A 213,467-nucleotide genomic window follows, 5' to 3' on the forward strand; every position below is an offset into this window, starting at 1 on the left:
GCTGCACAATGGCTTCCACCTCATCCTCTTTCTTGCCTGTGCTGTGTGCATTGGTGTAATATAGATGCACTTCACTGGGCTATTGATCCTGCCACCTTTTTTTAAGGAGAAGCCCTAATTCCTTTGTGGCTGTTTTCAGGAACTTCTATGGTTTCTAAAATATCAATAAACCTTCTGTCTTTGCTGCCATGTGGATTTCCATCTGCTGCCTTCACAGATATGGTAGATCAAAGGATGTCACTAGCACACCATCCCTCAAACATGGACATGCCACCCCCAAGGCTTATCTCTAGCAAGCCTGGTTTTATCCCTTTCTCCCTTCAAGTTTAAAGCTCTTTTAGTGAGACCTGCTGACTCCTACACAAAGATCCTTTTCTCCCTTTGAGAGAGATGTACCCTGTCACCATCAGGCCTGGTATCATTTATACTGAGCCATGATTTAAAAAAATAATAATGTTCTGCTGGTTACACCAGTTTACACTGGTGGGAGAGTGGAGAACAAGGCTTCTGCTCCTGATCACATAACCAGTCATCCCAAGGCCCTGAATCCCAAGGTCTTGATTGCCTTTGGACTTCTTTTTGCAACTTCATTGCTGCCTACCTGAAAAATCAATAATGGATAATAATCAGAAGGGCCAGTCAGCTGCTAGAAGTAGAAAAAAAGAGAGGCAAAATCTGTGAGCTCCAGTTACAAACCTGGGATGCAGGTGGAGGTGAGTGGCCAGGGGAAAGCTCCAGAGCAGCAAGGGCTTTCAGAGGGGTGGATCACCTTCGTACATTCTCCAGCCACGCTCTTCTGTAGGAAGACACTAGGGAGGTTGTTCCAGCTGCACTCTGCCTGGCCTCAACATAAGCAGAGCAAGTGAGCAGCATCTTTTTGCCAATGTTTGTGCTAGCTGAAATAGGGTATCTGGGTAATCACAAAACCAGTTTTGCCAAAAGACCTTTTTCTAGACTTTCAATGCCATACAACAACAATGGCTAGCTTGCTTAATACAAAGCTCATTAGATTTTGTGGAAATGTGTATGTCACCATTTAAGTAAAAGGGGAATTAAAATATGACATTGAATTCACACTAATCATTTCTTGCTCAGAAAGCTTAGATCATAGAATCACTTCGGTTGGAAGAGACCTTCAGGATCATAGAGTCCAACCATAACCTAACTCTAGCACTAAACCATGTCCCTAAGAACCTTGTCCAAATGCCTTTTAAACACCACTTCCCAGGGCAGCCTGTTCCAATGCCTGACAACCCTTTCTGTGAAGAATTTTTTCCTAATATCCAGTCTAAACCTCTCCTGGTGCAACTTGAGGCCGTTTCCTCTTGTCCTATCCGTTGCTACTTGGGGGAAGAGACCTATAGCCTCCTTTCAGGTAGTTGTAGACAGTGATAAGGTCTCCCTCTCAGCCTCCTTTTCTCCAGGCTCCAGTTCCCTCAACTGCTCTTCAATGGACTTGTGCTCCAAGCCCCTCACCAGCTTTGTTGCCCTTCTCTACTCTCTCTAGTACCTCAATGTCCTTTTTATGATGAGGGGCCCAAAACTGAACACGGTATTCAAGGTAGGGTCTCCCCAGCACCGAGTACAGTGGCACAGTCACTTCTCTAGTCCTACTGGCCACACTATTCCTGACACAAGCCAGAATGCTGTTGGCCTTTTGGCCACCTGGGCACACTGCTGGATAACATTCAACCAGTTGTCAGTCAACGCCTCCAGATCCCTCTCTGCCAGGCAGCTTTCCAGCCACTCTTCCCAGAGCCTGTAGCGCTGCCTGGGGTTGTTATGACCCAAGTGCAGGACCCGGCACTTGGCCTTTTTAAACCTCATGCAATTGGCCTCAGCCCAATGATCCAGCTCGTCCAGATCCCTCTGTATGGCCTTCCTACCCTCCAGCAGATCAACACTCCCACCCAATTTGGTGTCATTTACAAACTTACTAAGGGTGCACTCAATCCCTTCTTCCAGAGCACTGATAAAGAGATTACACAGAACTGGCCCCAATACTGAGCCCTGGGGAACACCACTCGTGACCAGCCACCAACTGGATTTGGCTCCATTCACCACAACTCTTTGGGCCCAGCCATCCAGCTGGTTCTTTATCCATCACAGAGTACACCCATCCAGGCCATGTGCTGCCAGCTTCTCCAGGAGAATACTGTGGGATGTGGTGTCGAAGATGTTACTGAAGTCTCAGTATACAACATCCATGGCCTTGCCCTCATCTACTACGTGGGTCACCTTGTCATAGAAGAAGATCAGGTTGGTCAAGCAGGACCTGCCTTTCATAAACCCATGTTGACTGGGCCTGATCATATGGTTCTCTTGTAAGTGTTGTGTGATGTTACTCATCTGCTCCATGACCTTCCCCAACACCTAGGTCAGACTGACAGGTTCCCCGGATCCTCCTTCCAGCCCTTCTTGTAGATGGGCATTACAATTGTGAACTTCCACTCAACTGGGACCTCCTCGGTTAGCCAAGGTTGCTGGTAGATAACGGAAAGTGGCTCAATGATCACCTCTGCCAGCTCCCTCAGCACCCTTGCGTGTATCACTTCTGGCCCCATAGATTTGTGGGTGTCCAAGTGGTGTAGCAGGTCGCTAACCATTTCCCCTTGGATTATTGGGGCTTCATTCAGCTCCCCATCCTTGTCTTCTGGCTCAGGGGGCTGGGTACCTGGAGCACAACTGTTCTGACTATTAAAGACTGAGGCATTTAGAAGGCATTTAGACTAAAACAAACAAAATCATTTGAATACCTGGCCAGTCTTTTACCTTGAAAATACTTTTTTTTTTTCCCCTTTTCCTTTCTTAGTGAAGTGGATGTAATTAGATTTTGTGGAACACTGAGGGTATACAAAGATAGCTTTCTTTAAACTGAGGCTTGATTGATCATGGAGAGGGAGGGTCGATTAGTGAATTGTAGAACAGCTGGCAAATACTTGTGGATAAGGCTCCTTGTCCTGTGTCATACAGGAGATAAATGGGCTGACAATCATTTCTGTATAGGCTTTAGATGTATGAACCTGATATCAAAGGTTAACCCGATGCTCAAGAGTCCTGAAGTGCTCCTGACTCTTCCTACTTTGTCATCAAAATCCTGTCCAGACTAACCAAAATGAAATTGGGTAATTTTCAGAACCAATGGCATACAAGGCTTCAGCATGAGCTCACATCACATTTGTCACATACAGTGTAATAAAATAATTTTTTAAAAAGTTATTTTCTCTGGATTTGAAAGCAAAATCTGTCAGATTATTTTAGGTGGAGAGAGAGGAGGATATTTTGCTGAAAAATTGATATAATTGGTGTGGATGTAATTTCAGTATACACTCCTAAAGTATATTTCCAGATGCATTATCTTTTGCTTTGAACTTGCAATGACATCAGTCCTGAAAAGGCCCATTGCGTTTTAGTGAATTTAAGACTATTGCTTTAACCATGACCACGATCATTATTAGCTTTTTTCTAAGACTATGTCTAATATAATTAGGTAGTGATTTATAGTTCATAGTGGGGAAGCAGGAGGAGATTAACGTCTGTCCCTCAGTAACAAAATACAGACTGCAGTGCAGAAGGGAAAAAGAAAAGTTTGGTAATTTTCCAGAAATTAAAATAATAATGTCACAGTTTTGTGGCTTCTTTTCAGGCAATACTCCCATTGAAGTCAGTGAATTAAAGTCATATTAAATACATTTAATTTTTTCTTCACAGTGCTATTACTCAATGCAGAAGCATATCAGATCTTCCGAAAGCATTTATTTGCCACTAACTCAAGGCATAGGCCATTAGATTTCTTTAGCTACTCATATAATTTTAGATTGTGACTTTTATAATTTTGGCTCGGTAAATTCTAGAACACTTGATAAAGCATTAGGGATTGTTGTAAGCAGTACTTTCAGGAAAGAAAAACATTTCATCTCCTAAATGCTTGTATAAATGAGCGTCGGATTACACAAAACATTAGGCAGGAACTGCGCAGCGAGAGTGGATGGACTACAGGCGACAGAAATGCCTGCAAAATTAACATGTTTTATGTAAAAGTGGGAAGTCTTTACTTGCCATCTGCCTCCACATTATCAGATCAGAGCACAGTAGAGTCATCTCTGAAGATTTTTCAGGAAGGATGTGAAGGAGGACAAGGCAGAGACTTTCCAGAGTTCATCAGGTAGTATTGTTGAGGCATTATTATATGAAAAGTGTCATGGAGGCATCCTAAATATAAGTTTAGGTGGACTAGCACTCCGATAACATAAGATAAAGGTTCGGATATTAGGTTAGGAAATTATTTGGAGTGCAGCCAAATAAGAATGAGGATCCACAGCGTGCATATACGCACTCACAAGGAAACAAACCAGAGCCCTCTCTGCCCCGTTTTGCCCATAGAAGATAAACACTAGCCTACTGCCGCCAGGACTTCACACTCGTCTGTCCCAGACGAGGAGGGTACACTTGCCTACCAGGCAAAGACTTATTAAAGCATATATTCAGTAATTTATCACTCATCCACACGCGGAGGTGAGGCGCTCCCCATCCCGGGAAGTTACCTCAGACGGCTTCTCCGTCTAAGGGGAGGGACCCTGCATGGCAGACCCGCAGCTCCGAGGAGACCACACAAACGGGATCTTCGGCGGGAACCCCATTTATAGTCTGCTCAGATCTGACTGTGGGCATTCCAGAAGCTTCTCGGCTTCTCTACACCCCGCCCCCCGAGTGTGGGCCTTCGAGAAGGTTCTCAGCTTCTCTGGGCTGTGGGCACTCTCGGCCCCTCCTCTGCTGACGACCCTGCCCAGCGACTCTGGGCCTCCACAAAGAGCCGTTAACTGCCCCTTGAAGGCCCCAGTTCTGAGAGGGGGATGGGCAGCTGCCAGAGCAACTGCCGCACCAGTGCTCAGGGCGTGGCGGGGGAAAAGCAACTGCCAACACTAAAGGCAGCTTGGTGCTGAGGCAGAAGTGTCTCTCTGGCACTGCACACTAGTGCGCTTTACATGTATTTGCTGCTGCATTTTGTCTTGCAAAATATTTGATTTCAAGAGTCATGCCAGTTTAAGCCTTACGTCTGTTCTGTTGTAAGCTTGGTTTAAGTCACGCTATTTTAAGGACACCTGCTGGAGTTATGACTTCTGACTTAGTCCCCTTAGCGTACCTCTTTTCTTTGGTATCTGGAAGCAGATGGTTTGTGCACAAAGGTCTTCAAAGGTGGCCTCTGTTGCTGGTTGTAGCCGTGAGCAACTTAACATGCATCATTATGGGATAACGCGCTCTAACAGGTAATCACGACACACTGCTTTTATACTGCCCAAACCATGCCACGAATGTGTTTGAAAATCATGGAACTAGCATTTATCTGAGGAGACATGGAAAGATCTATGGAACACAGTGTGGGAAACCATATGATCACGTGTGCGGCTATATGATCATGATCCATGAGGAGGCTACTCACCAAGGGCTTTGAATCCCTTCTGCCCATGCTGCTCCTCTGCCAAGTGCTGCCTGTTCCACAGCACTCTGTAGGTTCCATAGGAGGTGGCTCATGTAGGGCAACAGGACTTTGCCTTATTCCCGAACTGAGAGAAGGAAGGAGAAGACTTGGCTCCTTCATGCTCAAAAAAGGGATTTGAGCCAGCAGCCAGTTTTGTGACTTCCACTCAGGAACTTTTGTGCCCTTCCAAGAATATTAAAAGCCAAAAGAGTTCTGTTGTTTTGTTTTGGTTTGTTTTTGTCTCAGTGCTATGTTGTAGTATGTGGAATGATGCATAAGTAGATGAATTAGAGTTTATATTTATGTATTTTAAAACTGGTGGAGTTATGTGATGGCTGTGTGGACAATGTAGTTTCAGAATAGCTAGATGCAATCTATTACATTTTTACAAGTCTCAGCATCTGCTTGCACTATTACTAATGTACAGCATGCATCTATGCATGTATGTACACAGGAGAGAAAAGGAAAATGTCAACAAGATGAGAGAGCAGTGGAAACAGATGGCTCATTCACTTAAATACATACTCTTGTCAACTTCAGTACAATAAGTATCCCTAATAAACTTTCATTGTTAATTATATGTATGTGTTTTTATGTGTATGATAGCCCTCAGAATACCTGTGGTTTTTTATTGACTGGTGTCTCAATTTTTTCAGACCAGTGCATATGTTAAATCTGATACTTTAAATGAAAAATGAGTGCAAGAGAATTTTGGACAGCAACTATTTTATTTGTACTAAAATCTTGAGATACAGTAGACTTTTATGTTCTTGTTTAAACTTTTATGGCTAGACTATATACCTAAGTGTCAGTCTACATGAATCCATTTGTAAATTGTATATGTAAATACTTAGCTGATAATTAGAACATATGTGATATAACTTCATCTTGCTGTAATTTTAAGTGTGTTTTACATGCCTGTTTATTCCACAATGCTGTCACTTGTGTATTTATTACAAGGGGTTCTGTTCATCTCAGCAGCAGCCAGATCCTGAAACTGAAATATAAGGTAGGCAGAGGGCAAAATCAGGTATTGTCTTGATTTACCTACATATTGGGTAGGGTTTTATATGTATTTTCATTAATACCAAGACTAATAATAGGCAATAATTGCGCTGGGTGTCAGACAAACCTGCTTTTGCTTGGTCAGTCTGCTTCTAAAGTAAGAATAGCATCTGCAGCTGTATGTGTCTCAAAGACTGCATTAGTCATAGAGAACTTGTGTTTTTCCTTTGAAGGAGGTGATTTGAACAATAATCTTTAATGTATTTTAATGTATATGATTTACCAAGTAATTTAAATTATGTAGCAAAATCAAATTCCAGTCTCATGAATCTCTGAAAAAAATTACCATCTGTGATTTGCAGTTCTGTCAGCAAACATGTAACAGCAAACATGCAACCATGTGAACACATGTGAAACTTGGTCTTCAAAAGATTTCAAAATATCAAGCGTATGCTCAACATACCCTCTGACAAGCTGCTTTTGCAATCTGCTGGAAACTCATTGTAATAGTTCCACATTTTGCCCACAAAGCCAGTGAACAAAACCCACTGCTGCACTGAATTAAACAACAAGCACCAGAAATTAGTGCTGAATCCCCATCTGGAAAACATGCAGTGGCCGCAGGCCACATCATCACAATTTATAAACAACAAACATTTATGAAAGCACAGCATCATCAAGAATAGAAAGAAACTGAGAAAACTAATTTTAAATGCAGTGTTGTAACATGAAAACATTTGGGGGCAGTTGCATTTTACTGCATGATAAACTTTGAAAGGAAGTTTCTGTTATCTGGTTTACTATCAGGATAACAAAATAAGTTACTAAAGAGAACCAAAAAAGGTCCTTACTAATGGCACTGGTAAATCCTAACTTTTTGCATACTTTGAGAAAAATGTTTGTAATAAATGTGTGATAAAATATGAATTTAGTATTTGCTTGAAACAAGAGTATAATTGAGTTTGAATGCAGGAAACTGCAAGCTTGAATTTTTTCTGCGCAATTCTGGAATGTTGATTACAGTATTAAGAATGGAAATATAAGAGACCTACTTGGTAATGAGGTTTGTTACACGCTACTGAGCAATATTGTTTTGCTTTGGTTTTAACTCTTGCTGCCAAACAGTGCACTCACAGAAACGGTCCTTGGGGTTTATTTGTGATTAGGTTCTCCAGCTCTTCAGCACTCCTGCCACAGTGGGCATTCCCATTTGAACTGCTGAATCGCCTTCCCACTCACAGCATCATCCTTGCTGGGAGGAACTTGCAGTTAATACCTCCCTTTTAACCCTCCCTTGCATTAGAATTGCTCACAACAATGGGATTTTTCCATCTCCACTCTAATGTATTTCAGCACTTTCATAACTCAGTTTGGGCTAAATTAATCTCCCGTTAACTTTGAATGTATAAGGTTTACAGCAGGGTCTGACCTGGGCTAGTATTTGTAAGTTGGATCTGCATAGACACTGGTTCTTCCTTTTTCTTCTTTTTTCCAGCTAAACAGCTTGATCCAGTTTCCACTGCTATAGCTGATGTACTCCAGGCTGAGAGCTTGTTGCAGTGGCCAGTTGCTGTCTGACAGTTTGATCCTATTCCAGGTTACAATGTAGGGAGATTTAAATTGATGCTGTACTTTCATTTCCTTTTTTTCTGTTTTGCACAATTGACAATGTCATGTACATTAACACTGTGTACAAGAGTGATGTGTTCCTAGCGTAAGAGGTTTCTAAATGACACGGTTTCTGTTCTCAATACATAAACCATTTTTACTTAGGAGTTTTCATAGTCATTTTAGACAAAACAGAATGGAAATGTTTTAAGGATTTTTGACATTAGAAAATCTGCAAAGTGTGCAGCAATTACCTTACAATTCGCATATGCTTAAATAGTCAGTGCTGTGTTAAGTCAGGATTGTGAAACAGGTTATTTGCTGTAGGCTCCTTTCTTCGTTCTCTAGGTCTGGGACAGCACATAACCTTTCCTGCTTTCCCTGTCATCTGAGACTGAATGTTTTGTCTTCTGATTTGTTCTCATTTGTATCACTCGAGTACTGACTGGTTAATTAGGTCTGCATTTACAGAAATACTATACTGCAAGTATGACTACATAAGAGTGCCAAAAGAGGAGAAAGTACTGTTCCCTCTTCTCCCTATTAAAAAACCACATTAATCGCTGCTTCAAAGTAGCCTGTAGAGCAGGGGTGCTTCACTGCTGCACAGTGGCACAAACTGAAGTTCTTGCCATCCCTATAGCTTGAAAGTATTTTCACCTGTTTTCCTGGGCAAATCTCATAATCTTTACCTTCACAGCCATGAAATTAGACTAACAAGACTTACTTAAATATGTAATGCACAGCGCTGGTACTACAGTAGTTATGGTACGCTATACCAGCATTTCTATAAGAAATGACAGGTCATGCTCATCTAGAGTTTCACACAATCAAAAAGGCTTATTTTTACAGATATATGACATTCTGTTAATGACTTTTGATATCTGTGCCTAACATTATGACAAAACATGTCACTTATTGCTGAAAGCTGTTTTGAACTCAATAATTCAAATCAAAGGGAAAATAATTCCTATTTGTTTGTTTGTTTTCTTTCAGTTTTCTTTTAATTTCAGAATACTTTATTTTCTAGCAGATGCCTCATATCTGTTTTTCTCCAAAGTAGAACAAGGTAATTTCAAAGGTGTACATTTACAAATGGATAGATTAATTCTTTAGAACGTTAACCTCTGTAACATTGTCTTTAAGCTTCATGTAAAAGCAAACCACCACTCTGGGAAGGGAGTGAGAAGAGAAACCAGGGTTTTATCTCGGACGTTTTTTTGTTGACTCTTTTATTCTTTAGTGCTTAAAAAACCCTTGAGCTCAGCTTTGTGGCACTGATTTATGTATTAGCAATAGGAATTCCTTGAACAAATCGACTTTCATATGGATGGGTTTCATAATGATGAGCAGAAAAATTCATAAAGGACCAGGTCTCGTACTGTTTGCTGATCTAAAACTGTTTGTGGATGTTCCCAAGTCAGACAGTGGCCTCTCCATAGGCTCCCTGTATGTTCAGTGGAGAGAGAGTGGCTTCTCCCAAAGCCTTTTTGCATGGCTGCTCTCCATCTCTGTGCATTCACCAGGTTAGTGTAGACTGCAGCAACTTCATTCAGACATCCAAGTGAAGAGTGTATCTTCAGCATCGAACCTGGGTGAGATGGGGAAAGTGCTGTCTTCTAGCTATGTGTCTCTCAGGGCTGCCACGAATGTGCACATTTTGAGTGAGCTCCACTTCCTTTGTTCTTGTAAAGGTGTTTTGATATGTGGTACTGCTAGTGCCTGTTAGCATTATATATGAAGATAATGTAACATCAGCCAAAACAAAAACTGAAGACTGAAGAATGTGTCACTGTAAGATGTGAATTTAAAGTATCTTTGAAACAAAAATATTCTTCTGTTTGGACCTTCTTTGCTGTAAGCCGGGTTTCCCACCTTTTTTTTTTTTTTTTTCAGAAAAGGAAATTTGAGATTTAAATGGTAATGGAATCCTGCCCAGAGCTGATCATCGTTACAAGATGCTTAAGCTTGAGTTGAGGAAGATGTCCTTCTTTTATCTATTGCTCAATACAAAAATTCAATAGCTTGTTTAAAAGTCAGTTGTCCTTTCTGCATCCATGGATTTTTACCTCTGCCATTCACCTTCTCCTAACATCCCAGAGAAAAGTAAAAGGTTGGAGCAGTGATTGCTAGGAGGAAATACCAGGAAGGTTAGGGGGGAAGAAACCTCATGATAAACTGCAGTACAATTTCTTCTTGATGTGAGTAAATTTAGAAGCAGTTCACAGACTCTGAAAAACATGATTGGATACAAATTCATCCCGTGCACTGGTACATGTTTCCAAATATTGCATCCAGTAGGAGACGTGTATATATAATGATTCATGATGATATATATCAAATACAAAATTAATCTTTAAAAATACATACTCTATTCTCATGTTATTATTTTGCATATGATTGTAATGTTCTGTTCATTGCGCCTATGCCCATTTTTTGCTGTTTATATGTGGAAGTGCTTTCCCGTGTGAAATGAAATAGTATTTTTCTAAATAGAGTGCACAAGAAAATATGAATTTTTTATTATTTGTTTACTGCAACTTTGTTGTTATTATTGGTCTGGTTGGTCTTAAAAGAGAATTTAGATAAATTGTTCTTATATTTGTAATGAAATGAGAAAAGCTAAACCAAAGTCAGCCATGTATTAACTGTATTGATTTCAGTCTGTTTATCCTTACTTTGTTTTGGCACATTATGTCCAGGCAATGCACTGTGTGTTTATTCACTAGACAAATAAGTCTCTGCAGGTGTAGAAGAGAGATCATACTGTCCTAATCAGAAACAGTCCTGTGGTGAGCACCATCAAGAAAAGGAAGAAATCATTGTGCTGAAACATGTAAAACATTTTTGCTGCAAGCAATGGAAATGAGAGACAGCACATACCTATTATATCTCTTGTAAAAAAAGTGGCAGAAAGTTAAAGGCTTTCTATTAACCCTTTGGTTATTGTCATGTTTCTGAGCACACAGATGTATAAGGTGAAAATATTTCTTGACAGCAGAAGTGATCTCTCAGGAAAAATGGAAGACATAAGATAGTGTGAACATGGGTATATTATTTATCTGTCTCTGTCCTCTAGCCTTTCGTCTTTCCACTATACTGTACAGTATAGCAATTGTCAATATTGGATTTATTTATAAGGTGCCTGAAAATGCATTCAGGATTTGAAAAGTAGGTCTTACTAGTTTTGGGTGGATATATTTTTTTCAGAAATAGTAAAGAGGAGCAAAATACAATAATCACATAATATATATTATACTCAGTTGTGGATAAGTGGACAGTGTTGTTTTCATTTTTGTTTGTTTGTTTATTTGTTTTTCTAAGCTGTGGATAAGTGGACAGTCATTTGCCAAGCACTGCCATAAAGGAAAATATTGTTTTAATCTGTTGTTTTGACTCCCACTGCATTATCTAGGTTGGTCCTGCCTGACCAATAGGCAGATGGAGTAACTACATCAGTGGACAAAGAAAGGACTATGGATGTCATCTGTCTGGACTTCTGTAAAGCCTTTGACACGATCCTCCACAACATCCTTCTCTCTCAAGTGGAGAGATATGGATTTGATGGATGGGCTGTTTGGTGGATGAGGAACTGGCTAGATTGTCACATCCAGAGGGTGGTGATCAATGGCTCAATGTCTGAATAGACACAGGTAACAAGTGGTGTCCCTAGGGGGTCTGTCTGGGGACCAGTACTATTTATTATCTTCATCAATGACACAGACAGTGGGATTTAGTGCACCCTCAGCAAACTCGCAGATGACACCAAGCTGAGTGGTACAGTTGATAGGCCTGAGGGATGGGATGGCATCCAGAGGGACCTGGCCAAGCTCCAGAAGTGGGCCCACGAGAACCTCATGCAGTTCAACAAGGCCAAGTGCAAGGTCCTGCACTTGGGTTGGGGCAACCACCAGTATCAATACAGGCTGGGGGATGAAGGGATTGAGAGCAGCCCTGCAGAGAAGGACTTGGCGGTACTGGTGGATGAAAGATTGGACATGAGCCGGCAATGTGCGCTTGCAGCCCTTGGGGAGCATCAAAAGGAGCGTGGCCAGCAGGTGGAGGGAGGTGATTCTGCTCCTCTGCTCTGCTCTGGTGAGACCTCACCTGGAGTCCTGCGTCCAGCTCTGGAGCCCTCAGTACAGGAAAGACATGGACTTTTAGGAGAGGGTCCAGAGGAGGCCACAAAAGTGATCAGAAGGATGGAAGGATGTCCTGCTGTGAGGACAGGCTGGGAGAGCTGGGGTTGTTCAGCCTGGAGAAGAGAAACGTCATTGCGGACTTTCAGTACTTAAAAGGGGGCTATAAGAAAGATGGGGACAGACTTTTTGGCAGGGCCTGTAGTGATGGGACAAAGGGTAACAGTTTTAAACTAAAAGAGAGGAGATTCAGGCTAGACATGAGGAAGAAATTTTTTTACAATGGGGGTGGTAAAACACTGGCCCAGGTTTCCCAGAGGGGTGGTAGATGCCCCATCCCTGGAGACATTCCAGGCCAGGCTGGACGGGGCTCTGAGCAACCTGATCTAGTTGAAGATGTCCCTGCTCAGTGCAGGGGGGTTGGACTAGATGACCTTTGAAGGTCTCTTCCAACCCAAACCATTCTACGATTCTATGATTTGGGGTTTTTCTCCAATCAAGTACTGTTTTCTTCCTCCAGTCTTCCTGTGTTTTGTCCAGTCATGAGATTATTTGGGGGCCTCCTGTTTTCTCAGCTTTTCCTCTGCTGTTCCACTATCTTTTTTTCTTCCTCAAACAGCTTTTTTTTCGCTGTGTCAAAATGTTTCTCTCCAACCAGCTTGCAGAGCAGCTGCCCTTTTAGTGTGTCCGCAGAGGAGGCTCAAAGCAGGGGTTTGGATGCAGCTGCCCAAGGTGTGCTGCAGACCCCCATCCCCATCTCTCCCTCTTGCATCTGCCCCTGGGTGCTCCCAGATGTGAAGCAGAAGGGAGAAGCACAGGCAGTGCTGCCAGTGCCAGCAGCAGCTCCAGATTTTTTACCCATTGAGGGGTGCCTGCAGACCTTGTTAAGTTTCTGGGAATGGATTGGTTGGACAGGTGACTCCCTAAATTGTCAATACTCTGAAAATAATGAAAATAATATTGTAACAGTGGTGTTTTGGTGGAGTGTTGAATCACTTAGCAGTAAGAGATTTCTACATTTAAACGTCAAGTCAAATGGCCGAATCCACTGAGTGGTACCATATTTCAGTGAGCAGAGTTTTTATGAAAAAGCACAGTTAAGATTGCTCTTCCCATTAAAACTCCCAGTTGGGATGTGGGTAGGAAAGCCTTTGGCCTAGAGAAGGGCTGCTGTGGAGCTGCAGGAGCAGGGGTGGCCCAAACCAGGTGTGGTGATGAGCCACTTACCACCTCCCCCCAGCCTGAGAGCCAGTGAGTAGAATATGTCAGCAACAACAAAACCAGCCATACCTGAAAACAATGACAAAGGGCATCATCCAGCATGGGAGGACTTCTCCCTGTTGTGGTCATCACTGCTCTGACCTGAATGCTCAGTACTGCATCTCACAGACTTAACAGAAAATCGTTAGTGGAGAAGGTCTCATAAGGCAATTTACAGCACAGACCACCCAGAACCATAATAAAGACTTTGAAAACTATCAATGGGCCACAAGCGAAGTCTTCTTATTGGTCCCTTCCCCAACACATACATACACACATATATATAAACACAGCTCAGTATTAGTGGGTCTTGTACTGAAATGACAAAATGCTATGTTTTTCCTTCTTTAAGATTAAATACAGTTCAAGTGACTTCTTGAGTTCACACAGTTCTAGGTTATTAAATAATTGTAAAGTGCTTTGATTTTTAAAAGAAAAATATCTAGGCACCTTAGCTCCTTTTTTTTTTTTTTAAATTATGGTTTCATAACAGGTGCTGGAAAATAAATCCTTTTCCCTTTTCAATACTGAAGTTGCTACTTAATGCTACTGTCTGGCAGTAACTTAGTGGGGTTTTTTGTTTGTTTTGTTTTTTAAACTCTCTGCTGTAATTTCAACAACTTTAACATGTTCATTTAATCTCCAAGGAGAGAAAGAGTGATTACTATTAGGAAAAAAAATAGCACACTCCTATTTTAATTAAAAATATGCTGTGTTTGTTTGTGCTGGAAATTACTTCTACATTTTGAATTAAATATGAAATGAATTTGTTTAATGAAACTTATTAAAAATGTATGTTACTAATGTGAACACCCCCCCCCAAAAAAAAAGAAAAACAATTTTTTTGTTTGTTCTAAAACTTCATTGAGGACTGAAATCTGTTTTGTTTCCCATGTTATTCAGGGTTGTTTTGAGCATGTAACTCACAGGTGCTGTAACATGCATTCTATAGTAAAGCTTCCTCTTAATCTCATGCCACCACCACCTGGGAATTTCTACTTATTTTCTGTATAAGTTTTATCTGGCAGAGAACATTAGGTCCTGACATTGCTTTTTTTTTCTTTCAAGGAGAAACTTTGGCAAAATATCCAGCACAACATCTAAAGTTTTGAGACACTGTTTTCTTATTTACAATAGGTAGCCAAGCTGTATTGTTTAGAGATGGTTTAGTGGTAATGCTCTGCAGATGTAGCCCCACCAGGCCTCCAAGGAGCACTCAGGAGTGACAGCTCTTTTGCCTTGTAAATCAAACTCCTTAGCAGCCACTGCAGTTTATTTTTCCCCACATGAGAGTCCTCAGTCCGAAGTTGCTCCTTGTAATGATATGAACTGTGAGACAAACCTGGTCTCTGATGCGATGCTGCGATTTGTCCCTGCAGTAATGAATCTGGCACATGTCACCTCAGATCTTTCCTTGTCTACCTACTTCATTGCTCTTGCCAGTAACCTGCCTCGGCCCTGGGTGTTTGGCAGCTCTCACTATTCCACTGAACACCTGCAAATTCCAAGGAGGCATCCTCTGTGAGGGAAGGAGTGAGGGAAAAATCTGTGCTGCACGTATGAGAGGTCCAGCACAGCATGGGAAACATTACATTTCTTACCATGAATTTGAAAACGGTAGGCATTTACATCCGTATTTATGAATTGCTAACCCTGGTAGCTCACATGCTTTTCTTTATCATTAGCAAAGCACACTTTTGAGTTACTGTCATTCCAGTTCTAAACAGAGAAGAACTGAGTCATGGGAGAAACCATTTCCCCAGGCCTATATACTGAATTGTAACAGAATCAGAATTAAAACATCCTGGTATTTATGCTCTCAAGTGTTGCCAGTGCCTTTCATCTGTGTCTTTTCTTCTTTCCGCACTACTGTGGATTCCCTTGGCTTCACACTTCTTGCTGTTGCGCTGTTCTTTGTCCCAAAGGTATAAAACTGTGCTTTGTCCCTTCATTTATTACCTCTCCTTCTTCTAGATCCCTTATCTCCCACTGTGGACTCACTGACTCATTCTGTTTTCCAGACTTTAGCACAATCAAAACTAATTATTATTGTACAGCTCCCTATATGTTTTGGGCTGAAACTGTGAATTACTAGTAATGGCACATCTCAACTGACAGAGAAAACCAAGATACCTGACCAGCTGAAGTAAGATGATCTTCTTTTCATCCTGTCTAGACTGTTGAAGACATCAGGGAGTATTGCTAGATCATGTTTTTTTCTACGTTTTCTTTTCCAAGCTGGAAGTACTCTTGTTCAAACGCTTTTGGCCTGCTCTGTGGCTTTTTTTTTCTTTTATTTTTCCTGATTATTTTTAATAAGCAAAAATCCAGTGATATGACTTAAAGAATAATTTGGATCTCTTGACCAGGTATTGACAAGGTTGTAAGGCAAAATATTGGCTTTTGCACTGCTTACATATGACACCCCATCCTCGCTAATGTTCTCTGGTAGTGGCGGTCCTAAGGCATACAGAATAAATCTGCAATCTCAGAAGCAAACCAGTGCAATTGCTGGAATATTGAGAGCTAATGTAATGTGCCTTGTTTTGAAAACTTGTGTGCAACTGATGAGCTTTCCTATGGCTTGTTCCACTAATGTTCTTGTCTAAAATCACACCTTGCTCTAAATTACTCTTGTGGGCAGGCCAGTAAGTGCTACAGCTGTACCTTGTGGCATTTACTAGTACACAGTTTGATCAAATGCAGGAAATTTGTAATTTACAAAGAACTAAACCCATGGTTTCTTACAGGTCCAGCTGAAGTATATGGGATTCAGCTGAAGTATACCTTGATCAGTGAAATGTGTTTGCACATCTCAGGATATCAGACTGGTGACTTGAAGTGCAGTTTATTGGTTATTGCTTTGGAAAAAGTAGCCAGAATTGATAATTGAGACTTAAATAATCTCTAAACTAAATGATGGCTTTAAATTGTAACTTTCACTGAGCTGTTGGGCAAGTGTGTGGAAGTGTTACATGTCTGAGTTTGTTTCTAATGCTGTCTTTCAGCCTAAGAACAACACACTGGCTTCAGGAAGAAGGGCTTACTTTATCAGAACTGAAACACAGTGGATTTGTCTTGCATCTCATTTTTTAGGGTGGATTTGAGGCCTTTGTGAGGATGGATCCTCTTGTCTAAGCCCCATAATATCTTCACTTTGAACAACCTGTGGTATAAGCCATCTGCCACAGTGACAGTACCCCCTTTGATTTTGAGTAGTCATGCTGACATTGGTGCAGCTACTTACCAATGAAATTTGAGGGGTTTCTTAATTTTTATTTGGGTTTGTATAAGGAATGGAAACAGAAGCCGTTCCTTGCATACTTAACAAACATGACTGAATCCTACCATGCGATGAACAATCCTGCTATCTTCATCTAATTTCTTCTTCTTCACCCCATCCCAAAACAAAGCCTTCACCAAAGTGGCCCAAACTTAGGCCTTGGTGACAAATTGCATTGTCCTCTACTATGTACAGCTTACATTGCAGTAGAAGCTTTTCTTTTCGTCTATTTACCAGCATACTTACTGCATACATTTAAGTCCTGGAGTATGCATACAGAGGCTGTTTTCCACAGCAAAACAACATTGATCTCCTCCTACAGTGTAATTTTTGTTTTCCACAGCATTCCAGTCAACATCAAAACTTTATCAAAAAGTTCATTGATTGAAGTTAAACTCCATCCTAGCAGCTATGATGGTGTCAGTCACTGCAGGCTGCCTAGAGGTGATGGTTAGTACAGAAATCCTGTGCAGTGATCGCTAAAAGACCACCTGCTTGCTCTGACTAATGCTGGGATAGCCTTCATTTGAGCATAAGTTGACAAAAGCAATTTTTAAGAGGCAAGAAAATGAACAATTGAGTTATTTGATGCAGCGAGTTCCTCAGCTGATGACACAAACCTTAGGCCATAAATAGTACCTGAAATTCCAATTCAACAGTTCAGACATGTTACTGGATGATGTAAATGTAGTAAAAAGGCTGTTTTACTGTTTCTTTACAATCTATGATCAATGGAAAACAAAAGCAGAGCACATCCATCACAGTCAGGGAAATCAGTAATATTTTATGAAGAGGAAGAAAAATTGTGCAGGAATATTTCTGTAAACATCCAGTGCATTGCAGCTGTCACGTATCTGGATCAAGTTATGATATAAAGAAACAACATGAAAGAACGTCTGTGTTAACTAACTTGATCTTGCCCTCAGACAAATGGGTGCTTATATATCTTCTGTCTTAACCATACCTCCTAAATATGCAACTATAACTTTTAAAATAGGATATTAATCTCTAACACAGGTAAATCATGGTGCACATAGAAGCTGAGAGGGAGCATAACAGGACAGGACCTAGACTGACATCCAGGCTGGCCAATGAGATATTATCTACCATTAGCATCATATGGCGTATGTAGCTGGAGCTGGCTTTTCCATCTCTCTCTCTCTTACCTTCTGGGATCGTCTATTTGAGACTGGGCTACTCTCTTTTCCAGGACCATCTGTTTGGCATGATCGTATTTGAGTGCAAACTGCTATCTGGGTCTTTGTGCTTCTGGGACTGGCTGTATGGGACAGGAGTTTGCAATTGCTGCTTCGGGATGAGCTGGATATCAGTCACTGGTTGCTAAGCATCTGCATTGTGTATCACTTATTTTGTACATATAAATGTATATATTTATTTTTTCTTTCCCCTCTCCCTTTACCGTTCTATTTAACTGTTCTTATCTCAACCCATTATTTTCTTACTTCCCTTTCAATTCTCTCCCGCATCCAACTTGTCAGAGGGGGTTGAGAGAGCGAGCAGCTACATGGTACCAGTTGCCAGCGATGACACCTTCCTGAATGCTTTTGTCTTGTTGTAACAGAAGTAGTGCTGATGTGACTAGAGCAAGGGACAGCAAAGATTCGTAGAAATAGACAGTGATATGTGTCCTTGGAAGGTACAGCTCTACTTCAAAGAGTTAGTATGGACATTGAAAGGGCAGTATCACAATATTCAGCACAGATAGTATTTGTTATTAGATGAAGTTAAGAGGCTGTGCTTCTGGACATGCACTTTACCTCTTTCAGCCTTCTAACCTTCCCTGGCTCCTCTTGGTTTAGTGTTTTGCCACACTCAAACCAGGAACTTCTTTTCTCAGGTGAGCTAACTGGATGCTGTGGGTTTTTATCTTCATTCTTGTTTTGCACTTTAAAATCTTGTTCCTAATCCTCCATAGGATTACTCATTGACTTGCAGACCTAAAATTTAAGCTGTCTATAAATATAGTTGGAATGCCCCTTCTTGCACAGAAAACAACCAGCAGATAAATTTGGTTTTAATCAGAAATTTTACTGCAGTTGGGAGGACTTTTGCCCCATTATTAATTTTGTAAGAAAGGCAACATAGAGGTTCTCCAGGCTGCTCCTGTATATTTCTGGGGAAGAACTGCTACATTTATCTGCAGTGTCCAGCAGCTACGTCCAGAATAAGGGATGGTTTAGCTTTCAGGGAGCAATGAGTTTGGTTTTGTAATACTGTGTTGGCTACAAGGGACTGTAACTCTGGTTGTTCTGTTTTGTTTTCAGGCCAGCAGCATTTTAACTTAAGTGATGGGGTTTTTTTCCCTACAGGTCTGTTCTGTCCCTGTTAGAAGGTGAAAATGTGGAAATGCATGACCAGAAAAAGAGAATGTGGAGGATAACTGACAAGTAGCTTTGTCAATCAGAATGCAAATAACTTCCTGAGAGAAATATTTTCATTGCTAATTTGCAAAAGTGAGAAGATGAGAACTGAAATGTTCTGGGCAGCTAGAGTTGCCCTCCCCTGAGGATGCTGCAGGAGCAGGGAGAGGCAAAACATGCTCTGGAAAACATGTAGAAGGCTAAGGAGAAAAGCTGGGAATGATTCAACAGCAGGAGATATTTTTTCCTGTTCAAAATTTATTTCAGCCTACTTATATTATGAATTTGACAATGTTTTTTTTTTTGTACGCAGCTTTCCTTATTTCTTTTCATGCCTGTAATATTATTTTCTTCCTATTTCGATACTTAATGCTGGTGTCCCACTATACTGGACGTTGTATGTACACATGTAGATGTAACCTTCTCAGTGAGAGGGTAGGCAGTGGTGAAGCAAAGAAGCTGTTGAAAGTCCCAGGCAGAACACTGAGGTGGGAGTAGTGTAAAAACAGTGTAAGAGCACACAAGTCATTTTCTATAATAAGGTCAAGTCTACCATTCACTTTTAAGTGCATCATCGCTATTTACCAGGGGTGGACAACATCTGAGTACCCTCTTATGTCACATCTAAAAATGAACTTCAGCTGATCAAGGGTGCTTTGTTCAGTTTTTTTCCTTTTGAATTTCATCTACCACTCTGCAGGACTTGGTGGTCTCTCTCCTCAGTTACTCAAACGTTTCTCAAAGACCTATTGGCTTGAAATGTTCTCTGCTCTCTCCCAGCCTAAAAGTGTCTCATAGTCTTTCCTGGAAATCTGCAGCAATAAAGCTGTTTAATTCCACAGTTCCTGCTGAAGCCTTTGGGCTCCTGTGTCAGACACTGGACACCTTTGACTTTCAGTGGGGATGTTCAGTTCAGCAGTGACTAACTTTGCGCCGTGCTACTGTAGCTGGACTGGAAGTTTTACCTGTGTCAATCAGCTAACATAGTGCTATATCAGTTATACGTGCATAACAGTGACTACAGTGCAGTTTTTTTCCCTCTTTTCGCACCTGGATTTGGATGGTTATCTGTTCTTTCTTTTCTTTTTTCTTTTCTTCCCCCTTTGAATTTTAATTTTTCTTTTGCTGTCTCTGCTTTACTTGCCCTGCCTTCCACTTCTCTCTTGCTTTCTCCTTGATTATACTTAATCTCTATAACGATGTTCACTTCTCTTCCCTGAGAAAGCAGGCAAGGGGATTTGGTACTGTAGAAAGGGGGTCAAACATTGGTTTGCATCTGCTGCCTGGTGGTAGCGGTGGACAAATCCAGAGCTTCTCTCCCTGCCACTGTGTGGGCACAGAGGGTCTGATACAGGGATCTGTCTTCTGTGACTCCCAAATCACAGGAGAACACTTTCTCCACTGTGCCCTGAACAAGACCATGAAAGCAGGAATGTGGCTTACACTGGAAAGGCAAGTGACATGTTCTTTGGATAGATTCTTATTTGGTTTCTGCTTTCTTTTCCTTCCCAACAGAAGTTCATGCTAGCCCTTTTAACCCTAAACAGGAAAAAAAGCAATTAAAAGGTGTGAACCGAAGCATCGTCTTGAATTAATGTGAGTTTGTACAGAGGATAAAAAAAAACCCTGCAGGAACTGGAATTATGTGATTAACATAGGGCAAAACCATTGTTACTTTGAGTTTTGGAGAATCTGACAACATGCCTTTCTGGAGTACATGTGTTTCTGTAAATTTGCAGACTGACCTTTCGGACAATGATGGCATTTTATGGTAGAACACTTCCCTTTTTCTAAGTTTCTTGTATATCGTGGCCATAAATACAGACTAAGCAGAAACTGGGTGAGTAGAATAATTTAGTACATTCCAGACAATCTATAATTTACAATGCAAGAAATTAGAAATTCTCATATAATTTTCTCTCTCTTCCTTGCTCATTTTGGCTGTTATATTGCCTCTTGCATGCTACAGGAAAAGTCCAAGGAAAACCAGGGCTCCATGTTTGTCAGCCGGAGCCTTTGGCAGTTGATAGTTTTGGTCTGTAGACATTGCTGCCACAGGCGGTGTTCCAGTGGGAAAGATGATTGTGCAGTGCACTGGAGGTCACAGAAGGTTTCATTTGTCTCAGTACTTTTGAAGTGCTGTGTACATTTATAGCAAACCTTCTTCGGGCTTGTGCATGTTTCATCATTTCCTTCTTCCAAAATTAGATGTTCTTCCAAGAACTGAATGGTAGATATTACCAACTATGCATATTGCAGTAACATAACACCCTAAAATACCACTCCATTTTGCTGTAAGTTGTCTGTAATGAAGAGGAAGAAGACTGGTTGGTAAGGAAGAAACGTGACAGACAAGTCAGTTTTTCTTATTACAAAGTGTTGCTCTGGTTTTCTCACAATTACCCTTAGGAAGTAACAGAGGTCTTACCTTGAACCTTCAAGAATTCCATTTCAATGGGTCTGAAAAGGTTCTTTGTGTTTAAGACCTGTTTTGATCCATTGAGGTATCTGAAGTCATATCAAATAATTCTGTTTTCAAAAAAAATATATAATGCAAAAGAGAAAAGCTTAGTTGTTGAAACGGGAAAGAATTAGGCAAGACTGCTTACCCGCTGCTTTCACCAATTTGCTCTTCTGCATTTTGGTAACCTGTAGAAGAGGGAGTGGTTGGAACTGTTCAGCTGGGCTCACAGGAGGAGACACCTCAGTCTCATTGTGAATGACAGCAGGGAAGGGCCAGCCCTCTATCTTGTCCACCGCTGTGGCTCCAGTGCTACAGACCTGGCATAGCTTTCAGGAAGCAGATGTTCAAGACAGGAGAAGCCATTTATTCTTACAGCCTGCATAATGTGTATATTGTGGAAATGTATTACCTATGTGGGAGCTTTAACTACTATTCTCTGCTATTCTTGACTGGCAGTTTAATGATGCTGGATCAAATCACCATGAAGGAAACTGAGCAGGGTTGGAGGAGAGGAACTTTTTCAGATGAAAGGCACTAGTATGTGCAAAAATAAAAGACGATGAATAGGGCAATAGCTAGGAAGAACCTTCTAATCAGAGCAGCAGTTTTAGAAAAAAAAAACTCTGAGATGAATAGTGAGAAGTTTAAGAACATTCTTTCTTTAAGACAGATCTTGATGAGTTTATGAGCCAAACTAATGATTCGTGTATGTGGGAGCTGAAAGTCAGAGTCAGGAGGGCGTTGAAATTTTTATTCTTCATTGTGCTTTCAGTGCAAAGGTTTAAAGTCTGATGCGTCCTTTTAAAATTTCCAAACTGTGCATGTAATGGTATTTAGTTGGAGGTGATTGTTGCAGTTTGTATTTCGATTTGATTATAGTGCAGGTGTATGTTTTATGGTGTTGATGGACATACCCAAATCATGCAGGACTTGAAAGCACAAACATAAGGACATGACAATTTTCATAATGAATACGCTAAACATTATAAGCAGTATTTAAACTAATACTCAAAAATAATACCTTATCCATGGTAGCACGGATAAGAGGAGGGATGATAGAGTGAACATGCTTTCTGTAGTTTTGTGTATTTTTGTATTTTAATGGAGTTTTTCTCAGTAGACCCTTTCATGTCTCAGAAGTGTGAATTTACTTTTTCTGTTTAGTTGTGTGAGATCTGAGAGCTTTTGAATAGCGCTGAAGGAAGAGACTGTTGTGAAAGTTAGCATTTGTTTGAGATATCCATATCTATTGAAAAAAAAAACAAAACACAAAACTCCTGTGTCTTTTAGGTACCTCTCTAAGTGCCGTATGGATATGGGAAGTAAGGAGGTTTCTGTTTCCAAGGAAAATGTTTCTGGTACCATTGGTAGGTGCTAGGGCATATGGACAGGATGCATGGGGAGTTACAGGGGTAGTGACAAATCAACTGCCTGAAGGGTCCTTGCCAAATCAGATCCCTGGCTTGCTTGAGCTCTAAGAGGAACCTGCAATTTATTTGCCAGGCTTGAAACCTGAGCCTGCAGGCAACATAAGCATTGAAATAACTTGCCACCAATAGCCAGGCCAATTGCAGCAACAGCAAGGGACAGTCAAATAGACCAGAGTACAAAAGACCACTCAATTACTTGGCTTTTGCAGTCACCAGATATACTGCATTTGAATACTCTGCCTGTTTCAAAGCAGATTTCTAGTGTAAATGAGCCCTCCAAGATCCGCCTGACCTTGGCTGCTTCACTGGCACCAGTAGCAACGAGACACACTGACTGAGGCAGCTGGCACTGCTTTCAGCTTGGTGGCAGCACCCTTTGAGGATCCACCCAAATTAATTAATTCCTAGATGCTACTGCATTTGATAGTGGTACAAAATTTACCCTTTCCTAAATTCAAAACCAGTTAAACTGTAACAGCATTTTTTGTGGAAGAGTTGTGTCTTTACCTTGCAGCATCAGAGAATGAACATTGTTTCAGGGTGGGAACTAGCCCACACTTGACCTAGTCCATATGGATTTAATGGTGACACAGAAGTTACGACAGAGTCGCACCTTCCCTTCCCTCCCCCTGAATTTTTTTTTATGTGTCTCTGCACCAGAGCCAAGAAAGTCAAATTAGGTGCTTTCCTTAGATAAAACTTTGATCTTCATGAACAAGAAATTCAAAAAAGCCAAGACACAGAGGACATTTACAGTAAAATTTCTTCCTGGTTAAGGTTTCTTTTCTGCAAGTGTTTCACTACTCTTTGGAGCCACATTTTACTGCAGCTGAAGTTGGACATCTGTAAAATTTGTAGCCACAAGTTTTATGAACAGGTGAGGCGTGTGCGATGAAGAGCAATGGATGAAGCTGTGGGGCCATCTGGAGACAAGGCTGCCACCTGGTTGCTCTGAGCCCAGGTGGCCTTGATGGGTGAGAGCAGGCTGGCTGCTCACTGCACCTGCCCTGCAGGCTGGCCTCTCCTCCCAGACAGGGGCCTGGCTGGTGGGAGCCTGAGCTCAAGGTACAGGCTCTGCTGTCTGTTGCCTTGATTTGATGTGTGCTGCTGGCCCAGGGGCATCACCATTTGGTTGGATACTGCTAGCAACAGTGCCATTCATGCCTAGCTTAGTTAAGTTGGGAAGTACAAATTTACAGGGAAGATGATACTATATATTTTTTTTTTTTAAACTTCACATTTTTGCACTTTTCTTCCCGTGTCCATGTTCAGTGTCACTGAAGCACAGTCCAGTCAACTGAGCTTGATTTAAAATGTTAGGATTTGAATACGAAGCTTTAGAGAAGCTCTGCCTCCTCTTGCTCACCTCTATTAACAATATGTTCTTTGCCTTTTTTAAAACTGGGTGTGGAAGAAGATGACAGCCATGCTCTGTGTGAGTGGGATTTCTCTCAGAAATAATAACCTGTCACAGGCCTCAAGCACTGTAGCAAAGACCAAAAGGAGAAAAATTAGGAGAATTCAGGAGAAAATACAGATAAAATAAACAAACTTGGAGACAGAAGTGAAATCTCTTTCTAAGCGGTGCCTGTGTTTTGGGAAAGAAGAACAGACAAAAATTTTTATGTTTGAATATTTGAATAATATTTTCTACTGAGTGTTCATGTGTGTTTGTAACACTAGGATGAGTAAGGAGGCAGCTGAGAGAGGGAGGATTTATGGAAGCAGGGTGGGACATCAAAGCAGTGTTACACGGGTGCTTCCAGCCTTGTTCCATTGCAAGCTTTGGGAAGGGCTGAGCCACTCGAAGGTGGCTGCGCCCTGGTGCTGACAACTCACCCCTATCTAGCCCCATGAAACTTAATTGCCTTCTTTTTCAGCTGCAGTAGTCACTGAGTTCACAGGTAACACTGAAAAGCCTTTGATATGTTGCCTACAAATAACAAGAAAATTCAACTTGCATGCAGTGACAAGGAGGAAAGACTTACGGGAAGGAAAGGTGATGTCTATAATATCCGTGGTCTCCTGTCCCTCCTGTGTTTGCCTATAGGGTGCCCACAGAAGAAAAATGCCTGATCGAATCATGTTTGCCCAGAAAACAACTGTAGATCCCTTGGGAAGCACAGTTAGGATGTGGTTTGTCAAGTGTGACAGCTCTGCTGACATGTCTTTCATCTAGAAAAGCTACATTGTCTTGTATTCTCCCTCTGTTTGAACTCTTTGAGGATTGTACTGAGTTCTGGAATAATCTTTGCTAATGCATAAGTAATACACACTGACTTGACGGTTCTATGTCTTACCAAAAACATTTATGGTTTTATTAGGGAAAATAAAGAAACTGTTACTAAAAACTACAGCTCAATACAGGGTTTCATGTTCATTTTACTGCTTTATTTCCTCTCACAACCATGTATAATAAGTTGGTGACTGCCTTCTTTAAAAAAAAAAAACCTAAAAAAAGTTTAAAAAAAGTGTGCATGGTATCCCACCAGAAAGCTCTTACTAATACAAAAGATTACCTGCTACTTGCAACTGGTTAGAACTCTTGCTGGTTAGGGAAGAAAATATTTGGTGGTAGATACAGGCAGACTTTTGAGGAGAAGACTGAAATATTAACAAAAGCATCAAGATGCCATCTTGAAGAGGTGGGGTGGGGGTCCTTATTCCAATACTCTGTTTTCTCAAGTTTCTGGATATTTTCCCCTAGCTTTTACCACAAACATTTGCCACAGAGCCATCTAAACACTGTGGCACACATAATACAGCACACTACCCATCAAAGGCAGCAGAATACAGCTGACCAGGCAGGGGAGTCAGGAGTTTTTCTTGGGTGCTTAGTTAGGAGCTTTTTAATATGCTTGGTGTAAAATGGGTCTGCAGCCTTGCAAGGCAAGGTGACACACATGTGATTACCTCCTTTCTGCCCTTCCAGCGCTGCAGCACAGACCAGCTGTGCAGGTGGAAATTGGGTTTGAGCAGCAGTTCTTATAAGGCATTCCGTGGCTCACAGTCCTGTGCTCCACTGTGCCTCTCAGCTCACTCATGCGCTGTAGATTACTTATACTACCAGCCCATTTTTCTTTAAAGCTGTATTTGTGATGAAGCTGCCTGTCTATAGGCTATTTACTTATGAAAACAAAGTTGTCTTTTAAAACTGTCTAACCCTTTGAATGTTGATGGCTGATTTTTACTCCTCAGAATTTGCATAGATGGGCAAATAAACAAATGTAGGCATGCAATGGGTCCTTATTCTACCCAGGCAAAAGCAGTAAACATCTCAAATGTCTGAAAATGTAACATCTTTTAGCTGCCTTTTTTTTTTTTTTTCATGAGCAGTGGCATTTACACAGTTGGAAAAGAATATGGGGTGGGGGGCTACAAACCCTTTTGTTCATGACACCAAGAGCTGTCAGAAAGAATGGTGAAAGAGCATCTGTTTTCAGATTTTACTGGGAAGGTGAGGCTTGTGTTTCTTATCAGGTCCTGCATAATGCCTCTTACTAGCTTACACTAGTTTGCCCTCTAAATAAGTATTAAGGACTAGTGCCAGCTATTCAGGCTCCTTGTTATAGAGAGTAATAAAAACCACGCAGGAAATAATTTTGATCAGAAGGACTAGCAAGGCACCTGTCCCAGGGTATCCCTAGCCATTGAATAATTCTGCCTTGTCTTCTAAGGACTCAATCTCCTCTCTCCAGCTTGGCAAGGTCCTGGCTTTGCTAGTGAGCCGTTCCTGTTGGCAGAGCTGTCATGGCCAAGTCACTGTGATGTGACCTGATCTGAATGGCATAGCAATTCAGCCTCCTGTAATTTTTCCACTTGACATGTGGCAATGATCTGTCTCATCTTAGAAACAACAGCAAAAGAATAAGACTTGGAAATGTATTTTCTGAAATACAAATTGGTCCCCCTTGGAAAAACAACCTTGCTTTCAGAAGGGAGGATGTGGATAACTCTCTGCTTGCTGCATATGCCATACATATGCGTGCATATGCTGCTTGCTGCATATGCCGTATAAGTACCATAATTCCCTCTGCAATCCTAGATTATGGAACATTTCTCAAGATACTCAGCAGAAATCACAGCAAGAACAGGTTCATTCCTAATGAGGCTGTGGTATTGTTTTTAAGGGAAAGCAAGCTTCCAACATGAAGAAAAATCTTTAAACTTTAGCAACAGACTGATTCTTGTCTACAGCTTCCTTTAAAAATATGTTGTAAGACCACTTAGGTAGTAGGTATGGAATGAGCTTGTTTAGAAACAAGGTGCTTAAGACATGTTTGTGAAGTCTAGATGTTAAAAAAATGGCAGGTGATCTGAGAACAGACGGCAAGCACAGCTGAATAATCAAGAAGCAGAATGCAGAAGTGAAGACGCTACCTGCTGCGATGAGCCCCTCTGCATTGCTCTCAGCACAAGGAGGCAAATGAGATCCAAGTATTGCCTTGCGTGTGCAGAACTGAGCTCTGCTGCAGTCTGAGAGGAGCAACTGCTAAATTCCGTGTTTGAATCCCATGTGCCTTGTCTTCATCCCTAGCGCAACTGAGGAAGAGAAGGGCTGCTCAGAGCTAAAAGGCAAGTGCTTTCACCCCTGTTTGGCCATGCCGTCTGAGATGGCTGCCAGCTGGAGGGCAGCGTTTCAGCAATGGTCATCGTCAGTTTGGAAACTGCGACTAGAACAGCTGCTGTGCTTGCTTGGGGTTACAGCTGTAGGTATGTCAGTAGCATAAAGCTCTGTTTCCCAGCTGGGTCTCGTCAGCTTCTGGCAACAGCCAGGATCCTTAAATACATCATTAGGCGGCTGCTTAAGTGTTGGGGAGACCTGAAAAAGGCAGTGTTATTCCACATGGTGTTGCCATCTATATGGCCTCAGTGCTGGAACTAGGTGCCAAGATCTCTACATGGACTTCTTGGTTATATACAGATGTGATGCTCCAGGACTTCATCACATCCCATGTAGTGAAAAGAGGGAAGTCGCAATATGAAAACAGTGATATAATAGGACTGTTGGCTGCTGCATTTAATTTTACATCTTTCTACCATCAGGAGCTTGAAGTGCCCAAAAAAGTGGTTGTCTGTTAAAACTTGTCAGAGAGGATTATTGGTGTTTTGCTGAACTCATTAAAAAGTGAGGCACACAGCAGGCCTACAGCAATGTCATAAGGCCTGAAGCTGTGTGCTGAATTCCTGCAGCACACATGGAGCATGAAGCCCTGCAGTTTTTCTATGTGCTTCCACAGGTGAATGTTTTTTTCTAGCATATGTTATTGCTGAATATAGTCACCACAGCCTCCATCACTCCTGCCACAACTCTCTCCTACATTAAATCGACACTATCAGAAAAAAAACAAACGCCACAGACATCTTTATCCCAGATCAGAGCAACAACGCCACCCTCATTCCCTTCCTGCTTGTCTTCCAAGCAGATCTGGTAATAAGAAATAGAAATGTAAATGCCAGAGGAATCTGATCAGGCACACCTAAGAACCTCAGGAAAGGCTTCCTGCCATTTGGTGGAGGAAGGACAACACTCCCTACCTGAAGGAGAAAGGCAGCTGAAGTGAGATTTGTTTAGAGACTGTTGTCAGTAGAAAATGTACATCTGAGTGTAAATGTTCCCCTGTAAAGACAGTGGGTGCTCAGTCTCGTATTTTCCACGTTTTCTTTCTTTTCTTTCTGCTTGCCTTCTCTGCTTTGTGAGGAACCACAACAAATGTAGCTTTGACATGCCCATTTTAAGCATTACAGTAGCCTATCTGACCTCAAAAGACCTGTCATGGTGCAGCTTTTGCTGGAGGCTATATGATGGATGGGTCATTCTCAATGGGAATATGAAAGTCACAAATCATTTCCACACAGAAACTGGAGAAATCACATTGTAGATTGAAAAACCAGTGGAAAGTCAACAAAATGCCCTTGGGCATGAGAAAATCACAGAGATCACTAAGTTTGAGAGAAACAGACGTAACACTGGAATTTGTTTTTCTGCTCCTGCAGTGAAATACTTCTGTTCAATATAAAAATAAATACTTGCCATTTTGCTGAGATTACCAATTTTAGGGGCCAGTAACAGAGGAAGTCCAAGGCTGGAGCCTTGGACTTACTCATAGCTGTCACCATTGCAGGCTCCACAGGGTCTGGGTAGATTGATATTCACGAGCTGCTTCTGACTTGGGTGCCTGACCATGATTCGTGTCTGGGAGCCATTTCCCAGGCATACTCACTCTGTTGGTGCTTGGGAATGAGTACTACATATAAAAGTTTGGTACGTTAAGCAACATCCAGACAGTAGTTTGTCTTTTAACATGTGAAAGAAACTGTAAACGGTTTCTAAGAATGCCAGTCTTCTTACTGCAGATTATATGCAATTCATTACTCATTTTGGTGAAATTCACAGAGCACCTTGCTGTGCAGGCCAGCTGCTCATTTATAAAATTGATTACACATTTCCTAAAGCCATCTCTAGGGAACAGGTATGTTGCGTCCATCACCACCAAAGACTTTGATAGGTCTGTGACTGAAGAGTATTAAAAACAAACAAGAATGAAAGTAAGACAGGCCATGTTCCAATTTTTGATGTTTGTCAAATTCTGCTGGCTCAAAAAGTTTTAGGAAAATGCATTTCTGGCATGTAAGTTGTCGTCAATATCACAGCAGGAGCACCCTACCCTAAGTTGTCTTGAAGAGTCAAGGCTACTTTTATTGTGAAATAAGGCAACAATTATGCTGCTTTAATTTTTTTCCCTATAATAATCTGGTGCTCGTTTCAAGTAATAACATATTGGCTCTTTGATTCTGTTGCTTCAATCTGACTTCACCATCAGCTCTGTGAAGTGTAAAATTCACCTTGCTCTGCATAAGGCACTTCCTTTCAAGTATGAAGTTCTGGGGAATGGAGAGATATTGCAAGCAGGGCCGAGGATGACAGGCAGCACCTGGCCCTGAGCTGATTCAGAAGCTACAGAGCTGCCTGCCTTGGGGTGCCAGGAGCTCACACTTGGCACAGGGCCATCCTCACCCCGCTGGCTGTGACTGTGGCTTTTGAGCTGGGTGTGCACATCACCTTTCTCTGATGGAAAGAGGCTGCAAGGAAGATGGGAGGAGAAGGGGTCCTGCCCACCTGGCAGTGCTGTGAGCACCTCTAACACAGACTTGGCTCCCAGACCCTCTGCCAGTCAAAGATAGGACTGAATGTTGAAATCAGGCTGCAAGGGATCGATGGTGTGTTTGCGTGTGTGTGGTTGCCCCACCAGGGATTAAAATGCCTTATGAATTTGTGGTGATTACACTGTATGAAAGACAAGATCCAGCAGTCTCTTGTTCTCTCTGTAATATTGAATAGCTGAGCATAAAACTACCCGAACACTGGCTTTTCTGTGATTTTATGGCAATTTTTTTTCTGAAACATAGCCTTACTGAACTTTCTTCCAGGGTCAGCTCTCTTTTTTCTGGGACTGGCTGTTTAGTGTAATCGTGTTTGAGTGTCAACTGCTGTGGTTTTTTTTTTCCTGTGATTGGCTGTGTCAGACTGGAGTTTGTGATCACTGCTAAGGGACAGGCTGGGCATTGGTCTCTGGTTGGTAAGCAATTGTATTGTGCATCACTATTTCTTTTTCCTGTCTTATGAAACTACTCTTATCTCAACCCGTGAGTTTCTCCCTTTTGATTCTCTCCTCTATCTCACTGGGCAGGGCCAGGGGGCAAGCAGCTGCATGGTCCTAGTTGCCAGCTGAGTTAAACTACAACAAAACCGCACTAAAAAAAAAAAAAAAAAAAAAGCTGCATGGAGTTTTCCATTTCCTAGTTCTAAATTAACTTAAATCTCGTATTTCACAGTGATCTTGTAATTAGCGGGTTTCCAACAATAAACAGTAATCCTTGAGTGACAGACTATGGCATATGTTGTTTATGCTTTCCAGTCATCCACCGTTCGTGGCTTCTGGAACTGCTTTCAGGTGGTGTCTTTCAGCTCAGAGCAGAGTGGGACAGACGCGTGGAAGGATGCAGGGTGCTGGGCAGGAGCCACCAAGCTCCAAGTCAGCAGTGTGCAGGCTGCTGACGGCTACAGAAATCAATTGTTGAAAGAGCAGGTCGAGCCCTGCCAGGGGAAGGTCAGGTGCTGTCTCCATGCCAGTTGAGCATTTCACACACTTTTCTGACTGAAGCCCATCTGGGAACCCCAAAATAGGGCTTGATGCTTTCCCCAGTTCAGCAGCCACAGCTGGAATCGGGTCTGCAGAGAGTGTGATTTACTTCGTTCACATGGACTTGGTAAAGCTTCCCGTGCAGCCATTAAGGCTGAGAAAGCCAAGGTGACAGCTGCTGGGCAAGGACTTTTCTCCCCACCTTCCTCCCCTTGTTTTCATAACAAAAGCTTCACAGGGTCAGAGGATGGAAGTGCTTATGTCTGGGTCTTCAAAGAGGAACTGGTGGGAGTTGTCTTCAAAGAGGAACTGTGGGAGGACTGGTTAACCTTGAGGCCTCGTGAGTGTCCCAGCGATGTCGAGCATTTGTGTTTTACTCAATGGCTGTTTAATGTAAACTCCTATGGGATGCTTACACTCAGGGAGGAGCTGGTGCTGCCCTTATCCCTCCACCCCTACCTGAAGAATGATCCTACCTGTCTGCTTCTTTCAAACAGTGTGTGTGTAGCTCTTTCACAACACAGAAAAATTTCAGTTTCATGGGGCTGGAGTGTAGAACTGTCATTGCCCTCATGAGCTCCACTCCATGGCACTTCAGGTGCACTGCCTCATATTTAAAATTTCTCCTTATGCCCTGTGTTGAAAGCCTGGCAACCAGAGGCCGGCATATCCTTTTGAAAGGACAAACCTTCTAAAAAATAAAAAAAAGGGGAGAGTGGAAGTCAACAACTCTGTTCCTGCCTGGGTTAACTCAGCATGTTTTAGAAGATCAAACAGTTTCGAAGGTTCCTTGCCCTGGATATTTTTTTTGAGTCTGTCAAGTGGTTACAAGGAGGAGGTGATTGTGCCATACCCAGTCCCTCCTCTGCAGGATTTTGTGTCCAAGCGTAAATGGTGGGGATGGGAGCTGGTGAGATTCGGAGGCGTCTGTGGATAGCTCTCCACTGTTCAGCTCTTCCAGGAAACCATATAATTGGTTACTGTAATATTTTGAACACTTGTCAGAAAAGTGCAATTGTCCAAAGAGTCTCACGTAAATGCCTCTTGAAGACTGAATCTGATGGGTTCAAAAGACAGGTGCTTAGACACCAGTTCAATGGAAATTATTTTCTGCCCTGGAATGCAAGGCAAACCTATGTTCCTGTAAAGGAAAAGTGGAGATGAAACATACTACCTTGTACAAATAAAAACTGAAACTCTTTGTTCGAGACTATCAAAAGCATCACTTTTGTCTGTAATTTCAGCTGCCATAGGAAAGGGCAGCCATGGCTGACAGCCTCTTCAAAGCTAGCCAACTGCTTCTAATATCAGCGATTTTTCATAGTTTTACTCCTTAACCATTATTGCTATTAAAAAAAAAAAAAAAAAAGCATGCTAAGCTTGACAGAGCTACTGAGTCAGAGGGGGAGAGCTGGCTAAAGTAGATATTGAGTAGGAATCCTATTATGTACATCACAGCAAGAAAGCAAAATTGACTGCAAGAAACCCTGCTAGGGGAGCCATGTCACAGGGTACTGGCTCAGAAACTCTCCTATTTTTAAAAGCAAAAAGATGTTTTGAGGTTGTGCCTGTTGCTGCTGATCTCTATATGCCTCAAGTGTGTGGCTCGCCTGTTTGCCATGAAGTATTCAAATGCCTTCTACCCTGATGTAATGGTGCTTGCTGTCCTCCCCATTTGCTGTCAACGTCAAGCGAGGGCTATATACTGTGGAGAAGAGGAAGGCATTGCCCTTGTCACAAGAGCTGCTCTACAAACACCAACTTTCAAAACGAGCAAACTGGAAGTATTTCTCACCCTTCATGCTGGCTTAATTTTAATACCACTGACACTCCCATGTGAAACGGGTGGCAATTCCTGAGTCTTGGCAACTTTGTTCCCAAATGTCTACAGCTGCAGAGAGATGCTGAGGGCTCCACATGTGGGAGACCCAGCCTTCAACCCAAAATCAGGGCAGGTTTCATAAGGGAAGGCCAGGAGCTGGCTAGTGGGTGATGCTGGACCATGCATGTGGCAGCAGGAGAGAACAGGCATGTCCCAGGCTGTTTTTTGGATGGGGCTTACTCAGGAGGTGTGCTTTGAAGACACCTCTGGGTTAGCCCAGAAGGTTAGAGTGAGAAATACACAGATGTGTCTCAGAAGCACTGAGAGGGCCTGAAAATGAAAACCTAGATGGCTTACTGTACCTCCACCAGTGGAAAATCTGCGTGCAGTAAACTGGGTGAGGTCAGAGGCAGTGACTAAACCTGAAAACTTGGATTTATATAGAAAACAGCTTACTTCTGCTTCAAATGCAAAACCATCCACTGAGGCTTCTATGTGAGGGAGCAGTTTGGTTTCAGTCCCTGTGTCAAGTAAAATTTAATCTTTCCATATAGTTTACACTAGAAACAAGCCATGTATGAGTAAAAACTTGGAATTGCATTACTTAAATCACTTCCTGATCGATTGTTTTGCACCTGCTTTTCTGCAAATAGCCCCATATTTGTGCTATGCAGCTGATTGAGAGACTGACTTTCTGTCTTCCCCAGACTTCACATGGACTTGACCAGCCATGGTCAACCAGGTCCCCCTGGGTTAAGTTCATCTGAAGTCTGGGGAAAGACAGAAAGTCAAAGTATCTCTCAATAAATCAGCTGCATAGCACAAAAATGACCCCTACTCAGGCCCAGACATTAGAAACCTGACTCTCTGCGTCCATAACTATGAGTGAAATGGAAACTACCAACCTACCTCCTTCATACTAGAAGGCGCTCTAAATATATATAGCTAGATCTATGCCACTGCAGTTTTTTTCAATTCGAAATCAGGGTTGTAGAGTATTGGAAAGGATTTATTGAATCCTCAGGGCTGTAAGTTTAGATGAGCAAGGGTATTTAGGAGTCAAAATGTTTATGTAAGGGCTTAGTATGTATTGGTCTACCTTTACAGTGGCTGTGACTTCTATGTGTTAGTGTTAACAGGATGGGTTTTCATAGCTGCTGACTGCACAGACTAAATGTTAGCAATTAGATTACCCTGCTTATCCTTTTGTATGCCTTCACTTTAGTGAATTACACTTAGCAATGCAAGCCTGTAAGAGACAAAATAGAAGAATATTTGAATACACTCACGCTGTTGCTAATGCAATCTCATTTCTCCTTCAGCTGTCAGAGAACTAATACATCATTAGTTGAAAATGTGTGTCAAAGATGCGTGCTTCTTTCCATTACAGCATGGTCAAATGACAGTCATTTATTTTGAAGATTCAAACCTAGCTAGTAGTTTGATTTTACTCTTTCCTGACTCATGTTTGCAGAATATTAGGTCATTGAAATCTGCAGGAGCTTAGTTATTAGAAAATTAGAGTGCAGTGTCTCATTATTCTGTATTCTCAACACAGGACTATTTCTTCAGTCCAGATGCATTTTCGCAGATGGTTTAGCAGCAGTGCTTTTTTAGTGTAGGAGACTTGCAAGGAACTGAGGGGGATGGAGGAGGAGATGAATACTGATCAACCTGCATTAAAAAGCTCTGTGCATTGCAGGGTTAGTGGTGCCTGCACATCACTGACTTGTGTTTTCTCCATGGTTACCTGTATCATGTCCTCTGAGGTGAAGAGTGCACAGTTACAATTCAGTCCATATCGGTGATGTTACTGTATGTTTGCATTTCTTATAACATGACTTGAAGGAAGACTGAAATCTAGCTTCAGAGTAGCCTCAGTGAACCTGTGTGATGGAGATCACACAGGCCTTCAAACCATTTTCATATCGGAAACTTATAATTCTGGCACTGCTGGAACTTCATACTCAGTGATGTGTGATGATCCTTGGGATCCATGCTGAGCAAGTGTGACTTACAGCAGGTTTCCTTAGACCTATTTGGTTTTGGGGGTGTAGATCCAGCAAACATCTTAAATACGGGAATACTTGTCTTTCGAGCCCTTTACATTCCTTGGCCTGAGTTAAGCTTCCAGAGTGTGGAATCGAAGGAGACTTAGGGACTCAGGAGCAACATTCATGGAAGTCAGCAGACACAGTGGGCCACCAAATGGAATATGCTGGAAAGGAAAAAAATCCACTCCCCAAATCTACTATTCTTCCACTATCTCTCCAAATCCCTTGCATCAGGCTGAAGGCAGGCACATACTTCTGCTTGGAGTCCTCAGCTGTGAGACTTTTCTGGTCTCTGAGGAAGATTAATGCCTCTCCCTCATATAATAAAAACAGTGTTTCTGCCAAACTTCAGTGGAGGTTTTGTACCTGAGTATCAAAACGTCTTTACATATGCAGCATTTGTATCTAAAGGGAGGGATGTCTGTCACTTGCAGAGAAAAATATCTGATCTAGCATGCAAACGTTGGGTGATTAGAAAAAACTGGATGGCTGCAAGCACTGCTATCCAGTATCAACACTTCTGTGTCCAAATGACTTCTGTGTGGAGTTTCACCAGTTGTGCAGCACCTGCAAGGTTAGGGCTCACAAATCAGCTAGGCAGGAAAAGTCTCAAGTGGAAAACTTAAACTGAGATATGAAATGAGGTGTTATGGTCATGTCGTGCGTTCTCCTGCATGGGACCACTTCATTAATGCAGACTGCTAGGTTTGCTAGGGAAAGATGTGCCTGAGTGATTAAATGGCGCATTTTAAGAATATGGAGATGCTATGATCTGCCATTTAAAGTGATCCTTAGGTGCTTAATGTCCTTTAAGATCTTCTGAGAAAACTTATCAATTTATCTTTTAAACTCCAAGTCCTTTAAATGTACTCTGAACTGTAAAAAAGTAGGACTGTACAAAGTCTTCACCTTGAAGACTTCTGTCTTTACCCTCATTCCCAATTAACTGCTGTGACACTTCAAATGAGGAAATTTGATGACCCTGTGCTGCTTAATGTTTGGCAGTGGCAAGTTTTCAAACAACATGTTTTTATTGTTTGGAGGCCAGGGATCACTGAGCAGAACAGATTTAGTTGCAGTAACCTTTTCTAAAATTATCCTGCTAATAAATTAATCTCTCAGCAGAATTGTACCACAGCTATGTGCAAGCCCATGCTGGGTTGTCTTCTGTTTTAACACACACTGGTAAATTCAGGGGATGGGGCTTTGGACCTACACCTCTCCTATTCATGATTATTGGGAGATGGTGGCGAAAACTACCTCAAAGGGTTTATAAGAATGAGCAATAGTATTTAATTTCAAAAAACTCCAACCCAAAACCTAGATACCTCAGTCCCACATATCAATTGGTGCCGTAAATCTGCTTCTTTGCTAACTCCTTCAGTCAGGCATCAAGTCTTACACATGGCAGAGCTGTGTCAGCACCCAGTGTGCTCAGTAACCCTGTATAAGGGTGCAGGTAACAAAAACCTGTCTTTCCACCCATTGTTGGCTGTTCAAACAAAAGTGCATCTGCAGGGAGCACCAGGCAGTTGTTCTTTTCAATGGGGTATTCAGACTTAACATTAGCCATGAGATCGCAAAAGATTTAAAATTTTTTAAGCCATAATAATTCTGATTTTTTTACCTCAGTCACAATTTTGGTAGTGCAGTCTTTATCTTAAGAAGGGATTATGGAAATCAAAGCAATTGTATCAAAGTATGGTGAAGATAGCAATTGTTATGGAGATTGGTTTTATTCAAAGTAAAGCATGAAGTAGCTTTAAACAATCTGCTTTAAAATGCAACTTGTATTTAGAATGTAACATTTTTTTAATATGTAAAGAGAACAGAGCACTAGATCATATAAAAGTAACAGTATAAAGCTAGGCTATGCCTTTAGATTGCTGCATTGTTCTTAACCAGAAAGGCCTGTAGATTTTGCTTTTCTGTTGGCATGTAGAATATGCAGATGCATACAGAATATGTCTAGCTTCTTGATGCAATTCAACGTGTGCTGTAACATCCTGCAAACTGCAGAGCTCCAGCCCTCAAGTTCTCAGCCTGTTCCAATGTCCTTTCCCTTCTGCCTACTAAGTTACCCATTCTTTCAATACCTTCTGATATACAAAAGGTAAACAAAAGTGACAGCCAAACTGTCAGTGAGGATCACACAGATATTAACTCCAGAAATTGCTGAAAAAATTCAAATAAAATTGATTTTTTTTTCTTTGTGAAATAGAGTACTTTGAGTTGCAGCTGTTCCCAAGAGCAATGTTACTATAGTTCGTCTTCTGCTTGATTACAGAAGCAAGTGAATAAACACACCTGTAAATACCAAATAAAATGAGACAGCTTGATATAGATATTTTACATTTATTGGAAGAGTACAGTAAAAAGGGGACTGCAGACTCCTTAGTGGTAACTGGTCCATAGGAAAAGACAAAGGACTATTAAAAAATGGTCTGCAGTTTACAAGAATACTGAAATTCTGTTTTGTAAGAGCCTAGGAAAATAAAAAGTTAGCTAGAGATCAAAAGTGTAACTTTAAAGTGTATAAAAAAATTGGCAAATAAATAAAGTTAAATTGCAGATCTATTTAAAATTATAAAGGACAGACAACTGGCAACTGTATTACATAGTTATCATTTTCAGACTTGCTTAAAAGCCAGATAAACACACAAATGTTGTTTCCTTCTTTTTTTTTTTTTTTTTTTTTTAATGTGTACTTTCGGGAAGGAGCACCCATTTCCAGTGTTATGTATTATCAATCTGTTTCACAAATAAATTATTTTTAAACAACAAAGACTAAAAAAGGTGCTTTACCTGATATTAAACTTGCTGGTGCATACTTTGGCACAAAACTGAACAAAAATCTAAACATGTTTGCAAATGGTATCTGTGTCCCACTCAAGGTTATTACTGTCAAAAGTCTTGCATGTGCTAGTGAACCAACCTTCCCTCTTTTCCCAACACTCCTCCGTCTTCAGCTGCTTACAATCATACAAAAGTAAAGTAACATGTGCAACTGAAAAAAACAGCAGTCCTACAAATTTTAGTCCAAGTTTGATCTCTGGAAGTCATTTGAACATGCATATGACTACACATTCCTTTAAGAGAAGGGACAAGACAGGTGTTTATTGCTGGCTTTCACTCCTCAAAATTTCTTCGTAGGAGTCTGCCTCCTCTTTGTGTCCCACATGATGAGCCTGTGTAACACATTTTTTCCTATTATATTTTTTCAGCATTTTAGTGAAAATTAGGTGGGAAGCTTGGTGGAAAAAACAAGTTAATTTGTCAATTACAGATAATAATACAATCGACAGCGGAAACAGATCTGTTTCTTCTAGTTGTTCCGTCTATTGAAGACTTTGAATCTGTGACAATGCCAAGCAGGAGTGGAATGAAGGAAAATAAATGCAGATAAAAAATAAAAAAATAAAAAAAATAATGCAGAGAATCCCCATTGTATACCACATTCTGCACTTCGTGATAAAGAAAAAATGTCACTATTTCTCCTTAAGCAGTACAGCTTCAGGTGATTTTTAGGAATCAGCCACACTCAAAGACATGGCAAACTTCCAGTCTCCGGTAGGTTTATTAGTGACTTGTAGTGAGTGTAGGTGTATTATAGAGAGGGCCCATGTAGACTGTAAGACCTTCTCTATGACATCCTGGCTGCATCCATGCTGCATACCAGAATCGCTGACAGCACCTGAATTGGCTACTTGAACTCAGCAGTTCCCTTCCATGATAAGCTGAAGAGGAAGGAAGGAAGGAGGAGTTCTACCTTCCTGATGAGTTCAAGTCAAACGCAAATATTACTATTGCAGAGAGATCTTGAGCAAGGAATACTGCTGTTCAAAGTGCACAACAGATTTTAACTGAAACAACTGCTTTAGTGATATTTAAACTGCATTAAGCTATATCAACTCAGACACCTAGTGAAAGATCAGTTCCTTGTAGACTTTTACTGACTTAGCAATGCTTATCTTCTGAAGTTGCAAGTCTCAGCACTTCATGGTGGTGGCTGGCGTATAATTACCAGTACGAGTAAATGTTATGCGATGTACAGAAGGCAAATTTCTGAAAGCAAAATGCATGACAATAATGAAAATTAACACTATCTGGAAAGGTCTGTTAAGAAGAAGGAAGTTTACAATGAGCTTTAGTTGGAATTAAGTTGCTGCTGTTGATTTTAAATACATTGTTTGGGCCTGGTCTGACAGCAAAATCATTCCTTTCTCAAGGAGCATACTTAGCTTTATATTGTTCCCTAGCAGGAGTAGGATGCTCTGTATTGTAAACTAGGAAGTCAGGAATGCTGTTCTTCCAATGTCTTTTAGGATGTGGACAATTCATGATACATGTAACAGCTAAAAACGTGATTTGAACAATGTGTTTCACCTTGATTCATAGTTACTTCAATTTTCATACAAACGTATTGCCATAGGTATCAAGTTATAGTGTCAAGACGATATTTTTGAGTCAAACAAAAGAATATTTGAACTTTTCTGTCACAAGAGTAACTTTTTTGAGCTACGTGAAAGGGCGCCATGGAACCATCAGAATTAGGAAGATGCAACAGGCCAGATTATTACAGCAGAGCTCAGCTAGAACTGTAAGGTTACTGAAGCCCCTATTAAAGAGCAGAAAGATTCTGTAAAATTGAAGCAAAAGATCAGAGTGAAGTAGCTTACATATCCAAGGATTATGTATTACTACTGCATTTAACACTTACAGAATTCTTTATATGCTGAGAAAGACAGAATTGACTATACAAAGGCAGTAAAATGGATCTTTCTTTTTTAATGGTGGAAGATTCTAGCTCATACTTTCAACATATCTAATCTAAAAGGAATTGCTGATCAATCTTCTGCCTTTTTTTTTTAAGGATAATTGCCTTAAATTAATGAAGAGTTTCAATGGAGAAGCATGTGCTGTCTCTCTAACCATACTCATAAAACGTAAATCTATAAACAACTGTAGTTTTAAAACAAGATGTCAGTTCCAAACAGTAGCAGTTTCGGAACACTTTTTTCCAAGCCTTCTTTGCTAGTAGCAATGTGAGTCCTAAGTCGTCATACTGGTTGACAGGTCATATTTACCTACTAACATAAAGCCAGTTATTGTGAGTTTTATTTACAAAACATTCAATTCTGGGAGGATACAGGAAGAAATAATGTGGTTCATGGCTCTTCTATGTTTTCACTTTATGACCTCAGCCAACTATATTTGAGGCCCCTGTTTATCCATTTTCTTCTAAGTTTTTGATTCAGAGAAGGCATATGTTATCTCAGATCTATAACTGGACTACTCTGTCATACATCTGAAACAGCTGCCAAATAACCACACGTGTAGCTAGTAATCTAATTAGTACTTCATCTCACAAAAAACCAACCTCCAAACCATCTGAAAGTCCTAATTTAAGTTCTGCCAAGATGATGTCTGAGAAACAGGTGTTCTCAAACAGCTAATAATATACAACTTCCTGAAAATGAAACAAGTCAGATTTAACACCCAATTTCCACACCTGGACATGCACTTCAGTTAGAATTTTAGGTCAAAGAGACAGAGGGACATAATGTGCATATAGGTCTAACTTATGATTATTGGTGGAGGTAGCATTCCCTTAGAGAGAACAGTAAGTAAATCTCTGAACCTTCCTATTTTATGGATTAGTAGGAAGGCTGAAATACAGAAATTACTTTCGCTTATTTGACAGAGAACCATAAACAAATTGGCTTCTAGAGTCAAGGGTGTGAAATTTTGGGGGATTAGCTGCTCATTTGAAGACATTATGTAGCCTCCAGCTCCTGTTGTATGTGGTGCTTATTATAATGAACAACAAGACTCAGATAACTGAATGTGGAAGTTCAGGAAAATGTGTGAGTTACCAGGCAGAACTTGCTATACTTTTCAGTGAGAGAGTCTTCCCTTCTTTGGTCTGACAGTAAAGTTGGTTGTTAATAATGCACTAATACACAAAGCTGAAAAGTATGTAAGAACTGGAAATCACAGGTGCATTGTCAGTTTTAGGAAAGAAACTGTGGCAATACTTCAAAAACTGTTCAGAATGTGACAAGTAAAAGGATTCTTCTGTTTAAACTCGGAGGTTTCAGTTTGCTTGTTTGTTTTGGTTTGTTTTTTCAGAAAGGAAAGCTATCTTGGGGGAATTCTAGTACAAGATTACAAAAAAACATGCTTTACTGAAGTTACTCTTAAAGAAGCTTTATAAGTTTCTGAGATCGATGCATTTTCTTCTAAGTTGTTACTGATGATTGTTTAAGCACTCCTATTCTTACAGTAAATTGGCAGAAGAAAACTAGAAGAAAACATCACTCTTAAAAACTCATGGTTGTCTGCAACTTCAGGAATACTGGACTTGCCCTTTATTTTCCAATTACTAATGATAGTCCTGTACTCCTGAACAGATGGACTGCATGAATTTGATTCTAAGAAGAAAAAAATATGTACCTTGGTTGGCAGTAGGGGTATTACTCCCTCCATACTATTCCCTCCACATATCCTGACTTGCCTAGCAAGAGTACTTAAGAAAAAAAAATAACTGGTGGACTCTTAATAGCAAACTATTTTATGCTCAGTCATAAAGATGTTACAAATCCAAGTGCACTGGCATAACAAACATTTCTATTGCCTACAAACAGGACAGCTATTATAGAAAGTGGATTATCTCAATTAGTCTCCTTCTTTTTATTCCATACTTACAATGAGTTATCATCACCTGTGACAACCAGCCATTTTCAGAACTACTGCTCTTGAATATCATGTTTGATGACACTGTTTACACACTAACTCATCTCTTCAAAGACTTCACTGTTTCAAGTGGATCAGTGGCACTGCCCTTCAGAGGAGACGACAGCAAGAATAATGGAAACAGGGTTAGTAGTTAATTGCTATTGTTAATATCCATGCAGCAGCACACCTGGGGAGGGGGGAGATATGTTTAAATGCTTTTGAGAGTTGGTTACGCTGTCACCTCAGGAAAGTGGTTTTATTTTTCCTTAGTATCTCTACAATGGGTGCAAAAGGCATAACAAAATAGTTATAAGAGATAACAAATGGATAGCTTCAAAGTCAGTTTTAGTGAGGTACAGTAAGCTTTACTGATGTGCTTGTAGAATATGCGTAAGCATAAAAGCTGGTGAAAGACATGGATGAAAAAATATCCGAGATTAATAACTTAATATTTCCTTACCCAGTTTTCTGTTTCTCATCAATAAGATGAGGCTTACTTTATAAACTGCAGTTCTTACTGATATCCTTCTGGTGATGCATGTTCCAATAACAACTTCCAATAAAAATACTAGGCAACTCCACAAAAAGGCAGATTTTTGTTACGAAGAAATGAAATATAACTGTAGTTGATAATTGAAAAACTAGTTAGTTGATTTCATCAGAAACTCACAAGAACATTTCCAAGAGAATGTCTTGGTGGGATGCTGACTTTACAAGATCAAAGTTTGCTGAAGAAAGTTTTCAGACAAAACTATTTTACTCCCCGTGAATTTGAGATGTCTAGGAATCCTCATGATTTCACTGATGACTGACTATGAAGCTAACACGTGTGCTTAATTTTTACTGAAAATAAAGTAAGGATGCATTTTTTGCACTCAAAACAATCTTCCTTAAAATGATGAAAGCAATTCCTTGGAAAAATATGAAAATAACAGATAAGCTGTTGAATTCCATCTCTTGTAAGAGGCTGAGGTATTTCTACCTGATCCTTGACAGTATTCAGAGTTTCTCCTATTCAACAGCATAAAAAATTCAGGATTCCCTCAGGCTCCCTGTGGTTAGGACAGTGCCAGTGTAAAAACCTACATGAAACACTACATTTGCAAAAGAGACTAATTCTTAACTTTTTTTAAAGTTCTCTAGGATAAACACAGTATATAAGCCAAATGACTAGTATCTGGCTAACTTCTGAATAATGCAAGACTAAGTCATCAAAAGTCCACAGACAGCAGATATGGTGGCTTTGGTTCTTTCAAATTTCATTGTATGACAGTTTTGTTTGTGAACTCCCCTGTGAGAAGTTTACAAACATTTAAAAACAGTATCTATAGGTATGGATTCCATTTCCTAAATTGTGTAATTGCAATAACTACAAGGGAGATATGATGAACAAGTTCTGCCACAAACTGCCAAATTAATGATAAGAAAACAGTTTAAATAATTGAAGTGACATGCATCTGTGTTTAAATTTATTCTATAACTATAAACTCATTCTGGTATTCTCCCAAAGAGTTATTATTTCTGAACTGAACTGATGCCTACTTCAGGAATAATAATAAATTTTATTGCTGCTGTAGAAATTCCATGTTTTAAAAAACAGAAGTGTGATATGAATTACAAATGTTAAATATTTCAGAACATATGAGTACAGTTTTTATCTTTACGTGAGAGTCAGGATGGTGACTGGTTAATTTAAGACAAATAAAACAGTATTTTATTTTATAAAAATAAACCAGTATTTCTTTACTGTCAATAAGGCATAGAGCAAAGAAACAGTTCATCTCTTTCATAGAAGAAGAATACGAACTCTCCAGAGAAGCTATGAATGGTGACAGAGGAGACACCATTATCCTTACTTGCAGACTTTAGTGATGTATACATAAGGAGCTACAGTTGTATGAATCTTGGATTTTTCCAAATGATTGTGGAACATTCCTTAAACCTTAGTACACCTGTATTTGCATTAGCATACTAGCAAATTAAGGCACAAACTTTGTGTACTACTTAAAAGCATACAAACTAACAAGAATGTTTCCCATTGCTCTTGGAAAACATCTTTGGGCTACTTGGAAGTACAGAACTAAGTAAAAATATGCAGTATGCTTATAAGGAAGTTTAAATTTATGCCACCAAGTTTTCCAAGCACTATACATTCATAGGTATGTATATGCTTCCTTAGCTCCAAGCAAAAAAAACACTTAAGAAATGCAAGAGGCACTCACCATTCCTTATACTTGGATACTGACAGTTCCACCTCAAATGCAGGTGATGTGTTCCAGCACCATCATTCATTGTTTTACTTGGACACTAACTCCAATGTAACAAACTCTTCTAGACTACATGTATTTTGGTCATACATATCCCCTTCACATTAGCACTCAGTACTACTATAAACACACTTCAGAGAGCAAAAATGCTGTAGACAATAGAAAAGTTACTTGAACAGACATAAAAACATAACGTAGCCACTGACTTCACTAAATGTCAATCCCACTGTAACAATAAAATATAGGGCTAATTAACATTTCAGATGCTGTGTTACTTACAGTCCCTGTTTCTTACTTGCATTAGCAGCAACTGACATCCTTTGATCTGAAAAATTTTAGTTAATTCTTAGAAAAACTTTAAGCACCTTAACTCTGGAACTCAGACCAAGATATTCTAACTTGTTCCTATTTCTATGTTTGGCCCTAGAAAATAATTCCAGCTGCAAAGAGGACCCAGAGTAACAAACTGCCTTCCCTCCCTCCCTGTCTCCTCTATTTAGTAAGTTTTCATTCTTGCTGGCAGAATTTTTATATATATATATATATATATATCTACATAAGGTGTAGTCTTGGTGGACTTTAAAACTTTCTTGCCCCAAGTCTTTTGAAATCTGATTGCAATGATTTATAAAAGTTAGTAGATTTATAATTTATAAATTTATAAAAGTTAGTAGGTTAGTTTTTCTACTCTGCCTTTTTCAGCTGGTCAGAGGCTTTAAAAACCCCACGTCTTTTTTTTTGGTTTCTTCAACAATCTCCTTATGCCATACAGAAATAATATTTTCCTTTGGACACTATGCATGGAATGTAATTTCGATTATCATAAACTTTTGTAGGCTCCAGCTGCATTCTGAGAATTATTACCAATTTAATGAAAAAAATCAGGTTCCAAAGCATATATAACAATTCACATTCTTTAACTCCTCTAAGATCAATGATATTTGTTACCTGCTGTTAGTAATCCTCTTTATGTTGGCCTGCCTCTTTTACATATTCTTCAGAAGGCAGATGATTTGCAGTATTTCTTATCATGTGTAGTCAAGACTTGATATTGTAATTTTTGTTTCTTAAATAAACATAAGTCACTGTAAAGGAGATACATTACTGAACTCTGATGGCTTTGTAGGAAGAAAAGGTGTGGCTTAAGTGAACCACACCAAAAGCCAGAAGTATTTACTACAGTATGGTAAGAAATCCACAAGTAATTCAATTTTCCATGAAAGGAAATTCTGGATTTCACTGTTCAGTAAGCACATTTGCATCTAGAATCTAACTGACCTTCATTCTTAATTTGAAGTATCACTTAAAAATATCAGTTGCAGAAAGAATTTAAAAAATATAAAAATTTCTAGTTTAAATACTTGTCAAAACTGTCTTCATTTTTAAGGCCAACATGTATGACAGTCATCACATTAGAGTGCTGCTGGTGTTGACATACAGGACAGGGATAGCAGAGTGAGAACACAGCTTAAAACAGAAAACCTCTGAAAAATGTCACTAGCAGTTACTTGCTGTAAAACAGATAGAAGCCACAGTTCCTTAAATCTATAGTATGTGCTTTCCTATTTACATGTAACCTAAATGACAATATTACTGTGACTGGATATATAGCATTTCGCAGTATATGTCTTTAATGGAGATGTAGACATCATTCAAAATGCTACACATGTATATAAAAGATCCCCTTAATTTCAAAGTAATCCTAGAAGAATATTGCAAATAATGTTGTATAAAAGCATAGTGTTTGAGGGGGAAAAATTACTTCACTGGAAAGTAAAGTCCCACACATTGAGTTTGGCACTTGTTTATCACTATGTCACTTTCTTTTTGACTGAAGACAGCTCTTTCTGAATCTCACTGAATTTTGGCCGGTTTTCTGGTTTGTAGTCCCAGCATCTCTGCATTATTTTATATATTTCTTCTGGACATTTTTGCGGTGCTGACATTCGGTAGCCTGGTACACAATAAAAAAACAGGAGATAATGTTTAGAATTGAAAACTGATGCACATTGACAAATCTAAAAGAGAAATGAGCAGAGTTCAAGCTCATTGCATTAAAAAGATCTTCAAGATAATACAAGGAAAGTCTTTAACATATAATCTATACAAGATAGATAGTTATTAAGCAATCAAAGCTCAGGTACCAATGACAGTTAAGTTGGACATGGTAATTTTTCTGTATTGTCATCCTAAAGGCAGCAACCTGCATAGATTCATTTTATGTATCTTGGGAAGCAGCTACCCCCTAGGTTTTAATTGTGTTCCCTTTCCCCACACCATGGAGGAAATCAATAATAAACATTAAGATGGGAGTTGGGCAAAAATGCCGGGAGGACTGAATGGATGAACAAGGAGCTCCTGGACAAATTCAAACACAAAAACAGGCAATGTGGGAGGAATAAAGGAACATTGTCTGAGCATCCTAGGATGAAGTCAGGAAAAGTAAAGCCCAAATGGAATTGAGTCTGGCCAGGGATGTAAAAGACAACAAGAAAGGCTTCTCTAAGTATGGAGGTGACAAAAGAAAGGCTAGGGAGAATGTGTGCCCACTGCTGAATGAGGTAGGGCACCTGGTGAAGCAGGACAAGAAAAAGGCTGAGGTATTGAATGCCTTCTTCAACTCAGTCTTTACCAGCAAGACTGGCCTTCAGAAATCCCATGTCCCAGAGACCAGGGAGAAAGTCTGGAACAAGGAAGACATATGCGTGGTGGAAGAGGATCTGGCCAGGGAATATTTAAGTAAACTGGACTTAAAGAAGTCCATGGGCCTTGATGGGATGCACCGTGAGTGCTGAGGGAGTTGGCCAATGTCACTTGTGAGGCCACCCTCAATAATCTTTCATCCATCATGGTAAGTGAGAGAAGTGCCTGAGAACTGGAGTAAAGCAAATGTCTCTCCTGTCTTCAAGGAGGACCCAAGGAACTGCAGGCTGGTCAGCTTTACCTTGATCCCTGGGAAGGTGATGGAACAGCTAATCCTGGAAACCATTTCCAGGCACAGGAAGGACAAGAAACTTCAGCAGGAGTAGTCAGTCATGCTTGACGAACCTGATCGCCTTCTACGATGAAATCACTGGCTTGGTAGATCAAAGGACTTCAGTAAGTCTTTCAACACTGTCTCCCTCATGAAGAAGCTGTTAAAGTGTGGGCTGGATGAGCAGACAGTGAGGTGGATTGAGAGCTGCCTGAACAGCAAGTCTCTGAAGGAGGTGATAAGTGGCACAAAGTCTTAGCTGGAGGCCAGTAACTACTGGTGTACCCTTGAGGTCAATACTGAGTTCAATCCTGTTGAACATCTTCATTAATGAGCTGGATGATGGCGCAGAGTGCACCCTCGGCAAGTTTGCTGATAACACCAAACCGGGAGGAGGAGATGACAAGCCAGAGGGCTGTGCTGCCATCCAGCAGGACCTGGTCAGGCTGAAGAAATGGGCCAACAGGAACTTCATGCAGTTCAACAAGGACAAGTGCAAAGTTCTGCATCTGGGGAGGAACCACCCCAGGCACCATTAGATGCTGGGGGTGCTGGGGGCGGTCTGGATGGGAAGTAGCTTGGCAAAAAAGGACCCAGGGGATCCTGATGGACACCAAACATACACCAGCAATGTGTCCTTGCTGCAAAGAAAGAGAATGGTGTCCGGGGCTACAACAGAAGTGTTACCAGCAGATCGAGGGACATGATCCTTCCTCTCTATTCAGCACAGGTGAGGCTACACTTCTAGTACTGTGTCCAGTTCTGGGCTCCCCAGTACAAGAGAGACATGGACACAGTGGAGAGAGTCCAGCAAAGGGCCATTAAGATGATAAAGGAGCTGGAGCATCTCTCCTATGAGGAACAGCTGAGAGACCTGGGACTGTTCATCCTGGAGAAGAGAAGGCTCAAGGGGATCTTACTGGGTGCAAAGAAGACAGAGCCAGGCTCTTTTCAGTGGTGCTCAGCGACAGGACCAGAGGCACTGGGCACACACTGAAACACAGGAGGTTCTTCCTGAACTCAAGGAAACAACTTTTTTCCTGTGAGGATGACCAATCCCTGGCACAGGTTGCCCAGAGAGGTGGTGGAATCTCCATCTTTGGGGACATGCAAAAGCTGTCTGGGAATGGTCCTGGGCAACTATTTCTAGATGGCCCCGCTTGAGCAGGGGAGGTTGGACCAGATGACATCCAGAGGTCCCTGCAGACCTCAGCCACTCTGTAACTCTGTGATTTTATGAACTGTTTATCACATGTAGCTCTCTGAGTTAATGACAGGCAGTGGACAGCAAAGGACGGCAGCTCTGTGACTCCAGAATTACTGCACAGGTCTCTGTGTCTCTGTTTCTAAAGCAGAGTATACATGACACTGGTCTCATACAACAGGTAAATAAGAGAAATATTTTTCCTTTGTTATATTGAATGCATCTGATGTAGGTGCTGGATTAACACATGCAACTTCAAAGGAGAATGGCTGTGCTCTAGGACACTTATAGACAAGAAAATACAAAACTATCTAAAACTCCTTTCCTTCACAAAGTTTCCCCTAGAAACTAGTTTTTCAAAACAGTGACTAATTTTTGTCCTTACAGTGAAGTGATTCCATATAGTTATGTAGAATTGAAATTATCCTGGTTTAAAGCAAGCATCTAGGTGACTAAATTCACAGGAAGAGAATCTGGAGTGTCTTAGCTGACCATCCTAAGAGAAGAGCTACTATATACTGAAAACCAACAAAACAGGCTGATTAAAAAAAATAACTCCATTAAAAAAATGAAAAAGAATTGCTGATGAGCCAACAGGACTGTTTTCCCCACAGTATAAAGAGCTGAAAAAGCATAAACATGCTACTAAATCTTTGGATAAATTTCAAGAGATTAGTATTATCAGTGATTTAAAACAGACTCTCAGTACTTAGGTAGTAAGACTTGTTTTTACAAACACTCTTCTGCTCTGGAAAACATTGGACTTTTTGATTTGGCCTTTTAAGGGGGAAACTTTGATGGTCATCTACAGTGCTTAGAACAAACACTGACAACCTGTATAAATCAGCAAACAAATCGGGCTTTTTTAGAAAATCATTTAGCAGTTTTACTACCTTAGAACCTCTTCATGAATTACACAGCAGTACTATGTAGAGGAGGAACAGTTTTAAAATGCCCCTAAAGATGATGAAAATAAATCAAATTCCTGAAATCCTGCTCACAGTTCCTTGCTACTTCAAATAAAAGCCTTTTGACTATTTTGTAAAAGAGAAACGTGGCTTTCAATGCTCAACTACCTTACCATTCTCCACCATAATTGCTAAAATGTTGTCTGAAATGCTTTAATATCAAAGACAGAATGATACAGATTTTTTTCTTCTGGCAGTTTCGAATATTTATACCTGCATTAGCATAATCTTAAATAATGCATTCTGGTCAAGCCTCTGCTTTGCACAGCAGTAAAACCCTTCTCTCTGTCTCACCTTTTAGTTCCGCAACAACAAAAGTCAGCATGCTATAAGTCTTCTGTCCTTTAAATCACTGGTCAGTATATTCCTTTTTTCAAGAAGCTTGTGTATCACACTACTCCTCCCAGAAAGCTTGATACAGCAAAGAAAGAATCTGATACCATTTTTTGCTGAAGTTGCCGGATAACATGTATGTTATTTCTTTGCTCTTTTATACTGTAAGTACTACATCCTGATGGATCTATACAGCATTTCTTTGACTCCCTACAAATAACTACCTTTCTCGACTTGTTCTCGTGCTTGTTGATTGGTCATTCCAGGGTACGGACATACTCCTAAACTGAAGGTTTCCCACAGAAGGATTCCAAAGCTCCATACATCACTCTCAGATGTGTATCTCCCTAAGAAAAGGAGAGAAAACCCACAGCTTAATGTACAGATAAATTAATGTTTCATATAATTATGGCCCCAAATTTTCTGTAAAGTGTTACACTGGCAAGTTTTAAGCAGAACAAAGCTGTAGCTACTAATAATATATTCTGCAGATATCATTATCTCCTGTATTTCAAATGATAGATTATTTTATGGTCAATACCTATGAACAATTTAAGATAAAGTTCTACAATTTGAGAGAGCTTACCATTTCAGTCATTTCTCCTTCAAGGTAAGAACTTCTTACCTTCTTAATGTAAAAAACATTTTTTTCTCTTAATATAAAAGGACAGAAAACTGTCAGATGTTTTTACATCTTATTTAGAATCACTTTCAATTCAAAAGATATTTTTAAAAAATTACCTTTCCTAGTTCCCTAATATAGCATGGCAATGAGTATTCTGAGAGGAGCTACCATTCACATAGTTTGTAAGTGCAAAGAGAGCCTGGTTATCAGGCTTTGAGAAACTGTTTTCTGAAAATGAAAGTATAGTTGCTTCGACTTACTTAATTTGGATCCTAAAGAACTGATGTACCCAATCAGTTAAAGAAAAAAAATCCAGCCTGCTGGTTCCATTATCTTCGACTAGCAAAATAGATAACTGACAGATAACTGAATTCCAAACTTCTTCGTGTAACGAGAGCCTTATATTATGGGAGAGAGATCTTGGAGCAGATATTTCTCTTGTCCTGATGGATTCACATTAAGAAGGATGGATTCACATCAGAAAGTTAAGCCTCCTAGCCCTTTGCGGCAGGATCTGTGAAAATATTACCTCTGAAACCCATTTTCAACGTTACTTTCACAATTTTTCATGACTGTTTTTCTTTGTTCCATACCATTACATTGCATATATGTGTCTTTATTCTTTAAAATACACATTTGCTTGTGAATGTATTGTTTGTTCATCTCTAATCTTCAAACAAAACAAAGCTACTTCTGACTAGAAAGAAGGAAAATACATGTAAATTATAGTGCCAGTTGGTGATATGACAACTGTTCTGATGTAAGAAAGTTCAGTTTACTGTTAAGTATGACTTCCAGCTGCACTACATTAGTTTGTGTGCCTCGTGGATGGCAATTATGGACAGTCATTATGCACACTGTAGTAGGATTAGTTTTCTTGTCTATGTATCAACTCTCTTCAGAGTTTGGCATCCAGTAATTTTACACTTTTCATTGAAATCATTCAGCAGATACAAGATAGGTGATTAGTTGTTTGTTGTTTTTTTTTTTTTTTTTTTTTAAAGTACAAGTTCTGCACAGTTAATTATCTTTTCCACTGTGATATATCTGGGGAAAAAAAAAAAAAAGTATGTTCATTCACAAAAAAAATCCCCTCCAGACAGTAATTTATTAACATGACAAACAACTCAAGATATGTACTGGAAAAATATACATATTGAATGTGTATTTTAATTTTGAGAACTGGAAGCAAAAATACCCTACACTTCACCTAAATATGTAATTTTGGGAGCTTTTCAAACATTTTTTTCCAATTCCTGAAGGTGACAGAAATGATTTTGCTCCAAGCAAAAATAATGGTATGGAATGGCACTGACCAGCACCCACGGAATGAAAGGTTCAATCTCAGACAAGCTCCAGTAGCATCAGGATTTTGCTTATGAGTTCAGACACACCTTCCGAACCACTCCATTTGCCGTGATCAGGTTCCTAGATGTCATAACTTGTGCTTTTTTTTTTTTTTTTTTTTGGTGACTGCTATTAATTTGTCATATACACTGAAACAAGAAGTGACTAAAAAATGAACTTTATGTAGTTTCTTAAGCATTGTATCATTCATGTAATGGCCAAATAACCCTATTCCAACACACTTTCTTCTAACCCTTAAATCTTGCCATCAAGAACCAACATGAACAGTAGTTGCCAACAAGTTCTGAAATTCTGCAGATTTAGTTCTATTTCACTCTGATATCCTTAAATACCTTCAGCCTTACCTACACAAATTAATGCAATACTTATGACTATACTATTATTACTATTAGGATGGTAAACAGTAAAACACAAACCAATTATTTTTACTTGCATCTTTCAAGGGAATGGAAAAAAAGATCCTTCAAAACCACATAGAAATCTTCTATGACATTTTGAAAGTTGACTGTTAGACTGCTGAACACAAATGTTTGAGAGAGCTTATTTTACAAACATGACAGAAAATCACTTAAAGCTACTTGAGTATATATGCATTTTAGGAAACACAAAATAAGTAGATGTTAATCAACTGTCCTCTCCTGTACTATGCAGAAAAAAGACTCAAAAGTACAAAGTGAAGATGTTGTCAGAAAAGTCTGTTTCCCACTGGACTGCATGGCTATGAAGGATAAGTTTCCATTATATATAAAACAAACTGTACACACTTCTGAGATAACAAAAATAAAAATTCAAAACACCTTTTATAGTGGAACAAACACCCAAAATATAAAAATGTGTTCCCAGGTGAACACTAGCAACACTAACACCTCTTAGAATAATTGATAATACGGGATCAACTACTGTAACTGAATTTGTTAGCCTTTCAAAGAGAAGATTAGCTTTACTGTGTTTTGGCATTAAATCCTGCAAAAGTGTTAATGAGAGGAAGCATTTTACTATCAATTTTAAGTCACAAACCTATGATTTCCAATGCACGATTAAAAAAAACTCTAAGAGATCACAGAAATATTTATAGACATTTCCAAAGAAGAATTTAAAGTATTTTTTTTTCTAAGTACTCAACTATAGAACTGGTTGAGAGAACTACATTCAAAACATGGCAGCATTCATTTAATATGCTGCTTCTTCACAGCCCACTTTACTTAGAAGAACTTATTTTTCTAGTTTCATATAAGCTAAAAAGCTAAATACAGCAGTTTCTGTTTCTGTTCTGGAAACATATAGTGTGGAACACTTCCCTCAGTCACAAATGATGGAAATTTTTTGCCCAAGATAACAGCCCAGAAATACATAAAAATGCAGGTAGAGAAAAGCAGTAGTTAAAAAAATATATAAATCAGTGACCAGACTTTTCCCCAATGTAATCATTTATCTAACAGAGTGTTCTAGTATGTTAACACTTTCTACCATTTTTGAAGAAGTGCCAGAATAAGCACTGTCATAAATATGCAGAACTTGTCATTAATTTTGCTAACGATGACGATTTAGATGACTGACTAGGTAGTCAGCAGCATAACCAAAGCATTATTTTATTGCTGCATAATAGCAATTTTCATGTTGCTGCCAAATTCCAGTATTTAATACATAGCTTAAATAAGACTGAAACACTAAAATTTTTTAAACATTATTAATTCAAACTTGGAACTAGGAATAAGTATATATACTCAAATATTGCCCAAAGTGTAGTCCTTGTGCCGCTTACTTTACCTTTGATTTTTTTTTTTTTTTTTTGCAAGAAGATACAGGTATATCCTTACCATAGTTGAGAGCTTCTGGAGCAGTCCACTTGATAGGAATCTGTTTTAGGCCTGATGATGAGTACACGCCATCATCCTCTTGCCGCGACATTCCAAAATCGCTTATTTTCAAAATGTTGCTTTCGCCTACCAAGCAGTTCCTTGCAGCCAGGTCTCTAAGTTAGAACAAGAAATAAACCCCCATATTTTTACACATTTGAAAGCACTTGAAGCCATTTGAAGTGGCTGAGTGCCTCAGCCAAGATGACGGCACCTCTCAGGAAACATATTTAAGAAAGGGTAAAAAACGCTGCATAGGAGTTGTGGAAAAGAGGAGTGAGGGAGGGAAAAAAAAAAGGTGAGAAATAATGAACAGCAAGATCAGTGAAGAAGTGGAGGGAGGAGGTGCTGGAGATGCCAGAGTGGATTCATTCCTCTGCAGCCCTTGGAAGGACCCACTCCGGAGCAGTTTGTGAAAGACTTTATTCCCTGGGAAGGACCCACGCTGGAGCAAGGGAACAGTGTGAGGAAGAAGAAGAAGAAGCAGAGAGGAGCTGTTACGGACTCACCCTCACTCCCCACCCCCTGTGCCCTCAGCAGGGAGGAGGTGGAAGAGTAGGGAAAGAAGAAGTGAAGGTGAGCCTTGGAAGAAGGGAGGGGTGGGGCAAAGGTGTTCCAGTTTTCATCTTTGTTTCCTACCATCCAATGGTACATTAAATTAAGGTTTCCGAAGACCTTGTTTTGCTGTGACAGCAATTGGTGAGTGATCTGCCTGTCTTTATCTTGACCCACAAGCTTTTCTGTCTTATTTTCTCCTGTCCTGTTGAGGTGGGGAAGTCAAAGAACAGATGGATGGGCATCTGGCAGCCAGACAAAGTCAGCCCACCACAACTGCCCTCTGAGATCACAGAAATAAACTCTCCAATTAAAAAATCAGATTTTATATAAAATAAAACAGAATTTGAAGAAGGACCCTGAAACATGTTCCCATAATTATGAAAGACAATGAGAAACCAGAGAACTGACCCTATCTTCTCTCTGCCCGTCATCTTAGCATTAGAGTTCCTGTCAAAAATAAAAAGCTGCACCATAATACACAAAAAAGAAATTTTGGCTCAGTGATGGATAAGAAGCTCAGAAAGTCAACAGCATTCCTCTTCCTCCCTCCATCTGTACATTTTTTTTCAGATTAGGAGACAGCCTGTAGTAATACCTGATAAAAGACCTACCGTGGCTTCTCTGCAGCATACATTTGGAGTAACAATACATGCTGGGGTTGCCTGGGATAGTGCTCATTTTCAAAGGAAGCCGGGAGGGGACACAGCTAGGACAGCTGACCCAAACCAGCGAAAGGGATATGAGCTACCAAGTGACACCATGGTCAGTGTAAAGTGGGGAGCTGGCGCAGGGAGAAACTTGCTGCTGGGGGCAGTCGCTGCTGTCCATGCTGCTCTTTGTTTTCTCCAGGCCACACAGTGTGGCATGATCACGTTTGAGTATGAAATGCAGGCCAGCTTTTCCCTCCTCTGGGATCAGCAGTAGGGGATCAGTGCTCATGATCACTGCCAGGGGGATCGCTACACGGGAGCAGGCTGGGCATTGGTGTTGCTGCATGGTGAGCAATTGCATTGTGTACCCCTCACTTTGTATATTCTTACATTGTTGTTATTTATCTTTTCTCTTTTGCTGTTCTGTTAAACTGTTTTTATCTCAATCCTCGAGTTTTGCCTTTTGTTTCCCAATTCTCTTCCCCATCTCACTGGGGCAGAGGGGAGGGGTAAGCAAGAGGCATGTGGCTCTAGTTGCCAGCTGGGGCTAAACCACAACACATGCTAACAAAATATTATTATCGTACTATATATACTACACTTAATTGTTTCACTATGTAGTAAAATACTGCAGAATAAAATATTTATTGTTATTCCCTACTTAATGTAATAAAATACATGAAATTTTTGAAGGGAGAAAAATGTTAAGCAACCTAAACAAATCTATAACATTAGAAACATCATGGGAGAAGTATTTTAAAATGCAATTTATAATGTTTAGTTTCAGCTTAAATAACTAATATGCTCACAAATGGCTTGTCTTATGTGAATATTCCACAATAACTACATTAGTGTTAATGTTTTGTATTGAAGCTGTAGCACAGTTTTGAAGCGAATCCCCTGAGCACTTAATGCACATTCACTGGTTTTGAATAATGACTTTGGTGCATGTAAACTAGATTACTCTTGAAGAAACTCACCTAGAACTCTGGTCATGGTGTGCACCAAATTTGTTTCTACAGCTTAGAAAGAAAGCTCTGAACCCATGACAAACAGCTTCAAGTGCTATGCATGGTGGGGACATTCACGACAAAGGACGGAATGGTATTTAGTCTAAAGTAAAAGTCTTGAGCCATACATAAAAATGTTAAAGGTTGTGTATTCACAACTACCTTGATCAACTGTTCAATATTGATATTGCATTACATTATTTTATATTTAGACAGAGCCTGTGTTTGAGCATAAATACTAACAGTTGATTTGAGAGTTTTAACATATTTGACTCACACAGCTTTTCTACCACTAAGAACATTTATAGCTCTTGAGCTTGATGCTACAGTGATAGAAATGCAGTTTTCTTGCAGTTAGAGAAGATGGACCACTTAAACACAAGTCTGAAGTCACAGTCTCCAGCTGAAGATATGCACAAATGTATTAAACAGCTCAATATGTACTACATCACATAGTTCAATGTTAGCATGTGGTATTGTTTGGTGAAAATAAGAAAGCTGCAAAACAAAATCAAATTGTTATTGCTTAGACTCAAGTCTGTAAAATGCATCAACATGAAACCTGAAGTATTGATAGCTTAGGTTCCAATCATACTTTAGTAATTAGTTTTTTAGTTGTTTTACTCTAGATAGCCTACATTTTGTGACAGGCACATAAGGAGTGGAAAAAGTAGTGAGGTTGTATCTAGAAGAAAATTTACAGAGTTTATTAAAATCATGGACATCTTCGTACCTGCATCTGACCTAGCATTTAAACATGTCCCGAGTCAGATAAAGAAAAAGCTATATACTGAGCTGTCTTAGGTTTATTCCTCCTACTTAACTCTGATTATCAGGGAAAATACACCATAAATAGTACACAATATGACGCTTGTTCACAAAGATTACACTCAATGCACATACTTTTTGTCTGGTTTGTATATTACAGTTTTCTTTTTCTTTCAGAGTCATCTAGAGGAAGTGTTTTTCATCATTATTAAAAATTTACAAAAGCACTTCCACAAAAATCAAATGGGTAATTGAGAAATTTGGTAAAGATTGTGCTACTATGTTTAGTATTTATGTAAATTAACATATTTTTCCAGATATTCTGGAAGACCAAAGACACATAAACTTTGCTTCATGAAACAGTGTTTTCCAACCTGTCTTTTAGCTGTCAGTGGGTCATAGAACGATACTATTCAAGCTGCCATGCTGCACACAAGTGCCAAGGGAGGAAACATGGGCCAGTGGTTAGCTAATGGCCCACAACTGGTGCGGGTGGACACAACTGTCATGTCCATCATCAATCTTTCCAGGTGAATTGCTTCTTTCTTTTTGTGTCAGTTTGTGTTGAATAGAGAAGCATTTTCATTGCTATCTTCCAAAGAATTTCAATAAAATTTTATGAAATAGCGAGTGCCAAGCTATTAACAGTAAGACTGAAAAAGATGCATTATGATAAAGCTTAACTTACTAATAAAGCCACAAATAGCCAAGTAAATGTAGTAGCACTGGTTATGAGTCTCACAGTATTAGTATATTTTCCTGCTTTTAGCTCAAACTCCCACATTTTTGAAGCTATGATACTATGTATTACTTTCAATATGTCATTTGTGTAAATAAAGCCTTTGAGCACTTAATATGTTTACTTCTGACTTAAGCAAATTTGCTTTTTTCTTTTTTTCAAGTGTAAGGCAGGTTCTTTCTCCGACTTATATAGAAAATACATAAGACGTCAACTATTCTTTCCCTTTTTCCTTCAATTTAGTCATAGTGTTTCCAAAAGACTTTGCAATCCCCCTTTCAGGCACTTAGCTTTCCTTTCACCACTCTTATGAGGAGTCAGTTCTTGGAGTACAGAGAAGCCAACCATGTTTAGCAGATCCAGTGATATTTAAAATCATGCTAAATCCTGCTGAAACTTCTGATACTTTGCACTTGTAATAACTTGTCATACTGTGGGGTTAAGCAGTATTAGTACAATTTCATTCTCAGTGCTACACCACCAGCCACTTCAGATTCTGCAGTTACATCCACTGTAGATGTATTTTTCACGTTCATTTTCCCTTGTTCTCTTCTAATTTCTTCACCATGTCTATTTGACTAACATTTATTATTTCATTCCTCAGGCTTATAAATGTCCTGAAAGTCAGAGTATCTTGTTAGCATTTCTGCTGTCATTTTACATCTGTTTCATATCCTCAGTGATTTGTTGCTGAATTTTTCAGCTTTCCTTATATGTGTTTGCACACTTAAAAGCATTTTTAAATGTTGAAGGCTATAGTTACTTTGAGCCTTTAAAAAAATTTTATTACTATGAGGTTTTGGTTCAGATTTTTCAATATTTTTCAAACAATTTCTTCACTGTTTCTCCTCATGCCTGACAGTCTCCTTTGAAAGGACGTCCATATTTGTCAGTCTAGATATCAGAGAAAATTACCAAAAAATCATTTTGGTCACTGTGATTTACCACAGAACTTATAGCCAGAATCTGAAAAAAGGGCATCAAAAAACATTACTTCCATTGTTTTAAATGAATAACTAACAGCTTTAATTTACTTCCAGTTTCCATGATTCTAATTAATTTCGATTTGCTACAGATAAAAGGAAAGAGCTCTAGTATAACAGTATTAAGGGCTTATTAAAAAAAAATTCACCTCAAATGGACCTCAAATGATCATCTAATCCAATCCCCCTGTCAGAGCAGAAACACCCAGATGAGGTTACACAGGAAGGCATCCAGGCGGGTTTTGAATGTCTCCAGAGAAGGAGAATCCACAACCTCCCTGGGCAGCCTGTTCCAGTGTTCTGTTACCCTCACCATGAAGAAGTTTCTTCTCATATTTAAGCGGAACCTCTTGTGTTCCAGTCTGTACCCATTACCCCTTGTCTTACTGTTGGTTGTCACCGAGAAGAGCCTGGCTCCATCCTCCTGACACTCACCCTTTAAATATTTATAAACATCAATGAGGTCACCCCTCAATCTCCTCTTCTCCAAGCTTAAGAGCCCCAGCTCCCTCAGCCTTTCCTCATAAGGGAGATGCTCCACTCCCTTCATCACCTTTGTGGCCCTGCGCTGGACTCTCTCCAGCAGTTCCCTGTCCTTCTTGAACTGAAGGGCCCAGAAATGGACACAATGTTCCAGATGTGGTCTCACCAGGGCAGAGTAGAGGGGAAGGAGAACCTCTCTCGACCTACTAACCACCCCGCTTCTAATACACCCCAGGATGCCATTGGCCTTCTTGGCCACAAGGGCACATTGCTGGCTCATGGTCATCCTGCTGTCCACCAGGACCCCCAGGTCCCTTTCCCTACACTGCTCTCTAATAGGTCATTCTCCAACTTATACTGGACCTGAGGTTATTCCTGCCCAGATGCAAGACTCTACACTTGCCCTTGTTATATTTCATTAAATTTTTCCCTGTCCAACTCTCCAGCCTGTCCAGATGTCGCTGGATGGCAGCACAGCCTTCTGGTGTGTCAGCCACCCCTGCCAGTTTGGTGTCATCAGCAAACTTGCTGACAGTGTACTCTATTTTCTCATCCTAGTCATTGATGAATATATTGAATAGTACTGGTCCCAGAACTGACCCTTGAGGGACTCAACTACATACAGGCCTCCAAAAAGACTCTGCCCCATTGACCACGACTCTCTGGCTTCCTTCCTTCAGCCAGTTCACAGTCCAGCTCATTACCCGATCATCCAGTCCACACTTCCTCAGTTTAGCCGTGAGGATGCTGTGAGAGACGGTGTCAAATGCTTTACTGAAGCCAAGGTAGACCACATCCACTGCTTTGCCATCATCAATCCACCTGGTTACGTCCTCATAAAATGCTATGAGGTTGGTCAAGCACGACTTCCCCTTGGTGAAGCCATGTTGACTGCCCCTAATGACCCTCTTATCCTTGATATGCCTTAAGATGGCACCAAGGATAAGGTGTTCCATCACCTTCCCAGGCATGGAGGACCCCTTTTTGAGGACCGGAGTAACATTTGCTTTCCTCCAGTCCTCAGGCACCTCTCCTGTTTCCCATGACTTAGTAAAGATGATGGAGAGCAGTCCAGCAATGACTTCAGCCAGCTCCCTCAGCACCCACGGGTGCATCCCATCTGGACCCATGGATTTATGGATGTCCACATTGCTTAATTGCTCCCTAACCCAGTCCTCATCAACCAAGGCAGACTCCTCCATTGTCCTGCCTTCCTCTGGGGCCTCAGGGGTACGGGGCTCCTCAGGACAGCCTCCGGCAGAGTAGACAGAGACAAAGAAGGCATTCAGTAACTCTGCCTTCTCTGTATCTTCTGTTACCAGGGCACCCACCCCGTTCATCAGTGGGCCTACATTGCCTCTGGTGTTAGTTTTATCTGCCATGTATTTGAAGAAGCTCTTTCTGTTGTCCTTGACCCCTCTCGCCAGGTTTAACTCTAAGGAGGCCTTAGCTTTCCTAGTTGCCTCCCTACATCCTCTGACAACAGCCTTATAATCTTCCCGAGTGGCCAGCCCCTCTTTCCATGATCTGTAAACCCTCCTCTTCCACTTGAGTTTGCCCAGCAGTTCCCTGTTTAACCACGCCGGTCTCCTGGCTCCCTTCCTTGGCTTCCTGCGCGTCGGGATGCTCTGATCTTGAGCATTTGCTATTTGCTGCAGTAATTCCATAAAAACAGTATTTATCTTTAACACAGAAAACAAGAAAATATTCCTTATTTCACATTGTGAAAGCTGTAAAAACTGGGCACAAAATACACAAAGTTGCTACAGAACAAATTCATTAGTAAAAGAAAAGCCAACTCTTGCTATTTAATACCAAGATTATGTAAGTTCCTAGCATTATTAGAAAAAAGGCATCTCCCCCCCAGCTACTAAGGAATAAATATTAATAAGTAAGTTGAAAATTTCATTTTTAAGCACTGATGTGTAGTCTCTATAAACACAAACAGGACATTGACTAGGAATCATTAATATGGTTTGAATATGTTGAATATGCAAGATTCGTAAGACTTTTGTTAAAAATCCAGTAGTCTGTTAAGGGGAAGTAGAAGCAATTCCTCTGTGGTAGGAGTGGTTACCACCTGGATTCACGTCTGTCAGTAAAGACATAAACCTCAGAGATTTTTCTCTAAGGACACTCTTATACCCCCTCCCTGCTTCCTTCCACCACCCCAAAAGAACTACATAGCAAGTAATGCCTAGCCTTTAAATGGAATTCCATCAATTAAAGCAAATCAAAGCGAGAGTAAACTCCTCATAACTAAACCAGCAGGACGGACTGCCTCACTGAACTAATCAGCCATTTTATATCCCCTCCCTGGATCATGTAGTTAAAACACTCTTAGGTGATAAAAATACGTAATTAATTAGTGAACAGAATCAGTTTATCTCCCCTGCACATTTAATTCAATGAAAGGTCAACAAAAGAAGGGGCAGCAGGTCTACAAGTGAAATGGTTCTTTTTCCGTGGACTGTAAGACACTACCTTTCCTTCTGACACCTGAGGTAATTTCCAGTGGTGTCTAAATCAAAACACGCTTATTTCAGAACTTTCTTGATACACATATGCTGCTACCTTTGCTATATGTGGAGAACATAGCAAATAGTATGTGCCTAATAACAGACTAGGAAAATATTAGAGGGTCAGAAGCACATCCTTCTATGCTATGTTGTCTCTCCCCGTTACACTTTGTTTTACTTACTTCATATTATTTTAGCTACCACATTTGAATAATAATGGAGCAATATTAACTACAATGATAATCCTTTCTATCAGTTCCTCATATAATGCAAGCCCATATTCATCTTTAGAGATGAACAGTGCTAGGAAACCAGAGAAAGTCCAAGTAAGATCCAGTAGTGATTCTCAATAATGGCAAGTGTTCTGCTTGCTATCTGTAGTTTTGGATATTGCTCAGTTCTTCTCAACTATAAAATACGCAAATTTTCCCACCTTGCAACATCAGTGACACTGAATTACTTCCTCTAAAGCACTTTGCAATTTTCAGACTAAGGACCTAAAAATTTTGCAAAACGAACTCAAAAGAAAAAAAGTAATCAAACAAACTCCAAATAATTGTATTTAATAGGTGAACACAAGCACAAAAACTAGCTTGTATCTAAAACGCCTTTTTTCCACAGAACCTTTACTTCCTCCACCTGTAAGAGTACAACGTATCTTACATTCCAGAAATAGTCTGCATTACACTGCTCAGTCACATTGTTACGATAGTTAAGAGCTACCACATGAAATTATTTATATCAACTTGGTGGAGATATTCCTGTGAACTAAGGTTAGTAAGATAACATTGATCGAAAGGCAAACTTCAAGTAACAAAGGCCAAAGAAAAAAGAAGAAAATATAAAATCCCAATAAAGCTTAAGCATCTGAATTACTCAAATACACCGTAAAATGGTCTAACTAAAGACTGGTTGGTAAGTTGGGAAACAAAGAATCTGTTCATACATGTCAGATTTCTCCAAAATAACTAAATGATTCAAATACAAAATGTGCTCCTTAGATACTAGGAGGTGGTATTAAGTGTTTTTAAAAATGCTGTGAGGATAAACACACTGTTGAGGATCACGGTGTTCCCAATTCAAAATGCCCAATAGCTATGCATTATTATTGTCATGCCCACCCTCAAAAAACATACCAGGTACTGTTATGTTCCTGATTTTGTCCAAGTGCTTTGCTCAATATGTGATATATTGTGGCATGGTCACAGTAGTAGATGATAGAAAGCTACTGCATCACATTTAGAACTGCATTTGTTTCACAAGGACACAAAGCATCTTGCTTCATCTGTTGAGGACTGCACAGCTTAGCAGAGAGACACCACTGCTTTCAGTGAACTTAGCCCTCCGTCTCACCCCACAAACCATCATCCTATTTATATTACTATGGCTACATTTTTTGAACAAGTGACAGCTCTCTTGGACTGCACAAACACAGTAAGAAGAAACTTCTTAATGAACTGCTGTACAGAAAAATATGTTCACATTTTCTGCACCAAAGTGAGTTACTGCAAATGTCATCAAACACACACTTGAGCAAAAAATTAAGATATAAAGTCAGATTAAAAGTTTACCGATTGTACAGTCATTTCTGATGAACAAATATAGTCTGAGAATCAGCAGATTTATATTAATTTTTATAGTCTGCAAAATTGTCAGTTGCTAATGAACAAACATACAATTACAGTATGATGTACCTGGAAGTAGGTACAAATATTGGGCATCCTAAGTTAGATATATTACTATAGCAATTTTTGTAGAGGAGTAGCAGTACTGAGTTTAGGACTTTGAACAGAATACTTTCCCCTTGTTTATGTTTCAGTGTCAAACATTCTGTTTTACTGCTTAACCACGACAGATATCACTCATACCTCAAAGGGCATGAAGTGTCCCTTTGGATGTACACGAAAGAAGCACAAATGCTGTCTAATGTTACCACTTCTCACAGCTGTAGTTCTGGTCTCCTAATACTTGCTGTTTGGTATAAAAAAGTCTAGATCTTAGAGTTGAATAATGAATCTTAATTTTCATTAAAAAAGAAACTGTTAATATGGATGACTGCGAAGAAGAGACTGGAAATGAATCTAGAGATAAAAGATGAATAAAAATTAAGACAAGCTTCCTATTTTCTGAACGTTTTGCATTTTTAAGTGATGCAGTTTGTTTAGGTTTTGGGGTTTTTTGTTGTTGTTTTTTTTTTTTTTAAAAAAACAAGATTGGTAATTCTATATGGAAGAAAGTTGAACTGATACAGACTCCTGCTCTGAAGAGCGACAAGGTCACTCCTGCATCTTGGAGCCTTCTTTGTCTGCTCTGGGTACAGCATTACTAGGCAGAAACCCAGGTTACTGTCACACATTATATGGCACTTTTCACAGAGGTAATAACAGAGGAAAATTAAGCAATTGTAAACATGTTTACAGCCCAGGGATGGCTCAAGGGACTATACAGATATATTGACACATAATTAAACTTTTATCTTCCTTGAGTTTTACTCAGATAAGGTACTATTTTCCTAGCAGGGCGTGGTTTCTGTACCACCTATTTTAAAAGAAGACAAAGATGGGCACAGTAGACTACTAGCAGTTCCTGAAGACAATCAAAGCAGTAGTCTATGAAGACAGAAGTGAAGCAATGAACTGATACATCATCTATTCCTCCCAGCTTTTTCCTGTTTCTGAGGTTTTCTTCACATGCCTGCTTCTGGGACAGAAACATTTGTATCAGCAGCATCTATTAATAAATGCTTTTCATCTGCATGATTTCTCAACTTTTTTAGAACTTAATATTTATTGTTTGTATTTTTCTGAACAATTATTCTAACGAAAACAGCATCATAGTCATTTTAGTCTATAGCAGTCATCTTTGCATTGATATCCCAGTAGATTTTTATAACCCAATTTTTCCTGCCCACTGCTGTTTACATGTAATGTGCTGAGCAAAATGTGAGGCTTACAAATGTCTAATGCCTTTTTTTTTTTAAATCCCTCTTGTACTTCATTTATATCTTGAAACAAAGGTTTGCAATTCAATTTCTTTTGTGTGCCTATTTATTTTGTTTGTTCAGCAGGAAAGTTTACCTTGTCTTTGTCCAATGTGAATAACTTAACAGATTACATTATTACTCCCACCAATTTTATAGTGATACTCAACCTCCTATAGGTAGCTGTTTTTTCCTTTCTAATGTTATGGGAATAAAAGAGTTTTAAAAATTTTTAAAATGAAAAGATAATAGGGTACAAAGAGACGAAGCATCCAGCATAATTAAGGTGTTAAGAGACTACATATTAATGAAAATAATACACAAGGAATATGAAAAAGAGAAAGAAAGAAAGAGAGAAAGAGAGAAAGAAAGAGAGAAAGAGAGAGATAAAGAGAGAAAGAGAGAAACAAAAAGAAAGAAAGAGAGAAAGAGAAAGAAAGGGAGAGAGAGGAAGAAAGAGAGAAAGAGAGGAAGAAAGAGAGAGAGAGAAAAAGAGAGAGAGAGAGGAAGGGAGAAAGAGAGGAAGGGAGAAAGAAAGGAGGGAGGGAGGGAGGAAGGAAGGAAGGAGATATGCCTGTTGAAACAACAAAATTGGACTCAACCTGTAAAACAGAAATTAATATATTTTGAAAAATTAAGCCTAAAATCAGAAATTCCATAAAATACAAATACTACTAAGCAATTATGTGGAAAGAAAAAAAGAAACAAAACAGGTATGGACTCTGGTTAAATACAAGTAACGGAATTAAATCGAGCATAGGAAAATAAGAGGTCATGATCTGCTAGATTGTGAGAAAGCTGCCTAGAAAATTAAGAAATTCTGGTACTACAGATTTTGCCAGCTGGGTAGAGGTGGGTTCCTATGAAGTCAGATGTCAGAATTTTAAATCACTACTACATTGCCTATATTATTTGCACCAAAGCCTGTATCCAACGCATCTTTACTGCAGTCCCTCCATTCAAAATATCGAGCTCATGTGAACTTTGCTGCTACCAAAAGTGTGGTGGTTATGGAATCTCAGCATAAATACTAAAACCTCTAGACAATTCTAAAAAAGCTGCTGAGCTACACGGTTGTAATTTTGCAAATTTCCACTGTCAACCTGAATACAATACTGACCATAACCTACAGAAAAGTCCAGCAAGCGTGTACTGACAACTGGTGCTTCAAAGCACTAAATCCCATTTACAGTCCTTGTAGCACATCAGAGACTGACAAGACCTCATGATGAGTTGCCCACAGCAGCATTTGCAAGGAGGTGATGAAACAGCAACTTGAAAGATGGAGGTTTTAGTTTTAATTATTTTGGATCCTCATCTAAGATAATATTATAACAGGGCATGTTCAAAAGGTAATGTGTCTTATAGGACAAGAGAGACATCTTGATGCCTAAAGTAAAAGCTTCCACACAGCCAGAACTTTGGGTGGTGGATGCAGCCCCCCAAGCCCCAGGCCTCAGGGAGCACCTGGTGCCGCCCTCTGATGCCAGGAGCAATGGCCCTCTGTCCTTCAGTGCTCTCTTGGAGGAACTGTGGGGCCAAGTGGAGGAGTTACAGGATGAAGTGAGCAGGCTACACAGTGTCAGAGAAGACAAAAGGGAAACAGATAAGATTTTTTTCTGAGATGCAATAGTTTGAAGATCCTCAGACTCCACCTGCAGCAGAGATGTAGACAGTGTCTAACACTAATACTAAGGTAAGTGCAGCCTCTGGAGAAGACGAAGCCCATGATTTCTGCCTCCCACAGGCATCTTCCCACCTTACCTAAGGGCTTATAACAACAAAACAGAGTCACCATCCTCAAAGTGGAGGAGGAGCCTGATGTGCCTTCAGGGAAAGGATCTGGATCGCCTGACCCTAAGCCATGCAAGACTGCCAAGAAGAAGTGGTGAGTGATCATACTGAGCAACGCTGCACTGTGGGGGACAGAGGCACCCATCTGCTGGCATGACCTGTCATTGAGAGTTTTGCGGCCTGCTGGGGGCCTGGATCCAGTATGTTGTGGAGAGATGATCGGAGGGTGAGGTGGACCGCGAACTGGCTGAAGGAAAGAAGCCAGTGAGTCGTGGTCAATGGGGAGGAGTCTGGTTGGAGGCCTGTATCTAGTGGAGTGCCAAAGGGTCAGTTCTGGGACCAGTATTATTCAATATATTCATCAACGACTTGGATGAGGGAATTGAGTGCACTGTCAGCAAGTTTGCTGATGACACCAAGCTGGGAGGAGTGGCTGACACGCCAGAAGGCTGTGCTGCCATCCAGCGAGATCTGGACAGGCTGGAGAGTTGGGCAGGGAAAATTTAATGAAATACAACAAGGGCAAGTGTAGAGTCTTACATTTGGGCAGGAACAACCTCAGGTTCCAGTATAAGTTGGGGAATGACCTGTTGGAGAGCAGTGTAGGGGAAAGGGACCTGGGGGTCCTGGTGGACAGCAGGATGACCATGAGCCAGCACTGTGCCCTTGTGGCCAAGAAGGCCAATGGCATCCTGGGGTGGATTAGAAGGGGGGTGGTTAGTACGTCGAGAGAGGTTCTCCATCCCCTCTACTCTACCGTGGTGAGACCTCATCTGGAATACTGAGTCCTGTTCTGGGCCCCTCAGTTCAAGAAGGACAGGGAACTGCTGGAGAGAGTCCAGCGCAGGGCAACAAAGATGATGAAGGGAGTGGAACATCTCCCTTGTGAGGAAAGGCTGAGGGAGCTGGGTCTCTTTAGCTTGGAGAAGAGGAGACTGAGGGGTGACCTCATTAATGTTTATAAATATATAAAGGGTGGGTGTCACGAGGATCGAGCCAGGCTCTTCTCGGTGACAACCAATGATTGGACAAGGGGTAATGGGTTCAAGCTGGAACACAAGAGGTTCCACTTAAATCTGAGAAGAAACTTCTTCTCCGTGAGGGTGACAGAGCACTGGAACAGGCTGCCCAGGGAGGTTGTGGAGTCTCCTTCTCTGGAGATATTCAAAACTCACCTGGACACACTCCTGTGTAACCTCATCTAGGTGTTCCTGCTCTGGCAGGGTGATTGGACTAGATGATCTTTTGAGGTCCCTTCCAATCCCTAACATTCTGTGATTCTGTGACTGTCAAAGTTTGTTTAACCCTCTGACTGCTTCTCCTCATTCTTCCATTTGGCCATCAGTGATACTGCCACAGGCTACCTGGACAGTATTAAAAGTGACTACAGGGCTCTGGGGGCAGTAGTCAAGCACATGGGGGCCCAGGTGGTGTCCTCAACCCTGCTGGTGACGGAAAACGGTACAAGGAGTAGGGCACTGATAGTACAGGTCAATAATTGTCTGTGGAACTGATGTTGGCAACAGAGTTTTGGGTTCTATGCCATGGGACCATGTTCACAGATCAGCATCTTCTCAGGAGAGATGGGATCCACCTCACTAAGTTGCACAAAACTATGTTTGAGAATAGGATGGCTGACCTAGTAAAGAGAGCTTTCAGGTAGGAATAAAAAGAAGGAGGGAGTCGCCAGCAATGCTGTGAGGCAGTGATGAACAGTGATGAGAAAAGGGCCTGGAGTGATGGGATAGGATGACTGCCTTCTTCAACTCAGTCTTTACCAGCAAGACTGGCCTTCAGAAATCCCATGTCCCAGAGACCAGGGAGAAAGTCTGGAGCAAGGAAGACATATGCGTGGTGGAAGAGGATCTGGCCAGGGAATATTTAAGTAAACTGGACTTAAAGAAGTCCATGGGCCTTGACTGGATGCACCGTGAGTGCTGAGGGAGTTGGCCAATGTCACTTGTGAGGTCACTCTCAACAATCCATCATGGTAAGTGAGAGAAGTGCCTGAGGACTGGAGTAAAGCAAATGTCTCTCCTGTCTTCAAGGAGGACCCAAGGAACTGCAGGCTGGTCAGCTTTACCTTGATCCCTGGGAAGGTGATGGAACAGCTAATCCTGGAAACCATTTCCAGGCACATGAAGGACAAGAAAGTTCATCAGGAGTAGTCAGCATGGATTCACTAAGGGTGAGTCATGCTGACCAACCTGAGAAACTTCTACAATGAAATGACTGGCCTGGTAGATGTGGGGAGAGCAGTCGACAGTGTCTACCTCAGTAGCCTAAGTAAGGCTTTTGATATTCCCCCCATAATAACCTCATGAAGAAGCTGTTAAAGTGTGGGCTGGATGAGCAGACAGTGAGGTGGATTGAGAGCTGCCTGAACCGTGAGTCCCAGAGGGAGATGATCAGTGGCACAAAGTCTAGTTGGAGGCCAGTAACTACTAGTGCACCTCAGAGGTCAATACTGGCTTCAGTCCTGTTGAGCATCTTCATTAATGAGCTGGATGATGGGGCAGAGTGCACCCTCGGCAAGGTTGCTTCTGTTTCTTTCATCAAGCACAGCAGTAAGTTCATAGCAGCTCTTACTGGCAGCAAGTGTTCCCTTCCTCTACATGGCTTAGCTCTGCTGGCTTCTTTTCCAATGTAAAAAGTTTAAATACTCCTGAACATAGGACTTAAGAAGGAGGTAAGAAATACTTTGTCCTACTGTTTTAACTAAGCGTGTGTGTAACCTTAACCATGACAAAGTAACTGTAGTAATACAGTATTATCAAAGGTAATCATAATTATTCATGGCTTTGACTTGGGAACATGACTTTCTTCTGCTCATTAATACCATTTCCTACAATTATTCTATGTATAAACAGCAGAGGTCTTGGGCCTTCCACAGTAAGAGAAAGCAAAACAAATAAAACCAGAAAAAAATTATGGAAGATAAAAGGGTGGGCAGTGCCAATGGTAAAAATCAAGCACGCAGAACTTAAAAGCAGGAAGTCCAGAGTATTATTGTTATTATGAAGCTATTTATAAAGCAAGAAACAAAAAAGAGTAGGTCCCCAAAAATTGTCTTGGTGACAGGACAAAGTAAATTCTCTTTTTCCATAAAGAGTAAAAATGTCAGCTTTCTTTAGAAGCACAGTCAGTGTTTGTCAGCTGCAACCTTAGCAACTATGGCAACCAGCATCCTAAGAAAAGGAGCACATTCTCCAAATCTAAATGCTAGCTTTCCCTAACTTCGCTCATGATTACTTTATGCAGTTCTCCTCATACATACACAAATACAGACTCCAAGCGATTGAAACTTCAACTTCTGTTTTCAAAATATTTTTATTAGATCAACCAGTAATTCGTCTATTTTACCCTTCTTACTTTTCTTCACAATGCTGTTTGTTGACTTTATTGGATAATTTAAAACAAGCACTCTTTTTCCTTTGCTTTTTTATTATTCAGCCTTCTCTGTTCATCAGTTTTACCTATACTTTTTTTCTCTGAGTTATTATTTTATTTACCACTTTCTAATACCAGTGTCCAGAGCTGCATGTAGTGTTCTGTTCAATATATCTCTCTGTTCCCTTACAGACGAGCATATTTTTTATTTTCTCTGTTTTTAGTATGTGGATACTTATTGAACCTCTTCAAGTATCTCTGCAAAAGAGATACAAATGATACAATATAATAAATATAAAATTAATTTGTCTTGAACATACATATCAGAATACGAAAGAAGCATATGATTCATTGGTGAAATGAAAGTTGTGTATGTAGTCCAGAATATTAGGGGAAATACTTGAACAATATTTCAAGGTGGTTTTTAAATACTAAATCAGTAACTCCAGTTGGTAACTTAGCCCAGGGGGATTTTAATTGTGTTCAACAGGTACCTTTACAGGTAGGTACCTCTAATTCAGTGCAAGAGAAGCAGATGAACAGACTGAAGTAGCTGGTGCTGAGACTCCTCAGATTTTCATTACATCCAGTTACAGAGGTTTACTTGGGATTAGATGTACTCTCATTTCATGTGCTAAGCTTGGTCCTGCACTGTGTGCAGCAAAGTTATCCCACGAATTTTGGCTTCCTCAGCTGCAGGCTTCTTTAGGGAGCACCATTTTGTCCTTTTTCCTATCCCCTGCAGATGTTGGCAGCACATCAGTGGCACATCAGAACCCCGGCCATTACTGTTTACAGAAGAGTCTCCTTTATTTCTACTCCTCCTTATAGCATTTTGATTATGTCATTGTGCCTGATGACTGTCCTATCCGCCAGCTCCAGGTCTAGACAACATCTACTGAAAGGGGCTCAAAAAACCAGAAGAGGTGAACTGTGTAGTTTTTAAAAATAGGTTAAAACTATCATAGAAAAATATTGGCTCACTGTCAAATCTAAAAGATCGAGTTCTGTATCAGTTGCCATAAAATACTCCTGAAGAGGAAGCTGAAACACTTCAATGTAATAGCTACTTAATAGTTAAAAAAGCAACAACTGCTCACTTAAGGAAAATATATGACTTTATATTTGACATAGAAAAATCTTCCATAACTTTTACAGTCTTCTAAGAGTTCTGTCTACTTGACTCTCTCTGGAGGTTACAATGCTCTCTTGTAGTAGGAAAGGTGGCTATTTGCTTGGAAACTCATAAACTAGTTTCAATTTACAACTCAAGTCCAGCTGTGTTACAGAAGAATAATGATATATATAAGTTAAATAAACCCTTGAAATTAAAATACATCAATAAATAACCAGGATAAATAAATATATATGTAACCACTGTAATATTATTTCACACTTGAGTGCAGCTGCAATAAGACAATAGCAGCATGGGAGATTCTGTTATCTCAGTTTTGCCATCTGTTTATGACGCTTAGAGTTTCCATTCAGGAATATGATAATCCCTGATCGTTTCAAGCTGGAGATATTAAACTCATATGTACGACTATTTTTTAATCTAAGCTAGCTCCCATAAGGATTACTTGCAATATGAAAGGGTTGTAAGGGTATTCTCAGTAAAAGAGAAGGTAGCGAGACCTCTTAATTCTATCTGTGACCCTGCAATGAGGTGTCCTGGTTTTGGCTGGGATAAAGTTGATTTTTTTCCTAGTAGCTGGCATAGTGCAATGTTTGGTATTTAGTATGACGATAATGTTGGTAAAACACTGATGTTTTAGCTCTTGCTAAGTAGTCATGGACTTTTCAGCTTCTCATACTGGCCTGCCAACAAGTAGGCTGGGAGTCCACAAAAGGTCTGGAGGAGACACAGCTGGGACAGCTGACCCCAGCTGACCAAAGGGATATTCCATGTCATGCTCAGTATATAAAGCGGGAGGAAGAATGAGGAAGAGGGGGTGTTCAGAGTGATGGCGCTTGTCTTACCAAGTAACTGTTACATGTGACGGAGCCCGGCTTGCCTGGAGATGGCTGAACGCCTGCCCATGGGAAGTGGTGAATGAATCCCTTGTTTTGCTTTGCTTGCATGCATGGCTTTTGATTTACCTATTAAACTCTCCTTATCCTGACCCAAGATTTTTTCCCACTTTTACCCCTCTGATTCTCTCCTGCATCCCCCTGGGAGGGCAGTGAGCAAGTGGCTGTGTGGGGCTTAGTTGCTGCTTGGTGTTAAACCATGACAGGAGAATAAGAAACTAGTCCAGATAATCATGTGCAAGAGAGGAGAGGACAGTCTGCACAAGTAATACAGGGAAAAAAGGGTGGCAGGAAAGTTTAAAAACCCCTTGTTTAATCATTTGTAAGGTTACTCATCATACTGAAAAATCCTGCCCAGAAATAACTCTAAACGCAAGAAGCCTTTTGAATCAAGTATTTTTACTTACTCTGCCATTCTAACTCCTATATATATATTTTCAAAACTGGGACTTGGCCCTTATTTCACTGATCTGCTTTTATTTCCCAGAACCCATGAGATTTGGTGAAGTATCTGACATTCAGCTTTGCCAGAAGCTTTTTCTGTCAGGCTTGAGTGACTTAAATCCGTGAACAACAAAATACCAAACATTGATTCAACATTTGTTACAGCTCCATGTACCTTGATGATCTCCCTCAATCTTCCAAATCAGTCAACATGCTGATAAGGCATTCTTCACTGCCTGCTGCCTTCACTGCCTGCTGCCTTGTATAAGGGATTTTGAAATAGCCTTTGACAAAGAGTAAGTCCCTATTTCAATCAGTACTCACAGTGATATAAAAATGTTTCATAAAAGCATATTCCTGCACTATAATTCTGCCCAATGAGATAGAAACAGGCTGAGAACTACAGAGCAATGACAAAAAGTGAAAGAAAGTAACATGCACTTAGATTACTGTATGTTTTATTTTACTCATTTTCAGGAACTGTGATTCCTTTAAATGCACTCAGTTTGTTCATTTTTTTTTTTTGTGAGGAGTACCAATTAGAACTGATTTTACTTTTGAACTGAGTGGTACATGCAAAACTTCATCTAAGTTTCTCTCAGCTTTACAAGAAAAACATCTTGATTCTCAAAGAAAGGTCAACAATAAGCTGGAAACCAGCATCTTCTTCATTACTTGATATGTAGAAAGATATGCCATCTACGATCACGCAGAAGTAATATATTCTCTAAAACATAACATTTTTCAATTGCAAAAAGTTTAAAAATAACTTCTTTCAAGAAGGCACACTAAGACCCATTTTACATTCCTCCTTGATCTGTTTTTCATTATGTACACAGCCACACACCTTCTCTGAATGTAATACCTCAGTGATAAAACTACAGCAATGTAAAGCTTAGAGGAACCTCTGAAAAACTTCCTGAGGCACTGGGAAGTACTACATTGGAGTAAGGTATATCATCACTAGTACTAGCTGAAAAAAATAGCAAATAAAGATTTTGCCAAATCCAAAAAACAGGTGTAAACTAGTACGTGTATATAAATATCTATATAACTGTGTATAAAAATTAGAAAGGTGAAATATGTTTAGTTTCCTCAGGAAAGCAATTTGGGAATACATTGTTCATTACCATTGACATGCAGCCTAAAAATTTTTTATTGAAATGAAACTAGTTTCCTGTCTAAGGCAACTGTGGTACATTCCTCTTTGGAATGTCAAGAATCACAATTAGGAAGCCAACAAAATACCGAACCAATACATTATATCTCAGTGCAACATATATTTCCTTTTCAAGAAACACTAATAAGAATTTTTTGTTGTAAGAAATAAAACAGGAAAAGTTATGCACCCTAAAGAAAACAGTGTATGTGAAAGCATGCTTTGGCTTTACTAAATGAACATTGACACACAGCTTACCCTTTGGTCAATGATCTATGCTGAAAAGAAGAACCTCATACCGCACTTCTGAGGTGAGTGGCATTTAGTTGACTGCATTCTTCCTCTCCTCTCCAATCCATTTTCTTCTGCTTTTGTCTTAGTCCTATCATCTACTTTATCATATACCACTAATGCGTCCTTTACCACTGCAAAAATGAAGTCCTGCAGTCCATCTTTCCTTTTGGTACAGATTATCAAAAACATAGTTTAAAAATTCTGTGGAAATACCACCAGTGGTATAGTCAGCCACAAACATTGTGTGCATCTCTTGGTTGTGAAATATTCGGTATTTTATGTATCTGACAAGGGAGTGTCTGAACTTTCTAAGCAGATTTAATATGAAACTTTGAACTCCAAAATACAGTAAATGGAGAAGAATTACTGCTGCACCTTCATGGCAATGGCCACAATAACTTGTTAAATAACACGTATTGACGCATAGCAGTCATTATCACCTAAGGTCCTACTGCTTTTCCAGTTGAATTTAATGACAATTTTTCTGTTGATTTCAGCATGGCAAGTTGTATTTAATGCACTCAGTTAAACACACAACATTGGTTTTGCAATGTCTCCTGCACTTAGACTTCACTCTGTGAGATCAGTGCATTTTTCACCACAATAGCAAAATTCTTACTTCAAAGATGGCAGGCAAACCACTATTTTATTTTAAATAACCAGATAGCCAATGATAATTTCATTTGATATCTCTTGATACTTTCAGATTCGCACCTTACCATTTGCTCCTAATTATTATTATTAAAACTACAATGTTATCCAAACTTCACTTTTACTACAAATCCATTCAAAAAGAGTGTTTAAGGAATAGATACTTCAAGAAAATGGGTAAGGGAGTGCTTCCTAAAAGAATATGTAAATATTTATATTGTTCAACACTAGGTTGCATTTTTCCTCTCTGGAACATTATGGGACATGGGAATTTCAGCATTATCTGCAAATTATGTCTTTCGTACTCAAATAAACTAGTATACACAAACTAGCAAAATCTGGAGAAACACATCTGATTGGCATACTGGAAATTCTTGTTCTACCTCTTAAGAGTTCAATAGTAAGTCAGAGAAATTAAAATTCTTGTGGAGAGCAATGAAAGCTAAGAGAATGTGGAACTCTTAAAAATGAAACCCCTGAAATTAAATGAAGATATGAGGTAGAAATGTCTAGATGTTGTAGATGATAGCAATCTAATCACTGTTGCACACATATAAATTGTAAAATAGTCTCTCTTCTGTACTTGCTTCTGCATAAAGTACATAGGCATGTCCTTTGACAATAGTTCCAGAGTACACTTTTATTGACCTTGTGTAACACAAGACTTTTTATTTCTCTAAACAGTAAATGTCACTAAACTTTTTGCATTTACCATAGAAAGTAATTACATTTCATCCACTATTCTGCATTGCAACAGGTCTATGAGAGTAGAGAGAATATTATTTATATTATGTAGGAAAGATATATGACTTTATGATCACCACAATAACTGTCACAAACACTGGTTTCAATATCTTGTACTCTCATTTTTTACTTTTCACTTTTTAATTAGAGAGAGCCTGCTGCTCTCCTGTAGTGAGTAGATTTATTATTCTAAAAAGATGTTGCTCGAATTATTTTGTGTGAATAAAACTTGCAATTTCCTAATATTTATCAAGAAGAAAATATTACTGCAGTGAAAGAAAAACAAGCATAACACAATACCATAACGCTCAAAATGCTACAGCTTATTAAATCGAGTAAGGGAATCTAAGAAAATTTGCTACATTTATTTGAATCCCATTTGCTTTATTTCAAGCAAGGCGTACTCATTTAAGAGAATTTTCTGTATCAGGAATATCTCATGAGAAAAAGATACAGTGACTCAACTCCACGAAGGCAAAAAATAAATATCTTTCATAATATGCATCTTCTGTAACAATAAAAAAAAATCTAAAATTCCTCCGAAATTTCTTATAAATTGTTTATAACCTAAGAATTTCTTCTGATTTCTTACAATAAATATAATCCTCCCTACAATTAGCTTTTGACACTTACCTCTTCTCCCCACTCTCTATAAAACACTAAGTTTTCTAATGCAAGAACTTCATATTGGTTTTACACACAAGAACAGCCATCTCACAAGAATAAAATAGATACACTTCTAAAAGAACAGATCACATAACTATATGCATCGTATATGATATTTTACTATAGTATCTTACAGTATTCTGAACACACATTTTTTGTTGTCCTTCTGGACCCTCTGATAAGCCTAACCTCTAATTGCTAACTGAAAGATGAGGTGTACAAAACAGAAAGCAAAAGCAGAACCTGTTATATACTCCTAGCTGTTGTGAAAAATAATATATTTGCAGCTTCTCTTGTGTTAGCAGTTAATGGTGAAAATAATAATGGTGAAACTAATATATTTGCAGCTTCTCCTGTGTTAGCAGTTAACGGTGACTTCTATCACCACATATATTTTTATCACAATAGTTTATTGTCATTATGGACATTGCATTTTTAAAAATAACTAGGTCTACAAAATAGTTCTGCATAACATGCCAAACAATTTATCTATTACTATCTTTAACTCTTCATGACATTTAAAATCATCATCCTAGGAAAAGTGACCTACTGAAATCTCAGAGGTCTGAAATAATTAGGATATTTTCCCCATTTTATGAGGAACACACAAAGGATGACATTCAAGCACAAGCTGAACATGGAGCACTAGGGAAAGTTTATCATAAAATGAAAATATCAACCTCATTGAAACCTTTAACAGACACTTCAAAACATTAATAGAAAGAACTACCTTTGCCTGATCATACTGGATAGATAGAAAAGGGGTGGTTAGTAGGTCGAGAGAGGTTCTCCTTCCTCTCTACTCTGCCCTGGTGAGACCTCATCTGGATTATTGTGTCCAGTTCTGGGCTCTAACATTCTGTGATTCTGTGATAACCCCTGATGCCATTCAGCTGATACACAGACTGTGTATTGGCTAGATGTAAGACGAAACCTAAAGGAAATTTCAGTTAAGTAAGATGAAAAGTTATTACTGCCTTATCATCAAAAGAAAATTCAATCACAGAAAGGAAGAAACTTCAATTTGCCTTTCCAAACTGAGAAACAGCAGAATCTAATATCCTATACTAAACTGGCTTCTGGGAACTATTAATTATTAATATCAGCCTCAGAACAACCACAGTTAACAACTTTGTTTTGTACTTGTGTTAATAGATGCCTTGATAATTGAATATTTGAAGAGTAGCAAATGGTAGAGATGCTTGGTACTGGAAATCCCCAATGGCAAATAAAATCTGCTCTAATAGCAGCCAAATAAAGTAATGTGTTATTCTAAAAAAAACCCCCAAACAAACAACAAAACACAACAAACTAAAACAAAAACAAAAAAGGACACCAGAACTATCAGTTCCATCATTAATGTGCTAATATCATTAAGTTTGTATAGCCATATGTGTAGTCTACCGCTTATTTATGTAACACAATAATAAGCAAAAGCCACATATATTAATATATATTTCCTACACTCTGATCAGTTACTCCCTTGGTAACAGAAGTGCATCAAGCATAATTCAGGAATGTATGAAAGATAGCATGGCTTTCTTCAGATATGATGATATGTTGAGATGTACAGTAAACTAAAATGTATTCAGATGTCTTATATCATACTCTGACCACCCAAATCCATGAATCTGTTACTCTAATTAGAAGTCTTCTGCAATTGTGGCAAAGCTGAATCTGAGATAGCTAATTTACTTTTAATAGACGTTGGGGTGAATTTCAAATAAAGTACACAAGGGGAAGCAACAACCCTCTACAACAAATATAGAGTCTGCAAGGAAAAATTGTATTCTTCTCTCTTTTAAAATCTTTTGTTATTCAGCTATGCTAGAATTCAGTATCTTAGGGAAACAGAAAATAGATTGGAAGGAAGCTCACTATATGCTCCAAAGCAACTCTTCTTTGTAGTTCACATCCACTTACACCACAGCCTGCTTCGAATTCAATAATCTCTCTAACTTATTATCATGAGTTTAAAGTATACAATATTTGTAATATTTAATTTAGTGGGCTTGGATACTTACACTTGCCCTGTTTTTTCCCTTAATACTTTCAGATCAGCATCACACAAGCTCATTCAAGAAAAAATAGTCATGTTGCTCAAATAAGATTTCAGACAACTGAAAGTACCAATTCAGAACTGATTCAACTTCAATTTTAAGTGGTTTTCTCTAGGACCAAGCCACATTCACCAATATGAAAGTGGAGAAGACTGTAAATGGCAGAAAAAAAAGCCCTTGAAAGTCCTTGGAAACCTATTTTTAAAAGCCGAAACCTAGTACATAATACATCTATACATCTATTTCTATATGGCAAATAGAGTGAAATGTAGCAGTGTTCACCCGTCTCTCCTCCTAGATGACAGCTGTTGAACAGCACTGTATTAGTTATTTTAGGGTTGGAAATACTGCATTTTGAAGAAACACAGTAGTGTGCAAACCATGAAAAATAATCTCCTGGAGCACTTGAAAGTCTTGATACATTTGTATTGATAAATGCTGTGGTCCAGAATGCAGTTTTCACAGAATCACAAAATCACAGAATGTTAGGGATTGGAAGGGACCTCAAAAGATCATCTAGTCCAATCCCCCTGCCAGAGCAGGAACACCCAGATGAGGTTTCACAGGCATGTGTCCAGGTGGGTTTTGAATGTCTCCAGAGAAGGAGAATCCACAACCTCCCTGGGCAGCCGGTTCCAGTGTTCTGTCACCCTCACCATGAAGAAGTTTCTTCTCAAATTTAAGTGGAACCTCCCGTGTTCCAGCTTGAACTCATTACCCCTTGTCTTACTGTTGGCTGTCACCAAGAAGAGCCTGGCTCCATCTTCCTGACACTCACCCTTTACATATTTATAAACATTATTGAGGTCACCCCTCAATCTCCTCTTCTCCAAGCTAAAGAGACCCAGCTCCCTCAGCCTTTCCTCATAAGGGAGATGCTCCACTCCCTTCATCACCTTTGTGGCCCTGCGCTGGACTCTCTCCAGCAGTTCCCTGTCCTTCTTGAACTGAGGGGCCCAGAACTGGACACAATATTCCAGATGAGGTCTCACCAGGGCAGAGTAGAGGGGAAGGAGAACCTCTCTCGACCTACTAACCACCCCGCATCTAATCCACCCCAGGATGCCATTGGCCTTCTTGGCCACAAGGGCACAGTGCTGGCTCATGATCATCCTGCTGTCCACCAGGACGCCCAGGTCCCTTTCCCCTACACTGCTCTCTCATAGGTCATTCCCCAACCTATACTGGAACCTGGGGTTGTTCCTGCCCAGATGTAAGACTCTACACTTGCCCTTGTTGTATTTCATTAAATTTTTCCCTGCCCAACTCTCCAGCCTGTCCAGATCTCGCTGGATGGCAGCACAGCCCTCTGGCGTGTCAGCCACTCCTCCCAGCTTGGTGTCATCAGCAAACTTGCTGACAGTGCACTCAATTCCCTCATCCAAGTCGTTGATGAATATATTGAACAATGCTGGTCGCAGAACTGGCCCTTGAGGCACTCCACTAGATACAGGCCTCCAACCAGACTCCACCCCATTGACCACGACTCTCTGGCTTCTTCCCTTCAGCCAGTTCACAGTCCACGTCACCACCCGATCGTCCAGACCACACTTCCCTAGTTTAGCTGTGAGGATGCTGTGGGAGACGGTGTCAAATGCTTTACTGAAGTCAAGGTAGACCACATCCACCGCTCTGCCATCGTCAATCCACCTTGTTACGTCTTCATAAAAGGCTATGAGGTTGGTCAAACACGACTTCCCCTTGGTGAAGCCATGTTGACTGCCCCTAATGACCCTCTTATCCTTGATGTGCCTTGAGATGGCACCAAGGATAAGGTGTTCCATCACTTTCCCAGGGGTGGAGGTGAGGCTGGCCGGTCTATAATTTTAATAGTCACTGATGAAAAAAGTGCAGAACAAGTACCTCAACAGCATGGCACCTTTGGAGAGCAGAGACAGGATGAGTGCTCCAAGAGCCCTAACACAGCATTAGCAGAGTGTCAGCACACACTGCAGCATTTAGGCGAGTGCAGCATTCCCTTCTTGCATCAGAAGCAGAGTGCCAAGCTGTGCAGTGAGGGGAGCAGCGCCATTGTTTTGGCAACAGTCAACACTTCCTTGATTTGCTTAGCAACAACTAGGACTTCCAAGAGCTGTTTTTTGAACTTAACGTTTTTTGAAAGATTTAGCAGACAGATCCTCAACTACCCACAACAGCACTGGGAGAAGGAGGCTTCTGCAGTCTTCCTGCACACTTGCAACCTGGATAATTTGTCCAAAAACCACTATGCATTTATAACGGTTCTTCCATTAGTACCTCTTATGACCAATAGACCAAATAAAAAATAATAAATAACTTGTGCAAAACCCACAATTCTATAAATGCACAGTATCTTTGTTAATATAATCCAGTAAAGTCAGTGGAAATACTGGTTTTAGCAGAAAAAAGTTTACTAGTTAAGAGGCAACATGGAAGACTGCATAAAGCATGTCCATATTAAGAAATAAAAGCTCAACACGTTGTACTGTAATGCTCCAATCATATTCAAAGTTTGACTGAAAATTATTTTATAGAAATGACAGAAAAAATTGGGGGGCTTTTTTTTTTTTAAACACTAACAGCATACCTAATAAAGTGGCTTAGAGAAAGTAACAGTTCATCAAAGTTCCCATTTGTGGTTTTAACTTTAAATAGCATGGGAAAATTTCTAATACTCATATCGTAAAAAACATACTTTGAAATATCATTTTATATAAAGCAGAGACATCATCTTATAAATAAAGCTTGAAACTACAATTATTCATTACATTTATACGGTGTTTCAACTGTACTACTGACAATAATTCTCTGTAAGACTTATTTGTTGAAGCACGATCAACTATTATTAATGCAACAGTACGAAAGTTTTTTGATTTAATAACAAATGATTAAATACTTTATACAAAAGAAAGCTACAGAAATGGAGTCTTGCCCCTTCACTAATTTTATACATGCAGTTCTGAATAAATCCTAAAAAGCTAATTAATAATGGCAAATTAATGCTTACACAATAAACCTTGAAGAGTACATCTAGTTTACAGAAAGGCAAACTCTACTGAAATGCAGTCTTTCTTCATAAGTCATCGCCAGCACAGAAAATCACAGAAACGATAATAAAGGTCTTGGGTATTGCAGTTACCCAGGAGGAAATGCAGTATTCAAAGACACATGTTGTGCTCAAGAAGAATAAGCTACCTTGGAACAGAACCAAAGCAGCCATTCCACTGAGCGCTGAATTGCTTGAAGCCAGAGAGAACCAGGTACAGACAAGTATTTAGCTTCTGTCTTCCACTGGATTTAGGCAGAGAAATCAAGCAGGCAGGTTTTCCCCTCTCCTTAGGAAGGTGACCTGCTCAGCTTTGGAGCTAAGCCATCACTCTGCTGCTCCCAGAGTCTTGAATCACTAGAGACACACTAAGCTGAACAGCGCCCATGCTAAACTGAGTAGGATCACTTTTCATCCTTTTTGTGGTAGCTGAACTATTGTCTCAGGAAGAAATGGAAGGTTCACAGGAAATGAAAGACTAACTTAACTACTTAATATAGTTCTTACGGCATTCATGGCTGTGAAAGAGTTCTGACACCTGTTTCCAAAATCCTTTACGTTTGCAGTTACCAGACTGAAGATCAAAAAAAGTTCTGGGAGCAGATTAGATGATGTAAACTAGATTAGTAACAGGGAAGGAAGTATTTTCCTGGTAATTTATGTGTAATTAATAAAAATGGTAGATATCTAATGAAAACTATAGAAATCCAGAATTAATATCAACAGAGCCAGCATTTCATAGCATGAAGCTAAACCAGACCCTTAATTTCATGTAGGATTTGTAATAGCTAGAAAACTATGGCAAAACCAAGCAGCAGTAATATGACTGAAAATGGAAGAAATGGACCACAGAACGTGATCATCTTACCAACTAACATGTTTTCTTCAATTCAGAATATGGGAGACTTCCAGAACATAACTGCTTTGACTGAAAGGAAAACTAGGGAATATACCTGGAATGCAGTTAGTCTGCACTTTCTCACATGCATAGTGCATATATTGAATATAGGTCATTTGAATCAGATACCAACTTTACAGCACATTTGGCAGATGCATAGGTGAAGGCTACTGCTGGTAAACTTAGTGAGAAATGGACAATGGGAATGTTTATGAATAAATCACTTATAAAATTCTAACTTTTATTATAGCTGTCTCCTAATAATTCATCTTCAAACTTGTTTAATCACAGAAAGGTATGGGTTGGAAGGGACCTTCAAAGGTCATCTAGTCCAACCCCCCTGCACTGAGCAGGGACATCTTCAACTAGATCAGGTTGCTCAGAGCCCCGTCCAGCCTGGCCTGGAATGTCTCCAGGGATGGGGCATCTACCACCTCTCTGGGAAACCTGGGCCAGTGTTTTAACACCCCCATTGTAAAAAATTTCTTCCTCGTGTCTAGCCTGAATCTCCTCTCCTTTGGTTTAAAACCATTACCCCTTGTCCTATTGCAATGGGCCCTGCCGAAAAGTCTGTGCCCATCTTTCTTATAGCCCCCTTTTAAGTACTGAAAGTCCACCATAAGGTTTCTCTTCTCCAGGCTGAACAACCCCAGCTCTCCCAGCCTGTCCTCACAGCACAGCTGTTCCAGCCCTCTGATCATTTTTGTGGCCTCCTCTGGACCCCCTCTAACAGATCCGTGTCTTTCCTGTACTGAGGGCTCCAGAGCTGGATGTAGAACTCCAGGTGGGCTCTCACCAGTGTGGAGTAGAGGGGACAGAATCACCTCCCTCGACTTGCTGGCCACGCTCCTTTTGATGCAGTACAGGATACAATTGGCCTTCTGGGCTGCCAGCACACATTGCCAGCTCATGTCCAATCTTTCATCCACCAGTGCCCCCAAATCCTTCTCTGCAGGGCTGCTCTCAATCCCTTCATTCCCCAGCCTGTATTGATACTGGGGGTTGCCCAGACCCAGGTGCAGGACCTTGCACTTGGCCTTGTTGAACTGCATGAGGTTCACATAAAATTATTTTTAAAAACCAAACTAGTTCCTAATGTATTTGTAAAAGCTCTCAAACAAGGTAAAAATCAACCTACTTCTCAAGTAAAGCAGTGAAACTATGTGCAGAACACTATCAAAGAGCACAGCAGTTAACTAAAAAAAAATCCGTTTTTGCTAGTGTCAAGTAGAATTATATATGCATTACTTGTAGGTAAAGGTACAACAACTTGTAGATAAAGCTACAATACAATTTTCCACTCAGAAATATTTTCAGGACCTAACCGTCTCTTTGATTTTGAAAGGTTGTACTGAGTACTTACTGATAAAAACAGAGAAAATTCTACACATAACTGCTTATTTCAGTATTAAAATGGTTTTCCAATTGAGTTATATGATAATTTGAGTTATTTTCATTACAAAATGATGGTGGTAAAGAGGGGGAAATAAAACAAACAATAGGTATGTCCAAATTCTCTGAATTGGGTAGTTGCAGCTTCTCTCCTGTACTCCCACAGGATTGGTTTGGGAACTAAAAAGAAAATAAGGACAAATGCATTCATCACATGCAAATCAAATACTGGAAAAGAAGACCACTCATAAATTCTTATTGAGCCAACTGAAATTATCACATCTCCATCCTTATCTCGTGTTTCTAATTAACAGGAAAAATAGAACTATCTAAACAACAGCACACGGTAAAAATGAACAGAAGGAAACAATTCTTCAACCTCATGTTAATTAAATGAAGATGAAATTACTACACTCTTCTGTAGATGTTCAACCACTCTTTTTGTTTCTTTTAATAACATCTTTTCATGCAGCTTTTTTTCTTTTTCCTTTAAGCCCACTCATTTCTGCTCTTTAAAGAGAACAAAGAGAAAGCAAAGAACAAGTGACATCTGGATGCCAGAGGAGATTAAAATGCTGATCAAATAATCACTCATATGCCTTAACCATTCTAAGTCTGACAGATTTTAACTTTATATGTGTACCTACTGAAACACCACAGCATACACAAAAATAGAAAACAACGAGCAGATCAGTTGTTGCACTGGCCCCACTACTGAAAGTCTAGGGTAAAGTATGACTTAAATAGCAATTTCAGAAAGCCAGTACAGATTTAGGTAGGACTTTAAAATATAAAAACTAAGAACAGCTAGTGTAGCTACAACTAAAAAGTGGCATTAAAAATAATTCGAATAAACTGCTAAGCAGCCTTTATTTTCATATTAACAAGTCAAATGCACATAGTACTAAATTATGGTCACCTGAACTACTCAAAAACCATGTGAGGATTCTGAACAAATCTTTAAAACAGCAAATAAAATACTGCAGAAAAAAACAGCATGAAGCAAAACAATTTTGTTTTGCTGCAAACTACACAATAGAAACCATTTCTAATTACATATTAGTGATCCTTCTTAAGTAATAGTAATCAAAGCCTATGGGATTTTAAACAAAATAAAAAACCATTCTGTTGATTAGTCCATTTTCTCTCTAGTTACTTTTCTTACCTTGTTTTTACCTGAGAATCACTTTCAGTTGATGAAGTTTATGACAAAAAATAATACTTTTTTTGTTCCTTTGAAAAATTACTATTCTTTTTACATAGTGCTAAATCTTCTTCCTACTATTAATTAAATGATTCCATTCCAATCTACATGCTCTCAACGTTAAACTTACCCATGACTAACTGGTCTTACCTGACCGAAAAAGGAGGAAACAAGGGCTCCCAAATTCCTTGTACAGACCATGCAGTCACAGAGCTGCACCTTCAGTGTTTGGGTAAGGAAGAGCTGAAGCGCCAGTGGCGCTCTGAGTCCTGGACACCTAAGAACTCGCTTACAAAGGGCTAGGCGGTTTAAATTTTCCCTGCTAGCTTGCCATTCCCTTGTTCAGCGTACTGGCCGCACAGCACCAAGAGTGTTGCACCCACTAATGTGCAACTGGATCAAAGTACCCAGCAAGCAGCAGATGCTCTGTGTGTCTGTGGCAGGCAGGGCTTCTAGACAGATGTTTCTGCAGCCATGCCCTGGGTTGCCCAGAAATACAGGATAAATGCTCAAACTCCTCAAACAGAGAACAGACCAAGATAAATTTTATGTATGCTAACCACACTAAAATGCAGGTTGGTCTTCAGTAAAACACACTTTAAAGCTTTATGAGCTACTCTCCCAGAGTAAGCATTTGCCAATTAACCTGTACTAGTAACTCAAAAAAAAACCAAACTACCCAGGAGTGCCTCTGTCATCACTGCTAGAATTACTATTCTTGGTTGACTGTTTTCCTGATTCAGAAATTTTCATTATGGTTACCAATCAAATTCAGAAGAATTAGCTCATAAATAAAATAAGCACGCACTACAGGCAACCACAAAAAAGCAAAAATAATTTTGAATATCGCAGAAAATAAGACTGGTAAAATAATACTGGAAATGCATATTTTGATATATTAACATGTAAAAAGTATGTTTGATAAAAGTATGATGCTTTCCTGAAGATACTGTTTGCTTGCTTAGTTGCACTTTAAAACTGCGGTTTTCTTCGGGATAAATCTACAAAAAATTTTGGGGTTGTCTTTAAGGAAAGTGGTAGTTCTCTCTGACAAACTCCCGTGACAATCTGTGATAATAATAAACAGATTTTGTGAAGATTTTGAAAGTTAAAAAGTAAACTGGGGAAAGAAATTTTTCCCTACTTGTATCACAGTATGTGTAACCCAGGCTGTGTGCGTTGGCAAGTCTACAACACTAACTAAACAGATTAGATTACAGCTATTTTCCTGAGTTGAGATCTATATGACATATTTGTATTCAGCTTTCTAACTGAAAACAATGAAACAATGAAATCTTCATCTGGTAAGACATTTTAACATATCTCTTCTCTCTGAAATACATTCTCTGAATCACTATTAGCTTTGTAAACACACCTTAAGAAAAGCTTTTCCTATTCACTGCTAACTGCCACTGCATCTTTCAGAGGCAGACACCATGAAGCCACATTGCCATCTGTAGTAATTAGAACAGATCTAATCCACACAGATGAGCAGGGCTAACCTTTTCCCAGAGTCAAAAAAAAAAAAAAAAAAAAAGAAGGTAGCGATAGCACTTCTCCAAAAATAATTGTTTCTAAAATTATTTACATTTAGTTACTCACCTCTATTACTTTTCCCCTTGGTTTTATTTTCTAAGAACACAAGAGTTCTAAACAGGCACTTCTGATATAACATTGATCTGACAGTTACAGAAATTACAAAGCAGCAGAGCATTTATGAGGCTAGTGCAAATCATCAGTGCTATTACTTCCTCTGATTTTTATGCTGTTATTTTCATGGCAAACAGAGCTGGGCTGAAACACATTCTATCATGACAGAATGTTGGGGCCCTAGTCCTACTTTTACTCATGGTGCTTACAATACTTGTCTGGGATTTCCCAAAAGGATATTCCTTAGTTTTATATTGTGCATTAGTTTTTTTTTTCCTTTCAGCATTTCTGATCATGACCTTGTAAAAGCGTTTCAATTAACTTGTGCTTCAGAATAATTTTACAAGTTTTGGAAACAGCATAAGATTACTGTTCTATTTAAGCTTCCTTAAGTCAAGTCAAACACACAAAAAAGAGCAAAAAATATATAAACGACACTTACAAAAAGTAAGTACACTGTGATATTCTGAGAAAAATATAGCTGGAAATGAACTACATTCCTTTTGATACAGACTGACTATAAGCAGCTCCATGGCAGAGTCAAACTGGAGAAGCAGCAACAAAAAGGAATGGTAGGAACAGAAATAAGGTACCCCAATAGCATGATGTCTGATAATCTTCCATATTTTAGAGAAAGTAGTCTGGCAATTAATATTTTAATATATAGACATTTTCTGCTAAACCAGTGGATTTTCTGAAACGTACTTGAAAAGTAACATAATTTCTTTGTTGGCCACACAAGCAAATTTCAACAGGATATAAGCCTCACAGATTGCTTTTTGCCATGGTTCATTGTCAGCATATGAACTATGCTCCTTATAATGCTAATTACTATGGTGACTTATTTTGAACAAATGAACAAAACAGTTTTGCATTAGACATGCAATAATGACCTCCTTTCAGAAAATGTGTAGTCTCTTTTTAAAAAAAATGTAGGGATCACTCCTGTTGAGCATAAACACCATATACACTTAAAGACCAAGAATTTCCAATGATAAAATTACAATAGTGAGAAAAAAATAGCTTCCTTACCTATGTATGCAATTCTTAGATTCGAGATAGGCCATACCAGAAGCAGCATCTAATGAAAACTTCACCAGTTGTTTGGTTTTTAGCTCATCCTTTTTTTTTCTTAAAAAGGACAGGAAATCACCTCCTAGAAAAACAGACAGATGGACAGTGAGAAAAGACAGATAGGATACTTACATTTAGCTCTCATTAGAGGTGCAAGACCGAACAAAATGCAGCTATTAGCTGTTCTCCTCAACGTATCAGCTTAAGGTTAGCCTAAGGAAAAGGACAGAACTCACCTTTCAAAATCCACTTTCCCTAACTTCCCTTAAATACTAGGTGCTTTAAAGTGGAAGCTGCATAGCATATTTTTGATGTACCCAAAATCTTCACCAGTGTACACTAAATATAGACTTATATGAAAATTGTCAACAAAAACAGTTGATAATTTGTGATAAATATACTTCTCTAATTACAGAATAGTTGTTGTAGGGCTTTATAAAAATTGTGAATAAAGACGTTAGGTCGTATTAGTTACACAAGAGTCATTGATCTCTAATTGATCATTTGCAGTGGTGTTTCCTAAATTCTACACTGATGTTTTTGGATGTGTAACAAAGCCTTTTACTTCTTTGGGCCACGACGACTGCATTTTTGACACTAGCAATTAAAGGCGAACAACTATTATTGTAACTTCACAGTGTTCTACCTTGGCAGAACAAAGTTGCTGTCCTCCTGTCTTAGGAGTGGAAGGGTCAGCATGGAGGACTTCCAAAAGGAAATTCGTATTTGCAAAAGAAGTTGCTGAAAAGCTAACATCCCATCATGCCCCTTACTCCCAGGCTGAGTAACAGACAGATGGAAAATCAAGAGCTGACTGGATGCCCTTGACTCTAAAGTCAATCTGAAATACCTTCCATTCTACAAAAGACAGTTACACACACCTCCAAACTCAGACAGGGCGAATCCTGGGATACTGAGATTTAAATTCTAATGAGATCTTAAAAGAACAGTATACTATTGCAAACTAGACTGGGTAAGCATCACCTTTCCTTTAATCTAAGAGGTTACTGACGTAGTATAGTAACTGGCAAAAGGTACGTATTGCCAGAGAGAAGAAAGATAAACACTACATTGAAATATGTGTCATTTTTAATACATTTTAACAGACTTATTCTGGTATAGCAGACAGTTAATGATTTTTAAGGAATTCCCCCCTCCAACACTTACAAACAAGCTGATGAAAATTATTTTATCTACTGATAACTCATTGCTCTGTACACAGGAATCATCTTTTAATTAGTATGATTACTTCAGCAAGATCAGTAAATCAAGGAAGCTTACAGAAAAAACAAATAAGACCATCCTAAAAAAAAACTACCCTCAATCAACCAGTGTTCCACTATTGAAGACTGAGAATTTATAACCACTTTCTGCAGGAAGAACTGAAAACAGAGATAAGCTCAGTTTGATATACTACAAAAAGAGATGTCTTCTCACACGACTGTACTAAAAATGAAAGAACAAGTCCTAAGAAAGTTCTATTTATAAAAAGTGTTACAACAACATTGCTGTGAATCTAAATTGATATTCCTCACATTTTATATAAATTCTTTGTACAAATGAGTTATTGCTCTCCACAATCAACAATTAAAAAAATCTGTTATCAACAAGATACTATATTCATTAATAAAATTAGAAAAATACACGCTAGAGCACAGTATACCTTGAGCTGCATACAGTATATTTTATGCCTATCATCAAAACATAGTTTTACTAAAATTATCTTAATCTATCTCAGAGTCTCAATAGTGAAAAAAGTCAGCAGAAGTGTGTTTTCACTAGCAGTTCTGTTTTATCTGTCCTTGCACAGAGGTAACAAAAACGTCCTTTAGATAACCTGTTCAATACTCATTTGGAAGCACTGTTAGTTGCAGACAAAATAATAGAGCAAAGTGATACACATCTCATTCTGTACAAGATACGTCATTTTAAGTTAAATCTGATTATCCTCAGAATTGTGATAGCAACATAGGCTTAAGGTACCTGTCCTTTAACTAACAGAATTACTCTTACTAGTAAATTCTGACTTTTACTGCCTACCGTGACCAATGTTCCAGCTATTCGTCTTCACAGGAAAGCATCCATATGAATATGTTCAAAGCTGAGTTAAGAGGATTTAACTACAAACTCTCCAGCATAGAACTGTGGCTATGCAATACCTTTATGTGCTTCTGAAAACAAGTTTAAATGTAAAAAGCCCTAACTCACTATTTGGAGCACACAGCTGTTGGTAAAAATGAAATAAACAGACCAATCAGACTACGAAACAATTGAAACAAAGCTGCATGACTACATAAGAGTAAGTAATGCTTTCTCTTATATGTGGATTTTCCATTGTATTCTACATGGCTACCTGTTATTCCAGTTAATGGCACACAACACTACCAGGAAATGAGGCTTGCTCAACCACCCTTTTTAAGTATTACAGAAATAATTAGACCATCATAGTATTATCACCAAGAAGAAATCGACTGCCTGTTTGGCTTTACAGGAGGATAAATAACAGTACTGGAGTGTCTGCCTAATACAATAGAATTATTTTACTAATTAGATGACAAAACGTAGTACATAAGTAGAAGCACCATGAGAGCAGCCTGCTATAATTGGATTTCTGAAAACAGCCCTTCATGTATTTCACTGTGAATGTGAACTATTTCTCATTATATGCAGAAATTTTAAGAGAGTGAAAATACCACATATCAGCACTTCCTAGTGCATAAAGTTTATGCTGTACATTAAGTAGTATTTTATAGAAATATAACAGTTCACTTAATGGTGCACACAAAAGTAAGCTTATGTTTTCCAAGAGACAAAAAGTCCTATTTGTGATCCACAAGAAGAAATCAAAATACAAGAAATGGCAAAGAAATATGTTAAGCAGCTTAAAAAATGTTTAATTATGGCAATCTCTGACTTTAATGGGATTTATAATCAACTATGTTCTCCTGAGCTGGTGCTCAAAATGGTACCTACCTACTTGTTCTAGGCACTCTTGGCATTATTCTGACAACCAGTATTGATACTGAACGTAATTAAAATATAGTTTTGAAATTATGGTGGGAAATCTCTCACTTATTTATTTCTAGATATAGAGACATATATTATCTATATATATCTCTATATAGTATCACACCATTTTAATGATGTTATAAATAACAATTATAGAAATATTAATAAATGTGTTAACGCAATAGCAACTATCAAGAATTATGTGGAACTATATATTTTAATATTTACACATAAGTTTTAATAAATTGGGAGAATTTCCTTTATTAAGCAGCCTTGTTAAGTACCAGTTTGTTTACAGACTCCACTTAACTCTTCTTATATTTCTACACACATTAATCATGCAGATGCAGCATGCTTCTGGCCTTACCACTTAATGGTCACCTAACAGAGGAGCTCCATGATTCAATATTCATAGCTGCTTTGTAAGCTATTATAATATTACTGAAATGACCTTTATCTGCACTTGTAAGTATTTATAAATTTGAGGATTCATATGGTCAGTCTTTTGACTAATGTAAAGAAATCTGGAGTTTGTTTATCACCCAGTATCTTAATCCCATATACATTATCAATGAAACAAACCCAAACATAGCAACTTAAAACAATGAATTTAAAACAGCAAATATGCATCTGTAGCAATTCTAGAAGGTAGTTTTTTTAAGAAACTAAGCAGCTATGTGTCAAACTATGAAAAATGTAAGGGTTTTGAAATGCTGAAGCACTCATTTGCCTTAAAACAGAATGCCTTTACTTTTCAACTAATTAATCATTTCTGTGTAATGCAGTGTTTTCACTTTTTTTTAGATTTTATGTAAGTAGTAACACAAACTGTAAATAAATCCAAGGTTTTTCAACTATCTACAGAGTACTATTGCAAAATCCACTTAAAACTTCATTTTTCCTCTTAAGCAAAGCAGATAAAAGCTGCTATAATCATGCAAAGTTTTGCTATAGTAATGCTAACAATAGTAGCAATGAAGCATGAGTGGAAATGTATGTATGTGAAACAGAAGGAAGGAAGGAAGGAAGGAAGGAAGGAAGGAAGGAAGGAAGGAAGGAAGGGGAAAGGGAAAGGGAAAGGGAAAGGAAGGAAGGAAGGAAGGAAGGAAGGAAGGAAGGAAGGAAGGAAGGAAGGAAGGAAGGAAGGAAGGAAGGAAGGAAGGAAGGAAGGAAGGAAGGAAGGAAGGAAGGAAGGGAGAGAAGGAAGGAGGGAAAGAGGGAAGGAAGGAGGGAAGGAGAAGAAGAATTAAAAGAATGGCATGCACTGAGAGCCAAGGACAGCAGCAACAAACAGGTAAACACAGAGAAGATGTTGCTTGCACCAGGACTGTGATGCAGATGACTTTTTAGCAGAAGACCTGTGATGACACCACAATGGAGATGACTCACAGAAAATAACTACACTGCAATACAATGAAGATGAGAAGGTTACAACACATTACATGTGCTATTTCACTTCCTTTTAATGGGATGACAGCCCACAGCCATACTATGTTCAAAACAAGTAAACTATTGACAATGGTCAGTAACCTTGCCTTAGATTTAAGGTGGATCAAATAAGCTAGAACATGAAGCCAATGATCCTACCACATTAGCCACTTATTCCCAAATGGCATAAAAGCCTTTCCAAAATCAAGTCTGTCATTATCTGTCAAGAAGAAGCCAGAAATGATAGTGAGGCATCAACAGCCAGTATCCCTTGTACTATGTGTTGCACAAAATAATCCTGTCCACACTGCTTGGACTCTGTGTTTTGGTATTGTGGCTAAGAGGATACAGGACTACGAGTGGGTAGACACAACCTACTTCAGAACTTAACTAGGAGGAAAATTATTTTCTCCCAGGAAGTCTCCCATTCAGTTTTGTTTCATTAATTTTTATAATTGAACTATGCTTAAAAACCCATGATCATTAGCTGTGAAACAGATGCCAGAATAGAAAGTCATGATTACCCATGTGAAACAGGACATACATGAGGAACAGGGGGTTTTTAATGTAAAGAAAAAGAATGAATATTTTTAAAATGTAGACACATTAAATAATAGATATTTCTGCTTAAAAATTGTTCCAGGTAAAGCAAAAATGATAATGTGAAGGAATACTGACAAATAAAACTAAAGAAATAAGATGTGTACAGAAGTTCTTGCAGCTACCAAAACACTTAGATGATTTTTTATGTTTGGTTGTTTTTATTCAGTTTTCAAACAGATTCATCTACTTGCTGATTTATTTTTGTACAATCTTGATACAAAATATAGTAACATCAAAGCCTAAAATATTTGAAAAATCAAAACTGTGGTTTCAAATGTTACAATAAAAGAAGACTGTATAGTAGGGCTTTGGTCTTCTTTTATCAAACAGGGAATCTCTAAGCTGAAATGAATTTTTAATTACCACCACCTATATCCCAACAAAGCAACCTGACCATTTCTGCTCCTCTCTTAATATCCTCACAACTGGAAATCACGCAGCAAATAGGAAGGCAGAGGCCCACGTGAATGTACAAGACTAAGGAGGAGGGAAGAGAGGAAGAAAAAGCAGGGTCTGTATGTGTGCACGTGTGTGTGTACCACACGGATGAAAGGCGAGAGGGAGAAGTTGGACATATATAGGGAGAGAAGGAATCCACAGGAGGGTGTCTGGTTCATAGGGTGATGTGACCAACAAGACAGAAAGTAGCAGAGCCAGAAGCATGGCAGGTTGCAGACAAGTAGGGACAAACAAAAATGGAAGATGGAAGCTTAGCTGAGTGCAGGAGGAAAGGATAAAGTGAGAGACAAACCCAAAAACTAGAGAAACAGACACGGGTCATATTAATATTAGTGTGGAGAGAAACTGTAGAGCAGACAGAAGGTGACTTTAGCAACAGCTGGGTATTGAGCCAGACAAGTTATTAGACTAGAGAAAAAAATAGAAAAATTGAATGGAAAACAAAACCAGGCAGTCACTATCATTGTTAAAAATCTGCACCCTATCTCTAATTTGAATTTGCCTAGAATTTGACTCACCTTTTTTTTTTTTTTTTTTTTTTTTTGCATTGATTTTTGAGAGCGTGCAGTAAAGATTCAGGATGTGACAAAGCTAGAACACAGATCTGAAATCTGCTGGCAAAAGACAGCTACTGAGGATGCACAATACAACCAAAGGGGCAGATCAAGCAAAACTTTATTAAAGTTTTAAGGGATGTCTAAAGAGAAGCAATTGGAAAAAAAATATGAATGATCTCTATAGAGATCTCAGTGCCTCCAGATGCAGGAAATCCAAAAAAATGCCACCATATGAAGTAGAAAACACAGCAGGTGAATCACATAATGTGAAACTAAAGGTTAACCTTTTTTTCAGCATTGAACAGCATTCCAGGTCTGTGTACAAAATCTGCTGCACCTCAGAGACAGACAGCAAGGCTAACCTCAGGCTCAGGTAAGCCATAGGGTACTTCAGCTGCTCTTAGCGTTAGCGCTCCTTTATTCAAGATGATAATTCATTTAGCAGAAAAGCTCAGATAATATCGACGTTGCACATCACATCAACAAATAAATGATGCATTCCTCGGTCTCAAGACTGAAACTTTGGTTATAAATGGGCTTGTTGGCTTCAGTGCAACTAACAGCAGAAATACATGGAGTCAGCTGTGATTTGGTGCTCTACTCTAAGGTATCCCTACAGACAGAAAAATAAGAGTAATTCCACAGAAGTGAGTTAGGATTTAGTAGGTTGTACCAGCTCTATCTCAACACCAGTTATAATGCATCTGTAAGTATTTCTACGCTTTATGCCACGTAGCCTTCTTTTCCAACAAATGCCAAAATGAGGGCCTGACAGGTCAGGCAGAATACTGGGCTTTACTTGGAAATGTTTCTGACCTAACAAGCCCTGCGGAAGTAAAAAGTGCTATAACACACAGAAAGTAGCAATGGAGTCACCTCAGTCTCAGAAGAGATGGACTGAGTAAGCCAAGCTGGAACAAAGCCAACTGCATGTAGGAGAGCAAGAACAGGGTGCAGAGGTAACCCCAGGGCCTGGGTTAAGAACTGCTTATCGGATCCTGCTACAGGCTCTTTCTGAACGTGCCTGGGAGCCAGCGTAGCTGAAATCGAGCAGTGCTGCACCTGAGCTAATAAAACCCATCACCTCTGAATTGTTTCTGCATCAATGGCACAGGCAGTTTGCATTCCAAATGATTCAGTACAAATCTGAACAGGTTACCTTATCCAATTGCAAAGATGAATGTTATGACCTTGCTGAACTCCACCTTGAAAGATATTAATAGCTACGTATGTCTAGATATGAGTTGAACATACATAGTTGAAACCCAATTCAGACAACCTTACCATACTATTAGATTACTGGATGTTTTCATAGCTGTTTATATGCACAAGCATAGCTCAACCTGTTTCCAGCTACGAGTGTTCACTAGATCTACTCTAGAGTACGTCAGCATGACCATAGATAGAACAAGGAACACAAACTCCATGTCCAGTTAAGTAGGAGGTTGCTTTTTTTGCTATCACCTATCCATTATCAACTAGGAATCCTATGGTGGTATCAGGAATGCACACTAGTATTCCAGAGAAATGTCTACAATGCTATTAGCATTAGAGTGAAAAATGGGTGGGGGTATACAGGAATCACATCCAAAGCAGATCACTAGCAGAATAGAACCTGGCCACGGAATGGAGACAAGAAACAATTCCTGAAAAACTGTTCAGAACTGTATGAGGTAAGGATCTGATGCAGAAAGGAGATCCAGTTTTCATAATATTGTAATGCATAATAAACTCATAATGTATTACTTCATCATATATATGCTAGAGGAAGCTAAATTTTAAGACTCAACAGACAAGGCAGATTCTTGAATTTTCTGAATGCCTGACTTACCAAGAAGAAAATTTGTTCAAAATATTTCTGGTAATGTGATTTTAACTATGTTGATTATAAAACTGTTTAAATATATAGAAACCTGAAACAGAAAGTAGACAATCAACTTGTGATTTAACAGTCCAACAGTTAAAAGGAGTAGGTCACAAAAAATGTGACTACAAGCTTCTCTCTAAAACCTTGAATAAACTATTGGAACATATAAATATGTTTACATCTACTATCAATTAGACAAGTGCTTCCAGAGAGAGCTAGTGCAGGCATGATGACAGTGCTTATCTTGACAACCCGTGTAGACTCTTTTTGCTGGAGGGACAGAGGCACCTTGGAAGGTTCTACAAGATAAATTGTTGAAATAGTTGCATGAAATGGTAACTGCACCACAGGATTACAAGCCTATCTTCAGAACAGCCCATTCTAAAAGACATAGTTCATGAACAAGCAAATTTCCTACCTCTAAATTAAATTCTTCTATCAGAGCAAGCTAAAATTCAAGTCAACTGAAATGAACATAAAGGAGGAGAAGAAAGAATCTTGTGGCTTGGGATTGCTTTTTGCATCTTACAGACTACATTTGATTTTGATTTGTTTTTCCCCTAAACCTAGGAAAAGAAAAAAACATTCAAAGAGACTCCTGCAATATGCTTTTGCTTACATGGGAGATTGCATGATAAAATAAGAGTAAATGAAAACAAACTTAAGGAATCTTGAAGGTTTCAGTGAATAAAAATCCTTATTCTCAAAGCAGAAACACCATAATGAGATCCATGATCACTAAGAGAGAAGTTGGGATCAGGAAGATAAAAGTGAAAAAATGCTGCGTCGACTCTGAAAGGAGAAAAGAACAGGAAGCAGGTTTTGTCAACCTCTTCACCATTCTCCTGATAATCTTCTCTACACCTCATTAAAATCCAGCATCCGTTTTTCTCAGGTTATTAGTCTAGACTCTGGCCAGCTTACAGATAATGCTAGATTTATTGCAGGTAGTCTCTCTGATCATCATCTAAATTTGATAAAAATGAGCTGTTATGAATACTCCTTATGCCCTGTGTGGCCTTAGGTGACACTGGCAAATTGTTCTTTACCTGTTACCAAAATACCTTCTTTACCTGAATCTTTACCTGAATACCAAAGCAGCTCCTCATAATTACTTCCCTCTCTTCTAGTTTTAAGGTCAACAATGCAGGATAAAACACACACACACACACACACACACACACACACACACACACACAAACCCCCAAAACAAAAACACTGGGAAAACAAGTACAGAGCAAAGAAATCTGAATAAATTAAACCTGAAAAATAAGAGTAAAATGCTCTGGTTTTTAGATTGATGTGGCATCAAAGAAAAATTACATGCTTTCTTACACAGTACTATAAACCATACTTTTACAGAAAGCTCTGCTGTTTCTCACATTGGAAAACATTCCTGACAAAGGCTTGTCTACATTAGAAAATTCCAGTGGTTAAGGCACAGTCTCAAATATGCAGCAATCCTCACCGAACAATTTTAAGACTAATATCGCACCTTTACTGCACTGCTGCTCGGTCAGATTAGTCAAGTCCATATGACAATACAAACTCATGGCTCTATGAACATCAAGTATTTGACAAATCTCAACATAGAGTGTTTCTCTTCCCAAAATTCTTTAGCAATTCTCACTTTAACTTGTATCTTTCTTAGGATAAACTGAGTACTTAAAATGCATCACAAAATATTATAAAAATGTTACTGTATTACGTTATGAAATAATGCAGTATACACATTTTCACATCAGTAGATATCAGAAAAAACTCCATCAAATACTATCTTTGCAACAAACCTTATCGAACCATCTTAGCTGACATCTCATTAAAAAGCAGTAAGAAAAAAAGGAAGTATACTACAAGGCACCTATATGATTATCGGAGTTCTTCATAATACTAACTGGTCAAATAATCTAATTTTTCTAAGCAGAATTTTTGAAATGTATGAAAATCTTGCACAGTATGTATCAAGTTAAGAGTTGTACCCTTCTTTTCCTGGAGCTCGCCTGAATAATTTCTACTCCTTCAATGAAGCATTTAAAATTCACTGCATGATATTGCAATTACAGTAAGATTTATTCAACTGTATTCTAAAATAAAACATGCTTTTTTGGCATGGAGTTTTCATTAGCTTTGTGCTATTGCGGCATCTGAAATCTGCTCTTGGGCAGTGGAAACGGAAGAAGAAACTGGCAGTCAAACACTGTCTTTCAGTAGCCTCACTGGGTTCAGAATCAGTAGGGAGACTTAATCCACTGTATTCTCTTCAGGCATTACTGCAAGATAAAGCCCAAGGTTATAAACCAAGCTTACAGGCTCCTTATCTGAATAATAGCTTACTATTAAAACACAGTCATCCACGGGATGCATCCCACTTACTGTGCATATGCTATGCAGATGATCGGCAAATGCTCAGCAAATTAGAGGGTGCAGCTCACTGTGCAGAGAACTCTACAAGAAATTACAGAGTCTGGATCTCACATCTTTTGCTCTCTGGCTCAAGACATCACACCATGTGTCCAGCAAGCCGCAATTACTTGTGTCTCTGTATCTAGAAACCAGCACATCTGGCATCCTACACAAGTGTAGAGGGCAGGCACATAATACTGTTCAGGGCCATCGTAAACTAAGAGCTCTAATAGAATATGAGAAGTAGAAGCTAGGAACGTGAAATCAGAAAATATAAGCAAAGGCAAGTGCACAGCAAAAGAGAAAGATAAGTCCAACTTCTATTAGGAACACAACATATATGCAAAAAATCAGCATATAAATGCATGGGGTGCTCCTCAAATTTTCTTTCTTTTTAATAGTCTTAATATTTTCAAACTAGTCACTACAGTTGTCATAAAGAAACAGTCTTAACTACCAAACAAGGAGAGGAAATCTTTATGAGAAGTTCTCCATTAACAAAATGATGTATGACAATTTCCAAATTGACTTGTTTTCTCAGTTCTAGTCTACTAAAAAATTCACAGAAACAAAAACTATGCCACTGTGAAATTCAGGTTAATTTTTATTGCATGGTAGTTGGGAAGCCACACAAAAACATCAGCATTGGGCCCTTGTAATCATCTGGGAAGTAGTTCTTCTCAGTGAATATTTTACTGTCATTTAGTTAAAAAAGAATAAAATTAATTCTTTGCAAGAGTGCTTTAAAGGTTATTACAAATTTATCCATTATGCAATTACGAATCAACATTTTAAAACCATCTGCTTTGCTAAATTGCTTTTTCACAGCAGCTAGCTAGCATAACTTAAGCCTGAAAAAAACATTTTTCTATAGCTCTCTGTTAACTTACAAATATATAAAATATTTATAAGAGAAAATATTTAGGACTCATTGATTCAATTTCAATAGCTATCTTGGCAGTTTTGGGAAGGTGAGGGGAAGAGAGGGAGAACAATTTGCTTGGGATTTCAAAAATCATTGACTTTATTTTTTGGTAACTTTCCTTGTAAATTCCTGAATGGCAGTTTTACATCACATCTCTTCTATACATGTAACTTTCCACGTATATATGAAAGACACATTGCTGCTAGGTGCGTTTGAGCTTCTGTTTATATATGACAGGGAATATTTTAATTAATTTCTTTTTTATCAATTGGAAGAATAGCTTATAGAAAGCAATAGTATATCTAAATTATACAACAAACAAATACTGTCCTACACAAAACAGAAGCACAGATCTCCCAAATAACGCTCTTCAGAATACTAATTGGGTGCTTCTTATTAGTAGCTAGCCACTACAACTTACTGAGATATTTATCTGTGGTATACATGTCGCAAATAATAAAAAACAGTTGGCCGAATATGCTCATCTGTATTCAGATAGACTATTTATTATATATCTTTACTTGGGCAATAGTATCAGCTGTTTACCTAGAAAACAGGGGCACTCAGCTCTTTAAAAAATATTCCGGTAGTGTTTTTCCTATATTAAAATGCATATTGCCTGATATATGCTTTTTAAAATGTAAAAAACCAGCTTATCTTGTGATGGTCATTGGGCACATTTTATTAGACAACTGTAAAATACATCTTTGTTAAAATATTGGTTATGAACTCTGAGTCTTCAGAAGAAATTATCTTTTACCAGTTTACTGGAGTCCCTTAACTTTATGTAAGAATCATGCACAGCTTAGTTTTTGAAAATCATAAAGACTCTTACTCCACCTAGGGGATAAAGCATCCTAAGTCCATGTCATCATCAATGGTACCATCATAAAAATATGGTTACATTAACAAAAAAACCCAACTTATGTCTTATCATGCCTCCTCCTTTCTCAATTTAAAGGACTATTTTTTTCATTAGATGTTGTCTGAGAGGCTAGAAAGACTAGAGGATCCTCATCCCAATCAGCTTTGGAAAAGATGACACTTTCTGCTGGGTGATGTTACTCCCCTTCCCACTTGTAGAGGTTCCTGCAGAAAGACTTGCAGGATAAAACTGAGAAGAAACTTGGCCCCTAACAACCCAGCCAATGGCAGGGAGATAGGATGTGTTTTTCCACATATGCATCCCTTGAAGAGAGATTATAAAATAGATGTATGCATTATTCTAAGATATTTTCCTCATTTTTTGGCAGGTGGTGGACTGTGAAAAAGAAAACCAAGTCTTTCTGTACTGGAGTGCTATGTGATGGATTGACACAGCTGGGTAAACACACAGTGCGGTGGGTGAGCAATTGGCTGACAGGCCGGGCTTAAAGGGTTCTGGTAAATGGGGTTATGTCAGGCTGGGGATCAGTCACTAGCGGGGTTCCACAGGGATCCATCTTAGGGCCTGCACTCTTCAACGTCTTCATAAATGACTTGGATGCAGGACTTGATGGAATACTAATAAGTTTGCTGATGACACAAAATTGGGAGGAGCTGTTGACACTCTTGAGGGCAGAGAGGCCCTGCAGAGGGATCTGGACAAATTGGAGAACTGGGCAATCACCAACCACATGAAGTTCAACAAGGGCAAGTGCCAGATTTTACACCTGGGACATGGCAACCCTGGATGTACATCCAGACTGGGGAACGAGGTGCTGGAAAGCAGCTCTGTGGAGAGGGATCTGAGGGTTCTGGTCAACAGCAAGTTGGACATGAGCCAACAGTGTCCCTGGCAGCCAAGAGGGCAACCGTGTCCTGGGTGCATCCAGCCCAGCATTGCCAGCCGGGCAGGGAGGTGATTGTCCCGCTCTGCTCTGCACTGGGGCGGCCTCACCTGGAGCACTGGGTGCAGTTCTGGGCGCCGCAGGATAAAAAGGAGATAAAGCTACTGGAGAGTGTCCAGAAGAGGGCTACGAAGTTGGTGAAGGGTTTGGAGGGGAATCTACATGAGGAGCAGCTAAAGTCACTTGGTTTGTTCTCCCTGGAGGAGACTGAGAGGAGACCTCAGTTTATTATTTTTTATTATTTATTATTATTCATTAATTATTTTGGTTAATCCTTGCTCCATTATCCATCCTGAAATGTCTTTATCAATGTGATTCTTAATTTAGGACACATCACTCGTTGTGTTAACACACACGCATACACCAAGAAAAGGGATCTACCTACAAAGCATGACTGTCTTGGACAACTTGCTTTATTTCTCTGTTTACTGTTGGCAACATTTGTGTTATTTTTGCCTGTAACAACAGTTGCAGAGACGCTTAAATATGCGTCTCTCACCTTCTATATTGTTTTCATTGATGACTTTATCCAGATGCATAACTTTTAATCCAATTTACATTTGCAAGAAAGGAAAAAGATTTCTCTGCAGAGACAGTTCATAATAGAATCATTAACAGAGCAGCACTTCTCCACATAAAGTGCTAAGTTTCAAAATTCCTTTTTTTTTCCTGAACAAATTAAGAATCTGAATTTAAATCTCAATCTGGAATGAAAATCAGAATAAGCCACTACGGAGTCACACCATAGCTGTCTCAAAAGACATAGCAAGTGTATAGCCTACATGTATTTGGAATATAAAAACAGTAGAAAAAGTGAAAACATTAAACAGAACTCAGAAAACACAGGAGAAATTCCACATTTTATGTAGATATTTCTAATTTTTTCCTCAGGGAAAAAACTGTCGTTCATTAATTACACATCTTCTCAGCCATACATTTACAGAATACAATTCTAAGCTAAAACATGTCATTTTTATGAATTAAAAAGAATGTCAGAGTTAAACTGTTTGAACACCTTCAGGTGTAAACATATTTAAGACAAAAACCAGACAAAGCAGATACTGAGAAAGTTAAGTGCTGAGTGCAAGTCAACAAGCCTACCACTATTCTGTTCTTCAAAGGGTGGCACTAAATACCAAGTCAGAGCACTAATAATTATTATTTTAGGTAATCTCATCCAAAGTTGCCATTAGAAAACAGGAAAGCAGTAACATTGAACTACTGCTTCTCTGAATTGATCTAAGTAGTGTTTTGTCTTTCCTCTGCCAACTTCTTCATGGTTGGCATCCTTATCATTTCTAGCTGACTCGGTCAGTCTCATGGTGTGCTAACCAAAATGTAAAATAATATAGAAAAGTGTGTTGGCTTGAACATAGTACAGTGTTTATGACGGCAAGCAAGCACGGAAGCACACCAGCAAAACAGGATAAGAATTAGGAAGTTTCTTGCAAATTCAAAGCCAAGAGACAGAAGAATTTTTGGTATCCAAAAACTGGGCTGCAAAGCAGAAATAAGAATCAGAGGAAGGTTCTCAGAGTTTTTATTAATTGATGTACATTTCCTCTAATCATATTAGTATATTTTTGCATGCAACAACAGATGCACAGATGCTCAAATATGCATCTGCCACCTTCTCTATATCGATGACTTTACCCAGATGTATAGCTTTTATTCCCATCTACATTGTATTAGTGTGTTTCGACGACTTGTCCAAGGCTGAACCAGAATTATAAAGGTGCTAAAATATAACGATTTATTTTTATCATCAGCGATGTCTAGAGAAGCTGATTACCAAAGCATGCCTTAAAACCCGGGAGACACTGCTTTTTTAAGTCTCCATTTTAATAAAGTTAATCACACATACAAATATAACAATCTAATATAATCTAATTGAATAAAGGCAGAAAATTCCAATAGGTTAAAGATTTCATCAGTGCTCTTGTAGTAAAGCCACTACTCAAGAATTACAAACAACAGAAGTCTTCATAAATGAAACGGTTCTTAATACAGCTTGCTGTATAATTTTAAAGACAAATCCATTGATGTATAAAAGAAATACAGTGTTGCATAAGAATCAGAACTAGCATCTACATTTTACAGCTGCTGAGAAAATCAACAAAGAAGTAAAATTGCCCAAAAGCCATTACCATCCCAACAATCTGAAATTCTCTCCAGCCATTGCTGAATAAGATGAACTCAAGATTCCAAAAATAAATCAAGAGCAACTCATAAACTGAACAATATATTTTGGTAAAGAAAAAAAGATTATTGCCAAAAATGACAGCCAAATCTGAGTAATTAAAACTGAAACATTGCCCAGCCATGAAGTTTCTTTAAATACAAGCATCTCAACAGTCAATATATATAACTCTATTGTTTAAGGAAGTACCATGTAACATCTTGTCAGGAAGAAAATGAAGATAGAGCTGAGATACCTTTCAGCAAATTCTGTTGTCTTGAATAGCTACAGAAAAAGTCACAATAGATTTGTGGACCCCACTCCACCCTAAAGCTAGTAGAACCTAATATCTCCAAAGATTTGTAACACAGGTGACTTCTGAGATCAGTCATAAGAACACAGATAAAGACAAATACAAAACAATACATTTTACATTATGGAAACAATACCTATAAAAATATGCTGAGGAAAAGAAAAAAAATTACCTGGAACAAGTTCCATAACAATATAAATAGGTTGTCGTTGTGTGCAAACTCCTATAAGTTTTACAATATTAGGATGATCATACTGTTTGAGTATTCTGCAAAACACACAGTAAGTTTATTGTATTAATAAACTTTATTGTACAAACTGATTAAGTATTATAGGAAAACATCTTATACCCTTAATGTTATTTTCATGGAACATGTTAACATCAATGTTATCATAAATAAAAAAATCAGTGTAACATAATCATAATTCTGTTCGAAATGGAGGGCATTCTGACTCACTAATAAATCTAGATTGAACACTGTTATTATTCATACTGTAATTTTACTGTTTGTCTACATAACTTTTGTCTATGTAACTGAAATATGGCCTGACATGTTTGCAGTTTCTCAAGAGCCCTTGTAATTAAATAGCATTTCAATGGTGGACCAGAACCAGAGCTACATCAAAAAAGTATGCAGAGCATGCCTCTACACTTCCCTGCTGCACTTTTCAATGCACACTCATTCAAATTTTACTTTAAGAGATTAATACAGTAAATTTTAGAAGAATATAAGGACAGCAACTTTAATTTGGGGAATTAAACACAAACATTTACATCTTCTTACATGATACTTTAATAAGAACACTTGCAGGCTAAAACATCATGCTATGATTTGTAAGCGAAATAAAGGACAAGGAAAAGAGACCTTGTAATTTAAATGTTTCTTGTACTATTTGCTGATTTAAAGCACCTGCTCTTTTCCCCTCTTTTCTAGGATCAAGGCTAAAATACTGACCTACTCGGTATATACATGTTTAGTAAGAAATAACACACTTCATTATTTTTTTTCAGACTAACAGTGGCAGGCTGCTTAATAAATGAAACGTTCCTGCAGTTGCCAAGTTACAAGCTGTGTAGAATTATTCAACAGATATAGTGGCTGATCTTCATCACTAAATGTAGACAGCATCTTTTACTTTTCCATAATGATCATACTAGTTTGGGAGTAAAAATGAAAACATATAAAGCTTCATAGCAAGAGGGAGCATGTTAATTTAAACAATTGTGAAATTATCTCAATACACCCTTCTGCCCTGAGGTCTCAGAACCTCATATCTACATCAGCTTATATTCAGAATACTTAGCATATTGTGGCATGATTGTAATTTGAAATGCAAGCATGCAATCACATGCTGCCTGACACAGCATAAAATATCTCTATGGAGTGAACTCTTCTTACAAAGAGAAAATTACTAAATGGGGTCTATGTGGTAACCTTGCTACATTTGACCAGCTCTATTAATCATGCATGTAAGGTAGGATTTATGACTGGTATTATCACATTTAAATTAACGGCATCTTCCAGTCTTCTTATCCCAATCCTCAAGGCACATCTCAGAAGAAGTTCTAAATGGAAGCACTTACAACAACAAAATTGTGTTTTATACGCATAGCTTGTGTTGCCAAAGAGGCAGTTTCAGCAAGTGCAGATGCTACTGCATTCACACGTTAAAAATGCTGATGTTTAGTTACCAGGGCAACAGTTGTAGAATGTACTGAGAAAGAGAAAAAAGCAAAAAGTTTGATTACTGCTTTGTTGAATTTTTCTGAAGATCAGATTTTGTAAAGCCATGCAGAAATAAAACTTGAAAAAAAACCATATAACAAGCATCTATTTCAGTTACATTTAGAGAACCTACCTGGCTTCTGACAGAAATTTTATTTTCAACTCCTGAGGAAGATCTTCTTTACAAGTTTTTACAGCAACAGGTGTTTTATCCTTTAATGTTCCCTTATACACCTCACCAAAATTACCCTGAAATCAGGGAAAAGAAGTCATTCTAAGTAAACAAAATCTTCAGAAATCTCCAGAAAACAATACAGACAGCTAATGTAACGGGCACAGAACACTGAAATGTGTTCATGAAGACAAATGAGGTTTTCTTCCAGTACCTGACCCTAACACAGTGGAGTTCACACAGACATAGTACATCTATTATATGGACATAGTTCTACTTTGATCTTGCTGGAAAGAGAAAAAAATACATTAATTGCATAACTACGATTTTCTCATAAAACCTCTTAGTAACTTCTAAAGTCAACAGACACTGATAGTAGTACTTATTGTTTCTTATTGTTACTCCTGCACTCGTTCATTTTCACACTATTTAATTTTATCAATAGTTTTTAACTAGCAGTCTGTAAGAGACCAAAAGGTGATCTGTGAAACTAGGACAAACCACATCAACATATCATAAACATTCTTATATATACAAGAAAAAAAAATGCTAAGTAAGAAAAGTGAAAACACTGAATATTATTTTCTTATCAGAAATTAGAACCACTGCAAATAAAGGTATTGTCGTGTCTGCCCTGAAAAAATTACACAATCCACAATTTTTTTAAAAGCCAAACTCAGCACTGATCTGTAAAGGCAAGTATGTAAGGTCACACATTTAGACAAGACTCTATAAAGTAGCTCCTTTCATATTCAGATTTTTTAGATCTTCAAAAACATACCCACAGGGTAAGTTGTTATTTTTTTAGCTTTCATAGAAGAAAACTGAAATAATAAGGATCACAGGATAAACTCCATCATATGGTTTTTTTTACTTAAATAAAAACAAAAGAAATATTAATTAGGATACAAATTGAAGGAAGAAAGAGATTACAGGGTATATGAAAAACACTGGCATCAATGAAAAAATTCAAGTGAAGAAAAAAGATCAAAACTGAAGACCTCATACTTTTAGTTAAGTTTCATATTTCCTAAAGAATAAATAAAATTCAGGTTTTAGTTTACATGTGATAAAACGCCACATGAATTCCCCTTCTGCGTCCTAGTATCTGGGGCTGCATGTGACTTCAAAAAACAGCAAAACTCTGCTGGGAATGTTTTCCTTTCTTTCCTGAGTGAGGAAGATTTCATTACATCATGCATGTGAATACAGTATTGCCAAAGGAAGACGGAAAAGGGAAAAAATAAATTCACAGATGGAAACCAGTAATATGCTACTAATAACAAGGGAAGAAATTTAAGCCTAAACACAGATTTCCAGTATTACATATACCCCAGGATAGGGAAGATACAGCTGGCAAGCAAGTTATAGGATCTATGACAGCAATCTGCCCTTCTAAAATAGTGCTTCTAGAGGTCAGGACCTCTGATATATACCTCTGATATATAAAATCGTACGAGGTGCCCAAAGGTAAGAAGCTGAGTCACTCCCAACGCACTTCTACTCCAGCCTTCCGGTCAGAAGTATTCAACGGTGATAGCTGAACGTAGCTTCAGGGCTACTTAGTATTGAAAATGTTTTGTTTCATTCTGTTCTGGTTTTTTTTACTTAAAATACTTAATTATAACTATATATGATTTTTAATATAACATGTTCATTTCATACAACTTTCATTTTGTGGGGTATTGTAGAATTAATACTGAGTAAATAAACAGATCATCCATTTCTGAGGTGAAGGAAAATCTTCATCTTTTCTGAAGTTTGCATCCTCTTATGCATTAAGCTTTCAGGATTTTCCTCCTCATCTTTTCCAGGCCACTCAAGATTTTACAGACCCTCAAGATTTCTCACTTCCATGATGAATGGCCGTAATTTAAGATTTTTCTCATATGGACACTGATGGTCCCATCATTCTTTTCTTCTAATTTGACTATATGTTTTTAGAGATGGATGCACAACCAATTTATACTCTATTCCAATAAGGTTTTTATCTTGTTCTGTATTTTTTAAAGAACATATCTTTCCATAATAACTTTTTTCAATAAAGACTTCTAGGTCTTTATTGACTATTAAAAATGTTTTGTGTCAAAAACACGCAATGCACATGTAAATTTGGTTTACTAAATTAACCAATTTTCAGATTGCTTTAACTGTCTTTACTCACCAAGACTAATTCATACATAATTTTTATCAGGACAAAGCTTTTTTAATGCCTGAAACATCTTTTCTTTTTCTTCCTTGACACTATTCTGTTTAAGAATGTGAAGCTGTCACAGTACCTACATTTTATGCAGACACAGTTCTGTCTACCAGTAGATAATACTTGTCATCATCTTACACTGCCAAAGAGATTTTATCCTGAGTAACAGAATTTTCTGACTATTTTATTCCCCTGTTTCTTCAACAGTTTATCAGTTCTTTTAGTGTGTATCATAGTAAGAAGGGAATTATTGCTTTCATTTATCTCCTCCTCATTTAGGGCTATTTTTCAGTTTTGGGAAATGTTTTGGAACATTGTGTCCAGAGTGGCACTCACAACTGTCTTTGTAGGTGCAAAGGTGCTAAAAATGTAACTGAGGTACGAAGCTTACCTGATTTTAAAGACAGTTCCTAAGCAGAATTTATGATATAAGCTACACTATACAAGAATTCATCTAATACATATATGATTGTGAAGTTACCTAACATTCAATAAATCATGCAAAAGCAATGAATGTTAGTTTTAACAAATATTGATCTAATCATCTTATATCAATTTTTATGCATAAATAAAAAAATATACATAAATGTATAAACATAAATCTATTTATGTTTTTATTTATAAGTTGCAACAACATTTTTCTAAGACTACACATAGTAAAACAGCCACATCATGTTGTATAGAAATCTAGTTAGCTTAAAAGCCTACCAAAAGAGAAAACTATGTATGCTAATTAAACAGTTTCAGCACACGTTATCATTTACCAGTAAACGTGATTTGCATTTATTTAAAGTGCAGTGCTGTTTTGTGTATTCAAGTAAAAGAATTGGTATAAAAATTGCATACCACAGTAATTTAAAAGAAAAGGTAAACAGAAAAGGTATAGGCTTAATGACCAATACATACTTATTTAAATGTTACCTAGCTCACTTGATCACTTACTTTGCCCAATAATTCTCCCAGTGTGACATCTTCATGATTAAGAACCCACTTCTTATCCTACGGAAAGAAAAGGAAAGAAAAATTTTCAGTCTGTGCAAATATGTAAGATACAGTTTCTATAAGATACATTTCAGTACAAATGGATGTAAAGAAGCATTATATTCAGACTGCTTAATCAAAAGCATGCCAGGAAGTTTTAAATCTAAGTGTTCATAAAACACAGTTTAGAAAACTTCCTATACAATCAAATACTGAAATATGCTATACAGCAAATTTCTGTCAGAAGATTAAGCCTACAACACGACAGGATGCACATAAATAGAGCACTACGCAAATTTTCATACAAATTCTGGAAATGATATCTAGCACTGCTTTTAACAATTACCTGAGTCAAAATCAGATATGAAAACTTCATTTCAGCATACAAAATAACTTATTGCTAGATCTCCTCAGTGTACATGAAAAAGAACTGATTTTTCTAGTTATTAACAAGACACATATTTGCATCTCTTACATCTTCCGTGGTAGTTTCAAATACTACAGGCAACTACTTGAAAAGACAACATAACAAATACCAGTTAAAGTATCTGTTCAGTGTTGATGACCAACACTAGAAAAAGTCTGCAACAACCTGAAGACATATAAAAAACAATTATAAACTTCTTGCTACACAGACATATTTAGTAAACATTCAGCTAAAATGTTACAGTAGGATATTTTAAGTCTAACCCCCATATTTACTATTTTTCCATTTTATTTCTCTGTTAGCACCTCACCTATCACCTCATAAATACTATTACTACTCCTCATGTTAGTTGTAAGGTCCTAAGCATTCTTTATTACTAATGAAAAAGGCAAATATCTAGACAAGCGTATGCCAACTCATTAAATAATTTCTCATTAAAGCTCACAGAAAACCAAGGCAAACATGCTGGCTTTGAAGTACACCTAATATATCAGATTAGCAGGTTTTCTGTACTATGGAGGACCTGTAGTGATCCTGACTGGAAGACTGGCGTACATGAAAGTGTCAGTGACCAACACGACAGCCCAGGCTTGCACAGCTCCCTGGGCCACGGGATGAGCTCAGCCAGCACACCGCAACAGAGCCTGCAGGTAGCTCCCACTGGGTACCACCAATTATGCCACCTGCGTGGCTTTGCGTTATTCTACCAGAGCTCCAAGAAGTTCTCATGTGGACATCCATTCTGTTTGCCAGTGGAGATAATGAACAGAGTTGTTTCATTGTAAAAAAAGTCCTGTTATAGCTCAAACAACCAAAATGTGAGAATTTCTGCTACAGGAAGGGACTGCCCATCATGCTGCATGTGGATCCGTGGCTCATTCAATGCTACACCACCCAGGGCTCCCACCATCTAAAGGGATGCAAGATTGCCTATAGTACTCTCTCCCTACAGAGTTAGATCTAATAGACAGTGTTTTAAATGATACCTTACAGATTCTGAGCGCCTTAATTACTGGGATCGTAACAGCACCGCCTGGTGTGAAATGGGATTTTTCCAATGTGTTTAAATACCTGATGGCAGTGAATGAAGAAAAGGGAGCAAGACGCTTCTCAGTGGTGCTCCGTGAGAGGACAACAGGCAGTGGGCACAAATTTGAAAAACAGGAAATTCATTCTGAACATGGGGAAACACATTTTCAGTGTGAGGGTCGTCAAACACCAGAACAGGTTTACCCAGAGAGATTTTGGAGTCTTCATCTGTGGAAATATTCAAAATCAAACTGGACACAGGTCTGCGAAGCCCACAGCAGGTGAACCTGCCTGAGTTAGGTGGGTTGGACTAAGACTCTCAAGAACGCCCTTCCAACCTAAATAAGCACGTGATTCAAAGACAGAGAAAAATCTTCTGTATGTAAATAGACCACAGAATTACAGAATTGTTTTGGTTGGAAGGGGACCTTTAAAGATCACCTAGTTCAACCCCCATGCCATGGGCAGGGCTGTCTTCAACTAGATCAGGTTGCTCAAATCCCCATTGAACTCGAACTTGAACACTTCCAGTGATGAGGCATCCACAACTTCTTTAGGCAACCTGTTCCAGGGTCTCACCACCCTCACGGTAAAAAATGTACTCCTAGTATCCAATCTAAACCTAAGCTAATTCAGTTTAAAAAGCATTTCCTCTTGTCCTGTCACTACAGGCCATACTAAAAAGTCTGTCCCCATCATTCATAGAATCGTAGAATCATTTTGGTTGGAAGAGACTCTCAAGGTCATCGAGTTCAACCATAACCTAACTCTAGCACTAAACCATAACCCTAAGAATCTCATCTATGTGTCTTTTAAACACCTTCAGGGATGGTGACCCCATCACTTCCCTGAACAGCCTGTTCCAATGCCTGACAACCCTCTCTGTGAATAATTTTTTCCTAATATCCAATCTGAACCTTCCCTGGCACAATTTTTACAAGCCTCCTTTAAATACTGAAAGGCTGCAATAACGTGTCCCCAGACCCTTCTCTTCTCCAGGCTGAACAACCCCAACCCTCTCAGAGTTGTTCCAACCCTCTGACCATTTTTGTGGCCCACCTCTGGACCCTCTCCAACAGGTCCATGTCTTTCCTGCACTGAAGACCCAGTGCAGAATGCAGTACTCTAAGTGAGGTCTCACCAGAGTGGAGGGGCAGAATCGCCTCCCTCAAACTGCTGGCCACGATCCCTTTGATTGACCTTCTGGGCTGCAAGTGCACATTACCAACTAATGTCCAATCTTTCAGCCACCAGGATCCCCAAGTCCTTCTCCACAGGGATGCTCTCAATCTGTTCATCCTCCAGCATGTATGAATACTGAGGACTGTCCCAACACAGGTAGAGGACCTCGCATTTGGTCTGGTTAACCTTCACGAAGTTCACATGGGCCTTCTATTCAAGCCTGTTAAAGTCTCTCTAGAAGGCGTTATCTTCCCTGTAGTGTATCAAGTGGATGAAGGGATTGAGTGCACCCTTAGTAAGTTTGCAGATGACACCAAATTGGGTGGGAGTGTTGATCTGTTGGAGGGTAGAAAGGCCATTCAGAGGGATATGGATCAGCTAAATCTTTGGGCTGAAGCCAATTGCATGAGGTTTAACAAGGCCAAGTGCCCGGTCCTGCACTTGGGTCACAACAACCCCAGGCAGCGCTACAGGCTTGGGGAAGAGTGGCTGGAAAGCTGCCTGGAGAAAAAGGATCTCAGGGAGCTGATTGACAGCCAGCTGAATATGAGCCAGCAGTGTGCCCAGGTGGCCAAAAAGGCCAACAGCATCCTGGCTTGTATCAGGAATAGTGTGGCCAGCAGGACTAGGTAAGTGACTGTGCCACTGTACTCAGCACCAGTGAGGTCCCGCCTTGAATACTGTGTTCAGTTTTGGGCCTCTCATCGTAAGAAGGACATTGAAAAACTAGAGGGAGTTCAGAGGAGGGCAGCGAAGCTGGTGAGGGGCCTGGAGCACAAGTCTAGCAGTTGAGGGAACTAGGGCTGTTCAGCCTGGAGAAAACGAGGCTGAGGGGAGACCTTATTTCTGTCTACAACTACCTGAAAGGAGGTTGTAGCATGGAGGGTGTTGGTCTCTTATCCCAAGTAGCAAGTGATAGGACAAGAAGAAATGGCCTCAAGTTTTGCCAGGGGAGGTTTAGATTGGATATTAGGAAAAAATTCTTCATGGAAAGGGTTGTCAGGCATTGGAACAGGCTGACCAGGGAAGTGGTAGAGTCAGCATCCCTGGAGGTGTTTAAAAGGCGTTTAGACGAGGTTCTTAGGGACACGGTTTAGTGCCAGAGTTAGGTTATGGTTGCACTCAATGATCCTGAGTGTCTCTTCCAACCAAAGTCATTCTATGATTCTATGTGCACTACTCAGCTTGGTATCATCTGCAAACTTGCTGAAGGTGCACTCAGTCCCACTGTCTATGTCATTAATAATTATAATCAACACTACCAGTGTCAATATAGACCCCTGAGGGACAACACTTGAGCCCTTGACTGTAACTCTTTGGATACAGCTATCCAGCCTACTCCTTATCCATCAAATAGTCCATCCATCAAACCCATATCTCTCCAATTTACTAACCAGGATGTTGCGTGGAGAATTTGCATTCTTGTTATAGGAGCAACTTGCCTGTAATATGCTAGGTCAAACCATGTTATCTGCTGGGAACCAGGTATTACATGAAAAACTTTTATAAAAATACTGACTCCTAACAGAAGGCATTGCAACATTTATCACTGCCTTTAACACGTTTTCAAATTTAAAAGAAAATGTAGAATGTATGATTATAATTCTTTTTGTTATCAGCGAGACAGATAACAAAAAACAGAAGCTTTGACTCTTTAGCCATTTTAAGAGTCATACATATCTCTCCCCTGCCATGGCTGAACTCTAGGTTGCTAGTACAGAACACTGAGTACAACCAGAGTACAAACATTCATGAATGACCTTTTTGTAACATAAAACTTTAGCTTATCTTAAAAGGTGATTTTTTTTTTTTTTCCAAACTGTGAAAATTCTTCTCCCCTTCAGATGGGGGCTAAATCTTTAACAAAATGTTCCCCACAGGCAGCACCATTTCCACTGACCTACACAACCAGTAAAGTCTGTTGTCAATTCCTAAGGAAGGTGGAGGCTTGTACCAACTTGTGTCTCCCTCCTTTTGCAAGGAAAAAAACATTCGGCATGTAATCCAGAGAAGTTCTGGGTAACTGAAAGAATGAACAGAGTATGTAAAAATTATGCTGCACAGTGTGCCTTGCTGGGAAGGTACTCATTCCTATTCCCCACATTTTTTGACTGACCCGAATTCACCACAGAAAAAAAGGGGTTGTGGGGATCATTACTATTGTGATTTCTATGGGTTTTTTTTCTTATGTGTAATGTCACAAAATCACACATACCATTGCTCCTGTAAGCTGGGCTCAGTACACATTCTAGAGACTCTCTGAATGGCTCTATTCACCCAAACTTCCAGCACACAACTCCTGTCAGCCCCATCATATGAATTACTGTACCACGCCACCATGCAGTGTGATGAGATCCACGCTTTGCCCCTCCTCTTCCCTGAATGGGTCACTGAGAGACTCACAATGAAATCTCAATAACCATCAACTGACTTTTCTCCTATAGACAATATTCTTGATTAAAAGTACTGCCTCACTGATCAGACATGATAAGCAACATATTTCCTTTATCTCCCCCTTTTGATTTTGCTTAAGATCACAAATGTTCTGTTCACTGAAGACTGTCGAGATATTTTTTTGCTGATTGGATGTCTCATTCAGAAGCTGCTACACTACAAACACATTGAAACTGCCATCAACCTGCACACTATCCTTTACCACTAAGACTGAAGTTTAAGAAAACAAATTGCAAAGAAAGCTGAAAAAAAAAAAAACAAACACAAACTGACTACGTGGAGGTATTGTCATAATGCTTTTTAACATTGAAATATGTACTTTAAAAGCCAAAATGTTATAGAATTAAAGCTTAATGGATTTTTTTACCACTTAATTCAAAGGATTCAGTATTCCGGGAATGACTTTTAAAAAATATTGACAACATGGCATTTCAAAGGCTTGCTTATGAAGAAAAAAATTGATGCATAGTCCTTCAGAGGCCTAATTAAAGAAAATGGCACCATAAACCAGAATGAAATGATCTGTTGAAGGATCTGTTATCACTGTATCAGTACATTAATCACTACCTGCAGTTTTCTTTCTATAAAAACTTTCAGTCATCTGTTATACTAGGGTAATCCATTGATTATATTATCATGGTTCTGCCAGATTCTTCACAATAAAAAGATTATACAAAGTTTGATTTGGTTTGTTACTGAAGTTCTCATTGTTGGTTTAGAAAACAAATCTTTATTGATGAGCATACGCAAATTGTTCTACCCTCATAGTATCTGTTTCACTAGATATCAATAAGCAAACATTCTTCTCAGTGGTACATAAATTGAGAGTTTGCTGCTTATGAAAGCTTTTGAGGAAAGATATCTTTAATTGCTTTTGTAGGTATACAAACTACATCTTACATTTTGGAGACTTATCATATGTGTCACTCCTGTGGCTATGTGGCTGAGCCAGCAGTCTAAAAACGAGGCAGTAGGTGCTTCAATGATCCTTTGTGCCTCTAGCTGGAATCTCTTCAGAACTGTTCTTTCACTGACCATCATGCACCACCTGCACAGACCTCAAAAGCAGACACCTATGGAAAATGATTTAAACCCTTGGTGTATTGCACTGCTTTTGACCACACTTCTCATCATACATTTAGTCGTTTAACTTGCAATGGAATGTGAAACCAGGAATATTTGCCAGACGATCCATGTGAGGTTAGCAGAAGATACATATTGTAACACAATTAACAGAACAGAAAGTGTAACCAAGAACTTCTATCTATCTAATTGCTCTTCCCTCAGCACAAGTTTTTCAGTTATGCTCGTGCTTCCTGGTTTCTCTCTCTTGGGTTTAGAGAGAGCCTTAAGGACTATGAAAACAGTTTGGGTTTTTTTTTCCCACTAGGAAGTATTTCCTCCTTCCCCTTCCTCTTATATAGCCTTCACTTTGTGTGAGCGTTATCATTGAGCTTCTGGACAAAAAAAATGGCAGCCTTCGTACTACATCATATTCCTCTATTTGAAAAGTAAGCTCATTCAATAGAGAATGCTGCAGGACACATTTCCCTATGCAGAGAGAAGTGCCTAAGCCCTTGCACTAGCTATGCCTGTAATTTTCTTCTAAGACTGCAATTTTTTCGTAAGGTACATGACTCCTCATGCACTGAGAAAAGAGGCTGGAAACCTAACTCAGGTCTTGGTATTCTGTGATGGTAGTGAAGTGCTTCCAACTACAGTCCCTAAGTCCACCTGTGAATTCAACTCTGAAGCTACAGATGGTCCCTCTATCCCACAGCACTGAAAGCATTTCAAGTAGAAATATTAAGTTAGAAAAGGCTGGAGCTTCACATGCGTTACACTTTTATCTAGTATCTTAAGGCACTTGTGGAGTGACATAACCCCTGTTACACTGCACCAAAGCAGTTTCTTCAGCAGATAGGAAGAAAGAATGTAAGAGAAGAGATGTTGTCATCTACATCATACCAGCGTACAATTCTGGCATTAAAAGGAAACAAATCCAGTTTTCTAACTTGCAATGTGTTAGCTATCAATTTAAATACTGCTTCAGAACAAAGTGTCACTGGTTTAGGTAATTACCTTTAATTAATAAACTATAATATGTACAGCACTGTAAGGTGGACAGTGACAAGACTGTTTCTACTGCAAGTAAATTGTCTCACTGATTCTGTTCAAATTGCACTGAATTGATATGTCATCACTCGATATTTTTGGATAGCTGCCAATAACTAAATCAATTAAGCACACAAAGGAATGGACGCATATTAGCATATACTAAATAAAAGTCAGAAAGAAAGTCGTATTTTCTATCTGATCATAAACTTCATGATCTTCTGTGAATGCTTAATTCTGATTGTGAATAGAATGTATTTCTCCAGTTGTCAAATGCTATTACTCTACAGATTAATCAGGTGTGTGAAAGACACTGAAAGTTACAAAAGAAATGTGATGGCAAAATGGGAAATAAAAAATAACCTTTAGTGTAAGTATAGATAAACAGACAATGTAATGCCCATCAGTCCAAGTCACAGAAATTTTCATTTCAATAGAGTTGCTCCTAAATCAAATAGAGCAACTCCACCACATTTCTGTACCTAATCATAAGCTAACCCGAATGAGAGAGAAGGACAGAACTCTTGAGACTATTAATGCCTTAATGCCATTATTACTACCCCCTGGAGGAACCTGCTTTTGATGTAGCCCTCTTCTTGTACCACCACTATAAACCTCTGTTTATCTCATCCTTGTTCAGATTCTTCTACTGTTACTCTTGGACCACGCAATATAAAAGCACAAATCCAGTTACGGAAATGAGTGCTTTAGCATACTTCTTATCTTAATGATATGTTATTTCCAAATGGAATTACTTAAGAAATCCAGGAACTTTAACACATTGTACTTTATTTATGTCCTATGGTTTCCTCCAAGCGAGGAAAATGAATTACTTGGATGTCATACTTCTTAGCCAAGCACAGCAACTGACTTGGCTCAGCTCAGGCAAAGCTTCAGTGCCTCATGGGAGATAACCCTTTATCAGAAATGAGGAGCTACTTGGCAAAAACATGCTTTTGAGGTTCTCTATGGAAGAATACCAGGGAAATGGCACAATAACTAAAGGATAAGAAGAAACCACCCCAAGGTGGACACTCTTGGGAGGAAACTGAAAGACAAGCAACAACCCTGCTGAGACTGCTGTGGTTAGTAAACCATCGTTTCCACACCTGGGAAACACATTAGTGTCTTCTGAAGCCACATCCTCCAACCTATTTGTTCAATGGTGTTACCGTTCCTCACTTATTTTTCCTTGTCACTTACTGAGCAGCCAGAGTGACAGTGTGTAGTCACCCTGGGGCTGAGCAGATAGGGGACCCCTGGCCAGCAGGGCTGAGGCTCACCAGCCACAACCCTCAGAGAGGGAGCAGGGCAGGCTGGGGGGACAGCCTCAAGTTCAGATAAGCCAAGTCTGCACTGATAAAGGAGGCCCATGGTCAACCTGGGAAGTCAGCTTGTGGATCGGGGGCAGTGTGAAGGCCAGGGAAGGGGAACCAGCATCAGACACGGCCTTATGGACCAGTGGGCAGATTGATGGTGGCAAGGCAGGGCCAGGGTCAGTCGAGAAGCTGGCCAGGGTCAGGATCCAGGACCAGATGAAGGGGAAGCATGGCCAGACACACGCAGGGCTGGTGGGGCTGGGCAGTGAAGCCTCTGCCAAAAGTGACTCCCATAGCATAGGGTTTGGCTCCATCTGGGAACTTCAGCCCAAAGGGGTGAAGCCTCCAGCTGAGAGCTGGAAGGAGCAGCCCACAGCTGCATTATCGTATGTTGGTCTTGAGCCCTGGCCAGGAGTGGGGATGCTCTGAGGGCCCTTACTGAGCTAGCTGTTTACTAATAACACATTTGGAGTCCTGTCACTGCATCTGGCCTTCAGAGATACTGCTAGATCTGTTGGCCAAACACTGAGAAACAAGTTGTCAAATAGGAAGTTCACACAGTGAATAACTTCGTCAGCCTCAACACTGCTACCCTTCCCCAATGGACAGAGATCAGCTAACAGTCATCATACTGAAGGTTTATACAAACAACAGTTTGGTAGGGAGTACCTTTCCAGACTTTCTGAGGCTATACAGGATACTTGTTTGCTTTCAATAAAGACAAAAATTTTCAAAGGGGAGCATTATTTCAAGAGTTATCTGTAACTCACAAAAACGCCCATCCAAACAAACCAGTAATTAAAGAAAGAAAAACTTCACCTGTTAAAAAGAGTATTAAAAATAATCAGAAATGTCTCTTTATTTGTAAAATATTCTGGATATGAGAAGATGTTAGTAAGTTTCATTGTTCCCTGGACCATGGTAAGTTTCAAGCCTTGAGCCATCAGAAGGAAATCAACTGTGCATGTGTCCTTTCTTCAGTGGGGATGCAGGTACCAGAGTTGTGTGTAATGTCAAAGAGGCCATAGTATGAACAGCAGATGGTCGCTGTACAAGATGCAATCTCATTTTTCTGAGATATGAGGCCAAAATATTGTCACTATTACCCTAAATTTCTTCCAAACATGTAAGCTCAAGTCTGAAGTGCAGCTTTCCTCCTGGCTATCTCTCTTCATTAGCAGAAACTACATCAAAGAAATCACAAATTATTATGCCAGAAAGGCGGCTTACAAATTAGTTTCAGTGAATTATAACAGCTTTCAATAAAATGTAAAACATAACCCAGAACAAACAGTGTTCAATTCCCCTAGCATTATTTTTCTATAATTTTCAGTAACAATTTCAATCATAAGAACTCTAAAAGGGTACTTTTTCAAATTAACAAACAGCTGTAAAGAAATTTGATACTAAACGTTCTAAAATCAGATATTTTGGGAGTTAGATACGAGTTTATGAGCCTCAGCTTAAACACTTGGTTTTAAAAATCTTAACATTTCTAATAGGAGAGAGAAAAAGGGATAGAAAGAAAATGCCACTTGTACTTTTATTCAGAGTACCATCAATCAAAATCAAGATTCTTACCCAGACTCTTATGCAAGATTAGTAAAAGAGGAAGAGTGAGCAAATCCTGACCAGGTTCCATCACAATATGAATAAATAAGACTTTCATGTTATCTTCACTGTTATCTACTTATCTCATATTCTCTGTCACATTATTTACTCTAGCTAGTTCAGAAAATATTAAAAATAATAAAGCTAGATGCCTTCATACTAATGAAGGCAGGATCTATAGCAAATTCTGCCAATGCTTTTCATCTTAACAGTAGATTTAACAAAAGCAAAAGAAGTCTAAAAACCTCTAGAAATTGGAAACCTTAGCTGACTTACGGAACACCAAAATGACTCAGCCAAATGCAAGATGCATTTCTTTAAGAGAACTGAAAACAAAACGCTTCCCAATCTAAGAATCTATTGGAACACCGCATGGGAAATTTACCAAAAGCCTAAATATCCCTCTCCTCCCCCCATGCAAGTAAATTCTTCATTAACATTCCTCCAAAAAACCCCCCATAAAATAGACAGATATTGTCAGCATCTCATGAGTACAGTGCATAAGCATGCATTATGTCTGTATTTTCATGATGTAAGCAGAAAAAATACATTCAGAAAAATATTTTGGAAAGTAATATTTGCTCTCCTTCTTCCAAATGAAACATAAAATATCAACAGTATGAATTATTGCAGCTAAGAGCAATTTTTCCACAACAACAAAAATGGAAAGCCAGTATTTCATTTTCAGTATTAAGAATAATTAGAGTCTTTTTAATGGCTAGGAAAATGATAATCACAGATAAATTTTCATCACGTGGATATTCCAACATCAGTTATCAGAATTCGATGAACCAGAATAAAAAAAAGTGAGTAACAATCGTGTACATGTAGATACGGCCTATCAATGTGGAAATGAGAAATTATCTTCTTGAAGAAGCACTATTTTTGACACCACCTATGCCAGTAGATATAATGTGCATATCAATGTCATGAATCATAAACTATGTGTTTCAAGTCCTTCAGATGAAGTATAGAAATAAAAGTAGCTAGTGGAAAAGATTTTTCATAAGAACAAGTGAGTTTTGTAAGAGGGGTTTTGTAAAACCCCACTGACAACTTCTTTAAAACTGTTTCAGAGATTCATGAGCTGTAAAAATTGTTACAGAACCTGTTTTGCATTACTATCAGCAGTGTATTAAGCCACAGTGATGAAACCCAATGTGAGCTGTAAAACAGAATAATAGTGCAGATAGGTTTACCTCCTTGGAAAAAGTACCATTTCATCTGACTTGTTATTGTTCCATAAAAAACCACTGTGAAGTTCAACCTTTCTGCTAAACCAAATTCTAAATGGCCATAAAGCAAGAGGGTAGAACTGAAATTTGCAAAAGCTGCTATGCAGTGTATAAACTGCAGAAGTGACCTCAGATTAACTGCACAGCTTTTCTTTGAGCATTCTTTCTTGAAGATCAGTAGACAAATGACTGCAGAAGTCAACATACATAACCAGTTTTTCTTCACTTGTTTTTGAAGGATATGTAGTATTTCCCTAAGTTTATACTCTCGTATTCATCAAAGCACTAGAAAGATGCTGAGGATCTTTCAGGAAAAACATAGAAAATAAAGAAAAAGGAGAAAAAACATAACTGAGAAGAAGAAGACATAGAATGTGTAATCGTTAAGCACAGGAAAAAGAAAGTCAAGTTTATGTCAAACTCATTATATTTCAAACACATTCAGGAAACTTACAGCATTCCTCTCTATGTAATATGCTATATTCAGCTCCCAAACCCAAGTACTCTCAATCACCTGTTAACCACACACATGCAAACTGAGAAATTATCTGCCCTTTATCAGATATGCCCTCCAAAACAGCAACAGTCTTCTGTATGCTCTAAGTCAAACAAAACTGCGTGATAAAGTAGTTTTTCTTTTAAACATTTTGTCTGATTTAAAGAGAGAGGCATGCAGAAGCGCAGTCTTATTATGCATGCATAAATACACTCAAATGGTTAAAAGAGGCTAAAATACTTTCACATATGTATAAACACATTTTTACTCGCACTCATGTGCATGAAGTGGTATGTATAGCTGAAGTTGAGGGTCTACAGATGTATATAAAGATGTCCAAAAGAGTCTCCTTGAACTATCTAAGATACTTAGCCACATATTTAGTTCCATCCTGACTTAACTTCAAAACATCCAGTTATTTCCAGTTAGATGTTTTCTTTTTGCCAAGGAGATAAAACATTTAAGTCATTCTTTTGGCAACATCCACACACTAAGGTAAACTCTCTGCAAGACTGTTTCTTTATATATCCTACAGTCCTTCCAAAATAATTTGTAAATTACAGTGGTTAGTATGCAATAATTTTCAAAGAGCTGCAGTTTCACATCACAGCTTCCACCATACTATTATTTTGTTCAAAACAAAAGCTACAATACTTCATCCTATCCTTACCTAGCTATATCTACTAATTTTGCATTGGCTTTCATAATCTTCAGATAACATGTTAAAACCACTGATACTGAATAGAATTAACCTGGCAAAATTTCAAATAAACTGTTAAATTCGGTTAGTTTTTTAATAGGCAAGTGTAGGAAAAAGGCAAAACCACATAGAAAGGAAAAGGAAGTGAGAACACAACCTCTCCCACACATACACACCTTCGTGGGAACCCACGAACCACATGCACCATCCTGTCGTTCCGTATGAACACATGTGGTGGCAGATTTTGATGTTACATACATAGTAAGCTACTTCAACATTAATATTTACTTATTGATTAAACCTATATAAAATTTTGTTCCTTATTAACAACAATGTCAAAAAACCCAAACTATAAATCTCCATTTAAAAATTGTAGCTGAATTAAGAATATTTTTCTTTTAGTAAGTTTAAGGACCTGCACAATGTCATAGACAAAGATGAAGGCATCTGGTACCAAAAAAAGAATAGAAAGGCAAACACTTAAGGACAAAACAGCCTCAAAAAATAAAGTGGAATCAAAACCCATGTTATATTCCCTGCTACCACCTTTGCCAACAATCCTGTGTTTTCCTGGTATCTTCTGGTCATGCTATAAAAGGAAAACAAAAGCAAAAAGTCTAGCTTGCATACTATGTATACACTTCAGCAGATTTGTAGAAAGAATCTGTACATATTAATCAACTCTTCATCATCAGAATGCAAATATTTCTTGGCCATTATTTTGCACCTCTAAGAAAAAAGATGTTTCAAAATTCTAAGCAGTAATGTATTTTCTTTCTCCCAGAATAATTTGCACAATGTGGATGATGTATGCATAGACCATATGCTATTATTCACCTGTGGTAAAACACATATAAAGATAACACACCAATTATCTCATTTTCCTTTGAGAGAGAAAAATGCTCTATGAATTTCTGCTGCAGTATCCTTGTATAAAAAGTGACAGTCAATCTCATGACTATTTTAAAATTTAGAGTAGTTTTGACTTGTAAGTCACTGACAACCAATAGAGAGATTCACTCTCCCTTGCTCCTCTTTACAACATTTCACTCATTTTTAACATTTTGTTCCACTCAAACTGGTGGAAGTTAAAATAGTTGGAGGAAGTCACCATCTACTTCACGGTACCTCATTGTGTGTAACTATAATTCTGCAAAGGTATTTAAGAGAACAGAGTCTGACTTTATGCTATTCTGTGTTATTTAACCTGTGAGAGCCTATGGTCAACTAAGGTTTCACATCCTATGAAAATACTGTAAACTCAAAACATCATTTGTATTAAAGCCACATTGACTGCACTAGTAAAAACAAGAAGAAAAATATGTATAAACTTATACAAAGTTTGTAACTCACAATTTTATAAAAAAATAATTATTATATAATATTGGAATTCCAAATCTGGGAGGCAGTCAGAATCTGTAAAAAAAATCAGGATGTTACTTCAGCATAAAAACAATTTACTACTGCAATCCTACCCAATTGCAATAAAATGTTATTATTATGCTATATTAACATCTGATTATAAAGCTTCTGATAAAGATGTGGAAAAGCCACAGTGCAGAGCCTCAGTTTTTACAAGTGTTGCATAAAGGTGTGACTTACACCAAAAATACCACAGAACACAGTTAATACTTGAATTTTCACATGTATATACAAAATATTAGCAATAAAATTTGGTAAATTCAAATAATCTTTGCTGAAGGATGCTTTAATTGAAGTAGTTTATTCTCCTATTCATCAGTTTTTGTCAAAAAAACCTTCCTCCAAAAGTTATTTTTTTCCCATTTAATACTTCTTTTTCCCTCCTAAGAACATACTTTTAAAAAATTTTCCTAAGAATAGCTTACTTCCATCTCCTGCTTCAAAAATTTTGGTTCTTTTTCCTAATTCCTACTGTTTCAGTCACGTTTGAAATAATTCCTTTTGCTCAATTTTCATGCCACATAGTAATACGGCTCTAATGTTTTTATATGAATGCACGGAAACCAGGAAAGCACATGCAGCCAAGGTGTGCATTTCATATTTCTAGGACAAAGATCTTTAAGAGATTGCTCAAAAATGGCACTTCGCCAAAACTGAATTCATATACTGATATCTCATTAGTATGAGATGCCTCGACAAGTATAGGTCACCATTATGGAAGACATATTTCTTTTGTTAACTGACTGAAGTATTGCAACACTCTCTGCTAAAACACCTTAAAAGCAAATCCTGTAACACCTCTAAGTTCTGAGGAAATTGGAACATGATGAAACTCTGTTATCAAATATCAATAGCTGCAGTCTTTTCTTCAGATTCCATAATTAAAGTACCTACTGAAAATCTGCTTAAATTCTGTTATACTAAAAAAATACTGCCAGTTTCCCTGACATATGAATCACAGGCCTTCTGCGTGATCATAATACCACTCAATGGTAAATAAGTAGCAAAAGATTAATTTCATGCTTATGCAATACAGTCATTTTCTATAACTACACATCTTATGTATTATAAATGCTCACTTTTCATTGTGGATTTAATTTCTTTAAAGAAAATTTTAAAAATATTTTCACATTTTTAAATGCATGTGTTAAGACTTTAATCATGCTCACGAGAATTATAGCTTTGAGACAAAAATCAACACACAGACACCATGACCACCAGATGCTTCTTGGCATTCCTACAAGCCTAGCCAGATGTGTGGCTACCACACAGGCAATTCACAGTGGGATCCTCCTGGGAGGTACAAACCTAGCCTCAGTAAGATTGTAATGACTGAGTAACTCACTGCTATAGCCTGCTTCTTCCTTTCAGCTGAGATTTCTGCTCCTGAAGAGCTGTCCTAAGGTCAAACAAACACAAGATGGTCTTCTGAAAAGGCAGCACCATTACTGAAGTTGTTTCCCTTTTCAGCACCTTAATTCCTTCCTGTGATGAGAATCTCTAATGGAGTGACAGGACTACTTTGTGATAAACTTGAAAGCCTCCTTGCTAAGTCTCTTTGCTTTGCTCCAACTTCTCTCAGCAGGCCTAAGAACGCTTGCCTTTAAGTGAGGCTATTCAGCAACCTTCTTCAATTCCTCCATGTCAGCTCTGCTCAGAAACACATGCCACCTGCACCACGAGCATGTGTTGTCTACAACAGTGAACTTCAGCTTGTTTTTGCAAAAAAGAGCAAAACCAAATAAAACACCTGAAAAAACAGCCAACACTAAGGGGAGTCAAACAGCAAGAAAACAACTTTTGGTTAGCTTTGCATGGTTAAGTGTAGGTTAATTAATTGCTAAAGGAGAGAGTATTAGTTCTGCGATACTACTAAGAGGACAAACCATGAAGCAGATAGATTGTTCTTCCTTTGTGTCTTTGAAAGCTGAGCTCAAAGACTACTAAATATGAACCACAGCTCAAATTGGTTCAGTGACTGAAAAATGAGGGTCATGTCAGATTTTTCAGTGCATTTTTATGAAAATATTCTCTCTACCTTTATGTTCTCATTTAAATTTATGTTTCTTCATAATTTCTTTCCGTGTTTAACTCATTAACATACTCATGTCTTGCAAGACAGCACCAGATGCACATGGCATCCTCATGTCATTTTCAAACTCATTCATCAACATTAGAACCACTACTATGAAATATATATATATCTTTTTTTTTAACACGTTTCATTCATCTCACTCAACATTATTTACAGTTCATCATTTTCTCATGTACAGAAAATGATTGAGGCCATTTTACAGGCTTCTTTGTCTCATCGAAATAGAGCCAGAATTTTTGAAGGAAAGCTACTGGCAACAAGTACATAGCCTAACTCATCTGACAAAGTAGCAGTTAATATTTTTTCATGAGCTCAAATTTTGAATTTACTACAGAGCATCCAAAGACTAGGGCTACATTAGCACTACTGAAATAGTTGCAGATCTCCAGAGTGAAACAGTTGGTGATGAGGACCCAAAACATACATTTTGGGGCAAAAATGTTATTTCAGACTAGATTTCTCCTAGTTCCAAAGACTGAACTCCCTCCCATCAGCAACTGTGCATCTTCCTGTTTTGTTTCAGCTGAAAGGAGTACAGTTTGAATCCTTGCAGACTGCTCAATGATGGAAGTATACTATCCTAAGTGGCACTGGGCAGATTAGCTTCCGATCCAAGTGAAAACATTAATGCAGACATATCCAAATAAAAATAATATTCATTATTTCCTTGATGATTCTCTGTTCCTGAAGTCAAACTGAAGCATATCCACAACATAGTACAGATTTATTACATGTAAAAAATGTATTTCAGAAAATTCAAAAACCTTCACAACACGAGGTCAAAGATGTTAGAAAGTTAAAATATATTTAATATGGTTAAAATAGCATTTCTACTAATAAAGTCCTTGGGTACGCATTGAGGTTCCTCAGGGGCTTTACATACTAGTCATTCCATCGATAATAAATTGAAGAACATAACGTGCATTTTTTCAAAAAGGTTATAAATAAATATGAGAGTTTTCCATTAAAGAAATCACTTGGAGATATCTTTTTAATGCCCTCAGTTTTTCTAATTTGAATTCTATTATTACAGCATCATTAAAATTCCAAGCAGGCAAATTTGGTCTACATGAAATGGGACAGAGGATAGGCCTTTTGTGACACTATTAAGAGTGTTCCTTTCAAGGGCAACGTCACAGAAGGTGAACGCTAATTTTACTAATATGGTAAAGGAGGATGAATCACTGTGGGAAGGAAGGAAAGCAAAAACAAACTACGTAGCATATTTTTCTGCAAAGTTCTCTGTCATATTTAACTTTCACTTTCTAAATAGGTTATTACAGGGACAGCAATTTGCATAAAAATATTAAAGATTGCACCAAACATCAAAGGCTGCTTTGCAGATGTAATACGTACAAAGGAAAAAGCATCTTTGCAGATGTCAAATGAATTTAAGGAAATGATCAAACATATTCTTATAATAGCACATGATGCATAAAATACCCTCAACACTAGGTGTCACAGTGCATATGTTATTTCTGAAAATAACTTAAAATGTCTCCACTTTCTCGGATAGAAACCAGAGCTCCATGCAAATGAAAAACAAAATAACATAACACTCTTTTCCTTAGTTCTTCAATACTTTTTTTCCAAAAGCTAGTTTTTGTCAGGTGGGAGAACTAAAATCACCACAAATTTGTAGCTCAGACTGAAAGGTATTAGAAACCAAAACAATTTAAATAGTTTGAAAACAGCTGCTCTAAAGCAATTTAAATCATCCAGATAACATCAATTTCAATAGTGTCGTGTTCAAACTGCTGGTCATGAAGTACTAAGTACACTATACATTGGTTTTAGTTTACACAGTGTATAAGTATCTCTCAGACACTCAGATCATATTTCACAAATTCTTGAAAGCCCACATAAAATATATGTAATATATATGTTTTGAAAAACTATAAATAAAGCTTTCTGTCACCTAATACTCTTCTTAGCACTAACCATCAGTACTACCACAGACATCCTTTCCATTACTTCACATCACCCATCAGAATGAAAGTTGAAAAGTTCATCAACCCTAAAGGAAATACTCTTGAATATTAAGACTGATGCACACCAGCTCATAAGTATCTCATATGACAAAATAAATGAAGCCTGATTAGACTTTATAGATAGATGCCAATTACTTGCAGCACTCTGGGAAACCTGAGTAGTCAAACTAATTTTTTTAGTCATAAAACTAGCATGAACTTAAAGGAAATACTTATATTTCAATGAATGTTAGTTAATATTAAGACTAACTCAGGTCAACAAGTCCAGAAAGGAGTGGTCTCGCACAATTTTCCCTCTGAAAATAAGAAAGACAAAAAACTGACTTTGTACCCAGTGACAGTAGAAAAGCTAAAAAGTATGTCTTAAAAATTATCTTCAATCTCTTTGTAAGGAGGTTATGATACATCTGAATGTAGTGCCAGTGGTATGGATCCAAGTCCTGGAAGGACCCACCACACAATCCTACATGTTGCATGGTTATCATGAAGGTATTTAAACTATTCCTATGTGCATTTACACTTCAAAGGCCATGAGGTCAAGTACGGTAATGGAGAAATGATCAGGAAAGTCATTTGGGACCATATTTCTTCCACAGTATAGGTACTACAAAAATTCTTTGACTATATATAGTTACACAAAACTATGCATACATTAAAACCTAACTTTATTAAAAAAATGATAACAATATGAAACAAAAATGTCAGGAATAAGGAAACTCCCTGTCTTCAAAGTAAACAACAGAGAATGAAGAGATAACGTACTACACTATAGTTTTACATTCGCTAAAGCAGGGCTCCTCTCACAGTATGTATACTACACAAAGGCAGGAAAAAAAAAATCCAGGAAGCAGCATTAAACATTTAAAACAAATACAGCATTATAAAAGACAAAAATTTGCAAACAGATCTAAAAAGTTTTCATTTTGAGTTTAACAGCCCTTTATTTTTAGCTTAAACAGTTCATATCAAAATACAATTATTCATATACCAAAATTAAGGTCCTATGCTTTTTCATATGTTCTACAGTGCATTTAAGCAATATTTTACCTTCAAGTAAGTATCAATTTAGTAGTCAGCAAGAAATTAACATAAAATGTGTATTTAAAGAGCCTCATTTTTTAAATTTTAAAATTATATAAAATAGGTAAGCATAGCTAAGTGCAAAAAATCATGTCAATTTTGAGGAAGGGAATATGCTTTACTTTTTTAAGGTTATTAGCAGAAAAGAACTAGGACCTTGTTGTCAGAAACTAACTCTGAAATACAAATTTTTGTGCTTCCTAAAATTTTGTAGAACAAAGTGCTATACACATGATTGAAAGTAGTCTATTTTAAAAAAGAATTAAGAACAAATGCCTTACTCACAGTTAAAATGCAATGATTTAAGTGGAAAAGAGATGACTTATCAATGTGTCCTGATTTTGTTAAAAACAAGACCAGTTCTCTTTTAGTGAATTTTGCCTTTCAGCTAAGTTCTTCTAAGTAACTGTACTTAATTTAACTGGAACTGAATTAACTGTAACTGAATTTTTGCCTGCATGTTTTTTGGACACCATGCTTGAAACTGTTAAGAGCAAACAATGGAATGCTGAAGAAGCTCATGTTTAGATTTATTGCTATGACAGCTAAGAATTCTGATAACATCCCATTGAGAGGGGAATGTTTGCCAGGAGGGGCAGACAGAACAGGTGACTAAAACTGACCAGCTGAGTATTCCATCCCATAATCGTCATATCCCCTATATAAGAGGGTGATCACGAGGGTCTAGCCCTCTTCGACCATGGCCGGCATCTAAAGAAGACCCTCTCTGCGTGCCTGTGATCTATAGGCCTCAGGCCCCGCATCCCTGAAATCCAGTTTCCAGTTTGCTGTGAAGTCCCACCCATGACTTCCAGGTGCCTGTCCTGCAGCTGCTGGAGCCACACCAGCTCCCAGCTCCACCGCCACTGGAATGACGCCAACTCCATATCAGGCATTCAAGATTGGTTTTGTATATTTTGTCTATTTTCTCTATTAGTAGCATTAGTAAAGCCTTTTAAAACCCTTCCAACTTGAAGTCTAAGTCTCTCTTCCTTCCTCCTTATCTTCCTTATCATCTCTCCAATCTAAAGGAGAGGGTAGAAGGAGGGTGAGGGGGTAACAGAGCACCTGCCATGGTTTATTGTCACCTTGCTTTAAACCTTGACAGAATGAAATATCAACTAACTAGATAGTAACTGTAAAACTACTGGAAGAAGCCAAGGCAACTCTTCAGCTTTCTAAACAGTAATAATGTTTAATATTTCCATCCCTTTTTATTTCCTTCCTGAAAGACTTTTTGCAATACCTTACTGATGAAAATGGGATTTTTTATTTCAAACTTGCAATGATGCTGGAATGACAGTATCTTTTTCCATGTCTGTACAACTTATTTCTGAGATAAAAAATAGAGAGAAAATGGAGTTGTCATAACTCTTCCAAATTTAATGAGAATTTTACCACTTAATGAACACCATTTATTAACAAAATTTATTCATCACAACTTTATAGCCAATGAACTACTTCTTTCAATTATTTAGTAGTGAAAACCAAATGGGAAACCAAGAAGAAAAGTAGTAGGATATTTTGTGAGATGCTGAATGACATTCTTTCAAGATACTAAAGATTTATTTTAAGGATGTAAGGTTATTTTAAAGGAATGTGTTGCATAGAGCAGAGGTCAAAAAAAGTCAGAAAAAGAGAGTCACAAAACGAGCGAGAATGAAAAATCTTCTGAGAAGTTGCATAGGAACATTTAATAAATAACAATACAATCTCCCAAATTCTTTTCAGTTAAACAGCGTTCTTGGAATGTACACATTACCTTAACGACGGGATTCAGCAGAACAACACCTGATTTCTTTGTAATAACTTGCTTTGTTGTGTAATGATGTTCTATAAGCTGAGGAATAGTTGGAAACCCAGTTCCTTCAAAACGATACTGATTCTGTATGGAGATAAAAGGAAATAATTTTTTCTCTACAAGCAATATTTCGAACAACAAACCTCAAAAGTGCATCACCAAGCTTCCCTCACTAGAAGCACAACAAAGATACGTTCACTTTTACAGAATTAGATTTCTTTCCTGATCTATTTAATAGCATTGCTACTGAATTAAATGGAATGACAGTAATATGATAAATTAATAAATGCAAAATTACTGTATCATTCATTTAAGGCAGCATGAGAAAATTATTTATTTATTTAAACTCTTAATTTAAAGACATAGGACGGAGTGAAACAAACATTTTCTAAACCAGAAAAAACAACACTAACTTCCTAATTGCTTAAAGTTCTAAGAATTACAGAAAATAAACCAAAAAATAAACATCTGGCAATAAAATAAAGAGGAGATAAGTAACACTATCTTACTTAGATCTTAGCGCACTTACAACATTTGATAAAATTAATAAATCCCTGGCACAGAATATGATTAGTCTTTAATAAGGAGTATATACTAGAAGAGTTTACAGCAGCTAAACCAAAGGCAGGTCATGCATATAATTTGTAGAGAAGCTGGGCAAAACAAAATTCCTCCCCTCCTTCATGAAATTGGGGTTTTTTTTCATATACACAATCGAACACAATGGAGATAATTAAATCTGTTAAGATTTTCTTAGAAGGACAAAGCATTTTCTTAGTAAAGACTGATATGACATATCATTCTTTCAGGTGTTAAGGGGGAAAAATGTATTTCCATTGCTTATCTTTGCCCATACATGTGATGGAGAAAAAAATAATAAAGAAGTGTTTATTTCATCCTCCTGAATATCTTAAATTATACAGTGCAGCTGACTGGGAAATAGGATAAAATTTTGTGCCTATTCAAGACTCAACACCTACCTCTGCCCACAAGAGAGGAACTGCCATAAGCTAGCCTGACAAAGGCAACAATAAATATGTACCACAATTAAAAAACTCAAAGCACTGACCGTGATTCAACTTCGTTTACACAACCAGGCAATGAAAACCTCTACCACTGGCAGGCAGACTTTTTTCTTTCTAGTCCTCAGGGCTAAATTCCTTGCACAATGCATTATAAGTTTATCTTCCTTAGAGGTTAAAGCACTAACTTCCTGAAATATGTTACTGCTGTTAGTAGGGACAGCTTGGTCATGTCAATCATTTTTAACATTCCTGGTTCTCCACCATAAAAATGTTTTCATAATCTGAATACTTTTTGTTGTTCATTTTGTTGATTAACTTCATTCACTTATTAAATAGTGACTCAGCTTTGATTGACCAGTTCATCATATTTCTGTACTGATGACCCAAAAAACCTGATGTCCTAAGAGTCTATCTAGCACAATGACCAATACTGCCTGTCCTTTCCTCATCCCAGAACCAGCTGCATGCCCATATGCTACCATCTATATAAGACTTTCAGGGCACACAGTTTTCTTTGATTCTGTGTATTTACTTGGGATCCTGACCTTTATTAAAATCACTAACAAAAAACAATTTGAAAATAGCGCAGCCTCAAAAAAGCAGCAGTGAAAAACAACAGTAGCCTTGAATGACTGCAATGAATTTTGATGCTTAAAGCTGAACAATGAACTGTTTTATCACACACGTAGTTTTACTAAGATTAGCCTTTAAAATAATGGTAAAACCAGAGAGAGAACACTTAAGCAACTAAAGGACCACTGTTAAAACAGGTATATGTCCCACTCTGCTCTTCAGTATTTGATTCAGAAGAAAACTTTTATATGGACACCAATTCTGTCTCCATACGGGGAGCTGTCAGTGACCCAATAATGTGATTTGACCAGTCACAAAGACCTGACTCCACAATTTTCATCCTAATGTAAACAAACAAATTCCTTGCACTAAATCCTCCTGAAACTTCCCTACCAAAATGTTCATGAATACAATCCCTTTTGGTTTATGACCATACCAGTCTAACTGTCTATTAACTCATTTTTAAGAGCTTAATAAGATTTTCCTTTTTTTTACAATTAATGCTTTTCCCACAATAAATGCAGAAAACTCTCAAGCAGACAGATCTAGTCACCTAACAATACATAACATTTTTTAATTTTTTCTTTTTTTTTTGGTGTGTATGTGTATAAAAACCAATACAAAACCAGTCCGTTTGCAGGCAAGGGTGGCCTCAAAGTAATATTTGTTTAAAAAAAACCAAACAAACAAACCACCAAAAACACAAACTCTTTTTTTACTGACTTGAAAGTCCAGTTTAAATTTCTGGAAGATTTACTTGCCATATTCAATGATTTACACAAAATTATTTCAGTCACACCAATGTGAATTTATTTCTGCTGGGTCAGGATCAGGGAGCTCCAAGCATCTCACAAGACTGTGTCTATGTCAGGTAATTTTATTGCTCCTATTTTCTTATTCAGCACTCTGACACACCAAAATACCTTAAGGTCATAAAACCAAAATTAAAAAAACCACTGACTTTGTGTAAAGGTTCACTTCTACAAGGAAAAATTTAAGGGAAAAATAATGAAAACTCCAGCTGGACATGTGTACATAATCACTGATCCTACAGAAGCCTTCCAGCTTCTTTGAAGTTTGAAAAATATCATGGCCTCTCACTAAAAAAGAAATAAACCCAGTACACAATATTGACTTCCCCCAGGCATGGTACATCAGCTGAAGATTTAGATAAGGAATTCCCTCAGTGTAAAATATCATTACGCAACTAAATTTGAGTATTTTTCTGTATAAGGGAGATTTTATTAAAACAGGCTGAGCTATGTTTTAGCAGCATTACTGAATCAAAACTGAAAATGATTTGCTGCTATGTCACATTTCAAGAACAATTTTTAATAATCTTATGAGAACTGTCCTATTTTGAATGTGTTTGAAATTCTGAAAAGGAAAAATACATACATTAAAAAAAAGTAATCCATTAAGAGGAATAAAAAGAAATACATTGGATAAAGGCATACAAAAAACAACATACTGTTAAAAATGACCAATTTTTCCTAAGTGAGAGCTGCAAAGGGAGTAATTCTGGTCCTTAGAAGCAAATAAGTTGTGCGACATTCACAAGCATTCCTGTTATACTGAACAAACCAATAGCCATAGGCCTAAAAAGAACATAAGCATCTCAACTACAGCAGGGACTTCACCCAACTGTACAGAAACCAACAGAGATTATTTTCTTCTCCACAAATGTTTCAATTTTTCAGGAAGTTTCAATGCAATCTTTAAAGTCTGAATTCAAAGTTGCCTAATGAGCACCAAATATGAAAATGGATTTCAAAATAACTAAATGTATATGCCCAAATTATTAGTAACAAGCTCTGGATTTCAAAACATTTACAGAAATATTTTGGCTTTTCAATATAAGATAAAAGATGTTGAATAACCTCATACTTCACATTTTTGTTTTGTTTCCCAAAATGACCTTTTACCCTGATTTCTGCACTGACGGAAATATTTCCAATAGTTTTCACATTTTCATATAAAGGCTAAAGCCATTTGCCATAGTAAATTATGTAGATCCTACATTGTCTAGCTAAAATTATAAACTTCCTAACATTGAATAGTCAGTACTATATCAGAGACGTACATCAGCATATTGTATGATAAAGTGTCTCCGTTGTCCATCTGAAAACACAGAAAGGACATATTCACCAGGTTTCCCGTGGCTCTCTCGCACCAAGAAGTCTCCTTGCTGTTTTAACAGCTCCTGGGCTTCTATTCTTGGAATTGCACCATGATACCAGTCTTGCTCAGCCAGTGGTTTCTCAGTGGTTGATATTACATCAAAGAACTTTGGAAAAATATTGAAGAAAAATGTTACTATAACAGATCATTTTTAGAGTTTACTTGTACAAGAAAAGCATGATAAAACAACAATAATTTCTGTATCTAAATTATTTATTTCTATTAACAAATAAAATTGAGGCTCTTATATTTACACAAAAGGCATCATGATCAATTTCTTTTCTATTACCTAAATAACTAATATATTAAAATCAGAAGTTTATGTAAACATCCATAAACCCATGTAATATTTTTCGCTTGGCCTGCTATTTTTCCTAAGCCACACTGATCAACTCTTTCTCACACATGCTGCCGTGCTATTAATAATAATTCAAAATGAAGCATTTCTTTATCCAGAAACTTCTCAGACATAAAAATGTAAGAAACTGATTTATTAAAAGCATTTGAATTGGACAAACTGTTTTCACAGAATTTACCAATTGCACCCCAAATCAATTAATAGCTCTATGAGATATTTTTCCTAGTGTTCACGCTGTAGCACAGAATATACACCTGGGTATATTGTGCTTATAGACTTCAGTATAGAGTTTTTGAAGGCAAAGAGATTGGAAGGAATTACTTTTACTGGCTATAAATAGAAGGTAATGAGTTGTAAATGACAATTTCACATATTAATTTTAACAAGCTTACATTAAGAAAAAAAGGAGGAAAACTTTATATTTTGTTTAATGACCACTTCATATTTATTTGTTATGGCTAGACAGACAAGCCCTTACTTAAGCTGTATGTCATTTCAAATCATTAGTGCCAGAGCTCATAGTAATCCTCACTGCCACAGAGGTAAAGCTCTGAACAAAATAACACAGTGCATACTGTCTCGTGAGTTGAAGAGATACCTGAATGTGTCCCAGGCAAGCCTGCTGAAATGCATTTCAGAAAACAGCACAAAGACCCACACCACAGTTAAGTACAACTGAACAGATATAAAGCACATGACTCTTGCATTAACCTCCCCTACTGCTCTGCTGTGATAAAAACCAGGTTTGCTTTGTATCATGAAGGATGATATGATATTTCCCCTATGGGGATGTGGAAAGGGAAACACTCAATTGGTGCATGTAAGGGAAAAATTTGACATGGTGCAGATATGAGCATGGTGGAGGCTATCTATACATTTAGTTTTCCTGGGGAGATATTTAGGTAAAGATGACTTACCTAGCCATAAAACACTAGGAATAATCTCAGACTGTCAGTGTGGGAATAAGCAGATGTAAGGAAGGGAATCTACTCAGATTTTCTTGTTTCCAACTGTCTGTAATTCTTTAGCACTTTCATAGTAAAGTTTCTGGTATAAAAATGCCTTTGTCCATCAGTTCCTGCCTGCCTTTCTAAGCTATATATCAAAAGGAGGTCTAGTTTAGTCCAGGATCCTGATGGAAAACTGGAGAACATATTTAAGAGCCTGACAGAACCCCATATTCTCAGATATCAACACTGGGATATAGAGCCCTGAGCCTGTATCAGGGATAATTTCAGACATGAGATTTGAGGCCAGCACTGTAACCAACAGACTCATCACTAGAAAGAGCAAGTATGCTCTGTTACAGATTCTGCTCTATTAGAGACTGTGATCTAGGAAGGGCTATGTAAGAAATAAGAACAGCTTGAACAGAAAGTACACAGTTGAGTTTTTAGGAGCAAAAGTTGTACTCCAAGGTACTACGTTTATCAGCAGAGAAAACTACTAAAAGCCCAGGATACTGTTTGGTCAAGAAGGCAGTCATATATTTCAGGTTCATCAATTTAAATACATCTCAGATCAGAGCTGCCTACCAATGTTAAATGAAAATAAGCCATTCTCTTTCAGGAATTCCTAAAAGAAAAGAAATAAGCTTTCAAAATGTTAGACAATGTTATCTACTTGAACATTTATTGTTCAAAGATGCCGAGTTTGACTCGCCAGAAAACCCAGGCCACTGCTATGCTATCAAGAAATGTTAACGGGTTCAGAGTGGGAAAGCCTTTGCTGCAGAAACACATTTCTTCTCCAGAAGAAATGTTCCTAAGTACAAAAGGACTGTTCAGGGTCAATAAATTAGTTCATGGTCTTCACAAATGAAGGTTTAAAAAACATAAAATATCTGACATGCAACTCATTTTATAGCTTACTAAAGAGGAAGTCATCAGATAATAACAGCTGCTTATGTTTGAACTTAGTAAAGTCTGAGTCACTGTTCAGACCATCATGATCACGCCCAGAATAAAACATCTTAAAAGCCTTTTTGACAGAGAAAGAGCTTATGGAATAAAACCAGAACATTTTAGACATTGCTAACTACAGCATTGTTTATGAAAATAACGTAAATCATCCCTCTTCTTTCACATTTGTTTAAACTAATATTTATTACTTCAGAATGGAACAATGAAAATTCCACATGGTATCCTCTGCTGATTGTCTCCTACCTTACATTACCTTTACTTTTTGTCATATACTATGGAGCAATCATAATCAAGGTGGTTCCTCTGATGAAACAATCGATAATTATTCACGTTTGGGGTATTATTAAAATTGCATTATTTTTATGAACAAGACTTCTGCCTCCAACATATTTTCTGTATGATACAATATTCACGCTGACTGGCTATGGAAGAAAACATAGCTGAAAGCCCTGAAATAACAGTACAAAGGCAAGATACCTAATAATTTTAATATTGATTTCAACTCAGTTTACACCACTTAGTGCTAACGTTACTACTGGATTTCAGAGTTAGAATTATATGGTTTAAATACAAGAAAGATTAGTATTTAAGGAAGACAGAAAATAAAGCTACCTGCACAAAATTAATTTCCCATCTCTTTACTTTAAAGTTTACTGAGTTCAAATATCACTAAGCAACTTAATACGACTAATTAGATACCTGAAAGAACAAGTGTGCCTTCTAGGCCTCAATGTTTTACAGTTTCTTGCTCATTTGTACGTACACACAGAAGCACTTAGTGATTCAACAGCTTAAATAAAGAAATATTTTTCTAAGATTTTTGTTCTTAATTTGACTGGAAGCTAAAAATAAACAATTAACCAAACCATACAGAAGGAAAAAAACTCACACTGTTGAATTTCCAGTTTCCCTCCCAAGCAAGCCCTCCTCCTCCTTAAAGTACACTCCTGGCTGCTTTTGGAAGTATATGGTTTCTCTACGACTTTCTTCAGATGAAAATTTGTTTTATCGAATTACACACAAAATCCAGCTTCTCCCACCAATTAAATATGGGATGGTGTTTTCAGAATAGTATTATATTTAAAGTAAGATATGGCTCTACTTTTAAAGTTTCAATATACTTAAAACATATAATATGAAAACAGGTAATTAACATCATATTTTTAGTCTACTCTTTATCAGAGGATCAGTATTTGCACTTTTACTACTCTGCTTTGAGATCCTTTTTTGTATTGGTCTATTTAAAAAAATGACAAATTCTTTAATGTGTGTTATTATTAATTTATAATACACTTATAATCACTTCAAATACTTTGGTGGATAACAAGTTTTAAGTACCAGTTTATACAAATAGTAATAAGCACGGTTATCAGGAAAAAGCCAAGCAGTTGACTACATTAAAACCTAAGTATTAATTTGTAAAGCAAATTTTAGCTGTATAAACATGGTTAGCTTTTCTAATGTACAAAAAATTGCTAAATCAGAACACACAGCAAAACTGAAAATTGATTGGTTTATATATTCTGACTTTGAAGCTCATTTAAGTAATAGGTAATCAGAGTACACTTGGTATTCAGATTTTACTTTCTGCCTCAATTGACCCAATTCCAATCTTACTTCTCCCAAACATATTCCAGGGCTTCAGCAATCCTACTTACCATATATCTGCACACAGGTTTACACCATTGTCCATGGATATAGATTAGAATTAAAATCAAAATAAGGCACACAGGCTATTTTAAATGACACTTTAATTAAAGCCAATGGAAATTTTAACATTGACTTCCCCTGATTTCATCTTAAATGTTCTATCTTGATCTTCTTCTGAAATTTTTTCTCTGAGGCAATTTTACATAGTATTTTTTTTTTTTTAATTTATAACAAGTTGTATAATACACACAAATAGGCAAAGCTGAAGGCTATGTCTCACCTACGCAAAGAACAGCAGTCAGACCAATATATTTTTTAATATGCTTTTATCATGAAAAGTTGTATTTTTACATCAATTAGAAGTTTTATAAACCCAAAACCATGATAATGTAAAGACTGTTTATCTCCAGGGATATTTCAATATTTTAGCAGGATTTCTCCTATTACTTTTCAAATCTGTCACGCAACTTTCACATTTTTCATAAGAAAAGCCTTCCTATTCTAATTTTATTTCATTATCATATTTATTATTCAATTTTTTCTTCACTGTACAATTTTCCTATGTATACACGTATATACACATATATGTACATGTATATATGCAACTGTAATCTCTTCCACACATTCTGAATATTGTATAGCTTAATAAAGTTTACCGGGTCCTTTACTGGGTCCTTGGAACCAAACCTGTAGCATAAATAGAAGGCCAATTAATTCTGAAGTTTCCTCAAAAATGCTATTTTAAGCTAATGTTTCACGTGACAAGATCACAACTAAAAGACAGTTCTAAAAAGTTTTTTGAATTCTGCCCAACTTTTTTTGGGTTGTTTTTCTTGTTTGTTTTTGGTTGGGGTTTTCTTGTTGTGGGGTGTTTGGGGTTTTTTTTTTTTTGGTTGTTTTTTATGTTTTTGTTGTTGTTGCTGGGAGGGTTGGGATGATCACAAGTTCCACTTCAGGAAAACACAGGAGGAAGGTTTCCAAGTAAAATCTGACACCTTTCTAAGTAGGTGCTCAAGTATTCTAACTAGTCTTGCAAACTTTTGAAAACAAACAGAGATAATACAAAAGCAAAAGAAACAAGAATGTTTCTCCATCTATTACAGAATCTGAACAAAAGCCAAATAGAAGTAAGAGATACCTAACAACCATTTTTAATGGGGATCAAAGCAAGAGGTATAATGCTTAATTACTTAAATAGTACCAGTAATTGAGGAAGCAGTGGTAGTAGCAGTAATAATATGCTTATATACTGATGCCTTTTTAACAAGTATGTGGAATATGATTATTGCAACAATGGGTAAAATACGAATGACCATCTGACCTACTACAGAATATGATAATGCAGTTCATTTCCAGTAAATCAGACTCACTGGGGAGAGTACTCCTAAAGTATGGCACCTGTTTGGGAGATGCAAAGAACATACAAATTATCTTTTTTGGCCTAAGTGCAACGAGTTGTTCTGACATAGTATTATGCCATTATATTATCAGGTCTGCTGATCAATCAGAACAGTGATTTTATAAAATTATTTTAATGTAATTTTTGTCCATGTCGATGGAAATGCATGATGCTGCAGAAAAAAAAAATCCTACTTAAACTGTAAAAGTAACAGAATGTAGTATAATACTAGATTATTGATACTACTTACTGACGATGAGCCCAACACAGATTTTGGAGACCTTATAATTCCAGCTATGGAATGACGTATGGTGTCAAATCTTGAGACTTTGTCCTTCTTGTCCTAGGAGAAAAAGCAGTATCTCCAATGAAAACAAGCAAATCAGTATGATAATTGAATTACTGGAAAACATGAAATATAGTCTCCTGGATTTTATTTAAATAAAAGACAGGGCTTGAGCCTCCAGTGATACAAACCAGAAAGTGTCTACACCAGTAGGATTAAGATAACTCTTATCAATTTAACCACTGACAAATTCTGTCATTCCTTATAGCTTGCTACTTTAAGTAGCACTATTGCTAACTATAAAGAGAAATGAAATTCTTTTGTACCCTAAAAACAAAGGACATCATTCTCAGTTCTCCTGAAATTTGAAACCATATAATAAAAAAGCTCACACAGTAAAACTCAAAAATATATATGCACGTTATCCTTACTTAATATATGTTTGGTTGGTTTGTTTTGGTTTTTGTTTGTTTTCCTTTTATTAAACATATTTTTCTCTAGCAACACACTACTTGCAAATACTAGTACCAATCAGTGCAAATTATATGATCCATTTGTTTTCTGGCACTACCACAAACCATAGGTGCAGCCACTGTCTGGATTTTTAAATGCTGTGAGAAGAAGGCTCTAACTGGAACACTGAAACCGCCTTTAAGCATCTCTAGTTCACTATAAGACAATGTAAATTCCAAGGTGCTCATAACTTGACTTAGTGCAAAGACTGCATATTTCTTAATCCGTGACTTGCCATCAGCTCTCAAAATTAACATCACAGAATATTTCAAAAAATAACACTTCAGTTTATTACTGGACTTCCAAATAAGCAACAAAATCTATTTGTTCTGTACACTGAATATACCAATGTTTGAAAATTACTCCCAAATATAATTCAGTTTGCAGGATATAAGTTAAACTTTGTCTTAGTAAAATAAATTTCTTTATTTTGGTAGCAAAACTCTGCAATATGCCTTAATTCGTGTGCTGTGAAAAAAGAGTGCAAAAACCAGTCAACTCATCAGAACACTAATAAGGAGCTTATTAGTCACTGAAATACTCATTAACTATGTATCCACTTACCCATCAATAACATTTTTATCCCTCTTATTGGACTCAAGTAATACTGCATGCCAACTATTTTCATATAATAATAAACTCTGTGCTGAGTCCTGACTTTTATTTTTATACTATTGATTAATTAAACAGGCTACACACACAAATCTCATTAACAATAGAGAGACACAGAGTCTAATTCTGCTTGCAAGCCGGGTATGGAATGATCCATTAATTTCACACATCTCTTCAGAAGTGAGCCATGAGATGTAACTGCAATAAAATGTATATTTCTTATATGGACAGGAAAAAAAAGTTACCAAAAGATGCATGAATTCCACTACACTGCCCCTAAACAAATTTGCATTTTGTCTTTCTATTTCACACTAATAGCACGCTTATCTAATAACAACACCAAACTACAAGTAAGGTTCTACATCTGCCACTTTCTCCTTGGTGAATAATATTTTTAACGAGAGGGAGTTTTTTGACTAAAGTACCAGAAAGACTCATGGACTGGGACCCACCAGTGTACTTTGATAAGCACCATCAAGTGATATACTGAGGCTAACAGTTTCATTAAATAGAGTGAGAATTAAAATGCAGATTTAAGGGATAAACTTTGGCTTTGTTCAGAAAGCACATGCTCTGTTCCAACTGCAATATATTTATAAACACTGTTCAGTATTTTCATAGCACTTTCCCTTTGACATACTGAAACTACTCTGTATCTAACAGCAATGAAGACTCATAATCTGCACAGCAGGCATTATCAAACACACGACAAATACAACTGTAGCCCACACCGAATTTATTTATTCCATTTGAGAATTTTTAGGGCAACCTGAATAAAACTGAAGACCAGCAACAGTGGTCTTTTACTGTGGTTTTTGTTTGCCATTGCCCTCCTGCAGACCACCTTAAATGAACCCATTACATCCTGCAGGAAACCAGTTTCCACTGAGATCACTATATGCACCAGTGTGAAGATATATTTTTATGCACAGTAGGTATAATTTTTTTTCTCAACTAGTGTTAAGAATACAAACCAGAACAGCCCATATACTTTTTTTTTCTTTTACAAATGTATGTGTAAAGTCTGATTAGTTAAGTCAGGATGTTACCTGAAGTCTGCTTTCCAAAATAAAAGGAAATACACATCAGTGGTGTGAAATACACATCAGTGATCTCCACCCTTGCCACAGGAAATTTTTAATCTCTCAGCCAAGGCCCTCATAATTTAGCAAAAGTTTTAGTATGTGAAAGGATTTTCCCAGGATACTAGGTTATTTAAAATTTCTGAAGGAAGCTAACAGAGAGCAGAGACTCTCTGTGTCCTCAGGAAGAAAAGTTCGCCGTATTTCCACAAAATACTAATTCCAACAAACATCAGATATTTGATCAACCAGCACAACCATGCTGGCTATGTAGTCACTATATACACTTCAGACAAATTTGTAATACATGTTACTATTTGACTAACAAACTCGAGAAGGACACTGGGAAAGAATTAGGAGTTCTGTATCAGGGTTGTTGTAGAGAGCATTATGGAGTAGCATACTTGCTAGCATACATGGTGCAGCTACTAGAACATATTAGCTGATTCAGTTTCATTTTGGTTTAAATGAATTACTTTCAGAGATATTAGCAAAATGGTAGTATGATTTGTCACTTCCTTCATTTTATATTAGACCAATTTCATTACAAAGAAAACTAATCTGTGGGCTATAATATTTTATGCGATGACTGAATTACTGCAGAATAAATTGTAGTTAACCATTAAGAAGCTAAATATGTATGAAAATATATACTGTCATTACAGAATATTTTTTAATCTATTTCTTTGACTGTTTTTAAATGCACCTGTGGCACGAGAGCACATCATATGATGTGCAATATGAAAAATGCATTGACTGATATTTCCCTTTTAGGACTAGCTATATTTCTAATCACTCTCCAGAATTAATTAAAATAAACCTCTACTAGAGTTTGGACTGGTGCTTAGAACAGGTCATGAATTTTCTATCCATTGGACAGGTACCCTTAGCAAAACTGCTGAATATCCAACTGCTTACTCTGGAATGGTGCAAGATTGATAAACTTCTATATGGAACACAAACAACTGTTTTATGGGTGGGACTTCTTGTCATTATCCTTTTTGGTAAATAATGCGAAGCACTGCTGCTTTTATCTCCATATAATATAAAAAGGATTTACTAAGATAAATAATTCTTCTATTGAGAAACTGATTGATAACAACTACTTAAAACCATCTGATTAGAACAGAATCACAGAATGTTGTTAGGGATTGGAAGGGACCTCAAAAGATCATCCAGTCCAATCCCCCTGCCAGAGCAGGAACACCTAGATGAGGTTACACAGGAAGGCGTCCAGGCGGGTTTTGAATGTCCACAGAGAAGGAGACTCCACAACCTCCCTGGGCAGCCTGTTCCAGTGTTCTGTCACCCTCACCATGAAGAAGTTTCTTCTCAAATTTAAGTGGAACCTCCCGTGTTCCAGCTTGAACTCATTACCCCTTGTCTTACTGTTGGCTGTCACCAAGAAGAGCCTGGCTCTATCCTCGTGACACCCACCCTTTATATATTTGTAAACATTAATGAGGTCACCCCTCAGTCTCCTCTTCTCCAAGCTAAAGAGACCCAGCTCCCTCAGCCTTTCCTCATAAGGGAGGTGCTCCACTCCCTTCAGCATCTTCGTGGCCCTGCGCTGGACTCTCTCCAGCAGTTCCCTGTCCTTCTTGAACTGAGGGGCCCAGAAATGGACACAATATTCCAGATGCGGTCTCACCAGGGCAGAGTAGAGGGGGAGGAGAACCTCTCTCGACCTACTAACCACCCCGCTTCTAATACACCCCAGGATGCCATTGGCCTTCTTGGCCACAAGGGCACAGCGCTGGCTCATGGTCATCCTGCTGTCCACCAGGACCCCCAGGTCCCTTTCCCCTACACTGCTCTCCAACAGGTCGTTCCCCAACCTATACTGGAACCTGGGGTTGTTCCTGCCCAGATGCAAGACTCTACATTTTCCCTTGTTATATTTCATTAAATTTTTCCCCGTCCAACTCTCCAGCCTGCCCAGATCTCGCTGGATGGCAGCACAGCCTTCTGGCGTGTCAGAACGCTCTGTCCTTTTTTACAAGCAACTGGTTTTGGATCCAGCGGTGTTACAATTCTTCTGCCACAAGAGAAAGAATGCTGAAACTTTGTTCACAGTTGTGTACACCACAGCCAGCCTCTTCATTCCCAGTTCTCTTTTTCCCTTCTTAATAGCTGAAACAATTAGCTCAGCTCTTTTAAAGAGATGTCACAGCAGAAGACAACCACTCTGGCACTCTTAATTTTACTTCCCATTTTTCTCCTCTGACAAGATGAGGAAAGGAAAAATAAAGCATAAGAACCCAGAAAGAAGCATAAGGTTCAGGCAAGTTGAAAAACACAAGTGAAGCACTCTCTATTTTGCTTGAGGATTTCCTCAGGTGCATCTTTGTACATGACATATGGAAAGCCAAGCTTCTGTGTTTGCTTGTTCACTTTGGAGGATCTTGTGCAACATGAGGTTCCGTTCATTTTAATGGATCGTCCACAAGAATTTATCTTCTACGGTCATGCACAACAACTGTTAGGGTCTTGTGGACAAAAATCTCCCTTTTGCCAGACATACAGTTCAGTCACTGGGCAAAAGTACCACATATCTTAGTCCATGAAAAGTAATAACATACACCTAGAAGTGTGACACAATCAAAATGACAGGCCATAAGAATAATATTCACAATGTTTTTTTGAATGAATGCGAGCAAGACAAAGTAATAGGGCAAAAGATTTTGTTTAAACTGAACTGCATAACGTAAAAGCCCAAATGAGCTTTTTAACTGTATAAGTACAGAAAAATGGCTGTATCTTAGATGGTATTATAAGAGAAAAATAAACTGTACTCTTTTTAGTAAAGCAAGGAAGTAAGAAGCTGGAGAGAGATCTAAGATAAAGATAAAACAGAATTAATGCTTCTGAGGGATAGGCAAATTATAACACTATCTCTACTGATCAAAAGGTAGAAGATTAGCAATAAGAGGGACAAAGCACAATGCAGCATATATTGAATATTGCCATAAACACTAGCTAAACATGTACATATAAATGACATAAATAAATCAAAGCTTCAGTATTATGCCATTTAAAGAAAGACCGCCTAGTGAGTCAGATACGAACCACCAGCATGGATACAGAAGTTGAATATAGGATTGCAAATTAAATTAGAGAAACTTCACAGGAAATTATGAGGAGGACTCTCCAACTGAAAGAGAAAACATTGTCAGAAAAAAGGATATTTCAATAAGAAGAATATAATCACTGGTAACTAAAAGATGAGCATGATAGTACTGTTTCTGAGATTTGGCTGGGGAACTGGTCCTCAGAGATTTTAATGAACACAATTTCAGTACAGTACAAGAACTCTAAGATGAGAGCAGAAGGGAAGAATTCCTGGTAATTCCTGGTAATTATTGCAAATGATAGGTTCAATGAACTTACAGATAAAGACAAACCAGACAGTATCTGCCAGAGCAATTAAGATGCTCCCTATTTGTAAAGCGAATGCTAGATTCATTTCTGGTTTGAAGATACAATTTCCCTGATGTCAGAACAACATTCATCTTAAGACTTCATATTTAGATAATAGAGAGAGCCAGGAAATTTTTTTCTTTTAGAAGGCTACAGAAGTCTGGCATGGGAATGGAGTTTTGTGATTTATAATCAGGAATTCTTCAAAGAAGCCTTAAAGAAAATAATTTTCTGAAAATGATCCTCAGCATTAGTCACTTCAGCAGTGGAGACTGAAAATTATCTAGGAGAGGCCCCAAAACCATGTAATAAACTTAGACCAAGACAGTAACTCTGGTCTGCCTATTGATGAGTAGGTACACTAACCACAAAATCTTTGTGTGCTTGTTTCATAGCTATTAGCACATACTAAAGGAGATGTAAATGCTGACTCTTATTAAAACCTGAACATACAGTCAAACATGCCTGATGTCTCTGAAGTCTATGATTTGATTTCAGAAATAACACTAATCTAGTACCTCAAAAGGCTTTTTTTTTCCCCTCATCCATGACATAACTGGGTACCTCAGAAAGACCACATCTAGAAAACCACATAAAGAATCACGCTATCTTTACCAAAGAAAACAGAGTATTTTAAACTACTAACATGGCACTCGCACACAGAATGAGTTGCTGTCTGAATACAAGCTGAGCAGATAAATTATCTTCAAAGCAACTTCCCAGGAATAATAATATATATTTTCTTAGCTTGCTGTTGTAGGTATCTAGAACTGGGAGACACAACTGTGCAAATCCACGAAGATGTAACAGACTTATTAAAAACTAAAACATACAAAGCTAATTAAAGATATATCAGGTACACAGTAAAACCAAGTAAACAACACAGCTATTCAAAAATCACTTTTTGGTACAGTAACATTTTCTGTTTTAAACACAAGTAACAGCTTCCAAAGCAGCAGAAATTAAGTGTAATTGGCTTATACATATTGTAAAACACTGCACTGGATGTAAATGAATGTTCCACCTTCTGACCTGGAGCAGGCAGCCTCAAAACCAAGACTTTCTGGTGTGAAATTTAAGAACAGTTATATTTTCTCAGGCCAAAGATACATCCCAGGCCATGCCAGTGGCCTAAGGGCCTGTAAAAAAAGGAGAATGGCAATTCTTCAGAGCATATATTTGTCCTCTGAAAATGTGTGGTATAAGATCTCTCTTGGTAGTGTAAGATGTGATGTTTCCACATGCAAAAGTCATTGAGGGATTTTTCTTCCACAAATTCTTTCAGCTGCTTTATGAATCTGCATAAACTATTACAACCCACTGCTGTAGCAACCAGTTGCACAACTTAATTGCATGTTTTCGAAGAATATGTTTGTTTGCTTTCAATCATCTGCCAACTGTGGTTATCTGATGGCCCCTACTTCTTGCTTCTGAAGAGACAGTGAACAACCATTATTCCAAATTCACCTTCTCCATGTCACCCAACACATCGTATACATCTTTGTCAAATTCCTCTTAAGTCTACTTTTTCAAGTCTGAAAAGCCCTATCACTTATTCACTAATTCTAGAGAAGCTCCTCCACATATCTGAGCACTATTTTGCCTTCATGAATTCTCCTACCTCAATTTTGTAATTAAGGGAGATGAAAATCAAAGTGATTACATGGAGACAGACTCTTCTATGCCACATACAGCAAAAGAATCAGCAGCAACAGACAATTTGAATTGAGAAAAACTCCATCTAGATACTAAAAAAAAAAAAATTCACAATGAGGACAATGACCAAATACTGAAACAGTCTCCCCAGAGAAACGTGCATCACTGGAGCTGTTAGGCAGCAAGACATTGTGCAGCCTGATGTAACATCCAAGATGACCCTGCCCCGAGCAAGAAGCAGGACCTCAGGTCTCCCGGAAATCTCTCCCAGCTTAAATTATTCTGCAGTTCTACAGCATTTGGGAAGCAGGTGCACATCAATGTATACAGCGATAGAATGTTTTCTTCCTTATTCTCGTCTCCCTTCCTGAAAATTTCTAGCATATTTTCTAGTTTTGACGACTAAGTAAATAGTGACCTGATATCTTCAGGAACATTTAGACTGCATTTTGAGTGGTAACTCAGAGTTCATTATGGGTATATGTGAAATCAAGCACTGTTACTACAATCTGGTCTGCAGAAATGTAATTACACAATATTATACTAATATTAAAAAAACAAGACTGTTAGAAATAATATGTGGAATTTATAACGAGTCAAGGAATTCACTTAACTTGCTATCAAAAAATATTTGCTTTATTTCCAAATAAAGTTTTCTGCTCTTGTGATTACTTATATCTATATGATTACTTATATACCAGAATCTTGAACATCCACATTAGTCTAGAAAGTAATTTTTTTTGTTCATGGAAATAGCAATAAGAAAGACCATTAAACAAGAGATGGGTGAACTACTTGGAGACAAAAACCTGAAAGCTTTTGGCAGATTTTACTTAGGAGAGCCTCAGATTTCAGTAAACACTGTATAAATAAATTTTTTTTAAAAAAAAAGGAGCATGAATACTATGATTGACCCTATGCTTTCTTTTTGAATGATTATCTATCAGAACAGAACGTACAGTTAAGTTTTCTGCAGTATGTTTTCTGTTTTAATTAGACTTTCAGAGGACCAATTTTTCAAGATGTGTATGAAATGTCAGGGAAATGTCACCTTCATCTTTGAAATTATTAGTAAATCTTCCAAACATACAAATATGTATTAAAGGTCTTTAAGGAAGTAGAATACCTCTTAATGGGGGACAGCAATAATGTTTCCAGAGACATGGTACATTTTAATTATTACATACTAAACAGCATTTTTATTTCGAAAAAAAGATAGGATTTTTACTTCACCTAATTATCATCAAGAATGTCAACTGTACTCTAGAGAAGACGACTAAATGAACTGCACCTAAGCTGAGGCACTGAGATCGTGTCCAATAGCGATTTTTGTGGAAGGAAAATGTAGCTAGACAAAGGCTTTTGCAAGGCAGATAGAGAGGTCCCTGAAATTGAGTAAGGAATTCCTGCTTTGCTTAAAGAATGTATCTGTACACCACTAAATCCTAATACACCTCTATACACTGGTCATGATGATGTCAAACAAGGAGAATTGATTTCAGAAAAGACGATTTAAAAAAACAATTCAAACTTCTGAAAGCTTAAAGCTAAATATAGAATTAATATATATGTTTGAAAAATTAAGTTTAAATGCCATTACCTTATAACAGGGAAAAGGCTTCCACTCTGCAAAAACCTCAGGCTGGTATGTAAATGTACGGCTATTAATTGTTCAACTGATTTCAAGAGCACTGTTATTAATCAATAATGCTATTATTAACTGAAAATACAAATATCTTATGAATCCTTACCCTATCACTTTACTACTTTCAAGTAATCAAAAATAATCAAATTTCAGTCTGTACAGCACTTGCTCTAGTTGAAAGGGAAGCACCTGGTCACTTCTCCTCCTTTATTGTCATTGCCACATCACAGGAAGGGATCCCCTAATACACACACAAGGCTCCTCTTGCTATAGTTCTGTGTAAGCTCATGAAGTTGGAACAGGAGAACATAAAACAGCCTGCACTGAGTGCTCCTAGTTGACTGCAGTACTTAATGTTCACAAAAGCAAGTAAATCTACATCTTCTCACATCCTCTGGCAACTCATCATCCAAAAAAAAAAAAATATGATGAACTAGCTGCTGGTCAAAATCACCATCTGCCAGACAAACATACCAGAGTTTATGGTTTCGCAGTTACATACACTAACAATACTGGAATAAACAATCAGCGAATCAATGAGATTTCATGAATATGACTTGAAATTTCAGGAATATAGCCATAAATTTAAAAATAACATAAAGCTCAAAATGTGTTATGGAATAAATGTTAAAAGACCACAAAACATGCAAAGCAAACCAACTGTGAAGAAATTTTGTATTTCCATCATCTAAATATTATAGTTTGCCAGATAGCTATGAAAAGCACAGGCTTTATTAGCTAGAAATAGACATGCATCCACAAATCATTTAAAGTTAACAATTCTTAGGAGGATTTTTGATGCAAAGAGGCTAGTTTTATTCTGTACTTTATTACTGTATGCATCCAGCTGAAATAGTTTCAGGTGTGTATAATACAATTCTACAGAAGAACAGAGAAATAACAGTAATGTTAGAGCTGTTGCCCCAGAGTTGTGATCAACACTATAGCTGTCATCTGAAGCAATGAAGTCTTCAATGTGTAATATGTTTTAAAACTGGTTATATACATGCATACACACACACATATACACAGTGGTTGATATTGCAATCCCCCTTTCAACTTAAAAAACAAAAAGTAAAACTGGTGCCAGAAAGAAAATTCTTGATAAGGCAATGGAAGAAATGGATTTCTTTTAAAGACACGTGTTACGCTGCACAACTAGTATTTGGAAAACTTTGTCTCTATTTGACTAAAGTGTGATAAAACATCAACGGATCAGTTCTCCTCCACCAAAGATAGACATTAGCATAGAAAATAAATTCTATGTTCTGAAGTTTTCATGCACTAATTTTTCCACAGAAAGTATAAAGGGAAACAGTGGTTTTGGCACTAGTTAACAAATGACCATATTCCCTAATAGCATTCCCTCAATTGAATAGCAGAGTTTTAAAAAAGTTAACATCTAACTCTTGAAACTGATAAATATTACTTAAGGACTAATAGAACTTCATTACAACCACTGACCTAATAAAAAGAGGTCAGTGGTTGAGTCATCCCTGCTGACCTATGTTGAAGAACGCCATCAAAACAGGGCAGTTTTTACAGAGAAAAGATTTGGTGAAAGACAGCTATGTGGACTAATAATATGAAGTCACAGGTGAGGAAACTCTAGCTTACATTTCGCATGAGGCATGAACAATTTTACAGTGCAAGTCACCGAAGTATTAATACCAAACTATGCATACAATGCAACTGTGCTGGGTCAGCTGGGATGGCATTAATTTCCACAGGAAGATGGGAAGGGACACGGGCAGGACAGCTGACCCAAACTAGCGAAAGGGATATTAGTGACCAAGTGACATCATGGTCAGTGTAAAATGGGGGGCTGGCCGGGGAGAGGAACTCGCTGTTTGGGGGGAGCTCGTTGTGCATGGGGAATCGCTGGAGTCTGGGGCGCTCTTCAATTTCTCCAGGATGGACAGCATGGTGCAATCATGTTTTGAGCACAAAGTGGGGTCTGGGATCAGTGCTCATGATCACTGCCAGGGGGATCGCTACACGGGAGCAGGCTGGGCATTGGTGTTGCTGCATGTTGAGCAATTGCATTGTGTACCCCTCACTTTGTATATTCTTACATTGTTGTTATGGCTATTGTTTATCTTCTCTTTTTTGCTGTTTTTTTAAACTGTTTTTATCCCAATCCATGAATTTTGTCTTTTGTTTCCCGATTTCTCTTCCCCATCCCACTGTGGGTGGGAGAGAGGTGAGTGAGTGACCACATAGTTCCAATTGCCAGCTGAGGCTAAATCATGACAGCACCAAACAATTAACTCAGCAGATTAAGCAGATATAAATACAACTTCCAGGCATTCTTATGTGAGGTTCCAGACCATTGACTCTGAAAAACATTTCATGAAATGGCCAAAACCCCTCAGTTCCTAATGGTCTCTGCAACCGTCAGTAGCTGAACTACGGAAACTATGAAGTTCACCCACAGCTACCACCAGCATGTTGATGAATCCCTGGAGAGTGCTGCACATGCCTAAGTATGCCACCCAGAACTGGAAGTTATCTTTACTAACGACAAACTTAAAATCATAGTAATAGGTTTCCCAGTAATTTATGTATACTTACCTACCCTGCAGACTGAGAAACACAAGCATTCTCCTTTTCTCAGTACTAGCAAAAACCTGGTTATTTTAAACCTCCAAAATTCCAGATAGGAAGCCAAGCCACATTTCAGCAAGGCACAAAGCATTAACTGCTTTAAATCCTTTATTCCTGAGCTTCACAGGCAAAGCTCCTCTGGTCCCACCAACTACAGTGGCATAAACAACCTGACAGCAAATCTGACTTGCAGTTTGTAGGGAGGGGATTAGAAGGCAGCAAAGAGAAAATCATAGCTATGAGCAACAAGCAGGCAAATTTATTGCTGTCATTGAGGCTAGTCAAAAGATGTTCCACAAAAATACAGGGAATACAGAGCAAAAGTAAGGGATTAATGAGAAGGACAGTTTGTCCTAGTGATACTGAAAACAAAGTTTCACCTGTCCTCAACTCAAGGAAAGGTTCCCTCCAAAGGGAGATTTTCTAACGAGGACTGCATTTCTTTAGAATTCAGCATTTTGTATCCAAAACAGAAGACATGGGTAGACAACTGAAGCAACTAACTGGATGATGTACCAGCTGCATAAAGTGAAAACTGAAGCTACAGGGGCGAGTAGTCTGTGCATCAGCCAACAAAGTAGAGCACTGTGCCAGCTGGAGTTTATGCAGCCCAAAAGATAACCAAATACAGTATTTATAAACATAGCATGAACTGAATGCAGCATGCTGTTAGTAACTGTGCTTAGTGTACAGGTCAATTACTTTAATTAGAATGCATTACTCAGTAACAGAAGGAATGACATCATCTTTGCATATCTCATTAAATATATATTCAAAGAGCTGTAATTTAGATTTGGTTGCTTTTTAGTCACAGATACACACAATAATGCCTGCTAAAGAAATCTGTCTGATAAATCTTGTGGTGGAGTCCAGATTTCAGGCATTTAAGCCCAAGAAAACCTAGTCCCTGGAAAAGGATTAGAGGCATTGAAGCAGCTATACCCTGAAGTGCCAACAGCTGTGAGGGAAACAGTGGCCAGAAGTCAACACGTAAGGAAGGAACAGAGAACAAGAACATCCTTTCTATATTGCAAGGCCTTGAAATCCACAAGTAACTGTGAGTCCTTCCAGGGTTCACAAGACACCAACAAACTCAATATTCGACAGCTGCAGACTCCCAGGCTGTGAGCAGGGGCTTGCAACCCAGCTTTAGCAGAGGTCCATGCCAATGCAGAGAAGACAGTACTCCATCAGGAGGGCGTGAAGGGAAGGAACCCCTAAGTTTTCCCCTAGCCTCAAAGGAAGTTCCTAGAGGTCTGTGAAGAATCTGGTCTCCCCAGTCACCCACTAGGTGAACTCACCAGAGGTGTGTTGTCTATAAGATTATTATCATACTGTTCTAACCGGTTAAAGGTAACATTTACTGGTATGTGCCTTCTCCACACTGCCATCCAAAAATTGGCAACTACCAATGAAGATCCCTCTTATGATTCATTGCCTGGCTCTAATGAAGCCACCCTGGCAAATGCTACATCAAGTGACATGAGATAGCATTACACGTTATGTGACCTGACAGGATCTAAAGCCTTTTTGTGAGCCTATTGTGAGAGGATGCATTTGTTTTATCACAGTAAAACCAAGCTTCATGGACTTAACCCTGAACAGCTTCAGTCAGATGAGACACAACAGGTTCTTTGCCAGATTCACATTTACGTTAGCTGTATTAAAGAATAAAACTGATTCTTTCATAACCGGAAAGATTTTGTAGTATGACTAACAAAAATTTGGCCAGGTATTTCTGTTTGACAGATAGCATAGTCAGAATATGATGCTTGCTTTTGGTTTTCACAGATCCCTGCATTAGTTTATTAACAAAATCAGGTTGCTTATTAATAAAGAAAATGACGGAGCAACTTTGTGACAGCTGCAACACACAACTTCAGCAGCATATCTGAGGTAGGCTTAATGACTCATCTTTGCAAGGTGTAAATTTAAAATTAAGCTTTTATTTTCTATAAATAATATAATACTGGCTTAACTCCTAGAAATATACTAGTATTTTTGTTCAGAACAGACATGCGTAATACACACATGCTCACTACTTTTCAAATAAAGGAAACAGCAAACCAACATAGTGTTAGAGATTTTTACACATTAAGTAAACATTCAAACGGAAGAACAAAAATAACAACCCAGTGAATAGGCAGCGTTCAAATTCTACTCTAAGTAAAATCAGTGGTCCACTGAACTCATATCATACCTCAGATCACAGCTGTATAAATAATAAACATGAAGAAGACTATTTTGAAAATACAGGCATCTAGGAGCAAAGACTCATTGTGCAAGTCTCAGTAAATGGTACTAGAGAGTAACAGATTTCAATCTTACCCAAGGTGAAGTTCATAAATTGTAACTAGCACAATGAGCCAAAATAAATGAGGTAGAATTTCTCCTGCAGAATTACAAAAAGCCTTTGAGTTGTTATGCTCAGCGGTCAACAGGAGTTTTTCATATCTTTCAGTCATTACTCATTAAAAGGGGTCTGTCCAACAGAGTGGTCTCTCCTCAGAGTTCATCAGTAGTACCTATTAAGCATCCTCAACCTGCTTGTCAAACGAGAGACCAGCATTTTCTGTTACAGAAGAAACATTTTTTGCTGTCCCACAAAAAAGAATCAATAATTTCTACAGATTATGCATATAATTATATATGACTCAATGCATCAACTTCTTAATAAGTATTTTTAAGAAAGTAACTGAGATGATACTTCAGTCATCTTGGTTGCAAACCCTTATTTCCTCACTAATTTTCATCACATACTATAAAGCTACATTTCATTATCACACTGTTCCTGAGAGCCTTCAATGCCAAGATCAAATTGTAGATACAATGAACCATATAAACAATGTTAATTTACAAATGATACACATAAATCTCACAGACTAAAGCAATCCCAAACAGAAGTAGCAAGCACCTGAAGTGGACCAAAACCCTCTAATACACAGCCACAGCTTTGGATACTACCACACTGGCTCTCAGTAGAGCTCTACTAATAACCACATTAGTGGCCTTAAAGAGGATGTTTCCTCAACAAGAATAGTCTTAGAGAAAAACTGTCTCATATTTCAAAAAGCTACTTCAATGCCCCATAAAAAGATTACTTGAGGACACATCATCCCTTATGTACTTGTCACAGATTACTGTAGCCTGGAACTCGCATCAGTTATCACTCAACAAGCATAATTACACTGTAATGAGATCCTGTTGGGTAGAAAATGCTCACAATTCCCACCTACAGGTTTGTCTTTTTGCCTGCCCCCTCAGAGACAACGTCTCCCCTTTCTGCTATAAATAGCAGCTAAGTTTTACAGCAAACTAGTTAACATAAGAAAATTTAATTTATATCAGCTATGAACCTTCATTTTCCTTGAGGATTGGAGCTTCCCTTTCAGAATAATGAAAGACTTGTGTACCTATGTTTTGTTTTGGTTTGGTTTTTTTTAAGCTCAGAAGTTTCTTTTTACCTTTTTAGTACACTCTCTGAATATATCTTCTCTCACTTGAAAATAATTAAAGAATCACGTCCTGTTTGAGTACAATGGTATACAATTTTTAGTACAATGGTATACAAGCCACCTCAGTGTAATACCTGCTCAGTCACATCACCTTCTTCTGCACTGTGACATTCTCTGCTCACCCAGAGTAAATTCTGTATAACAATTAACAAGTTCAACCACTCTAGAGAGCTGCTAGCACAGAAGATGAAAACTGCAGGTTATCACGATACAGAAATTGTCAAGACTTCCATTTCTCTCTCTCCTACCTACAGTTACTTTCTTCATTTTTATCACAGTCACTAAGTAAATGCTAAATACAGGTTTCCAGAATGAGATAATTTCAGTTCTATTAGCTATTGTGAAAGTCCACGCTGTTACTAAGTTTTGGCAAAACCAGGTAAATTTAAAGGGAGAATAATAGAAGTTTATACTACATATAAACCCAAACACTGAGTGATTTTAGTTCATTTTGAAGCCGAGATCTGGAAATAAAACAAGTAATTCTGAGGCACATCAGAACTAAATATTTGCAGATATAGCTCCTAATACTTTAAATTCTCAGGCTATATCACTTGTATCATGTATTTTTCTTGATTACACTATTTATGCTTTAATTTAGCACCCAACACATCACTGTGGCACCATGTGTTGAAAAAGGCAAAGCCAAAGCCTCCTGGAAATATTCTCTCTCATGGAATACTGACAACCTGCAAAACAGCACATGCATCTTCAAATTGTCAGGTTGGCTCCATTTCCTCATCCTCACATTCAACTCACCTACAAATCAACAAATTAAAGCAGTTATTTCCTGTGGCAAGCAAGTTAGCATCTATCAGAATATGAATGTCCAGGTCCTGAGGTAGGCTTCAGCAGCCCTGACGAGCCTCACTGGGAGATTCGCAACACCCCTGACCACGTGCCCACCATCTCCATTTCAGCTCAGCCCTAGGCACCAAGTCCTGGCCTGAGCTGTATCATAGGTAACCCATCTCCAGCTTTGTCTTTGGCCCTGCCTCCTGGATGAGATGGCACCCCATCAGTAAGGGCACTGCCCAGCCTTCTTCAAGCAGCTGGTCCCTGCTGCATCCTAATAAGCGTTTAGGACTCATTCACTATCGTATCTCTGATACAGCCTATGCAAGTAGATTTTAAAGTGTGATCAAATCTCAAAGAAATAATTTGAAGAGACGTTTTCTCTGCAATTTTGATTCCTGTGATTCACTGAGACAGGAAATATCTGTAATCTCATTTCATTAAAATGTCATGTTTATGTATCTTAATGCTTATGTATCTTAAGCTGCTAAAGGTTAATAAGAAGCCAAATGCCTGTTGAAACTGGTTTTAATAAGTCCCTAAAAGGGTTAATAGAAAATAGATTAATTGACTAAGAACTTTACTTGCTCAAGTACTTGCTGACTAGGAACAAAAGGACCCATTAAGAGCAGCTGGTAAAGAGATTATCTAAGTTCAGCATCTCTCAAATGTCAGATCTGAGCTATTTCCCCATAACAACCTCCTCTGCTTTCTGTCCAGCCAAGAGAATCAAACTTTGAGGCAGGCAAGTCATTCTGAACTACAATATGCTTAATTTGGCGGGGGGGGGGGGAGGGGAGGGGTTTGAGTTGTACAGATATACAACCTTACTTTGCTTACAGAAAAATTCTGCAGTAACTTCCAGAAAACAAACCTGCTTTTGATCCACACAATCATACAGGTCAGGAATTGATTAAAAATAGAAGTAATTCATCAGAGCTCCAACAATGCCCCAAAAGTAAAGGCCTTCATTCATTTTTCAAGAATGACAAATCTTCATGCATCTTGGCTGTGATACTTGAAGCTTCCCCTCTTCTTGGGATGAGGACATTAGTTTCAGAAACTCTTGGATATCTACTATTATCTTCATGTAAATGACATTGCCTTTCTCACACTACCTTAACACAAGAGCCAAATAAAGATGAGTTTCTTGTGGCCTGTTCTTGTACCTCCCCAAAAGGAAGCCAAGATAAGTAATCCTGGATTTTTTTTACTAGATTACAGTGACTATCGCATCTCACATGGGACTTTCACTTTCCACAAAGTTAAAGACTTTTTTGACCCAAGAACGTCAAAGTGTCTGTTGGAAAGTGTTAGTATCTAGTTTTCTTTTTGGTTTAGGTTATCCATGACATCCACATGGGACTGGCAGATAACTCACAGCTTGATGTCAGGCAGGATAACTTAAGCAATCTAAAAATTGCATTAATGTTGATGTTCAGGCACCTGGATCCCAAATTCACCAGAAATGTTTTGCATCTATCTTACCACAGGATGACCCAAGGAAAAAAATACAGTGATATGTGAAACATGCTATTTCATTTATCCCACTGTTGATGATCAACAACAGTGAAAAATAAAAAGGAGAAAAAAATGATCTGGCCTGTATCTTAAGGGTCATGCTCTAAAAAATGGGTCAGATCACCATTCTGCTTTCTCAGTCTGCAGCAGGCAAGATCTTCCCTATACAGCAAAAAAGAGTAGAGGCCACAAAGCAAACCATAAAATCATATGCTTCAAATCTAGCAATAAACTACCAGTATCACTAGATTAAAACCCTAAATTCTAATTACAATAAATATTTTATAGTAGATTTTAAAGACTTTTAGAAGCACAATAATTGCCTTTAAGAACAAGGGTATTTTTGAACAGCCACTTAAAAAAGAAAAAAAGGAGATAGATGATTTAAAGCAGACAAATTCTATCACATTATTTGCTGTGCGTTGCCTAGAGGCTAGGAGAAGTTTATAATCACACTAATTCAGTCCCATCACTATGAAAAAAAAAGGAAGAAGCCAATGGTGATAATTCTAGAGGAGATTTCTTTCCTCTCAGCACATAGAGAAACATTCCAACGCATACTGAAACATACACTGGATACCACAGCATGTGATTTCTGTTCAATGGCAAACCTCTGAGTGACACTTTCCTAATTCACAGAGAAGATTTTAACTGAAATAACATATCCCCAGTGGGTATACAATGCTGCAACACTACTATGATGAAGGCTTCTCCCTCAAGGAAAATTGAAAGCTCTTCAAATATTTTTGGCAGTTCAAGAGACACATATGTACTTACCTAAAGTAGATATACTCTCCTTCACATGGAGTGGGTAAACAAATTCTGCACTTAAAATATTCTGAGATTTTTTGTTTACTCTGAACAAGCTACCTCCCTCAGTTCCTCCCAAAGTTCACTCACACTTCTAATTTTGTCTTTGCTCAAGGTCAGGTTATTGCTCAACACTTTTTGATAGATAATATGCTAACCTGAAGAAATATATAACTTCTAAGCCTCAGTCTACAAAAAGATTATTCTCCTGGACAAAATGTCCAGCACACAGCTGGATAAACACAAAGTACAGTGAGTGAGCAATCGGCTGACGGGCCGGGCTCAAAGGGTTCTAGTAAATGGGGTTATGTTGGGCTGGGGATCAGTCACTAGCGGGGTTCCGCAGGGATCCATCTTAGGGCCTGCACTCTTCAGTGTCTTTATAAATGACTTGGATGTAGGACTTGATGGAATACTAATAAATTTGCTGATGACACAAATTGGGAGGAGCTGTCGACACTCTCGGGGGCACAGAGGCCCTGCAGAGGGATCTGGACAAATTGGAGAACTGGGCAATCACCAACCACATGAAGTTCGACAAGGGCAAATGCCAGATTTTGTACCTGAGAAACGGCAACCCTGGATGTACATCCAAACTGGGGAACGAGGTGCTAGAAAGCAGCTCTGCAGAGAGAGGTCTGGGGGTCCTGGTCAACAGCAAGTTGGACATGAGCCAACAGTGTCCCTGGCAGCCAAGAGGGCAACCGTGTCCTGGGTGCATCCAGCACAGCATGGCCAGCCGGGCAGGGAGGTGATTGTCCCGCTCTGCTCTGCACTGGTGCGGCCTCACCTGGAGCCCGGTGTGCATTTCTGGGCGCCACAGGATAAAAAGGATATGAAGCTACTGGAGAGTGTCCAGAAGAGGGCTACGACGTTGGTGAAGGGTTTGGAGAGGAAGCCATATGAGGAACAGCTAATGTCACTTTGTTCAGCCTGGAGAAGAAGAGACTAAAAGGAGACCTCATTGTGGTCTGCAGCTTCCTCACCAGGGGAGGAGGAAGGGCAGGCGCCGATCTCTTCTCTCTGACAGAACCCGAGGGAATGGCAGGAAGATGTGCCAGAAGAGGTTTAGTTTGGACATGAGGAAAAGGTTCTTGACCCAGAGGGTGGTGGAGCACTGGAACAGGCTCCCCAGGGAGGTGTCACGGCCCCAAGCCTGACAGTGTTCAAGAAGAGACTGGACAACACCCTCAGACACATGGTGTGAACTGCGGAGTTGTCATATGCAGGGACAGGAGTTGAAATTGATGATCCTTGTGGGTGCCTTCCAGCTCAGGACATTCTATGATGCCATGATTCTACTGTTAGGTTAATCTTTTAGTTCAGAAGTTTCTAGGCATGTTCACTGGAATGACAGTGAGCCTGACAGCTCCATTGTCCTCCCATCTTGTATATTATGGACCCGTCAGTAATACACATGCGGGACAAAGTATGACTGAGTTTATCTGTCTCTTAGCATCTCCTTTTCAATTGTTCTTCCTCTGATCTGTCTGTCAGACAAGTGGGACTTAAGAAGTGAAGAAACAGAAGCCAGAACATACTCACTCTGAAAGCAAGAGGAACAGAGTTCATCCTCCACACTTCCTAGGAGCATCTGACATTTGGAGCATTTTTGCTCCATGTTAAATACTGGCTGTAAGCCAGAAACACACACCCCAGCCAGCAAGCTTGGAAAGTGGCCCAAAGCTAAGATCACTTATTTGACCTTCAGCTGTCCAGGCATCCAATAAATGTAATTGTTTATTTCCATGTCTTTTATGAAATAATAGACATGACTTCTACAACATGACTGCACTGTCAGTGTTTCCTCTGCCAAGACAGATTAGAGAAAGGATAAGGATGCCAACACTGCACAGACTTACTTTGGCCCTATTTCTATTGACAAGACACTTAAAATCTTGGAAGAGCACAGTGTAAGCATACAGGGTTTATAAATACATAAATCAAATAACTGTGAAAGGCTCCCCTACCCCTTCCTGTTAGATGCTCTTATGTAATCTTAATTTTCTATCAATCTCATGAGCCAGAAATCAGTAGAAAATTACTTACATGGACAGATAAACAAGGGAGCTGTTTAGTGATGCATTACAGAGCATAGGAATTCCTCAATTTTTCTAAGTCAGTAAGAAAAAAAATAACAATTTTTTCCCTACTATCAAGCTTTTTGCTACTGCTGCAATGGGCTGTCACAGAAGCTAACTGTCTCCCTGTATCTGTTTGAAAACAAAGATCCCATACAGCCTGAGACCATGGGAAAAGGAGACTCCCTAGAGTGTGGGTACATCTCTCAATGGATTATATTTCAGGGCCTTATGATACATCATCTAAAACACATTTAATGAAGCATCTTTAATCATATATCCAACTCCTGTAAATGTCCTTTCATATCTATGTAACTGACTTTAAAATTCAAAATGTACAAATCAATCAAATTTGGCAATTATGATTTTAGTGAGAATTCTGAAAACATTTGCCTCAAACCCAAACTGGCAGAGGATGACTCTAAGACTAATTTACCACAATCTTCACTAAAAGCTGGCTTATCCTACTTCTAAAGCAATTGCTGAGAATAGCATCTCTCTGAAGCCTCTTAAAAAGGAATGACAAATAGTAAAACCAATCAGATATGCAGTGAACTTTTATATTTTTTTTCCTTTTGGATAATTCTGTTACAACAGATAAAACCAGAATTAGAGATGCAAAATCTCTCACTAATACACATTTTCTGTTACTCCACTGTACACAGTTTTAAGCAATGGTACTCTCCTGGAATGGTGTTTTAATAGTTGGATGCATCTTACTGGCTGTATCATGATACCATGATGCTTCAGCTTCGTTCTGCCCTGTGTACCTTTCACAAGTTCATGTTACCAGAGACATTACGATCTTCTTCCTGACTCATCCATGCTCCAGAGCCTCTCATACTGACAACCAAGCTGGATGGGATGTCCTTTACGGAGGACACTGTTTATAAATATGTAAAGGGTGACTGTCACAGGATAGAGCCAGGCTCTTCTCGGTGACAACCAATGATAGGACAAGGGGCAATAGGTACAAACTGGAACACAGGAGGTTCCACTTAAATTTGAGAAGAAACTTCTTCTCCGTGAGGGTGACAGAGCACTGGAACAGGCTGCCCAGGGAGGTTGTGGAGTCTCCTTCTCTGGGGACATTCAAAACCCGCCTGGACACCTTCCTGTGTAGCCTCACCTAGGTGTTCCTACTCTGGCAGGCGGATTGGACTAGATGATCTTTTGAGGTCCCTTCCAATCCCTAACATTCTGTGATTCTGTGAGTGTATGGAGAAAGCACAGTGACTTTGTACTGTTGCTCCACGGCCAGTGTAGCTGCACAGCTTTTAGCTGGCTTACATGCTGTTGAAAGCCATGCATTAGTGTCTTTCTACACTACAGTTGTATTTTATTATTTGTAAAAAACCCTCAAAATATCAGAAAACCAAACCAACTCAAAATTTCACATTATTTAGCTGTTAGATAGATGGGTACCCACATTTTTACCTCCACATTTCTGTGGTTCATATGCCTTTTTAAACATATGTAATGATGAAATATTTTGATTATTCAGTCATAATTAGTCTTTTGGCACTGAGCTCCACCTGCTGACAAGTATTTCAAGTATTGCAGAGCCTGCATACCAGGTCTCAGCTTTATCAGTGGTTCCAGTATAATGCTGCAGTATACACGAAATAAATCTATATGAAACATTTCTATATTGAGAATACCATATGGTTTTAAATATATATTCTTAAAAATAATGGGTTTTCACCGGTTTGTTTTTAACATGCAAGGAAAAAGGAGAAGACATTTTAAAGTGGCATACAGATTTGACTGTATTATTGCTAAACAAAGTGAATTACTATTTGATACTGAATAAATCTATTCCCTGAATATTTCCTATTCTTTAAAAATTTCCAAGTCGAAGGCTTATTATGAAACGCTAACCACCATAATTGTACTCAATTAGCTAAGTAAATGGTTAACTGGCACTGCAATATTCCAAATATTCCTGATGTTTTTGTTTCTAATCAGATCATTAGACATATAAAAGTTGTGTTGTCATTTTCTTTTTTTTAATTATGGGGGACTACCGCCATGGTCTGTTGATCATATTAACAGCAAGAATAGCATATATATCTTAGGACAAATGACAGGCCATACATCTGTTAACAGAACATCTAAACACTGAAAAGTGAGTTCAAGCTTCCGGTTACTGCTTAGTTTTCATAAAGTGACATAATATGTAACAATTTGGATACTACAACATTTTGGAAAAAAACCCACAGCTCTTTACCAGGAATAATCAGTTAACTATGATTACCTATGATTCTCCTGACTACATAGTGAATGGTATCACAACTGCAAAACTCTAAGAGGCTTAAGTACATTATTTTAAACTTGTAGTACCTTCAGCATTAAAATTATCAGTCTTGCATGGTTATCTCTGTAGAAATGCTAGAAACAAAAAAATGTGGTTTATTTTTCCACGTATGATGCCAAAATTGTTAAATGCAATGCTCAGGAATAGTCAAAAATAGAACTTTTTAATCTTCTTGCTATGCTATCATTAATGAACAAATCAGAATCACCCATCAATTTCCTTTTTTCTTAAAATGTGTACATAAACTCCAATACACAGCTAACAATCTACAAACAATGAAATATATTGACCAAACCAACCCATATTGAAGACACTAACAAAATATGAAACTTCCTACAGTTAACAGAGGCAAAATAGAACAAGGAAACAAAGGAAGTTATAACACACGTAATATAACACTGTCTATAAAAACACACCAAACAGCACTTTAGAATTCCATTCCTTGTTAGTATTCTATCGTACTGTTACCTAATGTAAGAAATGCAAAAAAAAAACCAATTTGCGAACTATTCCACTGTGGAATCACCTGTATTTACATGATACCATATAAATAATTAAAGAGACATGAAACTTGACAAACTTGTATTGTATATCGTATTTTTAATTTTAAATTATGAAAAAAATCCACTTTTGACTGAATACATGAAAATTTACTTCATATGCATGCTCACAACACAAGTCAATTATGATTTTGTCATTCTTGGGATAATAATTTGTAAAATAAGTGGTTACAATGAATTTATGAAGAGGGATAAATAACTATATTGAAGTGTAGCATCAACATTTAGATGAACTGCTTTTGGATGAGAGGAGAAACCTAAACAGATTTATAGCTGAAGAAATGATGAAACTGCTGAATGACACCAAGATGAGCAATCAGCAGCAAGAACATTTTATTTCTAATCATTCAGCATCTGTATAATTTTAAGGACTTTTACTAAAAAAATAATCCATTATAAAAATCACCAGGATGCTTAGTTATACCAACAGCCCATCGGCGTATTATTTTTTTGTCTTGAGATACAGTCAAGACTGCCATATCGAGGTACAGCAATTTGAAAAAAGTTTAATTCAGATTGCAGTTGTATGTGCCGCTTTTAGTCAATTTTAGTATCACAGGATATCAGCTTCAAAATTAAACAAAATGTAGGTGGTATTTGCCTGTCTTAAATAACTTGCTCAAGGGAAATCATCCAGCATTTAAGTCATATTCCATTATTTTTCCTGTTGCATACAAATTATAAGACTAAATTCTCTGAAGCCAAAATAGCAACATTTTTCTTACTCTCAGCACATTTAGTGTATGGAAAAATGTATTTCTTGCATCATTAAAGAAATCTCAGTATTTACCTCCTCCACAAAAAAAAAAAAAAAAAAAGATAAATTATCACAGATATCTTTTATTGGGGGGGGAAAAAAAAAAAAAAAAAAAAAAAAAAATCGAGAGGTCAGAATTTTTCAGGGTGCATTGTACATATATGCAATAGATTATTTTCTACCACCCATTGAAACAGAGATTTGGACACCAGAAGACAGATTAGTTATCTTGAACTGAGGTGGAAGAATGCCATTCTCTTGATGAGACTCATCGTTTCAACTAACTCTTACAGACAATATTCACTAGCACAACTACAGGATATTACATGAAATAACTACCAAGATAGCCTACCCAAAACATTCCAAGACTCCTAATCTTTCACAATCATTATCCTGATCCTTTGTTTCTCCTTCTCCATCTTTTTGTGCCTTATCATCTCCTCCTACATCATGACAAGCATACAAGCTTTGTAAAATAATGTTTTGTACCAGTGAAAATGGCAACCACCTGCTAGTGCCTTGTAAATATTAAACAGTAGCAGTGGAAGCAAGAGAATATTGACAATTGAGTATAACTGTAGAATGGGAATGGAATTAAATAACAAACTTGGTTCCACAAATACATAGAAGAAACAAAAGCACTCCTCCAAGATACAACCATTTCATTACCATTTAAGTGAGCTACTGCTCTGTGGGCCAAAAGAAACGGCAGGCTAAACCTCTAAAGAAAACAAGTAATAAGCATCTCGTATATGTCAAACCTAATCCATAAAAGCAAAGACTAGTGTTTGTCCCTTTAGTAAACAGGTAATGTTTGTTTGCTTTTTTTATGTGGCCTATCGCTACACACAGCTGCACACAATTGAGAGAAGGAAGTCACATAAAATACCAGCAAAGTTCTTATATAAATTACATGGGGTCTCATCAATAGTGTAAAAAGTTCCTTTTGATTAGTAAGAGCATATAAACATTTAAAAATAAGTTGCAAAGAAATCAGTGTTTGTTTCTGTTCTAAGAAAAGACTAATTAAGTACATAAAATTCATTTGTCAATTATACCATGTGTGGAGTGATTCTAATAGCTTTTACTGTTGGCATTCTATCTACAATTGTGAATGTAATTTCTTCAACACAGCAAATGAAAGTACCAATAGCTACTCAGTCATGTTTACTAAATCTATTTAAGGATTTACAATTTTGCTTATAAAACAGTCTAATGAGGATCTAAGCATCAAGCGTACAGAAGATCAAACCAAGTCTACAGACATACAGTGGATGCTACAAGTTATTGCAACTTAAAAAAAAATCACACAACTGAACTCTTTTTCTAAACAAGTCTCCACAAATCCAAAGTGGAGTTTATTCACTTCAGTCATCCCTGTAAGTATCTTGAGACTCTGATCCCAAGACTAAAGTATAATAGCAAGGCTGCACAATTCAGCAAAACAGATGTAAAACTCACCATAGAAGTCACTGATCTGGCATCTTCTTCATAATTCACTACAGGTGGTGGCTCTTTCCCATCATTCTCCTGAACCTTTTGTTCCAGTAGCTCTTTCTGGGCTGCATATTTTGCCTCAGAGCATCTTAATTGCTGAACTGTTTGCTTAAGTTCTTCCAGTGCTTGCTTTTGGCTCAGCAAGAGTACAACACTGCAGAGAAAAATAACAAACAATTTAAAAATCTACATGATTTAAAATACATACTTTGATTCATAAAAGCTAAAAAAAAAAAGATAAAAAAGCATGAAAATTCCTCAACAGAATTATTTGTTCAAAGGCACAAAGACATAAAGAAATTCTAGAAAATTTTCAAAGCTACAAGACAATGCAAGCAAACACTGACTTTGCCATTTTCTTTTCTCAATATATCACAAAAATCACGTTGTAACAAATACAGATGAAAATATTATTTTCTTCCACTTTTGACAGAATTTATAAACACTAAGATTCCCCATCCTTTAGAAAAGAAATACATTTTTAGATTATCATTACCAGTGATGAGAAATCCGCCACAATCCACATAGTTGTAATAATAACTTGTACTATTAAACTCCCCTTACATCCAGTATAAATTTGTCTAGTGTCAAGTTACAGATATCCGTTGTCTCTTCTGGACTGAAAGGTCCTCTACTGCGTAAGTATTTCTGGACTGCAGTCTAACATTCTTCTTATGAAACTAAATAAATTGAACTCTGAGGAGCAAAAATATTTTTTTTCTCATCTTCTTCACATTTTTATGGCTCTTCTCTGAATACCCCTCATACCTCTCATACTCCTGAACACTCCAAGATAGATATAATTCAGACATTAAGGGACAAGCAGATAACTTAAAACATCTACAGGTGCCCAGATGATTCTACTGTCCCCAAGAACTGCAAAACTAAAGATGGACAGAAGCTGCCTAAAAGACAGAACCATTCACAGTACAATACAGACACCCTTAAAAGCACTCAACTGGAGCCCAGCAATATGTGATTTACAAAGAGTTGCAGAGTTCTCAGAGACTGCAAGAACAGATTAAGGAGGTAGAGGGATCAGAAGTATGGAGAATGAGGACAGTATAAAGAAAAATCACACTGTTCTGTCACCCTACGTATTCAGGATAATCCTGTAAGACAGACCCTCCTGCAAGCCCTACCCTTGGAGAAAAAAATAAATTTAAAATTCGTTGACATTGAGATTGTTCCTTCGCAAACTGATGCTGAGCAAAATGACTATTCAAATAGGTTCCAGAGTGATAAGGGAACCATCTGTCATAAAATCCCTATCATCAGGAAAAGATAAAAATCACATCCCTATAGATGAGCACTGTAATAAATCACCAAAGAACAGAACTCCACAGAATCAGCAGAATGGTCATTCATATAAAAAGGATAAGTATGATGTATGAAGACAAAACCAGAGGACATGAAACTGAGGTTTGGCATGAGACCGCACACATCTAAAAGCATCACACAAAGACAAGAACAATTACTCTGGAATTATCCTCAAGTATCTTGAGGATATGTTAATTCATCTGGTCCTTATTATGAGAGAAAAAAGAGATCACTCTGAAAATGGTGGCCCTTCCACCATCCTCAGGGCCTTGGTGAATACACATTGGCTAGACTGACAACATCCCAAACACTGAATGGTTTCAACTCATCATGATATGGAGGTAATAAGAATACCCTGCAAGTTAAAAGTCACAAATTACTCTCTTTCCTGAACTGTGGCAAGATGGATTATCCTCTAATTGGTTCATACAAAAGCAACAGAGAATGATCCCCATTCCATCTATGCATGAGGAATTAGAACCCATACAATTATTTGCCTATGGCTCGTATAAGTGCAAACTTTATAGTCCATGTGGCTAGAAAGAGCTCCTAGCAAACTCAGAGTGACATCTCGTGTGAAGAATCCTTGCAAGACCAGAACAGGGCAACAGGTTGGGAAGTGAATAAAAGGTGACATCAGAAACAGTGGTACTGAAGTTGTGTCAGAAAGAAGTGAAGAGACGGCCAAGTCCAAACTGGTTCAAGTGAAGAGCAGAAACATGATTTTGCAGACTTTTACCATAATTTTGCCCATATAAAGCAGACAAAGATATTTCCTCAGCACTGAAGGGCAAATCTCAGCACCTTGGGTGAGGCTTAACAACAATATAGAGTCCAGAGCTCCTGCATTTGGAATGGACATCCTCACTTTCTTTCCTGACGATAGATTTACAGCGCACCGAATGACCTCTGACTCAAGCGGCAAACTTTAATTTATTGCTGAACTACCTTCACCTTTCATTTTGCCTTGCAGCACATGCAAAAACATCCTGATTACTGCACTGCAGTTAAAAGACAAAAAGGCTGGAGGTAAGCCTGTTGGAGGTAAGCATGATCAATGACAAATTAAAACTGGGGTGATTTCAGGGAAGCTCTTATCTTACAACTAGAAACTTAAGCCAGATTTCCCATCTTTTATTTAGACCTACAGGTACTGGTAGAGTTTGAATTGAAATAATCTCAACACCACAAACATCTGCCACAGAATCAGTCAAAGGAGCCTACTCACAGCAAGAAACACAGGGAAGGCCTGAACTGTTTTCAGAGACAGATAACTGATAACAAAGCAATACTGAGAGAGGGGAAAAAAATCATCTAGTTCAAATACAGTTTATCTTTTAAGTAACAGGCAGCAAGGAAGGTAGGTCAAGAACCAAAAAATTGGAAAATACAATGTAAGTACATGTGAATTTCACCAAAGAAAGAACAGGAAAGCATCTAATCAAATCATTTGATATCATATACATACATAACATTTTGGATAATACTATCCAATGTATCCAGTGACAAGATGCCTTCAACAAAGAGCTGCAAGACTTCTTCACTGAATGAAGACAAGATTACCTGAAGACTTGCACTACAATTCATCGGTATTGTAAACCAATATTTATGACCAAGTTAGTAAGGATATGATTGATTGCAACAAGGATCAGAGAAACATCACTACAAACAGAAGGTTTCTTTATCAGTTGTATAACTTCAGTTTAGGCTGTAATGTGAATATTTTTTCTAAACAGAGGTAGAAAAAAACCTGAAGATTTCGTCAAGAATGATTCTTTATAGTAATGTTTTATTTATGGCACTGTAGAAGACTCATTAATTTACTATGCAGTACTACATGGTATCAGATCTATGTTCAATTTTGTAAAGGAAATGCAACAGAGAATGAACTTAACCTGATGAGTTCCAAACATATTATTGTATAAGAGTATGTTTTGCACATGACTCTGAAGAAGTCTTTCACAAAATTACATCTACACAATGAATTCCATCAAATAGAGAGGTAATCTGAACTGATTCCTCTTCTTCCATTAAGCTGAAGTTATAACACAAACCAAAGGTCCAGCTCTTGAGCCATCCCAACACTAAGATGAGTTCTCCAATTAATTAAGATCTGCTGTGGGTTGATTTTCACAATAATCACTTCTCACAGAAAAAGAACAGGATTGGTGGAGGTTATTTCTTATTGAAGTCTTAGGAACTGTATGACAGATGCTTTTCCCTGAAATTATAACATTTGGAAATTTCATGTCGACTTACTCAGACTTCTTTTCGCAAGTCTTAGAGGACTCTTCTATTTTTTTCTCCAGTTCCAACACAAGTTCCTCTTTGCTCAGAAGCGTTTGCTGTGTTTGCATCAGTTCATCTATTACTATTTTCAACCTGTAAGACATAGATTTCAGAAATGCACATTATGAATACACAAACTGTATCTATTTGGGAACATTGTATTCCTTTTTCCTGAAGATGAAAAGGAGCATTACTCTTTAAACCATCTTAATCAGTGCTTAGTGATAATTTTTTGTGGGTATACCTCTATATTATATTATTAACTCATACTACTAGAGTTTCCATACTAGCCTCTGTACACATCCAAGGCTACAGAATGATCTGCTGCCTGCCAGCTCTCCTATCAAGAAATTTTCTTCCAGAATGTGTGATGAGTTCTGTGAATTAATGCTTTCCTAATATATTGCTAATTTATGAGATGCTTTATGAATGATGAAAGCCTTCCAACTCCTGAAGTACATACCAAATGAATACATGGAATTAGTATTTGGACTGTATTCATCTCTAGAAATACCAAAATACTAATTGGTGTTTTCTGTTATAAGAGTGACCTGTACATTTTTCTCTACAACTTTTATAAAGCCACACAATTTTTGATAATAGTTAATTCAAAGGAAAGACGAAACTCGTACAAGAACACTCAACACTCGAAGAGAAGGGCTTATTGCACATTAAAACCATTACTGACAGTTTGCAATTTTGCTGGCAAACATTCCAGTAAGCAAAAAGTCAACAAATGTACAATAACATTTGCACTATGAACAATGCAGATAAATTGTTCGCATAATGATGACTTCTAAAATGCATATCAAAAAATATATGTTGACAGCAAGCAACTGTTAAGCCAGGAGAAACTTTTTTTTTTTTTAAAGATAAATATATAAATAAATATATACGCCCTATTTCTTCTCAGCATTCATCTGGTCACCTTTAACCATCTTACTCTCCTTCCTCTTCATTTTCAAGCTCGATTTCAAGAAAAAAGTTATTGACGTACTGAATGGAACAAAGACAAAATACATGTAGTACTTACCACTGCACAGATCCATTGCCCAAAGCCATTCCAGATTGGGGAGTGGCACAGGAAGTCAACTGAGAGTAATTTACATGGATTCTAGAAGTGTGACAAGCATGTCAAGGGAGTTGATTCTCTCCCGCTACTCCGCTCTCGTGAGACTCCATCTAGAGTACTGCATTCAGCTCTGGGACCCCCATGATAAGAAGGACATGGACTTGTTGGAGCAAGTCCAGAGGAGGGCCATAAAGATGATCAGAGGGCTGGAGCACCTCACCTATGAACACGAGTTGAGGTTGTTCAGCCAGGAAAGAGAAGGCTCTGGGGAGACCTTATAGCAGCCTTCCAGTACCTAAAGACAGCTCACAAGAAAGCTGGAGAGGGACTTTTTACAAGGGCCTGTAGTGACAGGACAGCGGGTAATGGCTTTAAACTGAAAGAGGGTGGATTTAGATAAGCTATAAGGAAGCAATTCTTCACCATGAAGGTGGTGAGACACTGGCACAGGCTGCCCAGAGAAGCTTTGGATGCCCCATCCCTGGAAGTGTTCAAGGTCACGCTGGATGGGGCTTTGAGAAACCTCGTCTAGTGGAAGGTGTCCCGGCCCATGGCAGGGGGTTGGAATTAGATGGTCCTTAAGGTCCCTTCCAACACAAACCATCCTATGATTCTGTTTCTAGGAGCCACATTCCATGTCCATACATACCAAACTGAATTATTTGATTCTAAGCATATAATTAGTTCTCTCTCCTCCTCATATATTTTATACAATGTTGATTAAATATATTCTTTATTCAGACACTCTTGGATCTTATCTTAGAAGACTTAAACTACTATAAAAAAAGCCATCTAGTGAACGACAAAAGTTTATTTCCCAGATGAACAAACATCTGCATGTGGCAATTTTGAGGTAACAGAAATACTTAAAACATTTTTCTCACAGGAATATCCCCACAACTCCTTTTTTAATAAACATTTTTATTGCTTTTAGGCTATCACAATCTGTATGCTGAACTTCTCAAAAAGGATAATTTTCTTACACTGGGTCTCCAATTTAATATCAACTAACTTTTCAAATACTTTGCTAAAAAAGTGATTACCCATTTTGGAACTGTAGATACTGCTTTTTGATCAGCTTTCTAATAAAAATTGTAATCAACATTGTATTGGCTTAAGAATTGACATACAGAAAGCAGATGTTATATTTAATGATCAAGCACCAACATTCAAGAAATTTAAAACAAATAAATAAGATTGTTCATCACTGGTAAATATGAGTTTATACATGCAGAAACAACATATTAAAATATTTTACCATTTCAAAAATATAAAGATTTCATATTGCAGCATCAGATTGAAAGATAAAGTTGATGCATATATTGTCTGAGATATACATACATATGTATATAACATCTGAGATATTTTAGGATATTTGTATTTATTTTAGAGAAAACAAAACAAAACAAAGCAACCATATACACGCTGAACTAACTTGTCTCCTTGTATTCAACCTCTTTTTTTTGTTCCTTTTAAAAAGTAATTTTTATTCAAACTAGCTAGAGCTGATATCTCTGCATCTGCCTTATATAATCTCAGTTGTGGATTGTGAAAGCAAGTTTCTTGTGGCCTCATATTTGCCTCCTGGATAAAATCAGATTACAAAGGAGTTTTTATTACTAACCAGTTAGTCACAATAATCCTTATCAGTTTTAACAACCACACAATCCCAAACTGTCAGGTTTCAATTGCATGAGAACAGATAAAATCAGATCAAAAAAGTAGACATCTTCAAACTAAGTTCTGCCTACCTGGAAAGCTGCCTTTCATATTTCTTTAGTCATTAGCACCATCCTGCCTCAGATATTAATAAATTCTTGTGCTTACATAATTTATATTTCAGAAGACTTTTTAAATTTTAAATTTGGATATTATTAATACATATAATACATATGCCCACTGACCAACACTTACTTCATTCTGGTTGCCTCCTCTTAATTCCTAACGCATGCATCTTTGAAGCATAAACTTTTACTCTGTTATACTTTTTAGAATATCTCAATATTAGTCAGTGACAATGATCAATATCTACTTAAAAGGTTAGCTAGTTAACACTGATTTTTAACTACCTCCCTCTGTCAAAATTCTCTTCATAAATATAAACTTACATAAAAATCTAAAAGTGAGCCATTTTTTTCATTTTTTCCTTAAAATATATTTTATGAAAACTTTTAAACAGTAATGTATGTAAAGCTGTCATTTTTGCCTCATACACTCAATAGAACTACTGATTCAATCAAATCTTATTGATTTTGAATCAATATACACCTTTGAATCTATCAAAAGTCTTTGAAATAAATCAACTATGTGTACTGGATTTATAATACCTGGTAGACACTGAAGGCAGTCAAATTTGTATTGTTTTAGCACATACAGAATGGATTTTTAAAAACTCATCACCTATGGATAAAGGATGGAATATAATTCTCTCACTTGCAAATTTCTAGTCATATACAGTAAGCTGATGCAAAGACCTGTGGTGATTTTTTGGCTGTAGTGGTTTTAAAGCAAGACTATAACAAAATATATCTAAAACACAGTTAACAAGGTATATGAGCAAAGGCAGTTACAGAGAACTAAGTTCTAAAAGGAAGTGTTCTCACCTGCACTAAAAAGCAATTAACAAAAAGACAAATAGGACAAGAACAAACAGTTTTTATAGTGTCAGGAGCTAGTGGAGCTTCACGAAAATCTGTACTGCTTAATATGTTTGTAATAATCCAAATAAAAGGACAGTTTAAAAAGTAACAAAGAATGCTGAACTGACCATACAATGTTATTTGAGGCAGAGGGAAGAGGATGAACGTGAAAAATACAAAAGGTTTATTCTGAATCTTACGATACTCAATAACTGGACTGTCATTTGGAAAATTAATTTCAATGCATAATGAAATAGGTAAATATAGAAGGGGAAAAACAACCCAAAGCTTTATTTATGTAGTGAATGGCTGCAAACTGACCATTATCATTCAGAAATGAGATCTTGTAATTAGAGTGGATGATTCCATGAAAACACGGGCTTGATACACTGCAGTGGTCAGAAAACCAAAACCAATGATTCTCTAGCATTTGTTAAAAACAAAGCAGAACAAGAATACAGGAAATCTCATTATGCCTCTCTCTGAACTCTGCATCTGGTTACCTGAGTAATTCTGGAAATTCATCACAAAAACAGTACAGTAACCTTGAAAACATTCAAATAAAGATGACAGCCTTGATAAAACATATGAGTAATTTTTGTGAAAGGACAGACTAAAGCTAAAGATGTCTCTGAAAAAGAGATCACAAAGCAGGAGTATGACAGAAGCTTACAAAATCATGAGCAGAAAGGAGTAGATTGTTCCTGTTCTCTTCCAAAACAAGAGCTTAAGAGCCATAAAATGAAACTAAGTAGTAGCACGTTCACATAATATGAAGTTCATCTCTGCAATTCCTTGACCAAAAATTCTATGGACATCAGATTCTTGTACATACTAAAACTGACTGGACAAATTCACAAAAGAAAAATACTTCTAAGGCTAATATAAACTACCCTTAAGGCTATTATAAACAAATACTACTTCTGTCTCAAAACATTTCTGAGGCTGAGAGATCTGAGAAAACAGCATTGAACAATCATCCTATTCTTGTTCTCCTCCCTAGACTTTTCCATGATGGCTAATGCAAGAGAGAAGAAAGTTGGGTAGGTCAGTCTTTGGTGTCACCTAATACACTTTTTTGCTCAAATTCCTAAACCTGTAGCAGCAACTGAACATCTTAAAGCTAGCAACACTTAAAAGAGCTAGTTGATTCCTGTTCCAAAAATAATATCACACAATAAAATTTCTCTCTGAAATTCACAAAGTAATTTAAAGTGGATGATCAAAAGATTTGTAAGAGGACACACTGGAAATTGTATTGAAAAAGTATATATGTAGGCAAATATCCAGACACGTTTATAAACACAAATATGCATTTCATCAGAAGCATTTAGTAGAAAACCAGCATTTCATCTCTTTCACTTAGATATGCTGATGTCTTGTTTCTAAACAATGGGAAACAGAAGACAAGCCAACAAGAAGTTATTTCTCTTTTTGAGCTATGGAAGGCAGAATCTTGGAAAAACTGTAATACCTTATTGAAAAGGAAGATGAAATATATGTATTTTTCCTGCTATTATGCTGAAGTACATCCAGACATACAGCATTTACATAGTTTAAGCAGGAATAATCTCAATTTATTAATGATGCAGAATATATTATAAACAGAAACATGTTTAAAAGGGAGAGGCTTTAACTGTCAAGGAATCCTTTCATAAGAAAGATGAAGCTGCTTCAGGTCTAAGGAGGAGTCTGACAAAGGAGGCTGAAACTTCATATTAAAAAGGTTTTTCCAGTATCTATTAAGGAATACATTTATGAAAAGTAATCAGATTGCACAGGAAAAAAGGTAGGAAGATTAATGACCTTGAAAAGTAATTAATAAAACCCAGAGATTCTGTTATATTGAGAAAACACAGGGATTAAAATAACTTGCAGAAGACATTGCAATATGTTTGTATTTGAAATACCTCACTGCTATTAGGACTCACTATGATTTTGGTATTCAGAAAACTTACAAAAACTAAAGATCAGGGATTGATTAAGCAGACAAAAAACCCACCACTACCAACAAAAAAACCCCACCACATTACTGATGGCTTATTTGGATCAGTTATGTTGTCTAAAGGAAAAAAACTTCAAATAAGTCAAATGGACTAAAATACAGTAGAGACAACAAAACCAGAAACCAATTAAACTCTGAATTCTCCATTTTAAACTGTTAGGATCAATATGAAAAAATATACAATTAATAGTTGCAATCTCACAAGTGACTGCATGAGACAATTTACATCAAAAGTTGAGACTGATAATAAGAACATAAAAACCTCAGCAAGAGATTTGTTCCCCAGTAACAAATGATTAAAGGTGAAGTTGGTAAAAATAATGAAAATATTTAATTAGGCAATGTATTAACAGAATACATAAAGAGGTAGCTTATTACCCTGAATAACTAAAAGCTCCACAAAATGCCACACAAAAGCTACATCTGTGTTAGTAAGTTAACGTATTTTAGAGGTTGTAATAATGAAAAAGATTTTCTTTTGAAAAATGAAAGCAAACACTCACAAAACAAGTGAAATAAATATATTCATGAAAGTTTTCTTCATGGCAATTCAAATCACTGACTACCTCACTGTACTTATTAGTTTAATCACAAGATTTCAGTATTTTTCCTAGAGTACTGAATGTGGAAACACTTTCGGGAAGATGTTCCCAAGGAAGATTCACGATGCATTTGGAGCATCATATGAACTAACTGGCAAGGAGAGGAACATATACTGAAAGTGCTGGCAAGTTCTGGAGAAGACTAAGGAGGAGTATTTTATGCAACGGAACAATAAAACCAGCATGGGAAACAGTCTATAGCATAAAAATATTATTTTTAGAAACTAGACCTTAAAAATAAGGACATAGCTATGAAATTATCTGAATGAGCCTAGAAAAAAAATTGAACAGCATTTCCAAAGGATGAAAGGTTTGTAAAGAAAGACTTACGTGGCTTGTAAACTTTCTGCTGTTAGATTATTCCACATGATTTCATTAGCTTGAAGGTTTTCATTTTCTTCTAGTAAAGATGTATCAAACTCTATTTCTTGTTCAACAACTTCTGATGACCTAATTCAGTAAATAAATGTTATATTTTCAAAATTAACATGTATCTTTGAGTATATCGTAAAGAAAATCATTATGTTTGAATTATTTTAATAACTAGAATTTAGTTTTAATTATATATTATAAGAAAGAAAAGGTAGCAACTGGACACATATTATTTTTCCTTTGAATAAAGAACAAAGCCTTAAAATTATACCAGATAATAAAATGACATACAATTCCTTGAATCAAGATCACACCTTAACCAAGGTTTTCAAGGGTTATCAATGTGAATGAGTCCACTCATAGCTGATCCTGCTATAAACCTGCAAGTGACAATTATCAGTTTGCACATAACAACAAAAAAGATTATGCAAGAAGTCTTAGGACTATTTCCGCATATACTAATACAGAGTAACAGTTCAATAAATGGCAAACACAGGGGTTTTTTTTAAGTAAAAAACCTTCATGCATTATCTGTGTCTCAGGCACCGCTCAACCTGCAATAGCTGCAGAGTACACAGAGGTACCTAGAGTTCACTCTAAACTTTTATTTGGACAATAAGAGAAATAAAGCTGAGAAACTTAGTTTAGCACAGGATGCAAATTGCACCCAAATACACAGTAAATTAGTTCACACAGAATCTGGACTGTTGTGTATAGTCTGCTGTCAGTACCAAAGTTATGGCTCTTACCATGTAATAACAGTAACTGGGATTTAGTTTTTCTAGAGCCAGTCAAAGGGATGGAAGTATAAAGAACAGTCAGGTTAAAAAACTGACTTTCAGCCAGCTTTCTGTACACGTAAGTAGAACAATTTTCAAACTAGGATAAAGCTTTACCAGTAACAATGTATAATAAAAGGAACCAAACGGAAACAAATTCAAATCCGATCAGTAAGCAGTCTTGCATTTTAATGCAGGGTGTTCGCAAGAAGAAACATGAACATGCACACCAAGACAAAAATGTATACCTGTGAGTATCTATGAAGTCATTATACTCAGAGTTAGGGTCTATCTGTTCAACCGAGGTCTGGATCTCTTTATGGACATTCACAATCTCTTCTGTTACAAGACTGGTGATCTGGCTATACTCATCCAAGATTCCTTTTCTAGAGAGGAAAAAAAATTCTAGTGTATAACATGGCACTGAAGGCATAGATGGCATTGAAGATGCTTCAAACTTTCAATTTGCTGTTTCTACAAACTCTTGTTGCAACTGGCTAAAAAGGGAAAAAATAAGAGAATATATTACTCAAAGAAATAACAGACCAGCTGTGGCCTTTTCTTTACTGATTGGCTGAGTGAGAAGTCTCTTCAGACAATGTTCCTTGTATTGATTTCAGCACATCTACATACAGGGTGGCTAAATTAAAACCTGTAGAGATTACAAGAAAAAGGAATGCATACAGCTCATTGATGACACTCTTCTTCACAAAGGACTTACCATGCTTGTTACAACCTCACTAAAGCTTTTCATGTTCTGGCTGACAAAATAAATATTCTCTGGCATAAGGCAAAACAAGTCACAAAATAGTGTACATTTCCATCTCCACTTCTATTTTGATATATTTATTTTATTGTTTGGTTAGTCAAACAAAAACAAGCATAAATCACAAGTGAGCACAGATTTATAAGAAAAAACAAAATCAAGCAAGATGTTCCCGTAAGAAAGTACAAGCCACCCAGCCTTGTCTCTACCTGCTTCTGAGAGTGGGAAAAAACAAGTGAATAGGGCCTGGTAAAAGAAAAGGGAGGATAGTGCTATAACTCTCAAGAGCATCCAGTGACACATCCTCAGAACACCCTCTTTAACTTTTAGCTTTCCATAAACGAACCCTCATAATAATTTCCTGTGTCATTTTTATCTTTCACAAACTTGCTAGCTCGCCAGGCTCTGAAGCATGGTAAGATTTCTTAAAATACTGATTAATTTTGGCTCTCCCAGAGGAATATGTAGAGAAAAAAGGATCAGTAGATTTTTCCAGCATAAGATCTCAAGTTACATTTACTCTGTAAAAAAAAATATGTGATTGGATTTTTTCAATACTTTTTTCTGAGGAGCAAACAGACAAGTGAAGGCATTAAGCCTTGCCTTGCCTGTGAGCAACACGTGTGAAAACATTTCAGAAAATGGTTCAATGAGTGTGATGAAAAGATAGGCGAATGCCAACAACAGCAATGCCGTATCAAAGAGAAAGGCAATCTATGTCAATCATCCAAAAAAAGGAAAAATCATTAGCAACGTTAATCTACATTTCTTCAAGTTTACCAAACTAATTAATCTGCAAAAGTAGGATTATTCAGGAATTATGTTTCACACAGATGGCCACACCAAGCTCGACATCTGAAATCACCAACTATTTTTGTGCACCAAAGATACTGGAAAGGAGTAATTTTCCAATGCATTCAGATCTCACAAAAAATGTCTATGCAGTGATAAAAATATTTCTAACAGGTTTTTACTCCAGACAGAGTAGTGGTGAGTGGGTTCAATAGGTTCTTGCTCCATCATAAAACTCTTCAGTGAATTATTACGTCTCACAATTCTGAAAAATCACCTTAACTACAGCACAAGAATTTAACTGTAGTCATTTGCTGTGATTTTACATACAAAATTGAGATCTAAATGGCTGTACGGACACTACTACAAAGGTCTGTTTCATTTCAACACCTCCACAAGAACCAAGGGAATTAATACGATACTGCAAAGGGCGGTTAATGGTGTCTGCACCACGTAAACATGTAAAGCATGAAATTCCTAACTCTCTCTCACTTTCCATGTGTTGAAGTCAAGATGAACATAGACTTCAGGGAAGAGAAGACAATGAGTTCAAGAAGAATGCCTCACATCTAAATGAAAAATACCTACCAAAAAAAAAAGTCACTGTACTTTCTTTTAGGCTAAGTGATTTAAATAACACCCCAGAAAAAGACCTATAGAACAGACTCCCTAACCAATTCCCATTCTTCAAGAAAGACAAAGAGGCAGCATGGTGGTTACACAGCAGAAAAGAGGGCTTAAAGTCCTCATTGTCTCTTCCCCAAGATTATCAGTTTGCATATCTTCCGTAATGATGCAAAAAATGATCTTTCAAGAAAAAGGTAATTGTATTTTTAAGGCTGGATTCCTTACAGTGAGATCAGGTTTATATGATCCTCTTACCCCTCCCACACATATGATTAACCACGCATCTGCCTGGCCCTCCTCCGCAATTACTTTCAAGACAGTTGGCTAGTTTAAACCAAGTTTGTTGCTAGTGGAATTTCACAAGACTACCAGAGAGGTAACAAATTTGCTGTAGTATACCAGCTGAAGGGCAAAGCATGAGCTAAGCTACAAACACTGTAGTTAATCCATACGATCTGGAAGTTTTATGAGAAGATGGTGTCTTGTTATAATATTTAAATAACCACTCAGAACTACTGTCTGCATTATTTGGACAGACTTTTCTATGCACAATTATTGTCAACTGAAAGATGAAAACAGCTTTTTCTGCTACCCTTTGATATACAATTAATTAACCATAGTTTATTATTTTCAAATAATCCTGTAATTTAATTAGACTATTACACATAAAATTCCATAAACTAAAAACACATAAAAATACATCTTACAGGGCTTTAATCATTTCTTCTTGCATCTTCTGTAGTGAATCAAGTAATAGAGGAAGTGTAGTATCATAATACTGGTGCTGATGTAACTGTGCTCCTTTCAGTGCCAACACATACTGATTATGCAATATATGAAGCTTCATAGTGGCTTTATCACATCGATCTTTGGCTTTCTCAGTCTCCTTTCCTAAGAGAAAACACAAAAATAGAAACACACGTGGTGATTTAAAAGTATACAAACTTGTAGATGACATAAATCTAGTAGGTTTAACATGAGTTTGCACCTTTTTCTACATTGGTCATTTCAAGGTACTTCTCTGAAGAAGGTAAAATCTGACCATTTTCAGGTCATTAGTAAGACCAAATGTCTTGGTTTCCTCATTAAAAAACTAAATAAGAAAAAACTGCTGTATTTTCTTTGGAGCAGAAACGTGAGAATTCTTTATCTAAAAGTATATGAAAACCTCTGTCTACACAGATAGAAAAAATAATATAACTATGAGGAATAAAAAACAAAACTCATACACTTGACTGTCACAAAGCTAATCTCTTATTTGCCTCAGAGCAAACATTGTCTAATGAAGAGATGTCCTACTAGGTCAGATCCATGATTCATTAAAAATCTGTCATTTATTGTGAGCAACAATTCTACTGCTACGTATCATCCCAATACAGCAATAGTGCAGTCTACATATGAGTAGCTGAACTCTCACACTATTACTCCTGATCAAAATGGGCAGTTTCTTTACTACAACTTAATATTTCCTTACCACTGTCAGTATCCTGATCAGCAGGTTGGTTCTACAATTTCAGCTCTACACTTAGATACTAGAAGTCTTCATGTTCACAAGAACAGTTCAGCGCTGAACCCAAGAGCTACATGGTACTTCAAGAGGTCACCTATTCTATTCTTTGCCACAGTAATTGTGCAACTACGTGGCACGTGTTTTTATGATTTTTCTAAGATTTCCAATGACAGATAACTTTGCTACTTCCTCGTACCATCCAGGTCTAGTGCCACACTAGCTGAAAGCATTGCCCCCACCTCTCTGCACCTTCACTCTCCAAAGTAAACCTTTCTTGCTTTAAACTATTACTTACTTCATATGTGCCATGGGTATCAAAAATAGATTCTACCACCTTCTGCAATCCATCTTTTGTAAATTAGATTACACACTCCCCTCTTCTGCCCAATATTCTAAAGTCCACACTATGGACCTACAGGTCTTCCCTTATAAGTCCTTTTCTTGCAGTTGACTGGTTCACAATCTTACACAAGTGCAACTTCAGTCAAAACTCAAAGCCAAAGAATAAGTTTACATTCCAGATACTTCTAGTTCATTTAAAAAGAAAAAAGCATATTGTTTTTAATGCCATACAAACACGGCATCACTGATTACCTTTGCTTTGGCATCTGACCCTGCCAAGTAACACTATTTTTTTGAGACTCATCTCTCAGTTAAACAAAATATTTTTAACTCTATAGCTGCTCGGCAGTGCACTTTCAATCCCTTCAAGGCATACTGATGCCTGGGAATTTAACAGACAAACTCTGAAACAAAGTAATGAAACACTGAAAGTCTACCCAAACCTAATCTCAACATACATCCTGCAATCTCCCATAGAACATGCTAATCTGACAGGACATCATTAACAACCATTCTCCAAGCAGCTTTATGCAAACAGTTTTGCACCTGTACTAGAATATTTGCAACTTGATCTTGCATTGCCCTTGTCATAAAACATTATGAGATTATTTTGACATGGTTCCTTACTGAGACACATAAGCTCTTACTCATATCCTTGTTATCTTCCTGATATTTATGAATTGTCTCATTACTTTTTCAGGAACTAAATGCATTTTAAATGTATCCTGTATCTGCAACTATCAAGTGCAGATTCACGATTACCTACACAGATAAAAATACACTAATTAAACCAATCTCATTCAGACTACTACATTTCTTATCTTAAAATAATTTAAGTAATAAAAAAAGATTGTATTTAGCATTTCTATGACTTATCACAAAGCGGCTGAGAAAAAAGAAAAAGGAAGCATTCACAGCTAAATGGCAGAACAGAGAGGCTTCAGAGCAGGCACTGAAAAGCTGAAATTGTGTCATATGAATACAGAAAGGTTTGTAAACACCAACAAATTAAAACACGTTAAGACATCTCAAAAAAAAAAACCAAACCACAACAAAAAAAACAAACCAAAAAACCCACAACAACAACAAACCAAACAAACAAACAAGCAAAACCAGAAAAACCTGTAGAACAGTAACAAATTCTCTTTCATATACACTAGAGTCAGCAAGTTTGTCAGAAAATGTAAAGGACAGTCACTATACAAAAAGAGCTGGCAGGGAAAAAGAAAATAATTTTTTTTGGATCTGTGTTCACTATGAAAGATCATCAGAGATGTCCAGGCTGAAATGTCTCTATGAAAGAGTCAATGAATCTCTCTTCTGAGGTGTCAGAAGAAGAGGTTAGAAAATAAACGAAATAAGAAGAAATTATGAAGATCGGATGGTGTTTAGCTTTGGAACTTTAAAGGAACTGGAGAACGTTTTAGCTGAAATATTATCATTAGTTTTGACAGGAGGAAGTAGGCACTCAATGGAGTGCCCTAGAAATATCACTTGGCTCCTGATACATGAGGTGATAAAGATGATGATGAAGGTGATGTCTGAAGGAGGGGAACTAAATGTGAAGAACTGGAAAAAAAAAACTTCATGTGTACTGATTAAGTTACAAAATCGTAAATTAGAGTGTGAATATTTAAAGAGATGCATATGGGGAAAACCTATTCAAGCTCAGTGACCTGTTGTAAGATTACTGAATGCACTCAGGAAGTGCACTCTTGGGTTTAGCAGAGAAAGATCAATGGAAATGTTAAGTCAGTGTTCAGCAGCCATCAGACAAGATGTTATTTAGCAAAGGACCAGACAGTGTTATCATGGTATGCAGCTCTTTCACCTCCGGGAGGACATATTTGAAATGAAAAAGCTTTAAAGAAGGGCATCAAGCATCGGAAAGGTAGGAAACATAAGGAATCCAGAAGGAATGACTACGGTTAGGACTCCTGAAGCACCAGGAGACAGAGGAGCAACATGTGAGAGAGGACACACAGTAAACAGATCTCCCCAACCTCTTTCAATGTAATAATTGTGTGGCATTATGTGGAAATAGTATGTACTTTACTAAAAACAAAGGACATTCTTCAGCTAGCAAGTTGCTAACCTATGCAATCTTTTGGTCAAAGTAATTATAGGCATGAAAAACTCATGCGGTTTAATAGTGAACGGACATGTACACACAAAACAAATCCTGAAGAGCTGCTGCAAACTAAGACAGCACTCCTGACTCAGGAACTCCCTAGGTAACAAATTACCATGAAGTTGAGACAGCTGTCTGTTTCTCCCCTCATATGGCTCTCTAGATGTTTGCTGCCTCGCCACTTTCAGATACGTTTTAAACAGAGAGTAATAAAAATTACTTTTAAAGGATATTATGTCTGACATTTAATTGAAAACAATCTAATTGCTGACCTGATTTTATACATGGAACAGATTTCTTACACTATAGTTCAGCAAAATGAACAAAGTTACTCTGCACAACAAAGAAAAGACACATCTCCAGAGCTGTCACCTGAGAAGTATTTTTCATTTAGGAATGAATGAAACAAACCATTTAAAAAATTTCTGTAAAAATGTTTTGAAGGCACGACAATCTCAACTCTCTCTAAAGCTTTTGCCAAATTTAACAGGTTTTGTCTTTGGCAAAAAGTCAAAATACATGTTTCATAGGAAGACTGTAATTTTTTTATTTCCTCAAAACAAAAAACCACATTGTACTACTTATTTCTAAATTAAATACAGATCAGTTTGGAGGGAGGAAAAAAAACAAACAAACAAAAAAAACACAAACAAACATGTCATACCCAGAATAACATCCCAGAAGTCAGATATCACCAAATGTGCATGTCTAACACCAGTAAACCAATATAATGGGATGGTATACAATCCTGTTTTCACATCTGCCTCAAGGACTAAATTCCTTTTTTATATATATTATTCCTCATCAGAATACCTCCACTAATTTCAGAATAAATTGAAGTATCATACACACTCAATTTCTAAATATAGTAGGCTACAATGTCAACTTGGTTATCTGCAAGTAACGACATACACACCATAAAATCTTTCTGAAGAATGAAAGGCACGTGGACATGGGGAAATAATGGAAGATGACTGAAGAGGGTTTAGAGAGGAAGAGGTCAAGTAGTAGTTACAGCATAAGGATTGAATGAAAGAGGATGATGCAGCTGGAAGTCAGTGCTAGAAGCACCAAATTTTGCTTGCCCTGGTGCATTCCCTTGGGAGATCCACTGGCCAGGGAAACAGGACAAGGGAGATGAAGTGGTAGCACAGGGAGAAATGCGGGATTATTTACTGTGTTTATTGTACCTTTGGCCACTCCTACTCAAGCATGCTCTAGGTTGACTATTTGCCAGCAATATGCCCCTGTGGCTGAGAAGGCCAACAGTATCCTGGGTGCATTAGGAAGAGTGTGACCAGCAGGTAGAGGGAGGTTATCCCCCACCTCTACTCTGCCCTGGTGAGGCCGCATCTGGAGAACTGTGTCCAGTTCTGGGCTCCCCAGTTTAAGAAGGACAAGGAATTACTGGAGCTACAAAGATGATTTGGGGTCTGGAGCATCTTTCTTATGAGGAAAGACTGAGAAGGCTGGGTCTGTTCAGCCCAAAGAAGGTTGAGAGGCGACCTTATTTATGCCTATAAATACCTCAAGGGTGGGTGTCAAGAGGATAGGACCAGACTCTTTTCAGTGGTGCCCAATGACAGGTTGAGAGGCAATGAGCACAGTCTGAAGCATAGGAGGTTCCATCTGAATAAGAGGAGAAACTTCTTTACTTTGAGGGTGCCCGAGCACTGGAACAGGCTGCCCAGAGAGGCTGTGGAGTCTCCTTCTCTGGAGACATTCAAAACCCACCTGGACACATCCCTGCGCTCTACGTGAACCTGCTTGGGCAGGTGGGTTGGATTAGATGATTTCCAGAGGTGCCTTCCAACCCAAACTGTTCTGTGATTCTGTGATTACATAGTGCAATATTATCTCCATATGTCATAGTTTAAGATCTTAAATGTGTAACTTGCACATGCATGTCCTTAAAATACACCCCCTACCAGCCTGCAGCTTACCAAAAATCAGCATGTGTCAAATTATACCATGTACCATGAGTACAGGCTTCTGATCTATGAACAAAACAAACAGCTTTCAACAGTTAAACTAAACTGAAAATTTACACTAAAAATTATCACAACCACAGAACTAGAGACTTATCAATACCATCTCTCTTTCAGAAACCTCATTAATGGCTATACTATTCCATTTTTCTATCTGCCCTGAGGACTAAATTATTTTGCTATACATTATTCCTCAGCAGAACATCTCAGCTAATTGCAAAATAAATCAAATTATCATACACACTCAACTTCTAAATACAGCCTTTGGACCTATAATTAATACAAGAAACACAGCTACAGTATTATTTCCATATTGTAATTTATTTTTTAAAGAAGAAAAAGGCAGTGAGGCAGAGTACACAGTTGTTCTACATGTCAATTAAGCACAGAGGAAAACATCCAATTTTCTTTATCTGTATAACGAATTTCATAAATAGATCTAATTATAGTTCTACTGCTATCAGTTGTTGACAAAACTCTTTAATGTTTATATAAACTGACTGTGTATACAAGATGTCATGCCATAAACAGTATTATAAAGCTTGCAAAATTCAAATAGCAAAGTTTGACATTTGCAAAGAAAAGGATAGCATTCTTTTTAAAAAATTCTAGAGAGTCAAGTATTTCAGTTTCTAATAAACACTCTTTTAAGATTTTAATACATGCAGTACAACAGAGGCATCTAGAGAAAAATGTTTTAGGGTATTTTCTACTAAAAAGGTAGATTTACTATTCCAAAGTTCTTACCATTGTATGTATTAGTTTCTTCTAGCCTACTATTCACCTAGAATGGAAGAACAGAAACTGGATAGGACAACCAACTGAGACAACCTGAGGAAAAATTCAGCTTACAATGTTCACTTATTCTTTTTTTAAATAAGCATCAAAGTTCAGTGCAAACTCCTCAAAGAAAGTGACTTTCAGAAAATAAATAATGCAAATACAGAATATTTTCAGACCTATTTTGGATTAAAAATAAATAATTATACTGAGGAGCTCAGGTTTTTACCTCCTTACAACTTTTTCTGGCTGGTAAAAAATTGTAAGTCAAGGCTCATATTCCCTTATGTGTTCAATACAACCAAGGGCAATCAAGGGCCAAGGGCCTTGGGACAACCGGTTAAGGGATCAGGAGCAGAAGCAGTGTTCTCCTCTGCCCCCCCAGTTGCAGGGTATGATGAGTGAAAAGATACAGGAAGACTGACCAGATCAATACCTGGCTGCAGGACTGGTGCCACCAGCAGAATTTTGGGGTTTTGATCACAGGTCAGTTTAGATGAAAACTGGCCTGCTGGCAACAAATGGGGTACACCTGTCTCAAAGGAGAAAAAAGGTCATCTGACAGGAGTTAGCACGGCTCATTGAAAGAGCTTTAAGCTAGATTTGAAGGGGGAAAGGGAGAAAACCAGGTTCAGTAGAGAGAAACCAGGGGATGGCATGCCAACATTTGGGGCACAGGGTGCTAGCGAGGTGCTAATCTGCTGTCTCAGTGGAGGCAGGGGATGGAGACCCATGTGACAGCAAACATACAAAGGTTATTGATGTGTTATAAACCACAGAAACACAGAAATGAGAACAGCCACACAGGCTTGTCCCCCAAAAAAGGTGGCGGGATCAATAGTCCAGCTGAAGTGCATTCATGCGAATGCACGCAGCACAGGCAACAAACAGAAGGAGCTGGAAGCCACTGTGAGGCAGAAAAACTATGATGTAGTTGCCATCACAGAAACACGGTGGGATGACTCTCATAACTGGAGTGCTGCAATGGATGGCTATAAACTCTTCAGAAGGGATAGGCAAGGAAGGAGGGGAGGTGGGGTAGCCGTGTATGTTAGGGAGTGTTTTAATTATCTGGAAGTTGATCAGGGTGACAGTAGGGTTAAGTGTTTATGCGTAAGAATCAGAGGAAAGGCCAACAATGCAGATATCCTGGTGGGAGCCTGTTACAGACCACCCAGCCAGGATGCAGAGGCAATTGAATTATTCTGCAGGCAGCTGGGAGAAGTCTCACGATCGCTAGTCCTTGTTCTTATGGGGGACTTCAACCTACTTGATGTCTGCTGGAAATACAGCAGACAGGAAACAGTCTAGGAGGCTCCTGGAGTGTGTGGAAGACAACTTCCTGACACAGCTGGTCAGTGAGCCAACCAGGGAAGAAGCCCCACTGGACCTGTTGTTTGCAGAGAAAGACTTGTGGGTGATGTGATGGTTGGAGGCCACCTTGGGTTCAGCAATCATGAAATGATTGAGGTTTCTATTCTTGGAGAAGTAAGGGGAGGGTCTGCTACTTTGGACTTTTGAAGGGCAGACTTTGGCCTGCTTAGGAGCCTGGTTGGCAGAGTCCCTTGGGAGGCAGTCCTGAGGGGCAACGGAGTCCAGGAGGGCTGGTTGCTCTTAAAGAAGGAAATCGTAGAGGTGCAGAAGCAGGCTGTCCCCATGTGCTGAAAGACAAGCCCACAGGGAAGAACACCAGCCTGGCTGAAGAGAAAGCTTCAGATGGAATTCAGGAATAAAAGGAAAATTTATGACCTTTGGAAGACGGGGCAGGTGACTCAGGAGGACTACAAAGATGCACGGAAGTTGTACGGGGAGAAAATTAGAAGGGCCAAAGCCCAACTGGAGATGAGTCTGGCTACTGCTGTAAAAAATAATAAAAAGTGTTCACCTTCTTTGCCTCAGTCTTTAATAATAAGACAAGTTGTGCTCCAGGTACACAGCGCCCCGATCCAGAAGACAAAAATGGGGAGCAGAATGAAGTCCAAATAATCCAAGGGGAAATGGCTACTGACCTGCTATACCACTTAGACACACAGAAATCTATGGGGCCAGATGGAGTCCACACAAGGGTTCTGAGGGAGTTGGCAGAGGTGATCACCAAGCCACTTTCCATCATTTATCAGCACTCCTAGCTAACCAGGGAGGTCCCAGTTGACTGGAGGTCAACAATGGTAAGAAAAACTGTCTAGAAGACCTCCTGGAAGTATCGATTATTAAGCTACTTGTTTTTAAGTTTGCTTTGTTTTTATTTGATTTGTTTCTTTGGGACCTTTGAGGGCAGAAGAAAAATATTTAAAGTATAAAAATCTTAGAAAAGACAGAAAGCTCAAAGCTTGTCAATGTCTAAGCATGTATTCATACTTGAGATGCTCTCTCAAATTTTTGTATCCTTAAGTGTTTGCTCTTAAGAGACAATAACTATCGATTGCTTTTTGAGGAGGCCTAACTGAAAAACTAAAAAATTTGTGAAAACAACATAAATCTGTCAGAGCTAGGCATTTTTTGGAAGGTATACAATTAGAAAGAATCTCTTGTCCAGTCTTCATAAATCTCAGAAAAAGTCTGTCTGGAGCCCAATGTACAGTATTTCAAGAAAGACTGCCTCCTGCCTCTCACTCTTGGGAACTTTAGTGATACTGATACATACGATTTTCAGAAGTGATGCCAAAGTATTCATAAAAGAGGCAATAGAGATTATTGTAAAGACTTAGCTCACAACAGACAAATTAACTTTATGGCTTCATAGCTCCTGGCATTGAAATATGACCTTTGGCTTCACTGAGCAGTGAATGCTGTCCCGTGAAGAAACACTAATGAAGATAAGGTCCATCTGACAAAGGAGAATATCATGTTGTTATGCAAGTCCAGTTTTTGACAATTAATTTGATCTAGTTTCAAAAGCAGGCAGAGACACAACTGACATAAAAACAGAGGTTATATATTCCCAACAGAAACACAGTGAGGAGTCTTAAGCCTTAAACATGCTAGAACTGTGGAAGCTGAAAAGCAGCAGAATAACAGGACAAACAAAATGAAAATGAGAAGGACCAACTGAAGATCTACACATGAGTAATTTGGGGGAAGAAAATCTTTACACATAAATAAAACTATGACCAATTATCCCAGAGGAACTTGGAGAACAGAACATATGTCAAGAATTCACATAACTGCCTTGGTAGTTCAGGAAGCCCGAAACGCAAGTCCACCCAAATTGGTGAGTATGGCTACGTATAGGTGAAGACGGCAAAGATAAGGTTATAGTAAATGCAGGCACCAATTATACTGCCAGAGGAAACATGGACAGCAAGAAAAGTGACTACAGAGCTTTGGGGGCAGCCATCAAGGGCATGGGGACCAAGGTGGTGTCCTACTCAACCCTGCCAGTGAGGGAAAAGGGTGTGAGGAGGGCACTGACAATACAGGTCGATAAGGAGCCATGGAGCTAGTGTTGGAGACAGGGTTTTGGGTTCTACAACCATGGGACCTGGTTTGCAGACCACCATCCTTGGAAGACAGGTCACACCTTACCAAGCAAGTTTGGTTTGTTTGCCAGTAGGATGGCTGACCTCAGAAGGAAAGCTTTAAACTATGTGTGACAGGGGAGGGAGAGGGTGACCTGCAGTCCTGAGGGAGCAATGGCCAGGATTGCTGAGCAAAGGGCACGGGGTGGTGTGATGAGAAGGGATCATAAAGTCAACAAAATGTGGCTTGCTTAGGGTCACCTCCAGCACCTGCACGTGAGCAAAGAGGTTTGTACAAGGCACCACTGTGGAAAAATCCCCCCAAATCTTCTCCAGGAACTCAAAACACTGAAGTGCCAGGCTTAAGTGCCTCTATACAACTGCATGCAGCATGGAGAATAAACATGATGAGTTACAGATCTCTGTGCAGTTGCAGGGCTATGACCTTGTTGGGATCATGGAGGTGTGTTGGGATGGCTGCCATGACTGAAGTTTTACAATGCAGAGACACAGGCTCTTGGGGAAAGACAGGCTAGGAAGACGAGGAGAGGGAGTTGCCCTTTATGTGAGAGAACAGCTGGAGTGGATGGAGCTCTGCCTGCAGATAGATGAGGAGCCAATGGAGAGCTTATCAGCTAGGATTAAAGAAGCAAGGCCCCAGGAAAAGCCAAGAAGCTTGGCAGCAGTGTTGTTGCAATTTTCTGTATTATAACCTTACAAGAGTATCACAGCATTAGATTTCAGAATTTAAAATGGAAAAAAAAGATAGGAGTATCAGTGCTTTTTCTTTTTCCTTTTTTTTTTTTTGAATGAAGAAACAATCATCCTCTGAGAAAATATGCAAATCTTCAGCATATAATAATTTTTCATACAGAAACAACACTTCTTCCTTGGTTTGCTTTAGAATCTTTTTTTTTTGTAAATATCAGCACTGAAGTATAAAACTGTCAATGCATATAGTAATCTATTAGACATTTCCCAATGTTTATGATAACAGTTTTTCAAATAATTTCCCAGAACTGCTGAAAAATATGTAGATGAAAAGCTAAATGCAATTTCAATAACAGAGGTAATTTCTGCATATTTTGCTGTCTCCACATTTGTTTATCAATAACAAACCTCCCATAAAGTAACATCCTTATTTATTTCAACTCTGGAGACACATATTTTCAAAGAGCATTATTTCCCTGTGCCTAGAAAAGAATACTCCTTTGTACTATTTGTTTGCATTATTCTACTAAATACATTCTTTATACTCATAAATGAGACGACCGACACTTTCAAAAGGTCTTATTTTAAAAACTTTTTTTTTTTAGCAATAGAATATTTTTACAGTAAAGAATTCTAAAGTTGATTTAAATCTGCTTCCACAGACTCTAAGTGGAGGGAATACTAGCAGGACCGCAGCATGATCTTCCTCTTAAGTGAATTTTGGTAAGGACTATGCACTTCTTGAATTAAAGTAAATAATCTTAAAACTTAGATATGACAGAAGAAAAGACTACTCTTACAGTGATATGTCAAGTAAATTCACTCAGACCTGTGAGTGCTGGTCTGTGAGGACTGAGGAGAGCACATTCTGGTGCTGTATGCCCATGTTGAGTGGAAAGCACATGCCCAAGCTCGTCGCACACTCCACAGAAGCCACTGAGATCTCTTGGCTCTGCACTCCCCAGGGTTTCCTGCTCTAGAAGCTTTATTCTACACACAAGAAACAACCCTAGCCTTTGCAAGCACTGGTAATGCTTATTAGTTGAAATGCTTACAATAGAGCATTAATTTGAAATCTACCCAGCTTACTGACATCTGTGAATAAGACCAGTTCAGCCAGTGTTTCTTGTTTTGTCTCAACAATGTGAGAGCTTCAGTCAAAAATAAATGCAAAATTACCCAACTAGGAGTTTCCCTGATCTCAGCAACAACTAAAGGCAATACATGCCATCAGGAAATGTAGTATTAATAATATAATCACAATTTCACAGGCATCCCAGGACTGGAGGAAAGCAAATGTCACTCTGGTCTTCAAAAAGGGCAAGGAGGAGGACCCAGGCAACTATAGACGGGTCAGCCTCACCTCCACCCCTGGGAAAGTGATGGAACACCTTATCCTTGGTGCCATCTCAAGGCATATCAAGGATAAGAGGGTCATTAGGGGCAGTCAACATGGCTTCACCAAGGGGAAGTCGTGCTTGACCAACCTCATAGCCTTTTATGAAGACATAACAAGGTGGACTGATGATGGCAGAGCGGTGGATGTGGTCTACCTTGACTTCAGTAAAGCATTTGACACCATCTCCCACAGCATCCTCACAGCTAAACTGAGGAAGTGTGGTCTGGACGATCGGGTAGTGAGGTGGACAGCAAACTGGCTGAAGGAAAGAAGCCAGAGAGTCGTGGTCAATGGGATGGAGTCTGGTTGGAGGCCTGTATCTAGTGGAGTCCCTCAAGGGCCAGTTCTGGGGCCAGTATTATTCAACATATTCATTAACAACTTGGATGAGGGAATAGAGTGTACTATCAGCAAGTTTGCTGATGACACCAAGCTGGGAGGAGTGGCTGACACACCAGAAAGCTGTGCTGCCATCCAGCGAGATCTGGACAGGCTGGAGAGTTGGACAGGGAAAAAGTTAATGAAATATAACAAGGGAAAGTGTAGAGTCTTGCATCTGGGCAGGAACAACCCCAGGTTCCAGTATAGGTTGTGGAATGACCTATGAGAGAGCAGTGTAGGGGAAAGGGACCTGGGGGTCCTGGTGGACAGCAGGATGACCATGAGCCAGCACTGTGCCCTTGTGGCCAAGAAGGCCAATGGCATCCTGGGGTAGATTAGAAGGGGGGTGGTTAGTAGGTCGAGAGAGGCTCTCCTTCCCCTCTACTCTGCCCTGGTGAGACCGCATCTGGAATATTGTGTCCAGTTCTGGGCCCCTCAGTTCAAGAAGGACAGGGAACTGCTGGAGAGAGTCCAGCGCAGAGCCACGAAGATGATTAAGGGAGTGGAGCATCTCCTTTATGAGGAAAGGCTGAGAGAGCTGGGTCTCTTTAGCTTGGAGCAGAGGAGATTGAGGGGTGACCTCATTAATGTTTATAAATATATAAAGGGTGAGTGTCACGAGGATGGAGCCAGGCTCTTCTTGGTGACAGCCAACAGTAAGACAAGGGGTAATGAGTTCAAGCTGGAACACGGGAGGTTCCACTTAAATTTGAGAAGAAACTTCTTCTCAGTGAGGGTGACAGAGCACTGGAACAGGCTGCCCAAGGAGGTTGTGGAGTCTCCTCCTCTGGAGACATTCAAAACCCGCCTGGACACCTTCCTGTGTAACCTCATCTAGGTGTTTCTGCTCCAGCAGGGGGATTGGACTGGATGATCTTTTGAGGTCACTTCCAATCCCTAACATTCTGTGATTCTGCGAATGCACCAGCTGTCTAACCTTCTGGCCACTCAGCTATTACAAAGGATAGTAAGACAATAACTTGATTTAAAGAAAGCTTTTTCAACAGCTTCCTTATTTATCATAGATACAGCTTGTGCTGTCGTGCAACTTCAGTACATACCACAGGAGTCACATCAATTCTTAAGCATTAGATCACAAGAGTTGCAGGGATCAGGAAACATTCTGCCAGTAGATGCAATGTTGTACAATGTGCTAGATGTACTGTTAATATTTCTAATCTCCTCTACATCACGTTGTCAGGGAACACAAGCCAACCTACAAAAATCTGCTACAATTTTTTCATGCTGCTCTAGCAGTATAACATGAAATTATGAAATTAAATACTTAGAATCAATACTTTCTTCCTTTACTATTTACTTCAGATCCATTCTGTCATATAAGAATGTTGCAACATAGTTTCTACACTCAAACAGTAATTGACCAGTAACAAGAACACATTAAACACCTGTAGCAGATCTATTTACAATTAAACTGTAAATTTTGCTAAAGATTACATTGTATTAAAATCCAGTATGAACCAAAGCTATACTGGCTCTGTTCCAGCTTGCAATATTAACTGACATAAGAGCAACTATTTCACATTTAAACATCTAGCACAAAAATCAGCTAAAAAAAAAAAAGTTGCTAAATTGTTAAGAACTAATGCTTTTCGGTTGGGTTTTGTTTTGTTTTGTTTTGTTGGAGTTTTTTTTGTTAGGTGGTTGGGTTTTTTTAATGTAAGGAAATGAGCATGTTATTGTTTATCATTTTGTGTATTCATCATTTCCATATTTAAGTGTTTTTTTATATATAGCAATAAGTAGTGTTTAATCAAGATATCAAGGATGAAAACACGAGAAACCCCCAAAGACAGACTCTGAACTACACTTAATAAAGATGCAAAAGTCTGCAGAAACAAAAATAAGTGTGGAAACAATGAACTTAAGTGGAAACAGCTACTGATCCAATCAAATGAGATTCAAAGTGTAATGAGATATCACACTTGAAGTCAGCACAGCATTGTAGGCTCAGGGTTGTACACAATCTGTGAGGGTTATTTTGGAATGCTGTTCCAAGAAGTTTACACCATTTTTTCTCAATATCCAGCTGAATAACATCAACCAGACTGCCTGACACCTGAGGTCTCCATGCCCAAGCACAATCAATCAGGCTGTGTTTGTGGCAATCGTTGTTCCAAAAAGGAGCAGCAACGCATGACTAGATGGGATAAGAGCAAGAACAAACAAGATAAATCGTTCACTTCCAACTGAGACAGGATTCAGACACTGATGGCCACAACAGGGCAGCGCAATCCAGCCTAAGGACCAAGTGGCAGCCAAGGCTCAGCAATGCATCCTCTGCAACACAACTCTCTCACTGCTTCCCTGATGCCCAAGCAGAAGCAGTGCTAGCAGAGGGTTCCTCAGAACAGCTCCTAAGCCAGCACCTCATAAAAATTAAGTATGAATTATAAGAAGACAAATACTAAATAGAAGCCTGAAAGAAAAGGCCAAGGAAAACCACAGGACAAGGAAGTGTCTCAAAAACAGCTTGTGTTTGCTATCTATCTAAAGAAATAATAATTTAGTTAATCAGAACCACATCAAAACATCGCAGCTGCTGACAGCCAAAACATTCTGATTTCAATGAGAAAGCCTGGTTTTTCAGGAACGGAGAAAGATCCAAGCCATAACAGTAAGACGGGATAAAAAGAACACACTTAGATCACGACACCCTATTATATTTTCCATGTTACATATTTTCTACATTACATACTATATATTCCCATGTAAAGTAGTTACCTGGGGATAAAGCAAGTAAACAAATCAAAGTTATGTGCAGAAAAGCAACTAAGGAACTGGACAAAATTAACTGAGTATGTATTTACATTTCTAAGTGAATATGAACATCAGTAAAAGAAAAAAAAATTGAAGCTAAAAAGTTCTATGTATAACTTCTCTTATCCCATGTTATTTTGTTGTTATACTCACATATCAGCTATTGCCCCAAATTTTAGACAAATTTAGAAAGAAACAATCTTTCAGTACTAATAGCTACTATATTGCACTGCGAATTATAGCATAACAGAAACAAGGACAATAACTGTCATTTGAGGCAGTGACACAAAAACTTAAAGATAGATCTTGAAATTACATACTGTCATCCAGTTAATTTTCTCTAAAGCAAATTAAAAAATCTTAGAAAGGCACATAAGAACAATTGCTAACAACAGATTTCAATACATCATAGAACAAAGGCTCTTCTTTATCTAAAAATCCATGCTGTTTGGACACATCATTAACCCAAAATCTTTACAATATCTCAGTGTGCAAATGAATTCTTTTCCTCTTTTCCTTAAGCTTGACAAAGGTCACATCCCTTATACTAACTTGCAAGAACTGATGCTGATGCCACTGCAGCAACCATAACAGGTCACAGGATGTAAGTAGTCTGCAACTACCATGTAGATGAGACAGACTTGCAACCCACTACCACTATTAATAGTTCATTTGCGCAATTTTACATTTCAACTATGTCCACCAAAGGAATAACAGAAGACCTTGAAAAGCTTACCATTTATATTAAAAGAAGGGCTACCCTTTATCTCATGATTTTTAAAAGAGTATCACCAAGTACACATGATGACAATTAGACTGTCTTTCTTACATACTAAATGAGCTTTTATATCGTAATCAACTTGTTCAAAACAAAAACATTACCCTGTTTCACTGTAAGAGTTCTAGCAGGTTTGAAAAAGGCACTAATAAATAGACAAAATTAACAGAAGTCAGTCATACCTTTAGCCACAGCTTCTTTATACTTCTCTTTGGCAGAATTTACTTCCTTTATTAGTTGTCTATAGCTAGATTTTAGTTTTTCTAGTTCTGTCTTTGTGACCTTTAAGAAAACAGAAATATTAAAAGTATTAAAAATACTTCTCAACATATAAAAAACATCATACCATTAGTGAAAGATAATTAATAGGATTTATTTTCCAAAGTAAGGATGTTACCACTTTCCATTGGCTTGAGATAATCTTAATAGGATATTACATGGTGTAACAAAATCAAAATCAATAAATGTGTGGAATGAAATAAGAGGCTTGAAATAGACATCCCTATCCGCATCAGTGTAATGAAAAATCTATTTAGGAAATCCAGCTTATCATAAACACTATCCCACTTCAATGACAAGGAGACAAAAGCACCAAAAAGATGCTTAATAAATCATACTAGGTGAAAAAATTGTATGCGTAGAAGGGAATTTCTTTAGCATCTAAAAAAAAAAAAAAGGCAAGATAGAAGAATTTTTAGATATTACAGCTCATACAAATGGCTTAGAAAAAGTAACTGCGCACACACAAATCAACCTGTTGTATGACTGAAATCCCTAAAAAGGAAAATAAAGTTGTCTCTTCTATCCCCAACATTTATTCATTGTGACAAAATCAGTGCACTGTTAAGAAATAGTCACAAATTATGCATTTGCAAACAAAAGCTAGTAACAAATGAGCCACTACAATATCAAAAAGGTGGCATGTAAAGAAAAGTTAAAGCTCTGACAAAAAAGAAGAATACACTCACAATGGCGAATCATGGAAGAGGAACTTAATATAATCAAAGTGCTCCCCTCACTGAATGTGCAGAAAAAATAGTCCATTATACAGAATAACTGCTCCACTTGCAGCTGGCATGAAGAAGGCTGGAGTTCACAGCTCTCCCTTTTTCATGAGGCAAGGCCCACATACCATTATTTTCACCATTAAGAACATCATCTCAAAACTTAATGAAATACCTGAAAGAACCAACAAGGTGCTACCTACAGTTTCTATTCCTGGGCCAACTGTGTGAAGATTTAAATTAAAGGCAGGAACTTTTCCCACATCAATCCCATATTCTCATCTCTTATTTCTACACTCTGTAAATTATACTCACAACTGTTGTTACTATACACAAATAGAGGTGATCCAGGAAAAAATAACTTTATGACAAACTTGTATTACAAATACAACATAAGAAATGGAGAAAAAGATGAAATTAGGAAGTAGTGAACACAATTGAGACGTAAGTAATAAGGAACTACTTCTCTTACAGAACAGTGGAAAATTAAAGGTAGGCCACTAGCATGAAGAAATCTTTGTAATAAATGTAAAATATATTTTAGTCACTCTTAGACAGTGTTCTAGCAACAAACAAAAACAAAATCAAGAGGACCTCTGCCCCCAAATAACACATAAGGAAATAAGGTGGTCAAGTGTTACCCTAAACACATTTATAACACCCACCTAACTAGCATAGTGGCATGGCCATTAAAATGAATATGGTCTGTAATTAATCGTTTAGCGAGTGCTCAGTATGCATGACGTTTTTTTTAAAAAAGCCTTCTTTTAAAAGACAGTTTTATTAGAGATTTTATTAGAGTGAACTTATTAACAGAAAAACATGTTTTGCACAGTCTCTTTTAAAAGTATACCTGAACTTCCAGCAGTCTTGTTTCATCTCGCCTTTCTTACATGTCTGTCTTTCTTTCTGCATCTCTCTAATTCTCTATATATTTAACTTCTATTATTTCTAATGTATGCTACCAGTTTTCCCTCTTCTTCCATCTGACTAGTTTCAGATGTAACAATCCATAAGTGGCTATGAGTGATTATTTGGCTTGGAAATTTTATCAGAGAAGACAGTCTACCAAGTACACATCAAATAGCATGTACTCTCCATAGTCAATACCTGGGGAAGATGCCAAGATCCCAGCATACTATTGAAGTACTCCTATTAGAGCCAAGACATTTAACTCGATATATGTTTAGTACTAGTTTAAAGGTCTTCTCATAACCAGCCAAAGAAATTTACTCATCAGTACATGACATTTGTGCTGTGTTATTCAGATGTTATATTTTAATTACACTACTACGATTCTCAAATTCTCTGCTGGAAGAAAGAAGAAACAGTGCTTTTCCTTCTCTCAGTGGACCTTTCACATTATCAAACTGATTTTTTGACATTTGCAGTTAAACTCCCCCCAGAGCATCTGAATGAAACTGTGATTTCTGTCAGCTTTACTGACTAGATACAGTGCTTTCAACATAAACATATATAAACATACATAAACAACTGACATATAATAGAAAAAGCCCTGAAGAGCTCCACTTGCAGCCTTAATGTTTGGTTTACACTTGATTTATATTTTAGAATAGGGACTAGAATCCTTTCCCCACCCAGTACGGACTGTCAAGTGCACTCTGGTCCCAGGGACATCTGGAGTGGAATGAGAACAGGAGGAGAGATAGAATAGAGAAGTGTCACACAGAATCATCCTCTACTGGAAAAAGAGCATTTCCAGTGCTATCTGTCCATAGAAATTCATATAAAAGAAAGTTTTCCATCTCTGCCTTGTCAGCTAGCAGTGAACATGTGGAGGAAATAACGAAAATTTAAACTAGACATTCAGTGTATCACAAATCCCTACTTTTACCATAGCACTAACAAAAACAGAGGAACTAAAAAAATCCACTCTCAATATATCACTTTTTAAACATATAACACCATAATAAATTTATAAAGCAGAGTTAAATAAAATACCTTGTACATCTCAGCTTCAATTTGTTGATGAACACCTACATAACTCTTCTTAACTTGCTGCTTATCTTTGATCATCATTGTAAGCCTATGCAAAGGCCCAGAATTAAGATCCTCTGCATGCGTCTTCATTATTTTGCTCAGCTGTTCTGTTTGCTGTACCACAAGCAACCAAGACTATTAAAAAGAAAAAAAGAACAGAAAAGTACTTACTTATTCCAGCTTACAAATAACTAAATGATGAACATGGACTGTGGGAAAAGATGCATCACTGTTTAAAACAATTCATTAAAAAAGGAATTTTAAACTTACCCAAATCCACTTGACATCTTCTCAAGTAAAGTTCTTCCTGCTACAGGAAAATCGTGGCCCGAACATACTCATTCAATCATAAAAAGCACCAGAAACAAAAATACAATATTGTGTGGTCAACGTTCATCACTGTCCTAGTACTTCCGAACATCGATTAAAGCTTTACAGCATTTTTTGGAATAATACATTCCCGCCACCCTGACAAGTATGTTTCTCTGTCCTTCGTTCTTCTGTTTCCCGGCCACAGTCACTCTGCTCATGCTGACTTCTCTGTCCTTTTTGAAATACCTCCCAATAATATGCATCTGAGTGGTTGCTGTTTAAGAGGATACTATTTGTCAGCTGCTACACACAACTGACAGCATCAGAGTCAGGCCAACAGTATCAAAGCATAAGGTGCTAACAGGTTAAGAGACACAAGCAGTTTATCATCTGTCATAGTAACCCAACATCCTTCTGTACCCTTCTTTCAATAACTTCCTTGGCCATTCTGCCAGTCAGTTTCCAGAATTGCTTAATATGCTGTGTGTGGCTTAGAATTTTGATTAAGAACTGTAAGGTGAGCAGAGAGATTTGCAATGCAACACAGATAGAAACACGAAATTAAAGTTCAGTTCAAACAAAAGCATTTGTTACCCTAAAGATCCCTGTCACACTTTGTTGATGGAAACAATATTGTATTCTTCAGAGAGAACTCCCTGATCTCAAATGCTATGCTGTATGTAAAATTTCAGAATTACTACATGCCATATAATTATCAGGTTTTGAAGGCAGCTATTATGCTACTTTTGTTAGCATTTATCCTACTCTTACTAAAGACAGAAATCCACCTTAGATCATCAAAACTTAGAAAATTAATTTGTTTGGTCCTTTGGGGTTTCCTTACATCTCATATATAAACATAGACACATATTAATATATCTCCACATGACAATGCTGCAATGCAAACTGGATTCAAGAGAAGCAAATACATGACAGTTAATTCCTCTATATATTAAACCATGTTTAATATTTCCTTTAGCTTGTAAACATCCCACAGACTGGCACAGAGGATCTCAGACTGCTTGAAGTGTGGTGGTGTAAGAGGCCATGGCCTAAAGTTTTGCAGCTATAGTTGAAAACTATTTCATCTCTCCATTACATATATTTGCAAAACTGCATAGGATGAGAACATCATGAAACATCTGTCTGAGAGGAGTGGGTCTTGTGGTTTTAGATTTCATTAAGAGCACTCTCAGAGATGAAAATGTAGTCAGAGTTCTTCGTTTTCTTTACAGCTGATTTACGACTGAGGAGACAAGTACTATTTGAATAAACCCTGAAAATCACAGCAGAAGTATTTTTCAACAGGTATTCTAAAGAAATACTTAGCTTACAATTCACCAAAAGAACCTGAATAAGTCAGAAACATAGAGAAAATCATTTGCACATTTTCCTCTTCTTTACATCCCTCTTTCCATACTGAGAAAATATTGGTTAAAGAGGATGTCTGTGTTTTGTACTATTAGATTTCATTATTTTAAAATTGGAAAAGCTAAAGTGAAAAGCTATACTTGAGGAAAGGCTTCAAATATTGAGATTTATATAGGACAGAAAAGCAGCTGGGTGGGGATTGCAGAAAAGGCAAAACATTTCCATTCACAGAAAATAATCACAATCCATCAAAAGCAATAAAATATAAGATTATTTGGTTTAACAGTATTTTTTAGACATACATGCACACAAAAGAGCTGTTGGGAAGCACTTAAAAATACTGCTTTTCTAGCATTAGCGGCTGCTGCCACTACGCCTTCCAGCAAGTTTACCGCCTCTGCATACAAAAAAATAGGACAGACTTTCCCAAACACTGTTTCTCTCAAAGGGCTCACTCTTGCTGTACACTTAAAATAAAAGATTAGACAGCTTGGTATTTGGTTTTGATGATACGCAATACCAAAAATTTAATATACAGGTATTTCAAATCTTGAGAGACGTGAGATACTAGACTTATGTCCCATAATATTTGGGTCATAGTTTGATTCTGTACAATGTCAGGAAGAAAAAGTACTATGAAAGAGTAAATTAGAACGAGATGAGTAAATTAATCAATAATTCAGACATTTTAACTGCTAAAACCAATAAGAAACGTGTCACTACACAACTTTAAAATCCAAGGTGATAGTGAAATTTCAAGGCAAACCCATACAAAAGAGCTGTCAGTGGCATACAGATATTTTTGCTGTTACATAAAGATGTAGAAATCAGGGATGGGGCTTGAGAGAAAAATGGCACATCCCTAACAGAGAAAAAAAAAAAAAAAAGGAACAAAAATATCCCTGAAAGAAATAACAACTTGAGTGCCTATGTCCAAAACAAGATTTCAAACTGTGAGATACATGCCCCTCTACAACCCGAAAAGGACATGGCTTAAGTCAGATCATCAGCTTTTTAAAATTTGTTTGCTCACAGGAAGTGTCCATGTCAGTGACATGAACCATCCTAAACTGAATTGGCTACATGAAGGTAAAAGATTGCTTACACTTTATAACACTAAATATTCTAATGCACATGCTCCTTTGCTGTTCTAGCCCTAATCCACTCTGTTTCATTGCCTAAAATACAATATAATACAGTGTAGCTAGCATATAAGAGCTATTGCAGAGGGGCAGCAATATCAAGAATTACTAGTCATAGCACCAATAACTCTGTACAAAACCTTGGGATCCAACAGTAGAAAGCTTGAAGAAGAATACCTGACTTCTGCCAGTCTTAGGCTAATGACAATGCTTTAATGTTTATTTACGAAAATCATCACAACTTAAATAGCAAACTCTATAACAAACTGTGTACAAGAAACATACGTGGGTGAAAAGCATTTCAAATACACCACCAAAACACACGTGGGGGAAAAAAAAAAAGGTAGTATGTCAATTTACAAGAGAATTGTTTTGGGGAATGGAAGCAACAACCAAATTTGTTACAGATAAACACTGTGCGGTTGCTACTTTTGGGGCACCTGAAGCAGGCAGCTATAGCAGCGCAGCTTTCAAGCCACATACACCCCCTACATACTTTAATCCAGTAAATCTGCTGCAAAAGGAACAGTCACATTCCTTAAGGCTATGTCACAGCCAGTATTCAAGCAGCCACCCCATAAGCCCAGTACATAAAAACCACTTTGTCCAAAATTTAACTTGACCCAAAAAGGGTGTTTTCATGCAGGGAGGGGACCAGGATCCATGCCAGACTGAAGGGACTATGTGACCACTGCAACAGCAGAAGTGCAAAAAACTGAATACGCCATTAAAACAGAATAGTTTTCTCTAGTCAGGAAGGAATCCAAGTCAGGAGTGAAGCTTACAAACAGGTGAAATATGGAAGTTTGCTTCATCTGTACCTTTACTGGACTTGCTCTAAATCTGAAAACCAATGATTGGGGGAAGGACAGCCTTGCCTTCATGAAAAGCCAACACAGTTATTTTAAATGGATACAAAATGCCTTCACAATTATGAGAAACATCCTGAATTAATGTTTTGTTTCTACAACACATGCTGCAGTGTGAATAACAGCTGGAATGCCAGGCTTTGCCTCGGTTTCCTGGCATTTTTCTATTTCTGTCACGAATTCTATACAACATAAACAATAGTTCCTATTTTACTGTCTTAAAAGAAAAGCTTACTATAGCATACTCTACTTTCAAAACACTAAACAAAATAGCAGGTTCAACCCAGGAGCCTAAAACACTGAACATCAGAATTTAGGATTGATTCTATTTCAGCTATTGTTTTCATAGCAACACTGGAGCTCAATTTCTGCATATTCCACCAAGGAACTAAAAGGAGTCCATTCTAAATACTTCGGCAACATTAACTCTCAAGAAGCTGAATGAACAGGAATCCAACTCAAACTAAAACAAAAATAAATCCAGCACTGTTATTTCCAAAGATATTCCAAATTCAAAATACTTCAGTCTTACCTTGGACACATTGCTGATATAATCCAATTGACAAGTGCTCTCTTTATCTACTTGATTACAAAGATTCTGTAAAGTGGAGGCATACTCCTTATCACTTTTTACTCGCATTGCCATAAATTTCTTCACGGTTTCCAGCAGTCGTAGTTCCCAGTCTTGCAGTTTTAATAAAGCATCATGAGAATACTTCAGGTCACCTCCAAACCCCATTTTTTAAGGCACTATATACCGCACAGGGGAAAATAGAGGCTCTTCACCACATCTGAAAGCAGAAAAAGATTCTTGAGAGACATACCGAAAGTAAAACCTACTGTGTGATAAAAAGCAACTATTCCTGCCTAAGCCCTGAACTAACCATAAGATAAAATACATACATATACCTCCTCAAAATAAACAGAAAGGAGGGTGAGAGCACTGTTTCAAACACTCATCTATGACTGGAAGAGATCTCAGGCTCAGAACTGTCCTCCAGTTTCCATCTGCAAAACGTACCTCTCTAACTTACAGTAGAGTTACGAAGGAACACATAAAAGCATGTAAGACAGATACTAAAAACCAATCCACACATTTATTCAAGTAAGTATAGCTGACAGTATCTCCAGGGAAGAAATGACAACTACACTGTTCCACTCCTTGTGACCTGAAAACACTTGTTTCTGGCGTTTACTGTCCTAAGAGCACACAAAAACCCAAATAAAACATCAGCTCTCAGGCACTGCAGCTGTGGAAAATGGATAACTAGTTTGAAGCTAGTTTGCTCCTAAACACTGTGTTAGCAGGCCATTAAACTTTCAGATTCAGCCTCCCGAAAACCAGAAAATATCCCAAACCAGGTAACCATGCAACCATCCATTGCTTCCCTGCGACACACATTGGACCAGAGTCCTTAAATTCACATGACAGTCCAGTCTTACTGTATCAAATGGGCACCATTTAATAAACAGATAAGAAATGCTGCCTCATGAAATCCTGTAACACAACTGCAGGTCAAAGACATTTGTCTGAACTAGCTCTAGAACACCTGCATCTGATGAACACACAGCACATCGTGGAAAATCTGAACCCACACATACAAGTAATTTCCAAAGACTTGCATAGATTCTGTAATGCAGGCTGTATCCTCTTTTCTGTGTATACAACAAAAATGTGTTCCTATACTAATCAGCTTCAAACTAGGTAAGATAAACTTACATAAACTGCAACTATAGCCCTGGACTGCAGTGCAGACACAGTCTGTGTACTCCTTATTCGCTAATTCCTGCACACCGGGCAAGTCTTAGCTCTTTCAAACACAGAAGTACCAATTTCTTCATAGGCTTTAAACTGCCGCTCAAATTAGCAGTGTTAACAGCCCATGAGGTGAAGCAGAACTAATAATTTTATTTTACACAAAGAACTGAGACACATAAACTAATGTCAACATTGTACCAGCTAATACTGGTATGTACAAGGCTTAAAGATAGACTTTTCAGAGTGCCTAGCACTTTTAGCATATTAAGTATCCAAGAAAAAAAAAAAGTTATTGGCTTCAGTTACCACATAAAATTTCAGAAGATTGTGCAAACTGGAACCTAGAGCAATCTCCAGGGTAGCCTGACTCCCAGGACCATTCCTCTCTCTCTGCTTTACCTACCATTTGTTTACACTAACCATATACTCAGAATATTGACTATACATACATCTGATGTGAAATGTGTGAAATATGAACCAGCTCACATACCTTAAAAAATTTTCCTCAAAAAATGATCTTCAGTACTCTTTATGTCAGCAGCTACTTCTGATTTTCACTTTCTGAAATACACTTTTATTTTCTGGGAACTCTGTGAAAGAAAAACAGATTGAAAAAAAATTTTTATTATTATTTTAGCATTTTCAAATACATCACAAAAGTTAAACTTAGGTAAATTGCTTTGCATTTTCAGATTATTACCTGAAGACAGATTTTTTTTTTTTTATTAAAAAGAGACAAAAGTTCAAGAAAACCAAAACAGCAGACTTTTCAAATGACTGTAAGTAGTAGTATGCTGTCACTTCATACACACAATTTTGAGGGAAGAAATAATTTTGTCTCAACACATTCAACACATGTAACCAAAGATTAATTTTAAGTTATTGGAATTTCTTATGACACAGTGTATTGTAGTCAGAAAACTAGATCATTTCATGTATTTCTGAACTTTGCCCTTGAAAAAACAGTAAGGAAAATGAAAGCATGGAAGACCAAAAGCCATTATATGAAAGAAACTCGGTAGTGGTATTTTCACTAGACTGTAAGAAAACAAGTGGCAACATAAGAAAGGGACCAATCAAGGTACAGGAACGTCCTATAGGCTCTAATTACTCCAATATCTAGAATAGTAAGAGGTCAGAAAGTTAAGATAACTGCAACACTAAAATTTCGAGTTGGTAACTCTGGACTACCATCGAAGTGAAGCAAGCTGCAACAGAATCTTGATCTCAGAGGTTTTATATTGAGAAAAAAACCATATAAAACATAAAAAATAGTAAGAAACAGGCTTACAAGTGAAAGGTATATTGTATATGCTACATTTGGACCAACGCTAAGTGTTCACTCTCAATTTCATGCCAGAACGTGTCATCTAAAGTTAAAACTTTACATGGGACACTCAATATCGGTTTAGCAATGCCCTTGTAAGAAAAGACACATTAAGCAAAACTGAAACACACTGTGTAAGGGTAAAGAAAAAAGAACTATTTTGCAGATCTCCGTTATTTAAAACAAAGCACTAATTATGGACACATTTGTAAAATCTTATGAAGGGAGAGTTTCAGTTCATATTCAAGCAGACATTATTTAGTATTCCTTTCTGGTTACTTAGTGACATTCTAGAAACAAAGTACTGCCTAATATAAATACAAAACTTCGATTCTCCATGACCAAAAATAGAAAAGACTGTACATGATGCTTACATTCAGTCACTGCAAAGAAAGAGCAGCTATGCAAGCAGATAGGAACAGAGAAAAAATGCATCAGACTAGAAGCATTATAAAATTCACCGCATCATTAATAAGAGACTAAAAAAAATACTTGCTGCAAAATTGCAAAGCCCATGAGAAAGTCTTCACCAGCAAAAAAATTACAAGCAAGAGCAAAACATTACAGAAAATTTGGCTCCAGTCCTCCTATCACAAATACAAACCAGCTGGAAACACCAGAATATCACTGGACAGGAACATTATTTTTAACTCCTTTCCCGGTTCAAATGGGACTTGTGAAAGCAAAATATATGCCACCACCAGCACCTGGGCACATTCAGATTTCAAGCAGATGTTGAAGAACTGCACATGGTAAAACAAACCCTTTCTGAAAATTCCATTTATTACATTCAAAAACAGATTGGAGCCACTTAAACACAGGCATGCAGTATCTTCTGCTCTCTGCATACAGAAAAAGCACACCTTTTTTAAAGAACTACTCCATCACATATGTAAGAATTTTGTCAATATAAAAATAAAATGCAAACCTAAATTTTCTTCAGAATTGCAAATACTACTGACTTTTTATCTATGTGCATATTTTCATCTGCATACAGGTCATCAGTAGAATTTAAAACTGGTAAAACAAGTACTGGTAAAACAGTACTGGTCTAATGGATAGGCGTATACTTAGGCAGTACACGGAAGTATAATGAAAACTTGCTAGTCAACTACACAGCCATCTGTAAGAGAGCAATAAAATCTTAAAAAATTCCTGTTACTATTTCTGAGCTCAAACATAGTAGAACCTGATAGTTACAGACAGCTTGCTACCTCAATGCAATAAGTCGCTAGATAATGAAGATATAAAAGACAGTATTAAAAGAAGATAAGGGCAGAGCAGAAAACCGAGATGATCTGTTGGCAGTAATTTCAAAAAACAAGACAGTCAAATCCAACCCCACACCAGATCCTCTTTAGACTGGTGATATATAATGCATCCTCTTAAGATGAGCATTAAAAAATATCACGTTAACAGTAAGAATTCACCAGAGCCAGGCACTATTCAGCTGAAGTGTTAAAGCATCAAATATGAAATTGTCAAACTATTAATTCTGCGAAAACTTAGGCTTAAGGTGACCTAAGTAAAGAGGAATATAGAGTGGAAAATACATAATCTTTTTTCAGAGCTTGACAAGGCAATCAGGAGAAGCACAAGACAGTCTGACTTCCATATTGGGTAAGGTGGATAAAACCATGCTGAAGAATTTGTAGACTGGAATAATAGGGAGGAAAAAAAAATAACACGGCTTTTGTAGAGGAAAGTAATGCTTTGCAATTTGAAGAGTTCTTTGAAGGTATTAAGGATCCTGTGTGTAAAGGTGTTGGAAGCGACAATGAAAAAAAGACTTTTAAAAAGTTTCTGCTGATGTCTCTTATAGGAAGCTGTTACAGCAGTGAAGACCTGGCAAGGTAAGATTTAAGAAACAAATATCCATGGAGGAGAGAGTCAGAAGCCTCACTTGCATATCTGTCATTTCATGTATCATCTGTGCTTGTTTGCAAATTATACAAAATTATTACGAGCAATCAAAACTGACATGTCATTAAAAAACTTGCAGTAGAACCCTAGAATATTGAGCAAGAAGCATATAAAACAGTAGATGAAGTCACATGTCAGTAAATGCAATACAACACACTGGGAGAAAGAACTCTAAGTTATATAACACCACTACCAGAAAAAAATCTGGTGGTCACTGAACATACATCTCCAAAAACATTTGTTCAGTGCTTTGAAGTGCTCAGGTTAGGAAACATACAGAATATCAGACTTTTTTTTAATGAAGTAAAGAAAGAATATAACATATTCTTTCTCTGCTGATACATCCATGGTGTTCCTATACTTTCAAATTATTCTCTCTCATGAAGAACATAAAGGACCAAAAAGATATAGGTAATATCGATCAGAGTATGGATCAGCTTCTGCACAAAGAAAGTAAAAAGATTCTTTTAGCTCACAAAACAGATAAGTACGATGAGGTGCCAGATCAAAGTACAAAAAAAAAAAAAAAAGATAGTACAAAGTGACATGGTATGTCAGACAGCTGAAGTGTTTCCCAGAAGAACGTGGAAATACCAAATGAAATTTTTAAAAGTTGCTCTTAAGGACTTCTTCGCCTAGTAAATAATTAAATGACAGAATTCAATGCCTAGAGACATTTTTAAGACCAAGAAACAAACAGGTTCAAAAATTATAAAAATTCATGAAAAAAACATATCAGTTGAACAGCAGAACTTTCATCTCAAGATGTCTCTAAACTGCAAAAGCAGAACAGGAACTATTATTCTATGTTTGTGCCAACAGCTCCTTCTTATCTGCCAGTAGCAAGTACTGAGCTAGGGGAACTTGATCGCATACAAACATCCTCATACAGTGAGTGCACTCTCACTCTCTAACCCCTGCAGCTGTATGAAGACCACAGTTTCACCTAGCAGCTCCTGCAGCTGTGATCTTATTAAAAACATACGCAAAAAAGAAGCAGTGAGCTCCATCAAAGACTAGGATTTATATTTGTCAGTAGTATTAAAAAAAAAAAAAAGCCCAGAAAACAACTCTTAGACCCTTCGCCTAGAATTACAAGACACACCTCTTGTTTTGGATGTACAGAGATTTCATTTACCTGTTGGAATTCTTTTCACATGTGCAAATGGTAGTAATAGACATGATGGAAGTAAGTCACTAACAATCTTGTAGGTGTAAGGCTTGTAATCTAAAGACATCATCTAATTCTTTCCCCTTCCACCAAAGAACCACGTTACACTCACCTATAGCAAAAAGATTTTTGTCAAGACTTGTTTGTCTCAGGCTATCTGATCCAGTATTCCCCTGCCCTCAGTATGAGGAAAAAGTTTCTCCATGACCAAATCTTACCCTCCTCACCCCATCACTGAGGAACAGAGATACTAGGCAGTTCTTTGCAACCTGAATATCCTATTTTTTCACTAAGAAATCCTAATTCTTTCAATCTTTCATTTTAAATAATTTTCTAGACCACTTCTGTCCTCTGAACACCTTCCAATAGGTCCCCATCTCACTTAAAGAGTTCAGAGCACAAAACAGTGTGGTGCTGTAGGACTCACCAACTCTGAGAAGAACAGAGATATTGCTTGAAATCACTTTTGCTCCTGCCCAAGTGCTTTAACCTCTTCTCAACAGTATGATGATGTGTCTTTTGTTAGTTTGTGATCCAAAAACTCCACCTCCTTTTCCATGGAACTGCACCTTACTCTGTTTCTTTGCCCATCGTGCAGCCACACAGTCCAGTGTACAGTCACTACATTGCTTTCATGCTCAGTGACACCCCACTTTGTTCCGGATGACATCTCCCACTTGCCAAGATTATTCTAAATAGTCATCTCATTTTCCAACACACCTGCAGTTGTTCCCAGCTCCCCCTGGCCTGAAAACTTCCTTCACATGCCCTTTATTTTACCATCTCAGGCCTCCTGTGAAAAAGTGCAACGGGAAGAGCTGCCATTTGCTACTGAACCATGCACTAAGCACCCTTCATATGTTTCCAGAAGCACTGTATTACCTCTTGAGATTTAAGGACAGTCATAGAAAACCAGAAACCCACAGGATGTGAAATACTCTTAAAAGTCTAGAGGCAGTTTAATTTTATCCCATGGCCCAACATCAGCCAGAATTTCTTGCTGCAGCCAAAACAATTAGATATAAAACCTGCCATTAGTATATAATACATGACAATACTGGTCTCCTCAGGAGAAACATAATCTAGTCCTAAGTATTTATTGCTCTTTGAAAAGAAATTCAAAGAGCGATCAGGGTGTTGCTTCTTCTTTCCTCCTTCATTAAACTAATTACATCCATATGGTTTATTAAACCCTCTACTTAGTTAACTCACTGTTCATTCAGTCTTCTTGAGGTCATTTATCTCCTCAGCATCACTGTATCACATTTAATGCAGTTTGATTGCACAGTATTCCGTAAAGAAAGCCAGACCACAAGGAACACAAGCCCACAGAGAGTCGTGCCTGTTCCCAACAGCTGATATTACAGACCGTTGCACTGCAGGAAATATAACATACTGTGTGGTTTGGTAAAAGGTGTCGTGTCAAGTTGCTGTTCCTGAGCTGAATGACTTTTCCTTTGCATGCTCTGTATCCTAAAAGATACTCACTGGGATAACTGTCTCTGTTAAATGAGATACAGTTACTCTTACTATAGAGTCATCAGAAAGACAGACAACTGAACCATGCATTTGCACCTTCTTAAATTCTTGAAGTGCATAACAAATTTTAATACATACCTTTTACAGATATATACCAGGGCTAACTTTTCAAGATACATGAAGAAACCTACCCTTCCTTTTTATATCCAGTCAGTTTTGTTTGGGTAACATCAGCCTTCCCAGTCATAAAGAACACTCCTTCTGACAGGTATTAGTATCATTTGAAAATGGATAAATTAATCAGGCTTTAATTAATCAATGTTATAACATTAAAAGTTGTGCATGTTTAGCCTCCCAGGTCTCTGGAAAAATGGTCCTGAAGTGCACATGAGCAAAAAAAATGCATGCTTGGACTCTTCCTATGGAAATTTATTTGCATACATAAGATTCAGTCTAACTGATCTTTATTGCAACAGATTTCTTTTATCCCCCGTCTTTCATCCTGTATATCAAAAGTATTCTTTCCAGGAATTATATCAAACAGTTAACTTCTTATTTACAAGGCAAATGTTCTTCAAGATGTAGCATGATTCATGGATATTACTCTAGGAAAAAAAAAAAAAAAGAGGTATGGTAATGTTTGTATTGCAGGCAACAGCTATGTAGATCCCTCAGAATTCTTGCCTTACTGTACTCTGAGTCAGTTGAAGAGAATTTGATCGCATCTTTACACCTGAAATTCCAACTTAATCTGCAAAATTCTGTAGAGGGGCACAAACCATCCTATTTTAACAGTCAAATGTTAACAACCGTTTGCTTAATCACTGCTTTGGAAATGGCACCTCCCACTCACTGAAATCAGACTAACCACATCCACACTGCAAATCCCTGCATCTCCACTAGGCTCCTCAAGTCTGGCTGGTTTGACTTCGGTGATGAAACACTAGAGCACAAGACATCACCGTGTCACCGCCCACCAGAATTATGTTTTCACAGCATGATACGCTGGGTATGCAACGCATGCTCTGTAGAACCATGAAGCCTCAGGTTTAAGGACACAAGGCACACAGGGCTAGGATACCTCTGGAAGATCGTTCTGCATAAGACACAAATCTGCTACGGTGTGCATTGGTATTGTGGCTGGAGCAGAGCTTGAAGAAAACAACCCTGTCAGCTGTGGGCCGGTTTCCTTTCAGGGGGTACCAGCTGCCTCCAGAAAAGCAGAGTTAGAAAGCACGCAGCATGTGAAACTAAGAGGCCATGGAAGAAGACAAGCAGTGAATCAAACTGAGATTTTTACCTCAATAAAGATGTGTGTAATTACCTCCTCATATAAAAAAGAATAATTTAGATAAATTACATGATCTAGATGCCAGTTAAATTTGCTAAAATTTAGTAGCTTAAGATTACTTAACACATTTGCTGATGAGAGATTTCCCACTCCAATTTCAACATTCACCTAATCGAAAAGGCAGAACTGGGTATTGAAAGGACTTCCTCTATCTTTGTTACAGACCTTTTAACCCTTTATAACACTTTGCTTTTTGGCTGTGCACTTCAACTGCTAACATTTTTCTGTATTTGATGAATCAGCATTTCCTTTTATCTGGTGAACTTCAGTTATCACATCTGCTGAACTGGTAAACAACTATATTATGGAAATTACAGAAAATACATTCTCCTTGGGAGAAAACATACCATTCACAGTATCAACATACAACAAATATACTCACACCAACAATAAACAAATGTGTGTTTTTCTGATTCCATGCTTTATATGGTTTAATCACTAAAAAGGTGCTCCAACATTCGGCTGAAGGGATAGTATAATTGTTTTAAAATACCATTATTTACAGTGTTAAAGCTGTCACATTTTTTAAATTTAGCCACTTCACTTAACCGCACCCCTTATTTGGAATTCTCAAAACTTACTTGGCATACAAATACTGTGGTGTACTATTTTACATTCATGAACATTTTAAATCAGAAGCCACAACTACAAAGCCACATGCTATCTGAAAGAAACCAAAAACATTAAAGAAAACATAATTCACAAAATCTGTATTTTAACAGACACGGTGTCAGTACAATATACTAAACAGATTCTAACAAACTCTTCAATTTAATAGCAGATAGGACAAGCTTTAGGTATTGAAAGATTAAAAAGACCCTACTCTTATTCGTTTATAGGTCCACCAAGGGTGAATTTTGTGATTTACCAGCCCACTGGCTAACATCCTCCAACAGCTGAGTCATTATTAATATGTTATTTGTTTGAGCATTACAGCACTAAATATTCAATAAAATTATTCCTGCCTTTATTAAATAACCATTAAATCTATGCCCTTTCTCACTCCAGTCTGCTTTGTACTGAGACAAAGAACTTACTACTGCCATTCTCAGTTCAAACAGCAAACATCATAAATGCAATGATGAACCATATAAGTTACAATACACTGTCAATGTATGGAATAAGATTTTCCAGTTTTTCTAAAGCAAAAAGCTAGGCATAAACAGAGCTGGAGAAAGCAGCAAACCTGACAAATCAAGTGCTAAAATTAAGAGATTCACAAATTGAGGATGAAAACCTAAATGCCACCCTCTTTGGAATATGCATTATGTGATCATGTAATTACTTCCACAGTGCTTTTCTCCACAAATGCCTGACTCATTTATTATTGAGGACGGAGTGCTCTAGGGATGACTCAGCATTCTGTCAGAGGGGCTCATCTCCACGACTCTATCACACTCATTGCTGTAATTGTATGTCTCCCAGTTTCTAAACAGGCAATTTCAGGGAACAAAGGGCTTATGATTAATGCACTTCAACACTATTCTGGATTCTATTTCTGCTTCTGGCAAAGAGTACTTACATAATATGCAACAACTCATAAACTTTTCACAGGTTGCCCCTACTTAAAACGTAATTGATTTTTCATTAGGTCTTAATTATGGCAATTTATTTTGATGCTTAAGCTTAATTTCTTAATGTGTCAGCTCCTTATGTTAAAATAATCGCTTCCAAAACCATAATATGAAAAAAAGGCTGTGAGATCAAACGATGACAATTACAAGAGAGCTTGCAAAAGCACTGTCTTCAGATCCAGATCTGGATATCATCTAGCAAATTTCCTAATACATTATAAACTACTAAGTAGTTATTCGTTAAGTATTTTCATTACTACCACTTAATAAGACAGGGTTCCAAATGGACTACAGTATTGCGCAACCAATATTGTAAATCACACCTAAAGGACAGATTAGGAGTACAATTAAAATGCTTTTATTTCTCCCTTAACAGTTGAAAGGTTCATGTGATAACCTCAATCGACAGCTACATCACAAAAATGTCTCACAGTACACAACTACTGCTGTTACTCCGTGTCACCCTACCAACAACATAAAGGCAAGATTTGGCCCAAGTAGTAACTCTCCCCTCAGCAGAAGAGTAACCATATCAGAAAGCAAATGTTATACAGCAGAATCATGTTGCATATTTACATGCACAGTATTAAACCCTTTAATTCCCTATTAAAATGGTGAATACTCAACAATTCCAAGACTGCCTCTACTGTATGATAAACCTCTCCACTAAGTTTTCAAAATACATTTTTATAAGGCAAATACATCAACACTATAATTAAGACAGTACTAAGTGGACAGTTATATCTTAAGATAGGAGCATATATGCAGTTTACTTCCTGTTGGAGTTAACTCAGGTTTTCCTCTCTGCTACTGCTGCTGCTTCTCCTCTCTCTGCTCCCCTCCCCACCCCCCCCAGCAAAAGAATCCCCTTTCCTCTTCCTAGACCCACTTCCCACACACTGCAAAAAACTCCTCCCTGCGAAATGATGACCTCATGCTGCTTACTTATCCCATCTCCTCGTACGGAGCAGCTGCGGGCTTGCTGCCAGCTTTCTCCGCCTTCAGGCTGACATGGCATCAAATCTTCCTTCGCCCCGCGGCTTCCCCGCCGAAAGCACCGGGAAGCAGCACCAGGAAGGGCAGGGGGGCAGAAGGAGGGGGTGTCCGCACGGACAAAGCGCAGACGGACAGACGACTGCCCCAGACTCGCGTCTACCACAAACTCCCTCGGCGTCAGCAAAGCACCTCTCCTCTCCATTGCGTTTAGAACCAAACTGAACATTTTTGGTATGGAAATGCATCATACCTTACCTAACGCAGTGCAACCCCATGGATCTGCATCTTGCTTCCCCACATTAAATCTCTTCATCCCAGTGAAGCAAATGTTACCTCTCCTCCTCTCTTACAGAAGACGTGTCTTATATTCCTCCGTATCACTCTACTTCAAAATTCACCCATCACTTCTTTGGCCTGTCTTCATTTTCAAGTGTCTCCTCAGTGTGATTTCTACATGATCACTTTATACACTCGCAATCCAACTACCAACTGAAGAAGAACCTTCCTTTGAAAGATTTGGTTGTGACATGAAGTTACAGTTGTAGGAAAGCAGGAAAAGATCTTGGTGATGGTTAACAGAGCATTTGCTCAGTTAAAAAGTAACCTTGTGTATACAAGACCCGATCTGCTCCTTCAAAGAAATCACCCCAAAGCTCATTTCTTCTGGAGTTAACATTCCACGCACGTGTATTTTAAACTTGTAACAGTACTGACAATTTTCTTCAACACATTAAAAAGGAATTTATAAAAGGAGAGAACACACCTTTGTCTCACCAGCAATAATCATTACTGTAACTCAACATACAATATGTCCATCATTTGCAATTCATTTTGGCTGTGAGCAGATTAAAAGTATGAATGTCCCGCCTTCTAGAGTCTTCCAAACACTAGCACATACATGTAGTAAACTGCATCAGTGATCTTTTTATTAGATATTATTTAGTAGGTACAATTAAATGAAAATAATACCCAGTAAATTCTTTTGGTCTTAAAGTTTCAGACACTGCCCAGGTTTTTCTTACATCGCAACTTGTTAAAAGCAGCTGTGTTAAAATACAGCAGAGCATCAAGGTAATTTTGCGCATGTTTGTTAGAAAGCGGGGAAAAGTTACATGAGCTAATTGGAAAGCACTGCACCTTTCTCACAAACAAAAGACAAATTGGCTTGTTTAACAGCATAACAAAACCCTAGGTGTTCACATAGAATATGACACAAGGGTGTATGCTTGTGTAAATTCAAACAAAATACAAACATATTCCAATGTGAAAAGGGACTTTTGATGCCCTTTTATATATGTCATTCTCAAATACCAAATATGTGAGCATTTCAGATCGCTGCAGATATGAGACTCACAAGGCATAAAAACACACATGAAATAAGCCAGGGCAGCAGCACTAAAGGACCTTTCTATGTAAGCTCTAAATATAATGTGTAAGTTAAGAAAATGGCTGTTGTCCAGGATTGTCACGGGAGAGTAGGAGGAATCAAAAAAAAAAAAAAAAACAAAACCAAAAAAACCAGCAGGGGCGTTGCATTTATTGGAGGGGGGGCGCACATCACAGTTTCAATTGGTGGCTGGCGCGTCCGCCCGTTACTCGCAGCAGCCACAGCCCGGCCATCCGTGGCGCAAGCGGAGCGCAGGAGGGGAACAGCCATGCCGGCTGCCGGTGGGGACAGGCGTCACAGCACCCTGGCCGAGTCAGCCCTTTCCCCCCTCCGCCCCCGAGCCCGGACACCGCCAGGCGGGGCCGGGCCCCCCCCGACCCCTCGCAGGCCCCCGCGCCCCCGGCCCGACGGCAGCCCCGGGGGCGGGGATCTGCACCCGCCGCGCTGCCTGCCCCGCCGGGGCGGAGCCGCCGCCGGGCGAGAGGCGGCCCTGACGTCTCCCCGCGCCACCGCCGCGGGAAGCGACCGGATGCCGCCGCCGCCGCCGCCCCCTCAAAGGAAAGCAAGAGCGGCGCCGGTGCCCGCCCCGCCCCGCTGGCCCGCAGGTAAATCCCCGCGCGGGGCCTACCCGCCCCCTGCACCGGCTGCCGGCTGGGCGGGCGGGCAGGACACGGCAAGGGGTGAAGGCGGCCGCCCCCTGGCCCGGACGCCGCTCCCGGAGCGCGGGCACCAGCGGCGGCGCCACCGCCCCGCGCACGGCACCTTCCTACCTGACAAGCCGAGCCCCTCCGCCACCGCCGGCGTCACGGCCCCACCAGTGCCACGTGACCGAGACCAGCCAACCAGCGCCAGGCTCCCCGCTCCCTCTCAGCCAATCCGAGCGCTCCCCGCCTCATGGTGACGCGCTGCAGCTGACGACCAGTCAGCGAGAGAATATGCACCACCGCTGCCGCCCCCCGGCTGGGAGGGACGGCGCGATTGGAAGGCGAGCCGTGGCGCTCCTGGGGGGCGGGGTTTCCCCTCCTCGCTCCGCCTCCGGCGCGAGGTGCGTCCGTTTCCCGGCAACGATTTTCCTTAAAACTTCTTGTTTTAAAAGACACGCCTAGAAATACCTTAGGGTTAATGGGCACTGAAGATTAAATTCGAGGTTTAATAACTGGTAAGGAATATTTACATAATTACACTACGATACAATGTACACCGGGTTTAAAGTATTTGTGTAATTTTTATGCTGTTTATTACTTTATCATGGAAATGTAGGTGTGAACATAAAAGAAATGTATGAGACTAAAAGATGGCAAATCCTGAGAAAACAACTCCTGGA

The 213,467-nt window shown here is 38.2% G+C and overlaps 1 protein-coding gene across 2 annotated transcripts; it reads right to left on the reverse strand.

Annotated features, from left to right (window-relative positions):
• Positions 1-37,433: 37,433 nt before the first annotated feature.
• On the reverse strand, positions 37,434-212,957 carry FER (FER tyrosine kinase). Of its 2 annotated transcripts, XM_065655872.1 has the most exons (20): positions 212,914-212,957; positions 201,426-201,525; positions 199,709-199,967; positions 195,444-195,617; positions 192,660-192,759; positions 176,929-177,112; positions 174,285-174,422; positions 173,216-173,335; positions 166,538-166,660; positions 162,923-163,112; positions 137,535-137,627; positions 131,858-132,061; positions 128,138-128,260; positions 107,181-107,237; positions 104,000-104,115; positions 102,313-102,407; positions 86,527-86,650; positions 53,364-53,518; positions 49,778-49,900; positions 37,434-46,028 (listed from the first exon to the last, which is right to left on the reverse strand). In XM_065655872.1, exons 3-20 carry the CDS (start codon positions 199,913-199,915, stop codon positions 45,886-45,888), a joined length of 2,469 nt encoding a protein of 822 aa, XP_065511944.1. In that variant the 5' UTR covers positions 199,916-199,967; positions 201,426-201,525; positions 212,914-212,957; the 3' UTR covers positions 37,434-45,885. The 2 variants fall into 2 exon arrangements, with proteins under 2 accessions (XP_065511944.1, XP_065511945.1); XM_065655873.1 differs by lacking the exons at positions 37,434-46,028; positions 49,778-49,900; positions 53,364-53,518; ... (2 more) ...; positions 104,000-104,115; positions 107,181-107,237 and having other exon boundaries at positions 128,158-128,260; positions 131,923-132,061.
• Between the last annotated feature and the right edge of the window lie 510 nt (positions 212,958-213,467).

The sequence above is a fragment of the Caloenas nicobarica genome, chromosome Z (genome assembly GCF_036013445.1).
Source record: "Caloenas nicobarica isolate bCalNic1 chromosome Z, bCalNic1.hap1, whole genome shotgun sequence".
Lineage (NCBI taxonomy): Eukaryota > Metazoa > Chordata > Aves > Columbiformes > Columbidae > Caloenas > Caloenas nicobarica.

Bases quoted from the DNA above. Each gene is read 5' to 3' on its own strand.
- FER (XM_065655872.1), bottom strand. From the start codon at position 199,915: ATGGGGTTTGGAGGTGACCTGAAGTATTCTCATGATGCTTTATTAAAA. The intron at 128,261-131,857 runs GTACGTCTCTGA...ATCTCCATACAG, and splicing joins TTATCATACAATATGCTGAT to AATCAGTATCGTTTTGAAGG. The intron at 86,651-102,312 runs GTAATTTTTTTT...CTGTTTTTCTAG, and splicing joins TGTTATGGAACTTGTTCCAG to GAGGTGATTTCCTGTCCTTT.